Source organism: Lemur catta, chromosome 21 (genome assembly GCF_020740605.2).
Source record: "Lemur catta isolate mLemCat1 chromosome 21, mLemCat1.pri, whole genome shotgun sequence".
Taxonomy (NCBI): domain Eukaryota; kingdom Metazoa; phylum Chordata; class Mammalia; order Primates; family Lemuridae; genus Lemur; species Lemur catta.
The window spans coordinates 19845086-20109075 of NC_059148.1; the positions used below are offsets into that span (position 1 = coordinate 19845086).

At 43.5% G+C, this 263990-nt stretch overlaps 3 protein-coding genes and 1 long non-coding RNA gene across 4 annotated transcripts; 2 read left to right on the top strand and 2 right to left on the bottom strand.

Moving 5' to 3' along the window:
- The first annotated feature begins 30491 nt into the window (after positions 1 to 30491).
- On the top strand, positions 30492 to 189906 carry CIT (citron rho-interacting serine/threonine kinase). The gene is made up of 48 exons (XM_045534695.1): positions 30492 to 30509; positions 31564 to 31673; positions 36267 to 36408; positions 42747 to 42922; positions 48593 to 48694; positions 60319 to 60461; positions 61344 to 61437; positions 68189 to 68392; positions 70099 to 70252; positions 90806 to 90989; positions 107440 to 107545; positions 108465 to 108608; positions 109886 to 110005; positions 114839 to 115009; positions 115277 to 115327; positions 115857 to 115910; positions 118598 to 118738; positions 120581 to 120706; positions 124076 to 124171; positions 127859 to 127975; positions 128920 to 129029; positions 130174 to 130348; positions 133939 to 134136; positions 140914 to 140967; positions 147811 to 148008; positions 149110 to 149303; positions 151791 to 151926; positions 154095 to 154199; positions 159397 to 159537; positions 159962 to 160069; positions 162160 to 162322; positions 162602 to 162766; positions 165936 to 166073; positions 166632 to 166812; positions 167036 to 167127; positions 167625 to 167729; positions 167970 to 168139; positions 169396 to 169476; positions 169632 to 169767; positions 171672 to 171811; positions 175307 to 175399; positions 176968 to 177076; positions 177175 to 177303; positions 177964 to 178044; positions 179991 to 180069; positions 180184 to 180363; positions 186231 to 186534; positions 187460 to 189906. Exons 2-48 carry the CDS (start codon positions 31578 to 31580, stop codon positions 187481 to 187483), a joined length of 6210 nt encoding a protein of 2069 aa, XP_045390651.1. The 5' UTR covers positions 30492 to 30509; positions 31564 to 31577; the 3' UTR covers positions 187484 to 189906.
- A 791-nt stretch (positions 189907 to 190697) lies between these two features.
- On the top strand, positions 190698 to 194932 carry LOC123625947. Its single transcript, XR_006730691.1, has 3 exons — positions 190698 to 190861; positions 192260 to 192369; positions 194597 to 194932. It is a non-coding gene; the product is annotated as an uncharacterized LOC123625947 (long non-coding RNA).
- A 71-nt stretch (positions 194933 to 195003) lies between these two features.
- Positions 195004 to 211411, bottom strand: PRKAB1 (protein kinase AMP-activated non-catalytic subunit beta 1). The gene is made up of 7 exons (XM_045534693.1): positions 210938 to 211411; positions 203755 to 203918; positions 202422 to 202515; positions 202019 to 202133; positions 199830 to 199963; positions 196577 to 196645; positions 195004 to 196348 (listed from the first exon to the last, which is right to left on the bottom strand). The coding sequence occupies exons 1-7, from the start codon at positions 211094 to 211096 to the stop codon at positions 196271 to 196273; spliced, it is 813 nt and encodes a 270-aa protein (XP_045390649.1). The 5' UTR covers positions 211097 to 211411; the 3' UTR covers positions 195004 to 196270.
- Positions 211412 to 220555: 9144 nt separating this feature from the next.
- Positions 220556 to 248842, bottom strand: TMEM233 (transmembrane protein 233). Its single transcript, XM_045534696.1, has 3 exons — positions 248603 to 248842; positions 228323 to 228459; positions 220556 to 220650 (listed from the first exon to the last, which is right to left on the bottom strand). Exons 1-3 carry the CDS (start codon positions 248786 to 248788, stop codon positions 220644 to 220646), a joined length of 330 nt encoding a protein of 109 aa, XP_045390652.1. The 5' UTR covers positions 248789 to 248842; the 3' UTR covers positions 220556 to 220643.
- Between the last annotated feature and the right edge of the window lie 15148 nt (positions 248843 to 263990).

Here is a 263990-nt window from a genome sequence, read left to right on the forward strand (position 1 = left end):
GAATTTTCTCCCTGGAATTTGATCTTATATGTTGCTTTTTCATGTCGGGAGGGAGGATAACTTGTTCTTATTTTTACTGCTGTCAGTGGGAAACTGCATAGCAAGTCAAGTCACGCATTTCTCTTCTGTGTGAGGCACGATGATTATTAAGGTCTTGAGATTGCCTTGAGTGTGGGCGAAGCTGGAATCTGAGATTTAGCATTCAGTGGCTTCATGTTAATCTACGGGGCAGATGGCTCTGAGCCTTTCTGCAGGACCCAATGTCGATGGACTGCTTTGCATAGCCCCCTTGTGAGTTAATCTACCTCTTTTCCTCGCCAGTTCGTGAAAGAGAAATAACGCACAGAAATTTAAGGGAGCTGCTCAAGGCTGCATATCTTGCAAGTGTCACAGTGAAGGATAGAGTCTCTGAAGTCAGGTTATACAACATGAAGTGGTGCACTGATAATATTCTAGGCACCTGGGCATTTAGGATAAGTATTTTGAATGACATAGGCCCTTGCCTTCACCTGTTACCCTTTTTCCCTTTCAAAATTTTTATTGTACATGCTGAACTCATAGGCAAGTTCATTACTGAATTGCCTGTTGCCCACTTTGCTAACACAGACCCAATTGAATGGGAATAGGTTGAGCTCTCACTGTCAGAAGTAGAACCTGTATCCAAACTAAACAATTATTTCAACATTCGTATTAGGATGTGGTGGGGTGAAGCCAGACGTCACTTGCCAAGAAGAGCCAATTTTGGGGTGGGCAAGGTGGCTCACACCTATATTCCTAGCACTCTGGGAGGCCGAGGCAGGAGGATCACTTGAGGAGTTTGAGATCAGCCTGAGCAAGAGTGAGACCTCGTCTCTACTAAAAATAGAAAAAATTAGCCAGGCATGGTGGTGCGCACTTGTAGTCCCAGCTACTTGGTTGGTTGAGGCAGGAGGATCACTTGAGCCCAGGAGTTTGAGGTTGCTGTGAGCTAAGGTGACACCATGGCACTCTAACCCAGGCGACAGAGTAAGACTCTGTCTCAAAAAAAAAAAAAAAAAAAAGCCAATTGTGTATATCTCTTCTCACCTCCCTGTTCAGTGACATCCCACTGATAACTTGAAATCAGCCACAAGAGGTGTATTTACACCATGGAAATTGGCCAACACAATAAACAGGTTGTTGCTTTTGTTATTGTTGTTGGTTTTTAACCCCAGAGAGCCAGCTGCTAAACATTTACCAGCACACTACTGGTGCTAGGTCAGCACAGAAATTTATCCCACCCCTTCAGCCTTTCACAAGTGGTGGCATCAACCAGCTAACACAATGAAAAACATTGATCTGTCATCCTCAGTACATTCTACAGTAAGTTTTCTTTTTAACACAGCCTACAAAATATCAACTTTTAGATGTGCTGTCACTTCTCAACTATCAGATCGGTTTGAAAGGATGTGATGGTATTCAGAATCGGCAAAGGTGAGGGGTAGAGGAGATTCTCAAGCCCTGAGTAAATTGTACAACCCTTCTGAAGGACAATTGACAAAATGGTGTCAAAAGCCTTAAGACATGCACACCTTCTGAGTTTATCCAAGGAAAGAATTAGAGATGTGTGCAATGTCAAATGCATACAAATGTTCACTGCATCATTATTTGCACCAGTGGTTCTCAGCTCTGGTTGCATATTAGATTCTCCTAGAGGGGGTTTAAAAACAGCACACCAGTGGTTCTCAATGAGGGGGTGAAATGGGGGTTGGAGAGGTAAGGGAGCATTTGGCAATGTTTGGAGACATTTTTGTTTGTCACTGCTAGGGGAGGAAGGTGCTACTGGCATCTAGTGAGGAGAGGCCAGGGATGCAGCTAAATACCCAACAATGCTCGGGACACCCCCCTACAGCAAAGGTGTATCTGGTCCAAAATGTCAATAGTGCTGAGGCTGAGAAACCCTGTGGTACGCTGATGTCTGGACCCCACCTCAGGCCAATTACATCACGATCTCTTGGGAGAGAGCGTTGGTATTTAAATAGCAACAACCTTCTCAGATAATTCTATGGTGCACTCAGAGTTGAGAACCTCCAATTTTCATTTTCAGAAAATTGGAAATAACATATGTAATTAATAACAAGACACAGTTACATAAATTTGGCACTTTTGTAATAACGTATAATTTCTTAGTCTAACAAAGAGATTAGACATCAATAAGAAAAAGACAAACAATGGAAAAAGAAAATGGTATGTGTGTATATATATACACACACGCACATATATGTCCAAGCTCACTAACAATTAGGGAGATGTAAATTAAAAACAACCATGGAATATAACTTTTCACCTTTTAGATTAATGAATATTAAAAAAATTGATACTATCCAGTGTTGGCAAAAGTAAGTAGAGAAATAAGCACTTTCTTACTCTTGGTGAAAGTGGAAGTTGGCACGTACTACTGCAGGGCAATTTGGCAGCAGTGTCTAACAAAATCTTTTTTTTGAGACAGTCTCACTTTGTTGCCCAGGCTAGAGTGCCGTGGGGTCAGCCTGGCTCACAGCAACCTCGAACTCCTGGGCTCAAGAGATCCTCTTGCCTCAGCCTCCTGAGTAGCTGGGACTACAGGCAAACACCACCATACCTGGCTAATTTTTTCTATTTTTAGTAGAAATGGGGTCTCGCTCTTGCTCAGGCTGGTCTTGAACTCCTGAGCTCAAGTGAGCCTCCCACCTCGGCCTCCCAGAGTGCTAGGATTACAGGAGTTAGCCACCGCACCCAGCCTAAAATCTTTTTTTTTTTTTTTTTTTTTAAGATAGGGTCTTGCTCTGTTGCCCAGGCATGAGGGCAGTGGTGCCATCATAACTCACTGCAGCCTCAAACTCCTGGGCTCAAGTGATCCTCCTGTCTCAGCCTCCCAAATAGGTGCGACTACAGGCGTGTGCCACCACACCCAGCTAAATTTTCTATTTTTTGTACAGACAGAGTCTTGCTATGTTGCTCAGGCTGGTCTTGAACTCCTGACCTCAAGTGATCGTCCCACTTCAGCCTCCGAAAGTGCTGGGATTAGAGGCATGAGCCACTTCACCTGGCCCAGTATCTAACAAAATTTAAAAGACGTTATTAATTCTATATTTTGTTACCATTAATTCTGTACCTAAAAATTTATAGACTTGCAAAGCATACAGAATGAAGTCAAAGGAGATAGGCATTTTCAAGTGTGGTGGTTATTGCCAAACTTATTTCCATCTATTACATACAAATATATGGAGATATATACACACACACACACACACACAGTGTTACTATGTGTGGGCACTGTTCTAAGCATTTTACAAGTTTTATATATATGTTTAATATATGTGTACCTATATAAAGAGAGTGAGAGTGCAAACATTTCATCACTGTGTATAATATCGAGGAGTTTATAATTACAAAGTGTCCATCAAGTGGAGACTAGTTAAAAGATTTTTGCATACTTACATAACAGAACACCAGGCAGGCATAGAAAGATAGCTAAGATATATTGTTACATTAAATAATAAGTTGTTAGACAATAAGATAGTACGATTCCATTTGTGTATATGTAAGCCCAGAATATTCTGGAAAGATACATAAGAAACCTTTAGCAGTAAGGAGTGGCATGAAATTTTTTTTCTTTCCTATCCTTCTGTACTATTTGGTTTTTTTTTTAACCTTAGGTCTATATTTTTATATAATTTAAAATTATTTAACTAGATTATAATATGTAAACATTTTAATAGAATAATATTTCATCATAATATCCGTGATATACTAGTAAGTGAAAAAATTCTACTCCAAAACAGACATAGACCGGAAAGTGCTTTACTGTTTGGAAAATTGATGTTTTCTATGTGCTTTTTGTTATTTTCCAAATTTTCTGAAATGAGCATGTGGTTCTTCTGACATTAGGAATTCTGAAAGCCTACAATAAGTGTTATTTTTCTCCTGAAAGTACATCTAACCATAACTACTAGGACATTGTGCATCGTTCTAGTATAGTCATGTGCAAAAATAATCTGGGTGTTTGCACAATATTTTGCCAGGCATCTGTGGCGAGGCTGTAAAGTATATCAGCTGGAACGGTGACCCCATAAGCCCTTTGTTAAAAATGGCACTTCCTCGACACATGGCTCCCAGATGCACTTCATTTCGGAATCTATTTATTTATTGTGAAAAATGTTTCTGCTGCAGAAATTCATTGTTATCTTAAGTTATGGAGAAGGTATTTTCCTGCCAGGGAGCAGAGAGCCTGTATCTCAAAAGGGAAGCAGAGTCCTGAGTCCTTCGTTCAACATACATTTCTAGTGTGCGGATTTACACTCTGAGCATTGTTCTGGGGGCTTAGGTGCCAGTGGAACATATAAGGTCCCTGCTCTTAGGAAGCTGACATCCTAGAGGCAGTAGACAAGACTTCCGGGTTCATAAGACGGCTATCTTCTGACCATGTCCTCACATGGTTGAAGGGGCAAGGGAGTTCTCTGGGGTCTCTTTTTTAAGGGCACTAATCCTATTCGTGAGGGCTCTACTCTCATGACTAATCACTCCCCAGAGGCCCCACCTCCAAATACCATCACACTGGGGATTAGGTTTCAACATAAGGATTTGGGGATGGGGGGACACAAACATTCAGTCTATAGCACACAGATTGCTGGATCCTTCCTCCAGAGTTGCTGATTCAGTAGGTCTTGAGTGGAGCCCAATAAACTGCATTTCTAACAAGTTCTCAGGTGCTGCAGCTGCTGCTGGTGCAGGATCACACTTTGAGGATCACCACCTCGCCTATCCTTACCAATTCAGTATTATCCCAGGATATCAAACTTAGGCAAAGCTTATTCATTCATTCACGTGCTCAGGGAATAGTTATCAAAAACCCACTGTGTGCAAGGCACTATCCTAGGTGCTACATAATCAGTAAAAGCAGACATAAGTCGTGCCCACTAGTCTTATAGAGCAGTGATTTGCTCGAGGTTCCACAGCTGGTGGTAGAGCTCGCACATGAATCTCTTCCTTCTCACTCAAAATCCAGTGCTCATTCCGTTATGCAATAAGCAACATTAACAAGCACGTTGGTTATTGTTAATTATTCCCTTCAATCTCTACCTTCTAAGGAGGTGACCTCAGAGGTGACACTCAGACCTTTTCTTTGTAGATGGGTTTGCATTTGCAAGTTTGGAGAAAGAAGCTTCAGTGGGGGCGAGGAATGGGAGGGGCCCTTAGCATTGTGAAGAGGCGAGAGGAAAAGGGAGTCCTCCCTGCTGGAAGCTGTAGGAAGAGAGAAATGACTAAGAAGAGAAGAAATGACTAAGGAGGTGTGGTAGACACCATGATGTACTACCCAGATCCCCCTAAGGACGCGAGATTCACTCCCCCAGCTGCTGGGAGTATTGCGGGCTGGCACCCCTGGCTGGCAGCCCCCTATGGGGACCACATCTCCTAAAGAGAGCTGCTTCACCCAAGGTCACACCTCCTTCCTGGGATGCCCAAGTTCAATAATCAACAGAGAACTTAAAGGCTCTGAAGGGCCATCCCAGCTCCAGGACTCTTTGGAGGGTCAGTCGAGGCTTTCGATGTGGCTGCATCACTGCTCAACTTCTCCCAGTAAGTCTTACTTCCTTCCCCAGCCCTCCCAAGGACTAGGGTCCCGGAGCCCTCCCTAATAAACATCCTGCATGCTAATCTCCATCTCTGAGTTGGCTCCTCAGGAACACGACCTGCAATGGGGGTTTCAAGGTATCTATGGAGGGGTGAGTAATCTAAACCGTCTCCTCTTCCCTTTCAAAAACTTTGGTGAAATTGACATTGCTCGTTCATGCTTTCCTGAAACAGTATTTGTAGTGGGTTGAATCGTGTCCCCCTCCACCTAATTCATGTCCACCTGGAACCCCAGAATAGGACATTATTTGGAAATAGGGTCTTTGCAGATACAACTAGTTAAGCATCTCAAGACAAAATTATCCTGGATTTAGGGTGGGCTTAAATCCAGTATCTTATAAGAAGAGGAGATGCTCCCTGTTGGTCTAGTCATGGTTAGGATTTGGAGCTCTCGTAGAAGAAGAGAAATATACACGGAAGATGGCCACGTGAACACATAGGGAGTGCATGGGGTGATGCCACCACAAGTCTAGCACCAGCAGAAGCTGGAAGAGGCAAGGAAGGATCCTCCCCTAGAGACTTCAGAGGGGGCATGGCAATGCTGACACCTTGATGTGGGACTTCCAGCCTCCAGAACTGTGCAAGAATAAAATGCTATTGTTTAAGCCACCCAGTTGGTGGTACTTTGTTACAGCAGCCTTAGCAAATTTATAACAGTATATTTTGTTTGGAAGAACTTAAAGGGGAAAATGAGGTGACAGCCGACCATCACACCAATGGAAATGAAATGCCTGTAGCAGGCATTCCAAAAACGCTTGTTGAACTAAACTGAACTGAATGCTAATAAAGGGAAAAGCATAGTTTATTGAAAGTCATTTTAGCATAGCCACTTGATTTATTTCCTTTAGACCCTGGACATGTGGACCTCTTCTAATTTGCATACTTATGGTATTTCATTCTACACATGGAAGTATGGAAGAAGCAGTATTCACTTTTGGACAATTTTAGTACCTCTTTAAAAGTCACTAATGAGGTCCCTGCACTGTACCACTATGATGCATGTCCTGATCATTTAAACTAGATTTATAATTTTAAAATGCTCCTGGCTTTTTTTTTCTTTTTTCCTTTTTTGGGCTACTCCTTCAGGCTCTTCAGGAGCCCCCAAGTTCTATTTTTAGGTGTCTAGGTAGGTGGATAATATGTGGTTTACAAAGAGTATTTAAGACCTCAGCTTAGCATCAAATTTTTGAGTGTCCTTGCTAGTTCTTGTCTTGTCTCTCTGTAGCTGATAAATCACCACCACAGGCCTCTATTTGCCCTGTGCATAAGATGGAGCTCACATTGCCTTTTCATAAGTTGGTAAGAGAATAAAGTGAATTATTTGATCGGCTCTCACAAGCTCAAGGACTCCTCGGATCACGTTTGAAGGTCCAAAGTCATTTCTGAATGCGGCAGGTTAAGCCCTTGGGTCAACATTGTGCAGAGGAGAATGGTGTTTATCAATGATCAGAGACACAAGAAAATGAGTTTCTGAGCTTTATGTGGGTTTAAGAGCCCAGAATGAGCCCCAAGACACTTGCTCTGTTTGATTCTGCCTCCTTCTCCCAATTTAGAGATGCCAACCATGAAAATAATGTTCAATGACTAGCTAAATCAAAGGGAAAATTTCCAATCAGCAAATGTGGTCACTTGTGTAGGGCTCTCTGATAGGTTCTGCAGGAGAAGGCAGACAACATATGGTTTCTATAACTGAAGGGGCTTGAGGATGACCTGGGAATATCCCTCAAATTGCTAAGAGAAACTGCAGAGCCTGCTTATGAGTTGAGTCCTCTTCAGTGGCATGTGGCCTGAAGTTCCCCGATCTGGTATCCCCTAAAACAGGTTATGTTTACAAGAGATGGCTGCCAGCAAGGATGTTTTTGATTGCAGACTAACTCCAGATGGCTTTAACAATACAGAACAATTTTTAAATCTATTCTCTCACATAAATGAAAGGCTACAGGTAGGGCTCTCTTCAGGTATGGCTTGATCCAGTGGCTTGCAGAATGTCACCAAGCACCTGCTTTCTTCCAGCCTCTCCATTCCAACTCCCAGAGTGTTGGCATCATCTTCAGGGTCCACCCAGTCGTCTTATGGCTGCTTCAGATTTTGTTCTTTTTAGTATATCTCACACCCCCACATCATACCATCCAGGGCAAGAAAGAATATATCTTCTGATATCTCTTACATGAGTTCTGGGCTTCACTGTCTCTTGTTTGACCTGAATATAGACTTTTGCTGATTCCTGTACCAATTGCGGTGGCCAGGACATGAGAACCAGGAGTCAGGAAGCTCTCAGGAGTCAAACATCTCTCGGCCTCCCTTTTTCAGATGCCACATGGTCTCTCATCTCTCTCCTGTCAGCATCTTTGCTTCTTTCTTTCTGCACCTCAGCCTTCTCTCTTTTTCTCTGCGTGGGATGGAAAGTGTCCTTGAGTTCACAGGTCTCATTCGGGGGATAGTAGAGCCCAGTGGATTCTCTTGTCCTGATTTCAAGTCCTGGGAGAAGTAATCTGATTGGGCTTGGTAGGGTCCGTTTTGACCCCTTGGCCTGGGTATGGTTAAGGAGGTACAATCACATTGTCCAGACATGGCCAAAGGGGGCCACCATTGGATTTGGGAATGGGGACAAGACAGGTCTCAGGGACTTGGTGCCATCCCCTAATAACCAGTGAGGAAAAGTAAATGTATGCCCTCCTATGCCAAAATTGGGGGAAGGTCTTCTACTCAGTAGAACTGATACATGTATCAGTTAAGATTCTCTGGTTGCAAGTGACAGAAATCAACTCTGGCCAATCCAAGCCAAATATATACACATATATGTATCCATGTACACACTCACACATGCATATATCTGGAATCCTGAGAGAATGCCTAACTGGGGTGGCCTGGGTCACTGATATGGTAGATCAATATAATAATGGCTCTCAACGAATCACACTTACCTCTGCCTACCCGTCTTGTAGTGTGATGTGGCTGCCCCTCCCTTCACAAGGTGGACTCTATTTTTCCACCACCTTGAGCTGGAGTTGGCCTTGCTTGTCTTGACCAGTGGAACGTGGCAGACTGGATGGCGTGTGGGCCCCAGAGCCTAGGCTTGAAGAAACTTTGCAGCTTCTGCTCTTGCCCTCCTGGAGCGCTGAGACCACCACACTGTAGGGCTGGACACCTGGAGGATCAGAGAGGTCACAGGGAGGAAAACTGAGGCTGCTCTGATGATAGTCAACACCCAATGCCAGATTTTGAGGGAGACCGTGTTGGATCTTCTAGGCCAGCCAAGCTTCCAGTTGAACGCAGACATGTGGATGAGCCCAGGTGAGACTAGTGACCTACCCAAATGGCCAACCCACAGAATCATAAGAAATTATAAATTGCTATTGTTTAAAGCCTCTAAGTTTGAGGTTGTTTTTTGCACAGTAATAGCTGAAACCATACCACCCCCTGGGTCTGGACAGAAGGGATCCGGTAGGGAAAGCCTCCAGAATGTCTTCTGGCTTCCACATTATGGGGGCTGCATACTTAGATTTTTCTGCCCCATCAATTCCTCACAGTCAGGGAGAAGGAGTTCTTTCAAATGCAAGCAAGGTGCTGTTTGGAAGAGAAAAATATATATACCTGACAGTTTGAAAATAACAAATATACACTGTTGTGCTTTTTGTGCTTCTTGTAAACAGAGCTGTGTAAACAGTCTGAGTACCTATCACATGTTGTCTTAGACTCATCCTTTGCAAATAAATACCACCAGGACAGGCTGATCTGAATTAAATAGACAGAGACTACAGCCTGTGCCATCTGCAGTCCTCCATTTCTTCTCTTGGCCCAATTTGAGAACAAACACATACACACCGAACCACAAGAGAACTACTGATTTAGAACAAATTAAATAAAGCAACATGTAGGATGTCAAGGCTGAGCGCTCCAAGACGGGACCCAGCACACCTACTCTGAGTGTGGAAGACGGGACTAGCCATGTGCTCCACCACTGAATACCCTCAGGTCAGAAGCAGGATTGGCATGACTTCCATTTATCGAGTAAATTCTAACTCGGTGATTCTCATCCAGAGGTGATTTTGCACCCCTAGGAGACATTTGACAGTGTCTGGAGACATTTTTGGTTGTCACCAAGTAGGCAGAGAGGGTAGTGCTACCAGCATCTAGTGGGTTGAGGCCTGGGATCCTGCTTAACATCCTACAATGCCCAGGGCATCCCTCCCACAACAAAGAATTATCTGGCTGAAAATACCAAGAGTGCTGAAGTTGAGAAACCCTGATTTAATAGAAATAGAATTGCCAGATAGAACAGAAGTCATAATCACATCTCTGGGCCTTACAATAATTATAGATAAGAACAAAGCCTCATTATTCAACATGGTGTTGTGTATAACACTCTACCATGTTCTAAAACCTTGCTGCCCACCCGCCATCCAACTCCTAGGTGTTTACCCAAGAGAACTGAAAACATACCTCCATGCAGAGATTTGCACATGAATGTTCACACCAGCATTATTCATAATAGCCCAAATGTGGACACAACCCAAAATCTGTTTACTGGTGGATGGATAAACAAAATGTGGTCTATCTGTACTCCATAGCCATCAAAAGGCACAAAGTACCGATACGTGCTACAGCATGGGCGAACCTCAAAAACATGCTTAGTGAAAGAAGCCAGATGCAAAAGATGTATGTTGTATGATTGCATTTATATTCAATGCCCAGACAAAGCAAATTACAAAGACAGACAGGAGAGGAGTGGTTGCCCGGGACTGGGGGTGGGAATAGGGATTAACTGAAAACGGGCCCAGGAGATCTCACTGGGGTGGTGAGAATGTTCTAAAATTGGGTTATGGTGATGACTGCACAACTCAATAAACTTACTAAAAGGTAGGAAACTGTACACTTAGAATGGATCAATTCATCTCTTGATGCCTCAGTTGCATCACCTGTAAAATTGAGCTAATATATAGCACTGAGTCAAAGGACTGTTGTAAGAAGTAAATGAAAGGCTGTGTAAAGTTAGAATAGTGCTTGGTTTATTAGCAGTGTTCTATATGCAATAGTAGCTATTATTTTCCAAGTATAAACACAAATGACTGACCCTTCTTGAATCTAAGTTCAAGCGGCATCAGAGATGCTATCCTTCCACATATTGGTGGCATCACCAGCCAATAGTCCTTTTGGGTCCTACTATTATATGGATTAGAGACATTATTTGTCCAAAGTTATGCCTGGAATGGGTTTGCTTTTGTACATTTAAGCCAACCTATAATTGAAAGAAATAAGAAGTTTCTCATGGAGGGCAATTTGGAGCTTATGGTCTGTAACAAAATACTCTTCTAAATAGACCCAATGAGTTTGGGCGACATTCTGGAAATTCATTCCTTCCTTTAAGCCATAAAGTCTCTCTGCCATGTTCTATTGACTATGGTTTTTAAAAAAAAAATCTGTCTCAATTCTGTGTCCTTAGGTGTGGGTAACTTTAAAAATATATTTTTGCTGATTACTCAAACAGTGCATGCTCATTATTAAAGAAATAAAACATGACCGAATTATGGTTTTTTTTGTTTTTTTTTTTTTGAGACAGGGTCCCACTCTGTTTCCCAGGCTGGAATGCAGTGGCATGGTCATAGCTCATTGCAGCCTTGAACTCCTGGGCTCAAGCAATCCTCCTGCCTCAGCCTCCCAAGTAGCATGCCACCACACCCAGCTAATGTTTTAACATTTTTTTTTTTTTTTGTAGAGATGTATTCTTGCTGTGTTGCCCAGACTATAACCTAAATGTGGCGAGGCTCCCAGGGAAGCCCCAGCTCTCATCCATCTACTTTGAGCCTACATTCGGCACTTAATTACAATCCCAAGAAACCAGGTCCTAGTCTGCTAGACAATACTAAGAGATATAGCATTTGTGGAAGATTTTTAAGTAGGGAGGAAGGGTTACAGTGCATACCACAATGCAAAACTTTACAGTAATTCCCTTTAAGCATCTTTGTTCTGCTAAAATTTCCTCTCTGAATGTCAGCCTCCTCACCTCCCTCTCCTCCCTCCTTCTCTGTCTCTGTATTCATTCCCCTTCACAACCTAAATTCCCTTCAATTCCCTAGAACAACTCAGTTCGAGCTCTCAACTTTCCCATCCCACTCAAAAAGGTAAAAGCTCAGTAGAAGGCTGAGCTTACTCTGGCCCTTTGTTAAAAAGAAAGCAGCTCAAAATCTACCAGTTATTTGTTAAGAATAGCTTGAGGTGGGTGCTGGACTGCCTCTCTTGGGCTTGGAAGACCCAACTGTGTGCTCATCTTCCAGTTGTGCATTTAGTGAAATCATGCTGATAGCTTGAAATTGGCTGTGGTTGGAGTATTTACACCACAGAAATAGGAAACTACAAATTAGGTCTTTTTTTTAAAAAAAAAAAAAACAACCTAAGAGCTAGTTCTTAAACATTTACCAACATACAACTGACCCACCCTGCAAGATACATATCAAAGCTTTTACTAAGCAAAAGTAGGTCTTGATCTGCAGAAGGTGGTGCCAGGGGCTGGGTTGGGAGATAATTCTGATGCCAAGAAAATAAGATTTTCTCCATATTGTTATATATGTAATGCATATAGAGAGTGTAATACTCATTTCTTTCCCTTCCCACAGCATGCATTTTCCCCAGACAACCACTGTTAAGTTTTATATATATTTCCCTCATTTTTTTCCAATTATTTATTACCAGGTCTTTGTTATTTGTTTGAGATGATGCTGTACATTCTGTTTATATCTTACTCCTTAAAAAAGTCTAACAAGGTATCTTGGAAATTGTTCTCTGTACACATAGAGTCACTTTTTAAAAATGGATACATAGCATTCAGCTATGTGATTACACTACAGTTAGTTTGACCAAGTCCCTATCAGTGGACATTTGGCTTTTTCATTTATTGTTATTATTATGTTAGGTAAAGTTTTTTTCTGTAGGGGAAATACATAGAGGAAGAATTGCTGGGACAAAGAGAAAAACATTTGTCATCTTCATAGATATTGCAAAATTGCCCTTAAAAAGGCTTGTGCCGAATTAGGTTTCCACCGACCATACATGAAAAATTTTTTAAAACTGATTTTCCTGGTAAGATGAAATGCTCCAACTGTTGTTGGCAGCCATAGCTGGGACTTAGCATGATGACTTGAGTGATTTCCTCATGAGCCTTTTCTCTTTCCCTGGTTCCTTTATTCATGTCATTCCCCCTACTGGAAATGCCTTTCCCATGTAAATACATCCCACCAGATTTACTACAAATCCCTTCTCTAGTCCAGCGGCTTTCAACTGGGGACATGTGGCAATATTTTGGTTGTGAGAACCAGAGGTAGAGGCTGGCTGCTGGCATCTAGTGGGTAGAGGCCAGGGATGCTGCTAAATATCCCGTAATGTGCCGGACAACACCTCACAAACAAAGAAATATCCAGCCCCAAATGGCAAAAGTGCTGAGGGTGAGAAACCCTGCAATAGCCAAGTTGATTTCTCTGTTCTCTGCACACTTGATGCTAACTGTCCATTCTTCAGTTTTGGCACTTAATCAATTGGTTTATCTTATTACTCACTCTCAGTGTCAGTTGAGATTCTTTTATTGGAAGTGATAGAAATTTCAACTTGAGGCCGGGCGCCGGTGGCTCATGTCTGTAATTCTAGCACTCTGGGTGGATCACTTGAGGTCAGGAGTTCAAGACCAGCCTGAGCAAGAGGGAGACTCTGTCTCTACAAAAAATAGAAAAATGAGCTGGGCTTGGTGGCACATGCCTGTAGTCTCAGCTACTTGGGAGGCTGAGACAGGAGGATCACCTGAGCCCAGGAATTTGAGGTTGCAGTGAGCTATGATCCACAGCACAGAACTCCAGCCAGGGTGACAGAGTGAGATTCTATCTCAAAACAAACACACACACAAAAAAAAAAAAAAGAAAAGAAAAGAAATTTGAATTTGAATAAATTTAAATATTAAAGTGAACTTATTGGCTCACATAACTAAGAGCTTCTGAGGTCATGTTGATTTCAAGTAAAGCTTGATCTAGTGACTCCAATGATATCAGTAAAGACCCAGTTTATTTCTAGTTCTTTTTTCCCTCTTAGATGTTATTTTCATTCTGAATTCCCCCTCTCCCACATACTTGTGGTGTCAAAATGGGTATAGCAGATCTAGTTTCGTGTCCTCAGATTGCATTGTCCACAGCTACAGAGCAGACACTAGCCACATATGGTTTTGATAACTGTGGCTAGTCTGAATTCAGAAGTGCTATAGGGGTAAAATACCCATCTCAGATTTCAAAGACTCGGTATGAAAAAAAAGAATGTAAAATATCTATTAATAATTTTTATACTCATTACACATTATCACATTGAAGTGACAATATTTTGGCTATATTGGGCTAAATAAAATATATTATTGAAATTAATTTTACCTTTTTATTTTTGCTTTTTAAAATGTGACTACTAGAAAATTAAAGTTTGTATATGAGGCTCACATATTTCTAACGGACAGCACTGGTAGAAGAGAAGAGACTCTTCTGGAACCTTTCTTGAGAGAGGGGACTTTTCCTTCTCAGAAACCACAGTAAACATCTCTTTATCTCCCATTGGCTTTGGTTGGGTTGCTGCCTCAATCATGAACCAATCACTGTAGGGAAAAAGTATGGGATAAATTGATTGGCTGACGGTGGATACAGGCCCATGTCTGGAGAAGGGTTTGGATCAATCCTGCCCAAAGTTTATGGTTGAGAAGATGTGGGAGGGTGGTGGGTGGGTTCACAAAGGACATTTGGGATTCCATTTCAGAAGGTAGGTAGGATAAGGGATATCTACTCTCAAGTCCTAGCTTATGCTCCCAGTTGTAGGTAATTAAAAAGATTTTTTGTTGGTCACACAAACAATGCATACTGATTATTTAAAACTTCAAGCATGGTAGATAAGAGCTGTCCACTATGCCTTTGAGGTTTGTACTCCCTCACTCTCTCTTGGATAAGACTGTAGAGAAGTTTTCATCTGGATTGTAAATATCTTGAGTGCCATGCCTCATTTATTCTTTGTGTCACCACTCATGTCAGACAATGTGCTTTGACTCATGGAGGGACCTCCACATTTCCACGCTTATGTTCCCAGAGACAGGTATTAATATATCCACACTGGAGAGTATCCAAGCAGTGTTCCCGGTAGAGTAGCAGTGTGGATTCTTGGTTCACGTCCTTGTGTGAGCCCCTCTGCTTGCCTGATCAGGACTTGTGACTTGCTTTTAAGCAGAATATGGCAAAGGTGACAGGTTGTCACTTCTGTTACTGTGTTACATAAGATGATCGTGTCTGACTTGCCGAGAGATTCTCTCCCCTGCTGGCTTTGAGCAAGCAACCTGCCGTCGTATGAGCTGCTCTCTGGATGGGGCCACGTGGCAAGGAAATGAGGAAAGCCTCCCCTGATGGTCCGCAAGAAACCACAGCTATAGCAGCCACGTGGGCTCAAAAGCAGATCCTTCCCCAGTCGAACCTTGATATGAGACCACTACCCTGGCCAAGACTTTGCAGCTTTGCAGAGCACTCAGTGAAGCTGTGCCTGAACTCCAGTCCCACAGACACTGTGAGATAATAAACACAAGTTGTTTTATGCGGCTAAGTTGGTGGCAATGATGTTACACAGCAATAGATAACACAGACAGATCCAAGTGCTATGCTCCATTCAATTTGTAGCAGGCATTCGGCAGCAACTTACAGGGTTGCTCTCATTTTATTGACTTGCATCAGTGAACAGAGAGACGCTGTCGTAGCTCAGAAAACAGAAGACTGCCTCTGTAAGTTATCAGGGATAGGCCCCAAGTTCTGTCATTGATTGACTGTAATAATGATTTCCAGTAAATCTTAAATCGTGATGACTTCTTGTTCCTTGAAAAATCTTAGTCATACAGAGTGAAAAACTGAGTGGAGAATCTCAGATGTGTTACCTTTTTTTTTTTTTTAATTGCTAGAAATGGTTTTTACTTGGCAAAGGAAAGGAAGCTGGGAATTATGTTCTCGGAGGGACAAAACCTTTATTTTCAAAGGCTGCTCTCTAGACCCTGGTAATGGTCTAACAGAGAGAAAACTACCTTGGAAGAGCAATCATCTTTAAACCACACCACCCCTGAAGGAGAAATTTCAGTTCTAAAAATACGCCACCAAGCACACCAATTGAAAGAGAAATGCCTAATGCTTGTGGAAAATCTTTATGCCCAGAGAAATTGGTCACATTAAGGCGCCGTCTTGCTTTTATCCTCAGTGAACACAAAGTGTGTTGATGCATCGATCCATTGTTCTCTCTTTTCGAGAGTTTTATCTTAAATAAAAGTGAACCGTGGGAGTTCACAAAATCAACTCATTGCCATTCTCTTATTTCCTGTTTAGGATGTACTAGAATCTTCGACCTAATATTTGCATATTTCTTCTCTTAAATTTCTAGAATTTATTTTGGTTTATAGGTGGCCTGTGTTTTTATGCCACAAAATAATATATGCTTGGAGACCTTCATGATATAAGGAGCATTTTAAAGGAGTTTGAGTCTCTCGCTTGCCTTTTGTAACAGGACAGTTCCGGAGGAGGCAGCAGGACTCAAAGCTAAGAATAAAAAAAGCATCAGGGACTCCATGTTCCAAAGAGAGAAGAAAACAGTTGAGGTCCCCCTCTTTTATTAAGAAGGAACCAAACTACTTTGCTTTCCACAAACTCACGCTATCCCAACTGGTATCCCAGGCTGTATGTTGGGGGAGGAATGGGACAAGCAAAGGCTAGGACTGGTCCTCCTCCTCCCTGTGGGATACCTGTCTTAGAGATGGAGGGTGCCTGCCAGAAGGGACACCTAGAAGCATCTCATTCCCAGGGTGGTCAGGGTGCCCGCCTCCTTGGGCTACAGAATTGTCAATGGACTCTCTGGGTTTATGCTTTCTTTCTTAGCTGGTCTCATGCATTTATTCTTCCCAAAGAATTTTATTTTCAGTTCTTATGTCTCTGCTGCACCTGTCCCCCATCCCTAAAGTTGGGATTTTTTTTGAATACTATTTCAATTTGACTCGCATTTCATTTTTTTCCAACTTATTGAGGCATAATTTACATACAAGAAAACATATCATTTTAGGGATACAGTTAGATGAGTTTTGACAAATGTATACACTGTGTAATTGCCAGTGTAATTAAGGTAGAGAACATTCTCTTTAGCCCCCAAAAGGTCTTTCATGTCCTTTTGCAATCAATCCTCACGCTCATCTCCAACTCCAGCTGCTTTAACTTTTTTCCCCTTTCTAGAATTTTCTATAAATGGAATTGTATAGTATGCATTCTTTTGTATCTGGCTTCTTTCAGATACATTTGTATCAGCATAATGGTTTTGAGATTTATTTATGTAGTTGCTTGTATCAGTAGTGCATTCCTTCTTATTACTGAGTAGATTTCTACTGTATGGATGGACCACAATTTATTTATCTTGCTTTTCATTTTTGTGTTAATCTGGCAAGAAAAGGAATTCTTACAACAGTGATGCTTCTTATCTAGGAACAAGCCATACCTCTCCATTCTCTTACTCAAGTCTCATTTTTATGTCTGTAGTCAAGCTTTATAGATTTCTTTATGTGGCCCCCTGCTCTTGCTGCATTTATTTCTAGGAACTTGCTAGTTTATTGTTACTGGACAAGAATCATTTCTCCTTAACACTAGCTCAATGGCTGTTGCTGGTATAATGGAAAGCTATTGATTTTTTTTGTGTGTGTGTGTACATCGATCTTACATTGGGCTATCATTTGGAATGCTTGTTGGTTCTAATAATTTTTTAGTTCAACCGCTTGGGTTTTTTAGGTTTACAGCTCCCATTACTTGTAAAAAAATGATAACATAATCTCCTCTTCTAAGAGTGATACCTATTCTCTTTTCTTATAGTTGGGATCTCTGAGGAAAGGGAGAAAAATGGGAGAGAGATGGTTGGGGTGCAGGAGTGGAGAGGCAGAGGGAGGGGGCAAAATGAAGCAGCCTGAACTCCTTATGTTCTAGAATCTTCCTTCTAGAAGCAAAAGTCAATTAAGTGGACCCTTTGGAATTTAGCTGGGGGTATGAGCTGAGGGAAGGGCAGTTGGAAAAGTCCAACAAGAGTTCATTTTCTATGTCAGAAAATTGCACAGGATGTGTCCCTTTCCCCTAATTTCTTATCTCTGCCCCAAACATGAAAGGAGCTTTAAAGGGAGTGGGGAGGAGCAGCAGGAAAGAGCAGACCACTCCCCACAGACCACTCTCCTTCCGCACTCCAGAGCTCAACTTCCTGGCGGGACCTGGGGGAGATGATGCACAAGATGACACTACAAAGGACTTCAGGAAAACTGAAGACACCTGAGAACGAAGGGGTTTGCTAGGGATGTCTTTAAAGGGTGGAAAAGAAAGATTCAATAGGGAGTGATTGAAGGAAGAGACTGGCAGAAAATGAAATCGTTTCTTTTTTGGACAGAATATTCAACAAAACCAGTTGCATTTAAAATGTCAGCTGCACTTGTATTATTCCTATTTTGGGAAGTGTGCAATTAAGAGGAGCCTGGAGAATGCATTGCCATTTGGGGTGAAAGCCCATCCATATAATCTTTGCAGAAGCAGCCCTTTCTGAGTCAGCCTTGGATCTTGCCTTTCATGGCGCTACCAGTTGGGCGTCACCAGGTAAATAAAATATATCAAGGTCTCTGTTAGGATGGACACGAGTGAAAATGGGGGCTCCCCTGCAGTTATTCTCTTGCGCCACTAGATAGCGCTTCTGCTTCGATGAGGCAAAATGCTAAAGCAAGCGATGGTGGTTTAGAGATAACGAAACCACTAACGGAAGTAATTTTGAAGGCAGGACCCTAAATGCTATTGGAAAAGAAGTACAGGTGATCATTAGGCAGTGTGGAATAAGTGTGATCTGGAGACATGCTTGCATTTCATATGAAAAATTTCTACTGCTAAACAAGGAAATTACAAATAAATAGGCACAATGAGATGCCAATGCATACCCATTAGGATGTCTATTACATAGTTTTTTAAAAATGGAAAATAACAAGTCTTGGTTAGTAGGTGGAGAAATTGGAGCCCTGATTCACTGCTGGTGGGAATTTGAAATGGTGCAGCCACTTTGCAAAAACAGTTTGGTGGTTCTTCAAAAAGTGAAGCATAAAATTGCCATACGATCAGCAATTCTGCTCCTAGGCATATATACGCCCCAAAGAATTGAATGCAGGGACTCAAACAGATATTTGTACCCCGGGGTTCATTCAAAAGGTGGAAACAACCTAAGTGTCTATCAACAGATGAATGGATAAACAAAATGCAGTATATACATACAATGGAATATTATTCAGTCATAAAATGGAATGAAGTTCTGATACATGTTATAACATGGATGAATAATTTTTTTTTTATTTCAGCATATTATGGGGGTACAAAAGTTTAGGTTACATATATTGCCCTTGATCCTCCCTCCCCCTGAATCAGAGCTTCAAGCATGTCCATCCCTTAGACGGTGCGCATCAGACTCATTATGTATGTATACACCCACCCCCTTCCCCCCCCATCTGCCTGACACCCGATTAATGTTATTCCTAAATGTGCTTTTAGGTGATGATCAGTGAAACCAATTTGATGGTGAGTACATGTGGTGCTTATTTTTCCATTCTTGGGATACTTCACTTAGTAGAATGGGTTCCAGCTCTATCCAGGAAAATACAAGAGGTGCTATATCACCATTGTTTTTATGGCTGAGTAGGACTCCATGGTACACATATACCACATTTTATAAATCCACTCATGTATTGATGGGCACTTGGGTTGTTTCCACATCATTGCAACTGTAATTTGTGCTGCTATAAACATTAGAGTGCAGATGTCTTTTTTGTAGAATGTCTTTTGTTCTTTTGGGTAGATGGCCAATAATGGGATTGCTGGATCAAATGGTAGGTCTACTTGTATCTGTTTAAAGTATCTCCATATTGCTTTCCACAGAGGTTGCACTAGTTTGCAGTCCTACCAGCAGTGTATGAGTGTTCCTATCTCTTTGCAATGGATGAATCTTGAAAACATGCTAAGTGAAATAAGCCAGACACAAAAGAATACTGTATGATGTGATTCCACTTACATGAGTTACCTAAAACAGGCAAAGTTATAGAGACAGAAAGTATGATAGAGGTTAAGAAAGTAGAACAGAGGTTAGGAAAGTAGAGTAGAGGTTGCTGGGGACTGGGAAGAGGGGGAAGGTGGGGTACTACTGTTTAGTGGGTACAGAGTTTGTTTGGGACAATGAAAATATTCTGGAAATGGGTAGTGGTCATGATTGTACTACATTGTGAATGCATTTAATGCCACTGAATTGTATACACTTAAAAATAGTTAAAATGGAAAAAATTATGTTATGTATATTTTACCATGATAAAAATAAATAAATAAAGCTATGCCCTCTGGTATCCATTCTTGGCCAAGAAACCTGCCCCTTATATTTTATTAGCTAACTTAGAGTTGGAGTTAACAGCCTATGACCAGAAATACAAATGGCTTTTAAACATGTGAAAAGATACTCTACTAAAACTTTACTGACATAGCAATTTTTCATCTATCATATTAGCAAAGACAACACATTTTTTTCTTTTCTTTAACTGTTTATCTTTTTGTTATTGTTGTTTTGAGACAGAGTCTTGCTCTGTCACCTGAGCTAGAGTGCAGTGGCATCAGTCTAGCTCACAGCAACCTCAAACTCCTGGGCTCAAGTGATCCTGCTGCCTCAGCCTCCCAAGTAGCTGTGACTACAGGCACAAGCCACCATGCCTGGCTAATTTTTCTGTTTTTAGTAGAGATGGGGTCTCACTCTTGCTCAGGCTGGTCTTGAACTCCTGACCTCAAGCGATCCTCCTGCCACAGCCTCCCAGAGTGGTAGGGTTACAGGCATGAGCCACTGCGCCTGGCCGACAACACATTTTAATAACACACTGTGTTGGGGAAAGTGAATAAAAGGCATTCTCATACAACTCTAGTAGGACTGTAAAATAGTACAGCCACTCTGGGGGTCAATTTAATATCATCAAACTAAAACAGACACTAAACAGACACTTTGACCCAGCCAAATTTTTAAACACATGATTAAGGATTTTGAGATGGGGAGATTGCCCTGGAAATCGCTAAAAGCAATCACATATATTCTTTTAAGAGGGAGGCAGAGGGTGATTAGACAACATACAGAGAAGCAGGTGATGTGAAGACATAGCAGAGATTTGAAGATGCTAGCCTTGAAGATTGGAGTGATGCAGCCACAAGCCAAGGAATACTGGCAGCCACAATAGTAGGCACTCAAAAAATGTTTATCAGGCTGGACACGGTGGCTCATGCCTGTAATCCTAGCACTCTGGGAGGCCGAGGCAGGAGGACCACTTGAGGTCAAGAGTTCAAGACCAGCCTGAGCAAGAGCGAGACCCCGTCTCTACCAAAAATAGAAAAAAATAGCCAGGCATGGTGGTGCTCACCTGTAGTGCCAGCTACTCGAGAGGCTGAGGCAAGAAGATTGCTTGAGCCCAGGAGTTTAAGGTTGCAGTGAGCTAGGCTGATGCCACTGTCACATTAGCTCAGGTGACAGAGCAAGACTCTGTCTCCAAAAAAAAAAAAAAAAAGTTTGTTGAGTGAGTGAACGAATGAATGAATGGAGTCTGATGAGGTCTTCCTATTCCTTCCACTAAAGAAATAATCAAATTACTTTAATCCCTTTATTTTCTATTTGTCTCTTGAATGAGTTTTTAAATCCTTTTTCTTTTTTTAAATGTCAATAGATTCAGCAGGTACACTTGGAGTTTTGTTACAGGGATATATTGTATGATGGTAAAGTGTGGGGTTTTAGTACATCCTTGAATGACTTTTATTGGTATCTTTCAGTGTCCTCTCATTCTTCCCCCAGCATGGCTGCTTCTAGATCTTTATTCCAAGTCCTGATTTAAACCCATCATACAATTCCTACAAGTAAAACTTACAGCAGAGTGGCTTTTATACCTTTGGATTAGCATTTTACTGAACACATAGGTGCATTGATTCATTTATTCACACATTAATTCAGAGAACACGAATTTATTGAAGGCCTACTAAAGCCCAGGCACTGTGTAAGATACTGAGGATTGTTTCCCAGAGCAGGGTGGGCGTGAGTCTTGCTCTCGTGCAGCAAGAGTAGGTGGGCTTAGGAGAGAGACCTAAAAGTTTAATATTAGATTGACAAGAAGGGTAGAGAGTCAATTTCATAAAAAAGTTACTATTATGTATAGACCTAAGGTAAACCCAAATGAAATATATGGAGTATATTTAATCATATTCCCAGGACAAAGAATTTGTCTTCTTGGGGCTCAGCCAAGGTATGAGACACAGTTTATAATAATCAAACACTTTTCATCAATTTTGAGAGATTGACATTCATCTAGTCTCTTTCTAGCATAGTTTTCCAGTCCAACGTCAGTAATAATTATGTTAAGTATCCACAGAGAGGGCAACTGGACCACTATAGGGATTTGATGACTTTTGTTTTTGTAGTTGTCCTCAGAGAACAGTTGATGTGAGTCAGGTGCGTATTATAAATGGATTGGGGATTATAAAACACTCCTGAAGTCAGTGGGCTGAAGGATTAGAGGGATGTTTTTACAATTTGTAACATTTTCAAAGAAACACAATTAACGGACATGCCCCACTGTTGCAGAAAAATTGTCTGGAATCAAATGGCAGGGAGGCTAATTGCCATTTAATTGAGTTTTGTAAATTTCGCTTCCTGCTAAAAGCTTTGTCTAAGAAGGGAAAAAAAAAAAACAGCATAGAGAGGAAATCATTCATTCCTTCAAATTTGGAGAAAACATTCAGAAAGCAATGGGCTCAGAGTGAAAGTTCTAATAATCAATTACAATTGTGATAACATTTAAAATCCTGAAAATGTATTTTGGTTAGTTTGCGAGCTCTGCTGCTTTAAGTAAAGTATATTTCATGTGTTCATTGGGAATTTTCACATCATGTGGTTATAATAAGTGGTTCTCAATCTAGGGCAATTTCATCCCTGAGGAGGCATTTGGCATTATCTTGGAGACATCTTTGGTCGTCACAGCTGGGGTGTGTGTGCTCATGGGTAGAGGCCAGGGACACGGCAATGTACAGGACAGAGTCTCCACAACAAAGAATCATCCATCCCCAAATGTCAATAGTGCCAAGGACGAGAAACGCTGAGTTACAATGATGTTTTGCATTTATATACTGGCTTTAGAGTATTTCTTTTACTTTATTTTTCAGGAACAAACTCTCACTACGTTGCCCAGGTTGACCTTGAACTTCTGCACTGCCCCCACCTCTGCCTCTCAACTAGCCGGGACTACAGGTATGTTCCACTGTGCCTGGCAAATTTTCCTTTTACATTTAAAAAATTGAGATATAATTCACATACTGTAAAGATCACTCTCTAAAAGTGTACAATTCAGTGGTTTTTAAGCTATTTACAAAGTTGTCCAACCATCATCACTACCTCATTCCAGAGAATTACCATCACCCCCAAAAGAAACGCTGCATACACCTGTTAGAATGGACAAAATCCAGAACACGGACAGCACCAAGCGCTGGAAAGAATATGGAGTGACAGGAGCTCTCATTCATTTCTGGCAGGAATGCAAAATGGTACAGCCACTTTGGAAGACAGTTTGGTGGTTTCTTACAAAACTAAACATATTCTCACCATTTCATCCAGCAATCACGTTTCTTGGTATTTACCCAAAAGAGCTGAAAATTTATGTCCACACAAAAACCTGCAAATGTATGTCTATAACAGTTTTATTCACAATTGCTAAAACTTGAAACAATTAAGAAGTACTTCAGACCAGCCTGCTCCATATAGCAAGGTCCTATCTCTACCAAAAAAAGAAAAAAAAAATTAGCTGGGTGTGGTGGCACATGCCTGTAGTTCCAGCTGCTTGGGAGGCTGAGGCAGGAGGATTGCCTGAGCTCAGGAGTTGGAGGCTGCAGTGAGCTGTGATCGTGCCACTGTACTCCGGCCTGGATGAAAGAGTGAGAGACCCTGTCTCTAAAAAAACAAAACAAAACAAAAACAAAAACAAAAACAAAAAACGAGAAGTACTTCGGGCAAATGGATCAAGACACTCTGGTGCATCCAGACAATGAAATATTATTTAGTGCTAAAAAGAAATGAGCTATGAAGCCATGAAAGGACATGGAGGAAACTTACAATGCATATTACTAAGCTAAAGAAGCCAATCCGAAGGGATTATACACTGTACAATTCCAACCATATGCCATTCTGGAAAAGGCAAAACTATGGAGATGGTAAAAATATCAGTGGGTGGACGGGGCTGGGGGAAGGGAAGGATGACTAGGCAGAGCACAAAGGGTTTTTAGGGCAATGAAAATATTTTGTAGGATACTATAATGCTGAATACATGTCTTTATACACCCATCCAAAACTACAGAAAACCACAATACCAAGAGTGAGCCCTAATGTAAACTATGAATCTCGAGAGCTATTAACGTTTCAATTTGTCAATTGTATAGTAACAAATGTACCACTCTGGTGAGGGAAGTTGATAATGAGGGAGGCTGTGCACGTGTGGGGGCAGGGGGTAGAATGAATATCTCTGTATCTTCCTCTCAATTTTGCTGTGAACCTAAAAGTTCTCTTAAAAAAATAAGGTCTGAAAACAAAAACAAAAACCACAATGTGATATCACTACACACCTATTGAAATGTCTAAAATAAAAAATACTGACAATACAAAAGAAAAAAAGAAAGAAACTTTGTACCCTTCCGTAGTTACTTCTATTCCTTCCTCTCCCTAGCCCCTGGCAGCCAGTAATCCACTTTTTGTCTCTATGGATTTACGTATTCTAGATTTCATGTAAATGGAATCTTACAATATGTGCTTTTGCATCCGCATTCTTTCACTAAGCATAATGTTTTTGAGGTTCATTCACATCAAAGCATGTATTAGTGGCTCGTTCCTTTTTCTGGACAAATAATATTCCATTGCAAGGGTATACCACCTTTTGTTTATTCATTCATCTGTTGATGGACATTTAAGTAGTTTCCACTTTTTGGCTATTGGCAGTTACGCTGTCAGGAACATTTATGTACATGTTTTTGTGTAGATATATGTTTTCACTTCTTTGGGGCATATACCTAGGGGTGAAATTGTTGAGTCACATGGTTACTCTGTTTAATTTTTTGAGAAACTGCCAAACTGTTTTGCAAAGTGACTATATTATTTTTCATTCCCACCAGCCATTTAGGACAGATCAATTTTCTTACATCCTCACCAACACTTGCTACTGTCTGTCTGTTTGATTACAGATATCCTAGGGGATATGAAGTGTTCCTGTGGTTTTGATTTGCATTTTCCTGATGACTCATGTTGTTGAGCACCTTTTCATGTGCTTATTGACTATTTGCATATCTCCTTGGAGAAATGTCTATTCAAATCTTTTGCTTATTTTTAAATTGGATTATTTGCCTTTATATTGTCGAATTGTAAGAATTCTTTATACATTCTGGCTACTGGTCTCTTATCAGATGTGTGATTTAAAAATACTTTCTCCCATTCTGTGAGTTGCTGGCTTTGGATTTTGTAAAGAATCTCCACATCTCTTAGCTCTTCAATCTCAGTGTAGCTAGGTGCAAATTTAGGCTCAAAGAGGTTAAATGATGAGTGTAGAATCAGAAGTTAGTTCATTAGTGAATTCAATAAACTTTAATTGAGAGTCTACAAAGGTGATTGTTGGTAGGCTAGAAAGAAGTAAGAATAAATGTCTAGAATTTGATTTCCATTTGAGTTTAAAACCTCTGCTTAATAGAACGTCATTGGAGTGAGAGAAAGGGAGAGGAAAGAAGAGGAAAGGAGGGAAGAGGTGACAAAGCACCATGCTTGTGTGTAAAGCTTGGGAATCTCTTTCTTTTGTATATTTCTCTTTGCTTGAGGCTCCTAAGATGAAAACATGAAACATTTATCTTAAGATTCAGTCCTTATTTAAGCTGAGCATAACCCAGGCCTCCTTGTTTCTTTCTATTCAATTACTTGGCCATCACCCTCTTTGGTTTCATCGTGGGGATCACAGAACAAGACCTGGAAGGGCCATTCTGAGGTCTTTAGGTAACTTGGCCTCTCAGCCTGCATGAGAGTGGGTCCTCCCCACAGGGCAGACTGTTGTTAACATAACAAAGACTGATGATGAAGTCAGTTTGCCAGTTTAGCAAATTACAATGAAAAACACACTTGACATTTGGTTAGTGGTATATCTGCTCTCTCGTGGCAAGTGGTTCCTGATGTTGGCTGCCCATTGGGGTCACTTGGGGAGCTTGACCAACTCCTAGTGCCCAGGCTTGACCTGGGAACAATGAAATGAGCATCTCCAAGGGTGGGGCCCAGGCATTAGTATTTTTTAATGCTCCTCATGTGATCCCAATATGCATGCAAATTTGTGAACTACTGCTCCAGGAATGCCCATAGGAGAAACCAAATTGTAATCAAATGGGCATGGAGTTAGATTTCATCATTTAGTCCACAGACATTTATAAGCATCTATTGTGTGCCAGGTGCTGGGACAAACATAACTAGAAATTAGTACAGTTTAGTGGTTACCACAATGGGCCTTAGAATGAAAGAGCCACTTCAATTCTTGGTTCCACCACTTACTAGGGTGTGACTTAATTTCTCTAAGCTTAAATTTCTCTACTAGTAATAGCGCCTACCTGAGGGGCTTGCTTGAGAATTATGTAAGATGATGCAGTCTCCCAAATTTCAAGAATTTTTTTTTAGTTATACCCATGTACCACCTGTACTACAGCTTACTTAGCATTTTCTTTACTAGCTTTTTCTTCTTAAATATCTCCTTTAGTATCACCCCAAGTGATATTGTCTATGAAATACCTGGTTTGATGGACTAGCTCTACTTGCTTACACACAATAAAATATATAATTTAAAAAATAAATGACGTTGGCACACCACCTGAAAGTGTCTCTCACACCAGTGTTGGGTACACATCTTTGGGATACAGGGAATACTAGCGCTCGCACCTAGAAAGCACTCAGCTAATGGTAGTTATTCTCATTATATAGAAGTTTCTTATAGATAAAATGGCTTGAGGAACTCTTCCTTGCCAAGGGGACCAGAATAACTTTGTTTCTTTATATCTAGAATGGAGTTAGCATCTCGATTCTTAATGTTCTACTGACTCTAATTTGAGTCTTGCAGTCATTCCTCCTATCCTTTTCAGGTGCCTTGGAGTATCTGTTTCTGCCATATCCCAGTTGAATGCTCTAAGCCTGTGGTCCCCAACTACCAGGCTGTGGATGGGTAGTGGTCTGTGCCCAGTTAGGACCCAGGTGCACAGCAAGAGATGAGCAGCAGGTGAGCCAGTGAAGCTTCATTTGTATTTACAACTTCCCATTGCTGGCACCACTGCCTGAGCTCCGCCTCCTATCAGATTAGCAGCAGCATTAGATATAAGAGCTCGAACCCTACTGTAAACTGTGCATGCGTGGGTCTAGGGTGCGTGCTCCTTATGAGAATCTAATGCCTGATGCTCTGAGGTGGAGCCGAGGTGGTGGTGCTAGTGCTGGGGAGCAGCTGCAAATACAGATTACCATTGGCAGAGAGATTTGACTGCATAGAGACCATAATAAATCACTGTCTCCCATCACCCCCAGATGGGACCATCTAGTTGCAGGAAAACAAGCTCAGGGCTCCGACTGATTCTGCATGTCGGATTGTATAATTGTTGTATACATTCCCCATAGTGAGTTGTATAATTATTTTATTATACATTACAATAATGATAGAAATAAAGTGCACAATGAATGTAATGCACTTGAATTATCCTGAAACCATCCCTCTGCCTCCCTCCCAAGGAAAAATTGTCTTCCATGAAAATGGTCCCTGGTGCCAAAAAGGTTGGGGACTACTACTCTAAGGGCAATCACGTTTCCTTTATTTTCAAATTTCAGGCAGGGGAGTTGGCTGTCACATACCACTTGCCCTCCACTTGGTTGTCACAGCCCTCTGTACCCTCCACAGCCACAGGGACTTATTACAGTTTTCCACAATTGTTTTCCTACAGCTCCATTTGCCCAACTTGACTTTTCAGCAACTGACAAGGAGGGTGTCTTTTTCATTTTGGTATCCCCAGTGCTTGATACAATGAATGAGTGAATGCAAGAATGTTATACTGTCCTTTATCGGGACTCAGTTATGATGGAGCTCTTCCATAATTACCATCACAATGATCATCGTGAATTCATGTTTAGGCGTTTAGCAAATAACTGGTCATTGATTCACTTTGTGCAAGAACAAACATAAGGTCTCAGGTTTCTTGTCAGTTTAGTTTTTTTTTTAAGACAGAGTCTTGCTCTGTTGCCCTGGGCAGAGTGCAGTGGAGTCATCTTAGCTCACTGCAACCTCAAACTCTTGGGCTCAAGCGATCCTCCTGCCTCAGCCTCCTGAGTAGCTGGGACTATAGGCACACACCACAGTGCCTGGCTAATTTTTCTATTTTTAGCAGAGACAGGGTCTCACTCTTGCTCAGACTGGTCTCAGACTCGTGAGCTCAAGCGATCCTCCTGCCTTGGCCTCCCAGAGTGCTAGGATTACAGGTGTGAGTCAGTCTAGTTTTAATGACAGTTTATTCTGTTTGGCAGCATTTTAACACTTTAGTCTTGGCACAACCACTGTTGGTCCCTTATCCTCTTTCCCCAAAAACTTTCTGTGCAGTTACTACTCCTGAAAGAAAATTGTTAGAGTTAATGTGGCTTTTGCTTTGTGTTTCTTTATTTAATTTGTTGCTTATTCCTTGTCCTGTTTCACAAAGGTTTTACAGAGGCTGGTAATTGTTCTCATGGGAAATTATTAATAGTAGGCTATCTAGGCAGCACAAAACGGTGCTGCTAACATTGGATTCTAATTTAGGATGAACACGTTCCAAAGTTCTGGTAAAGACTTCTATTTGTGATACCTGGAAACTAACATATTTGGCTGGAAGAGAAAAATAAGCAGAAGTATTGACTAGATCAACAGTCACAGCTTTTCTGAGATTCTTTATATTAAATCAACAGCTGGCTTCAACATTCTACAATCTACGTCCCATCTCCCCTCACGTTGCTATCCCCAAACCTCTTCATGTCATTAGATGCACTTCTTATTCTTATACATTTTTTGGGCACTGGGTTAGTCCTTGCAACATGACAAAAGTAGAAGCTGGATAATATCTTATTCCTTTTAAGAAGCAGGTTTTGTGTCGAAGAAAGGATTTTGGAGTCAGTCCAGGATTTCCAAACCCAGCTCCACCACCTAAAGCTGCAAGACCCACGATGATTTTTCTTTTTTTGTTCACACCTCCTTACCTATAGAAGGACCCCACGATTACTCACTCTACTTCTCTCAGGTTCAGTTTTCCCACCTGTAAAATGTAAATTATAGTTCCTCTGTCCCAGGGCTGTGGGAAGGATTAAGTGAGAAAAGGTATTTGATAAATAGGGGGCTTGATAAATAGTAGTGATCATTAGTGTCTGGGAAAAAGAAGTAAGTTATGTTTGGGAACAAAGAAAGTGTATTAAGCAAGTTTGTAGCTTTGGTTTTGTGCTGATGTTTGTATACGTGTGTGTGATAACACATCTGTAGTTCTATCTAGTGTACGGTTTAGGAGCATATGGAAAGGACTGTCTCTTTCTTTTACAATTTTTTACATACATGAATAGAACACATAAACATACACATAATTTAATTATTATAAAGTAATATCCATATTATTGCCACCAAGGTTAAGAAATAGATCATAACAGCATCCTTACACCCTGAAAAACCTGCATCCTAACCCCAGGTAACTACAAAAGCCAGGAGACTTTTGCTTTCTTTATGGTTTTACCACTTGTATGTACATCACTCCCTAAACAACATTGCTTTGTTTTGCCTGCTTTTGAAATTTATATTAGTGGAATCATACTTTGTCTTGCTTCCTTCACTGGGCAGCGTTTTGAGACTCATTATGGTTAGCTGTAGTTTATTGCTTTCCATTGCTGTATGAAAACACTGCAATAGGAAATTTTATCCTTTCTACTGCTGATGGGCGTTTGGGTTGCTTCCAGCTTTTTGCCATTATGTTTTACAACACTATTTTGTATTGCGTATTCTTGTACATGTCTCCCGGTGTACTTAATTAAGAGTTTCTCTAAGGTAGAGAAACTCATTCCAGGAGTAGTCATAGAATGCACAAATCTTCAATGTTAGCAAATGGTGCCAAATCCTTTCTCAAAGAGACTGTACCAGTTTACACTGCCATCAGCTATGTACCGTATGCGTGTAGCGCCACATCTTCCCAAACACTGTCAAATCGTTTTTTTTCAGCCCCTAATCAAAACATTTGCTGCTTCAGCTGTGGCAGAGAACCAGTTGGTTTTCCAAAGTAACGAGTACTTCTACTTCAGTCACGTGAGAGGGACAAAAAGACCAGAAGGAGCGATGTGGCTGCCTTCCTCCTCGCAGGTGGCTGAGCGCAGGGGACAGCGCCCCGGCGACCTCCTCAGGGATCCTAGGCAAACAGACGCGTCCCCAAACACTGCATCCTGCGTAACCGCCAATTTCAAACTTCCAAGACCTGCCCTGCCGGGTTTGCCCTTCCCTTTTTCCTATTGGTCGCGAGTCAAAGGAAGAAACAATTTGATTGGCTCTGCCCTTCACTTCCTCCGTCTCTTTAAGAACTTGGGCGGGGCCTGGCTGAGACGCGCATGTCCATCATAGGAACGGGAACGCTGATTGGCCCAGACTCAGCTGAGACCCGCCCACGCCGCTTCCCGGGTTCAAATGCGGCGGCGGGAGGCGCCGGGCGCAGCAGAGAGCGGACTGGTCGCGTCGGCGGAGCGTGAGTCTGGAGCCCGCACCCCCGGTTCTCCTCTACCCCTCTCTGCGAGGCCGGGGAAGGGCCGCCTCCACCCACACCAATCCCGGCTGTCCCCTCCGCCGCGGGGTGGGCGGCAATTCCACCCGCTAGGGCGGCGGGGGGGCAGAGAGGGTCTCCCGGGCTGGCTGTGCGCGCGCCCACCCTGCACGGGGCCGTAGGGGCCGCAGGGGCCGGGCGGGAGGGCGAGTTCCTCCGCTAGGCTGGGTGGAGTCCTTTCGGCTGTGCCTCCTGTCAGCGCTTCCTGCCTTATTCTGTCTAGTGGAGTCCTGCAGCTACTTGCTTTTTTGTGAACTTATCAATTTGCTTAACCTCCTTGCTTCAGTGTCTGCATACTCTCGGCGCCCAGCTTCTCACCTCCTTCCACTCTCTCCCCTGTCACTCTGCACCAGCCCCTCTGGCCTCCCTGTTATGGTTGGAGAGGCCAGGTCCTGCCTCAGGACTACTGCCTTGGCTGGTCCCTCTGCCAGAGGTACCTTTCTTTTCCCAGATAGCAGCAAGGCCTGCTGGTCACTCCCTTCGGGTCTCGGTTCAGATGTTACCTTCTCGGTGAAGTCTACTTTGACCACACTATGAAACATTGCACCGGCCCACTCCAAATGCCCTTTCCTTGCTCCTTTTTTCCCCCCCACCCCAAAGCGCTTACCACCTTCCAACCTACTATGTAGTTTGCTTATTTCAGTCATTTAGTTAATAACTACTTGTTCGCACCTGCTATGTGCCAGGCTATGTGTGTCCATGGGGACAAAAATCCCTGCCCTGTGGAGCTTACATTTTACATTCTAAGGGGGGGCGAATAATAAACACATTTATAAGTAAGAGAGTTTGTTAGGTAAGTGTATCACCTGTTACAGTGTGTTAAATTTGAGTTTTTAATCTCCATGACCAGACTGAGCTGCTTAGGACTAGAGCGACAGCTGATTTTCATCCCCCTGTTATCTTGAGGGAGATGAGGATCTCCCAAGCCTTTCCTGCTCAGAATGTCAGTACACACTTGACTTTTCCGCTATCCCTTCAGCACGGGGGGGAGAGATGTTGAAGTTCAAGTATGGAGCAAGGAATCTACTGGATGCTGGTGCCGTGGAACCCATTGCCAGCCGGGCCTCCAGGCTGAATCTTTTCTTCCAGGTAACTGGCTGCACTGCAACTTTGCTCACCTGTGTTTGTTTTCTTGGAACCTCCTTGTTCACCTTTGCTTTGATAATATTTTAGTACCGAGGCTAATATTGTAGGAGAAATCCTATTTGGAGTTTTATGTGCAGATTGTATTGGAAAAAAGAGCCACTGTGCAGACAGAAGTAGCTAGCTGAACTTGAACTTGCCCACGAAGGGAAATCTCTTTATATTTCTCACACTTTACACTTCCATACTAAAGTTTGTCCCCTTATTAAAGAAAGAAAAACAAGCAAACAAAGGCACTTTTAAAACCACAATTTCCGTAGGTATAATGCTATTGTTTTTCATTGAGAGAATATTTACTTTTTAAATTAAAAAAAATAGTTTTGATAAATACCACACCTGTGTAATCCAGATTCCTTTCAAGATATATGATATTTCCATTGCCCCAGAAGTGTTAAAACTTAATGTCATGAGATTATTTTCAAATCAGTTTCTAATTCTTGTTTCTGATGTTTATGGTATACTTGTGAAATATAAATCACTGTTTTACTTATGATTCCCAAGTCAGAGGGACAATATAGATAGTGGTGAAAATTTAGATTTGAATCCTGGTCCTTGTTAGCTGTGTTACTTTGGTTGAGTCAGTTACCTTCTCTGAATCCATTTGGTACTCTGCTTTTTTGTTTGATACAGGGTCTTGCTCTGTTGCCTGGGGCTAGAGGATGGTGGTGGTCTCATAGCTCACAGCAATCTCAAACTCCTGGGCTCAAGCAATCCTCCTGCCTCAGCCTCCCAGAGTAGCTGGGACTATAGGTGTGCACCATCATACCCAGCAAATTTTTTCTATTATTTTGTAGAGATGGGGTCTCACATTGTTGCTCAGGCTGGTCTTGAACTTCTGCCCTCAAGCCATCCTCCTGCCTTGGGCTCCGAAAGTGTTGGGATTACAGGCATGAGCTGTTTGTGCCCGGCCTTTGCTATTCTTTACAATAGAGGCTGTAGTACCAATCTGCAGGGTTTTTGTGAGGATTAAATGGATATTCCATACAAAGCACTTAGCATCTTGCCTGGCTCTTGGTAAACCCTTTATAAATGGTAACTATTGTTAACACTAAGTGTAGAATAGTATTAGTTATAGTAATAATACATTTCTGTTTACTTAACAGTAATTATATTTAGGATGGTATTTATGTAGGATACCTGTAAGATGATGGATAGTGATGTGTTCTTGACAATACTTTTTTCAAAATTTTGGTAGTGTATGTTCAAACAGGTCAGAGTGGAAACAAACTGGAAGCTTAGGTTGTTCTATGGGACTGTCCTCATCACCATTTTAAGTCATGAGATATTTTTCATAAATGAGTAATCAATCTGTCTCTAACCTTAGAGGGCTGGAGTACTGCCACTTTCTATTCTCTTTATCATTTTACTTAAAAACATCTCCAACTTATTTATTAAGGGCTTGTAATGTGCTGATTATGTACTAGCTCGGGCTTCTAATGTGCTGGGCACAGAACCAGCATGTTCCTGATTACCTCACTTTGGCCTCATGGCAGAGGTAAGGACTATTCTTATTTACACTTTATTTTTTTGAGGCAGAGTCTCACTCTGTTGCCTAGGCTAGAGTGCCGTGGCATCATCTTAGCTCACAGCAACCTCAAAGTCCTGGACTCAAGCAATCCTTCTGCCTCAGCTTCCCGAGTCGCTGGGACTACAGGCATGTGCCACCATGCCCAGCTAATTTCTTCTATATACATTTTTAGCTGTCCATATAATTTCTTTCTATTTTTAGTAGAGACGGGGTCTCGCCCTTGCTCAGGCTGGTCTCAAACTCCTGAGCTCAAACAATCCGCCCGCCTCGGCCTTCCAGAGTGCTAGGATTACAGGCGTGAGCCACCTCACCCGGCCTTTTACACTTTAAATAGGCTGAGACAGATATAGACAGATATGGAGGTAGGGAAGGACTTGCCCAAGATCACGCAGGTTGTAAATGGCAGAGTCAGGCTGCATCTTCGGTCTGTCTGACTCCAAAGGCTGGCCACTTACCCACTTGGCCACCCTGCCAGCGCATGTCAGAGTTATTAAGTGTGTCTTATATTTAAATGTCATTCGAACACACAGGATTGTGGGTAAACCCCAGGTTCATCTCATTTTACTGAGGAGTACCTCCCTACCCCCAGTAAAGCTGTTATTGCAAGTATGGCATACACCTGACATTTGCCTTGATTGACCAGGGAAGGATACTGTCTGTTCTTTTCCCATACAAAAGTGCGGTTTTAATGAGGTTTAGATACAGTAGCAATTTTGTTTTCCATTCAGGTAAGTGCTTTAGATCTGGTGTCAGTTTGTCTTCTGTCCTTCTATTAATACTCAACAGTATTTCCTAACATGTTCTAGGTCAATGATTTTCAGACTTTCAGAGCCAGCAAAATTTCACAAATTACTGGGCAGACATAGGTTTGCCAACTTTTTATTTTGCCAACTAAGGATGTAAAAAGCAAGAAGGAAAACCTATTATTTTCTGGCCCTTTTATTTCATAAAGAGAGGGCATTTTAAGAAATACCAGGAGAGGAAGAACATCATCTCAGAATAAAGGACCATTTTTAAATTTGAATACATTTAACTTTATAAAAGAGATACCACGTAGTATTCATTTTTTCTCACTTCACTGCAGGCTGTTGAAAACTTTGTTAAGAATCAGTACTATATTTGGGAACCCCTGATACAGTTGGTCTAAACTCTTGAAGAACAGAAGGAACAGAATGACTTGTTTGTCTGAGTTAGTGGCAAATACTACTAAAGGGGCTTAGTAAAGATATGGTGACCTTGAGACCCAGTGCTTCCCAACCCTCACTGAGGTCTGACTCTCTTGGAGGACCAGTCAATAAAACAGATTCTAAGCTACAATCTGAGAAATTCTGATTCAGTAGGTTGAGGAACGTACCAGAGAGTCTGTTTTTTTTTTTTTCTTAGTTAAGTCCTCTAGTGATTTCAAATGTAGCCAGTCTGTTTCTCTTATCCAGTGCTGTGTAATAAACCACTCATGAAGTTTAAAGCAACAGTGGTTTATTTTTTCTTAGGATCCTGTGGGTTGGCTGGACTCAGCTAAGTGGTTCTTCTGCTCCACTCTGTGATGTCACCTGGAGTCACTCGGGGCTACATCCGGCTGCGATTATGTTTGGGCCTGGAACATCTGGGTGCTCACTGCTGGCTGGGGCACCTCAGTGTTCCTCACATGGCCTCTCTTCTCCATGAGGTCTTTTATCTCTCAGTAGTCTGGGCTCATAGTTTTTTTTCTGTAAATAATATTTTAGACTTTGTGGAACATATAGTTGCTGTTGCAACTACTCAGCTCTACCATTGTAGCACAAAAGCAGCCAAAGAGAATATGTAAAGGAATGGGTATGGCTGTGTTCCAATAAAACGTTATTTATAAAAACAGGCATTGGGCTGGATTTGGCCCATGGGCTGTAGATTGCTGACCCCTGGTCTAGCCTAAGCTGCTTTCCATGGTGACTGGCTTCCAAATAAGCAAAAGAAGAAGCTACCAGGCTTCTTAAGGGCTCTACTCTGAACTGGGACAGTGTCACTTGTCTCACACTTTGTTGATTGAAGTGAGTCTCAGAGACAGCACAAGATTCAAGGAGACGAGGAATAGACTCCAACTCTTGAAGGGAGGAGCAACATGAGCCTGCAGAGTTGAAGGAACTGTTGGTGGCCGTCTTTGTAGAGAGAAGGTCACACAATCCATGGCTTGGCCTATCTGAATCTAGACCAGGGGTTGCAAACTCATGTCTTTGGGGGCCAGGCAGTGAGTATAAATGAGTCAAGTGGGCCAGGTGGAACACTGGGAGTCAGGTCTTCAGTGAGGTTTGGGACACATTTGCTACCAAGAGGGGCAGCATTACTCAGCTACAGCTCAATGTCACCAGGCAGGAGTGTGGGGCAATGTTAGTAGATCCACAGTGTTTCAAGAGAAGCCAAATATTCCATTTTTATTTTTTTGCGAAATCTGATTTTTAAATATTGGCAGATAAATTCAAATTACTTTAAACACTACAGGCCAAACAAAAGATGTCTGTGGGCTAGATACAGTCTGCCAGTTTGTAACTGTTGCTCCAGATCATGAATAAATTCAGCTTCACGGTAGTCACTCCATTCACATTGCTCTAGATTATTCGAATGAATTAAAGAAACTGGGATTATATTAACAAACCTCTGGGCACGCATGAAAGAAGTGACAATCATTGTTCCCTATTGTAGAGACATGGAAACATGTCAGAAGCAGCAGGATCCAGAGGAAATGTTCTCGTGAGCTTCAGACCACTGGCAGCGAAAGACCTTTTCTTATTAACGGCATGCTTGTGGAGTTTTCCTTCCCAGGTGCTGGCGAAAGAAACCCACAGTAATGGAATTGTACAAGTGATAACTTAATGACTGTCAATTGATGCTGCTTTAAAGATTGAAGCCCCAGAATTGTGCTGTTAGCGTGTCGTGAGCAGTTAGTTGAGTTGGTGGCTTGTAATTTACTCTGTGTGGATGTTATTGATCAAAGCTTTTCATTATTGACAGTGTCTCCATCTGCTGTTTGCTGTTTTTAGGGGAAACCACCCTTTATGACTCAACAGCAGATGTCTCCTCTTTCCCGAGAAGGGATATTAGATGCCCTCTTTGTTCTCTTTGAAGAATGCAGTCAGCCTGCTCTGATGAAGATTAAGCACGTGAGCAACTTTGTGCGGAAGTGTAAGTTTGGGGAACTTTTTCTTGAAAACCGTCCTGATGGAGAAAACTGGAAGGATGCTGGAGGCAGAATGTGGTAGCGGCTGGTGGTAGTGGATAAGAACTCTAGTCTAAATAACACAGATTCAGGTTCAAGTTCAGGGTTGCACTTGTTGTAGTTGGGAGACCAGAGAAGTCAGGGTTCTTGGTTGCAAGTGACAGAAGCCCAATTCAGAGAGTCAGTTTATTGGCTCATGAAACTGAGAAATCCAGAATGAGTCAAGCTTTAGGCATGGGCGGTTCCAGAAACTATTAATAAAATAATGTCCTTTGGCCCCATCCTTACACTCAGCTGGGGCTGACTTTCCATACGTAGTAGGCACAGTGCGTAGGAACCATGATATTTAATTTTAATAAATTTAATTTGTTTGAATTAGCATAATTTAATTTTAGTTTTAAAATCATAAAAAATATAATGTATAATGATTCTGGATTATATTAATCTTTATGTCAATGGAGCCACAAAATATAATTTTTGATTTTTTTTTTTTTTTTTTTAATGGAGGAAGGGGCTGAGGAAGGCAGAATTACCTAGAGCCTAGAAAGTCACATACCGGCCCTGCCGTCACCCCGTTTGTGATGTGGCTTGACTTCCATGTGGTGGGGACGTTAGCTGCTGGTGCCCCAGTTTCATGTGCTTTTACCTTACATGAGTGTTTTTTAATGAGTGGTGATTTTGTCCCTCAGGGACACTTGGCAGTGTCTGGGGATATTTTTGATTGTCACAGCTAGGAGGGGAGGATGCTACTGGCATCTAATGGGTGAGGGCAGGACGCTGCTAAGCATCCTACAATGCACAGAACAGTCTCCCACCGCATAGAATTATCTAGCCTGAAATGTCAATAGTGCTGAATTTGAGAAACCCTGCCTTATACAATGGTGCTGTGTAACCGACCATCCTAAACTTTTAGTGGGTTAAAACAATAGTCATTATATTGCCGCTCACGATTCTGTGGGCTGATTGGATTCAGCTGGGGATTCCTCTGCTCCATGTGACATTGGCCACTGTTGCAGTCATCTGGGGCTCTCCTGGCCGGAATGTCTGAGATGGCTCGCTCAATGCCTGGTGCCCTGGCTGGAAGGCTGGGCTCAGCTGGGACTCTGGGATAACTTGGCCTCTCTCTGTCTCTCTCCGCAAAGTCTCAGGGCCTTTTGCCCTCCACGTGGCACCTCTATGTGGTCTCCACATCAGGAGTCAGGGCACTGCAGCGTGTGATACCTATTTTGTCAACCAAGTTTTATTGGAACACAGCCATGCCCCCTGTTAATGCAGTGCCTATGGCTGCTTTCCCACTGTAACAGCATTTGAGTAGTTGTGATGGAGATTATATGGCTTACAAAGCCAAAAATAGTTACTATCTGGTGCGTTCAGAAAAGGCTTGCTGACCTCTGATCTACACGGTCTCTCTACCAGGGTAGCCTACATGGCAGCTCAGGGTTTCTCAAAGCACAAAAGTAGAAGCTGCCAGGCTTTCTTAGGGCTCAGTCCTAAAAGGGACATAGGACCTCTTTGGCTGCAGTCTGTTGTTTGAGGCGAGTCATAAATTCTACATGTGAGGGAACTGCACAAGGGCGTGAATCCCAAGAGGCATGGTTCACTGGGCACCATTTTTGGAGACTGGCTACCACCCCCTGTCCAATGTTTGTCTTCCATTATCTAGATTAATACAATCCTATGGAAGGTTCTAATTGGCTCTGCTTTGGGTCATTTGCTCTGTAAAGTGTTATGATCGGCTTCATCTGAGTGCCCAAAGGGGTCAAGGCACAGTGATTACCAGGACCTCATGGAATGGGGGATGTGCGTTTACCCGAAGGAGCTGGGGATGCTGAGTGGGTGAAAATCTGCGTATGTACACTACAGTGACCTTCAGGATGTTACATATACCTTGTCTGTTCTCAGTTTCCTCATCTGCGAAATGGGGATAATGTATATCTAATAAGGCTGTGTAGGGATTGAATGAATTAATGCATACACCAGGCTTGTCATGTTGCCTGGCACACAGCAGACACTCAGTAAATGTTATCCCATAATGGTAACTGTAAACCTCCAAAACATTCAACATATTGTGTATCTTAAAAAATGGAGTATTTGTTTGAATAAACTCCCACCTTCTTTTCTTGACTATTTAAATTCTCAAGTAGGGAGTGAGAGGAAGGAAAGTACGTGACAAGGCTGGTGTACTGAGGCATCTACCGTCATCTTGAGACTGTTCTTTGCTTACTTAAAAGCAGCGAATTGTCTAGAATCATCCAGTAATCAGGGGGCTCAGTTTAGTGGAATGTAGATTTTTTTTTTTTTTTTTTTAATAAAAGCCTCTTCCAGGGAACTGCTTCATATTTTTGGAGAGGCTCCCTGGGGAGTCCTGTTAAGAGACCATGATTGAAAACGGATGATTACGTTAGTATTTTTTTTTTTTCCTTCCCCTTTTGAGTTTCTGTTTTGGAAGGTAAGCTTTGCTCTTCCATGTGGACGAGGGTCCATTAGCTGCTACTACCCAAGTTTCCGGAGTCTTCCCTTAGGGATGGAGAGATTTTCCTTGGGAACTGTTGGAGGAGATGAAACAGAGCGTGTAGCCCTGAAACGGTGTCTCCAGCAGAAATGTCCCCTAACCTTGGGCCAAGAAAGGGGAGGGAACAAGCATCTGCGAACTAGGAAAGGGATTTTTGTCTTTCGTAGTTGCTCTTCTATCCCCAGTGCCTAAAATGGTGTCTGGCGTATATTAGGAGCTCAATAAATACTTGTTGAATGAACATGTTGCTAAGTGAACAAAATAAGTGGCAAACATTAAGCACAGCATCCTAGGATTTGTGTGAAAAATAAGTAGCAAGTGTGATATTAAAACATGCACTGAAAAGTGTTGATAATTGTTGAAGTTGGGCTGTTCTTGGCAATTTGACAGTTGCTGAAATTCTACCCCTTTTCAGCTACATTGACTATAGGCAAAACCTCCTATATGTTTACAATTTTAGAACTAATGGGCAAATGATAACTTTTGAGAAGTTTTTTTTTCTCATTGTAAACATGATCCAAAGTTAAATGTCTTAGGCCATTTGGGCTGCTGTCACAAACTTTAGACCTGGCAATTTAGACATTTATTGCTTACAGTTCTGGAGGCTGGGAAGTCCAAGATCAAGGTGCCAGCAGATTGAGTCTCTGGTGAGGGCTCGCTCTCTGCTTCAAACATGACAGCTTCTTGCTGCGTCCTCGCATGGCAGAAGAGACAACCGTGATCCCATCAGGGCACTAATTTATAAGGGCAAAGTCCTCATGATTTAATCATTTTCCCAAAAGCCCTGTCTCTTAATACTATCACATTGGGGACTATGTTTCAACATATGAATTTTGAGGGAGGGACACAAATATTCAGATCATAGCACATCACATACCTAGTAGTGAAAGAAAATCCCTCAAAGACTTGCCTGAGATAATCACTGTCCATGGTTTTGTGCATAGTATTCCATTTTTTTTGTGACTTAAAAATATGGAAATTTTCAAACACACCCAAAGATAAAGAGAATAGTATAATGAACCCCTATGTACTATTTAACTAGCTCCTGCAATTGTTAATCCTTTTCCATGCATGTTCTAATACTATTCTTGTTTAATTTTGCACAAAATAGGTCATGTGAATATAATTTGTCACAAGCTTTGCTAACTTAGCAATATATTTACTAAATAAATATTTATTGAGCATTTACTATGTTCCATTTTGGGTGATCAAAACAGACAAAAATCCCTGCCTGTAAGGAATATACATTCTAATGGAGATTGAGCTACCTCATTCTTTCCAACAGGTGCCTAATATTCTTTTATATGGGTGGACTTGTAGGTTGTTTCCACCTTCTTGTTGATAGACCTTTAGGTTATTTCTGATTATTTTTCTGTTACAATAATTCTTATCATAAGCATGTTCATATGTATCTTTTTTGAGCACATGTGCAAGGGTTTCTGTGAAGGATGGGTTGATTCCTAGAAATTGAAAGATTGGATTACTGAGTTTCAAAAGAGGAAGCCATAGACTTAGCTGTGTTGGCTTTTGCCCCAGGTCCAAATGTTTATCCGACAAAGTCATTCTTTGACTGCGTTTTTATTATAGTTCCTTAGGTCTTTATTTCCACTTCCATAGTCAGTACCCACTAGGCCCTTATACTCTAACTAAAAATGCACAGAGATGACGGGTGTTGTGGTTTTGGGGTCACAGAAGCAGCCAGTATGGACAGAAGTTGTGATTTTTTTTTTTTTAATAGTCATAGGCTTGAGTTTAGTATCTCACCTGTTCACCCTAGTAATCCAAAAAGCCTTTGCATAAAGAAACGGAGATTTGACATAGTTTCTCAGAATTCTGAGAGAGTATCGTGGTGGTTTTGTCTGCAAAGCAATATGTCTCTTTTGGCGATTGAGATGCCTGGTGACCACCAGTGACAGACCCAAAGTTATTAAGTTGGACAACACTGTATGCAACTTTGTAAGCAACCCAAGGCTTATTAGAGAATTAAGAGAGATTGGCTTTGCGTGTGAGCAATAATTAAATCTGGTTTAACCCAGAAAGATGCAAGGCAGGGTATTTGGGGAATTATAATTCAAAACTCAAATACTTGACCTGAAAGAAACTTGGAAAGGGGCAGGGAAGGAAGATAGGGCTTGGCACAGCATTGTCAGGGCAAAAGGAAAAGACTGTGCAGTTTTCAATTTTGCTTCTGCGTGGTATTCTCTGTGTAGGTGCCCTAGATTTAGTTTTTACAGTGATATGATGAATTCATGTGGATCCACCCACCATTCTTGCCTGGTTCCCCAAGGGACCAAGGGAAGGTGTCCTCAGGATGACTAGTGGGAAGTGACAGGTGTGGTCTGAGGTTGGGAAGACTCTCAATGCAATGGAGCTCGTCACATGTGCCTTTGATCCAAGAGAATTCAACTCTACCCATGCAACAAAGAAAGAGGGTGGGAATAACAATTGAAATTGCATTGGCCAGCTCATCAAAATGCCACTCAAAGCCGGTGCAGTGGCTGTTGCCTGTCGTCCCAGCTACTTGGGAGGCTGAGGCAGGAGGATTGCCTGGGCCCACAAGTTCCAGACCAGCCTGGGTGATAACAAGACCCATCTCAAAATAAAAAAAAATGCTATTCAATGACTGTGGGTATGAAATGGCTTTTCACTTTTTTGGGCTCAGTCCCTCTCATTGTGTGAACAACTGCAGAGGTGAGTGTGACTCTAGAATGTAGCTCCTAACTTTATCTGTTACCCAGCCATTGAAATGGCCATCCCTTCCAGTGCCTGGAAGATTCCAGTCTCTGTGTGGGATTTCAAGACAGTCTTTTGGTCTTCAATGTGACACCTTTCTGCAGGATTCTCCAGGATAATTTTGATTATAGGTGTCACTTGCCTTCCTTTTGGGTATAACCCCTGTATATGATGCAGTTCCCCCATAACGTACAGGACTCAAGTTTTAGGTCAGCCACTGCTAACACCCTTCATTCTTGCAAGTGGGTGGTGTTGTTACGTGTCCATGGATGTCTCAGCTTAGTGTGTCTAGAGTGTTAATAAACATGGCAGATTCCAGATCCGCCATCCGTTTAGTCCATACTTTGTACATTGAGGATCTCTGAGAGATTAGACTTGGAAAAGGAGTAAGCCTGTATGTTAAAAAAAAAAAAAAAAAAAAAAGATAGTTGCAAACCCACGCAGATGTGTGGCTTGTCAACCCTGCTGAGCAAGTGTCAGGGCTTCATTTGGTTCTTTGGGCTCAGAGGCTGTCCGCCTCTTTAAAGCCCTGCCACATATTAAGGCAAGAAAATCATTATTATTACTGACACAATCCAAGGGAGATAAAACTTGGGCTGGTGGGGTAAAACTAGGCAGAACACATGTAGTGAGAATGGAATGATCTTGACACCAGCTCCAAAATTTATTAAAATGAGAATCATGTTGCTTATGTCCTGTTATAGAGCAGTCTTAATGCTAATAGGCATGTTTGACCAAACACTGCCCTGCAGCCTTCAGAGAGGAAGAAGAAAAGCATAGTTTGTGTCCTCCCTCCCTATTTTCTAAAGTCTATGGAATTCAAATTATAGCTACCATGGAAACTGCACTTTAGAATTTCTGGAGCCCTTAATTTTAACTTAACATAGAAAAACACTTTTGTGCTGATTTTATAATTATTCATGATGGATGTGAAAGTGACTAAATGTCTTTGACAGTGAGGGAAGACATAAGAACACTTTTTTCTCTCTTCTCTTTCATAAAGATGCATGTACTCAAGGCGCTTTATTTACCTGGGAGCGACTTGCCCATCTTTTGCAGATTCCGACACCATAGCCGAGTTGCAGGAGCTCCAGCCTTCCGCAAAGGACTTTGAAGTCAGAAGTCTCGTAGGTTGTGGTCACTTTGCTGATGTGCAGGTGGTGAGAGAGAAAGCAACTGGGGACATCTATGCCATGAAAGTCATGAAGAAGAGGGCCTTATTGGCCCAGGAGCAGGTAGGAGCATTTTACCTTCACCATTTTCCCCTTTCTGAACCGGAATGTTCATTGTAGGGACAGTCACCTGCAGCATGACCATCTGGGATCGAGCAAGTTTTCCTCTGACTCTATATTTAATTGCAGTTGCATGGGCAAAAAGGTCTCTCATGTTCTGAGCTCTTCTTCTTGTACTGATGCTAATTTTGAAGGCTCACAAATTCCCCTTGATTTCTGTATCATGCTTCTATAGTTGTATTTTATTTCAGAACTAAATTGGCCTTTTAACTAATGAATCTAAGATGATCTTTCATGCCCATCAGCTGGGGATTCAGGATATGCAGATGGTGGGGTGAATCAGATAGCATTTGCTTTTTGTACACGCTTCGGATAGTTGTGTTGTGAGCATGTGTATTTGATTTTAAAACAGGCCTTTGAAGAAATTAAGCAAAATTGTTATGTGGCTAGGGAGTTGAGAACAGGTAGGAAGTTATCTTTTTGGTTGTGGTGTTTTTCTTTCTTTTAAACAAGGCTGCTGTCTCTAGATGTATCGATTCATTTGCTGTGTCTCGGAGAGAGAGAGCCATCAGCCTTGCAGTGCAGAGAGTAATTTATTACTTACAGACATTCTAGTGCTCATCATGTGTTCGATAATATACTCAGCTCCATGGGAAGCCAGCAAAAGGAATTGAAGTTCCATGACTGTTATTTTCAGGGTTTAAAAGCAAGCCTTGGAAAGTGGAGGAAAAATGCAAATATATAAAGCAGGTGCTTACCAGCTAAAGTATCACAGAAGGGGGAGAACAATTAGCAAATTCATTGATGATGATGTGAGGGGGAGATGTTATGGGTGAGCCAGGGACAGGGAAAGTTATCACTGAGGATTGGGAAGGCAGGTTCTGGGGAGAGAAGTGATGAGAATGTGCTGAGTACAAGTGTGGCCTTGTGTGACATTCTGGAGGTTTGAGTGCTAGAATGCTACCCCGGAGTGTGTGTGTGTGTGTGTTTAGTGGTTTAGATGGGGAAGTGGGGAGAAATGAGGACATTTGAGTGGAGAGAGGGTAATTGGTGAAAATTCTCAAACTTTTTTATTGTAAAATATACATAACATAAAATGTATCATTTCAACCATTTTTAAGTGTACAATTCAGTGATATTATGGTATTAAGTGCATTCACAGTGTTGTACAGGCATGATCACTGTCCACTTCTAGAACTTTTTCATCATCCCAAACAGAAATTTTGTATGCATTACACAATAGCTTCCCATTCCCCCAACAACCGTTTTTTAAAATTGCAATTGACCTTGTGAGGTGGTTGGGGATGATTTAGGCTTTTGGAAGGAGGAGGTTGGGATCAGAGTCTGGTCCCTGCGGATTTCAATGACTTTGCGCCTCCGATCAGAGAAGCAGCGGAGGGCAGGAAGCGGCTTGTCAGAGTCTGAGAATGACGTGGCCTCTGTGTTTAGAAATAAAATGTGAACAACATAATAGAAAGGGAAAGTGACAAGTTGTGGCAAATAATTTGGAAGAGAGGAGTGGAAGATGCTTACTCAGCCTCCCAGCTCCTAAGTAAAAGCTACCGATCATCAGTTCACACTTACTGAGCATCTGCTGTATTTGGTGTGTTTCTGGGTCCTTGGGAGAAGGTATTAGATGAACCATCGACCTTGTAATGCTTAGGTTTTAGATGAGAAGTAGTGCATGTAAAAAGAAAATAATCCAACATCCCACCCTGCAGGCAAACAGTAGAGCCGTTAAAATTGGTGTGCCGCCCTCCAGGCAAATGACTTGAAAGGACTGTATATGAGGTGTGGGCTGGGGGTTTATAAAATCATACACATATAGGAGCTAATTAAAGCCACCCATCCATTCCTTAAGAGAGTGAATATAAAAGAAGGCTGGTGTGGTGGCTCATACCTGTAATCCTAGCACTTTACGAGGCTGAGGTGGGAGGATCACTTGAGGCCAGGAGTTTGAGACCAGCCTCGGCAACATAGCGAAATGCCATCTCTACAAAAAATACAAAAATTAGCCAGACACCGTAGTGTGCACTTGTGGTCCCAGCTACTCGGGAGCTGAGGTAGGTGTATTATTGCTTGAGCCCAGGAGTTTGAGGTTGCAGTGAGCTATGATGATGTCACTGCACTCTAGTGCAGGCAATAGAGTGAGACTCTGTCTCCAAAAAAAAAAAAAAAAAAAAGGTATTTTTTTATATACATAAAAAAGAAGAGTCCTTAACTGAGCCATGGTGAGGATCTGGAATTTAAGGGCATGAGAAGAAAGAAGCCAGCACAGGGAGAAAGTGAAGGGAAATGCCAGAGAGGAGGCAGGGAGAGGTAGCATCTTGCAGACAAGTCCTGTCACCTGGCAGAGGCCAGCACACCCACCCAGAGCTGTGTGACAACCGGAAGAGGTCCTTAGAGACTGCTTATTTCAATGGAAACTTCAGGGGTTAGACAGAGTCAGTGGTAAGCACATAAAGGTGTAGACTCTTCAGTTCAGCCAAGCTTCCTTGAACACCTTTTATGTGCCAGGAAAGAGAAGGATTAGCATGTTAGGTGCAGTGAATTACTGGGGTGTTTTCCCAAATGTGTTAGATTTATCACTGGGAATATTAAATCGGATGATTTTAGGTAGAACATGGCCAGACTATTTAAAACATTTAATAGTTTAATGTTAGCTAGCATATCAAAACCTGTGACTTCCACAGAGGTTCTTGTTAGAACTAAATAAAAGAAGGTATATTTAAAATTAAGTTTTTAGGCTGGATGCGGTGGCTCATGCCTGTAATCCTAGCACTCTGGGAGGCCGAGGCAGGTGGATCGTTTGAGCTCAGGAGTTCGAGACCAGCCTGAGCAAGAGCGAGGCCCCATCTCTACTAAAAAAATACAAAGAAATTATATGGACAACTAAAAATATATATAGAAAAAATTAGCCGGGCGTGGTGGTGCATGCCTGTAGTCCCAGCTACTCGGGAGGCTGAGGCAGGAGGATTGCTCGAGCCCAGGAGTTTGAGGTTGCTGTGAGCTAGGCTGATGCCACAGCACTCTAGCCTGGGCAACAGAGTGAGACTCTGTCTCAAAAAAAAAAAAAAAAAAAATTTTTTTTAAAAATTTTGAAACAACCACAAATTCATAGAAAAGTTGCAAGTACAGTGTATCAGTCAGTGTTCTTAAGAGAAATGGAACCAGTAGGGGAGATATACATATATACATACTTATATATCTCCTATATATATGTTGTCACATAAAACTATCACGTACAGTATAAACATTTTTTTCTGAATCATTTGAGAGATATATATACATGCACGCAACATACATTGAGTATATATAGAATAATATACACACAGAATATGTATACATAGATTATATATGCATACTGAATATATATACATAAAATATATATACACATAGACATATATATGCACACACATAGACTATATTTACATATATACATATATAATTTGTTTATTTCAAGCAGTTGATGTACATGATCGTAGGGGGCTGGAAAGTCTGGAATCTGTAGGGCAGGCTGGTAATTGTTAGACAGGAGCAAACAATGCAGTCTTGAGGCAGAATTTCTTCTTCCTTAGGGAAACTGCAGGCCTTAAGGTCTTAAGGCCTTTCAGCTGATGGGATGAGACCCACCCACGGTATCGAGGACAATCTTAAAGTCAACTGATCGTAGATGTTAACTGCATCTATCACAGCAAACCTAGATTAGTGTTTGATTGAATAACCGGTTACTGTGGCCTAGCCAAGGTGACATGTGAAATTAACTACCACAAAGTATGAGAACTTTTTTTCCTGAACCATTTGAAAATAAGTTGCCAACCTGATGCCTCATTACCTCTGAATATTTGAGTATGCATTTCCTACAACAAGGACATCCTCCTATGAACCACAATACACCCGCCAAAATCATAAAATTAGCAATGATATATTACCACTGTCGAATCCTTTGATCCTATTCAGGTTTCACCAGTTCTCTCAATAACGTATTTTAGAATAAAAGGATCTGGTTTTGGATCACACTTGGCATTTAGTTGTCCTGCCTTTTTAGTCTCCTTCAGTCTGGGTCAGTTCCTTAATTTTTCCTGGACTCCCATGACCTTGACAATACTTTTTTTGTTTTTTCCTACCTAGCATTCTCCAGGAGAATCTTGACAATTCTGATGATTATAGGCTGGTTATTTTTAAAAATTTAGATTTGCCTGATGTTGCTCATGTTTAGATTTGGGTTATGGATCTTTGGTAGGAATATCAGAGAAGATACTCTGTTCTCATTGCATCCCAACGGGTGACTCTCAGTTTCAGTTTGTCACACTCTTGATGATGTTCATTTTGATCACTTGATTCCGTTGGCGCATAAGTAATTTGTGGAGAGGTCCTTTCAAACGATGGAAATACCCTGTTCCTCATAAAACTTTCAATGTATTCATTTATTTATATCTATGTGGACTTGCATTTTCCTATTTCAGTCAGTGAGTTACAGTCTGTTTCTATCACAATATTCATACTCAAATTGTCCCCAAGCTGGCCAGTGAGCACCTCTTCAGGCTGGGTTTTGTGTCCTTTTGACATATCCCCATCTTTCTTTAAGTACTTTCTTGAGTTCTGGTACAAGGAGATGTTCAGGCTCTTCTGGTGCTTTTACTCTCTCTGCCCCAGCCCTGGCATCAGGCACGTCTCCAAGGAGCCCTATTCGTTTTAGTGGAAAATGGTACTTAGAGGCCAAGATCTGGGCACTGGGTATTCTCATTGTTACTAGGGTGTCACTGTTCCTAGACCCCTTCCTGTGGACAGCACTGAGGAATACATGTATGGGTGTATAGTATACTTACCTGCATGCATGTGTGCACACACACATATACACATGTTTATATCTATATTTATTTGAAACAATCACAAATGTATAGAAAAGTCAAAAACGTTTTCACTGCAGACAAGCATGAAGTATAAGGGCAGTCCTCTGTACTTCTGTTGAAAACCATGAGTTCACACTAATACCCCCAATTCCAATCCAGCTTCACAAGGTTCATTTTAGTGTTCACCCTTTCTGTGTTTGTAATGCTCTTCTCTGACATCATACCCTTAGTATTTTTACTTACTTTATACATCTGTATGCACCCAATCTACTGTGATCCCACATTGCCTTGGTGGGTCCAGATTTCATGTGCCAGGCCACCCCTACCCATGGATGTCTTCCTCACCCTGCCTGGACCCCTCACACCCCACACCGGGCAGCCCCCACACACGGTTGCTGCCCTCCTCACTCTGCCTGGGCCTGGCCCTGGCCCCTGTCCCGGGCCACCGCGTCTCTCTCTCCCAGTCACTGGCATGGCTACTCACCTTGCTCTGCCCCAGCTAATGGCTTTAGGACCAAATTGTTCAGGAAGGGAAGGTGAAGAGAAAGAGAAAGATATTTAGATTCAAAGAAAGCGAGTTTAATTTAGAGAAAGATGATGGGTAAATAATTGAGCAGGCAATATATGGAGCTGGCAATAATTGTGAGCAAAATAGGTGAATGATTGAGGTTTGTGGAATGCCAGGCTAAGAGATTGCTTTTTATTTTAAGCTAGAAACATCAGTTTAGGCTTAAAGACAGAGGAAAGGGCCTCCCCCTCCTACCCACCTTCCAACACTTGGTTCTTTCTAATTTTCTAAAGGGTTTCTTTTTTTTGCTAGGTTTCATTTTTTGAGGAAGAACGGAACATATTATCTCGAAGCACAAGCCCTTGGATCCCCCAATTACAGTATGCCTTTCAGGACAAAAATAACCTGTATCTGGTGAGTCTTTACATTCATCTGTCTGGAATTAGCCTGGCGCTCTGATGCTTAGATACCTGTCGTACAATTGAATGTGGTTCCTGCCTGTGAGGTCCATGACTCCTCATTCATTCAATTGCTTTCCTGACTCTCCGGTGTCTCCCTGTCCTCCTTGTTACAAAGATTAAGAGCCAACTCATTATTGTTGGGTATTGTAGCTACGGCTTAAAGGGCAATAATGAGAAGTCATTTACTGGGGAATAGGGAATAGTCTGTTATTACCTTTAATAGAATCTTGCTTTGAGTTTTAAAAATTAAGATAATGCATGGTTATTATAAGAAAATGCAAACACTCTAGACATGCATGAAAGTTTAATGGAAGTCCTCTCCCTTCGTTTCTAATCCCTCTCCCTAGGGAAACAAATATTAATGCTTATGCGTGCTCTTTCTGCCTTTAGCTATGCCCTAGGGGTGGGGTAGGGGGTGGAATTCTATATACTTATGTATATATTTAATAGTTTGTTTTACAAAATGGCTCTTCAGCTTACCTTTTGCCTTTTACCAATTTATTGCAGACATCCTTGCATGTCAGTATGTACAGGTCTACTTTATTCTTTTGAATGGTGGCATAGTTTTCCCTGATGTGTACAATAGCATAGCTCATAGAACACTAAAATTCATTTTGGGGCTTTGTTTAGATTCTTGGGGGATTAGATTCCTAAATTTAAAAAGTGTATCCTAGAAACAGTTTTTGTTTCTGATTCGGCCCTTAAAACAAAATTATCATGTTACCTTGAATGGAGATAAACTTTTACAGAAGCTTATGTAAGAGAAAAGGGTAAGAGAGATGAATTCCTATCTGTCTTGAACTTCCACCGGGTGTTTTTTGGGGACTTCACTGCTTTTATTTCTGACTTAGAATAAATGGTTTATTTGCCTTGGTTTCATAGTAGTTGAGAACCCAGTGCTTGTAGAGATGTTCCCTGGCCTCACCCAGCCTTCTGAGTGAATTCTCATATGAATATGTTGGGAGACTGGCCTTGAACTGGCCACATGGTCATTTAGAACCAATACCAAGCCTGTTGTATTTATGGCCTGAAACATCCTTTCCTTGAATATGGACTTAGAAGCATTCCTTTCTTGAGACTGGGGGCATGGAGCCCTCACCTTCACAGTTGACCTTGGTGTGTTGCTAGGGTTGCTGACATTCTAGGGCATTTGTTGTGTTTGCAACATGTGCCTTGTGCTGTCTGCATCTTGCAGAGCCTCTCACATTTCGATGTATTAACAGGCGTCTTCATTAGCCCTCAGAAAAGAAGTTCCCTTGAAAGAGCAGGGTTTTTCTTTGTTTTGTTTCATGTTTATTTGTTATTGTTGTTTTAGATATTTTAATTAGAGCTCTGCAAGAGGTTTAGAACATGAGCTTATGAAGATAAACTTCATTTTCAAGGCAACACAGAACACAGGTAGTCCTGTAGTTAGGAAGGGCTCTGATTTTTTGGCAAGAGTTGAGGGTGCACAGTTTTCTGGTCTGTTCACACTGCTCCATGAACTCATATTTCTCCTCCTCTGGGTCGGAGAGTTCACCTTCTTGATGTCTAGTTTCATGCGGCTTCTTTCTAAAAGTAAGCATTTGCCCGGTGTGGTGGCTCACACCTGTAATCCCAGCGCGAGGTAGGAGGATCACTTAAGGTCAGGAGTTAGAGACCAGTCTGAGAAACATATTAAGACCCCATCTCTACAAAAACTAAAAAAATTAGCTGGATGTGGTGGTGGTGCCTGTAGTCCCAGCTCCTTGGAATGCTGAGGCAGGAGGATCACTTGAGCCCAGGAGTTTGAGGTTGCAGTGAGCTATGATGGTGCCACTGTACTCTAGCCTGGGCAACAGAGTGACACCCTGTCTCAGAGAAAAAAAAAAGTAAGCATTGTTGTTTGAGGTGATACATACCTTAATTACCCTGACTTGATTATCATACATTGTATGCCCATATCAGAACATGCCCATAAATATATATAAGTATTATGTACCCCTTAATAATTAAAAAATTAAAAAAATTATATAGAAATTAAAAATAATCAACTTACCATAAAAAAAAAAACAAACGAGCAGACCTTGGTTGAATCTTGATTCAAACAAAATGTAAAATGACATTTTTAGACAGTGGGGGAATTTGAATATGCATTTGGAATTATATATTGTTTAATTTTTTAGCAATCTTACTGGCATTGTTGTCAGGTAAGATTATGTCGTTTGAGATGAATACTGAAATTTTTAGGGGTGAAAGCATGATATCTGGAATTTGCTTTAAAATGCTTTGACAGAAAAGGTTATAAATGGAATAAGTATGTAAAATAAATGGTTTTGGTTGATGATTGTTGGCTGGAAGGTAAATACACACAGGGTCCGTGAATCTATTTTTATGCATATTTGGAAATTTTCATAATAAAAAGTTAAGAATAAAGGAGAAAAAAGTAAGCATTGTTGAGGTGCTTTGGGATTTTCACACCATTAAGGTCCATTTTGGTGGAGGTGTTGACAAATTTTGAGTGTTCTGTGTAAAGGAACTGTTGAGGACTTAGTGGTCCAGTCCCACATGACAAGCCACTGCTCAGTAGCTTTAGGGAAACCACTGCTTGCCTCCCTGTGGGCAGTGAGGGTGATCAGAGGGCCCCCAGCAGTGGCACGGAGCTGCAGTTTTCTTATGTTGGCTGTAGTGCCTTTTTTTTTTTTTTTTTAATTTAAAAGACAAGGTCTCACTTTGTTGCCCAGGCTGGAGTGCAGTGGTGTGATCATAGCTCACTGTAACTTCCAACTCCTGGGCTGAAGCCATCCTCCCACCTCAGCCTCCTGAGTAGCTGGGACTACAGCCACATGTTACCATGCTAATCTTTTAATTTTTTTTGTACAGAGGGGGGTCTCACTATGTTGCCTAGGCTGCTCTTGAACTCCTGGCTTCAAGTGATGTTCCCACCTCGGCCTCCCAAAGTGCTGGGATTACAGATGTGAGCCACCACGCCCGGCCTGTGGTGCTTTATATCATGGCTCAAGAGTTTTCAAATCACATCTTCAGGAGGGTACTATCTGGGCATTTTGAGAATTTCCCACTCTGGTGTCACCATTCTTATTACTACCACTTAGGTTTGTCATGGAAGAAAGAAACTTCCCCCCTTTTTTTTTCTTCTTAATTGCTGATTTAGCTGCTGCACACATCTGCTTGGATGCCTTCCCAGAATACCTCTCGGACTGGGAGTATCTCCTGGTTGCTTTGCTAAGACAGGCTCCCAGCTGTAGGGGACTTTTTTTTTTTTTTTAAGCCTTTTGGCTGTGGGGCTTCCCTCTTGATCGTGTCCGTGGCATTGGCATCCTCAGCTTCTGCTTAGTTTTCCCACCTGCCATCTTGCAAGATGGGAAATTTCTAAAAACAGCTGTTTTTTGGCACTCTGGTTGCCTCAGGACATTGATAGTCGGGTTCAATGACATTTTCACAGCCTTCTGTAGTAGTTCGATTGAGTATTACTGATGGGAGCTTGTAATTATTTCCTTGTCTGGATTTTCTTCTCAGGTACTTTGATACTTTGCAGTAAAATGCTTGTTAAGGGTATAGTTTTCATAGAAAAACCCAAACTTAGCATACAAATTAAGATATGATGGTAGATCTACCATCCAATATCTGTAATTCTGAAATACCCAGAGCTCTGAATAAGTTCAAGTTCTTCTGTTACTTGTTTAGCAGCAACACCTGACTTGAACTCAGTTTTGGGCAAAACCTGACCCGAGCTTTCTTAAGGTTCTTGATGGTCTTTATTCATCCCCTCGAGTGTGACTATCCATACATTGTGCTGCAAAATTACGAGTGCATTTGCTTATGAGGTGACATCCTCGACCCTATTGAGGGTGTTACATAATATAAAGTGTATATACTGCGTTTTCTTTCTAACGTGAAACATTCTGAATCTGGAAACATGTTTTGTTGCAAGACAAGGGGATCTTAGGTCTGTATGGGCACTGTAAAGTGCTGGCATTCCATTGTACCTATTGGCCACTTCTAGATCACTAAACCTTTGAAGTTTGGGGAAACCTACATATCGTGCTCTCCTGGCAGCTGCGCATTAATTTGAAATGCTAATGTAGCTTAATGGAAGATACATTTTGAGTCCATGAATTAAAACTATACATCCTATAGTATATCTCTCCTGGCTGCCTCTTCTCTCCAGCCCTGCCTCCATCTTCTCTTGTCTGCATTACTGTGATAACCTCCTAAGTATTCTCCCTGCCATCTGTCTGTCCCTCCCGCCAGGTCTTCCACATACTGCAGCCAAGTCATCCTGCTGTCAAAACCCTTCAAGATTCCCTGCTGCCCTCTGAATGAAGTCCAGACCCCTCCACGTGGCTTACCAGGCTTTTTGTGCATATGCCTCCAGCCTCATCACTTACCGTTTCTCTCTTTCTACCTTACATTCGTCCTGAGCTTCCTTTGGTTCTTTGACCTTGCCTGTGACCTTTTTGCATGCTCTTCACTCTTTCCCTTGCTATCTCCTATTTACTTCTCTGGGCTTGGATCAGATGTCACTTCTTCCAGAAAGCCCTCCTGGATCCTCTGCTTCTGGGACTGTGCCTTTCTGTTGCATGCTCATAGCACCCTGTACTCCCCTTCATGAGTGGGTGTTGGTCTCATTCATGAAGCTGCTGCTTCTATGAAGAAAGCAATTATGTCCCCTTTGCGCCTAGTAGAGCTTTACCAAGAAAATGCTTAAGAAATATTTATTAATGAGTGTATGATCCATAGAAATTGGATTTACATACAAATTTACTTATTGTGCTATAGAAATTGTATTATGTTAACAGTGGGAGTTTGGTTCTCTAAAGTATGTAATTCAAGATAGATCCAGTAAGGTTTTCAGAATTTGGACTGCAGTGCAAGGAAATTGAACTTGAGCTCTTTTGAATTTTGATGGTTAAAATTTCCCATTTGCAGTGACATATTAGTGAATGTGGCTTACCGTTTTCTGGTACATAGAAAATTGTAGCAAATTCCATTGTAACGTCTGGTTCTATAAAACAAGGCTAGTCCTGTATTCTGGCAGGCGACCCATGGGAACAGTCCTTTGTTGATCTGGTTCACGAAGAAATCTGTTCAATTCTGCGTAACAGATGCCTTTGTCAGTGTCCTTCCATGAAGGAGCTGATCTTTACAAAGTACACATTGTTTTGCAACCCACTACTTGTAGTATAGTATTTAAATTCTTTGTGAGAGTCTCTGTATTGGTGTTTTTCATACTGTGGTTCTCTTCAGGCTGCCCTTGCCGTGAACCTGCAATTGATGCATGACGTGAACCTGCAATTGATGCATGAACTTCCTTTCCTTGCTGTGACCTTACAGTGACTTCCCTATGTCCATTCCAAATGTTCTTCCCCAGTCGCATGTAGAGATGTGTTAAGGTATAGGCAGAGCTGCTATAACAAATAGACCCCAACATACAGTCTAGGCTGGTGGAGCAGCTCTGTTGTATGTGATAAATCAGGGACCCAGGTTCCTTCCATCTTGTGGCTCTCTCATTCCTTAGGTTGTTGTCCTCTTTTACATGGCTGAAGTTGGGCCATTTCATGTCTTTGTTCCAGCTGACTGGTTAGGAAAAAAGAGCAGAAATTCAGGGTGAGCAAATTCCTTTTACACAGAATGACATAGACATTGGACGCATCATTTTCTCTCACATTTTTTTGGCCAGAACTTTGTCATATGAGTGCACATTAGCTGCTAGGGAGACTGAGAAATTACCATCTAGCTGCATGGCTTTATATCCAGCTAAAATTCTTGTTACCATGGAAGAAGGGAAGAATGGATTTGGGGGGGACAGTTAATAGTCTGCCACAGAGGTGAAAATAGCTACTTTTGTAGGTGATAAAAGGTAGAGCCTGGGGTTTGAGGCCAGGCCCTGTGGCTCCGCCTTTTGTATTCTTACTCATTACATTATACTGCTGCATCCGTACTGCTGCTAGTAGCACCTGGTTCTGATATCCTGCTTGGGATTAGTTCTTCATATTTGCTCTGTTGCTTTCAACCCACACCTGTGCAGTTTTGTGGGCAGTGTTTTCTTCCTACATAGAGACTTTGGAGGTGGGCCGTTTCTAGAAATTGACCCCAGGGCCTGTATGAATATCAGCCTATCCTGCCATTGGGAATGGAGAGAGTTAATGAATACAACTTCATTGTTTACTTCAGTGAAATGTGGCAGCTTATGATAGTTTTGACAACGAGACATGTGCTGTTTTCATCTCTCTGCTAAGATTATCTGATTTTTCAAGCATATCTCAAAACTCATCAGGCGTGTTCACGTGTTGCCGCTTCTGAAGCCAGGGTTTGGAAGCCAGCTGCCCACCGGAAAGAGGCTGTGACTTAGAATATCGCTTGTTTTATTACCATTCCTTGTTTGGTCTCTCCAGAGTCTTTGGCCTTTTCAGCTTCAATTTTCTCATTGATGAAAGGAGATATTAATATCTCTTATTGACCTCACTTCAATTGCTGGGTGTGTTATTGCCTTAGGGAGGTTCTTTGAGTTCTCTGTGCTTTTGAAATAGTTGTTTTTTTCCTGATGTTTTGAAGCATATTTCAAGTGAGTGCATTTAGAGTTGTATTGTTTTAGGGACCACAATTTAATTACGTTGTCCTGGTTGCTTGGCCCCATCCTCAGAGTTTCTGATTCAGTAGGTTTGGGGTGTGGTCCAAGAATTTTCATTTCTAACTAGTTCCCAGGTGATGCTGTTGCTGCTGCTGCTGCTGGTGGTGGTCTAGGGACCTCATTTCGAGAACCATTGTCCTGTAGCTGTAGCTATAGTTAGTTTCTGGTTGTGGCTTCTTCTTTTTGTCCCTTCAGTAATAGTGTACACATGTGAAATCCCTTCCTTGCTCCCAGGAATGGTTCCTGTTGCTGGCTCTGGGTGCTTCATCATCTCATGGTTATTTTCCTCAAGCTAAGCTGCATCTTTGTAAATAGCCCCTTCATTCATTAATGTCCTCAATCACCTGGTTTCAGTGTGCTGTTTCCAGCCAACAAACCCTCTGGGTGATTCAGTACTCAATAAAGATTTTTTGAATAGATAGATGAATCAGGCTGGGATTCATATTTTCTGAGATAAAGGACCTTCTCTCTTTTTCCCTTGGTCACCTTGCCCTTCAAGAAGAGTAACATAGATTCTCTACCAGGGGCAACTCTGTTTAGAGGATCCCTCCCCTCCTACCCCATTCCAAAGGTCCGGAACACTGGGCAGAACAGATAATGATGCCAGTGACATGATTACATATTCACGGCACTTTCAGTATTGCTGAATGTGCAAGCGTTTCAAAGAAGCATTTCTAAGAGGTGGCTAGCACACCATGCTTCTAATGACGCCCTATGTGAATTGGAATAGAGTACAAAAGCACTATTAAATATTTACATTCCCTCACATATGCATGCACATGCTTGCAAGCATGTAGGTGGGTGAATGTGCCTACGTGTGCATGCATGCTCACACACGTTTGTCCTTCGTTTCAAATGCGACACAACGGATGGAATTGCCATCCTAGTACTTGGAGTATATGGATGCAAACACCAGCAGAGAAGCAGCCGCTCCTTCCAAACTGAACACATGTAAGATTTGCCCTTTAATTAGCATGTGCAGCTGCTGCCATCAGAAGGGTCTGTCTCTGTTGGCCTGAAAGTCTTTGCTTTAAAAGAGCAAGTCCATTATAGCTCCAAGCCAGGCTCGTCTGTCAGCTGCTGTGCTTTCTCTGCCATCAGCAGGGTTGCCACATTGTTTCGGGCTGTTTCACTCTAGGACTCTTCCCTCCTCCTGCCTCCCCGGCCTTTGATTACTGTGCCTTGGTGATCACCATTTGGGTGACCTGCAGCTGTTCATTGTGTGCAGGAAACATTTCCAGTCCTCGTAGGGATGGAGGATTGTTGCTTTGGTGCTGATGGACCAGTTATTTTCCAGCTCTTTGTTGTCAGTGATCTTGTCTTGATATGCAGAAAGGCTTTAGGTAGTCACTGAAAAAATATAAGCAGCAGAGGTGATGGCTCTATTAAAGCCAAGTTTCATTCAAGGTTACCTCTGCTGTAGAGACTTTTAATTCAGTTGGAGTGGGGAGCCATATTGGTTCTACAACCTCATCAGCAGTGGGTCCCAGTGCTGTGCTGGGCTAGCTGCATCAGGATCACCCCAGTAGCCCCTTAAAACTACAGATTCCTGGGCCCTGCCCATGGAGCTTGATCCATGAAATCTGGAGTCAGTCCCTGGAATCCTTATTTTTAAAATATTCCCTAAGTGGTTGGGATGGGAAGGAGACATACTTTACCCTTCTATAGTACTATTTATTTATTTATTTATCTATCTATCTATGTGAGATGCAGTCTCGCTCTATTGCCTGGGCTAGAGTGCAGTGGTGTCGTCATAGTTCACTGCAACCTCAAACTCTCAAGCTCAAGCGATCCTCCTCCCTCAGCCTCCCAAGTAGCTAGGACTATAAGCATGCACCAGCACACCCAGCTAATTTTTCTGCTTTTTGTAGAGATGGTGTCTCACTATGTTGCTCAGGCTGGTCTCAAACTCCTGACTTCAAGTGATCCACCGCCCTTGGCCTCCCATAATGCTAGGATTACAGATGTGAGCCACCATACTCAGCCTTGGTAGCATTTTATTTGTAGATTTTTTAAAATTTTTATTATATTTATTTTTAGTACTATATTTTTAACCGTCCAAAAGTGTTTTCTGAAAGTACTCAAGTCCTGGGTCTTTATTGTATCTTTAAGCTCAACAGCATGATGATTGATGAAGCCTGGGTTGGCCACACATATGCTGTCTTCCCCATGGGCTCCATTTGTACCAAAATGAGCAACTATACCCTGGTAGCATAGTTTGGGGATAACATCTTGGGATAGCCAAATTTACTCAGTAAATGTCCAAACTAAGTTCTCCTGATGGTGCACAGTTGGAATTCTCAGTATGGTAATCTGGAATTGTGTTGGTGGGTCAAGTTTGATTAGTTTCTTTAATAAGGGCCCAGTCTATTTAAAGATTTGTCATTTAGTGTGTCTATTTTGGCCTCATGTTGTGGCACATGCTGCTTAGCAGCTGTTGTAATTTCTGTTGCTTGTTTTCTCAATCAACCCTGGTTTTGAAGAAATGGAAAGTTGTTAAACTCTTAGAAAAGACTGATCTAGTTTGGGAGGGAATTTTCAGTTCAAGAAATTGGATCTTCTGAATTGAAGCAAAGAATACATGTCTTTTTGCCTTTTTAAGAGATTGTTGTTATTTTCTAAACTATTTTACTGGTCATACAAAGAGAATCTTCAGGAGTAGCTGCTAAGTACTAAATAGTGTTTAGTTTGTGAATTCTTAAAAGTTGCCAGTGGCTGCTATATATTTGGCTTTCTCAGCCTTAAACTTACAAGCCACAGATTTTTTTCCACATACTTAATAGAGCCATAGGAAATTTATAACTGCGGTGTGTCATCATAAATATGCATTGTTCTTATTTTAAGACATTTCAGTACTAAAAGTATAAGTACTTCTGTTATTATCTGTGAATTTCTTTCCTTTTTCTTTTTTTTGGATATTTAAGGGCTTTTTAATGGCAATATATATTTAAAACAGACATACACATTAGCATTCACCCACATACCCAGGGCCTCTGGAGAACCAGGTTGGGATGAGTGGGTGAGCTACAGGCAACCAGGTGGCTCCTGTGGGCTCTTCGAGGACTGGGATGAGTAGCTAATGTCTGCTGTGAACTTGGGGAAATAAAGTATGCATGTTAGGTGCGGCCCTTCTAAGTGTTATTGCTCTTCTTGTTAGTTCACAGATCATTTTTTTTCCCCCCAGCAATTACTGTGCAAATGCAACCTTACTCTTTACATGCAATCATACAGTATCTGGTTAAGTGCTGTGTGCAAGAAGCCATGTGAATGGAGTAGACTCCCAGGTTTTAGGGGGCCCTTGGGGAGGACGTGCAAGTCACTGACTTCGCCAGGGGTCTTTGGTTTGGGCTTGCCTGGGTGCTGGCCAGACTTCCCGGAGTTTTTACTGGATCAGCCTGGGGCCTTTAGGGCTGTGTGCAGATGCTCCACTTCTGACTTGTCTAGAGCTTTCTTCTAATTCTGGACTCAAAGCAAACAGGAGTTTGGAGGATGATGGTGAGAATTCACATCCCAGAGTTGGCTTTTGGAATGCAGTAGTTTGTGAGATTTAGTGTTTTTTTTTTTTAAAGAAGTATATTCAGATCTTGCCTTTTTTTTCCAGAAAGCATATGAGACAACTTAAAAGACATTTATAGCATGGCTAATAAAATGGGAAATCAGAGCAAAGGACGGGAGGACTCAGTAAGGGTTAACATGCTTGCAGCAATGGTCAAAATGGGTTGTAGCTTCTCGCCAGCCAGAGCAGAAAGGATTGTACAGCAAAGGGGGGAGAAGGATGGGAATTCGGGGGTCACTGAGGACCTCATGTTGGTGCCGGGCACTGTGCCAGACCCTCTGAGGACCTTGCCTTACTTAATCCTCATACAATGCTGCAAGGAGATTAGTCTCATCCCTGTTTTAAAGAGGATGAAACTGAAAGGCAGGGAGTGAAGTCACCAGCTGCAGCCTGAAGCCACCCAGGCTACCTGGCCTCAAGGCCATGTGTGTTGACTCAGGCATATCACACCTGGTTATCATCCAAAGGAGGAAGCATTTCAGTTCTTTGGGGTTGAAAAATATATGTATATATATATATATTTTTTTGCTAATCAAACATTTTACTTGAGGCTTTATATTCTTCAAGATTTTTTCCCTATATATGTACTAATATATGTAATAATTTGTTTTTTTCTCTCAAAAAAGGGGTTGTACTTTATTCTGTACAGGATGTCACTTTATATTATCATGGACAGCTTTCCATGGCAGTATGAATAGATGGAATCTGTTTGCTTTTAGTATCTGCGTCATATCCCATTGTTTAGATACATCATGTTTTAGCTTGTCGCCTGTTGGTGGATATTTGGGTGATTTCCAGGTTTTTTTTTCCCCTGTTATAAACAGTGCTGCAGTGAATCTATTTATCTTCAAACTATTGTAAATACCTGTAAAGTAAATTGTTAGAAGTAGAATTACTAGGTCAAAGGGTATATATTTACATTTAAATTTTTAATAGAGGCTGTCAGTTGCCTTCTACACCAACTGTAAGAGGAAAAGATTGTATTACATTTCTCGCACACATCCTATATTCTGCTGGGTGCTGAGAGGAATGCAAAAAGGATATAAGACAGTTTATTGCCCTCTAGGAATATCCATCTACTCTGTGTACGTAATCCTAGGGAATGTCTGGGGTGTAGATTTGGGTAGGTGGGGGAGTGGGTGGATTTAATTCAACTTTTCAAGCTTGCCTTGCAAACACTGTGCATGGTATCTGGGACTAGTCTTTCATTATATTGATTCTCCTGGGTAATGGATGTAATTTCCTTAGGGCAGGGACCTCATCCTACGTGACTTACGGTATGTCTTACACATCTTCGTTGCTTTGTGGAGACGTTGTAATTATAACACGTCACGCAGTATTTGAGGATCTAATTGAGGCATTCTCTATTTTGGGGTGTGTGAAGAATTAATAACTTTGGCATTCCATACAGGTCATGGAATATCAGCCTGGAGGGGACTTGCTGTCACTATTGAACAGATATGAGGACCAATTAGATGAAAATATGATTCAGTTTTACCTAGCCGAACTGATTTTGGCTGTTCACAGTGTTCATCAGATGGGATATGTACATCGGTAAGTAAGACTTTCAGTAGCACACTGAGGATTTTTCTGTATTGAGTAAGAGTTCGTGCATGGAAATCAGTGGATGAATGATTTTGGGATCAAAATAACACTCCATCCATTTTTTAGCTAATCTTACGTGTAACTGGCTGAAAGTAAACTTTCCAAAATGGCAGGCATTTCATGTTGGTTGCCGCTTCAGCAGTGCAATAGATGTAGAATTGTAATGTTCTCAAGTTTGCTAGTAAGATCTGTTAACGTAGCTAATAAGACTGGGAACCCTTGGATGGGTTCTTTGGATTATATGATAGAAGAACTGAATTTGATTTGCAGAAGGAAATGGCATACCACATAGTAGTGGAAGACCACGGAGTTATATTGCTAATTATGCCTGTTAGTAATTTATGAAGATGTTCCACAAAATCCTCAGTCGATAAATGTTTCTTCATGTCCTCATTCATCTGATGTTTTATGTATATCTGAGAATATTGTGGGAACACAGTGATGGCTAGAGGAGGAATCACAAAATCTGAAAGAATCTTAGCTTTTCCATTGGCTAGCCACATCACCTTGGGCAAATTTCCTAGCTTCTTCTGGCTTTAGCTTTCGTAATGTAAAATGTGTGTTTCTAGGAGGAAGAATCCATGTAATAATATGTATTTTTTTCCTTTGCTTTCTCTTTCTCCCTCCTCCCCTTCTTCCTTCCTTGCTTCTTTTTAATTAAATTTGTTTTGCAAAATGTATGCTTATCATTTATATCCATCAATAGAGGAGGTCAGTATAGCAGAATACATAAACCACGATTCTTGGCTGAATTGAGATTCTAGGTTAGCAATTGCTTGCTAATTGGCGTGGAGAAGACAACACTAATTCGTGGCCCTGATTTTCTTACAGAGACATCAAGCCTGAGAACATTCTCATTGACCGAACGGGACACATCAAGCTGGTGGATTTTGGATCAGCTGCTAAAATGAATTCAAACAAGATGGTAACAAAATGCAATAGGATAGCTTAATCGAGGTTATAGTAAAAAACATTCTGTGGCCCTTACAAGTTTGGGAAATACTGGGATAAAATAGTAAGCAACATTTTGGAGCCCTCATCTGCCAGTGTGTGACGCCTAGAGAGATAGAGATGGGGACATGCAACTATTTCCCAGACCATAGCATCCTTTTATGTACAGTACCTGTTAATACCCTATAAAACATTTTTAGGAACATTCTTATATAGTTTGGTTAAAAAGAAAGGAAAATGCTTATTTTGTTTCTCCCTTCATTTTTCTTGCCTGTTAAAGACTGTCTTCTGTTATCTTTTTTACTTTAAAATATTTTGATGAAATGTAACCTCGTTTATCTCAAATCCTCTATTTCCAATGCAGCAAAATTGAAATTAATAACTAGAGCATTTGAACCAAATATCCTTAAGTGTTAAGAACCAAGTGCTCAAAATGTCATTTTTAAGTCTTGGATCTTTGGTAAAAATTAAACTGCATTCCACATGCTAATTAGCATGGCAAGAGGGTAGCTGTTGAGCTCAAGAATGAGATACTTGAGGAAAAAAGATGACGAAGTAAAAAAAGATTAGAGTTGGAAAATCTTCTAATAAAGTTGGTATGTACTAAAATGTGACTTTTGAAGTCAGCTATGCAAAAAAGGATAGGTCTAAGAGAAAATCGACTTAGGTTTTAAGACTGATTTCACAACTGAGCCACTTGGTGACCTAGACAAAATCCTTAGGGACTTGGCCTTTTATTGTTTAGAATTTAGTAATTCTCTAGAAATTACTGATTCTATTTAAAATGCACAAATTAAGAGGTTAGAGAAGCTGCTGTTCAAAATGCCCCCTAACTCTGAGAGTTAAGTCTTTTATATAAAGGGACAATATGTAAAACTGCCTTTTTAAAAAAATTCCTTGGAGAAAGGTGGATATTATTAGGTTGATGTTAGGAAAAGGCTTGGTGTTACATTATCTCTTTGCATTCCAGCATCTGACCTGCCTGTTCTACAGACCTGAGACCAACTCGACATAATTTACTTGGTGTTCAGGCCTTGAGAAAACAGTCTTGGCTGGGCACTATAGCTCATGCCTGTAATCCTAGCACTCTGGGAGGCCTAGGCGGGGGATCACTTGAGCTCAGGAATTCAAGACCACCCTAAGCAAGAGCAAGACCCCTGTCTCTACCAAAATTAGAAAAAATTAACCAGGCATGGTGGCACATATCTGTAGTCCCAGCTCCTTGGGAGGCTGAGGCAGGAGGATCACTTGAGCCCAGGAGTTTGAGGTTGCAGTGAGCTACCATCGTAGCTGCCACTGTATTCTAGCCAGGGCAACAGAGTGAGACTGTCTCAAAAAAAACCCTCAAACCACAAAACAAACAAACAATCCTCCTCCCTCCCTTAAAAGACAGTTTCCCTATGTTATCCAAAGTCAAAGTTTCTCATCTGTTATTTTTTAAAGTTATATTCTTTAATCTATTCATTTGACCATTACATTAAGAATTAGATTATAGAATCAAAGCATTTTATGTTTTAAAAATTATGTACGATTCAGAAACAGACATGGAAACTTAGGTATTAAATTTAGTGTAGTAAAGCACAGGAAAAAAGTTAAAAATGCAAAGTTTTACCACCTAGGATTCAAAAACTTACACGTTACATTAGTGACAGTAAAAAACTCATGCATTTAGAAATAAATTGAAGCATAGGTACATAGTGTCACAATATAACCTCAGCACTGTTTGACATTTTGGTCTGGATAATTCTTTGTGGTGGGGAGCTGTCTTGTGTGTTATAGGATGTTTAGCTGCATCCCTGGCCTCTACCTACTAGATAACCATTAGCACCCTCCCCTTCAGTTGTGACAACCAAAAATGTCTGCAGACGTTGCCACCTGTCCCCTGGGGGGCAGAATCATCCCTGGTTGAGAATGCCTGCAGTAGATTGAGAACCATCAGAAAGCTAATCAATTAGAGCCAGCAAATGGGTTTGCAGTAAGAAAACCTACTCAGAAAACTAGATTAAGATCCAAAGTCGATGCTTGGTAAATAAGTGGGCATTAAGAGTCAGGCCCTTTCTCTGCATCTGGGGTCACTCTCTTCAGAGCCCTTGGTTGGCAGAGAGACAGGGCTCCTATTCATTTCAGGTTTCTATTTTTCGGTGCTTCAAACTGCCCTTTTCAGTTCTAATTGTAGCAACCTTCACTCCAGGCGGGGAGCCTCCCGGAGGCACTCAGGTTTAATGGCAGCTCAAGGCTCAACCCCTGATTATTTTGGTCAAGGAAACATGGAGCTCAGCAGTGCACACTTGAGAATGTTGCACCTCCTTTCCCCTCGTGCTTTTAGGGCCAGAACGTGACAAGCAGATCAGAAGGAATTTTTAGCATTGTGTTAAGTGCAAAGACCTTTTTATTATAGAAGAGCAATAATCTGCAATCTAGATCAAGTTAAGTGTGGATATAGAACTATAAATAATTTTTTGGTATTTTTGATTAATGGTGTTGGGTTAAACATGTTTCCGTTAAATAGAATGTTCTATAGGCCTAAAAGAAATTAGGTTCTAAATGTTTTCTGCACTCACAATATGCTATATATAAAATATCCACATTACATGAAATTACTGTATGTTATTTACCCAAAATCAGCCAGTCCTTTTTCCTACCGCCTCCCAAGTATTATCTTTGTATTTTGGACATTTTTGAATCTTAGGATCTTTTCAGTTTTCCATTGTCCGTTCCTTATTGCAAGTTTCATATTCAGAATGTTGTTTTGGAGTATTTTCCATTAGTAAACACAGGGGCCTAGTGACCATAGGCTCTTCTGTGTGACTTAGGTCATCCATGTCACGTTATTAGAATCTCAAAGAATGGCAAATAGCTAACAGCTCCAACCTATCTCATTTGGCTCTCATGAAAACAGTTGTACAGAGATTGTAAAGTGCATAGCCCTATTTAGCACTTGGAACCCCGTAAGAGACCTTTTTAGATTTCTGTAGGAGTGATGTTGAAGTCAAAATAAAAATGTAGTGGTGGTGAAGCTCTAAATTTAATGTTTTATTTGGGAAGAAAGAATTGTAATTTGGGGCATACACACAGGCCAGGTGGTCTTCGGTATGTCTAAAGAACAAAGAGAAGGTTAGAGGTTTTATAAAAAGGGAGAAATGTCATATATTGCTTCTTGAGAAAGTTCATTGGCACCAGTAAGGGTTTGGGGGGCTGACAAGCTCTGATTGGTGGGTGTCAGTGGTGGGCAAAATTAGTCCTAGAATTGCAGCAAGTTATCTCAGAAGCTATGGCTAAAACCGGTTCCAGGTTACAAGAAGCAGTTTCAGCAGACAGGCTTGCAGAGAATTACATTCTCGGAGAATATTTTGTACCCTGAGTGCTTTTCCCCGGGCTTTTGACTCTGTTTTAGTTGGGCATGACAAGAATGACCCAGTTCCTACCATCAACTTTCACAGCAAAAAGATTTATTTTCCACAAGAGGAACAACATGGTGAGAATTCCTTTCCCCTCTGTTTCTGCCGGTGTATGTATATGCCCTGGGCAGCTAGATGGGGGAGGTTAGGTTTAAATAGTTTTATGTTCAAGCATTTTATGGAAAGGGCTTGGCAGGAGGAAGACACCGGTTCTCTTACTTTCCTCATCTGCTTTTTGTTTGTAAAAGGGTCTACTAAGTAATCCTTTTCTTTCTCTTTCCCTTTCTCCCTCCCTCTTTTTTCCTTTCTCTCTTTTCCCTCTGTCTCCCAACATATGGCAGTCCCTTCTGCCCCCTAGTCATTCTCTTACTGTCTCCTGCTGAACTGGTTTGTTTTCTTCCCTATCAATACAGTGAAAATTAACTAAAGTTTAGCAATGCCAGGGCTCTGGCAGATAGTATAGTGTCCTGCAGGCTGGCTGGGCTCCTGGCACAGGTTCACTTTTAATATCTCACCCAGATTAGCTGCCTGAATTGCCACCAGAGGAAAGTGAAAGCATTTGCAAAATCCTTATCAGGACTTGTGAGATTACATGTTGAATGAGTTTAATGTGCTTGGAGGCCAGTGACTAATGGAAACCTAGTAGTCATTAAGTGTCATTAAAAACCTTTGTTAATTACCATTAAGCACTATAGAACTTTGTGAATGAAAAAAGAGTAAAACCTTCGTTAATTGCTATCAAATACTTAAGAGGAAGCCAGTGGGTATTTCTCCTTTCATAGCTCTAGTACGAATTAATAATAAAATTTAGAAGATTAGATGTTGGACATGGTGGCTCACACTTGTAATCCCAGCACTTTGGGAGGCTGAGGCAGGAGGATCCCTTGAGGCCAGGAGTTTGAGACCAGCCTGGGCAATATAGGGAGACCCTGTCTCTACAACAAATTAAAAAATTAGCTGGGTGTGGTGGCACGTGCCTCTGTAGTCCTAGATACTAGGGAGGCTGAGGTGGGAGAATCACTTGAGTGCAGTAGTTCGAGGTTTCAGTGAACTGTGATCATGCCATTGCACTTGAGCTTGGGCAACAGAGCAAGACCCTGTCTCTAAAGAAGAAAAAAAAATTAGAGAATGATTGGACATAAATGTATATGGTAATCACATATCTGTTATGAGGCAAGAATAGTTGGGGAGTTATCTGACTCTCTTTGATAAGTCTAATCATTAGTTTGAAAATGAGGCATCGACAATCTATATTCTTAGGCTGGGTCACCCTGATAAACATGACCCAATCAAGTTTCTTTCAACTCTTTGGTTTTGAACAAGTGACTATGCCCTGTGAGCTGCAAACAAGGAGAATCGAATATTCCTGAACAGTCTTTGTGGCATTAAAATAAAATCCAACAAATGCAAATGGTGCATATTTGACAATTGTGTAGTTATGGTCATGCAAGGTAATTAGACATAAAGGGTAGGCATTTAATCAACGATACAGTAGCATTATCATTACCTAGTCAAACCAAGATGCTAGTTTTTCTTCTCTTGTTTTGTTGTTTAAAAAATATCTATTGCTCATTGTCAGTATTGTGGTTTTTACCAAAACCCTGTAGTTTAATCCTAAGCCTTTGTGAGCTCCTGAACCATTATATACATTTTAAAAGACTAAAGTCTTGGCTCAGATTTCCCAACATCAAAGCTTCTTTTTGACTTAAGCTATTTTCAGTTCCTCACACTTAAGTCACCTTGTGATTCTGTCTCAGACCAAATGTTTTCTCCTTTTCCCACACTTTTGTCCATCAACACAGGCCTGCCTGAGGCTTTCTTTGGTGGTGGGACCATCTAGCTTTCTCAAGGGAGTACTTGGAGTGGAAATCCTATTGCCCAAAGCAGTGGATGATCAGTGTCAGGAATGACAGTATCACACTGCTTTCTGGGTTTAGGGTTCAGAAAAACCTGCACCAGAGTGTGGGCTTGAGGGAAGCGGTGAGAAGAGATGGAATGGGAGAATGGGTCCATTTCCTATAACAAGAGGGTCTTGAGGCAGAGGAATGGACAAGAGTAAGGTTGCAGCCTGGAAGAGCTTCATCCACATTCATCACTGGGGACAGGAGATGGTGTAATGTCCTTGAGAAACATTCACTTTTCTCTCCAGGCCTAATTAAAGCAAAGCAAATTTACTTTCTTGCTATAAAGCCCAGCCTTAAAGGTATGTAGCCATGGCCACAAAATCTTTGCCTCTCCGGGGGACACTTAACTTCCTTTAATGGGGAGAAAGGTCTTCTGCTCCATATAACCGCTGACCTGAGAGAAGCCCATTTATGATGTAGTGTTATAGGACCACTGGTCAACATAGTATATGGCTGAAGTCGGGGCCTCTCTGTTTTGATGGGGAGCAAGGCAGAAGGGCAGTCCTTTCACTTCACATTTTATGGCCCAGCAAAACTTCAAAACAATTTTGAGGACCAAAGGGGCTTACTAGGTTTCCTAGTCAGGGGTGAGAGTGAGGGGCAGAAAACCTCCTTTCATCAGTATTATTTCAAGAAACAAAGGACTTTTAAACACTAAAACAGTCAGAAGGATAAATTCTCAGGAAAAAAAAACCAGTCCTTTAAATGGAATATAATTAGTTTTATAAAAAGACTTCCTATACCATCCTAATCTTTCTTTGCCAAGGTCAGGTGCTTGGTGGGTCCCATTGGATTGGACGGCCCTGGGTTTCTGCACAGTGGGGAGGGGATCACAGGAACAAGAGCTGGGGGTGAGGAAAACAAACTCATTAACATTTGGCCTGGGTGGAAGTTAATTATCATGTCTTGCCCTGAGGGTGGGCTGAAGTGGGAATGCTGATTCTAAAAGCAGTTTTCCAAATTTTTGAACTTGTGATATAACATCCGTTTGCATTCTGTATTGCCAGCTAGCTGCTGGTTGTTCAGTAATGGTTAGATTGATCTTACAGACTCTTCCTTAGGGTTTATTATCATTTTGCTGTTTCCATAAGTAAGAGAAGGTCTATCATATGGGTAACTTGTGTCAAGAAGGACGTCTTCCCTTCTAGGTATGTACCCAGCTCTTATTTGTGTAACCGGTGGGTGTTAGCATCAACAACTCTTGCCCTTTTGCCTTTGGATTGTGTTATGATGGGCTTTTTTTTTTTTTTTTTAATTAGTAAAGCATTTGCATTTCCTGACAGTGTGCCACTTGATGGAAGGTTTAAGTGTCTCAGAGAATAGTAATCAGTGGCAAATCAGCTTGTGTCTGAATGTGGCTGTTGGCAGTCTACTAGAGGCTAATTGAAAGTTTGTTGTGTTCATCTTATTTCTGGATTTCTAGGTGATTGCCAAACTCCCAATTGGGACCCCAGATTACATGGCTCCTGAAGTGCTGACTGTGATGAACGGGGACGGGAAGGGCACCTACAGCCTAGACTGTGACTGGTGGTCGGTGGGAGTGATCGCCTATGAGATGATTTATGGGCGATCTCCCTTCACGGAGGGAACTTCAGCCAGAACCTTCAGTAACATCATGAATTTCCAGGTAAGAGTCGGTAGTAGATTTTCAAGTAATGTTGAGAAATGTCATTTAAAAATTGTGTGAATGAATGTTTATAGGTAAACCAGCAGTACTGGAAAAATAATAACAGCAAATACTTATATAGCATTTACTTTGTGCAAAAAGCTGTTGTAAACACTTTATTCATTGTATTAATATTTCATTGAATCTCAGCTACCAGTAAGACTATGATGTTACTTTATGTACCACTTAGAAAGAAAACTTGGTGCCAATTAATCTATGATATTTTTATTGGTTATAAAATATATCTTGATTTCAATGCTGTTAAATGTGAATAAATGTGAGTCTTAGAATTGATGAAATATAGTTTATTAACTTAGCTAATCTTTAAAAACCCTGTGAAATAGGCATTATTATTATCATTTTCATTTATAGATGAAGAAACCAAAGCACAGAGAGGTTAAGTGACTTGCCCAAAGTAACACAGGCAGTCTGGTTCTGAAGTCTGTGGTCTTGATTTTATAGTATACGGCTTCTTAGTAGTATCGAATATGGTAGTAAAATTGAATGAGGATATGAATTAGAAATAAAGTTTTATATGTATGTAGACATGTCTATATATGTATGGCAAAATTTAAACTATTTACTAATAACTATATTTTTCACTATATTATGCCCATTTCTTTGTTTTTTTTGGGGGACAGAGTCACTCTGTTACCCTGGCTAGATAGAAGTGCAGTAGCATCATCGTAGCTCACTGCAATCTCAAGCTCCTAGGCTCAAGAGATCCTCCTGCCTCAGCTTCCTGAGTAGCTGGTGGATGCCTGGCTAATTTTTCTATTTTTTGTAAGAGATGGGTCTTGCTATGTTGCTCAGGCTGGTCTCCAACTCTTGGCCTCAAGAGATCCTCCTGCCTCAGTCTCCCAAAGTGCTGGGGTTACAGGCATGAGCCATTGCGCTTGGCCACGCCCCTTTCTTAAGGATTTGGTAAATATATATATTTTTTGGTTTCAACCAAAAGGAAAAAGAGAACTTATTTCCTAGGTCTTTGTATCTCAGCCAGTTTTCATCTTTCTGGAATGCTTAATACATATATTTTTTATGTACATATATTAATTGTTATTCTTGAGTCTCCTCTTGAGTTAGAGTTTCCCCTTAGATGACTCTCGGGGCTAATTTATTTCCTTCCTTTCATAATCAGTGTCTTATGCCAAGGACTGTTAGGTAGCAGGTTTACAGCGATGAGCAAGAAGGAGAAGGCCCTCTCTGCCTTTTCTCTTCATCATCGCACAGAACTCGCAGTACATTGTGTATGTGCAAAAGCAGAGTGCAGAGGGAGTGTGCAGGAGGGAGCGATGGGGAGAGAAGGTAGCCAGGGAAGGCAGAGAGAACAGCGTGATTTGTTCAGGGAGCTTTAAATAGCTCATCATTGTTGGGCAGCAAAGACAGAGATGGGGAACGTAGTGAGATGAGACAGAAGAGGGGAGCAGGGGTCAAGCCATGAAGGATACCGAACCCCTACAAAAGAACTGGGCCTATTGATGGGAACAGGCCACTTATTTTGGGAACATGCCTTTGGTCCAAAGGGAAGAGGGCATTAAACTTCCTTCTTTAAAAAAAAAAAACAAACAAAAAAAGAAACTTGCATATATGAGAAACACTTTTTTCACTTTGGGACATGAGAAACAGAATCACCGCTCAGGAAATAATTGTTTTATTTTTTGAAACAGCGGTTTTTGAAGTTTCCAGATGACCCCAAAGTTAGCAGCGAATTCCTTGATCTGATTCAAAGTTTGTTGTGCGGCCAGAAAGAGAGACTGAAGTTCGAAGGTCTTTGCTGCCATCCTTTCTTCTCTAAAATTGACTGGAATAACATCCGTAACTGTAAGTAGAGCCACGTTCCTTAAATTGGGGTGCTTGGATTACAGAACATTTGAGAGTGATATGAAAGGATTCTGGCCCAGAGAAGCTGCTATAAATTACATAAAGAAAGGCTTTAATTATCTACAAGAGTAGAAAAAGCTAATGATGTAATGGTCATTGAGTAATAATTCTGCTTTAAAATTGTTTGCGTAGATCTGGGTCATTTATCAAACTCCGTGTTTATGTGGCTTTTAGAATATTATCCGTTAGTAAATTAGAGGCACAAATTGATGGAGTTCAAAGTTGTTGCTTGGTTTGTCAGGGTTTCTTCCCAGAGCAGAAGTGGACCTAGACATTTCGTTTACAAATAAGGAAACAGAGTCAGAGGTTAGGCAGTGTGCCCAGGTTGCTCTGCTAATGGCTGAGCCTGCACTAAAACTGCAAACACCTCATTGTGTTCATTCGTTTCCCCTCTACAATATTTGTCTTTGCTTACAAGCACGTGAAATCTGTAATGTATACACACATTCATACATCCACTTTATAATCCATTAATGAACTGAATTAATTCATTAAAGACAAAGACCTAATTTATTATTAACAAAATCAAAATGCTTGATTTTTTTTTTTTTAACAAATTGGTGATTTCTTAAACCTTTTAAATTCTTGGATGTGTTGTTGATTAAATGTGATCTAATGACCTGACCCAATGATCAGCATGGATTAGAGCCAGCAGAAAAGAAAGCAGTTGGTCTGTTTGAGTTTGTGTTTTATTTTTGGTGATGGAGGGAGGTTGGGAAATGGAACCGATTTCTAGGTGTCAAAACCAGGTTTCTAATTGAAACCACTGGAGTTGTAATTATAACCTCTTATACCTTCCGCTGGGACTTGAGTGTGGTTAAGATCCAGTATCATCCAGTTGAAAGCCATTTTGATGGTTTCTCTAACCTCCTGCTGAAATATTTAAGTAGGCCTCATTTCCATAACTCTTTCTTGGCTAACATTTTTCTTCTGGTAGCCATATTGTTTTATTTTTCTAGTCTCTGAACATCACCTCCCAAATCTTCAAGGTTCAAACGTTTTAATCAGTAATATATTTTTAGGGGATTCTTCTTTTTATGCTTTTAGAAATTTGATAGAATTTTTTAAAGATGCTATTCAAATACTTAATCTTTCCTTGTCTTGCCTTTTTATCTCCAGAATCTACTGGAATAAGCAGTTAATTTTTTTTGTGCATGAACTTGATTATGCCTAAGAACATATCTCCACTTAAGTAAGTCAGTAAATGGTGGTTACACGCGTAACTTTACATTAGTTTCCCCTTTGGGGGATACTTTCCAAGACCCCAAAGTCTGTTTCTCTCAAAATATCTGTTGCACTGTACGGCTGGTAACTGAAACTGCAGGAAGCAAAACCTCAGATAATGGGGGACTATAGTAAGTCTTCACTTTAATGTAGTCGATAAGTTCTTGGAAACTGTGATTTTATGCAAAATGCTGTGTAACAAAACCAGTTTTCCTTTAGGCTAATTGATATAAACAAGAGTGAAGTTCCCATGGCATAGTTTTGGCCACAAAAGCATCACTAAACTTCTAAACAAACACTTCTAATATTAAACATTGAAGTAAATGTGAGCTACACATACATTTAAGATAGATTAATAAAAACAAGTAAGATAATCATTTACCCACTTATTCCAGTTCAGGGTTGCAAGTGGCTGGAGCGTATCCCCCCAGGAGCTCAGGGCACAAGGCGGGAGGGGAACCCACCCTGGAGAGGATGCCACCCCATCACAGGGTGTGCGTGCAAAACATGCACGCGAGCGCGTGTACACACACACACACACTCTGGAGCAATTTACATACGCCAACGAACCTCACATGTACTTCTTTGGGATGTGGGAGGAAAACAGAGCGCCTAGAGGAAACCCACGCAGACGTGGGGAGAGCGTGCAGACTCCACCCAGACAGGGGCCTCTGCTGGGAATTGACTTTTTTTTTTTCTCATCAGTGTTGCAAGGAAATGTCATTGAATAAAGCTACATGTTTTGGTCACCTTGATGTTGTTTTTGGTATTATGTCAGAATCCCCAGGTTTTGTTCTAGTCTTTTCCTTTCAGGATGTCTATAGGTTTTAGTCCTATTGGGTCTGCAAGTACAGCTATTTTTCTGTAAATGAGGTAGTGCCTGTGTAGAATGTGCTTCATGCTGACTGTTATAAGGGCCATCTTTTGAAAGGCCATGCTTGTCTTTGGGATAATATGGTGATGGGTTACTAGAGTCATATTCATGCATGTTGCCTTTATACAGTCGTCCCTCAGTATCCATGGGGGATTGGTTCCAGGACCCCACCCTTGCACCAGATACCAAAAATCCAAGGATGCTCAAGACTCTTATATAAAATGGTGTAGTATTTGCTCATAAAACCTGCACACATCCTCCTATATGCTTTAAATCATCTCTAGGCCAGGTATAGTGGCTCACACCTGTAATCCTAGTATTTGGGGAGGCTGAGGAGGGAGGATTGCTTGAGTCCAGGAGTGCGAGGCTGCAGTGAGCTATGATGACGCCACTGCACTCCAGCTTGGGCAACAGAGTGAGATCCTGTCTCTTAAAAACACAAAAAACATGAAACTCTAGATTATGTATAATACCTAATACAGTGTAAATGCAATGTAAATAGTTGTTAAACTGTGTTGGTTTTTTGTGTTTTTATTGTTGTATTGTTATTTTGTATGTCCAATCCATGGTTGGTTGAACTGTGGATATGGAACCCCCAGACATGGAGTACTGGCTGTATTGGATCCACCACCATACCTTCTGTGGCTATCTGCTTAATTTTTCCTCTTCCTAATAAATATCCACTTAGTAGCTCCTTCTGTTTCCCCCAAACCCCCATTTTATATCAGGGAGTTTTCCTCACCCGCCTGAATCCTAATTTTTAAAAACCTGATGTTTTTTATTTGACTTTCAACTCCCAGTATAGTGGCTCTGAAGACTCACAAAATGTATTTGCTTTTATTTTGGAATATCACTATTAGGTCATTAAATATGAAATGTCCGATTTTGAATCAAAAGTGTAGTTTATTATATCGCAAACAAACAGTACAGTTAATCAAAGTATGCGCCTAAACCATCAACACAATTTTGCCATCTTAACGGTAGCTTGTTTATGCCACCAGTGAAGAAGCCTGGAGAGTGAGTGGCTATAAAATTGCAAAAGGTGTTTTCCACAGCTTGTTGAGAATTGAATATTTTTCCTTGCAAAGAAGTAGTCCAAAGCCTGGAAGGAAGTGGTAGTCAGTTGGTGCAAGGTCTGGTGAATACAGTGGTTGACAGAGAGTTTCCAAGTCCAGCTTCTGTAGTTCAGGCAGCGTTGTTTGTGCGACATGTGGTCTTGCAGGAGGATTGGCCTGTCTCTTGACCAATCTCGGCTGCTTAATTGCAAGTATCCTCATCATTTTGTCCAGTTGGTTGCAGTAGACATCTGTTGTAATAGATTGACCAGATTTCATTTTCAAGATTAAAATCACCAGAATGGAACTTCTCAAATCATTGATGTACTGTGTGTGTTCATTAGCCACATCCTTCCCAGACATTTCATTGATCTTTTGAGCTGTCTGTGCTGCATTGGTTCCATGACAGAACTCATATTAAAAAATAACACGCATATTTGACTTATCCGTGGTTTCACAAAAATTGCTCTAAAAAAAATGTGAAAGATAATCACAAGCCAAACTGTGCATTTGAAAGAATGAGGATGTACCTCCACAATAAAAAAAACCAAGAAGTGTCAAAGTGAAATGTCAGAGATATGAACTGTCAAACTTAGTACTTAAGGAAATTGGACATTTCATACTTAATAACCTAATAGATTTGTAGAACAGTTGCAAAGGCAGTACAGAGAGTCCCTGCATACCCTTCATGTAGTTTCCCTAATGTTATCCTCTTACATAACTGTCAGATTTGTCAAAACTAAGATTAATATTGGTACATTACTGTTACTAAACTTCAGACTTTTCTCAAATTTTGCCAGTTTTCCCACTCATGTGTCTTTTCTGTTCCAGGAATCAATCCAGGGTACCATATTGAAATTAGGGTGTTTGAATTGATGGGACTAGTCCTAGCTTAAATACTTACTGTAGCTCCACCAGTGGGTAGGATCTTCATGCTCACCGAGGATGGTAGTGCCTTTTCCCGGTGGTTCTGTGGCTTTCCTGACTATGCAGAGAGGCATGATATTAATTTCAGTGTCTCCTAGCAGATTTTCCTGTTTTACACCAACCTCTGATCCCTGCATATTTGCAATCAACTCAGAGTTTTATGATTGAAAACATTGTTGGACTTCATGCCATTTGAGCTATTTTCTAACTAGGTAACTCTAACATAAATTATGCCTTTGTCCAGTCCTGTTTTTCATAAACACATTTTGAGTGACTTTCATCAACCAAAACACTTGAAGCCATTAAGTTTCCCAAGTTCATGGTTGCTGCTTAAATGCCTTGTGGTTTCCAGGCTGTTGAATATTTCCGCTTTCCACAACAAGAGATTGTCCCTTGATGAAATCAACATTAGCCTCTCTGCTGTTTCACCCCTAATTCTTCTTTTTCTTGTTGTAACCAATGAAAGGAAGTACTGCTTAACACAGCAGGTAATAATCTAAAACTCATTGTCTCAAGAGGTGGTCTTGGCAGGATACATAAATGCAATTTAAGAAGGGTCTGAGCAGATTTATGAATGACAGAACTGAGAGTTGCTACTGAGAGAAACTAGGACATGCCTTGGCTTTGACACTGAGGTCAGGTGGAGCTTCTGTTTCCTCCTGGGTCCTGCCCCTTGGGGCTGCCATGGGCAGCACCCCGTGAACCAGGCATCTGACCCAGCTCAGGGATACTTACCCTTCCAGCACGTCAAAAGCTCTGTGATGAGTTATTCCCATGTTCATGGGTCACCAGGCACCCATTATTCTGACGTTTCGTTCCCAGCCTCACACAAGGTTGGGTTTTCAACTGCTTATTTATTATTATTATGATTTCCAGGCTGCTTTCCAAGTTTCAGTAGGGGGGTTTCTTAACTGTACCAGCTGCTCCGGGCTGTGTAATTTTGGTGATGTTGCAGATGCCAGGCAGGATTCTGGTTGCATGCAGCCTGATTTTTCTGAACTTCTGGAAAGCTGAAGCCAATCAGATCCCTTCTTTCATGGCTTTGAGATTACGCCTACCTTGACTGGCCTCGTCGTGTACCTGCTCCCGTCAATGGGAAACTTGGGCTGTCTGGTGGTCTCTTCTATCATGTTTCCTAAAATACCTTCCCCCAAGACGTAATGATGTCAACAGAACCAGCACACCTGTACCTTCCATCCAGTACTGCCTTGTCTTAACAGTGAGAACCACATAATGCAAGAAGTGATTATGGATTATTTCCTAGAACATATATGGCTAATAGTGTCGATCATTTTTATTGTCTGTTACTTATGACACAGGCTATTGCTCTTGAGTGGTTCGAAAGATACAATTCTTGCAAAATTTTTCTAATTTTTCAAGTCCTCAGCATTTGTTAGCAGAGAGTACATTTCACTGTGATCTGGCGGTGTCTCGGTGCTGTGCCCATGCTGATGACGCAGTGAGATAGTCCCCTTTGAAATATTTGTCTTTTTTTTTTTTTTTGTGACTGATTGTTATTTGCTACCCAGCCCTGGATGGCTGTAGTGAAACCTCTGGTGTGTGATCTTGTGGTTGTTCAATAAACCTGAGTGATGACAGCCTTTGGTTTAAAGGAGAGGGATTCTATGCCTATCTAGCTTCAGATGAAATTCTTACATATTTTTGTACTTAGAAATAAGGACCATGTAACTCCCTGGGTTTTTTATTCTAGTTCTTTAGTATGCTAGGAAATATTGTTTAGGGAATACCTATTCTATGCCAGCTACTGGGTGTTCAAGTATGTCACCCTATATTACTTCAAAACTGTTCTGTCAAATGTAAGGATTATTATACCCATTTTACAGATGTGAGTACGGTGGTAACTTGTCCAAGGTCATAAGATAAGTGAGTGAGAGAGTCGGGGTTTGGGTTGAGGTCTGGGTGACACCAAAGCCCATACTTTCTACAATAACATGTGTACCTTAGCATAAGTAATTGTTATTAGTAATAATGTTTGTGATGATGGCAAATAATAAACCATGTCACACGAGAGAGTGGTTTAATTTCTGGGTCTAAGACTATTCAGAATTGCAGTAATGTTTGAAGTGACAAGATTCATTTTTATGTATGAGTGTTTACAATGTGCTAAGTGCTACTAGGTGCTGTGGCTCTGTTGATGGGCAAATTTGGATGTGGCCCTGGCTTCATGGAGCTTAGAGTCTAAGATCCTGACTGGTCTTTTACTTGAATAGAGCTGTGGTCCTGTTAAATTGCTGGACCTCACAGTGGTAGGAAGTTTAGTGCTTGCAGATCCACCCTTGGTTTACTGAACCACGTATGCTTGGTTTTAAACAAAACACAGACCATAGACTGGTACGTGGTGATTCCTTCCCCATGTACTGCGTCCTGGTAACCTGTTACTCTCCCTGAATCTCAGATCTAGCCTGGATTGATGGCCCACTTCTAAAATTGGGACTTTTGAGTCACAGGATGAGTTGAGAAGACTCAGGATGTGCTCTGTTTTCTGTTGATTTAGAACAAGGTTTCTCAACTTTGGCACTGTTGACATTTGGTGCCAGATAATTCTTGGTGGTGGGGGCTGTTGTGTGAATTGTAGGATGTTTACCAGCATTCCTGGCCTATAGCTATAGACAAAGTAGCACCCTTCACCCTTCAGTTACAACAACCAAAAATGTCTCCAGACATAGCCCAGTGTCCCTTGGGGTTCACAGTCAACCTCAGCTTAGAACCGTTGAGTTAGAAGCATTGGCCAGGTGGTTACCAGGAGAGAGAACATTACAGTGACCTGAATCCCTCAACACTCCATTGCCAAGAAACGGCAGAACTATTACCTGGGGACAGCAAGACCTTGCTACTCAGAGTGTGGTCCATGGACTGGCAGCTCACCATCACCCGGGAGCTTGTTAGAAATGCAGAGACTCGGGCCTGCTAAGTCAGAAGCTGCATTTTAATAAAATCCCGAGATGATTCCTGTGCACGTTAGAGTGTGCAAAGCCCTGCAAGAGGAGGAAATTAGATCTGTCAGCCTTAGAGTTTCTTGCTTATCTTTGTGGTCCTTCCTCGTTTTATCTTCTCAGTACAGGGTGAGGGGAGGCTGCTTTTTAGGCTCAGCACTCGCATAAGTGGATGGAACATCTTAGAATTGCTGGGTTTAAGGTCCTGCTTTGAGGAATTTAAAGCTTTTCTCTCAGATAAACTTTACATCCTTTATATCCTTCACTATGGCGGTTGACCTAATCTGTGCCTTCTGATGGCAAAAAGGAATTTTCTTGCCTTCCCCATCCCCCACTTCATTATTGTCTCATATTTACTTTTCTTTAAGGATGGATTAAGTGTTCTTAATTACCAATTTATTCATGTATTATATTACCATGCCATTTATTGAGCACCTACTATGTGCCAGGGGCTCTGCAAAGTACTTTATGCCTATTATTGCCCCCTTTATTCCTCCCCCACACCCCTGTGAGGCAGGTACTATAAATAGTCTCACAACACAGATGAGGATGCTGTAGCCTGAAGAGATGAGCCCCTTGGTGAAAGTCGTGGAGCCAGAAGTTGACAGTGGCAGGAATCAAACTAGGGTTTCCCTGACTCCAGGTTCTCTTTGCTTTTATTTATTTGAAATCGCAGGACAGTCCATGGTAAAAAAATTCATGTGATACAGAAGGTTACCCAGTAAAAAATATCTCCCTCCCACCCCATGCCCAATCTTTTTCCCTCAAGTGAGCCACTACTGTCGGTTTCTTGTATAACTTTCCAGAATATTCTGTGTTAATATAAACACTAGCACAGCCTTATCCTCTTAACATCTTTATGCTGCCTCCCAAGAATTTAGGAGTTTTTTTTGGCAGGTTATTTTCCTGCATTACTGAAATAAATAAAGAAGTCGTTAGAAGGCCCTGCCATGTTTAGCCTTTGAACTTGCCACCCTGCAGTTGGTTTCTGAAAGCAATGCTCTCTCTTCCTCCCAAATGAGAACATTTATGGTTTTAACATCAATTTGCCATTTGTTTACTTTAGTGTTCTGCCTTTCTTTATATTAACTGCTTGTGCATTTTGTGTATATGTGTGTGTTCATTTAGTTTGGGCCTTTTTAAGGTCTTGTTTTTGGGGATTCTATCACTTGAGACAGGGTGTCACTCTGTTGTCCTGGGTAAGAGTGCAGTGGCATCATCAGAGCTCATGTAACCTCAAACTTCTGAGCTCATGTGATCCTCCTGCCTCAGGCTCCTGAGTAGCTGGGACTACAGGTGCATGCCACCATGCCTGGCTAATTTTTTTCTACTTTTTGGTAAATATGGGGTCTTGCTCTTGCTCAGGTTGGTCTAGAACTCCTGAGCTCACTCAAGTGATCCTCCCACTTCGGCCTCCCAGAGTGCTAGGATTACAGGTATGAGCTACCACGTCCAGCCCATGTTTTGTTTTCTAAGGTATTTCTTGAGGAGGGTTGAACTGTTGGGTTGGTTGGCCTTTAAATGTATCTCCCTGTTGGACACCCAGTCACTTAGGGGCAGGGGGAAGTGAGGAAGAGGAGCTGGGCCTGTTTGGGGTACCAGTATGGTGGAGTAGAAGGGTGGGGGGGGATCCTATAGTAGTGATGGTAGAAATTCAAATCACTAGTCAAGGAGCACATGGGTGCCACCTGCTAAAACAAAAAAGGAACAATTTAGAGACGTAGTCAGTAGATCTTAGCATCTCTTATGGGATATGCAGGCGAATATTTACGTGTCTTTTGGGGGCTGTTCTGTTTTTAGAGGGTAAATTATTGATAAGAGAAAATAGGCTACAAAAGAGCTAAATGCTTCTGAATTAGGATTATAGAATTCTTCCCCTCTAGTCTGAATTTAGAAGCTACATCCAGAGAGGTAAAAAATATGGAACATTCCACTTTATTCCAAGATAAATTGAGGCAACTTATTCTAGAAATAATTGCAATATTAGAAAGATAAAAATTAAGAAATGTACAAATCTAGACGAAAGGAGTATCAGGGCAGGGAAATAAAGCCAGGGTTACAAGTAAAAACAAAGACGTTCCTTGTTAAGTTTCCAGAGGAAGAATGATTTGGGACTCTAGGTCACCCGGTGCCCAAAGCAAAAGGGAGAATGTGAACAGTTACAAGTTATAGTATGAACAGCCTCAGACCCATAAGAAAAAAGTCCAGAATGCTTTGCTCAGAAAAGTCCCCATTTTCCTGAATACTGAGCCCTGAGGAATTTAACTATTGGGTTTCCCATAAATGAGACCCCCTGTGACGTGTGGACCTCATCCCTTCTGTACACGCACTGGCGATTTCTATAGAACTGCTTCCTACTGTGCCTCTTAGAGCAAGCCAACAGGGCAATGCCAAATTCAGTTTTGGTAAATCAGCTCCAAATGAGATAAATTAATTCCTTTCTTGGGGGAAGATGGGAAACAGGGAGTAGGTTTGTTGGAGAGCCCATAAATTGGAGCCTTCAACCCTTAAATTCTCACTTGCAGGAAAACCTTTCACAACTAAGCAAACATGGGAATGATTTGGCCAAAGATTCAAAATGATATTAAACATCTGGGACTGCATTCAGCAGCCAACTTTCTAATCAATTCTATGAAGTGTGGTGATTGCGTTTATGCTCATTTTCTGAGGGTGAGGTTTGGAGAGAACTAAAGGCGGCGGTTGGCAGGAGTCAAAAGAGATGAAAGCCTAAGGACAAAGAGTAGGAGGCCCAGGTGGTTCATGACTGAGGGTTTGGAAATAATTTCCTGTGTCTCATTTCAGAGAAAATAAATGCCGTCAGCTCTGTTAATCCCCGATGATGGAACATTTAACCACAGCTTTGGCAGTTTGGGATCCAAGACCACCCTTCTTGTCCTTCAAAATTCTGACATATAAAGGACACACACAAAGAGCAGATAGCCAGAGAGGAAGCAAAATACCCACTTTATCCTTGGCAAGGCGAGTGCTCGATACCCTTTGATGCAGGGCTCTGGTCAGTTAGCCCATCCCACCAAACAGAGAGGATTGGTGGTCTTCCCTCATGGACAGGGGGGCCTTGCCACAGGGGTCTGATGGCAGTAAGGAGACCTAGGGCAGTCGGTTGGCTGAGCACCTGCTGAGTCTGGATGGAGACAGTGAAAGAGGAAGTGTTGGGCTTGGCTCTTACTTTCGAGGCACAGTAACCCGGCATTTTAGTAAAACATGGCCAGATGAATGTCCAGCTCTGATGAGTCAGACCGGCCCCTCCTTCCTTACGGAAAGAGTCAGTAAAGGGTGAGACTAGCTGCATTTATTCAGCACTTCTACGATGGGGTGCAAGAGCCTGAGCTCCTTAGACCAGAGAAGGATTGGGGATAAAATAGCTCCCTTCCCAGTAGCTGGAAGCAACTTGATTGAGGAATAATAAACATATAATAAGCCACATGTACAGTTTGATAAGCTTTGGCATGTGTATATCCCTGTGAAACCATTACTAGACTCAAGATAATGAACATATTCATCATCCCCAAAGGTTTCCTCTGTCCCTTCCACTGCTCCCCAACCCTTCCGTTGTCCTCAGGCAATGACTGATTTGCTTCTTGTCACTGTAGTTTAATTTTTTTTTTTGTTTGTTTTTTTGTTTCTTGAGACAGAGTGTCGCTCTGTTGCCCGGGCTAGAGTGCCACGGCGTCAGCCTAGCTCACAGCAACCTCAAACTCCTGGGCTCAAGCAATCCTTCTGCCTCAGCCTCCTGAGTAGCTGGGACTACAGGCATATGCCACCATGCCCGACTAATTTTTTTCTATATATATTTTTAGCTGTCCAGATAATTTCTTTCTATTTTTAGTAGCAACGGGGTCTCGCTCTTGCTCAGGCTGGTCTCAAACTCCTGACCTTGAGTGATCCTCCGACCTCGGCCTCCCAGAGTGCTAGGATTACAGGCATGAGCCATCACGCCCAGCCTTAATTTGTATTTTCTAAACTTTGTATCAGTTGAATCATATAATACGTACTGACTTTGTTTGTACTCTCAAAGAATTATTCTGAGATTCATCCATGCTGCATCTGTATAGTTCATTTCTTTTAATTGATGAGTAGTGTTCCATTGTATGGCTATGCTGTAATTTGTTTATCCAGTCACCTGCTGGTGAACATTTGAGTTGTTTACAATTTTTAGCTATTTGAAATAAAGTTGCTTTTATCATTTGTGTATGAGTCTATGGACCTATGCACTTATTTCTTATGGGTATCTAGAAGTGGAATGGCTAGATTGTACACCATGCGTATGTTAAACTTTTTAAGAAACTATCAGACTTTTCCAAAGTGGTTGTACCATTTTACATTTCCCACCCACAATGTAGACGAGATCTTCCTCCACATCCTTGACAACACTCCAACAGTTAGATTTCAAGTCACTCATATGTTAGAATATGGAGTCAGCTGTGGAGATAGGCTTAGATTTTTATAAATTAAAATTTTGGAACATTCATACATATATTCATGCCATTGACTTGATGAAGAAGCTAGGTCATTGTCCTTTAGAATATCTTTCACATTCTGGGTTTGTCTCTTTTCCTCCTAGTAGAGGGTGGTGATGATGGTGGTTTTGTACTTCTTGTTCTAGCCCCTGCAAACTGGTAGACAGCTCCAAAGGCTAAAATAGGTTCTGATTGGACTTTTTCTGGCAAGAATATCTAATAGAGGGGCTTCCACTGGCCTAAGATGGCACAATTTGAGCATCAAAAAGATTGCAGTGACTCAGAATACATCAGATACATAAAAATTCATGAGTTCATAACGATACTGAAAAAGAAACCTCATTGGTCACTCCTGGAGGTTGCCAGGGCCCCAACTCATCACTCTCAATGTTGCTAAAAATAGGGAAAGAACCAAGCATTTATCCCGCCTTCCTATTTGAATGGCATGCCAGGGTAACCAAATTGTTGATGTGCTAATAAATCTAAAAGGAATGATGAAATTAGAAAACCACCATTCTGCAGCCCTTAATGAAATGATGGCTCTAGGCAATGAATGATCGTCAGTGACAGCTAAAACCATTAGGTGGAAGATTGGAGGGAACTTCATGGTGGAGGGAATCAGGCTGATAACAGAGCCCGTGGATCATTCTTAGCATCACAAGAAAGGAGATCGGCAGATATTCTGTGCCCCAATGTCATGCAGTAGTAGGTAGACAGCACGTGCTGGGCAGTACTCTTGCCAGAAGAATGAATCTCTGGAAGGCCCTGGATTTAACTGTCAATTTATAGGAAACACAGGGGAAAAAGAAATGTGTTAAATGATGCCATAAGGATACAATCAACCAAGTCTAGAATGTGGGAAACTATAAGGATGCATGATCTAGCTTTTAAACCAATACTTAAAATTACAAAACAAAAAAAGAGGAACAATGTTATAGTTTAAAAGAGGCATATCAACCAAATCATTGTGTGGACCTGGATTGGATCCTGATTCAAAGAAACCAATGGTAGGCCAGGTGCGGTGGCTCACGCCTGTAATCCTAGCAATCTGGGAGGCTGAGGCGGGAGGATTGCTTGAGCTCAGGAGTTCCAACCAGCCTGAGCAAGAGCAAGACCCCGTCTCTACTAAAAATAGAAAGAAATTAGCCAAACAACTAAAAATAGAAAAAATTAGCTGGGCATGGTGGCGTATGCCGGTAGTCCCAGCTACCCGGGAGGCTGAGGCAGGAGGTTCGCTTGAGCCCAGGAATTTGAGGTTGCAGTGGGCTATGATGATGCCACTGTACTCTAGCCGGGGGGATAGGGTGAGATTCTATCTCAAAAAAAAAAAAAAAAATTTTTTTTTTTCAAACAGAGAAAAGGACACTAAAGAGATTGGGAGGGCAGCAAAGAATGAAACTAGCCTGGGTGTGGGTAATTCATGGGGAAGGTGCGAAAAGGGAAAGTTGCCCAGGCCTAGAACAAACAGGTCCTAGGAGTCCGTCCTGGGATACATTGTTTAAATACATCCCAGGAGAGATCCACCTAGGTGAAAAACTGCATATATCCAAACCCAACTTTGCAGAGAAATGCAGTCATGACTAGTCACAATTTGAAAAGTTCTGAGTATTTCCAGCCTATGTAGGTGTTTCACAGATTGTTGAGTACCTAGACTGAGAGAGAGGGAAAAAACAAAGTAAAGCTAAAATGTTAAGAAGTCTGGTTAAAGGGCAATCCTGAAATGAACGAATCTCTGAAAGTATAAATCTTTGGGAAAACATAAGTCGATCACCAAAAACTGGATATTAAGCCTCCTTATAGGAACATGGCTTTTGGGTACAGCAGGCATCAGACACAGCTTGCAACTCCATCGAGATCCATTGAGATCGGCCACTGGGGAGAATATCTGCTTAGATACACAGACTTTGGCAGCCATACTCTGGCATTGTTTAGATTGATTGATTGAAGCATACTTTAGTAACGTCAATTTCCTTAGTCATTTACTTTGAAGTCAGCACTGTAAAAATTGATCACCAGCCCAAATCAATGTTACCCTAAAGTCTTTTTATGACTCTTTGGGGAGACAAAGAGATGGGATAATTTTTATTTACTTAAGTCTGTTGCAAATTGGATCTGGTGTTTTTTTTTTTTTTTTTTTTTTTTTTGAACTTCTCATACAATGTGTTGTGTGGAGGAGTCATGCCTGGCCGCTTCCTCCTGGGAGGGGAGAAAGTAGGGGGCTTGTCTGAGGCTCTGGGCAATGTAGTCTGTTCTCTAGGGCTCAATTACTTATGTATACTTAGTTGCCAGCTCTATTTGCTGATCTCCTAACTTACTTGGTTTATTCCCATGAGACCTCCGATGTTGGATATCTTTCCATTTGCAACTTTTTCTCTCAGGGTTGTTCCCATAAGAGTTCCCATCAAAATCTCTGCTCTTGGATCAGTTATCAAGTTTTGCCACTTCTTTCTGTAGCCTGAATGGAGTAAAATTCAAACCGTTTTTCATCTACTCTCACATCACAACGTCACTACCACAGAACCCTTCTGTGACCACATGTGTAGGGGTTTCTCCCTACTATCAAAGCAAGCAATCAGTTTTGCAGCAGATACCCACTGGGCGCCCTCCAGTTCAATTCTGACACTGTCTATCTGGAGATAGCATCTAATCCCACAGGTTTAGGGCTCAGTCCCACAAGACTGTCTTCCCTCCCTTCAGGCACCAGCTGCAAGTTCAGGCCTCTGGAACTTCTGACTGACCAGCTTCAAGTTGGAGTTCCCATGACCTCCTCTTTGGATTTGATTAATTTGCTAGAGTGGCTCACAGAACTCAGGGAAACACTCAGGTTTACCAATTAATTATGAAGGATATTATGAAGGATACAGATGAAGAGATGCATAGGGCTTGAGGCATGGGGCAAGGGGCATGCCATCCTCCAGGAAACTTCACGTGTTCAGCTATCTGGAAGCTCCTTGAACCCTGTCCTCTTGGGCCTTTTACGGAGACCTCATTGGATAGGTGTGATTGACAACCATGTAGAAATGTGACTGCACAAAAAGAGTATGGCCTAATACTAGCAGACTGAGTGGGGAAACCCAGCCAGACCTGTCTGTCCAGATTCTTCTTGGCGTCTGTGTGCAGCATTCTTTCCTCCAGGGCATGGGCAAGAACCCCTTCTGAAATGGGGGTCTTATAAGCTACAATCAGGCAAGGTAGGTTAGAGAATTTCTTTATGGCCAGCTCCAAGAGAGAAAGGCAGGGAAGATTCCTGCCTTGGGGAGAGAAAGGATTAGGCAGGAGAATCAGATTCCATTGTCTGAGGTCTGTGGCCTAAAGCACCCCAACATTATAACAAAAGACTGTAATAAGGGCTATGTGAGTTATAAGCCAGGAATTGTGAACAAAAACCTATATATATGTGTGTGTATATATATGTGCATATATATATAAATAAAAATCTCATAATACTACAAGCCTGTCTTCTGTTAATCCATGTGCTGTTTCCGTTATGACTTAGTGTAGAATTTGTCATACTAGTTATTGTAGATGTGTCCTTTAGAGGTTTCTAGCACCGACCCCTTCTAGCCGTCACTATCGGAATGATTGTATCCGCCTCTCAGCACTGACACCAACCTGGCGCTCTAAAACTCTCTGGTTTTATGTCTGTCAATCCAATCCAGGGTCCCCCGCCTCAAGCTCCAGCCAAGACTTCACTTTCTCTTCCTCCTCAACCTCATTACCCACAGCTCACTTGGGCCACTGCTGCAGCTTCTGGGGCTTTGCTAAGGTAGCACTCTTCCCCACTCGAGCCCATGACGATACCTTTTAACCAGCTCTTGAGATTCAGTCCCCTCTGTGACACTTTCCTGCAGGAATGCACAAAAACTCTCTGCAACCCCACTGGCAAAACAGACCATCGCTCTGTTCATGTACTCTCTGCTCCTCCGCCTACATCCTGACCTCTAAACGACATAAATATCCTCCTCTTCACTTATTTCAGAGTTCTGCCTTCATACAGTGGTAGGTACGATCACATTAGTGCCTGGATTTTAAGCAACTGGAAGAGCTGATTTTTTAGGTAATCTTCCTTTAAATTTGAACATAGCATCTAATTAGCCAATTACGTTTTCTCAAAGGAGTGAGGGCCATCATGGTAGAGAGAACGAAGTTGCAAGTGTTTTTGATTTGATATTAGTGAATGCCCACTGTGTTCCAGGCACGGTCCTGATTCATTGTATCATCACACAATGTTTATTTATGTGCCTTCGTCCTTTATGCCACAGTGCTGGCTGTTATTCATCCCCCACTTCTGTAACCCATAGTGATGATTAAAAGTCTTAGGAGTTTTGCTGGGCTCTGGTTTTTAATATGCCAATTCTTCATGACTAAATGGGGTACTCAGAGGCATCAATACTTGGGTTTCCTAAGGTGGCATGTTGCAGAGATTAGCTCATTAGTTCTAAAAAAGATCATCCCATAGCTAAGGTTCTTGTTATTCATTTATTCCTTTAACAAAATAGATATCAAACATCGAATAAGGACAGCCAGGTACTGTTTTAGATATTAGTAAAAATCAAAGGTGGGCATGTGGTAGCTGGAGCCCCACAGAGCATGTTAGAAAGAAATGGGGCCAAGAGAACAAATCCATTTGGTTCTTCTTTCCTTGTTTTTTGTTTTTTGAGTATTTTTGAAGATGATAAATTTCTACCCCCCAAAAGCTTTTAATGAATGTTTTAGGATTGAAAGAGAGAGAATTTATAGAAGAGAAATTAATTCCAGCTCTTAAAATAGCTCTTTGTTTCCGAAAGCTTTGTTCTACCATCTATCTTATAACTGGGGGGTGGGGGGGAACCCTCATGAAATTACTTCTATAGCCTCTGCCACGACGGAGGCTGTGCTCCAGTATTACTTCAAACAGGCTGATTGATTTAAAAACTATATAGGGAAAGGTTTTTGCGTCTATTTTTCTTGGTGACTTTTACTAGTGAACAATAGATCTTGATGTATGATTTCGTATTTGTCATTAGTGAATGTGGTGGGGATGTGGAGATGGGGGAGCAGATGATTTCATAATACTGTATCAGAAAATATGAATATGGGCACTCATTAACATAATTTTCAGACAGAACAATCTCGACTTTCACAACCTCTTCATTTAATTCAAACATTAAGTGTCTTCTTTGTGGCCTGTATTGTGCTAGGTGCTGTCTTTGCAAGACTCATTTTCTAGACATTTAAGGATGTATTTGCTCAACAAATATTTACCGTGCAGCTACTATGTGCCTAGCACCACGCTGTGTGCTGGGGTGCCGTGTGTACATCCATCAACATAGACTCAAGACTGATATGATTTCAGTGATCTTTTTTAAGGCAAAAAATATTATATTTTATGAGGATGAAAAAAGAGACATTTTACATAAGGCATAAGAAATAGGAGAATAACCCCCCCTCCCAAGTTAGATAGTTTTTGGACTTGACCAGGTTTTACACAATCCTTTTAAAATGTGGCATCCAGGTTTTAAAGTAGTTTTCCACTCTTTCTTTCTGGTGCCTGTTTTAGATGTGTATTGGACCTTCTCATGCTGTCTTTGTGTCCCGACCTCTCATGTTTTCCATCTCTTTGTCAGTGTGTGTTTCATTCTATACAAACACTTGTTGGACTGTAGGTAGCGTACCCACGAATCTCTGAGGATCTTGTTATAATGTGGGTTCTGATTCAGCGGGTATGGGGCAAGGCCTGAGATTGTGCATTACTGGCCAGCTCCCGGGTGATGCTGATGCTGCCAGTGTGTAGACCACACTTTGAGTATCAAGGTTCTGTGTGATTTCCTCAGCTCTAACTGTTAGTTCACTAAGTTTCCCTTCAGCTCTATTGAATCTGCCATTTAACATATCCAGTAAGTTTTTAACTTTAAATTCAATAGCAATACTTTTTATTTCTAGAAGTTCTGTTTGATTGCTTTCAAATGTGGTTGGTTCTTCTTCAAAGTGTCTTGTTCTTTGATTAGACTATTTACTCATTTACCTTAATAAAAAATTAGAATTTATTTTATGGTACATTTTAGATTGCTCTTTTAGCTGCAGTTTTTGGAGGGCTAATGCTCCCATTTCTTGTGTCTGCTGATGCTCCTTTACGGTAGTTTGTATCCTTGGGTTGTGAAAATATCCCTGTAATTGTTCTCCACTGCTACCTGCCAGTGCTCTAAGGGCTCAGTGATCCTGGATCAGTATTCATGTTAATTTCTCGAATTGTAGCAGGATATTGTAAATACAGACACCTACCTGATGTTATGGTTTCTTACTAGACATCTTATTTCTTTCGTGCTAAAGGGCCCTGGACAAGGGTGAGCATCCTTGCTATTTTCTAGAGGGCAGAATATTTCCATTCATTTCTCCTACCTCTTTTTGGCTTGTGGCTGTCGCTTCCCCACCCTGCCGAAATGTGGCCCTAAGCAGCCATTCTTTTAGACTTTCCTGTGCTATTTAACTGACTGCCGGTTAGAGGTTTACATCCCTCACTTTTCTCTGTGCTGTGAATATCTCATCTGTAACCAGCTAGTGTATTTTACATTGACTTCTCCTTCCTTTTAACTCGAAGGTTGTCTGCCCGTCTTCCTAATCTTGACCACATTAAGCTAGCTTTGAGCATGATGGAGTTTCACAGACAAACCTTATTTTGTAGTACAGGATTTCAAAATCATAATTATTTCACTGAGGGTGGCTTTTCCTCCTCTATTAATCATATGTGTCACTCAGAAATGGAATTCTATTTTGGTCTCCTAAAGATAAATTAGTATGTAGTGGAAAGAGAATTAAAGTTCTGCTAGGAATTAAGTGATATGATATGATTAACATAAACATGCACCTGGACATGTCTGTGTCTTGCACAGGAAAGAAGGATATTCAATACAGATTCTGCTGTATCTCACCAGCGCTCAATAACTGCAAGATCTGTCATAAATATACACCTCATGTGAGCAATAACAATAAAAGCAGGTAATCTTTGTGGAGTGTTAACTGCATGCTAAGAACTGTGCTAAACTTTATATAGATGATTTAAATCTCCCAACAGCCCTTTGAGATAGTTATTCCTATACTGAAACTAAGGTTCAGAGAGGTTAAGTAACTTTTTCAGGGTCACAGAACTGGCACATGGTGGAGCTGGGATTTGAATTCAGTCAGATTCCAGAGCATGTGCCCTTAACCACTTTCCTCCATATTAATATCATCTGCAAATCTCTCTCCATAAATTTCCTGTCTTTATCTGAGTTTCCTTATTTTGGGATGGAAAATTTCTCTTTTTGATCCTTATAAAATGTAATTTTCATTAAATTTTTTTTTGCTATTAAAACAGATATTAGGTAATTGAAATCAGATTGGATTTGAGCCTGTGTTGATGGAAGTATGCATCAGTTGTGGGCTGAAGCGTTCAATCTAATTTTTCTTTCCATCAGCTAATTTTTAAAGTATTAAGCAAGTAGATTCTGACACGAACAGGGAAGATTTAAATTCTCCTGAGAGGCTGGAGGTGTTAATTTTCTGGTAGTGCACATTTTACATTTTCTATCTTCCTCACTCTCCTACCTCATCCCAATGCATCTGAAGCTCTGAGAATGTTCTTTTGCGCTTCCCGGGAGCAGCCAGACCTTTGGCTTCCTCTCTTTTTCCCTCCACATCCCTTCACCGCTCCCTTGTTATTTCCCAGCGCCGCTTTGGATGTTGTCCTCATTGGGGAACTTTGGAAACAGCCAGATTTTTTGGAGTCTCGCAGCAGAAAACAGACTGTATCTGTTCTGTCTCTGGCACACAGCTTTGTCCAGCAAACGAGGAGTTAAAAAAGAGGTCTGGGCTGTGAAGGGCTGTGACAACTGTCCTAGGGGGAGCTCTAGCGAGCCCTGGCGGGCAGTGACTCACGCTGCTCTGTCACTCCGATCGGCATTGGCGGCCAGGTGGGGTTACAGCCCGAGCACGCAGGAGCGGGGAGCAGCATGCAGCCTGCACTGCGGGGCATGTGATGCTCGCCTCGCGGGCTCGCCAGCTCGCCCCGGCCGCTGCCACGGACGCCTCAGCCCACAGCCATGGTAACGCTTCTGGCCCGCGACACTCCCAGGATCCTACCACGATGGGCAGCCTCCTGGTGACTGATGGACGGGTGTCCACCTCCCTGACCGAGAGAGCTTAGTAAGTCGGCAGGAAGTGAAGAGGATGTAATACACCCCTGGCCAGGAGTCATGCCGTAAGGAGGTAGGAACCCTGCCGCATGTGTCCAGCCGCGGGTTCCCACAGTAAATTATCAGGAGGAACTTTATTTGGCTGGTGCTTCATTATGCTGATTAAACTGCAGTGCATCCGGGGGGCATGATTGCGGTGGGAAGGATGGATAATGAACTAAAAAAAAAGTGGTTGATAAGATCTTGGAGTAGACTCGTCTGGATATGAATGAACTAGACTGCAGTGGCATCTTAACATGAGTTTGAGGACCTCACAAACCCCTCTTTCTTCCTCTCATTCCGGTTAATCCACAAAACGTAGAAGTTCCATCTTATCTCAGCGATGAGCGCTAAATATTAATAATTTAGACCTGTCTGGAATAGGGAATACATAGGCTTAGGTCATCTGGCATCCTGGCACTAAGCAGGCGGATGCTCTGTAGAAGCCTTCTGGAAATATCCGGCTCGAGCGGCTTGCCCAAATGAGTTCCCCAAGTGCTCTCGTTGGACCAAATGACCTGTTTGAGTTTATCCTTCAGTTTACCCCAGGTGGGAAGGCAGCCCGTCTGCGGGTTGGTGGCCATGTTGGCAGAGAAGGGGTTAATCTCTTGTTGCTGTAGGAGCCGAGGCTGAGGCTGGGGCTGCCTTCGCGAGCAGGCTGGATTGGAAGCAGGCGCTGCAGTGCCATCGCCGGCGCCGAAGGAGTAAGACGATCTGATCCTCTCTGCAACAGTGTTGAATCCCGGCTGAATTTTTTTTTCTCCCCCCCCCTTCTTGTTTTTCTTTAACCAGCTCCTCCCCCCTTCGTTCCCACCCTCAAGTCTGACGATGACACCTCCAATTTTGATGAACCAGAGAAGAATTCGTGGGTTTCATCCTCTTCGTGCCAGCTGAGCCCCTCGGGTTTCTCAGGCGAAGAACTGCCGTTTGTGGGGTTTTCGTACAGCAAGGCACTGGGGATTCTTGGTAGATCTGAGTAAGTGAAAATGTGACTTTCCGAGGGACCTGCATTGATGCAAGGCTTGCAGAGCCAAAGGTGTTGGTGGCGGTGGTGGTGGTGGTGGTGGAGGGGGTGGGGTGGGGGCAGTGCAGAGGAGGGAAGCTGCTATTCAGCCTGCATTTGAAAAGCAGTCTTCTACCTGTTTGGGCTTTCGGGGGCGGAGGGCAGACTGTTAATATTCTCATTTTGCAGTGTGTAGGGTACCTGTTCCTGTCGTGGCATCATAATGGGGTACTTTGGGTTAGTTTTTCAGTCTTTGGTCTTCTTTAGAGGAGAGGAGGTAGTGGGAGATTTTTAGCAGTGCAGATCCTTGGTCGAAGGAGAAATGTGCAGGAGTTAAGATGAGCTGTCCATCTCTCTCGATCCGTCAATGTATCTATCTCTCAAGTGGGTGGATGGGGGTTGCTATCTTGGCTGCGTTGAAAGAATCCTAAAAACCGTGTCTCGTAAGCTAAAGGTTTCCCGATGGGTTTAACTGAGCTGCAAGTGGCTGAACCAGAGCTCTAGCAGAGAGATGGTGCTCGGCTGCTCTCCAAGTATGCTGCAAGATCAGAGATCTGGCAGCCGAGCCTCTCTGAGCTGGTAGAGCGCTGGCGGCCAGAGAAAGCCCCGTTACTGTGAGCCACCAGGAGGGAGTATGATGTAGCCGAGTCATTGATTCACAGAAACTGGGCTTCACAGGGGGCCAAAAATAAATAAATAAATAAATAAATAAATAAATAAAAATACAACAAATGAAACCAGGAGACTAGAAAATGGAAATAGAAATATCATTGTAAACCTCTTGACCTGGTAGGTCTTTCTCCATTCTTACAAAAGCTATTGAAAAATGCATTAACATGGCACTTGGTATTAGAAGAGTCCTGGCTTCCAGGAGCCTCCTGAAATTTCTGCTAAATGCAGTGGTCTCTGTGGATGTGGGAGCTCAGTATCTTGCTTTATTCTCTCATGATACGATGACATTCTGTTTTCAGAGGAGAGAGTTCCCGGGAAGGTCTTGGACTGGCGGTGTTATTCCCCAGACGCCCCGGCTCCTGCACTTGGAGGCTCTTGGGGTAATTAGTTTCTGCCCACTTAGGAGACGAACAGAATTTGATTTTCTCTTTGGCAGTATTTATTCCCTATTTGTTGTGCTTGTAGCTTAGATATTGATTTGAAGGGGTGTTGTGTTGCTTCTTGGATGGTGTCTCTCCCCATGGGTGCTATTTTGACAGTAACGTTCCTGAAAAGGTATCAGACTGCTGTGGGCAATGGGGCATTTGATATGAAATAGTGTTGTGGGCTGTGATCGAATTTGAGAGAGGTTTTTATGTCGAAAGATGTTGAGGTGGGCTTTTTTATTCCCTCCCTGGGGACCCGGTTTAAAATTGGGATTGCATGTTAGTAGTGTTGGATGTGTGTGATAGTGTCTTTCCGGCTGGGTTGCTCCCCAGCCCTAAAGCAAAGCTGGATGGTGGTAGGAGGGCAGAAAGCTAACTAGCTGTTGAATGTGCCGTCAGATGGATTTGAAATGGCCCAGCGGGGCTGGAAGGTTTTGCATTGGCATCAAAGAGCAGGGCAGAAGTGGAGGCCCGGTGTTAAAAGATGCGTGGTTAGTGGGCAGCGTAACCTTGCCACACACAGCACACTGAAGGTCACAGATCGGACCAGAAGGAGAGGTGTGCAGAGTTCTAGTTCAGGTTAGTAGCTGGCCGGTTGGGTCAGAATGAAATCTTGCTTAGGGTGTTAATCAGTGATCTGAAAGACAAGGGAGGACTCCAGGGAGTTAGATTTCAGGAGAAAAGGCAGAATGATGGGGAAGATCTTAGGCATTACAATTCATCTGAAGCAGTGTGTGATTAATTGCTTATTTTACAGGAAGAGTCTAATTGCATCTCTCTGCTTCTCACAGAAAGCTCAGTTAAGGGAGCTCTCTGACAGGGCATCTCAGTATTAAGGCCCAGGCACACGATAAATATTTGTTGATTTAATTTACTCATGATCCTTTCCCCGGAATGTGTTTATATTGCTTACTGTATTTGAAGATTTGCTATTTCACCTTTGGTAGTTTAAGCTATATCTCTAGAGCATAAAATGAGCTTCTGTTCATTCCCCAACAGAATGTTTAATAAGATTCTCATAAAAAAAAGGTCGATGAAATAAAACCATATATTTCTTATCTGGAAGATGACATCAGAGTATTCCCATCTTTGGAAAACTTTAATGTCTTTTCCACGGCAATTTAGAGTTCTAATCAGAAAGATTTTCTTTCATCTCTCATCTTGTTATGTGATGTTGCCGTTGGACTTGGTTACTCTGCTGTGGGCTGCCCTGTGGGTGAAACCTACAGCGTCATTTTAGAAATTCATTCCACCTGTTGGATGTAGGTGACCCTGGATGTGTTGGATTATGATTAATTAGAAATCCAATAAAAGAGAAGCAAGGATGAAATTACTTAGCTCTTACAGTTGTACTGACATACAGTTATAAAATTCATTTGGAGGGGGGAGGCATTTTCTGGGGGGGGGGTACCACCTTTGCCACCAGTGACCCTGTGTTTCTTCCTGAGTTCCTTGTTCTCTCCTCCCTGTTTTTAGCATTCCAGGTTTTTATTTACGCACATTCATTACCTGTGCTGTTACTCATTCTTCACACCGCTGGGGAAATTGCAGATGCTGCTGTACTGTGCTAGGCAAATTGACCCTAGATTTGTTACCGTTGAATTGAATGAAATGTTCAGAAGTGGAGCTGAATGAATTAGGAATTTTCATGAAGACTTTGGCAGTGAGAATGATTTAAATTCTGGATCCTTATTTTGGGACCCCAGACTATTTTTAAGCCAGCCATTGAATGCATCATTGTTTTAGGTTTAGCAAGAATCTTGATCACAGCATTTCAATGGCTGAGGCGTAGTGGGAGTTTCTTGCAGTTTGAGTTGGTGGGAGCAGGAGAGATTCTAGAGAACTAGGTTCGGTTGTCTTTGGAGCTTGATGGTGAAGTTAGTTTTGGAGATTGAGTATCGTCTGGTGCCTCTTTTCCTTTTTAACCAATGATAATCCAAACCAAATTCCCAAGCTCTGAATGCCTCATGTTCATCTGAGCCTCTGTTTGCTTGTACTTTAGAATAGTAGGGTAGTAACAGAAATTAGTGTGTTAAAGGTTTAAAAATAAAACGGATCCCAGCTCTCTTCCCTCCCCTGTCAGCATGGGGTACATTTCTTTAGGTTCTTCCTCCTAGATTGAGGTACTGTCTCATTTAAGCTTTTGTTGAAACAGTACATTTCTGCAAACTGGCAGTATAAACTCTAGAAGGTAAAAACCAGTTGGTTTTGTGTTTTGTGTTAGTTTTGCACATGCTGGTTGTATGTTTTTGGAGAAGTTGGAAATCTTAGAGGGGTGGGCAGTGGGATCATGATGAGATTGGACTCTGTGGGATGATGGTGTCTCGGTAGGTGGTTTTTAGGGAGGGGGCTCTTTCTTCCTTTTGACTCAGGGCTTTTTCCTTTCCTTTTGGGTGGATCTGAAAATGCAGGAACAGAGCCAGCCAGTCAAACACTGTGCAGGATTGAAGAGTAGCTGCTGCCACTGCCTTCCCAGATTTTCTGAGAACCTGTTTTTGGTGCCACTTCCTTGCTCTGTTGGGGGATTCTTGCATGTTAGTTTCCCTCAACTGCAAAGTGGGGTAACAGCGATACCTTTCTCATAGGACAGTTGGGAGGCTTAAATGAAATGTGAAACACTTGGTCTAGTACTTGGTACATGGAAAAACCTCAATAAACATTCACTGTTGTTGTTTTTGTTATTACTAATACTCTAGTCTGTATATGTGCAGTGTCCTTCTGTACATGCCAGAAGCACACGGAAAGGACTTGGCAATAATTAGGTAGTCCAAAGTCATGCCGGACCTGAAACCCATCTTCCCCGGCCTTGGGAATTTTCTGCCAGAGATGCTTAAATGTCCTGACTGACCATGAAGGTTAATATGTGCTTGTCAAATACCTGTTGGTAAAATGTGGTGGTTGGGGGAGAAGTGGCTTGGGGACAGAATTAGAAGGTCCAATCTCAGGACGGGTACCTTCCCATTCTAAGTTGAGCAAGTCAAAGCAGGTATGTTGCAACAAGCAGAGAACACAAAGCAAACACCTTGGCTGCAGAATATCATGGTACAAATTGGACATCTCACTGCTTTAGGAGAGTCAGGAGAGTAGGGCAAAATCCAACAGGGGACACTTCGTGGGTAATGGACACGCGAAATTACATCAGTGATCTTCCTTGGAATGTCTACTCTTCCTCCCAAGTAGACAGTGATCTCAAGGGCATGGCCGGGTCTTATTTATCCTGGTTTTCCTGGAGCGTAGGACATGGTAGGCCCTCAGTAAATATGCATGTGGGACTGGGCCTATAAGCATACTAATGGAAAGTAAAATATTTGGGTCACCAGAGAGGAAGGTGGAGGGAATTTCAGGTGGGCAGAATGATAACAACAGCTCATCCTCACAGAGCACCAGCTCTGTACCCGGCTCTGTTCTAAGCACTGTACACAGATTAACTCATTTAAATTGCACAACAGCCCAAGAGGAAGGTACCGCCAACCATTCTCATTTTACATGTGAGGAAACTGAGGCACAGAGAAATTAAGCAACTTGCCTAAGGTCATGTAGCTCCCAGTTGTTCCAAGCCTGGTGCAGAGTTGGTGCCTTGTAAGGGTGAACTTATCACTCTGCCCACTTGAACCCAGGCAACGTGGCCCCAGGGTCTCTTAGCCATTGTGCTGTGCTGCTAAGTATAGATGCCGCAGGCAGGAGGAATTAGGAAATTTGTGTGGGGTGCGCAGGTTCACATTGCTTGTCAGAGGTGGAGGCCCACTGTGGGGAGTGACAAGCAGTGATGTTGGGGCAGGATAGGATGAGAGCTGACAAGTCTGAGTGCTGGGTTTTGTTTTCAGTCTCTGCGAGTTTATTGAGTAGGTAGATTGCATAGCTCTTGGATTTCTCTGATTTCTTCATTTCTCATCTGTTAACAGATATTCTTACATGGTGTGTTCGTGTGTGTGTGTGTGTGCGTGTGCCCACACACATACAGAAACCCACACGTGTATGTTCTCTCCCCAAGGGTTCTTACTTGCTAAAGTGTAAGCTCAGTGAGGACAGGAAGCTATGTTGACCTTGTTCTCCACCATATCATACAAGTTGCTCAGTAAGCATTTGGTGAATGGATCCAAATCATTTTTATGGCTGCAGCTCTGAATGTGTTGATGACTCTATGATGTGTATCTATCGAAATCTACGTTTGATACTTCCAGTTGCCTCCTGTCTGTCCTGAGATGGCTTGTTCTAGTGGAAGATGCCATGAACTCTCCAGTTAGTCTTATTTCCTTTTTACTGAAATACTTGGAGTTTGGAGGATCTTCCCTTAAAAATGGTTTTCCTTTCCATATCCGGCCAAAGGCTCTTTGTCACTGTGCTTGACACCCAGGTCCCTACTGGAAAGAGTCTCGTCTGTGATTTGAGTTTTTTAAATAGTCAGCAACAATAGCAGCATCTTCCCCGGAACATGAAGGCATGCATCTGTCGTACTTCCCAAATAAGTTCAAAAACCTAAATAAACTAGCTTCTGCCGGTGGTTACGGCCCTCGAGTGCCTTGTGGTGTTTCCGTTCCACCGTCATCTGGATCAGATGTTTAACATTTGCTTCTGTGTGTTGTGTTGGGTTTTTTCCTCTCCTCTTGCTCATTCAATTTCTTCTTTCTCTTAGTCAAGCACAGCTTGTTCTCCTTGCTTATTCTGTTCTCTATTTAGACTGTGCGTGCCTGCCTCGCAGCCCTGGCAGGGCCATTCTACCGCCTTCTCGTTCGTCTTAAAGATACCTTTAGGAAATGTAATCCAGACGATCCTAGCCCAATCCTGAAGATCAGGCTCCAGAAGATCTGTCAAGTGTGTTTTTAACTGGCCTACACATGCTAATTTGCATGGTTGCCTGGGATCCCTTAAGAAGACAGTCATTGACTAAATGGCGCTACATGTTCCCGAGCTCTGTGCCAGTTTGGCAACCCTTCCTTTGCCTAAGTGAATTTCTCTCAGTGGTGTCTGCTTTGTTTGCTGTCCATCTTTTGACCTCTCTCTGACAAACTTCCTGAAAGAGTAGCCTACACTCAGGTGCCTGCAACGCTACTGAAATGACTGTCTCAGAAGCCACTGATTACCCCCCCAACCACCAAATCTAGCGATTTCTACCTTGTGATACCATTAGTGATCACATTTTCTTCTGGAAAATGTTCTACTTTCTTCTCTTCTGCATTATGAACACTTGGTTTTTCTCCTGCCTCTCTGCCTGCCATTCTCACTCTTTTGTGGCCACCACGTTCTGTTTCAGGCCCTTGAAATGTACGCACCATCCTCTAAAGTTCCATCCTCGGTTCTCTTTCTAGTTGGTTCCTGGTGATCTCATTCAGCTCCTTGACCTTTTCTCTCACTTCCCCATGGCCTTCCTCCCATTGTGTACTGTGTTCATCATCACCAGGATGTTTTACCAGTTTCTCGCCATCCTGTCCTCTGTTCCCTCCCAACACAGACAGACCCACTCGCTCACTCAGTAAGCCACTAGGTGCTAGTTTTGGCTCCCTTTATGTAAGAAACTACCACCTTCCTTACCCTTGTAGGAAAGAGAACTGAGTCATCATAAACTCTTTTCTACCTCCCCCGCCATCCCATCAATTGCCAAGTCCTCCAAGTTGTGCCTCTAGGATGACACTGGCATCCATGCCCACCTTTCTCTTCTCACTGTCACCGTGCATGGACTCTCGCCTGGACAATTGCAGTAGCCTCCTCATTGATTCTTTGCCTCCATTGTTCCTGGCTGTTAGCCATTCTCCACACACGGTAGAATTCTTCCAAAGCATAGGTTGGATGATGTCATTTGCCTGCTTAGTCCTTCGGTAGCATCCTCGTGTGCGCAGAATTAATGGCCATCCCTGAACTTGATATTCAGGCCTGGTACGCCAAGACCCCAGCCTGCCTGTTCATTCATACCTCCTCCTTGTCTCCCAGTGATCCATCTCAGTAGCAATTGTTTGGCCAAGCTGCCCAAGGACATCATGTTTTCCTGCTTTTGTCTGAAACAGCGCTTTGCCCCTGACAGATCGTCACTGAACATTTATTGAATTGAGTTAGACTAAAGTGGCCGGGGTTTGTGGCAATTCCATCTGTATCGTTTATACAACCGCTAACGGAAGCGGTTGTCTGTTGAGCACTTCCCTTGTGCCCAGAACTTTGCTGAGTACTTTTCATGCAGTATCTCCTTAGGTCCTCACACGCTCACCATAACTCTATGAGGTAGCTGATGTTATCTCCTTTACAGATAAGGACTCCGAGGCTCAGCGTGGTTACATTGCTTTCCTGAGGTCCTGCAAGTGTAACAGATCCAAGACTTGCACCCATATCTGCTTGCCTCTGGACCACTGTACTACCTACCCTGCCTCTAACAGTCATGACTTTGCTAGATTATGTGGGGCCTATGGACTTGTCTAATAATATAGCTGGTTTAACTGAGAATCCACTTTGCACCAGGCACCCTATTCTAAGTGCCTGGCAAGTGTTCTCATTTAGTCCCAGCAACAACTCATTATTTTACAAGTAAGGAAAGTGATGATTGCAAAGCTTTGGTTACTTCTTAAGTTCACACAGCTCACATGTGGCAGAGGATGCCCAGCGTTTCCAGATTTTAACTTTAGAACTGATATAAGCATTCTTTATTTTTTAGGACAAACTGTAGCATACTCATTAAAAGTCTGGGCTTTGCAGGAATTCGAGGTTGCAGTGAGCTATGATGGTGCCACTGCACTCCAGCCTGGGCAACAGAGTGAGACCCTGTCTCTGGGGGGATAAAAAGTCTGGGCTTTGGAGTCAGATCTGGGCTCCACTCCTTGCTCGTATGAACAAGGCTTTTAACTTCTTTCAGCCTCAATTCCCTCATCTATAATGTGGAGGATACAATAGTGCCTGTCTGATGGGTTTGCTGTGAGGACATGCAGAGCACTTAGTGTTAGTGCCAGGAGCCCAGTGAGTGTTCATTTTATATTTGTTATTGTTATTTAGGTGAGGATGGGTGTGGGGTGTTTTCTCCCTGCTTTTCTCTCTTTTTTCTCCCTGCTTCCATTTTATAAAGATATCTTGCTGGTTTCTGCCCATTGAGAGACTCCAGCTCCCACGTGGGGTGCCTGACAGATGTCCTAATATCTCCATCCAATTTTTTACTCTGAATGGAGTCCATGATGTCAGTTAAACTTGCATTTTCCATAAAACACTCTCCAGGCTTCTGGTAGGATCCAATTCCCGTAGGAACTGTGCATGTGCCTAACCTAGATGTGACATGCTCCCACCCACCAAGTGTATGAGTGTCCCTTGCATGGGTGAGTAGTGTGTGTCGCCATGACCTTCCTGTCCTAGTACCAATGCTGGGCATCTCTGGTACAGGCACTGAAAAGCTTTTTTGTGCCAGCATCAGTGCAATGCACTTCTCATTTTGGATTCCCTTGTCCCACTGTGACCTTTAAACTTTGGCTGCGTGGGGCACGGAAGTGCTGGCATGCCATTCATTCATTCACTCATTCATTTATTCACTGAACAAATATATATTGTTCTAGGCCTTGTGATACAACTATGAGCAAGACATATAAGGTCCCTGCCCTCAAGAAGCTAGCATTTTGTGGGGAGAGACAGAAGATAACTACTGTGCACAAGTGAGATGATTTCTGATGGTGGTCAGGGCTCTGAAGAAATCAGAACCAGGATGGGGACTGACTGGGGGTGGCCAGTTTAGATTTAGTGTCCAGGAAAGGCCTCCCTGAGTTGAGCATGAGCATTTGTTCAAGAAGATTGAGTCACTTCCCAAGGTGACACAGCTTGTAAGTCCACTCTGAATCAAGAATCTGTATATATACAGACAGGAATCCCTGTTCTCATGGAGCTCACATTCTGGTGGGGTAGACATACATCCATTCATTGATTTCACTCATTCATTTATTCCTTCAACAGATATTTGAGAGCCTACTATGTGCCAAGCACTTTCTAGGCACTAGAGATGTACTACGAAGAGGCAAAAATCCCTGCCCGCATAGAGTGCGTTCCACCAGGATGATAATAAAGAGCCAGTTCGTTATCAAAGATAAGTGGGAAGAGTATTCCAGGCACAGGGGAAAAGGACAAAGGCCCTGAGGCCGGGATTGGCCTGTGGGTGCCCAGTGAAGGAGCACATCCGGCAGCCGAAGCTTCAGGGTACACAGAGGACGTGGTCTGAGTTGAGGTTGGCAGGGCCTTTGGGTTTGGATTTTGCTCTAGTGACACTGAGTAGGAAGCTTTTGGAGGATTTTGAGTAGGGACGTGGGATAGTTGGTTCTTGTTTTACAAAGGGTCCCTTTGGCCATCATGTAGAGGGTAGACAGTAGAGGGACAAGAGGGAATCCAGGGAGGTAAGTTAGGTTACTGTGGGCAAGAGACGAACATACGGCAGCAAAATTAACCTGCAAAGCTAGGTACCAGCTTAGCGGTGGGAACTGTGTTAAAAAGTCATGTGAGTAGCTATGCTCTTACTTATAGCATGAGTTTTGAGCAACATGTTAATCGCCACAAAGCAAACGCTCTAATTCACCTGGAGACCACTGCTGGTCGTGTGCATCAGTGTGTGTACGTGTGTGTGTGTGTGTGTGTGTGTGTGTGTGTGTACAGTGCCCCAAAGCTAGACAGACTCCGCCACTCTTTAGGGAACAGTGTTCTTGATATTAATATTTCCAAGTGCTCATGGTGGGCACCACTGTGTATTTTAAAATGGTTTTATAAAATTAGTTCACAAATTCTAGAATGCTCAATCTTAAAAGCCAATATATTTTTGGTAACAGAATGCTGATGAGTTTTTTATTTTTTGCACCATATTACATCCTGCAGTTGCATGTATTTTTAGTGCCGTTGGCCGCAATTAAGGTGGGGCCCTCAGCTGAGCTAATTTTGATTTCCCTCATTTTAGCTTCAAGTAGCCATTCTTGGTCATCCCGAGACTATCTGGGATTTGCGATCTGTGTGCTCTGTGGTTTGGTGGCATGTTTTGTAGACATAGGGTCCTCTTCCTAAGGGAGTAAATGGGTGGCTTGATGCGTAAGCATGATCTTAATCATTACGGTAGTAATTAGAGAGTACTCAACACGTATACTTGCTTGTAGGATGGAAATACGCACTGTATCCTCTTTTAATATGAAGTACTCTATATATAGCCCCATGAAGGGACTGGTTTTGAGTTATGTGATTTGTTTATAGGCACATCATTGGGAAAACTGCATTTTACCATTTTTACTTAAATTTTGAGGTTATGTGTAAGGCAATTTTTAGGTCCCATCTAATACATTTTAAGAAAACATGTCTTCCTGCCACAGTGGCAGTGACCAAGCCTGTCCTTCCTTCTGTGTCATACAGCATTACCTCTATTAATACTCTTTGGGTCTCTATAATTATAAAGCAGATGTGTATATCAAGAAGAGATGTTGATTTCTGAGTAAATTTTTTTCTAGAAAATAGAAGCTGGAAAAAAAAAAAAAAAGGAAAACCCAAACTTGGCTTCGAGCTTGCAGAGACAGCACTGGTGTGTGTGGGTGGGTGGCTGCGTGCACCCGCTGCTCAGAAGTGCCTTTTCTCTCCATGGGGATGACTGGCTGTGTATCCGAGCTGTGGCCAGGAGTAGGCAAGCAGCGTGTGGGCAGGCTGCATGTTCTTTTATTAGCATCCTCATTGCACTGCTTCTCCTCGAGCCCAGAGCATGAACTGGCCTAGGCCTCTAATATCTGCCGTGTTTCCCCTTTAATTGCCCTCCTGAGCTACCAAGCCAGGGACGGAGAGTTGGTCTTGTGTGTGGGTTGAGCTGTTTCTGGGGTGGCATGTGGGTGTTCTTGAGTACCCAGGGCTCTCCTGGGCTCAGGCTGGGAGCCGGCCTCTTAGCTCTGAAAGCAGCCAGTCATGGATGCCGGTCACCTTCCCTTGCACGATCCATTCTCTCTCTTCTCCATGACCTTGCGCCCGAGCTTCTGCAGCACTTTTCTTGAGTGGCTCCCAGGCTGTCCTGCCAAGAAGTAGCAGAGTCGGGATTTGAACCCATAACTCTGCTTTGAACTCTCAGCTCTACTTGCCCAGCACCCACCCCCAAATCATCATCATGTGGTAGGAGAACGTGGAGGGTATAGGGCAAGGTATGCCTTAGGGCCAGGGGCCACTAATACCTATCTTATAGGATTGTGGGGAGGAGTCAGGGAGGTAACCTGTGAAGCACTAAGCACAGTGCCTGGCACATAGTAAGTGCTCAAGAATTGGCACTCTTACTGATGACAAAGGTAGTGGCATTAATTCTCTCTCCTAGAGTGTTACTTCCTTGAGGACAGGAATTGGGGCTTCCTTTACTTTATAGTGTCCATGACAGGGTTTCTCAACTCAGCACTGTTGACATTTGGGGCTGGATGATTCTTGCTGTGGGGACTGTCCTGTGGATTGTAGGATGCTGAGCAGCATCCCTGGCCTCTACCCGCTAGATGTGAATGGCACCTTCATCCACAGTCATGAAGATCAAAATCAAAAGTCTCTAGACATTGCCAAAGGTCCCCAGTGTGGGGGATGCGGCAAAATTGCCCCCGATTGAGAACCACTGGTTTACAGGTACCTCTCATTGGAGATCACAGGGCTTTTATATTCTTCTTTTTATATTTCTCTCTCTCTCTCACACACACACAAACACTCACACATACTCTCACAATTGTAGAAGGTGGTCAGAAAATATGTGTTGCAGTTTGAGAATTTTGAGAACAAAGGAAAAATCTTGGAAGCCTCCGTAGTTAGCAGGAGGCCCATTCCAGGGTCGACAGTAGTTCATAATTAGATATTTCTTACTGTAATTCTGCACCCTGTTGCCCATATCTTTAGAGTTCCAACCAGTTAATAGGAGTTTTTGCAAACTTTCCTTAAAGCAATGATTGTGTCACCTCTTTAAATAATACCATGCTTGATGAAATGGTACTTTTTGGGGTGATTTTAGACTAGCAGGTTTGCTGCTTGAAGAGGAGAGGGCTTTATTTGTTAATAATCTGGTGGCTCTCAGGCCAGTCTTGGATCAAACCTCTCAAGCTATGATTTACATTATGGGCAATTGGAGAAAAATGCTAATAATTTGCTGTTGCTGTGTAAGTCAGAAGGATGGCTAATGAAAATCTTAGAAAAAGAAAATGTGATATTTCAGAATACCTGTTGCGGGGGTGGGGGGAATCTATGCACTCAAGAAGTACATACTCAGAGCTTACCGTTGGCGCTAGAGATTCAATTGTCCTGTGTCTCCATGAAAAATAAATAGAATATAAATATTTTAAGTTGAGCCATGTCTAGCTGTAGCATATTTCTTTTATAGCAATTCATGGAGGCTGGGTGCGGTGGCTCATGCCTGTAATCCTAGCACTCAGGCCGAGGCGGGAGGATTGCTTGAGGTCAAGAGTTCGAGACCGGCCTGAGCAAGAGCGAGACCCCCATCTCTACTAAAAAATAGAGAGGAATTAGCTGGACAACTAAAAATATATAGAAAAAATTAGCCGGGCATGGTGGCGCATGCCTGTAGTCCCAGCTACTGGGGAGGCTGAGGCAGGAGGATCACTTGAGCCCAGGAGTTTGAGGTTGCTGTGAGCCAAGCTGACGCCACGGCACTCTGTGTAGCCCGGGCAAGAGTGAGACTTTGTCTCAAAAAAAAAAAAAAAAAGAAAGAAATTCATGGAAATGGTATATTTTAATTGAAATATTTATTAAAATTGGGGGGAATAGGCTTCAATCATTATCTGATACCTGTACGTTGTCTTGAAATTCATAGCCCACCATGATTAACTTCAAAATTGGGTTCTCAAAGAGTTACCAAAAGGCACCAGTACCAAATGGCCTGGCCAAAATGCCTTGTGGCACTAAATGCCACAAGGGGGGATAGACATACTATGAGTTTCAAATGCCTAGACCCTAAGTCACAGGCACTTTCTTCTAATTAGCCACCATGGTTCTTGATCCTGTCTGTGTATCACAGTTACTCAGGAGCTTAATACAAATGGTTTGTCTCTGATTTAATTGGCCTGGGTAGACCCTGCACATTATTTTGTAAAAGCTCTCCAGGCGATTCTTTTATTTGTTTATTTTTTTGGAGACAGAGTCTTGCTCTATTGCCTGGGCTGGAGTGCAGTGGCATCATCATAGCTCACTGCAACCTCAAACTCCTGGGCTCAAGTGATCCTCCTGCCTCAGCCCCTCCCCACCCCCAGTAGCTGGGACTACAGGTGTGCACCACCATGCCTGGCTAATTTTTCTATTTTTAGTAGACACAGGGTCTTGCTTTTGCTCTGGCTGGTCTGAAACTCCTGAGCTCAAACGATCCTCCTGCCTCAGCCTCCCAGAGTGCCGGGATTACAGGCGTGAGCCACTGTGCCCTGCCCTCTAGGTGATTCCAATGTGCAACTGGGTTGAGAACCAGGGAATTTACAGGAAGCTGCAATGACTTTTCCCCTCTACCCTCCAGCGTCACCCTCTAATCCCATTATTGTTTATGGGATTGCTGCTGCAAGCCCAATTTAGTTACAGCATTCTTACCATAGCTTTTTTTAGATGTGATTTTTATTTATTCTAAAAAAAAACCCAAAAATGATTTCTTGAGCACCTTCGTTTTGAAGAGCTCTTAATTGCTGTACTTAGAACTTCTAAACAGTGAGCGTTTGTCAAGCATCAGAATAGCAGAATGAAGGAGTTGGACCTGGGGTGACTAAGAGTGCTGTCGCATCAGCTCCCGAGACTGCCGCCGGCGGGGGCTGCACATCTCCTCGATTCTGGGCCCCATTAATAACCTAGAAATGCCTTTTTGTGTGTGTGTGAATAAGCAGTGTGTTTTGTACCCACAGCAGTGCACTTGAAACATCAAGTCCTGCTGGAGTCTGCTTTCCTCGTGTCGTTATGTTTTCCGAGCCATGGCCCACCCACCCCACCATCACACACCCATGTAGTCGTTCTTTTAAAAGGGTGCCAAGTTTCGTGCTCAGGCACAAAGAGCTGTGGCCTGTGCGCTCATCCCTGACACATGTCATGCATGTGACTTCGTGACACGTGGGTGACTCTTGATTATTGAAAGATTGGGGACCATCCCTCCGTCCTTGGGTGATTTGGGTCTTGTTCTGTAACATACCTACCAAAGTGCAGTTAGGAATAAAGGAGATAGCAAAGGAAACTCAAGGCCATGGCAAGCAATCCGTTTCATCTCATACCAAAAAAAAAAAAAAAAAAAAGGAAAGAGAGAGAGCGTGTCTGTGTGTGTTGGCTAGAGTTAGGTAGAAAACAGGCTGGTAAGAGGTATAGAACTTGGTTAAAATTTCTAGCCAAAAATGAGATTTTTAACAAAGATTTATTTCTGGATTTGAATCCCTGTTGCCCATTTCTATGAATAATCAACATTTGTTTTAATGTGAATAATAGCACAGAGCAAATTCAGCCCTCTGAGTTTTACCAACTGTTTTAGGCTGGTGAGGCATGTGCTATTTACAAAGTTGCATGGGTAGTTATGATAAAAAGCAATACTGATAGTAATAACAGGTGACATTATTGAATGCTTACAATGTGTCAGGCACTGTGCTAATAAGGGCTTTATGTATATTATTTCATTTAATCCTCATAAGAACTCTTTGAAGTAGGTTGGGAATTATCCCCATTTTACAGATGGGGAAACTGAGGTTCAGAGAGGTCACACAGCTAGTGAGTGTCGGGGTCATATTTTGAACAGAGGAGCATGACTCTGGGTGTTGACTCAGCTGGCTGCCCTATAGTGTGAGTGTAGGGAGCTGTCACTGGGGTACAGCAAGGCAGTACTGTCATGCCAGCCCGTGTCTTTGGCCGAGAGCGGCAGGGAGAGAGGTGTTTTGCATTGCTGCGAGGAACTGACCTCTTTTAGGCAGAGAAGTAGTTTGAGGCAGCAGAAAGCAGAACTTTGACCTGCCGGTAAGACCTGAGAGCTCATTCACAAACAGCCCCTGCAGCCCTGTTACCAGGGCAACAGAGACGGGACTGTGGGGCAGTGGTGGGCCCTGCCATGCCCCTCTGTGTGTGAGAACCTTTGCTGGCTACCACTCCGGCCCCGCATAAATTTATTATCATACAGTCCCGGGGATCAGAAGTCTGAGATGAGTTTTACTGGGCTGAGATAAGTGCAGACAAGGCTGCACTCTCTCTAGAGGCTCTAGGGCAGAAGCCATTTCCTTGCCTTTTCCAGCTTCTAGAGGTGGCCTGCATTCCTTGGCTCGTGGCCCCTTCCTCTCTCTTCAAAGTCGTGGGTGTAGTATCTTCAGATCAATCTGACTGTGACCTCCCTGGCTTCCGCTGTCACATCCCCTCCCCTCCTCTGCTTCCATCTTATAAGGACCCTTGTGACGACATTGGGCCCACCCAGATAATGCAGGATAATCTCCCCACCCCCAAGATCCTTGACTTAATCACCACTGCAAAATCCCTTTTGCCACGTGTGGTGACATCATCCCAGCTTCCAGGGATTAGGACACGGGCATCTTTGGAAAGGAGGTGGAAGCGTTATTTTACCTATCATCATAAGCATTAGATGTTTTTATAAAATGAAAGGGAACCAAACTGCCTGGCTTGGGGACGGAATAGACAATACTTTGACCAGTAGAGTAACTGACAACATGGAGTCTTTGCATCTGCGGTCTCCTCTCCGTGGAGTTTGTTTCCTTCCAGAGCTTTGGATGGCCGGCACCTTCTTATCCTTCAGGTCTCAGGTCAAATGCCACCTCCTTCGAGAAACCCCCTCTGCTTACAGGGGGAAGGAAAACATTTCCTCCTGTCACCCTGTTTCCTTCTTTCACAGAAGTTATCATCAGCCGTAGCCTTTTGTTTGTGTGCCTGCCTGACGCATTCTGTCTGCCCCTGTAGAATGTGAGCTCCAGGAGGGCCGGCACCTGGTTCGTCTTGTTCACTGCTCTGTGCCGGTGCCTGGATCGGTTTCTAGAGCAGAGTGGGTACACAGTACAGATCATTCGAGTGAGTACACGAGGCCATGTCAGGCAGGCACCGTGCCATGCATTCAATGCTCACGCTTTCCTGTGTGGTAGGTACTTATCTTTTCATTCCTCTTTATAGATTTGCAAACTGAGGCTCAGAGAGGCAGAATCATTGCCTTAGGTTAGTGGCGACTGAATTTACCTCCAGGTCCACCTGCTCCCGGGAGTCCTCACTTCCTTCCACCTCCCTGCTTCATGGCCTGGGAGTCATTAGAAGCTGCCCAAGCCACCTTTGCTGGTGGCCACAGAACACTGGTGGGTCCGTGCCTCTGCTGCAGTTTCTAAATGCAGCTCCTCAGGCCCACCTGCTGGCCACCTTGACGTTGCTTTTCCTCTGTCTAGGTCTGTTGTTTCGGGTCTGGACTCCCCTGCCAAGACTAGCTCCATGGAAAAGAAACTTCTCATCAAAAGCAAAGAGCTACAAGACTCTCAGGACAAGTGTCACAAGGTATTTATCTCCGCAGCTGGCCTCCCTCCTTGCTCCAGGATCCTCCCGTCAATATATGCCAAGGGATCCGCGTGGGGCCGCTGTGGGCACTGAGCCACCAGATCCATAGAGAGCGAGGCACTCCCTCCCTCGCTGAAGTCGCGCCTCCAGCTGCTCAAAGGGAGATGAATTCGGGCCTTGCTGTTGCTGTAAACCCTTTAAGTCTAAACCAGAGGAGGCCCTGGATTTAAAACGGCCCGTTTCTCAGCATGACCCAGCCAGATGTCTGCTTCTTCCGGCAGGTGGCCTGGGTCCTCACCTGTGGCTGAGATGCATCCCATCTGCTTTGCGTGATGCGAAGTCTCTCTTCCTAGTCTTTTAAAACTCCTGCTTTTGTCACTGCGGCCACTGTATTGATTATGTGCAACGTCTCTTAACATTCACTGTTCCTGCCCAGAGGCAACTCTCTGGAAACTAATAAAAGTCACTGCTTGCCTGGGACTCCTAAGAGTGCAGACGAATAAATATCTCCTTGCCCTGTCCTGGATTTGTCCTCTAGATCTTTGCAAGGAGATGGGGGGGATCAAGATGGATTTGGGATAAAATTAAAAGTGACGTCTGCAAAAACAAAACAAAAACCAAAACCAAAAAGCAAACAGGTGAAAAATGATGATTGTGGCTTCCTTGCTAACTGGGTTAGAGAAGTGATCAAGTGTGAACCGGGACTTGAATGAGAGGAGTGACTTAGCGTTTGGTGACTGTCCTTGCGAAGAACTGTGCGCTCCTGGGCGAAGAAACAATGGTATTTCCCTCCCAACTTAACTTTTGGCGAATTAGCCACAGCCCAGACCACCAGGTGGTTTCGGAGGCTACTTGAGATTTGATTGCGCCTAACGAACCTCCGCGGGCCCTTTTTAACCTGTCGATGTGTTTATTTCAGATGGAGCAGGAAATGACCCGGTTACATCGGAGAGTGTCAGAGGTGGAGGCTGTGCTTAGTCAGAAGGAGGTGGAGCTGAAGGCCTCTGAGACTCAGAGATCCCTCCTGGAGCAGGACCTTGCTACCTACATCACAGAATGCAGTGTGAGCCTTCCCCCAAGTCCCCTTCCCTTGGAGGTGGCACTTCTTGTTGTATGTGTCTCATCCTGTTTCATGACGGCTTCATGAGGCACATCACAGCCAATGGCAGAGAGTAGAGAGGAGAGTTCAAAAGCAAGATCTGTGATTTGCAGAGTAGCATGAGCCAGGCATGAGGTCCCCAAGAAATGAGGCTGGACTCCTTTCCAGCAGAAAGTGCAGGTAGACTGCCGGTACCACGGAGCCTGGCGATGGGAGTAAGCCATCTTTGCAGCGAGTCGCAGAGGGTCCTGAGATCTCCCATCCCAACCTCTCTGGTCTACACTGTGTCTGAAATGATCAGCCTTTGGGAACCAAACTCCCAAATACGTACAAGAAAATGTATTTCAAATCTGCCCCAAATCAATTTTCCATTGGTTAGAAGCAGCGTAGCGACAAGAAAACAGCCTTTGAAACCTAGACCCTCTGTCATTATTTACCATGTGGCTTTTGTTTTTTCTTTCCTTCACAAGAGTAGCCTGTCTTCTTCTCCATTGTCTTGTTAAATTTTTCATTCAGGTGTTTTTTTAATGTGCTCAATTAAACAGTCTTGAGAAGTTGAATCACACATTTTTAAAGTTTTTTTCACAAGGGAGAGGAAATCTATAGAACGTGGCTGATTAAGAATAACTGCTATGTTTCCATTCCAGACTTGGCTGCCTTTCAGTGGTGGGTGAAGTTATTCAGCTCTGTATTTCAGATACATATTTCAGTGCCATTCAAGCATTGAGGGAACCTTGTGGATGAAAGGTGTCCAGGAAAAAATAAGCCAGGAGGTAGAAATAGACCACTTGGAGTCTGCATTGACACCTGGGCAGAGGATATGAAGTCATTGCTACTTTGAAAGAGGCAGAGATACTTGAGAGCCCTCAAATAACTGATATGACAGAAAAGGCTTTGTAGCCATCCAAATGGTGGTTGTCATGGCCGAAGGGTCTTAGTAGTTTTTAGTCCTGAACATGCAAGTAAGTATCTGCTAGAACAGGTAGATGGTGGCAGAAGACAGGTTGATGCAGTCTCAGGCTGGATCTCTAAGGTCACAAGGTTGAGATGATGTTTCTTGAACCCCAAGGGGCTTTACAGGATGAAAACCGGAACCGGCCACCGACTGGAGACTGTCAACTTGGGTCCGTCACCCGAAACCGTCCTGGTGTCTGCCGAGCAGCTTGCAGCTCTCTTAATGAGTCTTTTCAAACAGAGCAGGATCCACAGGGCATCCCTATTAAAATTTTTGCTTTCTGCAGAGCTTAAAGCGAAGTTTGGAGCAAGCCCGGATGGAGGTGTCCCAGGAGGATGACAAAGCACTGCAGCTTCTCCACGATATCAGAGAGCAGAGCCGGAAACTCCAAGAAATCAAAGAGCAGGTAGGACTGGTTGCCTGGGAGCAGAGCAGCACCTCGGACCTCTAATTTCAGGAGAGGCATGTTAGAGAGAGAAAGCGTGGGGCGGGGAGAGGAGGAGAGAGAAAGGTATATAGGTCATTTAGAAACTTTAAATTTCCCATGAGTTATATAAATCATAAAGTGCTTGTTCCAGCTCCTTTTGATGTCTGCAGCCCACAATGTCTGCTCTTTTTAATAAAGATGTAGGTTTAGAGCAAGAGTGGGCAAACCTCAGCCTATGGGGCAAATCTGGCCCACCACCTATTTCTATGGCCAGCAAGCTAATAATGGTTTCTTTTTTTTTTTTTTTTTAAAGAATGGGTTTTATGTTATTTAAAAAAAATTTTTAATACTATCCTTCAAAAATGAGGGTTTTGTGTTTTAAAACAGTTGAATAAAAAAGGAAAACAATATTTTGCAATATGTGAAAATTACATGAAATCGAAAATTTAATGTTCATAAATAAAGTTTTATTGGAACACAGCCATGCTTATTATTTACATATTGGCCATAGCTGCTTTCAAGCTACAAAAGCAGAGGTGTGCAGTTGTTACAGAGAACGTATGGCCCACAAAACTAACACTGCTTACCATCTGGCTTTTTACAGAAAAAGTTTGCCAACCCTTGCTTTAGATGGTTAAAAAAAAAATTAAATCTTTTTATAGCTTTTTAGATGCACTTTAAGTTTTTGAGAGAAGCCGAAACTTGTGTAAAGAAATATTCTATCAATGTCCAAGGACAGGGGAAAAAAAAAAAGAAATATTCTAGAAGAAAAGTTTGAGCTGTGCAGGCTGAGTCAGGATTAACACAGAAGATCTGGGTGCAGAAAGCTGTCCTCTGTGTGTTCAGAAAAGAGAATTGAGACCTTTAAAAATCCCACTCTTTTTTTTCCCCTTTCTAAAAGGGTTTTCTTTTTAGATGGTTCATTTTTATATTGGCTCATTGTTTCCTTTTTAGCATGGATTTTTCTGTCTTTTGAAGAAACTGTAAATAGAAACTTTAATGAAGAGATGGCAATGAGCAATTGGAGAACTGAATTATCAGCTGCCAGGCAACTCTCATTCACTTCAGAAAATCTAATGGAAACATTGATGGAAATGAACATTTTTATCTCTGGGTAGCACAAACTTAGCCATCTGGCTGGTGCTAACACAAGAAATTCCTGCAAATAACTCCATCTATTAATTACTCTTTAAAGAAAGAATTATTATCTTTGGGGTTTTGTTGGCCTAGTATATTTATCACCTTAATATTTTCAAATGATGGGTCAGTAGCCTCTTGTTTGATAAAAATGTTATAAATAAATGTGTGTAGGAAACTTTGCAAATAGATTATCAGGTTTCTGAACAGTACTGACCTTGGAGATTTTGAAGGCTGCGCATACACTTTGAGAAATCCGCTTTGACAGCTGACTCATTCCCCTTTTATCAACATAGTTTTTCATCCTAAAAGTTTCAAGAGGTAGGATTCTTTTTCTCCCATTAGTTCAATGTGTTTGGAAATTTACTTTTGGTGACATCCTGGGGAAATGAAAGCTGTGTTTGGCCACCAGAGGGAGCAGCTGGTGTCCATGAATTCAACAGAAACAGAATTGTCAGGACATTTTGAAAAGGTATATATGCTGGTGGTTGAGTTCAAAGAAATGCCTTTTATGATTCCTACCACAGTTGGCATGCATGTGGAGTTTTAGATTTAATGACTGCTAAAAGTTCCATCGGGGGGAAGAATACTTCTTGGTTTTGGATTTTATTTCTCATCGGAAGAAAGATTTATTAAAATGACTTTTGTTAAGTTTTGTGAGAGCAGGATGTTTGCAAACCAGAAAAAATTTTTTTTTTTTTTTTTTTTTTTTGAGACAGAGTCTCACTCTGTTGCCCGGGCTAGAATGAGTGCCATGGCGTCAGCCTAGCTCACAGCAACCTCAAACTCCTGGGCTCAAGCGATCCTACTGCCTCAGCCTCCCGAGTAGCTGGGACTACAGGCATGCGCCACCATCCCTGGCTAATTTTTTTTTTTTCTATATATATATTTTTAGTTGGCCAGATAATTTCTTTCTATTTTTTTTTTAGTAGAGACGGGGTCTCACTCTTGCTCAGGCTGGTCTCGAACTCCTGAGCTCAAGCGATCCGCCCGCCTCGGCCTCCCAGAGTACTAGGATTACAGGCGTGAGCCACCTCGCCCGGCCAGAAAAAAATCTTTTAATGCTTGCAGCAAACTTCCAGTATTTGGTTAGCAGCATATTGATTCCTCCCAGATTTGGGATTTAGTTCCTGTTCTTTCTCTCAAAAATCTAATTTTCTGTAAAGCTCTTAATTTTTAAAAAATCGTTTGCTCCCACTTAGCTATCCCCTATAGAGTATTTGGATTTGGCTGAAAAGGAAAAACACCTAAAAGTCTCATGTGAGAATTTGCTTCATTCACCATTACTGGTGATTGCTGGTTTCTTCCCCCTCCCCAACCCCTTCACGAAAGGAAACAAAAGTGTGGGTAACACAGAAGTCATTTGTGTTTCCGGGTTTCTGAGTGAACAGGACCATGCCTGATTCTTCCTCCCCCCAAAGTTCTGAAGCTCCATTCAGAAGACTTGCTTTAGGTGGGCCTTGAAATGAGTCCGTGGTTCCCTCTTGTGAACTCACACAGCCCATACCCGTCGGTGATTCCATCCTGAGATGCAACAGCTCTTTCAGTTGCCCTTGGAAACAGACCTGATGATCTCCTCTTCAGATTTTTCCCGAAGCAGGGATTTTATTAGCTGCTGGAGTTTTCAGCATAACAACAGGGGATCAACAAATGAGTTAGAATTCCTTTCGATGCTTGTAGCAGGCTGAGTACCCCAAGAGCTCAGAGAGCTGGCAGAGTTGTTGTCTGACTATTGTCTTCCTCCTTCTTGGGTGGTGACAGCTCAGGAGAAAGGGATTTTGGGGGGAAGGAACAGATACTTGTCCCTGCTCTTGACAAAACACAGAAATTATGTTCCCTTCTTGCTGATATAAATTCAAGAGAGACAAGGGAGCTTGAGGATAAAAGATGCCCAAGACTTTCTTCTACCCCTTTGTTTTCTGCCCAATTCGGTGTTTATGCCTGTGGGCAGGTCGGCTTTTCCATTAGGCAAAGCAGGCACGGTTTCTAGGGACCACTGTACTTTTAGGGTCCCATAAAATGTTTTAATTTTGTCATCAGAAGAAAAAGGTTAAGGTTTTGGGTCAAAGACACTGCTTTCATAGATATTATTAACATTTTTTGTATTTACATGAGCACAGTTGTAAAATGTGATTTTTAATTTTTTTTTAATGGAGGAAGGCTGAGTGCTCAGAGCCATGAAAGTCATAATGTAGCCCTGGCTTAGGGCTCTAGAAAAACCCCAGGTAAAGGATGTACCATTCACATATGGCTCATGTTCCACTCTGTGAGTTCAGATAATTGTGAGCAGATTGTAAAGCCCTTTGGTTATATAATCCAGCATCACCTGCTTGTTATGTACCACCCAGGAAACCTGGGTGCCCCAAGGACTGACCTTTAACAACAGTATGCTTTGGGGTAGGAAGGAGTGAAGTGAGACCCCTGCTCCACTTTGGGCTCATTTTTTGGCTTTCCCCTTTATAGATAACATAGGGAGAGGTATGCTTGGGTGTGGGGGGGGATCACCTGTTACAATGGGATAAAAGGTTTCCTTATACCCTGTTATTTAAAAATTGCAATTTATTTGTTAAAAGAAGATCCCGGCTCAATCAATTGTTTCTTAGGAGTAATACTTAAATATTACTCACCAATTATTTCTTGGGAGAATGTATCTTAGAGATGTTACTGTATATTGTAAATGTCAAAGACATTACGAGTTAGCTTCCTTGTTTTTTTCATTTTGTCCAAGGCACCTTGGATTAGATAAATATTCAAAATCCTTATACTTAGCCTTCATTTTGCTAACAAAGAATATTTTCATATTTTGTCTAAAAGTTCTCAAAACCAGTGCCCTTTTCTTCTGGTAAATCCAATTCTGAAAAAACTCGATTCAAATGTTCTGTTTTGATTTCAGAAAGGCATTTTGGAAAAGGTTGGGCTGTCTGGATCACTTTAAAGGGTTTAGCTCAAGGGAACAAGATCATTCTTCCCTTGGACATTTTCTCGCACATTATTTTGACCGGAGCCAGTGTTTTGTGACTCCTCCAACTTTCAGGGTGACTTGCATTGCAGGAGAGATGTTAAGTTGATCACTCAGTTTTGGGCCCAGAGAAATTAATGGTGAGAAACTGACATGATGAGTTTCACCTTCCAGGATTCTTTCCACTGAGCTTTTCAATTACCCTCTTGTGCAGTCTGAAAGGTTAATTTTAAAACGAGTACCATATCTAATTGTGTTAGGAGCACATGACTTCTAAAGGACAACACTGTATGAATGATTACCCTTGGAGGAACCCTACACGTAAGCAGTTTATCCTCCTTGTTTAAAGAGCATCCCTTTCAGCTGTCCTGTGTTACGCCCGAAGGGTCTGTGCTTATTGTGTGGTGGTGTTTGCGCAAAGGATCTTACTGGCACATGTGTTCCCAATTATTACATGTTCTGCATTAAAACCGTTTTTAGATTTAATATTCTTTTCTCCTTCCTCTTCCCCTGACACTCCTCCCCTTCGGCCACCCAGTGCCTCTTTCTGGGTTTGTCTCTCCTCTCACCTTCTCTCTGGGTCTGAAAGTCTTTTCTATGCCAATTTCCCTTCAGTTGCGTCTTCCCTTCCTGGTTGACATCCTTCCGTCTTCACCACCTGTCTTGTCTTTTGGGAGTTCTAAAGTCCCCCCCTTATTGCATTGCCTGCCGTTTAGGAGTACCAGGCTCAAGTGGAGGAAATGAGGCTGATGATGAACCAATTGGAAGAGGACCTTGTCTCTGCACGAAGACGGAGTGATCTCTACGAGTCTGAGCTGAGAGAGTCTCGGCTCGCCGCGGAGGAGTTCAAGCGGAAAGCGACAGAATGTCAGCATAAGCTGTTGAAGGTAGCCGGCCGCCCTCCAGGAGGGTGCAGTTTGGGTAAAATCATGGGTGATTGTCACAAGGAAAAAGGGAATCAAGCTTAATGAGCATAGGTTTGAGAAATAATAGGATATCTTGGAAAACTCCGGTCTTTATTTATAGATAATAACATTATTCTTATTTATGATTATTTTGGTCGCAGAGACCAAGAGGGTACAACAGGTAGTGTTGTCTACGAGACTTTTTAGGTTGTTGAGATTTCCAAATATGTTGTGTCTTTTTAATTACAGTCTAAGGATCAAGGGAAGCCTGAAGTAGGAGAATATTCCAAACTGGAGAAGGTATATTTTCCACAATCTGTTTTGCTATTTTGGGTGGATAATTTTTGTCATGTTATTACCAGTGGCCTGTCATTGATTAAGAATATTCTTGCAACGAATAGAGACCTCTCTTTGAGGCTTAGTTGTTGGTTCACCTCTGGATGACCAAGTTTTAGCTTTAGCTGTGGTTCCAAAAGAGATAAAAGATGCCTGATTTTTTATCGTGCCTGCTCACAGTAACCAATAAACCCAGACACTAGTAAAATATATATGGAAATTCTTACTGTCTTAAGGCACTGGGCAACATTACTTCTCTTTTTGCCATTTGTATGTTGCTGGTCCTAAAAAATAGTCAACGTGGGGGTTTGCACTGGGACATTTAAAGACTTCTCTGATAGGCCACTGTTCTTCCTTCCATTAGTAGGTTCTGGAAAACAAAACAAAACGAAAAGACCCCACAGAAACGTTGAGAAAATAGGACTGCAATAAACATAGCAAGACGTTAATGCTGATTTGCCTTTTGCTTTATTTCCCGGGATTTTAATTACAGATCAATGCTGAGCAGCAGCTCAAAATTCAGGAGCTCCAAGAGAAGCTGGAAAAGGTGAGCCCGAGGTGGTTTTTTGGGAACTTGCGCCCCATATGCAAATACCTTTCTTTGCCTTGTCCTGGGGCACCAAAGATGAAAGAGACAGAATTAGTCACCCTGCGCTGAGGAAAAGGAAGGGGGGCAGTGAGCTATTACCTGAAAATATCAGAGTTCTGAATATAGTTTTTTCTTTTGAGACATGTCAGCAGTGTTTATTTTTAAAAGCCAAGCTGTGTAAGACACTCAAGTAAAAGTTCTAATTATACTACGACAGAACCCAAGAGGCCAGCTTCTCTTGCCTCAGGGGGCCCAGCGCTGCATTTTGCTCATTTGTAAAAGCAGCAGTTCACAACCCAGACTGCTTGCAGTCGGAAACTCCAGGGAAACACACCTGCCTAGAGGAAGGTTTCAGGATCCGTGGGGTCATCATGTGCTTGCTGCTTTTACTTATTTTTTAAAATTTTCATTTATTTATTTCTCCACCCTTCCGGTATAGTTGACATAAATATTGCATATAATTACGGCATATAATGCAATGTATGTATACATTGTGAAATCAAATCAAGCCACTTAATGTATCCATCACCTTGCTTACTTACCATTTTCTTGTGGTGAGAGCATTTGAGATCGAATCTCTTAGCAAATTTTTTTTTTTTTTTTTAAATAGAGACAGAGTCTTGCTCTGTTACCTAGGCTGGAGTGCAGTGTCTTGACTATCGCTCACTGCAACCTTGAACTCCTGGGCTCAGGCGATCCTCCTGCCTCAGCCTCCCAAGTAGCTAGGACTACAGGGCACCATGCCCAGCTAATTAAAAAAAAATTTCTTTGTAGAGATGGGATCTTACTATGTTGCTCAGGCTGGTCTTGAACTCCTGGCCTCAAGCGATCCTCCCGCCTTGATCTCCCAAAGTGCTGGGATTGCAGGCATCAGCTACCATGCCCGGCCTCTCTTAGCAGTTTTCAAGCCCTTCCTTTAGTTGAATAGTGCAAATACTCAATGAAAGGGCCAGAATAAATGTGGTTGTGGGACATGCCTTTTACATCGAGAATGTTTGTGAATGTGTTTGCCAACTTGGTTTAATAAAGCTGCTTCTTTCTTTTCTTGTTTTTTTTTTTTTTAAATTGTGGTAAAACAACATAAGATTAAATTACCATCCTAACCATTTTTAAGTGTGCAGCTCAGTAGTGCCAAGTATTTTCGCACTGTTGGGCAATGGATCTCTGGAACTTTTTTGTCTTGTAACACTGAAACCCTATAACCCACAAACACTAATTCCACTTCTCCCCCTGGGCAACCACTTTTCTGCTTTCTGTTTCTACGATTTTGACTGCTTTATATACCACATATAAGTGGAATCGTGCAGTATTTGACTTTTTTGTGACTGGCCTGTTTCACCTAACATAATGTCCCCAAGTTTTATCCATGTTGTAGCATGTATCGGAATTTCCTTTTTAAGGCTGAATAATATTCCATTGTATGTATGCAGCACATTTTGTTTATCTGTTCCTATGTTCCCTTCTTACTCATTCTTGAGCTCTCTAATGAAAGCCTTCATGGCCTTCTTTCGGCTAGAAGCTTGTGAGAGGATGCGTGTTTTCATCTAGAACTGTGCTCTCCAACAGGAGTGTGACGTGAGCCACAAACATTAGCTACAAGGGTAATTTAAAATTTTCTAGTAGCTACATTAAAAAAAGCAAAAGGAGACAGGTGAAGTCATTTTAATGATACATTTTATTTAACCCAGTATATCCAAAATATTATCATTATGGTACATGTCAATATTATTATACTTATTATACTGCCTCAGTTTTTAAATTAACTAAAACTAAATAAAATGAAAAATTAAGTTCAAATAACTTAAACTAAATTTAACTTAAGTTAAAATAATTAACATTAACTCTAAAATTAAACAATTAATTTCTCAGCCGCATTTCGGGTGCACAGTGGCCACATGTGACTAGTGGCTTCCATATTGGACAATACAGGTCTCAAAGTTGGAGCTTTCTTGCAGTTTTCACATTTTAAAATTTTAATTTAAAGCAAATAAATGTGAGATGGTTGGCCTCATAAACACAGATCTTTACTATAGTGCCACAGAGCTGTCCTACAGCTAAGACCTAAGTAAAAGTTAACAAATACGAACTTCAAGAGGTTTAGCTGTTTTTTTAAAACGTGGATTTGTGAATTATCATGAACACTATGGCTGTCGTAACCTCTGAAAGGTATTTATTTAAAAAAAATTAAATCATAGCCTTTATCTTGTTTTCTTCTTGTAAAAGTTGTACAGATTCCCCATAGGAAAATTAACCAATCAGGTAGTTAAAATAAGGAAAAAAATTCATGCTCAGAGACATGAATACATTAATTCCTGGGTAGATCAATCCATCTAGACCTTTTTGTTTCCATTCACTATGTTGCATTGCATCAAAAATGCTAATTAATGATTGTCAGATATACTGTTATCTTACCCCCCCAGAAAGAAAAATGCATCAATTCTAATTGTAGGATGCATTCCATAATTTAAAAAAAAGTGCACGTTAGAATAGATGAAATACAGAATAAAATGAATGTTTATATGTTTGGACCAATGGAGATAACATATATACTCAGTGTAACCTGCCTTTTCTGTTTAGGATGTGGTCGCTGTCTTTTTACGTGAGTCAGTATGGCCACCCTTCTCCTGTTCCTTCTCTCCTCACAGGCTGTAAAAGCCAGCACAGAGGCCACCGAGCTGCTGCAGAACATCCGCCAGGCCAAGGAGCGCGCCGAGAGGGAGCTGGAGAAGCTGCAGAACCGCGAAGATTCTTCTGAAGGCATAAGAAAGAAGCTGGCGGAAGCCGAGGTGAGCAGGGAACTTACAGCCCTGGCCCCGGCGAGGCCGCACCAAGGGAAAAGAAACCGCAAAACCATCACTTGCTTGTTTGACCAAAACTGCTTTTCCTTTCCGAAGCTCCCTTTGAAACTTGAGCGGCTTGGAGACATTTTCCCCCAAGGGGAAAGAAGGATCTGTCACAGCAGCTTCAAGTGGAAAGATGTCTTGATAAAAGCTTATGCTGTCTGTTTGTTTTCCACTAGCCTGCTTGCTAATCCTGGAGAGTTTATATTTACACAGGTCAACCGTAACTCCATGTCTGAGGTTTTCTTTTTCTTCCCTGTTTTCCTTGCCTTTCGGACCCACGATATTAATACAATAACATGTTAATTTCCAAGGCTTCACCTGTTACCTGTGTGCCGATGACTCTCAGCTCTGTATTTTTGGGCCTCTTCTCTCCCTCAAATTCTTTGTTGTTGTTGTTGTTGAAATCATTTATATAATTACACTGGAAATACATGAGCGCCTTTTCATTGTAAAAAGCCTACACAGTACAGAAGAGTATAGAATAAAAAGTAACACTTCTCCTTTACTTCTTTCCGCCGCCTCCAGTCCCTTGGTGTTTGTGACACAGAAGGGATGTTCCATAGTCGATCTCGCCCTCCTCCTATTGCTGGGTCTTTTGCTTTGCCTTGTCACAGTCTTGGTGGGAACCTACTGGTACGTGCTCTTTGGGGCCCTCCTCCTCCACATTCCAGGCTCTGTTTCACCCTGTTCCCCTGAAATTCCAACAGGTGCATCAGATTTACAAGAACTCAGTCTCCCTGAAGCCGGTTTCCCTTCTCAGTTTTCTCATGCCGATCAGGGCCACCATCATTCACCTGGTCACCCCTGGCTTGAAACCTTAGCATCATCTGCTTTTCTTCGGACCCTGCTATTCAGTGAGTCCCTCAGTCCTATGAATGCAGCCATACTGTCTCTCCTGTTCATCTCCTGCTTGCCGCCTCTTAGGCCAGGCCCTCTTCCTCTTAGCTGAGCAAATCTAGTAATTTCTTGACCTTCTGCTTCTAGTCTTCCCTTCCTTTCAGCTAGCTCACGCAGGGTAAGATTCACAGACCCCAATTGCCAGGTTCCTCGGTACTCCCTGCCCCATCCCAGACCTTTCGGAGGTTTCATAATGCTTAGGTGCACCCCTGAGCCTGGGACATGAGACCCTCAGCCATTGGGCTTGCGAAGGCAACTGTTTCTTCCTTTCACCTGCTCTTCCCCCAACGTGTCCTGTGCTGTAGCCATTCTTAGGCTTTACCTGGGGCCCCAACTGGCTCTTGACCCTCTCCATGTTTCTGCTAATGCGCCTCCCTTTGTCTGAAACATCTTTCGTCTTCTTCTCCTGCCCTTCCCACTCCAAACCACCATATACTGTCCCTCTCCAGAGCTCGTACCTCTCCGATGCCTCTGCTCAGCTGTTCAGTTAAAGGTCCTCTTCCCTGGCTGCAGCCTCCCCACAGCACTTTGTATCTTTGTGGCTCTTCCTCCTCTTAACCTATATTGTGTTTATTTGCATTCTCCTTATCTTTTCCAAGGGCAGGAATTATGTCATCTCCCTCTCTGTATTTTCTGTGATGCCCAGTGTGGTACTTTGCAGATAGTAGGTGCTTGGTAAATATTTGAATGAATGAATGCACTCTTGTAACCTACACAACCGAGTACCTGAATTATAGAGCCTTATTTTCTCCGCTGTTGCTTCAGGTGCCTGAGACTTTTCTTCCCGACTCGAGTGTATGCTTCTCGAGGGCTCTTTCCCTCTGTGCAGGTTGTTACGCCCATAGCAGTTACTCCATTAAAACTCTCTGATTGATTCATGATCTACAGGAACGGCGCCATTCTCTGGAGAACAAGGTAAAGAGACTAGAGACCATGGAGCGTAGAGAAAACAGACTGAAGGATGACATCCAGACAAAATCCCAACAGATCCAGCAGATGGCTGATAAAATTCTGGTGAGCAGGAACGAAAGTCGAAAAGTTAAAAGCTAACAGGTTAGAGGTTGCAAAGGGAAGGGGGTAAGAAGAAGAATTAAACGCCATAACAGGGGCGGTATCACCAAGTAGGTGGATGAATCAAGAGAGGTGGTTTCAGTGTATGCCACACCATAGAATAGTCTGAATAACCAAATATTGGACGTTTCAGCACTGGTAACAGATCCATAAATATTTTTTTTTTTTGCTCTGTTTGCTACAACCTGACATTTTTTTAAGCAGGACGTGCATCTATCATTTTTGATACATTTTTATAGGTGCATTGACATACTTCTATCAGCAGAGCTTTGGATGGCCGTTAACTTTGCAATGCCAATTTAAAAAAAAAGCTGTAGGGGTTTAGACCTTTAAGATCAAAACCCAGATTCTTGCTTTTGGAGAAGAAAGAAATTAGTCATACAGAATTGTTTTTGTCAGAGTAGTATTTGTCATGGATCCGTGTTCACCCACTCACTTTCTCTGCTACAGTTGGTTATTATTATTTTTTTTTCAATTTCTTTAGATGTAGCAGGTCTTTTTTTTTTTTAGGTCTGTAATCATCCTGATTTTGTCTCAGGCTCTGATGACCAAATTAACCGAATCAAGGAAGGCTGGGGTGGTACTTGCAGACGTGTTGAAGTTTTGCCCCTACCAGGGTAGAAAGCAGCACCTTTGAAGGGCTCTCCTTGGATCTCAGTCCCAAAGTCAGAAATTTGATGTCACATTTGAGAGACTTACTGATGACCTGGAGTCCATTTCGTGTCCTGCCCCTGGGAGAGAGTCTCAAGTCGTTGGCCAATCCTCTGCACCATAAGGAGGTGAAGTGGTGAGCAGGCCACTTCATCTCTCTCTCTCTGCATCACTTCCAGGAAATGAGTCGCCAGCAACTATATGAACTCAACAAGGGCCAACTTATAGGCCTATACTTAATGCCAAACCAAACCCAAACAAATCCAAACCCTTCAAAACTTTATATTTCTGTTTTTGTGTATATTCATAAATATATGGATGTTCTTGAACAAATGGGCAAAAGAGGAATTGGTTAAATTGTTTTGCTTTGACCCTCAGTCTTCATATATATGTCTGCACACAAAGGCAAATGTGACTGTTAGTCTACCCTTTCTGTTCTCTTGTTTCGTCATCCAAGTTTCTCTTGGCTATTGTCAAGTGTGTGAATTTTATCGTGAATAAAATTAGATCCCACTGAGATCCTACCACTGCTGTCCCTCCCTTGCTTGGTACAAACAAAGTGGTTAACTCTCTTGTGGTTGCAAAATGTTTCTCTGTTTAATGGTGATGTGTTCATTCATTCATTCAACAAATATTTAATGAGCTTCTACTATGTGCCAGGCACTGTTCTAGGAGCTGGAAGTAATAGCAGTGAACAACAGTGTTTGCAAATCAGGACTGAAGAGTTGATCCAATACATACAGAAAAGATATGTTTAAAAAAATGACAACAACAACAAAAAATGCCAAACCACCAAGATGTCAGATTTTAGAATATCTGCTTTTCCAAAGGTTCACTTACAATTAAAATGGAGGAGTAGAGAGTTCTGCATTCTTGGATTATGTGTTGTAAATTCCCATTCATATATAGACCAGAAATTTGGTCTTAAAATTGTCAGTCTCAAGTATCTGAGTTTTTGACCTATTTTTAGATTCTGATTTCCATTCTTGTGCTTTCTTATGAGAACTGAAACTAAAAAAAAGATGATTATCAAGTGATTTCTAACACAAAGGAAAAAATAAGCGGATTTCTTTGTCCGAATGTAGCTTGCCACCTGCCTGAGTATTTTTGTGGTTGTGACTTCACTTATCAGAAGGTGCCTTTTGCTCAAGAACCCTGTGCTTACGCTGCAAAGCATCCAGGACATAGGCAAAGAGTGGTCCTTACTGCTATTATATGATGGTGATAGTTGGAAATAGACCCCCAAATGTCATTGGTTTTAAAATAGTTGCTATTCTGATAAGAACTTTCGAAACAGATAACGGGCTCTCATTACAGCAAAATCTTTTGCTTTAATAAGAGAAGTCATTTCAGGGGATGCTTTAGCTGAGTACACACAAAGCGCTTTAAAATGTGTTTTTATTAATTAAAATCCTGTTTACATTCAACTTTGCAAGATCACATCTGTTAGATTGCAGTAGATCTTGTGCACCTGGTCTTAACACTTTAATGGCCCCCAAAACAAAGCCACTGCTTGTAGACATTAGAATTTCAAAAGCTTCATCACTAACATTTTTTTGTGCGTGTGAATCTCAAAGTAATTTTTTCATCCTGTTTTATGGATATATCCTGTATAATTTCCTCATTCTTCAAAATTCTCATAATTACTTCCACTTCAAAGAAAAATTTCATAACAGTGTGAAGAGATGAAAACTTGGAGTAATGACTTTTGATATTAGTAATTAACAGATGGGTCCAGATTCATAAGAATTAATATAGATACAGCTATCTGTGCATTTAGAGAATATTTTGGTAAATTGAATGCTGCCTTTTGTAAGATCAGTTTTATAACACATTGGCAAATGAATTGCTATAATTTTCAAGTGAATTACAATTTTGTTTAAAAGCAGAAAACTTAGCAATAAAAGTACTAAAAGAACATTAACTTTGAGTTATTTATATCACTCCAGTTTTCTCTTCTGATCTTTAATATGTATGTATACATTTTTGCATCATCATTATCAGTGTATTTTATGTTTGGCTTTGTTCCCATTATCATTGTATTGTATAAAACATTACATAACATACATATCTCCAGAGATTCACATACTCCAATTACCAGTCAGTTAAAACAATCATTCAAAACCTAAAGTGCTTGAATTGTAACATTAGTTTTCCTATTTAGCTAGGGTTCTTGAGCAATAATTTTGTCAATGAGGAAAATACAAAATATTTTTTATCCTAATAATAAATTAAGATTACTTCTCTCATTTGAGGCTGTCATCACAGTGAAAATGGCCTGAGGCTTAAGACAGTGGTCAGGGATTTTGTGCTGTACTAAACTTGCGAATGTTGTCTTGTTACTCTTATTTCTCTATGCAAAGATGAAGAGCTGCCTTTGTTTGACCTGTCACGCTGACATGTTTCTGGTCCCAGGCCTCACAGCCCACCAGCTGTGTGTGTATATGTGTGTGAATACTTGGGCTTGGAAGATCCAGGGCCAAGGCACGGTGGTGGTTTTCTTCCCAAGAGCCTTAGGGCCATTACTAGCCCTAGTAATGGAAGACCAGATGCCTGTTACCTGTGGTGCCTGTACCAAAGTCATGTTTCCTGTGAATGTCTAGCATACATTGACTATGCCTTTCTCTTTGCAAACCTGACCATCTTTTCTTTTGTGTCCAGGAGCTGGAGGAGAAACACCGGGAGGCCCAAGTCTCAGCCCAACACCTGGAGGTTCACCTGAAACAGAAAGAGCAACACTACGAGGAAAAAATTAAAGTAAAGATGCTTTCTCATCTTCTCTAGATAGCTTCCCTCTCTTGCTGGGCACTTTTGGCTACTTCTTGCTAGACCAAAGGAGTAAATGCTGTCCTCTCTCCGCTGTGGAAGATTTTGGGATGTTATTTGTGTGTTGGAAATAGATTGGAAATCTGAAGTTAAAAAAAAAATTTTTTTTTAAGAATTGGTCATTTATCTCAATTCCATCTTTAAAATGTTTTTTAAAACTCATTGTCATTCATTCCACAGTCATTTAGATTTAGCCATACATTCATCACATTTTTTGCTTTTAATTTTCTTCCTGCATCTCAGACCTGGAATACTTTTCCTTTTGTTTAAAGTATAACTGTGAGAACTTTCTTTAGTCAAGAGTCACTTGTGACAAGCTCTCTTGTTATTTTGGTCTGGTAATGTCTTTATTTCACCCTCATCCTTGAAAGAGGTTTTGACTGGGGATATAATTCTAGGTTGGCAGTTAATTTCTTGTAACACTCTTTGAAGGTAGCATCCCATTGACTTTTGGCTTTTAGTGTCGCCATTGTGAAGTCAGCTGTCAGTATAACCATTGCTCGCTTTGAAAGTACAGGTGCTTGACTTACAATGGGGTTATGTCAAGATAAACACATTGTAAAGTTGAAAAATCATAAATCAAACCATTTTTAAGTCCAGATGCTCCTTGACTTGTGATGGGGTTATATCCTGATAAAACTATCGTAAAGTAAAAAAATTGTAAGTTGGGGGCCATATGTAATCTACCCATTTTCTTTGGCTTTTTCTTTAAAATTTTACTTTGTCTTTGATTTTTCTGAAGCTTAACTGTGATGTATCTACACATGGATTTCTTTTACTTTGTCCTGCTTGAGTGAGATTTATTGGGATTTTGAATAGATTGGTATCTTTTTATTAATTCCAGAAAATTAGTGGTCATTGTATCTTAAATATTGTCTCTTCCTTCTCTCTCTTTCTTTTCCTTTCAAGAATTTGATTGGACATGTGTTAGATCACCTCCAATTTATCCTTTTTTCATATTTTCCATTTTTTGTCTCTTTATGTTACGTTCTGGGTAAGTTTTTCTGACTTATTTTCCAATTTACTAATTTTTAGCTGTGTCTAATCTGCTGTTAAACTCATACATTGGGTTTTAAATTTCAGTTACTATATTTTTTCTTTCTGGACATTCTATTTGGTTCTTTCCCAAGTTTACTAGATTATTTAAGACAATGATTTTCTACTATCTACTTTTATTTTCAGGCCTTTTATTTCTTTAAATGTGTCAAATGTAGTTGTTTTATGATCTGTGTCTGATAATTCCAGTATGTGGAGTATTTGAAGGTTTATTTCTGCTCTCTTGTTTCTCTTGGTTCTTTGTCATGGTGCCTGTTTCCCTTTGTGGGCTTAATAAGCTGTTTATTTTCCTTGGAAAATTATCAATGGGAATTCTTTGAGGCATTGGATGAAAATGTGTATCTTCCTTGGGGGGACTCTGGGCTTTGATTTCGGTCTTTTCTTGATGTTTGAGGCTTTCTTTCTTTTCTTTTCTTGAGACAGAGTCTCACTCTGTTGCTCAGGCTAGAGTGCCGTGGCGTCAGCCTAGCTCACAGCAACTTCAGACTTCTGGGCTCAAGCGATCCTCCTGCCTCAGCCTCCTGAGTAGCTGGGACTACAGGCACAGGCCACCATGCCTGGCTAATTTTTTCTCTTTTTAGTCGTCCAGCTAATTTCTTTCTATTTTTAGTAGAGACGGGGTCTCGCTCTTCCTCAGGCTGGTCCACTGGCACTTTTGCATGATGAAAATAACTCTTTGTAAAATTCATTTTGTGATTTGGGTGATTATATTGACGATTCTGTCAAAAGCCATATTTTATCTTAAATTGATTTTGATGTCTTCGGTGGAATCCCTCATTTCAGGCAAACTCTTTGCTTCTCTCCCTCCCCCATACGTCTTCTTGTTCATTCTTCTGCCAGTTGAACCCCGTGAAATCCGAGAAATGCATATGTTCTTGATAGAGGCTTGTCTCTTCCAGCCCACACTTCCCTCTCACTGGTATCCGTCACTGCCAAGGTTGAGGTCTTATTTTGAGCAGAGTAATCCTGAAAATGGATTTCACTGCCTTAGCACCTCATTTAAAACAAACAAAAAAAAAAAAAACAGAAAAGAAAAAGCGTACCAGGTCTAGATTTTACACGGTCTCTGCCACCTTCCAGATGGAAAGAACTTTGTTTTAGAGACCCTCAAGGAGTATCTGGGAAAGATCTGTTTTCTTCTGTCTTCCTGACTACAATCTTCTTAAACCATTTCTTTTTAGCCTGTTCTGCTTTGTGTTCCCCGTTCCAGCCTCTCTCAGGCCATTTTGGTAATAGTTAATAATCATACCCTAGATTCTACCCTGTTCTCGCTCATAATTTTAGAATCACACTCAGACGTCCCAGAGAGTGGGCCACTTCTCATCTTATTGAGCTTTTTCCTTTCTCTTATGACCCTGTTCCCACCTTTTGGTCTTCTCCACCAACTCCCATTCTATTTTTCTCATCAGTTGGTTTTAGTTTAAAGCCCTGTTTGAAATCCGTTCTTTCCTCCCTTTGTCATGTGGACGCCGTCCCTGCTGACTGGCTCTTTTTTAGGGACGATGTCCCCATGAGCTATGAAGGTCCTTTCACAATAGACATTGTGGGAAAGGCAGATTTCAATCCCATCTGTGACCTCAATTCTTTCAGCTCTATCCCCAATATCCTGGTGTCCTTCTTGATGTGGCTGGTGTCATTCGGAAAAGCAGAATGGATTCTCTGTGATGAGAACCACAGGGCTGTGGTCAAAGGCTCGGCCAAGTTATGGTGTTGTCTTCTTTTTTCCTCCCATTCGAGTTTGTTGTTTTGGCAACTGCCAGGGCTGTGTGTGCCCCAGAGAACATTAGATCAAGCTGGTGGTTGGTGACACCATTACTGTTTTGTTTTATTCCTCTTGGGAACAGTAGGTGCTTACAGTGGTGTTCTCAGCACCGAGAACACACGATTTCTCTTCCCCTGGGAAAGGTTTCTCTTCCCAGTAACTTATTTTTTTTCCTGGCTGGATCACATGAAAGAACAGAGGAAAGAGGCATATTTTTCTTTTCTTTTATGTTGTCTTTTCAATCTATTGACTGTCTACCTCCGTCATTGGTGGGCAAAATCCTCTTGTCCCTGGTTGTCTCTGAGCATCAGCCTCAGTCACACAGACTTTGTCTGTCTCCAGCTTCTCTTTTTCTCTGCACCCAGCCCGGGAGTAGCTAGAATTAATTTTGTCCAACTTGGGAGCAAGGAATGTTCTGAAAACTACTGGTGCATTGGCTAAGAGAAAGGTGTCCCCAGGTAAAACCTGCAGATTATGAGAATTTTATTCCCCCTGTCATTCTGGGGTCTACCTCATTTTGGATATATCTCCCTGGTCTGTTTGGCTGCTGGTTTTAAAGTAAGTTCTTAGTTCAGGTCCATCCGTTTCTTGCCATTTGGTGGTAATACCTGTCTTCTTAATCTTATCCCAGTTGATAAAAAGACCCCTGATTTCTGCCTTCTCTTTGCCCCACAGTTTGGAGACCCTGGGCTTCTCCACTGCTTTCTTCCCTGTTTCCTGCATTTTCTCAGGTGCCCCTGCTCCGTCTTCCTGCTCAGCTTTGCTCCCGAGAATGTTCACTGCTTGCTTTGTTTCCGTAGGTGTTGGACAATCAGATAAAGAAAGACCTGGCCGATAAGGAGACCCTGGAGAATATGATGCAGAGGCACGAGGAGGAGGCCCACGAGAAAGGCAAAATTCTCAGTGAGCAGAAGGCGGTAGGTATAAGTTGTCACAAAGCCAGTTTGCAAAGGAGGGTTTTTTAAATATGCCAATAATCACATACCTGAGAAAAGCCTGTTTCTTTGGGTGAATTCTTCTTTCGGTTTAGTCCGATGGAGTTGGTTGATAATAGGAAGCTTTCTCTAGCAACTGCTTCCTCTCCCCTAAAGTATCGGAGGTGGCGGCTCAGGGTGGCCAGCTTTGTGCTCTTTTGTGCTCCTCTTCAAGAACGCCTGCTGATGTGCCATCTGCTAGAATGTTGTCCTTCCGAATGCCCCTGACACGATGCCCAGTGGCCCTCGGTCTGCTTGCATTTCTCTTCTTTTCACTTGCCTGTCTCTGTCTTTCCTAACCCATGTAGGCAGTTGTTTCAGAAACTTGCTGCTCACACAGTGCTTGTTAATATGCACCTCGCTGAAACTTTCCACATCAGAATCTCTAAGGGAGGGTCCTGGGAAGTTATATTTTTAACCATTCATATGATTCATTAAGTTGGGGAAACTTTGATGTAGAAAATCTAGAACAATGATGGCTGGGTGAGAAGGAATCACTCAGAAAATGACAACTCTACGGGTGATGATAAATGTGAACTTGTAAATTCAAGTGAGAGGCTCCTACAGGCTCAGGTCACATGCAGAGGACACGGGCATTTCAGGAGGCCTCTCACTGATGGGATTCTAGGTTCCAGACTAGGTCCTTCTTGTGTGTTTTTCATGCAAGCCGCTTAGCTCGTGTGGGAATGCTTAATCTCTGAAAAAATACCCGAGTACCATCCATTGGAGCGGTACCTTAGGGGGAAGACTGGTTGAGTCTCTTGTTGCCTCTGACCAGAATGCTGACATTTCAGTGGAGACTCTTGCCCTGGCCCCTGTGGCCCACATCACTCCTATACTGGTGTAACTGTCTATGCGAGAGGTTTCACAGGTGCCCTGTGTTTCAGATGATCAATGCTATGGATTCCAAGATCAGATCCCTGGAACAGAGGATTGTGGAACTGTCCGAAGCCAACAAACTTGCGGCAAACAGCAGCCTTTTTACCCAAAGGAACATGTAAGTATTCAAATTCTAAATGCCTACGTTATTATACTTTGGTATTCTCTCCTGGGGCACAAACTCCATTGCCTTCTGTCTGGTGGAGCTGGAGTGGATTGAATGACTTGTGTAGCTCGGCCTGGCCCTTGGAGACTTAACGTCATCTTGCCCTGTCTTAAGTGGTCCCACTCTGCCATGTCCTTTTCTTTCCAGTCAGGTTTCTTAAATGCCTCAAATTACCATCAGATTATAGAATGTTTTGCTCTTTCTAATAAGGCTATTTATAATTTGCTTTCGGAAAGCTGCAGTCCTTGTTCCCCAGACTTGCCTCCCGTGCCTAGTAAGAGGTGATCAGTGTGTGCCCATCTGGGCCATCTGTTTTGTTGTCATTAGCTTTGGCCCTGGGAAGGAAGTCTGGAGTTCAGCAAGGACTATCCGTGTTCCAGAAGCACTTTGATTTTCGTCTTAGAGAATTATAATCTCCAGGATTTTTTCCCCTTAGGTTTCTCCAGAGGTCTTCCAAAACATTCCTACCTTAATCGAAATCCACTTGGTAGAGGCTGCTTTTGGTCTTTGAGTGTTTCTTATTTTTGATTCTTCTAAGCAGTTTGGTGGAGAGGTGAGCAAGTTCTACAGAGAACTAGAAGGAATAGTGTTCTTTTTTTTTTTTTTTCCCTAGAGATGAGGTTTTTCTCTGTCCCCCAGGCTGGAGTGCAGTGGTACGATCATAGTTCACTGCAGCCTTGAACTCCTGGGCTCAAGTGATCCTCCTACTACCTTGGTCTCCCAGTTAGCTGGAACTACAGGCGTGCACCACTGCACCCAGCTCCAGAATAGCATTCTTTCTCCTTGTTGCTCCCTTTCTCTGGGGCCTGCCCTAGTGGGTTATTGGGGCCCCTTCTGCTCCCCTACACAGACGCTCAAAGGAAAATGAAAAGGTCCATCAGAGGAGTGAATCTTAGTATCTCTTGCATCCTCCTCGGGTTCCCCATGCCAGGATCACGCCTATGAGGCCAGGTGAGGCCAGAGCTAACCCGAGAAGGGCCATCGTCCACTTGATGAAGACCCACGTCTCACTCCATTTCTATCTGTCCTTCCTGGGGCACATGCTGAACTCTAATGAGACTCTTTTTTGTTTGGATCCTCCCACCACCCCCACCAGGAAGGCCCAAGAAGAGATGATTTCTGAACTCAGGCAACAGAAATTTTACCTGGAGACACAGGCCGGGAAATTGGAGGCCCAGAACCGAAAGCTGGAAGAACAGCTGGAGAAAATCAGCCACCAAGACCACAGTGACAAGAATCGGCTGCTGGAACTGGAGACGAGGTTGAGGGAGGTGAGAGCGAAGGGTGATCTCCTGGGAGGGTTTGTCGGGGGGATTCAGGCCCTGGACCAGCAGCTTTGAAACATAAGTCCATACCTGTGAGGCATTGTGCATGGCAGTTAGAGCTCAGATTGGCCACATGGATCTGGGTTAGAATTCCACCTCCTCTTACTAGTTTTGTGGCCTCTTACTAGTTTTGCAAGCTGCCTAGTCTCTCTGTGCTTGTTTCCTCATCTGTGTAATGTCAGTGATAACGCATCTCCCTCCCAGGGTCCTGCGGGGACTGTGTAAATTGGTGCACCTGTCAAATGGGAGCAGAGCGAGGCCACATTATCAGCATTTAGTGCAGGCAGCGTGACCTAGTCCATGCACAGAGTTTGGCCGCGGTGGGTACATAGCATGGCTCAGTGATGGTGACGGAGGTCTCTTAATGACAGTGGGAGACTAAAAGATGAAACCGAACTTAGGTTTGGTTGATAGAGAAGGTAGTTCTCTTCAGAGACGTAAAAAAAAGAAGTTGGGAAGAGCAACCAGGTTTTTGGGAAGGAAAATATAGCAGATTGGGTTGTAGACATGTTGAGGTTGATTGGTTTTCCTTTCATTGCACAGGGAGAATAATCCATAGTGTTTCATTTGTGTATCCACTGTATATTCATTAAATGCCTGCTGTGTGCCAGTTGGTAGCCTGGGTCTACAGTGGTGACAAGACAGACCCGTTTGTGACACGGGGGTGTTCAGCTTAGTGGGCAGGGTTAGCCGGCACCAACAGAATCACAACTGGCGTTCAGGGCCGTGGTCCTTGGGAGTTGGAAATGAGGATAGGAGTGAAGGCACAGTGTCTCGTGTAAGAGTAGGTGCTCATGTATTTGATGGGATTCTTTAGAGACCAGATGCTCTTTCTTAAGGAAAGGACAGTTAAGCAGACAGAGGTCTGAGGACTAACCTTTGGGGAATACTCATGTTGAGGCGTGTCTTCGTTTGTACTGGAATATTAAAATGAAGTCAGTTTTCCAAAGGACAGAAAGAATGTATTGTCTCACGTTTTTTAGGGGTTGTCAAGGTGTGGACCCCTCCATTAGGATCACCTGGAATGTCCGTTGAAATGCAGATTCCTTAGTGTCATGGGAATTGGGGAGGTAAGGAATTGGCATTTTGAACAAGCACCCAGGGTGATTCTTAGACTCCCTGAAGTTTGAGAGCCATTGTTCTAGGTTGTCTTGGTGGTTTAACTTTTATCATCCAGGCTATCTGTGTACTCTTCGGTAAGTTTAACAACAAGATCACAGTAGAGTCAGCCTTAAGGGTGTGAGTGTAAATAACCCAGATGGACTTCTTCAGCTTGGGAACCTTGGCTGGCGTTTGTCTTCCCTTTCCACAAATGTCCCCTGTTAAGAGCCTGTTGTGCAGCTCTAGCTCATCTGGGCAATTAAAATGTCTCTGGGAAGCTTGTTGCTTTTTTTTCTTGAATCAGTATATCTAGCCCCCCCCCACCCCAAGAATGGTGGGAGAAACTTAAGATGTTTCACAAGAGGTTCAGGCTCTATCTTCTTCCTGGGAGTTTTAGAGTTTGGCTCTAAATATAACAAGGTCAGTCCCTCTTCTCCTGGCCACATGCTGCTACTGAGATTGAGGGCAGAGGCCTCTGCCTGGAGTTTGATCCACCTTAAAGGGCTCTGGGCCTTCCCCCAACTGCACATGTGCAGCGGTAGCTCTTCTCTCACTGAGTGTGCGGTGTGGCAAAGGTGTGGGGCTCCTGGGTTCTCCTTTCATTACACAGCATCCAGCTCCCCCACCTCCCTTGACTTGCTGTCACCTGCCTCTCTTGATCTTACCAAGTGGCATTGGGAGACTTTTCGGGCTTGCTCGTAGAGGCCAGTCCTGCTCTGACTGCTGGCATTTTAATAAGACAGACAGTAAGGTGCAGTGTGTACGACACAGACCCTTGAGCCCGACTTCCTGGGTTGGAGTGCCAGCTCTGCCCCTGTTTTAGATGTGTGACATTCGCTCGGTTACCTAATCAGTCAGTGCCACAGTTTGCTTACCTGTAAAACAAAGGTAATAGCAGCACCTCCCTCACTGGGTGGTTATGAGGAGGAGATGAGTCGATACTGTGCCTGGCGCGTTGTGAGGACTGTCTGCTGCCATCACATCGGCATCGCCACAAGTGACAGATCACAGCTGTGGCTTCAGCTGTCACTGGTTTATTCAGGCCCTCCAGATCTCAGTTACCAACCCAGACCTTTCTCTTTCGTTTAAGCCATTGTCACAGCAGGCATTAGACATTTCCACTTGGATGTCTCCTGTGGGGCTCCAGTTCAGCATGTCAAGACTGAATTTCTTTCAGCTCAAACTGGCTCTTCCTCTCCTGCTCCCTGCCTAGCCAATGGTCTCCCTCTGTGTGTAATGCACCTGTCCGGAAACATGGGCGTCACCTTGACTCTTCTCTATCCTTTGTTCTCTGCCCCACCTCAAATTAATGACTAAATCCTATTGGTTCTCTAGGTTAAATCTTTTGCAAGTCCATCTCTTCACACCTATGGCCTTTGGGATTTAGGTGTCACCTTTTCTGGGGAGCCTTCTCTGACCCCCGAAGCTGGGCTGGGTGTCTCGTTTGTGTGTCCCCACGGCCTTCTGTGCTTTGCTCGTCACCGTGTGCTCTCTTGGCCGTCCCCTTAGACAGTGAGCTCTCTGAGGGCAGCAAGCATCTCTCACTTGCTTGGTGCTGGTCTCTGGGACAACATTGTCAGCATTTGTTAGGTCAGTGGATGTGTCGTCATCTCCCTCCCCTGCCTACCTTTGGATGTCTTGCTTTCCCTGCCTGGAATTTTCCTTCTTTCTCACCTGCTTGTTTGACTCCTGTAAATTCTTCGTTAGAATTTAAGAGACCCAGAGTTAGCTCCTCTACCCCTCCACTGTGTTCCCACAACATCCCTACATGTCCTGCCCATTGCACTTGACCACAATATATGGTAATGGCTGGTTTTCATTTTCCTCCCCAACTTGAAGGCAAAGACTTTCACCTTCATGTTCCCTGTTACGCAGAAACAGCTGAGTCAATTTTTCTTAAATGAATACGTGAAACGCTGAGTAGATAGATGGATGGATGAGCAGATGGAGGGAAGATGATTAGCTTATAAAGTGTGACATTAATTCAGATTACCTAATGAGAACAAATCAGAGCAGGAATATCTAAAATAAATAGAATTCAGTATGTGGTTTCATTTGCATTCAAATTGTAAAGGTGTCCCTGTTACTAATAGGATGTTATTTGTATCCATTTACCTTTGAATGTTTCTCTAATCCAAGTAATCGCCATGATTTTTATTTGTAGTTCTTGCTGTGTGGTTTTTCTCCTGAAGCCTTCCCGGGCATTTGAGTGTTTTAAAGTAAGGGATGGGTAGGAGATGGAGACTCTTACGTGTTCCCACTCTGTTGGTTTCTGAGATGCATGGAGTCAGACCCATTATATTGCATTTCCCCCTCCATGGATGGCTGATAATGTGGTTCCAAGACCAGGTTTCAGCTGCAGGTTGAGCAGCAGGTCGTGTCTTCACCTTCTTTTCTGTTCATACCAACCAGGGGTTTGTGTCTCTCCCTCTCAGGTCAGCCTGGAGCACGAGGAGCAGAAACTGGAGCTCAAGCGCCAGCTGACGGAGCTGCAGCTGTCCCTGCAGGAGCGTGAGTCGCAGCTGACGGCCCTGCAGGCCGCCCGGGCAGCGCTGGAGAGCCAGCTTCGCCAGGCCAAGACAGAGCTGGAGGAGACAACAGCGGAAGCTGAAGAGGAGATCCAGGCGCTCACGGTGGGTCTGGAGAGCAGCGCCTTCAGGTTGGGATGGGTGTGGTGCTGGGTCTATTTGCTCATTCTTAGGATTTCTGAGGGGCCTGGGTGTGGTGGCTCATGCCTGTAATCCCAGCACTTTGGGAGGCCGAGGAGGGAGGATCGCTTGAGGTCAGGAGTTCAGACCAGACTGAGCAACATAGCGAGACCCCATGTCTAGACATGAAAAAATTCCAGGAGGGGAAAAACAATCCACAGAGAGATCTAATGGGCAGAAAGTTGGCTTTCATAGGCTTCTTCTTCGTCGGAATTAGTACACTAGCTTGATTGGTAATGTCTTAGCTTTCCTTAGCATCTTGAAAAGTTCCTTGTTTACATGGCTTCCTTCTTTTTAACATAATCATCATCATATTTTAAATTACGGTTTCAGCCAAACAGTCTGTTTACCTGATTCTTCTGCTTGAGTTTATAATAATCATTAAAAAAAATAATCTTATATCTTCCATTAGTCTTTCTATCATATTTTTATTTTTGTTTTGGTTAACTTCTATATGCTACTTTTTTTTAAAGCTGTAGATTCTGCTTCCTGTCTTTCATATACATCTGCTATGATCTGGGTGGGAAAGAGTCTACTGAATGAAAGATTCTTTCTCTAAAAGGGACCTGGCTTCCCTTCTCTTAGCTTAAGAGTATTCTTAGGAGGTGGAATTTGATAGGGGTGCAGGGGTCACTGGATTTAGACCTTAGTTCTTTCTAGAAGTCTGAGAATGGGATTTTTGGGGGGCCATTTTCCCACAGTTGGTCATTCTCAAAGGGACTGACCCAGGTTAACAAAACTCACAAGAATCTTACATGTAAAATGCCAACTTGCCAACTCGTAGGGAGAAATGCCACTGCCAACTTGACTATGGTGCTCTGGAGGACCAGTCTTTGCATTTTTTTTCCCATTCAGGGAAGTGTGCTTACAAAACCCCATTATTCTTGGAAAGCTCCTTGGTGGACCTTGACTCTGAACATAGGAAGCTTGAATGAGTTTTAATGGCTAGTGTCAACCAAGCACATGCATTTCTCATGGTAACATACTGTCCTTGCCAGCAGACAGGCACACTCATGCCTTCTGGTCAGGGTGTCCTCTCCCGTGGGCCGGGCACAATACAGCTGATTTGGTTTAGTGTTTTTATAGGGTACCTAAATGTGTCCCTTATTCATTCTGATTCAACTTGGATGCTGTCCCCATCTCCATCAGCAAACATCTCTAAACCTCCCTTAGGGTGGAGTTACTTCTGTGGATGACTATGTGCATTCATTGCTTATGCTTTACCTTGTTTAAAAGTAATGTGTATTTTTTTTTAACCTTGTTTCATTCTTAGAAGTTATTGCCCGTTGTTAGGATTGAGTATCCCATTATCTGAGCCAAACTGGGAATGTGATCTGACAGTGCCAGGGTCCTTATGGGACCAGTGAGAGGCATAGTGGCCTCCACCATTCTGGGGGTACAGAGTAACTCCCGTATGGAAGGTGTTTGTGCATCCTAGATTTTCCAGGACTTACACCAAGTTCACATATCAATTACAACTTTAAGTTCCATCATCACTATGGCAACGCTCATTAAATGACCCAGTATTTGGTTTGGAAAAAAATAATCATGATATGTCTTTGTTTATACTCTGCCTTGTTTCATAATGGACTAAAAGCAGTTTGGAAAGCTATAAAACAATAAAACAGGACAAAACGAGAAAGACAAAGCAAACAGAAAATAAGTCTATAGAAGGCAAACATGGAGCTGGGAATGAAATTGATGTGTACAAGTTGATGCTTATGCATTTGCTGGGGTTGGGTGGGTAGAGAGAGAGAGAGACCGAGAGATAGCATTTCTAAAGCTCCTAAAGGGAGACACTTAAGTTTCAACCACTATTATATTTAATGCATTGTATGTTAATATTTCCCCCTGTATGAACACCTAAGCTCTGAGAGAAAGAGAGACATCAGTAATTTAATCCATATTTAATGAGCCTTTGCTGTGTGCCCAACGCTGTGTCTTCAGCCCTTTCTCCCCAGGGGATTGGGCTGTAATTCCCCAAATCCGTTTACTTCGGAGCAGCTGCTCTGCTGGAACTGGAAGGCAGTGGCGGCCGTGTATCTTATCCTGCCCCTGTTCGGAAGGAAGAAGGTATAAAACAGAGCATGTGTCACTGCTCTTATCTGTGGGGAAATTAGTCCTCTAAATCCTGTCTTGCTGCTGGTTGGAATGTGCCGTGTCTAATGGCTGCAGGAAGCCTAGCCCAGCAGCAAGTCACGACTTAATTTAGTTAGATGAGATCACCGCCTCAAAGCATCTTCTTAAAAAAAAAAATAAAGAAACAAACCTCCGTAGGTCTAGAAACTAGGGCTCTATCGCCGTTGCAGATGAAGATGCTGAGGAAAATAGGGCTTGTTCAAATGATGGCAGAAGTGCCTTTGGGCAAACAGCTGGCTATAAATCCGTCCTACGGAAATCCAAACCCCGTATCGATTTGCCCCAGTTTTGAGGCCGTGGGCTTTCTTTTTTCCCTCCTGTTTTCTTGATTGTGTCCCATAACTCTGGTTATGGATAGCACGTGGTGGTTTGAACCACCTGGTGGAATTTGTTCTGAAGAGTGTGTTTTCCAAGAAAAAGAGAAGGCGGTCACAAATGCAATACTTTCTCATTGTTCAAGGCCCAAGTTCAGACCCCACACAAGCGTCAGTCAAATTAAATCAGCTGGATTTAAAATAATCTCCTAGGAGATCTGTGAGCTTCACGGTAGGCTGTTTTATCAATAAAAGGGAATAGTCAAATAGGCCATTATTGCTTAATTCTAAGAGGCAGCCATCTGCTAGCCTGGGAAGGGAGCAGTTACCTTGTCTGGCCCCTGCCCCTGGGCAAATTAGATGGAGCACAGTTAAATTGAAGCTTTCCGTGGAAGGAGCTTGGCAGAGCAGCTGGGAGGCCATTGTTGCCCTTCCTACCTCTTTCTTTTTTCTCATTCTCACTTTATCCATCCTATCAATTAATTGCATTTGTATTAAAATCAACTGGCCATTAAAAGCTGAGAATGAATCAAGGCTGAGACCAACTTTAAACAGAAACATGCTTTTAAGATACTTCGGTACTTACTGGTAGAAAAGAGAATTTTCTGCCTGGACTTGGTGTTTAAGACTCCACGTAATCCCTTCGTTTGAGGAAGAGAGTTTAAGTCTGTACGCTTTGTAGCACACGCTGCAAGCACAACTGGACGGAATCACCTGGGAGAGGCATGGCATGTGCTCTGTGCACACCAGGAAGGCCACACGTTTTGTGTTCCTGTCCCTGTGTTCTTTTACTGATGGAGTCCAGTGACTTACGTTGAATAATGGAGAGTTGAAAGCTAGAGACACTAATGAAAGGAATCCTTCCTTTGTGGTGTGATTAGTGAGTGGATCCCAAAGTCATTCTCTCTGATTTGCTAAGATCATTAGTCAACGCACGCTCTTATTCTTGCACATAAGTATCAAAGCCCTGCATTGAATTGATTAGTAAGCCATCAGCATGATAGCAAGAGGTGAAATGGGAGCATGTAAGGTGACATCCTTGCTTGGTGCCTGCCTTCACCAGGAAAGGGGTAGCTGCACAGAAGCCTGAGCGTTCTAGAATCCTGACCATGGATCCCAGAAGGTGATCAGACATCTAAATACTGTTCCTTTCCTCAGTCCTGCGGGTATTTCCTCTCAGTCAAGACTGCATTGTAATTTACTTTCTTCCTCTTGTAACTTTCCTTAAAAGTTAACCAAGGCATAAATGCTCCCAAAAGAAAGGGTCTGTCTGGTCTTCACGCCAGGATGGCTGCAGTCTGCCCATTCTACCTTGTTGCCACCAACTTCTAGGTCAGTGGTTCTCAAAGTGGGTCTGTGGACCCCTTGGGGTTCCCAGGTCAGACTGTTTTCATAATACTATTAAGATGTCGTTTGTCATTTTTTCACTGTGTTAATATTTGCACTGATGGTGCAAAAGCAATGTTACTGTTATTTTAAGAGAAAATTAAAAAATTTGAATAATATCTCAGTTTTAATTTCTACTGTGGTAAATGGAGGTAGAAATAACTCACATAAACAAAGCTCTTTGGGGGGCAGAATAATTTTTAAGAGTATAAATATTTATTCCCTGTAGACCCAATACCTAATTAACACTCAGACATTTCACTGAGAGAATACAAACCTTGTCTTATGTGTTTTACTATGCTTATATATACTATTGTGTGACCTTTTGCCTTTTTGTGTATTTGGTTTGCAACTTATTTCAAAAAAACATAAATCATGTGACTCTTACCATTTTTTTACAGTTCAGTAGTTGTTAAGTACTTGTATTAATAGTATTTCTAGCAGCCACAACAGGGTCAGCTGTACATTTTGTGTTTCAATTTCACGATCAATAATACATCAAAAGCCATAATGACTATAGTTTATTATCCGTTCAGAGAAGATTGCCGTTTGATGTGTTGAAATGATCCAAACGCCCCATAATGGCTAATTTTAATGGAAATGAATCAGTATTAATGATTGAAATTTCAGACTCCAGTGGGACAGTTAGATGAGTTTTTAATGGTGTGCTGTTATTGGGAAACTTTGCTATTAATAAGAAAGTAGAACCCAATAAGAAAGTGAAATAGGGCTTCTGTCCCCGTATCTAGGCCAGCAACCTTTTTATAGTCACTGCTTATGCTTTGAAGGGGTTAACTCTACCCTCAGCTTCGTGTTTCTGTCTTTGAGAGATTTCACACCAAATAGTCATTTAGAGCAGGTATTGGCAAGCTACACAGCCTGCGGGCCAAATTTGGTCTTTTGTTTCCTATAAATAAAGTTTTATTGGAACACAGCCATACCCATTTGTTTACCTGTTGTCTGTGGCTACACTTCTGAACAGGACTGAATGGCCTGCAAACAAAATATTTACTATCTGACACTTTAAAGAAAAGATTTGCTGACCCCTGACCTAGAGTTGATTAACACAAGGGCTTTCTTCTGAATCCTTGCCTTTTGTCCTTGATGATCATGGAATGCAGTAGAGGGGCTTGGGTGGTCCTTGGGGCCAGGCTGCTGCTTGGTCATAGATGAGACTTCAACAGTAGTACAGATAGCCACATTCCTATTTTGGGTAAACAGTATTGTTAGCATATCACATTAATAAATCTCTCATTGTTGCTAGCAGATTTAGTTTTGGAAAAAAATAGGATCTATTAAATTAGTCCATAAAGGAAGTTGATTCTAAATATTAAGTTTTTATTTATGAATCTGGCTGTGAGTCTGTGCAACTGTCTGTTTTTGTTTTGTTTTTACCATTTTTCCAGTGCATTCTTTTGTGTTGATCCAAATTTTTGGTTGCCATTTTCCTTCTGCCTGAAAGACTTCCTTTAACATTTCTTATAGTACGGGTCTGTTGGTGACAAATTCCTTCGGCTTTTGTATGATTGAAAAAGTTTTTATTTTACCTTCACTTTTGAAAGATATTTTTGCTGGGTATAGAATTCTAGGTTGATAGGGTTTTTCCATATTCCCCCCCCCCCCACACCTTTTGGTACTTTAAAGGTGTTGTTCTACTGTCTTCTAGCTTCCCTTCTGCACTCCCCACACCCTTGGGGAGAAATATGCCATCTTTCTTATCTTTGTTTCTCTTAATGGGTCTTTTCCTCTGGCTTGTTTTAAGACTTGGCTTTATTGCTGGTTTTAAGCAGTTTGATTATGATGTGCTTTAGGTTAATTTTCTTCATGTTTCTTGTGCTTGCAGTTCATTGAACTTTTTGTATCTTTGGGTTTATGGCTTTCATCAACTTTAGAAAATATATGGCCATCATTTCTTTAAATATTTTTTCTGTCTCATCACTCCTTTGAGAACTCTAATTACATGTGTATTAGGCCATTTGAAGTTGGCTCACAGCTCATTGATGCTCTGTTCATTTTTTTAAGTCTTTTTTTTCCCTCTGTGTATTCATTTTGGATAGTTTCTACTGCTTTATCTTCAAGTTCACTAATCTTTTCTTCTAAGGTGTCTAATCTGTTACAAACATTAATTTATAAAGAAACATATTAGAGAAACCATCACAGCTCTAAAATTTTTGACTCAGTTGTCTTATAGACTTTCCTATGGAGACTAATTTGTTTCTTTATAAATTAATGGGCATGTAATATGCACTCAAAAAATCCTTTTCAGCTGAATGAATGCTGCTGTTTTAGGGCAGGTTTTCCTCAGAAGAAGCCCATATATTTACTTCAGGGTCAATGTAGGGTTTTCTGAATCTCTGCCGCTTTTGATAAAAAAACAACACAAACACATAGAAAGTTGCTACTTTGACCGTGTGTGTGTGTGTGTGTGTGTGTGTGTGTGTGTGTGTGTATTTCTCAGGAAGTAGGCTGAGGAGGAGTCAGCTGGAAGGAAGAGGGAAAGTTATATTTTCAGAATGGAGAATGAAGAAGAATAAAACCGTCATCCTTTATTTTTTTATTTTTTTCTCCCTTTTTCTCTCAATAGTCCCTAGGCATTAATATGAATGTTAAAAATATTTGTACAGGGTGTGCATGTGTGGCGTAAATAGGTAATTGTTTTCAACACACCGTTGTTTATTCCTGTAACTTACTTGTGATGTTGGGGATGACTTGATTAATTCGTTCTTTGAAAAACAGATGCTGGTGCTACCACCACAGTATTTGTGCCTTTCTGGGCAAATTGCTATTTTCTATATTTGACCCATAGCATGTTGAATTGTATTCTACCCTATGAGAAATTTATAATCAACTTCTTACCTTTTAGGCACATAGAGATGAAATCCAGCGCAAATTTGATGCCCTTCGTAACAGCTGTACTGTGAGTATTCATTAACCAAAATCGATGAGAATAACGTGAAACTGAAACAGAGAAGGGAAGGGGAATATCTTCATAATATTGATGACTGATGTTTGATACAAACTTGACAGCTTGAAGCAGATAATGAGACTAAACTTATTTGGAGTTTTTAAGTCCTAGATGGCCAGTTTTTGGGGTTTCTTCTGGTTTTAAAAAACTGAAACCATGCTTTGTATTCTGGAGAGGAGGATAGTTGGAATGGCCAAAATAATTCTCACTGTGGAACCACTAATAGGTTTCAGTAGCTACAGCAAAAATCTAAGGCAGCTCCCTGCTCCTGCCCCAGTGTGGAAGGTTCCGTGGCTAACTGGGGCCAGAGACCGTCCATATGCCAGGGGCAGTTGTATCTGCGAGACTTCTCCAGCCTGCTGCCTCTGCAGAGAGGAAAGACCAACTAGTTTTCTTCTCCTGGGGACCTAGAATTTTAACTTCCTAACAGGCAGAATCTGGCTTCCTAAGATGCAAGTTAAAAATTGCAGGACTCTTTGGGAGATGTTATTTATATTGAGGGAAGTAAATTCTATGAGCAGATAGGCATCATTCATAGGTTATATAATAGAGTAGTGTCAATGGGAACTCAAAGTCTATTTTTGATCAGAACGAAGGACTGAAAATAGGCCCCTTTCAGAAGATGGGGATGTTATCCTTATTCACGTTCCATCTCTTTTCTTTGGTCTTTGCTTTTTTTACTTTCTTAGTCCTCAGTGATCTTGTCCTTGCATCTGTGCATTTCAGAAATAACCCCCCAGCAAACACATGCATATTTTATTTTCTGAGCTCTTTATTTCCTCTTTAGCTGCTATAAATGAGACGTTGAGTCCTAACAGTATTTTTAAATCTTGATTTAGTTAAAAAACGCATGCAGTGAAGTGCATAAGGTATAGTAATCTTAAGTGTACAGGTCAGTGCAGTTTTTACATGTATAGATAACTGTGTAACCACAATATAGATCAAGACGCAGAATGTTTTCAGCCACCAGAAGGTCCCCTCTTATCCCTTTGTCAGCATCCTTTGCCCCATGGGTAACCACTATGCTGACCTTTGATATCGTAGATTAGTTTTGCCTGTTCTTGAACTTCATGTAAGTGGAATCGTAAAGGATGTGCTCTTTGGGGCTTAGATTTTCCTCCCACCCCTCCACTTAAATCGTCTGTGAGGTGCTCCATGCTGTTGCATCTGTCAGTAATTTGTTCTTTTCCATTACTGTGTGGTATCTCCAGTGTATGAGTAGAACTGTCATTTGTTTATCCGCTCTCCTTGCTGGTAGACGCTTGGATTGTTTCCATGATGAATAAAGCTGTTAGGAAACATTCCTGTGTAAGTCCTTTGGTGGCCATAAGCGCTTATTTCTGGTGAGCACATACCCAAGACTGGAATTGCTGGGTCATGAGATGTGTCTCTGTTTGGCTCCAGCAGGGACCTGGCAGACTGACTTTGGGTCTGTATTTCTGGATTTGATGTTTGGATCAGGATGGGCCTGCCTTAAAATGTCTGTTGATTTCTTCCCTTCCTTGAGGAGTTGGTGCATTATGTTCTGGTATGATTCTGCCCTAGATTTTTAGTTTCTTGTTGTCTTGGTTTCTTACTTTACACAAGAGTTATTTGCTTATATTACATACATGCTCGTGAATAATGGCTGAGTGAAGTATAGATCATTTTATGACTGTGATTTTTTATGTTACATTTTTTCCTTAAATAAATTCAGATATTTAAAAAATGTGTACATTAGTAATCCTGTTCCATTCATCTTGAGTTTTCTTTTCTCTGTTTTTAGTCTTTTGGCAAAAGAACTTTTTTTAAAAACATATTTTTTACAGCTTTATGGAGGTATAATTGGTGTATGATAACCTGGTGGGTTTTAAAATGTGTATACCTGTGAAAGCAGCAAAACAATCAAAATGATGAATTTTATTATTATTTTGGATAATAAAATTATCCAGATTTTATTTTTGAGGAATAAAAATAAAATTTTTATTTTATCCATCATGTCCAAAGTTTCCTTCTACTCCTTTCTATCCATCCTGCCCCACATTTTTAAAATTGGAAGTTTAGTTTTAATGGACTATGCCGATATGTAGAATGAATTTGGTTACTTTCTTATGTAACTTTTCTGTTCTTCAAATTTGCATTTTCTGGAACAGTGACTTCTAATTCTTGCTTCATTCACCTCTGGTGTTCTGTGGAGAAGCCTCTGGGGGTTCTTCCCAAATGTGTGTGTGTGAACCCCAGAAAGTGACTCCCACCCCCATTTCAGCCAGAACAGCTGGGTAGCCTAGTGATCTGAGTTGTGGGCTCTGGAGTCATGTAGACTGAGCTCAGATGATGAATTGGTCTCTTAGTAACCTATGTGATAATATCTTCCTGAACCTCTATTTCTTTGTCTCCAAAATGGAGATAACATTGTATACCCTCAGTTCCGATACACCATTGAGTATACGGTGCACAGTTGATTTAATAGCTGCTCTTTCAGGGCTGGGTGAGGGAAGAGATAGCTGCTTAGTTCCAATACACCGTACACTTTAAATTTCAGAGACAGTAAAACTCAGGAAACGGTGAGTCATAGACTTTGGTAATAATACCTCTCTCATAGAATTCCTGCAGGAATTAAAAGAGAAGATATATGCAAAAAATGCTTGCACAGGGCCAAGTCCATAGAAAGTACTAAACAACATTGGTTACTGTTATTATTTTAGTATATTGGCTTATAATATACTCTTTTGTTTGGAACATGGCTCTACTACTTTAAAAAGTTTGAAAAACACAGTTTTAGAACAGCATTTGGCCACAATAATCTCAATTATACTTTGAGTGACAAGTTCAAGGCCACTTTAAAGGCACTTCGGAAGAGTTTGGCACTTGCTGGCGCTGTCCAAGGTTGTGTCTGCTAGGGAATGTCATCTTCGTCACCTGTGGGAGCTCTTGCAGTAACTCAATTGATAGGAGCTCCCAGTTAGCAGCTTCCCAAAACCTCATGAACAGCAAGATTTTCAAGCTCAGACCATTTCTTTATTTTGAAGACGTTTAAAAAAAGGATTGGATTCAATCTGGCACCTAAAACCCTACCTAAGTCTGTTGCAGAGGGGAGTTGGTGGGCAAACATATGATACAGTTTTAATTATGAATCAATCTGTCAGCTATAAGATTAAAAATAAATAATATGCAAATAGCTGCCTTCAGAAAAGAAAAGAACTAGGCATTAAAATAGGACTCAGTCCTGTGTCTTTTTAGTCCGATGCTCACTATCTGACTGGTTTCTTAACCCCTAATATGTCATTGGCCATTAACCGGCTAACTTTCCTCTACCTGTCTCGCGGTTAGATATGAGAGGTTAACATGTACTTTCCGGAACCATGAGGTTTGCACGATACCCTTGAAGAGCAACAGATCACCCTAAACAGAGTTCTTTTTTTGACACCGAGAGCAGATCATTTTTTATATCCTGTTTTCTCTTAGAACTGCACCAGGACCTCTTATCTGCAAAAACAGCAGAAAAGAAAGCCCTGCTAGCCCTCGCATTATGGAGCTATCGCCCTCATCTTTTTTTAATACTAAGATGGAATCAGCCTTTCAGTTTATCTTTTTTACCCTCTCTCTTTGGGGTTGAAAGGTTAACAGGCTCACAGTAAACAGATTATTTGTCCTTGGTCTGGAGGGACTCTGTCCATTGCCAGCAAGTAGACCTTGCACGTTACCTGGTTCAAAATCAAAAAGGATTTTCCCGAATGGTCAATATATCTTATTCCATCATTTCAGCTTTCAACGATCTGAAAGAAAAATTGAATAAACACTTCTATCCCCATTTTAGGGGGCAGTGTAATACAGGAGGTGAGAGTGTAGATTCTGGAGTTTCAGTGCTGGGTTCAGATTCTGGCTTTCTCATTAATATTTTCTAGCAGTGACCTTGGGCAAGTTGCTCAGCATCTCTGTTGCCCCAATTTCCCCATCTATAAAATGGGAATAAAATAATGCCTACTTCAAAGAACAGCGTGGAGACTGCCAATTATTACACATTTTTATAAACCATTAAGTGTCTCAAGACCCTTAAGGTAATATCTGTAAACTCAACATGTGTGTGTGCTTGTGTGTACTTCTAATGCTTAATAGCATAACTCCAGCGACTCGAAACAGGGTCATAAACGAAACATGTTATGGCTTGGGCAGAAGGAATATATGTATAAAATGTCCAAATGAATTTCAGTGCTTTAAATCCCTGCATGAGTGCTTCACACGAACATGAAATCCTTCTCTTGTCAAGTGGGCAAAATAGAGATGAGGACCAAACACAGAGCCAGCAGTTACAAGCTGGAGATAGAAATCAGAGACATGAGGCCCCCTTGAAAACTGGCTGACAACAGGGAAATAGAAGGACCCTTCTTATTTCAGTGGGTCAAGTGAGGGTAATAACCTTGACACCTCATTGACTTTTTTAAAGTGTTTCATCTTTAGCACTTTATAATCTAATTTGGGGAGAAAGAACAGGTGGCAGAAATGGGCCAATAATAAATTGCGTTTCACCCCCATAAAGCAAAGAAAGCAGGTACCCATTCAAATATACCTTTGAATGGCAAGTAAATTATTTTGGCAATGTATACATATATATTCTCATGTGAATAGATTTTCTATAGTCTGTTCATTCCCCAAGAGGCTTTAAAAATGAAGCATCGTCATGGTTATTAATTTTTATTCCTCATATTTCACATGCTCTATTAAGGGCAAATAATATGTAAGAAAATTCAAAAAAATTAATAAAAATAAAAACAGATGAGGTATAGATAGTATTTACTTCTATGTCACACATGGAGAAACCAACCCGGCAGAGTTCAAGGTGGCTTATTTGGGGTTCCAGAATCCATTTTATGGTCTATGTTCCAGGCCAGTTTGCCTCAAACTTGCTTTTCTCTGGGAAAGATGTAGGAGGAAGCGCAGTAGTTAAATGGGGACATTTACATTCTGGGATGAAAAGTGTCTTAAGGGGGGATGGGTTTACTACCTGCAGGAAGGAGACCAGTTGAACTAGTGGGCATTGTTGATTTACTGTTTTTTGTCTTAGAAGATTTAAGCATATCATACAAAAGTTGATACAGGGACCCTGCAAGGCACAACTGCTAGCTAGAAATGAATGACAAATGTACAGTTTTTATCCCATTTTTCTCACCGTAAAGAAGATGTCTTAGCTAAGCACCTGACCAGGTAACTTTTATTCCCTGTCTTGTAGCTGACAGCAAACCTCAGACTAGTACATTAGGAATTATTGTGGTTTTGTTTTTTTTTTTTGAGACAGAGTCTCACTTTGTTGCCCGGGCTAGAGTGAGTGCTGTGGCATCAGCCTAGCTCACAGCAACCTCAGACTCCTGGGCTTAAGTGATCCTACTGCCTCAGCCTCCCGAGTAGCTGGGACTACAGGCATGAGCCACCATGCCTGGCTAATTTTTTTGTATATATATTTTTAGTTGGCCAGATAATTTCTTTCTATTTTTAGTAGAGACGGGGTCTCACTCTTGCTCAGGCTGGTCTCGAACTCCTGACCTCGAGCGATCCACCCGCCTCGGCCTCCCAGAGCTAGGATTACAGGCGTGAGCCACCCCGCCCAGCCTATTGTGGTTTTTGACATTAAAAAGCAAATTACTGGATGACCAGACCATTACATTAAAAGGTTATCAGCTCAGTTAACAAAATGAAAAGTTGTATTTCCTGAGCCACATTGGACAAATGTTCTCAATTGATGTTCTTTAATTCTGTGTGCCCGGGAAGATTTTTTAAATTGATAATCAAAGGGAATTAAAGTAGGGAATTAGTCATGGAAACAATGGGAACATTTCATAAACTAAGTCTACTCTAGGTTTGAAAATTGGAAACAATTAATAACCATGGGCTTAAAGGCATTTCCTTTTAATTTTCTTCTTTTTGTTACATAAAATTTAATTTACTCCCTCTGTGCCTCAGTCCAGCTATTATTAGAAAATTGCCCTTAAACTTCTAAAGTATTATATGTAAAAGCTCTCCGCCAACACTAACACAAAACCTCAACAAAGAGAATAGGAAAGCTAAATGCTCTGAGATGGAAGTCATTCTGCCATCGAGCAGGGAAATAATTTAGGAAAACCAGATTAAATCTCTCTCAATAAAATGGCAATTCATATGGTTTCCCATTTTCTGATAGCTAACTGTATAGTAAAGTCCATTAAAGCGATGCCATAGTACAATATTGTATTTGAAGGATTATTCTGAGCTTCCCTTTTTTTTCCTTTGTTGCATGAAATTAAATTTATTGCCTGAGATTTTATTAAAATAACTTTTAGTGTCCTTCCCTGTCGATCTTCCTTGAGAAGGACTTCATTTTGCTTCCTAAGACTATGGCCATCTGCAATTGTAATGTCTCATATAGATGGTGTCAAGGGCATTTTTAGCTTAATAGCTGATTGTGATACCAGACTATTATTCCTCTTTCTTTAATTTGCATTTTTCACCTTATATTACCGTCCATTAACTTGATCTCATTCAAAGTTGCCCCTTCCATACAGCAGTCACTTTTGATTAATTTTGCTTTTGCCATATTTTTTCCAAATGTATCCCGAGTAGAGCGAAACTGAGTCTTGTCTTTTCCTAGCACTGCGTGTGTGTGTGTTAGAGTTGAGCGAGTGAGCACGAGAGCTTGGATTTGGCTCTCAAGCTTGGACAGGCAAACCCATGAGCTGCATGTTGATCACCAGTGTCACGTAGGTTCAAAAATCAGTAGCTCTAGAAGCAACTTCTCATTTAAAATGTATTTTCTTGGTGTGTAACTAGCTTCCTTTCCTCTTTTAGGTAATCACAGACCTGGAGGAGCAGCTAAACCAGCTGACTGAGGACAACGCTGAACTCAACAACCAAAACTTCTACCTGTCCAAACAACTCGATGAGGCTTCCGGCGCCAACGATGAGATAGCGCAACTGCGAAGTGAAGTAGACCACCTCCGCCGTGAGATCACAGAGAGGGAGATGCAGCTCACCAGCCAGAAGCAAGTAAGGAGGGAAACAAAGTCCTGGAGTCCTGGGAGAACTTTGAGAAGGACTTGCGGAGGAGTGCCTGGTGCCTTCTCCCGAGGGTTCCAAGACCCAGCCTCATCCACTAAATGGGCCCTTTTTACAATCATGTCTTGTTTCCAAAGCTTTGGGGTTTCAAAAATGGCTTTTAAAAGTGTGTAGTTCTTATTAATTTTTTTTTTTTTCCTGAGACAGAGTCTCACTTTGTTACCCGGGCTAGAGTGAGTGCCGTGGCGTCAGCCTAGCTCACAGCAACCTCAAACTCCTGGGCTTAAGCGATCTCAGCCTCCTGAGTAGCTGGGACTACAGGCATGCGCCTCCATGCCCAGCTAATTTTTTCTATATATATTTTTAGTTGTCCAGATAATTTTTTTTATTTCTATTTTTAGTAGAGATGGGGTCTCGCTCAGGCTGGTCTCAAACTCCCAACCTTGAGTGATCCACCCGCCTCAGCCTCCCAGAGGGCTAGGATTACAGGCGTGAGCCACTGCGCCCGGCCTAGTTCTTATTAATTTTGATTTTTTTTTTTTTTTTGAGACACAGTCTTGCTCTGTTGCCCTGGCTAGAGTGTAGCTCACTGCAACCTCAAATTCCTGGGCTCAGGCGATCCTTCTGCCTCAGCCTCCTGAGTAGCTGGGACTACAGGTGTGCACCACCTTGCCCGGCTAATGTCTTCTATTTTTAGCAGAGACAGTGTCTCTCTTGCTCAGGCTGGTCTCAAACTCCTGACCTCAAGCACTCCTCTTGCTTTGGCCTCTCAGAGTGCTAGGATTGTAGTCATGAGCCACCGTGCCCATATTCATTTTGATTTTAAAAATTAAAAATAAAATCAAATGGTTTGGAAGGCCAGGGTGGGCTTGATTTTAACCTTTGTCACCTCCCCCCAGCCTTGCTCTGAGTTGTGGCAGAAATGACTCTCATCTATTCTTGCCTGGTCCTCTCAGTCTGTAGAAGAAAAAGATAAACCATATTTCAAACTGTAGATAGAAACTTGTGCTTTTCTGAGACTGACCTGACGAAAGTAACCTCTAGGAAATCCCCATTTAATACGAGGCACAACTCAGTGGTACTGATTTGCAGACGATGGAGGCTCTGAAGACCACCTGCACTATGCTGGAGGAACAGGTCATGGATTTGGAGGCCCTGAACGATGAGCTGCTGGAAAAAGAGCGGCAGTGGGAGGCCTGGAGGAGCGTCCTCGGTGACGAGAAGTCCCAGTTTGAGTGTCGGGTTCGAGAGTTACAGAGGATGCTGGACACTGAGAAGCAGAGCAGGTGGGCCTTTCTGTTTGTGCAAAGCCAATGACAAGTGCCTGCAGCAGGGTCTGCTTGAGTTGGGAACAGGGTGACCAAATGTTCCAGCTGAGACCGAGAAGCCTCCTGGGACACAAGCCTTTCAGTGCTAAAAGCAGGAGGCTCTTGGGCAAACCAGGATGGGATGGTCGCCCTGCTGTAAGTGTGGATGGTGTGAGTTGGATTCTGTGGCAGTGACTCGTGTCTGTTTACCTCGTGCCCCGGGAGGCAGGGCAAATATCTCGCTGCTTTCTTTGCTGAAACCCTCTTAGCAGGTTTCTTAGTGTGACTGTGTAGCAAGACCGTCACCATTTTAATCCTGTTCATGTGGCTCTCCTCTACGCCAGGGTTCCACAGCTGTGGCACTACTGATGTTTTGTGCCAGGCAGTTCTTTATTGTCGGGGGCTGTCCTCTGCTTTGTAGGATACTGAGCCGCATCCCCAGTCTCCGCACACTAGATTCCAGTAGCAACCCCCTCCCCAAGTTGTGACACCCCAAAACGCCTCTAGACATTGTCCCCAGTGTCCCCTGATAGGGGAGGAATTGCCCTCAGTTGACAACCACTGCTCTACAAGAGTAGTTGAGTGTTTTTTTTCTTTTTTTTCTTTCTTTCTTTCTTGGTAGGAAATGCTGGTAAGTTCAGGCAGTATCTTCCCTCTGCTTTGCCACTTTGGTTTCCACAGTTCCCCTAGCACAGAATTCCCTTCCTGCCCGGGCCACGATATTGCAGGTGGTGAACTGCATAGCTCTGGGGAGTGCTGTTCACGTTGATGACGTCATTGATTTGAAGAATTATTGTGACAGTTTTACAGCTCATGGCAGGAAAGTGTTTGGTTCTGACAAAATCGGTGTGTTAGGACAGTTTGCAGATGGAAAGAGATTGTGTTAAAGAGCGGGCATCTCTTTCCAGTTTGCACAGAGGCACCCTGTGGGCTAATGCTAGCCCCGTGGCTTCCTGTCTGCACAACGGAATTGTGTCCATCCTTCATGTCCTTGCTCATGTCACCTTCCTCTGAATCACAGCCTCCTGTGGTTCTCCGAACTCCTTAAGCAAGATAAACTAAACGTGATACACAAATATTCATCACTTAATTAGGCTGCATCACACTCATTTTGGTATCTCCCACATTTACTTGGCCAGGGTAGAGTCAACTAAATCTGTTGGGTGGGTTATCCATGCCGAGTTCAGTTGAGCTAGAAAAGATCGGAGGCAAAAGATGAGAACCCTTAAATTTCAGGAGAAATGGTAGAAACCATTCCTTTTTGGACATCCTCCCACTCCGGTGTCTGCTGATGTGAGGGGCTGATGTTTGAGGTCTCCTGCTGCTGCTTCTCTCCAAACCTCTGGGCTCCCCCCGTCCTCCCTGTAAGCTCTGGCTGTTGTCACACAGACCCCTCCCCTCCCACCTTCAAGTCCAGCTGCTGTCTTGGTTCTTTCTAGGTCTATCTTTCTTTTGAAAGATAATTTGGGGGGTAGGATCTGGTTCAGCATCAAGAAATCCACAACCAGACAAGGAAAGTGTAATTATGAACTGTACTTAGGAAGACCAACAGTTGACTTTTGTTTCCTGTCTACTTTCAGGGCAATTGCGAAAGATTTTGGCTTTCTTTTCTTTTCTTTTTTTTTTTCCCCTTGTTTTGTTATTATGTGAGATACTGAGATGAGGAAAATATAATCCTTAATCCTTATCCTCAAGAGGAGAGTCTACTGAAGGAGATAAACTGTGCATTCAAATATTTATCACCGAAAATACAGTGAGGTGTGCTAGGACAGTTATGCTTTGGATACAAAACAAGGAGAGGTTACTGCTTACAGGAGAAATTGGAAAGGTTTTATGGAGGACATAGCATCTGAGTTCATCCTTGAGGCCTGAGTAAGATTTGAGTTTGCAGAATAGAAAAGGAGAGTATTGCCAGTGGAAGTAGGAAAACATAATACTTAAATGCGGGAAGGGAAGTCATTTTTCCAGTTTGCTTCTGGCTTTTCTGTTCTTTAGTGTCATTTATGGGTACACTCATCAGATTGAAGTTTCACTTTCCTGCTGGGCACCCAAACACTTATCTCCTTGCATATGCTTGAAGGAGAGCAAATGTTTGCCTGAACGGGGTCCCCGTGGTCACCTGTATCCTGTGGTCCTTCAGTGGGGCCACGTTCCATTTCTGCTCCCATAGAGGGTGTGATAGTGTTGACACATCCTTATTCAGCCCAGTTGCATTAGGGAATGCCTTTTTCCTTTCAGCCTTTCTAAGTGGAGAACTTTATCTTTTAAAGGTTTTCCCTTAAGGGCCTGACGTGGGTCAAATTACGTCTTGGAAAGGGAGACATAATTTGGAAGTAAGAATCAAGGTTGGGCATCTATCCGACCTGTAACCGGTTTGGTTGCTTGTAGGATTAGAGACGGGCCAGCTTCCTTTCCCCGTTGGGTGATGGTGGGGCATCTCAAAGCAGGCCTATGTTTCTCTGGCAGGGCAAGAGCCGACCAGCGGATCACCGAGTCTCGCCAGGTGGTGGAACTGGCAGTGAAGGAGCACAAGGCCGAGATTCTCGCCCTGCAGCAGGCTCTCAAAGAGCAGAAGCTGAAAGCTGAGAGCCTCTCCGACAAGGTCAGCGCCCATCCCTTCTCCCTTTTAGGAAGACAGTTTTGTTTCCTTGTCTTAAAGGCCCGCTTAGTACAAATTCGAATGCAATCCTTGGCAATCACATTTCACAAGCATACGTTCACTGCTCTGCAAATGTCACATGGTTACGCTTCGCTGTGGGACGTCCTTGGTTGGCAGTAGCATGGGTGGGTGTGGTGGGTCCTGGGTTATCGTGGTTGGCCACTGACTGTTGAACATCTACCTGTTTGGGCCCTGAAGTCTGAATTTTGATCTGGGTGCACAACTGTCTTGTTTTCTGGCTTCTTATTTCTAGAAGGCTTTATGGATTTAATGTTGAGTATTCTTGGGTGGCAGTGATGAATGCTCATTCCATTGCTGCAAAAAGAGGGCAGCGCAGCTTTTCTAGATTGTAAGTTCAGGGACGAGATAAGGTCTGAGGACACATGCCAGTCCTCAGTATTTCACACCGGATATACGTGTGTTCTATCCAGGTACTGCTCCATATTACATTTATGAAGAGATGTACCAGTGTTTTAGAGATTTTATTTAAGTCTTGGAGGAGATGTATAACAGATGCTTCAATGTTATAGATCACAAAAGTGAAGATCGGAGAAATTTTATGTATGTACACACAGGCTCAGACACATTCTTTTTTGTACACACACACAAAGTAACCATCTGATTTTGTGTTTTTTATGACTTTGTTATTTCATGATTATCAAGTAATTATCTAGGGCATTGCAGAAAATTGAGAAACCAGCCAGGTGCAGTGGCGCACACCTGTAGTCCCAGCTTCTCAGGAGGCTCGCTTGAGCCCAGGGGTTCTGGGCTGTAGTGTGTTATGCTTATGGGGTATCTGCTCTAAGTTTGGCATCAATGTGGTGACCCCCCGGGAATAGGGGCCACCAGGGTGCCTGATGAGGGGTGAACTGGCCCAGGTTGGAAGCAGAGCAGGTCAGTACTCCCATGCTGGTCAGCAGTGGGATGGCACCCGTGAGTAGCCCCCGCACTCCAGCCTGGGCAACGTAGCGAGACCCCCGTCTTAGGAAAAAAAAAAAAAGAAAAGAAAAAGAAAATAGAGAAACCACAGAAAAATAAAGGAAAAAAATGACTAGTAACCCATTACCATAGTTATATTGGTGAATTTATTTGCAGTCTCTTTGCTTATGTTTATGCATACACACACACACATTTTTATAAATTTAGGTTCTTACTATGTATACAGCTTTACATCTTTTTTTAAGAACCTATAATGGGAGGCTTTTCCTGAGTTATTGAATATTTTTTGAGCATGTAATTCTAAAAAAAAACATTTGCATGGAAGTACCTAATTTAATCATTCTACTTGTATTGGAAAGTTGAGCTTCTTCCACTTTTTTAACATATAAATAACACTGGGATGAACATGAATCTTTATGGACATCCGTGATTATTTTCTTACCAGATATTTATAGAAACAGAATTATTGGATTCAAGGCTAGAGCTTTCCACTCAGGAACACTCCTGAGTTCCCTAAAATGGGTTACCATTTTTTTTTTTTTTTAAAGCATAAAAAAAGTAAATTTATGGTTTAGAGGTTAGTGAAACCTTTCATGTTTAACTTAAAGAATATTCAATAACAAAGTCCTTCCTATCCTTTAAAGCTCCAGACATTCCGATACCATCTTTTCTTGATCTTCTCTTAATCAGGATGAATTTCTCTTTTCCATATCGCTCGTTAAACTTATCATCTGACAGAGCAGTCGTTATTTGTGTACATGTCTAGTTATGGGCCTTTCTGACTTGGTGTAAGGTTCTTGAGAGGGCTTCGCCATCTTCTCATCCTGAAAGCTGTCATGCTGGGTAGGTAGCAAGCATTCAGCATATGATTATTTAATTAAATTCAGCCAAAGCATGTCAGATGAATAAATTCTTGAGCAGTCATCCTCTTAGAACTTGTCACAGCTATATTTATGACCCATCCCTTAGAAATAATTGCTATCCTCATGTAATAACCCATGGAAGACTTACCAATGACACGGACTTTTGTGTTTTTTTTTAAAAAACCTTTACGTTCTGACCTTTAGAACTTGATTATTCTTTGTAAGTGAAGATTTGTGGGCATTTATAAAAGTTGTTAGCATCCAACATTTCTGAATGTGGCATCCTGGCCAACTTTTCCAAACGTCTAGCTCAGTGACCTGGAGAAGAAGCATGCCATGCTAGAAATGAACGCCCGAAGCTTACAGCAGAAACTAGAGACCGAACGAGAGCTCAAACAAAGGCTTCTGGAAGAGGTGAGTGTGAAACACCTGGGACATAGGGCCAGCTGGAATTTTGCAAGTGAGATTTGTCATGTTCAGGCGGTCATACCCAAATTAGACATTCAAATTTTGAAATTGGAGTTTTCGTGGAAGAGTAGGGTGGTCACGGCCGGGCGCGGTGGCTCACGCCTGTAATCCTAGCCCTCTGGGAGGCCGAGGCGGGTGGATCGCTCAAGGTCAGGAGTTCAAGACCAGCCTGAGCGAGATCCCGTCTCTACTAAAAAGAGAAATAAATTATCTGGACAACTAAAAATATATACAGAAAATTAGCCAGGCATGGTGGCACATGCCTGTAGTCCCAGCTACTCGGGAGACTGAGGCAGTAGGATCGCTTCCGCCCAGGAATTTGAGGTTGCTGTGAGCTAGGCTGATGCCACAGCACTTATTCTAGCCTGGGCAACAAAGTGAGACTCTGTCTCAAAAAAAAAAAAAAGAGTAGGGTGGTCACATAATTCTTTCTTGAAGGTATTTTACATATTAAAAGATTATGTCATGAAGGCCATAGGGTCTTCCTTTCATTTGTATCCTATATGGTGCTTAATAGAGTGTCAGGCACATAGTAAGTATGTGCCAAATAGAGGTTTATTAAATTTGTGGATGAATGATAGTTGAGTTAAATTGTTCTTTAGTGTTAATATGCAAAGTATATTAAGTTTTGTGCTGACAGGACATCCATGCAAATTAGCTTCCTGCACAGGATGGAGATTTGATCAGATTATGCCGAGTACCAAATTTCATGAAGACTTTTGAACAGTTAATTCAATTAACAAAAATGTGGCCTGCTTTTGAGACATAAGATGACAAGCTCAGACTGATCTCTTAAACCCATCCCATATGTTACTGCTGGTCCCTTTTCGCAGATTCAGAAAATTGCTGTTTAAATTGATGACTGCTTTCACTCCCAGCCACAGCCCTGCGTGTTGAATCACTAATGATTCTGCTTTGTTCATTAGAATTGACCTACAAGGACAAAAGTACTTTGTAAAGATATTTAATGAAACTTGGACTCCAAAGAGTATTTTGTTTAACCCCTAGTGAGCCTGACATTTGAATTAACCAGAATTCCCTGTTCTGGTTAATTGAGGCTTTGTTATGTGACACCCATAGCTCCTGATGTGCTCTACTGATAGAAATGATGTTGCTATGCTATTAAGTTTGAAAAGTATAGTAAAATTTTTGCAGGTGAGTATGAAGTATTTTATATAATATTTTTAAAAATATGAGTGGGAATTTGAGAAAGTTCTGGAAATGGAGGGTGCTGATCGTTGCACAACAATATGAATGTACTTAATGCCACTGAACTATACACTTGGAAATGGTTAAAATGGGCCAGGTGGGTGCAGTGGCTCATGCCTGTAATCTTAGCACTTTGTGAGGCTGAGGTGGGAGGATCGCTTAAGGCCAGCAGTTGGAGACCAGCTTGAGCAACATAGCAAGACCTTGTCTCTAGAAAAAGTTTAAAAAAAATTCAGGTGGATGTTGTGGTACATGTCTGTTGGCCCAGTACCTGGAAGGCTGAGGCAGGGGGATTGCTTGAGCCCAGGAGTTTGAGGTTGCATTGAGCTATGATGATGCCACTGTACCCTAGCCTGGACAACAGAGCAAGATCCTATCTCAAAAAGAAAATAATTAAAATGATAAATTTTACGTTATTTGTATTTTGCCATAATAAAACATTTAAAAATTAATACTAAATATATTATACACACACACACACACACACACACACACACACACACAATTCACCCAATGGCCCTAAGAACACAATAATAGTTTAAATCTATCTGGTGATCAAATAGAAAATTATGGTCTTTTATCGGGGATGAATAGGCAGTGTTCTCACTTTAGGCACAAAGCGGAAGCGGAAAGAACAGAAATAATCAATGCTCTTGCCTGTCCTATTTTCCTTCTGAGAGGGTGAGTTGGCCCTGACAGCTCAATACTCTTGGTCCAAGGTTACGTGGTGAGTCAGTGACGCTAGGAATAGAATGCTGGGATCCTGATTCAGTCCCTTCATTCCCACTTCTAACCTACATGAGAATATTTCCAGTTTCCCGGAACGTACCTCACAGAGAGATTTTTGAGCACAGACATCTGGCTGGCACCAAGTGCGAGGCGGGTTTCACATACAGCTGAGACCATTCTGAAACAGAGTGAGCTTCACTGTGGCTGGGCTCCTCGGTTGTGGTGTGTGCTTCATAAGCACGTGCCCAAGGTCTCAACCTAGGTGTCCTCTTCATAGATGCAGAGACTTTTAAATGGAGCCAGAACCAGAGCCTCAGAATTAGGAGGGATTTTTATGTCATGCAGGTTCCTGGTGCTATTCCTTTTCTCCCCACCCTTGACAAACTTTACTAGTGGATCTTTCTTCCAAATCTTTCCTCTTGGGCCCAAAATGGCCTCGGAAGCTTTCTTGACATGGCACTTTGGAGCCACTATCGGTCCGCTGGAAATAACACCAGAGATGAAAGTTCATTTGCTAATTCTGGTCAAATTCATCTCCTATCCAAGACAGAGAATCCTTTCCCCAACGCATCTCACAGGTGGGGCCCGTGGAACCTCAGTCTAAATACTCAGAGTATGTAGACTTTGGACATCCCAACCCGTTTTTCAGCAACTCTCATTCTTAGAAAGTTCTTTCTCATTTTGAACTGAAACCTACAACTTCTACCCATTGGTTCTATTAACATTGAAATTAGAGAATAGTCTGGTATCTCCAACCAAAATTAGAGATTAATATTGATTGATAGTCAAATTACTCAATTAATAATTTAAAAAACTAATGTTTAATTAGCACTTACTATGTGCCAGCTGCCTTTCTGAGTACTTTGTGTGAATTAACTCTTACTGTCCTTGTAACCATCCTATGTGATAACTATTTCTTATCTCCATGACAGTTGATGAGATATCCAAGTAGCTCTCCCACTCCAAATTGCTTTCTCTTTCTTAAGTGAAACATTTCGAATCCCTCCACGCTTTGGATGTTTTTTTTCTGGGAGATTTATCTTTACAATGAGAGTTTCTAGAAGCCCGTGTGGTCTGAATGGCACTGAATACATTGGGATGTTTCTACTCCATACTGGCCTCTGTAACCCTTTGCCAGTTACCTGGGCTCTTTTGGTAGTTTTGTCACACCATTGACACACTTGACCTGTTAAATCACCACCTACCCTTCCACATCTTTATGTTCTATGTTTATTCAATTGAAGTTTAAAACAATACCATTCTATTGAACTTTTTCTTATTGGTTTCGATCCATTCTTCCAGCCCACTAGGGTTGTTTCAGGCTCCGGTTCTATCATCCAGCTCCTTCATTCTTCCTCCCAGTTTCCTGTCACCCTCATAAAATCGCTGGGTAGGACTAAGCACACAGCTAAGGCCCTGCCTTCAGTCTAACACTGACTTGTGGCTGTGCCTCCACTTGCTTCTCTCTGGGAAGCAGGTAAATGGTTTTGAAAAACATTTCCTAGAGCGCAAATGTCACTCCTACTTGTCTTTCACTGCAGTCTGTAACCAGCCTATTTCTTGGAAAGCTAATGGACAGTTGATGCATTTATTCTAGAAAAATATTTTGGGCCTGGCTCTCACCAAACAGATTCTTGTCCCCAGCACTTGTTTCTCTGGTTTCTGCCTAGTAATTAATGTTGTCCTAAAATAGTGGGAAGGAACTAAACAGGATAATTTGCAGAAGAAATCACTTGTGATGCGGGGGAGGGCATCTCAGCTGTTTTCTCTCTCTTTTTTTTTTCCTGTATTTTTGGGGGCTCCGTGGCTTGATTCAGAAATTCCAGGTTATGAACATGGGCCAAGTGACCTTTAGTGGCAGGCAGGACTGGTAGGGAAAGGCAGATGGGAGAGTGAGGGGTACACCTGCACTGGATGGCGGAAATAAAGAAGGACAAAGCCCGTTCAGTATGTCATCCAGCAAGACAAGGTATTATACTCATTGTCAGATGAAGAAAATGAGGCTTCAGGAGGCACCATGAGCTGCCTGTGGTCCCATCACTGATGAGTGCTAAAGTCGGGATTTAAACCAGGGTCTATAAGATCCCAACGTCCACATCCTTTTCTTCCACAACGCGATGCCTTGGGGAATCAGCCACCTCTTATGAGGAAGAGGAAGGGCAGCTGAGGAGTAGAAATGGAAAGAAAAACAGAAATGGAGAGAAGCAAAGTGAGACAGAGAGGGCTGGGGAATTCTGAGGTTATCAGTGGCTTTCAGCCTGCTGGGGTGGAGGCTTTGGGGCTGCCACCAACTGTTTGGAAACTCCTGTGGTGATGTTTATTACTCTTCTGTAGCTCTCTGTCCCTATGTCTGCAGAGGGTCCAGGCTAGCAGGGAGATGATTTGGGCCACAGAGAGTGTGGTTAGACTGTACCCTGGGGGTTGGATGAAATTAGCCAGCAACGCATCAGCAACGCATCAGGATGGCTGCTCTCTCCTGCTTTTTAGAAATGGACACATTTTACAAAAGACAGACAGAAAACCAGCATCTTTATAGCCTGTCATATTTTCTGGTTGGCGTCCATTGTAAGAATTGGAGAGCGATGTGCAGCACAAAACTGTTTCCAACATACTAAATTGAATTTCTTTTCTGGGTTTTACCAACACTGGTATCTGGGATCTTCTTCTCCCCCCCTCCCCCAACACTGTGGAAATCATCGCCTGTGATTGTGGCTATTCACGTACTTGTTGGAGTCCTTCACCTTGGTGGGGTGCTCACTAAGTTAGGGGTGAGATGATTTCTCTTTGTGTACGCCACTCTGCCTGCACAGAGTGATTTCTCGTAACAACTGTCGAGATCTTGAAAACAAAAAATGAGGACAAATTGGAACTTAGTTGTCATGGCTGAGTCAGACTGCCTTAGATGTCAACTCAAATGGCTCACGCGCTCAAGTACAGAAATATCCTCAATTGCAACTCTGATTGGGAGGCAGACCCTGCAGCCTGGGCTTCTATTATGGTGGGGGCCTGTGACTTGTTGGCCATCAGAGGTTTCAGTACTTGTGCCGTTTTGGAATAGATGACAGTGGATAATTCTGGATCAAGATGATTTCAAAAGCTGAATTTTTGGTGCCATGCCTGAAATTAGTGTAAGAATAGGAACAGCGGGGGATCGAATTGTATTGAGCACAGTATCAAGCCTTTCTCTGGCCCTTCTCTCCGCCAGCAAGCCAAATTACAGCAGCAGATGGACTTGCAGAAGAATCACATTTTCCGTCTGACACAAGGGCTGCAAGAAGCTCTAGATCGAGCCGATCTGCTGAAGACAGAGAGAAGTGATCTGGAGTATCAGCTAGAAAACATTCAGGTGAGGACTGGCAGAGGGAATCTGCCTAAAGATTGTCTGCAGAGGCAAAGCGTGATGGCAGCAAGCCATCTGGTGAAACGGTCAGTGTGTTTACGTTGTATGCTGCGTGTATTTTCCCCAATAGTTTATTATGAACATTTTTAAACATTCAGAGAAACTGAAAGGTTTCTATAGTGACCACCACCTGGATTCTGCAATTAACTATGTGCTATTTTTGACTTTTCACATATCTATCCACCTATGAATCCATCTTTTTTTTCCCCTTTGCAATAAATTGGGACTAAATAAATATCGAGTCAGGGCTGTGTGGGTTGAATTTTCATATACTAGCATCCTAACCTTACGTTTTATTTTCTCAAAGGACCAAATTTAAAAGTATACTTCTGCCTGGATCTGAGGTTATTTTTGTTTCCTTGAATTTCAGGTTCTGTATTCTCACGAAAAGGTGAAAATGGAAGGCACCATTTCTCAACAAACCAAACTCATTGATTTTCTACAAGCCAAAATGGACCAACCTGCTAAAAAGAAAAAGGTGAGTCAAAGTGTCTGAAAAGTGGGAGTTGTCAGTTTCGCTGTATCGTTCGCGGTTCAGCAGACACCACTGTGATATGTAATCATAGGAACATCGGAGAAAACAAAACACACCTTTTTTTTGGGTTTATTTGGGGTCGAAAAATAGGTTTTGAGATGATCAGAATAGCCCTTATTGGAGGATATTATTGACCAAGTCTAACAGACCAGTTGGTGTTTGTGGCCATTAAAACTGTAGTGTCTTTCTCTGTTAAAAAAATGATTTCCCCCCACATAGCAGCTGGGGTGGGTTTTGGGGGGCAGGTGGTGTGCAGAGAGAAAGGTTTATACATAAGTCATGTATATAGAACTACAAACGGGCTTGAAGATCATGTGTATGGGAGTCTACAGGGATTAGCAGGTCACACGCTGGGGACTCTAGAAGGATTAGCAAGTCACATACACAGGACCTTAGAGAGATTTAGCAGGTGACGTGCATGGGGTTTCAGAGGGATTAGCAGGTCGTGTGTATGAGACTCTAGAGGAGTTGACTGACATAAATTCACTCGTATTACACTCCAGAAAGGACTTCAGAAATGATCTGGTCTAGTCCTTTTTTTTTTTTTTTTTTTTTTTTTTTTTGAGACAGAGTCTCGCTTTGTTGCCCGGGCTAGAGTGAGTGCCGTGGCATCAGCCTAGCTCACAGGAACCTCAGACTCCTGGGCTTAAGCGATCCTTCTGCCTCAGCCTCCCGAGGAGCTGGGACTACAGGCATGCGCCACCATGCCTGGCTAATTTTTTCTATATATAGATTTTTAGCTGTCCAAATCATTTCTTTCTATTTTTGGTAGAGACGGGGTCTCACTCTTGCTCAGGCTGGTCTTGAACTCCTGACCTCGAGCGATCCACCCGCCTTGGCCTCCCAGAGTGCTAGGTGGTCTAGTCCTTTTGATTGGCTCATGAAGAGACTGGAGCCCGGGGAGCTGGTACGACCTGCCTGCGTGCCTGACTGCATGGCCCTCCCCTCCACCAAGCACTGCCCCATCCCTTTAAAAACTGTAACGGACGAATGACAAACCACGGGCAGGGTTATCTGTGGGTGCACAGGGAAAGCCTGCTTTTCATAAGCCTGATACGTGCTTTCCCAAACCATGGAAGCCCTCAGACTAGCTTGGGCCAAGTGTTCTCAGTTCCAGAAAGGTCTCTAAGGAGCTTGCAGTTTCCTTCCAAGGGCAGTCACACACCATAGTGGCAGTAGCAGTGATTTTATAAGACAGGCCTTGATGACTTAGAATACCTAGGAGAAAGGCGTGGAGGACTGGAGTTGACAGCTGGTCTCAGTATTCCCAGTGCCGTCTTCACTGTCAGGGGAGGCTCAGAGGCTGCCTCCCACCGAGCAGTGGCTGCACGGGAAGGATGTTCTTGTACACTCTGACTGTGTATGTTATGCTTATGATATTTAATCTTTTTTATTTTAGCAGTGGACTGTTATCTGGTTATGTCACTTGATGTAGTTAGGGTGTTTCCTTTTTTTTTTTTTTTAGAATTTTTTTTTTTCCATTGCATTATTCTGTGTTTTCCTTTGTTTCCCCTCCCATGTACAATACATGTTTCCATTTGCATTTTTTGTAGTAAGCCCCTTGTTTTGACATCATTTTAGCATTCATTTTAAAATTCTGCTTCCTTTTTAAAAACACTCATCTCTGTGTCTTGCAACTAAGCATCATGAGACAAATTCCAAGGCAAGAGTGACCTCTGAACCATCTCTCCTGACTCCATACTCCATACTCTCCTGATTCCATTTTTTGAGTGGGAAGGACTCTCAGGAAATGACTCTCCTGTCTTGGGAAATGCTAAAGGAAGAGGTGGTGGCAATTCGAGCATCTTTAATCCTCTTGGTGAAAACTTCCGCACCCCTATTTTTTTCAGCCGGCTGGAAGGGGCTGGGGCTCAGCCCACCCTGTGCCCCTTCACATGCCATTTTTACTAAATACACTTACAGTGAGTATGCTCCTGGCTTCCGTGCTTTGCTCCTCCCGAGTCAGATTTCCTTTAGCTAGTGTGAAGTGCCAGTTTCCAGGAGTTAGGAGATATCTCTGTTTCCATTGCTAGGGTTTATTTAGTCGACGGAAAGAGGACCCTGCTTTGCCCACACAGGTTCCTCTGCAATACAATGAGTTGAAGCTGGCCCTGGAGAAGGAGAAAGCTCGCTGCGCAGAGCTAGAGGAAGCCCTTCAGAAGACCCGCATCGAGCTCCGGTCCGCCCGGGAGGAAGGTAGGGGCTCTCTCTGCAAAGCGCTCGAGGCTCTGGAAAAGGCAGAGGACTGATCTCAGTGAGATCGGTCCAGCAGCTTTGTTGATGGCCCATCCTTACAATTTCATTCCGGACACCCCAAGTCTGAAGAATGTATGGCCTCCTTGGCATTGCCAAGTTGGCATGATACATGTCCCTTCGGGTCTCGGGTCCTTGAAAGGCAGCCCAGGGGCAGTGTGCTTGGTTTGGTCCTCTTGGTGACCCAGTTAACCAAAAGGCATCGTGCTGGTCTCCCTGCAGCTGCCCACCGAAAAGCCACGGACCACCCGCACCCGTCCACGCCAGCCACCGCGAGGCAGCAGATCGCCATGTCTGCCATCGTGCGGTCACCTGAGCACCAGCCTAGTGCCATGAGCCTGCTGGCCCCGCCGTCCAGCCGCAGAAAGGAATCTTCAACTCCAGAGGGTACGTTCTCAAGGGGCTGTTGGAGTTGCATGGGAATTTATTTTTTTAATTTTTAATTTCTTTTATTTGACTAAGAAATGCAGGTATATGGTAAAAATTACAAGTAATACTAGGGAATAAAGAGGCAGAGTAAGGCTTCCCCCTCCCTATCCCTAGATCCTTTACCCGGAGTCAATCATTTCTTTCAATCACTGTAGTCTTCAGTGGTAGTTCATGTACCTAACCACATCCTTATTATTCAAGTATCTTACATTATGCGATTATATTTAAAAGAATTTGAGAAAATAAGCACATTTTTCTCAGTCCCCTTTTTCTTTTATAAACATCATATAAACTACACTAAACACTGCAATACATCCTTTTGTTGAGGGGCTGTTTTAGAGGTTTCATATTAGTACATACGGATCTACCTTATTCTTTCAAAGGACTGCCTAGTATTTTCCACGGTGTGGGCATATGATTCACCTTTTAAACCAGACCCCTAGCAATGGGCGTTTAGGTTGTTTCCAATCCTCTGTTACCATAAATACCCTGCAAAGAACATCCTGTACATCTGTGGGTGTTGTGGCTGATTAAATTCTTGGAAATGAATCGTTGGGTTAAAGATCGTGTGTCAGTAATTTGTGTCAATTTATATTTCTACCAACAGTGTAAGGAGTTTTCTTTGTGGTCTCAAAAGTACTCTGTTCACCTAGAGATGAAAAGGACTTTAAAAAAAAAAAAAAACAAAAGCCAAGGAAGGTGGTTTGGAGAGTGTTTGGGAGAATAGAGCAGACCTGTGGTTTAGCATCATGGTAGCACAGTCACACCTGCTTCTGTTTTGTTGTTGCTGCTGTTTTTCTTTAACCATGATGTCATCTCCTTCCTACGTTTATGTAACACTTTTAATCAAAGTGTTACTCTGAAAGTCATCAAAATGGTGATGGCAGCATGGAGGAAAGAATTGTTTCTGGCTACAGTGTCCCTTGACAAGTTCCCTGAATGGTGTCAATACTTCTAGTACCTCCTCCTTGTATGTTGCACCCTAATAGTTTCAAAGTGCATTCCTGTAAGTTATTCCTCACATCCTTCTGAGAAAGGAAGGAGGGTGACATAAGGAGAACCTACCAGAGTGGGATTCAGAAACTTGGATCCTGAGCTTTATTTTCTTTCACCTCTTACCTGTGGTTTCAGTTACTCACGGTCATTCATGGTCCAAAAATATTAAGTGGAAAATTCCAGAAATAAATTCCAGTGATGAAATATCTCTCTGTCCTGCTGTGTCTTGCCTGGGACGTAAATCATGCCTTTGTCCAGCATCTTCACACCGTAGACATTACCTGTCTGTTAGACATTTCGCAGGCATCTCAGCTATCAGATGGACAAAGAACCCAGTGTATACAGGGTTTGGTGTTACCTGTGGTGCCAGGCAGCCACTGCAGGTCTTGGAACCCATCTCCAAGCGTAGGGGAGACGACTGTAAAATTGCCTCCAATTAGTTGGCTCACTATCAAGAGGGAGCCTATTAAATGGAAATATCAATCTTGTTAATTTTTTTATTTTATTTTTTGGAGACAAGGTCTCACTCTGTTGCCAGTGCTAGAATACAGTGGCATCACCATAGCTCACTGCAACCTCAGACTCCAGTCCTCAAGCGATCCTGCTGCCTCAGCCTCCCAAAGTGCTAGGATTATAGACGTGAGCCAGTGTGCCCAGTCAATCTTCTTAACTTTAACAAACTAGAATATAAACATAAGAGTCAGTTCTTTGAGACTAAAAAGTTGGGTTTTGAACAAAAGGAGTGTATTCATGAAAAAACTGGAAAAAAAAGGAGAATTCTTTGGTCAGTTCATATATTTAATAATTAGAAATTCTGTAATTGATAATAGTGATTTTTAAATTGGATTCTGAAAAGCTCTGAACATATGATTTCATCTGGAAAACAAAGCTTTCATGACTAAAAACACTGACAAACAATTGATTTAAAAGCTAGTGTTTCTTTATGCCCAGGAACATGTAGGCCATCATGTGGTCAATCTTAAACCTAATTCCTAATAACCAGATAGTGGAGATTTTAAGTTGGTTCATATAAATCTAGATGCATCTGTTCACGTTAAAATAGTTTCACAATCTGTAACTCACCTGCTCTAATGGTTTTTTTTAACAGCTTTATTGAGATAGAATTCACGTACCATAAAATTCACCCGTTGAAAATGTACAATTCAGTGTTTTTCAGTAAGTTGACAGGGTTGTGTGACCATCACCACATTCTAAGTTTGAACACTTTTGGCACCCCCACCAAAAAAAATACTCTGTACCTGTTATCAGTCATTTCCAATCCTCCCCCCACCCCCACTGATGTTCACCTTGGCAATCACTGAGCTGCTGTCTCTGTGAATTTCCTCTTCTGGACATTTCATATAAATCATTGCATATGTTGCCTCGTGTGTCTGGCTTTGATGGAGCATAGTGTCTCCCAGGTTCACCCGTGTTGTAGCATGTTTCAGTGCTTCATTTCTTTCTAGGGCTGAATAATGTTCCACTGGATGGAAAGCACATCTTGTTCATCCATTCATCCATTGATGGACATTTGGGTTGTTTCCACTTTTGGGCTGTCATAAATTATGCTGGTGTGAACATTTACGCACAGATTTTTGTGTGTGCATATGTTCTCACTCCTCTTGGGCATATACCTAGGGGTGGGATTGCTGGGTCATATGGGAATTCTGTTTGAGGAGCTGCCAGACTGGGTTTTGGAGTGGTGGCACCATTTTACATTCTCTCCAGCAATGCATGAGGGTTCTAATTTCTCCACTTCCTCACCAACCCTTATTTTCCATTTTTAAGATTGTAGACATCCCAGTGGGTGGGAAGTGGTATCTCATTGTGGTTTTGATTTGCATTTCCCTAATGACTAAGAATGTTGAGCATCTTTTCATGTGCTTGTTGGCCATTTATTTCTCCTCTTTGGGGATATGTCTATCTATTTAAATCCTTGGCCCATTTTTAAATTGGGTTTTTTAAAAAAAAATTATTGGGTTGTAAGAGTTCTTTAATATATTCTAGATACACATCCCCCATCAGACGTAAGATTTGCAAATATTTTTCCCCATCCTGTGGGTCATCTTTTCACTGTTTCGATGATACAGTTTGCAGCCCTCTAATGATTTTTTAAAACATTTTCCACCAGAATTTAGTCGGCGTCTGAAGGAGCGCATGCACCACAATATTCCTCACCGATTCAACGTAGGACTAAACATGCGAGCCACCAAGTGTGCTGTGTGTCTGGATACCGTGCACTTTGGACGGCAGGCGTCCAAATGCCTCGGTAAGAGCAGCGGGTTTGCATCTGCAGTGGGCACCTGGGTGTTTCCATCTAAAAAATAAATCCATCGGGTGCAGGTGATTTTTTTTTTTTTTTAAACTCTTGGTCATCTAGTGCATTCATTTTGAAGCTTTTTCTTTCAGGGGGAGGACATTATTTTTCCCCGGTTAAAGCATGAGTTTATGTATGTCTTCAGCTCATGACTCCAACCTGCTGCACAAAATGCCTTGGGCTTCGCTAATTTGCAGCCCCTTTGTGTCAGGCTGGTCTCTCCCTGGCTTTGTGCTGGCTCCAGCGGAAACGTGGAACCACGTGCTTTACGCACCTGTTTGTGGGCATTGGGTTGAAGCCAGGAAAACTAGGCTGGGAGTGCTTGGCTGTCTCCTTTCCTCTCTCTGTAGGGGCCTGGCATCTGGGAAAGCTTAGGGGTGACCTGTGTGCCAGGGCCACACTCACAGGACGTGGCCTGGGGTGGAGAAACCCTGGGGTTGGCTGGAGGGGGAGGGGAAGGGTCCAGGGTCAGCCGAGCGTGTCTTCAGGTTCCCCACTGCTCTCTCCTAGAATGTCAGGTGATGTGTCATCCCAAGTGCTCCACATGCTTGCCAGCCACCTGTGGCCTGCCTGCTGAATATGCCACACACTTCACCGAGGCCTTCTGCCGTGACAAAATGAACTCCCCAGGACTCCAGACCAAGGAGCCCAGCAGCAGCTTGCACCTGGAAGGGTGGATGAAGGTGCCCAGGTACTGTTGCTCAGCGGCTTGGGCTGGGACAGGTGCCGGCATGGAAGGCCCCGAGCCACTTCCACCCCTGATGCTTCCTAGGGAAAGTGTCTTTTTCAGGAACCACCCCCTCCCTGCCACCCCCTCACCCCTTCCTCCTCCTCCTCCTCCCCCCCTCACCCCTGTCTTCCTTCCTTATTCTTCTGCGTTTAAACATACTTCGTTTCCATTGTTCTTTTCCCAGGAATAACAAACGAGGACAGCAAGGCTGGGACCGGAAGTACATTGTCCTGGAGGGATCAAAAGTCCTCATTTATGACAACGAAGCCAGAGAAGGTAAATTAATAATTCAGGGGGAATGTCATTGCACGGGGTTACCCCAGGTCCCCAGTGTTGGCGTGAAGGCTTTGTTTTTGGATTGCCTTGCAAGCTTTCTACGCTTTTCCAGTTTTGAAAACTAAAAACCAAATGACTTCTCTAAAGGTTATTGGTGCGATACTCACATCTATAGGTCTCCCCCCTGAAGAACCCGCAGGGCGCTGCCCTGAAGATTCCACCTGCTAATACACCTTCAGAGAACTTCTGCCTCAGTCAACTAACCCATAAATCCGCATCGCCATCAGAAATTTCACTGTGCTACTCATCTGACACACTTTGTTTTTTTTTTATCTTCCCTCTCTGCCTTCTCTGCACACCTCCTTCCCTCCTTTGTTCTCGTGCGCCTCTCTTTACACGCGTACCCTGTCTCTCTGTCCCTCTCTCTGTCTCTCTTCTCCCCTTGTTCTTGTTCCTGTTCTTTGGTTTTTCTTTCTGCCCTTCCTCTTGGCACCAAGCTGGACAGAGGCCGGTGGAAGAATTTGAGCTGTGCCTTCCCGACGGGGACGTATCTATTCACGGTGCCGTTGGTGCTTCTGAACTCGCAAATACAGCCAAAGCAGGTGAGGAGCAGCCGGAGGGGCCCCACCCTGGAGGTGGGCTGGGCTTGGTGGTCCGGAAGGGGCAGGAGGGGGACGTGGAAGGTGGGCTCTGCAAAGGAGGCCCACCTTCCTCAGCTCCTCCGGCTTAGCGGCTCCTGGGACTCGCAGTCCGGTGGGATCTCTGAGACCTCAGGGCCGTCCCTCCCAGCGGGAACGGGGGAGGTCCACACCCAATCCCGTGCTCTCTGTGAAATCTCCTAGATGTCCCATACATACTGAAGATGGAATCTCACCCGCACACCACCTGCTGGCCCGGGAGAACCCTGTACTTGCTAGCTCCCAGCTTCCCCGACAAACAGCGCTGGGTCACCGCCTTAGAATCCGTTGTCGCAGGTGGGAGAGTTTCTAGGGAAAAAGCAGAAGCCGACGCTGTGAGTATGACGACAGGCACCGCAGCTTGTCTCTGTGGCGTGGGCTGACTTGGTGACTGGTCTTGACAGTGGGAGTCCTGTTGGCTGCCTCGGTGTCCCCTGGGCTCCGTCTCTGAGGGCTGCGGGCTCCAGACTGGGGCATGAGCAGGAGTCTGTGGCGACGAAAGTGCGGGCACCGAGGTAGCTTGGGTGGCACCGTGAGCCTTCTCCCTGCAGCCATTTAGAATGGGAGAATCGGCGTCAGTCGCCAACCCTTGGGGCGTCGTAGGGCTTGGTTGGGGCCACCCAGCTGCAGATGTCCTTAGAAGGAAGTGTCCCCTCTCCTGTGTTTATTCGGCCTGAAGGTTTGCATAAGAAGCACTTTGGCCATGAAGCGGCACGGCAGGCTGCCGACAGCCGCAGCTGCTTCAGGGAGGCTTTCACAGCAGTCTCAATTGCTTCTGCAGTATTTGCTCTTCCGTAGGCGGGTCTGAAATCCTACTTATCCTTAAGATGTTAGAAACGTAGGTGTGCCTTGATTGGCATCACCCCACCTAGAATGTTCCAGGATACAAACAGTGCTCATCGCTCATGGGTGTTTGCTCCACTGAAAACCAAATAGCTCTTTTCAGACACTTCGCTTCTAATAAACACTTCATGTGTTAGCAAGCGGAAGATTCTGAACCATGAGCCTCCTGAAAAGAGCTTTGCCTGCTGGGTAGGCCTGTTTTGATGACCTGTTTCATTGTCACATGCATAAAGCCTTTTACTGAAATCCTCGTTAATGTGTGTACAATAGGCCGGTGACTGTATTTCCTACGAGCTTCTGCCCGCGTGGGTTCAGGTAAAGAGATGCAGAGGCTTTTTGGCGCCGCTGACACTGTGTGTGCACTTTTGCTGCAGGCCAGGGAGGGAAGGAGCCTTTCGTGTGGCTTACTAACCCTTTGCAGGGGAAGTCTCTTTAGCTTCAGCACATTTCTCAGCACAGAATAGCTCTGTCTGTCTATTCCACGCATTTATTTCTGCATCCAAGCCAAGTTATAACTCAGATGCTAATTAACAACCGCCCTGGAGATACCAGTAACTCTCACGTCTTGCTGTTGCAAGCACAGATCAAAATATGGGGCAAGCTAAGAGCAGACTGTGTTTCTGAGCATGTATTTTCAGGTTTAACTTTGAAACTTCTCTCTGTCTCTCTGGCTGGTTTGCGCATGAACAATTCAACCTCACTACGTGTTGTTTTTTTTTCTTTTCTTTCACCTATTTCATTTCCAAAGAAATTACTTGGAAACTCCCTGCTGAAACTGGAAGGCGATGACCGTCTAGACATGAACTGCACACTGCCCTTCAGCGACCAGGTAATGTTCTCATGGGCATGGTCAGCGGTGTCTGGTGACAGCCACATGCTGTCAAGAAAGAAAGGGCTGCGGGGACTTTGTTGCTCTTCCTCTAAAGGATTGTTCTGGTGACACGGTTGTGCTTATGTTCTGCCTTTGGACTTCTGCCCTTGCAGGTGGTGTTGGTGGGCACCGAGGAAGGGCTGTATGCACTGAATGTCTTGAAAAACTCCCTAACCCACGTCCCAGGAATCGGAGCCGTCTTCCAAATTTATATTATCAAGGACCTGGAGAAGCTACTCATGATAGCAGGTGTGAACCCAAGGACATGGCATTTTTTCTTGACTTTTTAAGGGAAGTGATTTGTTAAGCCACATTTCATGCTTATGAAACACAAAGGCAGGCCCTCCAGGTGGCAGGTGGGAACAGCAGTAGCTTTTGCCTCTCTGTCCCCAGAAGGGATCCTCAGCTGATGGACCCTCTCTGTCCAGATTTGGTTCCCTTTTGGTGTCAAGTTCAGCACAGTCTGACACCCCCAAAGAATATCCCACTATGATGCCAGGTGAACAGTGCCAAGCCTCAAAGACTCATTAAATTCGAAACCTTTGTCCTGATTGTGTCAGAACCACTGCCTTCTGAGAGCTGGCCCTATCTCTCTCTCTCTCTCTCTCTCTCTCTCTCTCTCTCTCTCTCTCTCTCTCTCTCTCACACACACACACACACACACACACACACACACACTCTTTTCTGAACCATTTGAGAGTTAGTTGCAGGTATGGTGCCAGATGCTTCAGCATATCCACCAAAGGACAAGGGCGGCATTCTGTCACATAACCGTGGCACATTTTTTTTCCTCTCTCTTGGTTGGTGATCCTATTTTTTTAAAGGGAAAAACAGTATTTTATTGATTCAGTGTTCAAAACATCCACAGTTAGTGCTCGTTTCAGGCACGGCTGCATCCAGATGCCAAAATAATGTGATCAGGAACCGGGCTTTCTTGATCGCTCAGCTCTTTTCCCTCCCTCCCTTTCTGCTTTATTCTTTAAAGCAGTTTTAGGTTCACAGCCCAATTTGAGAGAAAGGTACAGGGAGTTCCCACATCCCCACTGTCCCCACTCACGCACAGCCTCCCGTGCCATCCGAGAGTGGTGCATTCTCACAACTGATGAACCTGCACAGACACATCGTGCCACCCAGAGTCTACGGTCTCCATTAGGGTTCGCTCTTGGTGTTGTGTCTGCTATGGGGGTTGACAAATGTGTGATGATACATGTTCACTGTTACAGTATCAGATAGAATAGTTTCACATGGTACAATTTTTGCATTCAGGAAATTTAACCTTCGCTGTAGTACAATTATCTGATATATTGCCCCACAGTCAGATTTTACCTGCGGCTCCTATAATGTCCTTTTTTTTTTTTTTTTTTTTTTTTGAGACAGAGTCTCACTTTGTTGCCCGGGCTAGAGTGAGTGCCGTGGCGTCAGCCTAGCTCACAGCAACCTCAAACTCCTGGGCTCAAGCGATCCTACTGCCTCAGCCTCCCGAGTAGCTGGGACTACAGGCATGTGCCACCAAGCCCGGCTAATTTTTTTTCTATATATATTTTTAGTTGTCCAGATAATTTCTTTCTATTTTTAGTAGAGACGGGGTCTCACTCTTGCTCAGGCTGGTCTTGAACTCCTGACCTTGAGCGATCCACCCGCCTCGGCCTCCCAGAGTGCTAGGATTACAGGCGTGAGCCACCGCGCCCGGCCTATAATGTCCTTTATGGTGTTTTTTTTTTTTCCCTGATTCACATTCCAACCCAGGATCATGCGTTGCATTTAATCATGTCCCTTTGTCTCCTTTAATCTGCAACAGTTCTTCAGCCTTTCTTTTGTCTCTCATGACACCCACAGATTTGAACAGCCCAAGCCTGTTGTCCTATAGATGTCCCTTCACTGCTCCTAACACATTCTTCCTCTACTTTGCTGGGAGCATGTTTGACAGTGGAGTCCGGTTCCCTGCCCCCTGCTCCCCAAATCTTGACTAAAAGGCCGAATGTTTTCACCCTAGATCTAAAACGTGGACCTAGAGTGTGTTTACAGGGATTTGTGGGGAACTCGGTCCATTCGTGTGGCCTTTCATGGCTTTTATTTGTGACTAGAACGAGCACAGCAGTTGTCTTTACTCAATGGTGTCACACTGACAAGAGGTCGTTCCCTTTCCCCTGCAGGAGAAGAGCGGGCGCTGTGTCTCGTGGACATAAAGAAAGTGAAGCAGTCCCTCGCACAGTCTCACCTTCCTGCCCAGCCAGACATCTCGCCCAACATCTTCGAAGCCGTCAAGGGCTGTCACTTGTTTGCTGCCGGCAAGGTTAGTGCTGCTCAGAGCCCTACCTGGGGGGATGTTCTCAAAATTGGCCCTTCCCCTCTTTTCGCAGAACTCATCGATTTGACCTTGCAAATTGTGTCAACCTAAATGACAAACAGAGTCTCTCTAAAAGAAAGAGCCTTGCAATGGGAATACGCACGCTGTCATAAACTGTGTGCACATTCAGGGAAGTAAAGGAAGACAAAGGATTTTAAAGGAAAAAAACGAGGAGGATTGCATCATTGTTTTGAAATGATTATCCTTGGCTACAAGGCTAGACAGGCAGTTGCTGGGCACAAGTCCTTGCAGAAGTATTTTTTTGTGTAGGGTTGCAGTGGCCTTTGTTGCAAGGCTGTGGTTTTTGTAGTCTTTTTTGTTATCAGGCGTATACGTGTGAGAACCTTCTCTTCGTGGCCTTCCCTGGCTCTGTTTGTCAGGGTTTTCTTAACATTACCGACTCCATTTTGGTTCTGACAACTTTCACAATTGGATGTCCTCAAACTGGCTTAAATTTCTGTTGCTTCCTTTAGGGTCGTGAAATAATCTGTGTAGCCATGAAATCTGTATAGGCTTTGAATCTGAAGGAAATGTTGGAGAGAAAAATGAGGCTAAAACTAACAAAACTAAAAGGACGACCCATAGTTTGAAAATAAGAGTGTGTGTGTGTGTGTGTGTGTGTGTGAGAGATGTGCCTTATTTTTTTAAATCTGACATGGATTTCCATGTCTGAACTGGATGAAGGGATGTTTGATTACTAGAAATTTACAAATTCTAATTTATGACATTTACAGAACGTAAAGTCAGTTCATGAGAACTCAAGTGAATTCTTTTGTAGTTTCTGGTGTGTTGAATTTTGGTGCATAAATACATTCTCTTATTTGCTTCTTTAAAAAAAAGTTTGTTTTTCATTTGAAAAATTGCGTATTTATGGTTGTATATGCATGTACATATGTAATTTTAATGAAATCCAAATCCAGCATCCGTAGGCCCCACTCAGCCAGCATTTACTGAGCACCTGCTGTGTACTGCACTGAGCCTTCAGAGGGGTCTGTTACGGGGGATGCGGGACTAGTTGGGGGGCTGTGCAGCCAGCCCCGGGGGCCTCTGTATAGGGGACTCGGCCTTCCCCGTGGTTCCTTGAGGGGTTATGGTTTCTGGGGGCTCTCTGACAGTGAGGGTTTGATTTGTTCCTAGTCGCATATCTGAGTGTTGAGATTATTGAACTATGGCAAATAATAAAAAAGGTATAAATGACAGAGAATAAGGTAAGGAGAGGCTGGCCTAGGAAGGTGTTCATTTGAAAAGGCTTCTTGGGAAAGGTGAATCTTAAAGGGGCTGGTAGGCAGACCTTGCCAGAGGAAACTGGGAATTTCAGACTGGAGACCAAGTAAGGTAAAAGCTCTGTACTCATCAATTTAAACAATTTTTTTTCTTTTTAAAGAGAACATGTTTTGCTTTTTTTGTTATGTTCTTTGTTATATTCTTTTATGGTAGTTATGTTACCTTTTTCATCCCTAATGTTACTTGTATCATATCTTTTGTTTGCCTTAATTTCACCTGAGGCATTCCAATTTTATTAATGTTTATAAAGGAGTAGCTTTGAGCTTTAGTGATTATCTCTAGTGTAGCATTATTTTATGTCATTAATTTTTGCAATTATCTTTGTTTTCCTTCCTTCAGTTTTCTCACTTTCCTCGATTCTTTTTCTAACTTCATATTTATCTCATTAATTTTTATGGTATTTTTCTAATTATAAGGATTTTAAAACTGCCTTGTCTTCTAACTATCATTCTAGTTGCACCCTGTACATTTTTTTTTTTTTTTTTGAGACAGAGTCTTGCTTTGTTGCCCGGGCTAGAGTTGCCCGGGCTTGAGTGCCGTGGCGTCAGCCTAGCTCACAGCAACCTCAAAGTCCTGGGCGGAAGCGATCCTACTGCCTCAGCCTCCCGGGTAGCTGGGACTACAGGCGTGTGCCACCATGCCCGGCTAATTTTTGCTATATATATTTTAGTTGGCCAGATAATTTCTTTCTATTTTTTTAGTAGAGACGGGGTCTCTCTCTTGTTCAGGCTGGTCTCGAACTCCTGACCTTGAGCGATCCTCCCGCCTTGGCCTCCCAGAGTGCTAGGATTACAGGCGTGAGCCACTGCGCCCGGCCCACCCTGTACATTTTGATAATGGAAATGTATTATCATCATTCCACTCATTTTAAAATTTCTCTTATAATGTCTGTGAATATTGAGTTACTTAGAAATCTGTATTTTTCATTTTAAAAATTAGTTTTTTTGAATTAGAAATTAGTTTTATAATATTTGAAATATTAAAAAAAATATGGAACATATATGTGAATACGAAAGCCTAGTAATGTTTCAAACACCCATGAACCCACCACCTACATCAAGAAGGAGAACATCGCTAGCAATTTCCATTTTCTCTCTCTTTTTTTTCTTTTTCTCTCTTTCTTTTTTTTGAGATAGGCTATTGCTTTGTTGCCTGGGCTGGAGTGCAGTGGCATGATCATAGCTTACTGCATCCTCAAACTCCTGGGTTCAAGTGACCCTCTTGCCTTAGCCTCTTGAGTAGCTGGGCTTGCACCACCATGCCCAGCTAAGTTTTTAAAAAAATTTTTTGTAGAGGTCTTGCTGTATTGCCCAGGCTAGTCTCAAATTCGTAGCCTCAGGCAATCCTCCTGCTTTGGTCTCCCAAAGTGCTGGGATTAGAGGCATGAGCCACTGTACTCGGGCGCAATTTCCATTTTCTTATGTGTCTGCCATACCTGTCCTAACATCTGCTACCTTCATGTCAGGACTACTGGAGCAATAGCCTATCTTCACCCTTGGTAAATGACAAAGATCTGAGTGTAGGAGGTGAAGTAAGAGGGTTTCCACTGTTGTGGAAAAAGAGAGTTTTTGGCCAGTGGTAGTGGCTGTTTCTGGCCTTAGATGGCTGGAGTGGCCTCCATTAAAAAAAAAAAAAAAAAAAGGAAAAAGAGAGTTTTGATGTAGAACTCTGTATATACAGGTCTGAGCTGCGAACTTTTCCCTTTGGACCAAAATTCTCTCCAAATTCTTATAGCAATTTCTACGACCTTTTCTCTCCCCTCCATGATTCCACCCTACCCTACTCCCCACAAGGTAAGTTTGTCAAAAGAATGTGTCTTCGGCAGAAGGACACACATGTGAAGTGTGTGTGGTGTCAGGTGACTCCCCGGGGGCTTCTCTGGATCCCAGTTAAAGTGGTGCTTCTCCAGCAGGGGGGATTCTGGACTCCCAGGGGACATTTGGTTATGGCTGGAGACAGTTTTGATTGTCAGAGCTGGGGGTGCTACAGGTATCTGGTGAGCATCCTACTGCTCACAGGACAGGCCCCCCAACCATGCAGAAGCGTCTGGCCCTAATTGAGAACCCCTCTTCTAAACTGATATTCCTCTCCTAGTTTTGCCCCAGAGCCAATATTCACACCGGTGACAGTGTTTTTCTGTCTTCGATTGCTTTTCAGATTGAGAACGGGCTCTGCATCTGTGCAGCCATGCCCAGCAAAGTCGTTATTCTCCGCTACAACGAAAACCTCAGCAAATACTGCATCCGGAAGGTAAGTCCTGGGCTTTGCCTCCGCTGAGCGTGGTCTAGCCTGACCTGCTGTCTCTGCGCGCTGGCCTGGGAAGGTGCTGTCTCGGGAAGCAGCGTGTGTCTGGTCCCTTCCACCTGCTGGCCTTCAGCCTGGGGTGACCTCCGTAGAGGGTGAGACCCTTCTTTTCTGGAGGAAGCTCAGAGCTGCTGAGAGCTGCAGTTTTCCGTCTCGATTATCTTCTGTTTGCGAACTACTTCTCCGTCCAGCCCAGTGAGTTCAGAATTTTGTTAGAGCAGAAAGTTGGCTGATGGAGGAGACGCTTCTTTGGAACCAGTGGAAAAAAGGAAGAAGCTCTCTCTAAGAAGCTAGCAGTCCCAGGTAGAAGTTATCAGAATCGTTCTCAGATTCTAGAGGTTTCCATCAATATACCCAATGCTAGCTCTATTTTGATATGTAGTTAGGGAGCTGGTTCTCAGAGGAGGAACAGAGGGAGTTGAGACGAAAACTTCAGTATGGACAAGGTGCGTGTTAGGTCATTAAATTCGCCTTGCTGCCAGAGACGGCTGTCTGATGTCCCTAGACTAAGAACGTTCCAATCATCATAAGCCTAATTTATTTCAGGTGCTTTCGTGATGAGTCTCAAAAGTGAAATGAAGAGTGAATAATAAATAAGAATCATTACCTGTTAGAGAAACTGTTCCATTCCGGGCAGGATGTTGTTTAGTCTGTGTGTTTATCGAACACCCACAGTTACCAGGGACTGAGCTAGCTATTTTACAAACACTTTTCACCACAGTTCTGAAAAAAGCAGGATGGTTCTCCTCAATTTTCAGGTAAGAAAATTGAAGCTGGCAGAGATCCTGAGTTACAAAGTTGAGACCAAAACTGAAGTTTGATTTTTCCCCACTGTTTCCCAGCTGTATCCTGCTGCCTAAAAGTTTTCTCATGCTTAGTGGATGGCCAGTAAATATTCAGTGATGATGGTTATGCTGACCAGTTTGAACTGTTAGCCTCAGGAAAATTCTCAGAAATCATTGCGTTTTTATGATGCCTGGTGACCATTTTGAATAAACACGCCTGATTTTTCTTTTGACGACATTAGGATTGGCCTAAAAACAACTAAAAATAATCAGGAAGCAGATAATTAAGATAGAATGACAATGATGATGATAATTATATAGGTAGTGTGGGTTCAAATTAGAAAGTTAGATGGTAGCAAAAAGAAGGAAACCAAAACCATTCCTTCTACTCATCGCTGTTAATAGTTGGTGTATTTTTCCAGTCTTTTTTTTTTTTTCTCTGATAAGAATGTTGTGCTGTTAAAGTTCTATCTTTTCATTGAAATGGTGTTTTCTGACCATTTTTTGTGGCTGTAATTTGACCGTATTTTCTTCGTCTGGGGTTGCATAGAACAATAGAAAGAGGTGGCAGATGGATCACTGGTCACCCCGAGAGGCATGAAAGGCTTTCTGCAAACAAGTCTGGTGGCAGTCGCCTGCAAGGTGTGGCTAGAGGCTTCAGGCAGAAACAGAACAGCAGTGGCCGCATGGCTGTCCGGTGTCACCTCTCATATTCTTCTCTTGTCTCAGGAGATAGAGACCTCAGAGCCCTGCAGCTGTATCCACTTCACCAATTACAGTATCCTCATTGGAACCAATAAATTCTACGAAATCGACATGAAGCAGTACACACTTGAGGGTAGGGCCCGGGTCCCCTTCCCCGCCCCGCGCACGGCCCAGACCTTGCCGAGCATCGGGCGTCATTGCTGAGGCCCCGCTTCTCGCCTGCCTTTACAGAGTTCCTGGATAAGAACGACCACTCCTTGGCGCCTGCCGTGTTTGCCTCCTCTTCCAACAGCTTCCCCGTCTCGATCGTGCAGGTGAACGGCGCGGGGCAGCGGGAGGAGTACCTGCTGTGCTTCCACGGTGAGTCGCGCCTGCCGCCCTGCTCTGTTGGGCGTGTGTGCGCGCCGGGAGCCCAGATCAGCGCCGGGACGGGTGGGGGGATGGTCAGTGGGGCTCTGGGCCGGGGTGGGTCCTGCTGGACGTGCAAAGAATGTTCTCCCAGGACCTCCAGGGACCCCGGGGCGTTCTCCTCCCCTCCACTGGATGCTAGTGCAGTCTGACTTGATCACATTCTCTCCAAAGAGCAGGCAGTTTTTTCCCTTCTGTCTCTCTCTTCCTCACTTCCTTTCTCTGGCCTTATTTCCTTGTTTTGCTCTTTCCTTTTTTTTTAACCTCTGGATCTTTCCATCTCTCCCTCCCTGTAGGTCGGTCTCTGCGCCTCTCCCCGTCTCTGTCTTTTCCTGCTTCCCTCTCCCCCTTGTTCCTTATTCCCTTTCTCCCTCTTCCTCCCTTTCACTCGAGTCCCTCTTTCTTTAAGAAAATATAATAAAAGATTTTCTCAGTTAAAAAATTTTCCACTTTTAACATCACTGAGAGGTGGTCAGCAGAGATCCTGCATTTCTGACCACCCAGTTCAACCTGCCAGTCGTCCCCTGGGCTCTGTCCCTCCCTCCTCCATCTGTCACCAGCACACCCTGCCCGTGGCTGTGCTAATGCCCATGTGCTCTTGACACCTTGTAGAATTTGGAGTGTTCGTGGATTCCTATGGAAGACGAAGCCGCACGGACGATCTCAAGTGGAGTCGCTTACCTCTGGCCTTTGGTATGTGAGGCGTAGGGTGGGGGCTGCTGGTATCCTGGGAAGGAATTGCAAGTAGAATTTTTTTTTTTTTTTTTGGCTTAAACACCGTGTTCATGAGTTCCATTAGACACCAAGTACTATGTGTAACAGTCACTCGAATAAATGCTCACGATAAAGATTGTGAGGCTTGATGAAGAACTGGCTAAGCCCCATCCACCAGGCCATAGTCCCAGCCTTGTGAAATATTTGCTAGGTCTCATGATGGGAAGGAGACCGTCCCCTGCGGATTTATTTCAGCCATTTGCAGAGGTGCCTAGTATCCCATGGCATAGCTGATCATCTGTGAATTTAACCAGTTCTAACTAGGCAGAGCTGTAAGGTCATGCCCATTTTTTTTGTAAGTGTAAACAAAGCTGTAGTGAACATCCTTCCTTGTATTAATCTTTGTACATGTGTCAAATAATATCATAAATTCCTAAAAGCAGAGCTGCTGGTCAAAGAGTAAACACATCCATACGTAGATATGTACACAGATATCTACGTGAATGTTCTGAAATGCCATCACGGCTGAAATACCCTTCAAGGCTTTATTGCTGTGTAAAAACCCATTCCGAAACTTAATGACTCGAAACAACAGCTTATCTTTGCCCCTGATTCTGTGGCTTGACTGGACAGTTTGCTTCATGTGTCAGCAGGGGCCATGGGGCAACTAGAAAGTCCTCACAAACATGGCAGGCAATGGGTGCTGGCCATCAGCTAGGCACTCCGCTGGGGCTAGTGGCTGGAGACCTTGATTGCTCTCCACGTGGGCTTCTTCCAAGAATCTGGAAGTGGAAGCTGGCAGGCCTGGGCACTTCTACCACATTCCACTGCTTAGAGCAGGCCACGGGGTCAGCCCAGGTTCAAGGCAAGGAGAGTGCATGAGGGCTTGAGTACCCGGAAGCACGGCTAATAGTCTAATACCAAAGTAGGCCAGGTACGGTGGCTCACACCTGTGATCCCAGCACTTTGGGAGGCTGAAGTGAGAAGATTGCTTGAGGCCAGGAGTTTAAGACCAGCCTGGGCAACATAACAAGACCCCATGTCTATAAACAAATTAAAAAGTTAGCCAGGTGTGGTGGTGTGCACCTGTAGTCCCAGCTACTTGGGAGGCTGAGGCAGGAGGATCGCTTGAGCTCAGGAGTTTGAGGCTGCGGTGAGCTACGATGATGCCACTGCATTCCAGCTTGGGCGACAGAGAGAGAGAGACTCTGTCTCTGAAATAATAATACCACCACAAATAATAATAGTGATAATCACCTTTTCCCTTTTAGGCAGAAAACATTTCCAGTTGTACCCTTTCTAGTTTCAGTGACGCTATGATACAGAGATAGAGTATTAAGAGACCAGAAATATCTAATTACCTATGAATGCAGTCTTTTTTTCTTTTAATTTTTTGAAGATGTTTACAATCAAACAGTTTAAAAAGGTGTATAATGATGTTCCCCATCTCCCAAATTCTCCATCCTGTTCCTCCAAAGGAAAAAGCTTTTATGAGTTTCTTATCCTTCTAGTGCTTTATGCAAATGCAAGCACATAAAAATATATATTTTCCCACCTTTTTTTTTTTAATTAGTAAGGTAGCACACTTTACATGTTATTCTGAATCTTGCTTTAGGCACTGAGCAGGGTACCTTGGGTATTTTTTTTTTTTTTATATCTTTGGCCTCTTTGTGCATTTTTACAGCTGTGTAGAGTTCCATAGATGTTTATTTAACTGATCCCCTGTAATGTACACTCGAGCTGTTTCCCACCTGCTGCTATAACAACATGGCAGTGAATAGACTCAGACATGCGTGATGATGCATGGGTATGGATTTGCAGGATAAAGTCCTTTGCTGGGTCAAAGCATGCATTGCAGCCAGATTTTGATTTTCCCTCTTTTAACCCTCTGTCTCCCATGCTCTTCCTCTATGGTGGCCCCACAGCCTACAGAGAACCCTATCTGTTTGTGACCCACTTCAACTCACTGGAAGTAATTGAGATCCAGGCCCGCTCGGCACTGGGGTAAGCACTGCCCTCCCTGCCGTGAAACCTCAGCTGCTGAGGCAGGGTGTTGGGGCGGGTGCGGGTTTCCTCCTAACCCGCACTAATTGGAAACTCGCATCTGGGTCTCTGCAGGACCCCTGCCCGAGCGTACTTGGAAATCCCGAATCCACGCTACCTGGGCCCTGCGATTTCCTCGGGAGCAATTTACCTGGCGTCCTCGTACCAGGATAAATTAAGGGTCATCTGCTGCAAAGGAAACCTCGTGAAGGAGTCCGGCACCGACCACCACCGGGTCCCTTCCACCTCCCGCAGGTAACCAACCTCTCCTCTTCCTCATCGCTGGAGGCGGTGTGCTCTTCTGCAAGGCAGAAGGAAATCTGGCTAAACTGGTTGAAGTTTTCCTGTCTTCACTTTGTCCTCAAGCTCCAACTACCTGTTTCTTCCGAGACCTGCAGCACTGAAATGGCACAGTCTTTTATGAGCATCAGGAGAATCATAAAATATCCCCTTAGACAGGTCAGAAGGGAGCGTCCTGATCTTTCTCTCGTGGCTATTTTCAGTGGCTCTGTGAGGGATGGAGCACAAAGTTTGCATTCACTGCTTCGGCAGATACTGTGCCGTGTTCGTTGTTGGGCTTGCGAGGGGAGAGATGATAGTGAATGAACCAGACACAGCCCCTCTCTGATCATGCTCAAAGCCCCGAGGGAGAGACAGCAGTGGATTACGGCACAGAAGGGCCAGGCTGTGATGGGGTGGCGTGAAGCACCCTGGGAGCTCAGAGGAGGGCCCCCAGCCTGGCCGTGGGGGCCAGGAAGGATTTCCCCTCAGAAATGAGGCTGGGGGGAGTGCTCAGGCAGGAGGGAAAGGCAAGCTATGCCTGGAGGTCCAGAGGTGTGATGCCATGAGAGCGGGCCTGGGATTTCCAGCCTGCCTGGTGGCTTCGGTGGAATTGGAAACCTCCTGAACATGACTGCACTAATATTCTTTTTAAATTTTATTTTTAATATTTTACTTATTTTCAAATCAGTAATCTAATCATAGGGCACACAATTCAAAGGACACAAGAAGGTGCCCAGTAGAAACTCTGTCTTCCAGCTCTCTCATGCTTCCCAAATCTCTTCATCCTCTGGCTACCCAGGTCCCCACGGGAAGAAACTAATTTTTAAAGTTTTTGTGTTTGGATTTAGCGATCCTTTACGGATATACAGTCAGCCCTCAGTATCCGTGGGTTCTGCACCGTAAATTCAACAGACCACAGATTGAAAATATTTGAAAAAGAAAATTGTTCTGCACATGTACAGATTTTTTAAATTGTCAACTATTTATAGAGCATTTGAATTGTATCAGGTATTATAAATAATCTAGAGATGATTTAAAGTGTAAGGGAGGATGTATGTGGGTTAAATGCAAACACTGCGCCATTTCATGTCAGGCACTTGAACTTCCACATATTCTGGTATCGCAGGAGGTCCTGGAACCAGTCCCCCACGGACACCAAGGGACGACTGTAGATGTGTGTGCACACGTGTGTGTGTGTGTGTGTGTGTGTGTGTGTGTGTCTCCATGCACTCTTCCCCCCTTTCCTAAAACACTTCTTTGAGATAATTCATATACCATAAAATTCACCCTTTAAAATGTATAATTAGGGGTTTGCTCTATATCCACAGATTTGTGCAACCATCACCACAATCTAATTCTAGAACATTTCTATCACCCCCCCCCCCAAAAAAAAACTCTGATTTTCCCCGACTGGTATCACTGCTTCAAGCACTTGCTGTGTTGGATTGCCACTGATTGTGCTGCCTGGGCATCGGACTTTTCTTACTGAGCAAGTCTTGTGTCAGGTCAAGTAAAGACAAGCCCTGAAAAAATGGGTCTTTTCCAGGGAGTAGCCAGGCGGGTCAGATAGCGACAATTTTCTGGGAAACTTCAGTCCTGATCTCCGCTCTCCAGTGGCCGTGAGATCGCTGGTGGTCACGAGGCTGCTGACTGCGACTCTGCCACGGACCTGGGAGAGGGCTGTCGGGAGAGGAGGGGTTAATATTTCACAAACTTGCTGTTCTTACTGAGTTTCCACTGGTTTTTTTTTTTTGGCACAAACACTCTTCGAATTGTTGCAGGCCTTTTTTGCAACATGCTTGGTCAGTGTGGCTTTTGAGCCCAGGAGCTTGCTGGAAAGCCAGAGGGGCCGGGTAACCAGGTCCTCCTAATGCTTTGGGTTTGACCCTGACTCAGGAGCGACTACTCAGAGGGCTAGGGTTAATTTCCAAAGTTCTGAAAAGTTGATTTTGACAATTTTTGCCAGTGTTGTTTTTGCTTTTATGGAAGAACAGGTTTTTGGAGGTCCTTACTCCAACATTCCAGAAGAGTTCTTCTCCTTTTTAATCCAGGTGACAACAGGCTGGCCATCCTCTTCTGTTCCCTAGTGTATCTTGGCGACTGCTCCATGTTAGTGTAAGAAGTGTTTCTTCATTCATTTGTATTCAAATGCCTGCATAGCGTTCCTGCCCATGGCTGTGCCTTAATTTACTTAACTGCTCCTTTACCAATGGATGTCTGGGTTGTTTCCAGTCTGTTGCTTTAGTAAATGACTTTGTATGTGTGTCATTTTTGCATGCCGAGGAATCTGTCTGTAGGATACATTCCTAGAAAAGGAATCGATTGGCGACAGCAGACGTGCATTTGTAATCTTGATAGATGTTGCTGAGTTTTCCTCCTTGGAGGCCGCTTCCATTTGTAAACCTGGCCCCGTCTTGTCACGGAGGGCTGGGAGCCAGATCCGGCTCCGTGTGTAGGAAGTTTGAAACCTTCATCTGCAAAGAAAGTCTGAGATTATTTAACCTGGGGCAATAATTCACCGACCCTAGGATTTTAATTTTTGGGATGGGATTACCAGCCATACCTGTCTATCCTGTAAATTGTTAAGTACCCCCTGCCACGTGCCAGACGCGAGCTCTGGGGTTGGGGATATAGAGATGAAGAAAACTCTGTTTGCTTATTTTCAAGGGGCTTCACAGTTTGGCGGAGGAACCACATTTAATATCACAAAATACTTACATCTTGGAAAAGACAGTCATCAGTTTGATATTCTGGCACTGTGTCCTAATGAATAGTCTTTCTTTCATTGATGTATAGGAGTTAATTCATCTGAAATGTTTGGTTAGTATGGTTTTAATCCCAGGAATTTGCTAAAAAACCAGAAGTGCCAATAATTAAGCGCTCCAGACTTTTTTGGTTTGACCCTGTCTCCAGAGTGATTGCTCAGTGGGCCACAGGCCTCCCCCGGAAAGAGCTGACCTTCTTTAAGTAATTTCCAAGTCGTGCCAGAAACAAACTGAAGTAATTAGATTGTTTTTCTCCTCCCCATTGCCTAGTTAGATGGCCAGGCACTCTGCTTTTAGACTGTGTGATCTCTCGGTAAGGACTGGCTATCGTGTGGTCAAAAATGATTCTGATGCCCGTGAACAAGGGGCAGAAATAATGCGTTAGCTTTCCTGCTGTTGCCAAGCACGCCTGGAAGGTCAGCAGTTAGTGTTTAGTTATCTCTGGACTTCTAGAACTGTCTTCTTGTTGCTGGCTGCTTTGGGCAGGTCACATGCAGAAGGCGGCTTGGCTGTGCACTGCAGGCCTCGTTGCCTGGTCTGTTTAGCAGAGCAGGAAATGGAACCCTTTGCACAAAACATGAAACTGATGTGGTATTAATAGATCATTGGTCATTAATGGATAAGGAGGTGGAAGACGGCCCGCTTGACTTAGGGTGATGGCTGTGTCCTTTCCTGCCATTAATCTGACGTCCTGAGTGGCCTTCCCTGAGCCATCCCTCTTGCCTGGTGCAGCGAGCACCCTCTCATTTGCTTTATCATGGGCCCCTGTGGACACATTTTATCATTTCTCGTCCACTACAAATAGGCTTAATGTAGTTTTCTACTTGGAATTTATTTTTTTATTTGTCTTCCGTATCTCAAAGCCATTTGGCTAGAGAGGAATATAAACCTTGATTTCAAGGTGTTCTTTCAAGTGTGAGTTATCTCAGATGTTGCTGCTACACAGACAACACACAGGGCTCCTGGCCTTTGGAGCATTTGCTGCCTGAATGTCCGCAGGTAGCACCGCACGGGGAAGCAAGTGAATGACATCAAACCATTCCCCGTGCACTGACCACTGATAAAATTACCTCCGCTCACCAGCATCTCTGTTCTGCTGCAGAGCAGGAATTGGCAAACTTTTTCTGTAAAGGTCTGGAGGGTAAATACTTTTGGCTTTGCAGGCTGTATGGTCTCTGTCTCGTCTACTCAACCTTGTTGTAGGGTGGAAGCAGCCAGAGACAGTGCCTAACCAGATGGGCATGGCTGTGTTCCAATAAAACTTTATTTACAAAAACAGGCATCTTCTGGATTTGGCCCTCAAGCCTGTTCTAGAGTCTCTCCTTGCTCAGTGGGTTTCTGTCTTTGCTGCTGTCTCATCTCAATTATGAACATTGACAGGGGAAGTTCTGGTAAGAGTTAGACCAGTAATTGAAGGAACAAAACCTAATAAGTTGATGAAACAATAATCTCTTCCAAAGAGAAGGATTTAAATATCAAGGATTAAGATAGGACTTTGGGAAAACCACTGCTGCTCTCAATTTTTTATTTTTTATTTTAATTTTTTAGAGGCAGGGTCTTGCTATGTTGTCCCGGCTGTCTTGAACTCCTTGTCTCAAGTGATCCTCTAGTCTCAACTTCCCAAGTAGCTGGGACTACAGGCGTGCACTACCATGCCCGACTCCCTCAAATATTTTTGAAGAACCTTCTTTAGGATCTTACTGCAAAAGTCCAACATTGATTCAAAGGATATGATAGCATGTCAGCTACAATTTTATTGAGAAAATTAGAGCAAAATAAATCATGATGTGATTCATACTTAGATCATTCTAAGAATCAGCATGCAATTGCATTATAATTTAGATTTTAAAAATATCTAGGACAAAATAAATTATTTTCCTGATTTCAAGTTTTATTTTCCAAGATAAAGCCCCAATCAATCAAAATACGTCTTCAATGAGCATTCACTATAAAATCTCATCCCCATTTTAAGTAGGTTGCCTTTTCCCAGCACCAATTACGCTGAGATATCAAGGACCCCAGTACTTTTTGCACTGACCGGGGGTGAGAAGGCATTGACTGAGGAGGCCGCATTTCAGTTCTGTTTCTGGATCGTGTGTCCTCACAGAGGTGGTCAGGGCCGCGGGTTTGCTGCTGTCTTCATCTGAAATATCCAGGCCAGGGCTGGGTGGAGGGTTGGGTTGGTCATGCAGAGAGGCCCCGTGTTTTCAAGTGTCTGGTTATTAACCATCAACTTTTGGGGCCTGGGACGTTTTTCGAGCCGGCTACCCTGCTTTTGTGTGCCCTGCTCGGTTAACTAATGGCCTGATCCTCGCACCTCTCCGTCATCTTATTGCCACGACTGTGAACTGTCAACTTTATGAGCAGCTGTATCTGCATCAGGTGCCCCAAGGACTCTTAGAAAGCCACCTGGAGGGAGAAGTGACCAAACACCAGGCTCAGGAGGGCGACAGACAAGGCAGCTGACAGTGACCCACATAGGACTCCTCAAAACCGCTCCCTTGCGCCGAGGGCCATCGTGGGTCCCTGCCTTCTGGGTCTCAGCAGGCTTAACTCCCAGGTGAAGACATCCCTCTTGGCTCTGGAAGATACTAGGTCCGTAGGATGTAGCACAGGGATCATGACATCTGACTGATCTCTTTTGGAATCCCAGGTCTACCGCTCACTGGCTCCGGCGAGTCACCCGACTTCTTTCTCTCTCCGTTTTCTTGCCTGCACAGTGAGCGTCATGCTTCGTAGCTCAGAGAGCTGTTGTGACGATTTAACAAGGCAATGTGACAATGCAGGCAAAGAGCTTATTAGCACAGGGCCCCGCACACACTAGGTGCTCCGTGTGTCAAAGCTGCACTGAGACCAGGAAGCTTGGTTTTCTTTCGTTGTCATCTTTGCTCTCTTCCTTGTCCTCACTACCAAAATCAAACAGACAGAAAGTCTGAGGGGCTCCAGGTCTAGTCTTTTTCTAATCATCAGTGGTGAGCTGGGGCATGGGGGTTGTTCAGAGAAGACGGAGAATGCTCCCGCCAGCCCCCCAGGGTGGTGGCTCTGCAGCTCCTGACCTCCCTCTCTTGTCACCAGCAGCCCCAACAAGCGAGGCCCGCCCACGTACAACGAGCACATCACCAAGCGCGTGGCCTCCAGCCCGGCGCCACCCGAAGGCCCCAGCCACCCCCGAGAGCCAAGCACACCCCACCGCTACCGCGAGGGGCGGACGGAGCTGCGCAGGGACAAGTCTCCCGGCCGCCCCCTGGAGCGGGAGAAGTCCCCGGGCCGCATGCTCAGCACGCGGAGGGAGCGGTCCCCCGGGAGGCTGTTTGAAGACAGCAGCAGGGGCCGGCTGCCTGCGGGAGCCGTGAGGACCCCGCTGTCCCAGGTTAACAAGGTGAGGCAACATTCTGAGGCCCGCACGTATGTCACAGAGGCCAGGAATGGCTCGGGGGGCTGAGGCTTCTCGGGGAACCCCACTCCTGTCATTCAGGCCTCCTGAGACTTGCAGGTTTAGGAAGAAAATGAACTTGAAGAAGACGCTTCCTAAGCAAATGGATAACCTGTGTGTGATTAAAAAGGAGAATGTGTGTGTTTGTATCTCAAAATGTAACAGCTACCGAAGAGTATTGTGTTGTTTTAAACACAAACAATAGCACACTATACAGAATGTTCTGTGCTTTACTTTTTTTAAACACACACACACATAAGTTTCTTTCTGGAAGGCTACACAGAAACTGGTGACAACACTTGCCTTCCAGAAGAACGTTGAACTTTTTCAAATTTTTAAATCGTGTGTGTGTGTTATCTGTATGATATGGTATTTTGAGGTTGGTGACGGAGGGGACGCACGGGCCCGCTGCAGACCCGGGGCTTCCGTGAGCAGGGCGGGGCCCAGGGCCGTCCCAGCGGGCTCGCCGTTTCCCGGAGCCCACTCTGCACAGAGCCACCGTTCTGTCACTGGGAGCTGGTTTTCTGGACGGCTTTCTCCTTCTCACGCCACCTGCAGTTCACTGTCAGCACCTTTGCTAGTAAAGCAAGGAGGAAAAGCCATCCCAATGTTTTTTCTTACCCCTTTTGATTTACCAGTAAAACCATATGTGCATGTGCGCATGTACACACATGGCTTTGGGGATTTTCAGTGACTTTCCCTCCCCGGCTGACCCCAGCTCTGCGAGTTGGTGCTGCCCTGCAGAGCATCTCTGTTAGCGCCTGCACGGCCAGACCAGGTGCTGCAAATTCCTGTTTGCATTGTGCAAAGTGAGCGCAGCAATTTCTGGGCTCTGATGGGTAAAACCTTCCTCTCCTTATTTTGTTCCTAGGTCTGGGACCAGTCTTCAGTATAAAAGTCAGCCAGGAAAACCGACCCTTCCTCTGAATCTGCAGGAAAACACCAAACACACTATGGAACTGCGCCCATCTGCTCAGCCACCCTCTGGCACAGCTGGGCCCCGACGCACCTCGGCATGGGCACCCCTGTCTCCAGGAGGTGCAGGTGGCTGAGGCTCCTGGGAGCCGTCAGCGCTCGGTGCCTCCCGCGGGCACCTTCCTGCCGTCATCTCTTCGCACTTTGTTACTCTTTCAAAGCATTCACGAACTTTTGTACCTAGCTCGAGCCTGTACCAGTTCATCCAAGGAAACCAACCGGGACGCTGACTACAACGTGGTTAGGATCCTAATTAGCCACTTCAAGATCCTAGGATTGGTTGGTTTTTCTTTCTTTTCTTTTCTTTTTTTTTTTTTTTAAAGACCACAGAATTCTTAATAGATTTGAATAGCAATGTATTTCCTGTTGTAGTCATTTTTAGCTAGGTCACACCATCAGGTCTTTGCTACTGAAACGTAGTGTAGAAGCGTCCCCACCAGTTGGCGAACGTCCCCCGCGCTTACGTAGGTTCACTCTTGTCCCTGTCCATTGCCCATAGGTGGCCCTGGTCTACCCAGGGCGATGTCGTAGCCTAATGTTTACCGTTCTCATTGCCTTTTCTGGCCTTGACGCCTTCCCCTCCCACCAGCTGAGAATGTACGGAGGTCGTCGGGCCTCAGCTCGGAGGCAGTGACTTGGGGCCAAGGGACCTCGCGAAGCTTCCCTCCCCGCCCCTCAGCGTCATCCCCAGCCTGCTGTACCCGCCTTCCATGTCGCTTTGGCCGGGAAAGCATGCAATAGACTCGCTCTGAGCCCAGCATTAATGGGTCTCGGGGCCAGGGAGGGGACTGGGGGCGCCCACCTCCTCGTCTGTGACGGCACGGTGTCCCCACTCTGGGGCCGGGAGGAGGCCCGTCCAGGAGTTCTGCATGGCGGTTCACTGCATGTGCTCCCCACCTGGCTGACCCCCCGGGTTCCTCTGCCGACGTACCGATCCCATCCCATCCATCCCACCGAATCGAGACCCCCTGACGACTTGCCAACTCACTGGCCACCACAAGCTGCAGTCTGTAGCACTGAACAAACAAAAAACACAACGCGCAAGCCTTACGACCAGAGAAGGATTTCAGCAAACCACCACCTCCCACTCAGTATCTCCGCCGGCCTTCACGCTTCCCTGCTGACTCCCTGGTGGACGACTCTGTATTCACACAAAATCCAGCACGGTTCTACCCCACAAAACTGTGACTTCCCAAAGGAGCCTTTCCCTAGGGCCAGACCTAAGACCAGGAAGTTTGAGAAAGAAGCCGCAGCTCAACTTTTCCAACTCTGCCCAGGTAGGGGCGTCCTCCTTAGGTGCAGTGCGGCTCCCACTGTCTCTCTCCCCTTTATTAGAGTACGAAATTCCTGGCAACTGGTATAGAACCAACCTAGAGGCTTTGCAGTTGGCAAGCTAACTAGCGGCCTTATTTCTGCCTTTAATCTCCCACGAGGCATCTCTTGCTTTGGATTCTCCACGACCCTCAGGCAAGCGTCAGTAGCCAAGGCTCATCCCAGGTAGGCTGCACGGTAGACCCGTTTCCACCGCAGCAGGTGAACGTGACCGTGTTTTCTTCAACCACGTGTCCACAGTTCCGATCCCTTCCCCGACTGCAACCCGGCCCAAATCCCGGCTCCTTCCTGCTCGTCTCTTAACCTAAGTGCTTTCTTGTCGGAAACGCCTACAAACCTCCATGTTGTCCCACCTTGGCTAATGTCCTGCTGTCATGTTCTATGTGTTGCTTGGAGTCTTTGGGGTTATACTCCCTCTCCTCCCACGCCCAGGGCAGATCTGACTGAATGTTTGCTGAAGATTTTGTCTCTTGGTCCACAAGTATTTGAAAAGGTCACTGGAAACTGGTCTTTCAGTCTTGGCATTTCATTTAGGATCTCCATGAGAAATGGGCCTCTCGAGCCCCGAAAGTATATATTGTGTGTCTCATTTGTGAAATGCTTCCTGCTATATAGAACTAGCTCAAAAGACTGTACATATTTACAAGAAACTTTATATTCGTAAAAAAAAAAAAAGGAAATTGAATTGGTTTCTACTTTTTTATTGTAAAAGGTGCATTTTTCAACACTTACTTTTGGTTTCAATGGTGGTAGTTGTGGACAGCCATCTTCCCTGGAGGGTGGGGAGCTCCGTCTGGCCACCAAGATGCCAGCAGGAAACACCGTAACACGAAATTGCAGTCAAAAGCTTATTAGCATAAATAAAGATTCTAGGTCTCCAAAAGTACAGGCTTTTTCTTCATTACCTTTTTTTATTCAGAATGAGGAAGAGAAATACACCACGTCAAGATCCACCTTGAGAGGAATGAACTTTGTTGTTGAACAAATAGTGAAATAAAGCAATGATCTAAAACACGTTTGCTTTAGTGCAATGACCTATTCTTTTCTGGAGAGACCATAAAAAACCTTAATGCCAGTGTGGTGTCAGTGTGGGCTTCTTGTCATGGATGGGACCTTCTTTACATGTTGGGGAGGCTTTTTCTCTGTGGTGGGGTGCGGGGAGCCACATGGTGGTAAGAACGTGCTATCCTGGAATCAAGAGATGGGTGACATTCTCTGCCAAAAGTGTGACATTGTAGAAGTTTGGTCAGTACTTCCAATGAACCGTGAATGGGCTATTAAGGTCATTTTATAGGACTGCAGAGTGGGATAGCTTCTTAAGCAGTCAAATAGGCCATTTTGTAAAGGATTACTAAAGGATGGATCACCCAGTTCTATAAAGCAGCTAACCAGGAAAACAGGTCAACTTAAGATTTCTTTCATCTATATTAAGGCCACTCAGAATTGAATAATGTAGATTTCTTTGGAGAGAAGAATTCAGATCAAGGTAATTAAAAATGTAAACACTTCTATTTTTAACAAGATGATTTTTCTTAGTCTGCACGGTAAGTTTTCTCCATCAAGTTTCAGTTCATCGGTATAAGCTTGTTTGATCCAGACAGATGTTGCTTTTGGCAAATGGTTGATTCTTTTTCGTGGTTCCTACTGCTTTGAGTCTCGAATTTTGATTTTCTAATGAAGTCATCTGACCGTGGTCAAAATTTGTCTTGCAGGGTTGTATCTGACATTGCTTGTGATGGGAACCAGAGACGCAATTCTGTTCCTCTTTTCTGTTTCACTGTTGGGCGTAAAACTCTGCCCCAAGGTCATCATTGTAAGAATGAAAAGAATTCAGAAGATGAGGAATTGAAATGTTGGAACCTCTATTTCCTCATAGCGGTAGAAAAATCTCCGTTAAATACCAACCAACTGTCCCATCTCAGTTTGTCATCCTGAGGGTTCTGGGCAGCCACAGAGTACTTTAAAAGTTAAGTAAACATAGTTTGATCCCAAAAGGAATGCTCTGAGAAATGGTCTTTGGACCCTAAGGAACAACCTCTGGGAAACAACAAATCACTAAACCACACCATAAAATGAGGCCCAACCCTCTGTGCTGCCACTCCTGTGTCTTAAGCACAAAGTTAGACATACAACTGAATTTTCACTAAGATGTTGACTGCGTAGCGTATTTCATAACTGTTAAACTTGAGGATTTGGAGGGTTAGGTCAAAAAGATGATTTGCTTGGTAGTAGCACTGTCTTCAGAATTGGCCCTCCTGAATGTTACCTGCTTTAGAAAACATTCCTGCAGATGTGAGTGTAAAGCATAGACTTAACGAAGCGTAGGCCTGCGGGAGTGAGGCCAGCTAAGCTTCCACTCTCATCCCCGGTTAGACTGGCTTGTTCCAGTGGTTCTAAGCCGTGGGGAGATTGTACTTCCTTCCTCCCAGAGGGCATTTGGTGATGTCTGGAGACATTTCTGGGTGTCACAGCTTGGGGGTATCCAATGGGTAGAGGGCAGGGATGCTGCTAACCATGCCACAGTGCACAGGACGGTCCCCACTCACCACAGAGAATTATCCAAAGTGCCAACAGTGTCGAGGTGGACAAAGCTTGGTCTCCTTGGTCTGTTGTAGTTCCAGTCAGATTTCTTTCCTGGCAGTTTCAATACTGCTAATGATGTCTGAAGCACGGGGATTGTGGCTCCAGGCATACAGTGTTTACATGAGAAAAATGTTTTATCATTTGCCTCATCAGGTGTTGAAGCTGTATTTTCCTGAAGTGGGGAAAGATGGAGGTGGTGGAAATCAGTCCAGTGTTGACCATGGTGTTTCCCCTTGAGTCTATCAATGATTAATGAAATCCATTTGCCCTGCAGGGGTTGTTAGACGTAGATGATAGAACTTTGAAAATGACTTTACTACTGTATGTAACTCTGGTGGTGGTTCAGAGAGCCACAAAAAGGGAAAAATAAAATTGAGCCAGGGTGTACACATGTGGAGCTGTCTCCTGTGTTCTGGAGGGTCATTGACTTTTCCAGAAGGGATGGGTGAATTCAATTTAGGGGGAGGAAGAAAGTAGCAGGAGGGGCTGGCATCCTCATCTGGGCAAAGGCCCTGAAGTTGTATAAAAGACAAAAAAAGACAGCATAGTTTTGGGGGCCAACCCTGTGGGCAGAGCCTTGTGGTTCATCCTAGAGATAGTGGCTGGGCCCAGAAATTGGGCCCCGGCTGCTGTTCCAGCTTTTAGGATCCTCCCCGAAAGTCTGACACCAGGGATGCTGACTCTCAGGAAGACCCTGTGGATGTCTACAATTGGTTGGGATGACTTGGGTTTTGGAAGAAACGTGCACGTTTCCATAACTTCCTTGTTTTCTCCTATATAGAAGACAACCACAGTTGGCATTCCAGGGCAAAAGGCTCTAGATTCTGTTTCTCCACTGATTGGCTGGTCAAGAGAGGTGCTGGGGGATCCCTCAGAAGCTGGATGGATTGGGTGAGTGGTCTGTAGACTTGAGTCTTCATCAATTCATTAAAAACTTTTGTAAACATAGGTGGACGTCTTAGTCCATTTAGTGCTGCTACAACAAAATACCTGAGACTGGGTAATTTATGAAGAACAGAAATTAATTTTCTACCAGTTCTAGGGGGTAGGAAGTCCAAGATCAAGGTATGGGCAGGTTCGGTTGTCTGGTGAGGACTGCTCTCTGCTTCCCCTGTGGTGCCTCTGTCCTCGTGTGGGAAAGTGCCAGGGTGAGCTAGCTGAATGCTACCTGAGGCCACTTTTGTAAGGACCTTGATTTTATTCATGAGGGGAGGAGGCTTCATGACCCAATCACCCCTTAAAGGCCTTACCTCTTAATACTATCACATTGGCAACACATGAATTTTGAAGTGGACACGTTCAAACAATAGCAGAGGAGAATCAGACACGGGGAGAAGTTAGTAGGCACTCAGAGGTGAAACTGTGCTCACGGAGAAGGAATTGAATTAAACAAAATGAAATTGTGTTCTTTCCTAAAATGGTTTGGTCTCTGGCCTCAGCCATGGATGGCATCACTTTGACATTCCAGGTTTTCGATCTTGGCCTTTGTGGAGTCCTGGAGGTTTCCTAATAGCTGGTTGAGGGGCAAGCACTTCCTCCTTGTCTGGCCCCTTGACTTCCTGTGTTTGTGGCCCTGTCCCAGTCATGTTGTCAAGGCCTTGCGGATCCCAAGGTGAAATGAAAGGATCACTGAGTGCTAGTCCGACGCCTCTAGAAATCAGGCTAAGAGAGGCCGTGTGACTTGCTCGAGGTCACACAGCTAGTCAGCAGCTGAACTGGATCGACCTCCCTGACTCTGCCCAGTGTCCACTCTCTAAGGAGGGGACAGCGGGGGAATGGCCACTCAGGTGGCCACATCAGGCTTGTGACCTGTCCGGGGGGAGCTATCGACTCCCCTCAGATTTGCAGCATGAGAAGTGGAGCCCCAGGAAGGGAATAGCCTTGCCTTGGGTCCTTTCATCTTTGGTTCCAATATTTTGATTATGGTTCTATTTACCCTTTACTATGTTTTACATTTTAATTCTCAGGCCTTAATTTGGCTCTATAAATTCATCTGCACATCAATTTCCAGAGGAAGAAATGTATCTTCATTCAAAAGCAACTGAAGTTAAGCTTTAACTAACCGTGTAAGTCCTCACCCACAAAGGGACCGCTAATGGAGAAGGCATTGCCCAAGTCACAAGACACCCCAATGTGACACGTGGCTTTGCCCCTGTGATTTGGGCAAAGCAGGGTCTCCTTTTCCACCTCCATAAATTCATCTCTGTAACCTTTAGCTTCTTGGATATGAAGCCTTTCACTTGGGTCTGTGGGCAGGTTCTGGACCATAATGGACTTTGTGTTGCTTTTTAAAGAAAATGCAATCTTTTAAGTATGTGCACACACATAGGAGAATGCTGTCTCTGACACCTGTGTTCTGTTTTGTGGCTGTGCCTACTCTCCTTCGCCCCAGCGGTGACCTCACCTGGGCGTTCCCTGTGGTCCCGGGGCTTGGACTCTTGCAAGGTCATAGGTTCCTGTAAAATAGTTTCCACATTGCATTTTCAGCTCCGGTTTCCTGCACTTGTGGGTAGATCTCATTTGCACGCTGGATTTTCCAACTTCTTGCTCTTTGGACCTGCAGCCTGGGGCTCGTGCTCCCCCCAGGCCTGACTTGGAGGTGCTAATCCCTGTTGCGGGAAGGGCAGTGCTGTCCGGGCTTCCTCACGCAGGGAGCCTCCTGCTCAGGTGTCAGACGCTGTTCCTGGAGCCCAGAGCTGGGTCCTGGCCCCACCCGCGCCCTCCCACAGCCCCGGGTGGAGGGCTGAGTTCCAGCTCACCGACAGGGCAAGGGTGTTTCTGTTTTTGGTGTCTGAATGTACCTCTTAACTTCTCAGCTTGGCTATGTATTTTCAAACATTTTATCCAATTTTGGAAAGAGGATTGTTGTGTCTGTTTCTTAGTCTATTTTAATAATCCCCATAGTCCCAAAAACCTAGGGTTCCTGTATCCTTCAAGGTTTCCAAGGTAAGGCGACATTATCCACCTAGGAATGCCTTCCAGGCTACCTTCCATCTCAAGGGGACCAGGTGACACCCTGAGCTTCCCTTTTGTGTTAGATTTATTTAAATATTTCCTGATGCCTATGAAGAAAAGGCTTTTTAAAGGGACACCTGTAGTCTTCTCTTCTATCTTTTAGGAAGGACACACCGAGCTCCTTTCAGTTGACGAGAACAGCTCTGACTCCAGAAACGTCCTGGTATCTCGCAAGGCAGTGGCACGAGATCCCAGGCTCCCCTGCGCGGCGTCTTTATGAACAAAAGGACGCAATACCTGTGGCCTGGGGACACCACCAACCTGCCCAAGTCAGGAACCTTCGCTGTTACCTCCCTCGTGACTGAGCAGGTGGGAGGGGCCCCTCACCAGCCCTCCAAACTAGGCAGTGAATGGGTGGGTCACAGGAACGACCCTCAGCCCTCTGGGTGCGTGAGGTAACCCTGTCCACTGACGCAAGTGGCACAAGGATGCTACTGAACAAGCCCCTGGAAGAGTTCCAGTCTCTTCTTCAAAGGACTGAATGAAATCAAAGCTTCCTCTAAGTGCATGTCCAATTATTTTTACAAAGCTTTATTGAAACTTGTATGTCAAGGTGACAGTAATTCAGTGTTTTGAAAACAGTAACCAAAAAAAGGGTACCCCAAACTCAGGTTTACCAAATAAATACTGGAAACCAGGGAGCTCGTTCCTCCCTCTCTCAGCAGGAACAAAGAGTGTAATGATAGCTTCTGCTGACTGGGTGACAGGAACCTGTGCTGACGGGCACATTTGTGGCATCTCCCTGGAAACGGAGTCCAGTGTAAGGAGGTCCCCTTTGATCCAAAGGACGAGGCCACTGTTGAGCTCTAAATTCCTTCCAGAAGAAGCAGTAGCAACGACTGCAGCCTTCTTTGCCAGCTAACGAGGGGCAGTGGTCCCGAACCAGGCGGCACAGGCCGTAATGGAAAGGAGGGTGGGGAGCTTCTCCAAAGATCTCATGGCAACAGGCACCTCATCAGGCCGGGAATAAAAAGCCGACATCTTCCAGCCGACAGTGGTCAGTCCTCAGGATCATCCAGCTTAATGGAGAAATCCGGCAGCGGGTTTAAAAGTCTGTTCTGGGAACAGATTATTGCTGAGCACAGTTCACATGATCTATATTCTAGTCGTGTGACTTACAAGTGCCTTAAGGCTGTATAGCCGGCCACCTCGAGTTAAAAAAAAAGTACATAGTGCACATAAGTGTAAAACAACTGTAGAACTTCATCTGGAAATCAGAGAGCTTTTAATTTCTACAGAAATTACACCTCCCTGGAGCAGAGAATGGGAGCTAATTTATTGCTTTGATTTTGAAGGACAGGCAAGAGCAATACTGTACTGAGTTTCCCAGCCAGGCCTCAACGGGAACAAGATGCTGGCCTTGCAGATGCACAGACGATTGGAAATGGTATGTGGCCTCGGTCCCTGCGTCCCAGGTTTTTACTAGCAAAGTGGCTGCATCTTTTCTGGCTTAAGAAGAATCTCCACGGCCAGGGGAGAGGCTGTAGGGCTAGAGTCACACTGGCCTCATGCACTTTGGTGCGGGGACTACAGGTCCTCCGGAGCCCCCCACCTCCTCTCTGGGCCTCGCAGAGCCCCCTGCGGCTCACAGCCACGGGTGCCAGGAGGCCTGTTACAGCCCCAGGCTCTTCAGGAGCTGTCATGCCTGGACAAAGCTTCATGTAGGGCAGGTATGAAATGTCGTATAGAGAGTGTGAAACGAGAGGTTATAGTCCCTTCCCTCGAGGGGACAGCATGCACGCGTGGAGCCGGCCGTGCAGCCTGTTGCCCCCGGCTCTCATATGGGCTTGTATAACAAGGTGGTGACGTACTTCTTCTTGTACCGGTGGGTTGCGCTGAGCACCATCACTCCGTCCTAAGGAAGAGGGCGGAAATTATCAAAGGCAGGACTGAGCCGGGGGCTCAGACTTTAAAGCACGTGAGAATCATTACGGGGCTTAGTAAAAACACACATTCCCGGGCCCAGCTTCACAACCTGAGGCCTGGACACTGCCCTTCAAGTCAGTGCCCGCAGGTAACTCTGCTGCTGGGAGTCCTGTGAGCACACATTGACAGACAGCTCTGACGACAGACGTGTCATTACCTTGATGGAAAGTGCGTAGAGGTGGTTCAGCATGACGTGGTTGGGCTCAGGGAGCAACGCTGGATCACACTGTGAGGGAACAAAGGCAGATTTAGGATTTGGAAGCCAAAATTCTCCTCTTTATTTCACAGCGCTGGGTATCGAAGGAGAGGAGGTGGGCTGTCATGCCGACCTCTCTTCCTAAGTCAGGCAAGGCCAGGACTTGTCTCAGGGGACAGGCGGGGCGAGAGGGTTGTGCCCGCCAACCTGAAGGCAGCGCCCCGCGTGCCTGCTGGAGGCATTGGTCTGGGTCTCCATCAGGCTTTCACCCTCGCCTCCGAAGTGTCGGCCCTGGTTGTGTTCTCCGGCAGAGGGATGGGCAGGAAGGGGGTTGGCTGTTGAAGGCACTTTCAGAGAACGCAGGAAGATACAAGCTATACCAAATGCTCCTGAGCAGTGATTCCAAACTTACGTCTGTAAGAACCAGACAGTGAACTTGAAGAATGAAATGGACAGCTGGGGGGGGGGGGGGGCGGCGGCACTATTACTCTGTAAAAGCTCATACAGGGCTGGTGCTTAGAGCCACACCTTCCTATGTTTTAAGAGAAGCCAGAAGTTGGGAATTTTTTTCACTGTATACTCCCAACTTTTATAAAAGCTAATTCAAATGAAAAAAAGCGTAGGGCAACCACTCTGTGGTGGTGTTTTGCTAGTGGGCCTCTGGTCGTGATCCCTGCTTCAAGGGAAAGGGTGCACTCAGACATTCCACACTGGTAGGAAGCTCTGCAGTCCTGGCCCTGAAGCGCCTCAAGATCTCCCAGCCACCCAAGGCCTCTCACGGCCCAAACAGATGGTGTAAAACTATGGCTCTACCACCTGCACAGGGCTGCTGAGGGGGCATGACCAGATCTTTCTAAATGAAGCGGCTAGAGCTGTCCTTGACACAACCATGCATGGCCATCTAGGAGGTCTGGGAAGAGCTCCTTGAGGACAGAACAGCCTGGAATCCCCCGGGAATTGTGCATGCCAGTTTTCTCAGAAAGCCAGACCCTCCCTCCCTCCAGCTCTGCCACCACCGGCTGGGACATTTCCAGCTTAGCACTTGCCCTCTAGGCTTAGCATCCCAGAGGCTGGGCTGATCATTCTGTCAACAAACACCCAGTGAGCCCTGCTGGGGCGGCCGTGCAGGGTGGCGGGTAAGAGCACCAGCTACCCAAGGATCTGACACCAGCCTGCCCTATCTGCATGCTGGCTCAGCCTCTTACTGTGTGACTCTGGGAGTTTTTTCAATTAACTAACAGCTAAAAATTGTATATGTTTACCATGTACATGTTTTAAAATATGTAAACACTGTGCAATGGCTACACTGAGCTCCCTAACATAAGCAATACCTCACTGCTTTTCATGGTGAGAACACTTAAAATCCACCACTCTAGTGTACTGTCGACAGGTACGTACATTAGTCCAGCCACTATGAAAACAAAACCAGAACTATCACGTGTTCCAGCAACCCCATTACTGGGAATCAAATCAGTATGCCGAAACAATCCCTGCACCCCACATTCACACAGCAATATTCGTAACAGCCAAGACACGGAATCCACCCAGGCGTCCATCACTGGACAGCCGGATAAAGAAAACGTGGTGGTATATACACGACGGGACGCTGTGGATGAACCCGGAGGACATTATGCTAAATGAAATAAGCCAGGCACAGAAAGAGAAATACCACATGATCTCACTTACATGTAGAAACTAAAAAAGTCAAACTCATAGAAATAAAGAGTAGAATGTTGGTTATCAGAGGCTGGGGAGATGTTGGTCAAAGAATATGAAATTTCAGTTAGGCTGGAAAGACTAAGTTCAAGAGATCAGTGGTACAACATGGAAACTACTGTTAATTACCATAAATATACTGTATTCCTGAAAATCTCTAAGAGTACGTTTTAAGTGTTCTCCCTGGGATGTTTTACCTTCTGTGTCTCAGCTTCCTCCGCTGTAAAATGGGGATAATAATAGTACCTACCTTCACAGGTTTGTTCTGAGGCTAAAATAAAAATACATGAAAAGCACTTAGATAAGTGTTAGCCATTTAGTATTACAGCTAGAGCCAAAGTTTGTGTTAGAGCTCAGTGCTGTCTTGGACAGAGGGTTCCTGACCCACTCTCACCTGGTCTATCTCCAGAAGCAGTTTCCATCAGAGAAACCAGCTAGTGATGCCTCTACTTTCCAGGAAAAAAACCAAACCTTTCTAGCTTCGCAGGGCACTGAAAGTCATCTAGCTGACAAACCTTTGTAAAATCAGAGTTAGGAGAAACAGCTTGACCCAGGTACTTTGAAGATAGAAGGTAAATGCCTCTGCAGTTTTTCACCTGTTACAGCTGAGATGTTGCCAACACCAGGATGGCCAATCCAGGTGTCAGGCACATGCTTGGGGGACTCTTGGCACAGGAGGGAACCTGGTGATTGAAGAAAGGCGAGTCCCATCGGGATGGGGTAACAAATACTTGGACTCTGCCCTGGCAATCTGGCAGTGACCACTGCTGGGGACATAAACACACACACACTTCCAGCTCCTCATCTCAGCACGTGTGTCCTCTACCTCAGGGTGGAGTTCTACACAGCAACACGGTCACTTCAGCAACTTACAAATGTGTGCCTCTTAGGAGGTGGCCTGGACCATGCTGAAGAGCATCAGTTTCCTAGAATTACGACCATGCCCTGCACTCAAGAGCCAGGGAATCCAGGTCACACACAATGGAAAATCAGGCACAAAGGAACAACTGGCTGTTTTTTGGGATCCAGGAGAACACACACTTCCTTTTTACATGTAGTATCCATTTCCCAGAGGAAATGCATGTCGCCCAGATACCCCAAATTTTGATCCAGAAGCACTGATGTTTCTAAAAGCAATTCAGTGATTAAAACTAGATTCTAAAATTTGGGGCCAGAGGTGGAGCTCCAATACATAGCTTACTAAGAAGGGGTGGTTATATATCTTGCTGTGAAATTTAAATGGAATGGAGCTTAGGCGGAGGCAGGAGTGAAAGGCAAGAAAGAAAAGTGCAGAAAGGCTCTGTGCACAGGGAGGCAGCAGCACCGCACCCTGGAACCTCCTGCTAGCAGCCTGTCCCCACAGGGAGGTAGACTGTGGCAGTTCACACTGCTAGGCAACACTGAGCTTGTTCCCCAGCTGCTTTTAAGAGGTGGACAGGAAGGAGAGCAGCTGAACATGACCACAGAGGACAGTCTGGGCAGACGCCCATGTACTCACAGAAATGCCCGTGTCCTTGTTCAGGATGACCTGGAGCAGGTGCGGAGGGAGAATGGGCGGCGCTTTAAACCGCTCTTCTGGTTTGCAGACATAGGGCTCCTGATGGTAGGGGCCTGGCGGGGAACTGGACAGCTCTGTTGGGAGATGGTGACAGCACATTGACTTTGATAATTAGGAGCAGTCTTATTTAATCTATGGCGTTGTCATCTAGTTTTCCTAGTCTTTTGTTCCCTCAATGCAGATTTATATCCTATATACAGGCTCCGAGGGTGCAGAGTGGAGGAAAGGAGAAACCCTTCTGCAGTCTGAGGACCGGCGTCACACTGACGCCCTGTGGGGACAGAGCAGCTGTGGCACAGCAGCAAGTCCGGGTCAGACAACACAGAGGCTGTCCTCAGTAAGCTAACCCTCCCCGCCACACAGAATAACGCTTCCTCTCACTTCAGGCGGGGCTGGAGGAGTCCACAAAGAAGCTCAAGGCTTCAAGTGAGGACGAAGTGGCGAAGCCCCAGTTAGGAGCACCACCGGCCAGAATAAAGCGGAAGGCGAGGCAGTCTGTTTACACAGAGGCAGTGGGAAAAACAGATTATATGAGGCACTGGCACATTTCGAAATGGGGGGAGGGGAGGAAGAAAATGGAAAGCCTGATTTCTAAAGGCTCTTTGACTCCATTATACTCAGGTTCCTTCCAAACTCTTGAGTATCTCTGATTACAGATAAAGAAGCTTCTAGAAGAGCAGTGCTTCATAATGTTAGAAGCAGCTCATTTAGTGACGTCTGGCCAGCTGGAAGGTACCAAGGCATTATCCAAAGAACACGTGGGATGGGTTCTGGTCACCAGACCCCCGGGCAGATCCAGAATAAACCTGACACGCCCTCCTCCGCCACTTCCCCCAGTGTCGTTTTCTAGGGGACAGGCCTCCTTCACGTGACCCAACCGTATCATAGCAGGAAACGGAGAAAAGCATTAAGTGCAGAAAACTGAACCATGAGGAATAAATATGATATTTTAGGAAAGTGAGTGTCTAGATATAAAAAGTCTACAGAGAGCTTGAAGTTGGCTTAGCAGCAGCAAGGGGTAAGTTCTCTCTCCCTGGGTGATCTATACTGGAAACTTGACTAAAAGCTTTGGTGTGTGGCCTAAAATCACATTTATCGGCAACCCCTGATTCCCAATTACCTGAATAAGAAATGAATGGTATCTCTAAAAGATTTGTTAACTATCCAGATAAAAGCACACTAATTTTGGATTTCCAAGTCCTGCTCAACGACCTGACCCGTCAGCCACAGCGAGCCCCCTGTGGTCCTTTTACCACTGTCATTTCTGAACACTAACAATAAGAGATCCCGCTGGTGGAAGCTCCAGGCCCTGCCAGGTGACGAAGAAGAATCATCCTGTAAATTGCCCGGGCTCCTGGGGAATCTTGTCACTGCCTCCCACAGGGGCCAGGAATTGTTAAACCTCTGCTCACAGGAAGGCGCAGCGCGGCTGGCAGTGATACTTCAGATTACAAGCCGTCTTTTCCCCTGAATTGTACATAACATGTTCTAGGTAGTTTCTCCCTGTGGGATTTGGATGGAAGGCAATTTATTGAAACCTGATGATTGAAACAACTCTTAGAAGATGGGAGAGTCTTACCAGGACTCCACGGAGCAGGTTCCCCCAGAGAGCTGGGCCGTGGGGACCGTTTCCCGGGGTCAGCCTCCTCCTCCCCTGAAGGGATTCTGACAAGGCGCCAATGCACCACACAAGTGATGCCCAAGGTCACTGAGGTGTCCATTTATCACCCGTCAGGCTGAAATTCTCCAGGCACCATGAGCGGGAAGTGAGCTGGCAGGCGTCCCCAGTGTTGGCTTGTCACTGACTAACCCTCCAAGGCCTCTTCAGCCCTGCCCCTGGCAAGAGATCAAGCTCTGGTTCTGTCTCCACTGTCTACTTTCTGTGGGCAAGCAGACCTACTGAATACTTGAGATGACCAGGAAATGACTTAGAGCTCCCATGGGGCTAAATTTAAACAACGTGACCTGACAGAGTTAGGAATTAAGTTTTGTGGCTCTTAAGGGAGCCATAAATGTCCACCTGACTGGGTAGATTTAGCTTAAGAGGAAGAGGCAAGAGAAATGAGAGGATTTCGAGACTGCACAGCCCCCACCTGCAGACACGTGGTATAAAATAACTGTGTTCATACCAGACACATCGGAGCACTTTTGGGAATCCACCATTAAAGCATCAAATACTTCAAAGTCAGTTTTCTTCACTTGAATGATGTTGTTAACTGTGCCAAGCTGGCTGGTTACTATTGGCTGGGAAGAGACAGACAGGGAGAAATCACAACGTGGAAGGTCTGCGGGGGGATTCTTTAGAGGACTTGGAATTCCTTGATGGAAGGCCTCATCTCCTGCCTAGCCACCCTGCTCGTCTCGGTCACCTTCACCAACTGTCTGGCAGTTAGTGCTGCTACCTAGCTCAGCCACACACAGGGACTTTTACCAGCAGGGCAAAGGGACCTGGACACGATGTGTAAGGGAAGGTGATTTGTTTGGACCGTACAGGCCACAGAGTGAGAGGACCAAGGGCGGGAGGAAGAGTACCTCGGAAGGGTCGTGTGTCCACTGACCATCCACAAAGAACTTGTACTGATGCTCTCCTTCGGGCAGATCCAGGATGGCTACGAAGTTATTGTGGCTGCAAGGAAAGAGGAAGCAGAGGATTTCAGCTGGGTGGGCTGCCCTCCTAGCTTACTTGCCAAACCAGCTGGGGGGCGGGGGGACAAAAAAAAAAACCATTCCCATGTAGAACCAAGAGTTCAGCTGCAGGAGAACAAACATTTTTAACCCATTTAGATAATTCAGTCTAATGAGCTCAATCTAAAAAGGCTACAAGGAAGCAACAGTGTAAAAGGTTTTCCTGAAAAGTCAACTTTGCTCAAATACCAGGAACCCACATCCCTAACATTAAAAGGTCAACAAACAGGCCTTTGTCCTTCTCAAGCTATGTGTAAAATGCCACCCCACAGCTCCTGGTGCCAAGGAGGATGACAACACAAGATAAGCGGCAAGCAGCCTAGTGTTACCCTCTGTTAGTTTGCCTTGGGCAGGGGAGGGGATCAATTTAATAGGAGCCACAAATGTTCTCTAAAGAAACTTATGTAACTACTAGAAAAGGATTCTGGGAAAGCTCTTTCATCTGGCTGTTTTACTCCCCCGACTTGAAATGGCTGTGACTACTATGCCGAGTGCCTTCCTCCTCCTCCAACTCCTCCTCCAACGTGCCCGCTGTGAAGCAGGCAGCCCCTGACAAAAACGAGGCCGGGCCCAGCAGGGCAGGATTTCTCCCTTCATTTCCTTAAGAGCACTCCCCAGCGAAGACGTTTTCTCACTGACAAATGGAGAGGGAAGCCCATGCTAGGGTTCCTGGTGAAGTGTCTTACTATGTCCTCGCTAATGACGCCTACAAAGCATGTACCTTTCAAACAAAAGTAATACAGAGAGCAAAGAAACCTCAGAGACCCTGCGGTCCAACATTACTTTTTTACAGAAAGGAACGCTGAGGCTCCAGGTGCTAAGTGACTGTTAGCACAGCCAATGTGGGCTCAAAGCCGGGTCTCTAAGATTCCCAGCCCAGTGATCTCTCACTGCACGAGGGATAGATCTCTGTGTTTCTGAGAAGTCCCGACTGGACGAATATATAGCTGAGTATGTGAAGTGAAAGATGCCCGTAACGCAGAAACACTCTCCACTGAGAGATGCTGCTTTCTTCTAAGATGTGCTCTAAATCTAGGGACTGCTTGGGTTTGGGATTTAAAGCCTATAAAATGGATGCTGAGTGGGAAAATCATCTTTTTCTATTCACCTGCAGGGATCTTTCAAAAACAAGAGCATCCATTGGTGAAGACAAGTACGTGAACACTCCCCAGGCAGTTACCTTCTTGTGAGGGGCAGTTTACTCCAGTTGTTGAAGGACCCAGATAAGTAAACTTCCTTGCCGCCACCTGTCCACCGAAATACAGTCGGCCGAGCCTGCGCGGGAGCTTTGTCATTCACTTCCAGGTCGTGCTGCCAGGCCAGGAATTCCTCCTTCTCCGGAGCCTGGAAGGAGAGTAGTTTACCAGTGACAGGAAACCATTAGTGAGCTCTTTACAATAGACAGTTACTCTAATATCGACAATTCATTCTAAAGAGGCAGCCATTACCACGTAGGTTTGTATTCAGGCTTGGTAACTTACTAGTGGTGCCTCAGTTTCCCCACTGGCAAAACAGAGATAATACAAATAATTATTTCTTAAGGCTGTGGTGAAGACTGAGTGGGATAGTCTACATAAAATGCTCTGCATAGTGTCTGACACATGGTGAATACTTAATAATTAACAGCTATTGTCATTAAAGAAGCCTACATCAAAAATCTAGGGGAAACTATAAAACCTCTTGGAAGAGGCTGAAACACACCCAAGACTAGCTTAATAAATGTCATTTTCCTCTTAATTAAGCAAAATTTGAAGTACAGCCATGCACTGCATAATGACATCTTGGTCAGTGACGGACTGCATATATGATAGTAGTCCCATAAGACTACAATATCATATTTTTGCTGTATCTTTTCTGTGTTTAGATACACAAATCCTTATGATGTGCAGGTCTGTAGCCTAGGAGCAACAGGCTATCGCATCTAGGTTCTGTAAGTACACTCCGTGATGTTCTCACAAAAACGCAATCACCTAACGACTCATTTCTCAGAACATATCCCTATCATTAAGCAACGTATGACTACAAATGAAAATTAGGAATAATTCTAGAGCTGTCATCTTGAAAACTGGCAAATCCAGATTCTGAGGAAGGGAAAAATTACTAAGTGCTGTCCAGGCACTGGAGAAAAAGACAAGTAAGACAAAGGCTGACCACTCAGTAACTTCCAGTGTGGTTAGCACCTTGTAACTGAGGCATTCCAGAATAAGAGAGAAACTCATTCGACTCTACATGAAATATATGTGGTTATGGGCCTTTTACATTTTTTCCTAGCCAGAAGCCAAAGACTTTAAAAGAGCAGGAGTTTCAGACTGGGGGAGACTCTTTAACAGAGTTAAACAGGGCTTCTAGCACCTTCATTTCAAATACTGAACTGAGCTTATCTAAAAGATGCCTACATTCTTTGAATTCCAGCAGAATCTATAGATTAAAGAGTAACAGACTGGAATCACTTTACTCTGAGGATGTGATAACTAACTGTATTCAAAACAGTGCACTAGTGTAGTCAAAAGAATCCACAACTTCTCTTGATATCTGGGGCATTCAATCATGTATCAGGCTATATTATTTCAACAACTTCTGATGAAATGAGAGTGGACACTACTTAAAATAATTCTCCACATATTATGTGTACACTAAACACTTCTTATAGAAGTTTTGGAACAGCAACAGAACAACAAATACTCCTTCAAGAAAGTAGTTTGATTCTCATGGTGTAGGGGATAGATAAACATAATGGAATCAGGAAGACTCCTGAATGGATGGTTGGCCCAAACTTGTGAACTACTTTCTCTCAACCAAGCCTTAAAATTCTTAACAAAGAAGGGGCCATCTATATAGACTCTAAATATGCCTTTGGAGTAGAGTAGTTCATACCTTTGGAAAATTCTGGATGGAATGAGGGCTAATTAATAGTAAAGGGAAAAACGTAATACATAAAGAGTAAATAACCCAAATTTTAGAAAGTCTAATGTTACCAGAAGAAATAGCTGTAGTTCATGTTCCAGGACATCAAAAAGGGTGCTCCTTTGAACACTGTGGGAAGTAACTTAACAGATGAAGTAGCTGAACAGGATACTCTCTCCTTAGAAATGCCAATATTCCATTGAACACCACATCTCCCCGCCCCTGTTGCAATCCCGATTTTTGCCCCAGCAGAAAAAGAACTAAGGAAAGTAGGGGCAGAAGAAGATTCAGAGGGCAGATGGCTATTGCTGGATGGAAGGGAAATGTTTATCCAAACCGATAAAGAGGGAAATTTTAACCCAGCTCCACCAGAGTAGCCATTGGAGTCCCCAAGCAATGTGCGATGTGATTCTCCGCATTTATAGTTGCATAGGTATCTACATGTTAGCCAAACAAACCTCTGTGGGATGTATAACATGCCAGAAAACTAATAAGCAAGCTCCAAGACAGGTGCCCTCTGGAGGAAGGAATCCTGGGTTATGGCCATTCTAAAGCATTTAAATTGACTACACAGAAATGCCCAAAATAGGCTGTCTCAAATACCTTCTTGTAATTGTAGACCATCTCACTCATTGGGTAGAAGCGATTCCACTGCCTGGGGCAACTGCTAATAATGCAGTCAAAGTCCAGATTGAACACACTGTGCCCCGATTTGGTCTGATCAAAAATATTGATTCAGATAACGGGAGTCACTTTACTGTTAATATCATTGAAGGACTCATACAGGTTTTAGGAATTAAATGGAAGTATCACATCCCCTGGCACCCTCCTTCCTCAGGAAGGGTAGAAAGAATGAACCTGACTTTGAAAAATCGACTTACAATTTTAAATTAATCCTGGAAACCAGGTTACCTTGGACTAAATGTTTGCCTATAGCCCTTTTAAGGATCTGAACAGCCTCTCGAAAAGACATAGGCTAATCCCCGTATGAAATGCTTTACGGATTACCCTATCTCAATTCAATTACTGACATTCCCACCTTTGAAACCAAAGACCTATTTCTTAAGAACTATATACTTGGTTTGTCTTCCACTCTGCTTTCTCTCAGGGAGAGGGGGCTCCTGGCACAAACACCACCTCTTGAGTTTCTGCTGCATCTACATCGACCAGGAGACTACGTGCTGGTCAAAGACGGGACGGAAGAGAAGCTCGAACCAGCCTGGGAAGGACCCTTCTTAATGCTTCTGACTACAGAGACAGCAGCCTGCACAGCCGAGAAGGGTGGGACATACCATACACGGGTGAAAAAGGCCATCTTCCCCACGGAGGGAAGATGGGAGGCCATACCTGCATCCAATCCCACCAAAGTAACCTTCCGAAAGGTTTAGTTAGCATTTATCTTCATTTCCCTTTTCCAGCTATCAGCAGGCTTTTTTACAATCAATGTTGCCAGTTCCACAGCACCGCAAACCATAACCTTCGATGCCTGTCAGGTTACACCACACAGAAGCCTGGAAAACCAAAGACAGCTTTCTGGAGCTGACAAATACCTCTGCCCTCATCCTCCTCCACCTAATAACCCAACCCAAGATGTTACCACTGGCCCATGCACCAGACGGCCCGACCTTTGTAGCCCATGCTACCACTGGGTAGATGTTTGGTGGACAACCCCAATATCAAGGTTGGACATTACCAGGAGGCTCTCTTGGATCAACCTTAAAACCTAAAATCCACTTTTCAAAAGGGATTCCCCCACCAAATTGCAAACTACATCAGTGCAACCCTGTAACTATTTCCATAAATGTCCCCACTTCTGAAGACACAACCTTAAATAGAGCCTTTGGAATGGGAGCAGATATATCAGGTACAGACCCAATTGGACAATTCTCTTTAAAAATAATGCCTCCTGCCTCAACCGTCACATCTCCCACTCCTTCTAGAAAACCTGACAACAACCCATCTGAGGTAACCATTATAGAGGTCAAGGATTTAAGGCAAACAGTTGCAAGAGAAACTGGGTATAAAGATAAAAACATCTGGTTAGAATAGATCCAATATTCTGTCCACACCCTTAATAAAAGCGATTGTTACGCCTGTGTGACAGTAGGCGTGCACTGTACAATAGCTCTCTTCCAGGAGACCACAGCATGGGGAAATAAATCATGCAAAACCCTACCGTTGCTCTTCCCTGACATTAGAGGTCTTGCGGGTCAGCCCCGAAGGACCGTGAGGCCACCAGCCTCTGAGGTCAACTTCACCTCGTGTCTCTCTAGACAGGAGGAGAGGGCGGCGTCTCTTGGAAACACGACAGGGTGCAATGAAAGCTTGGCCTTCAAGAAGCTACAGGATCAGTCTGCCCTCTCCATACCCCGAGGAGACGTCTGGTGGTACTGCAAAGACAGACTGTTTGAGGTCCTACTGGAAAGCTGGAGCGGCACCTGCGCTTTGGTGCAACTGGCCGTCCCTTTTACCCTGGCGTTCCATCAGCTCCCAGTTAAGGAAAGGGGACATGGGAAAAAAAGAGAAATAGATGCTCCCAGAGGATCTTTTGATCCCCATATTTTTATTGATGCTATTGGAGGCCCCGAGGGGTACCAAATGAATTCAAAGCTAGAAATCAAACAGCTGCTGGGTTTGAATCTATATTCTTCTGGTGATCCACTATAAAAAAAATATAGACTAGATCAACTACATATAATCAACAAAAATGTGTAAATTATACCAGAAATGCCATCAAAGATATAGCTGAACAACTAGGACCTACCAGTAAAATGACTTGGGAAAATAAAATGGCTTTAGGTATGATATTAGCAGAAAAAAGTGGAGTGTGCGTCATGATTGGAGGCCATTGCTGCACTTACATTCCCAACAACACAGCTCCGGATGGCACAGTCACCAAAGCTCTGCAAGGACTTATTAGCTTGGGTAATGAGCTAGCTGAAAACTCAGGGGTAGATGACCCTTTCACTAGCCTCATGGAGCAGTGGTTTGGAAAATGGAAAGGGTTAATGACATCAGTACTAACGTCCTTACTTATTGTATTTGGTGTCCTAACATTAATGGGATGTTGCATTATCCCTTGTGCTAGAGGACTAATCCAAAGATTAATAGAAACAGCCCTAATTAAACAACCTCTTCCACTCCCATATGAAAACAGGTTATTACTATTAGAAGACTAAGAACACCAAAGTCACCTCCTGACTGAATTTGAAGAGTGAAAAAGTCTAACATAAAAGAGGGGGAGATAACCTTGGCTTGAACCTTTCTGCCAAAGTATCAGGAAGTAACACACTTCTGCGTACCTTACTGTGCCTGACTAGCCCGCCAACTGTAAACTTTTACTACACCAAGAGCTCCCTACCCCGTCTTCCTTCGTGTCTTGGCAGCACACCTTAGCCAACTGGGTAAGAACAAGACTGTGCAGTTGAAATCCCGGTCAATGAGATGAGACACAGCCATAGGTCTGCGTTAGGGATAAAAAGGTGAGGAACCCCCCTCAGTGCACGCTGGCTGGTTGCTCTTGCTGCCACTAGGTGCCCTTCTGATCAGAAGTAAAGATTCTGCCTTGCTGAGACAATCTGCAGTGTCTATTTTCTTAACAGCACCATGGGTCACCGCTAACAACGGTGTCCTTAAATAGCCTTCTTGGGACCAAAATTACCTCTGGGGGGAGGGATGTCACGTCATTGGAGAAACATGATTTTGAAGTTCACTTTGCACACAGCTTTTCAAGAATGCAACAAATCCAGAAAGCAAGTTCAAATCACAGCACGTAGGGACACATAAGAGCAGGCTCTTAAAACTAAGACTCGAGTGAGGATGTAAGACAGTACCATGATCAATCGCCCAAGTCTAACATGAGGAAAGGTGGAATGAGTTGCCAGGCAATTAGCCTAAGAGACAACGATGATTAACATGAAACTGGATACTAATAGAACACACTGCACAGCGCACCTTCGTCATTCCTAAATCTACTTTGTTCCTTTAAGGAATAAGCTCTTTTTGGATATACCACACAGATATCAGCTGCCAGCGCCCTAAGTGTCCTTAGACTGGGCCCGGCAGCTGGAAACACCAACCTCATCAAGGTGGTTAACAGGAACGCTGCTGAAGCGGAAGTCAAGCATTACCTGAGCTTTCAATGAATTGTGAACTAAAATAAAATCTTAAGACTCCCCCCACCCCCCAACTATATGGACCCCTCTTGGCCAAGAGGATACCCTAAAACTGAGTTGCATGCCAAGAAAGGAAGGTCAGACATGCCTCATCATGCCCCCCACTTCTTGTAGGTATCCTTTGTAACTCACTGACAGGCCTAAGCCTGTGCAAGGCAAACCTGCAGGTCCTCAATTTACACAACAAATATATGGCTGGCAGCTTGTCTCTGATTAACAGACTTCCTTATCTTAAAACATTCCAAGCCTTTAGACAAAGCTTCATTTCTTTTTAACCAATTGCAAGTCAAAGAATCTTTAAACCCACCTATAACTTGTAAGCCCCCGCTTTGAGATGGCCACCTTTTCGGGCCAAACCAATGTATGCCTTCCAGGTATTGAGCTACCTGTAGTCCCTGTCTCCCTGAAATGTGTAAAACCCAACTGCAACCCAAACCGCAGGAAGTCTCCTTGCTCAGGGCTTCCTGGGTGTGGCTCCGGGTCACGGTCCTCAAATTTGGCTCAGAATAAATCTCTTTTTATTGTATTACAGAGTTTGGCTTCTTTTCTGTTGACAGAATTCAAACAGATTGCAGAAGGAATTCCACATTTGGCCTGCAAAAATGTTTGCGTTGGTCTGCTTAAGATATTAAGTCATATTTAAACAACACAGTTCAAAAGTGGAGTAGCTGCTGGCTGCCTCCTTCAGACTGACACTTCAGTCACCCACTGAACTCCAGAGTCCAACAACTTTTCTAGGCTTGCTTTAAATAAGCAGGGTGAACCGAAAGTGTCAGGCAGACCCTAAGCACCTCTGGCAATTACAGGCAGCTGTTCCACTCTTTCAGTTTACACGTGTGCTCTAGTTTATTTTCAAAATGGACAATAAACTCCAAAACCAACTTTTGCAAAAGTGCCAGTCTGCCTAAAGATGAGGGAAGATGTCTCAAAGCGTAAAATTAATTACACCTAAGAGAAAAGCAGAGACCTGGGCTCAATTACTGCTAGCTCGACTCAATTAATTAAGAATTTGAAACTCTTGTCCCAGAGCTTTCTCCTTAACGATGTTAAACGAAGGGAGTTCCTCCTCCCTCAGGGTGACTTTCTCATATCGGTAATTAGACACAGGTTCCTGGACTAAGAGGGCTCTCACAAGGGCCACCTGGCTTTCAGTGCACCGGGTGAAGTGCCACCTCCCGCCCGGTTCTGAGGGTTTTCGGGTGGGGGGTGTGTGGCGGGAATACAGTAGAGGGCTCCTCCCGTCCACACAAGTCAAGGGAAAACGATTTCCCCCAATCCCCGCACCTTCATTTCCTCCGAGTGGAAGAGGTCGGCGTCCTCGGGGCTGTCCATCAGGATCTTGGGCCTGTCCCCGTCCTTGGCGCCCCCCGAGCTGTCCCTCCGGGGCGTCTTATGGCCACCGTGCCGCTCCAGCGCGGCGCGCTCGCTGCTCGTGTTGCCCATGACGGCGGTCTGCGGGGACTCGGGAAGCCGGACGGAGCCTCACTCCGGGACACGGCCCCGGGCTAGGGGAGGCCGCAAGGAGCACCGGGGTACCACGCCCGAGAGCCGGCTCCAGCCGAGTCAGCAGGGCTGCGAGGTCTCGCAATCCCGCTTTACCTGCCGAGGCGACCGCGGCGCGAACCCAAGGAGCTTAAAAACAACCCGACACTTTCCCAACAACTTTCCCCCACCCCTTGGCAACTTCGGCTTCCTGCGACTGCGCGAGTTGGCCCGGCCCAGGGTGTGGGGATGGCGGCGGCCCTCCCAGAGCGCGAGGCTACCTCGACCTCACTTCCGCTTCCGGTCTTGGACTCCGCGCCTACGCAGGCCTCGGAGCGCGCAGTCGCAGTAGGCCGCCCAGAGCCCGGCCCAGGACGAGGCCACCGGGGGCCGGCAGGGGGAGCTCCAACGCGCCGGCTGTCCCGGCGGCTCTCCCGCGCAGGGCGGAGTGATGCCGTTGGAGAAGGTGTCTTTGCCCACTACACTTTATAGCCAAAGGGATCTTTCTAAAGTGCAAATCTAATTAAGAGACTCCTCTTCTTAAAGCCCTCCAATGCACTAGCTGTCATACTTTAAAAGGCATTAGAATCACCTGGAGTGCTTGTTTAAAATGCAGCCCCCACTGGAGATCCGCTGAATCATAATTTCTGGAGATTAGGGTCTGGCGAATCCAGGTGGTCTTGCAGGTGTTTGAGGAAATGGCGGACCATAAGGTCTCAGGAAATAATCTTACGTCTGGTAGGTTAGGAGTTGTAAAACGCAGGAGTCATTAGTGTATTTTTATTAAATTGAGTGCACAGCCTTTTAATAGGTAATTCTGCAAGATATCTTGTAATCACTTTGGATACATTGTTCTGCATAAAATTCATCAGCGCTTGTCATTTACTGTGGCCAGTGCTTCAGCAAGAAGTGCATACACTTGTGGTAGTAAAATATCCTAATCTCACTGTCAGTCATTTTCATGTTTTTGTTTTGCTTTTCCGTGTGAATATCTCAAGACACTTGGCATTTGCTAGGCCTGGTCATGCATTATACCCGCTGAACATTTATTTGGTACGTTTACAGTACCAGACGTTGTGTTAAGGAAACGAGGAACACAGATGACTAAGATAAGGTCTCCTGGAGGGAATTTAGCTGTATCTATCAAAATAAAAAATGTACCCTCATTTGATACGCAAGTTTACTTCCAGGAAACATCTACTGAAATATACACATGAAAATTATTTACAAGCATTTGCAGTATCATCTCTAATACAGTAATATATTAATTCTAAAATGGGCCTTTTTTTTTCACATTTTAACCTCTCTGAAATTGGGTGCTTCTTACAATCAGTGGAATCTTAAGATTTGATGATATAAGGCAATGAAAAACTGCAAAATTCTAAAAGTTGGTCAGTAGGAGAATGGCTAAATGAGTTGAATACGTTCATTTTATAGAATACCGAGCAACTTTTAAAAAGGAAGAAGTAGAATTTTGTGGGTCACTATGGGGCAGTGTCTATGACGTTGCAAGTTCAAAAACAAGAAGGAGAACAACAGAAGCCAAGAGCATGAGCTTTGAAGTCAGCCTGCCTGGGCTCAAATTCTGGCTTCACCATTTATTAATAGTAATTGTCATCTTGGTTTCTTCTTTTCTGAAATGCGAATAAAAACAACACCTACTTTGTAGGTTTGTTTATGCATAAAAAGTGCTTAGCACAGCACCTGACTCTTCGTAAACCCTCAATAACTGTTAGCACTTTTATTAGCATCATTATGCACGCAAATGGAAAGTTCTGGAAGGATATTTCTGGAAGGATACACATTGTTAATAGTGGTCCCCTTTGGGGACAGGAGTGGGATTGGAAACAGAAGCAAATAGAAAGGGGACTTTCACTTTTTAGTTTATATACTTCTGTATTGTTTGAGAAATATTCTATGAGGATGTACTACTTTTTAATTTAAAAACAATTTTAAAAGACAAAAATAAATCAGATATCATTCCAGCCCCAGAGGAATCCATAGAGCAGAGATGGGAACAGATCTACAGAAAGGCAATAATATAGGTAGGCAAGGGATGCTACAGGAGCCCAGAAGGGGCTTAAGTCTGGCCAGGGAAGAGGGCAGGAGCCAGGAAAGGCCTCTGGGGCTGATGACTGAGAGTCTGAATTTACTCAACATAATCAGAAATGCTGAATGTACTTGCTGAATTAAATAAGCCAAGATACTGTGGATGGCCCAGAATACGTTCTTTTGAGTTGTTTTTCTAACAGTGGCCCTGACTTCCTCGTCATAGTCAGGGAGGAAGCCATGAACATGAAAACGTTGGAATTCTCTCGCAAAGACTGGAGAGAGAAGGATGACCTGTGGACCCCTTATCTGAGCTATGCAGACGCTCTGATGCATGAAGAAAGTTTCAGGACATCTGCTCTGGCTTGGATAAGATAACTGAAAGCATGGGCCCTTGATGCCAAATACCACGAATGACACCCCAGGGATGCTGTCAACTGCTGATGGGAGGAGAGTCTCGCTACGATGGTATTAAGATTTCATGACAGAGAAACTAACATTGGTATCTATTAGCTATTGGCCCCATATTGAAAATCACAGGAAGGGTAGACACTCCGTGCCTCAGTTTCCTGTGTTATCAAAAGTTGATAATGAATAGTGTCTTCCTCAATTGGTTCTTGTGAAGGTTCAATGCATCACAGCACAAAGTGCTTAGAGCAGTGCCTGGCATCATGGGAGATTCTAAAAAACATGAGCTCAGTTTGTTTTACTGAAAGGTCGTTACTCTGGAACCTGTGGCTTCTTTTCTTTACCACAGTTGTGCGATTTCCCTCCGGGTTGTTTCTGGATCCCATTATGTAAGGCAAAAGAAACGGGCTAATCATCGATCACCGTGACGTGCCTTTCTCCACTGCTCCCACTAGGGGGCGGCCCAGCCTCAAAGAAGGCTGGGGTTCATTTGGTTCTACATCCTCTTGAAGTTACTTCTCCGTCTGGGTGGATTTTCGTCTCTTCCATTTTTTAAATCGTCATGATAAGTGAAAAAGGAATAAGTGAGAATGTTTTGAGACAGGATTGTCAGCTAATATCTCGGTTAGCTTCATCTTGCTTTAAAATTCAGGTTTAAATCTGTCAGATAACAATGTAAACATAAAGCCCATGATGATAGAGGAAAATTTGGTTCAGTTCTTCCATTTCTCCCTGCCTTTTCCACCTTCATTCATTCATTCATTCATTCATTCATATATTCAACAAATAATTATTGAAAACCTGTGTCACCAGGTACCAAGCCAGGCACCAGGAATACAGCAGTGAGCAAGATGAACATGACCCTCATGGGGGCGCATCGTCTACTGAGAATGACAGATATTAAATGATAACGGCACAAACTGAATCTAAGTACCATTGTAATAAGATCGGAAGTAAAACTACAGGGTTGTGTAAGTATTCAAAAGGGACACCCTCGTGTTCTTGAAGAGTTCGCATGTCCCCTGAAGAAGAGGCTCTTAATATGAGACGAAAGGAGGCACTTTGCAAGTTCTCACGTATAAGTGGAGCTACGCCACAGCTACACGAAGGCACACAGAGTGCTACAGGGGACACTGGAGACTCCCGGGGGGAGGGAGGCAGGGGGTGGGGCATGAAAAATGACCTGTTGGGTACAATGTACACTGCTTGGGTGATGGGTACACCAAAAGCCCACACTCCACCACTATACAATATATACATGTAATGGAATTCAACTTGTACTCCCTACACCTATTAAAATAAAATTAAAAAATCAAAAAAGGAGACATTTAATCTGAGACAAAGGAGTTGACATTAGCTAGGGGCACGTGGGAAGAAGAACCCTTCACTCATTCGACAAATATCTATAGAGTATCTGCCATGGGCTAAGCCCTGTTCTAGGGGCTGGGGATACATTACTGAACAGAAATGACAAGGTCTCTGGCCTCAGGTTGCCGACATCCTAGGGGGAGAAGATAGAGGATAAACAAGTAAGCAATAAAGAATATAATGAATAAGTAAGTGGTTCAATAAACAAGAAAATGATAGGTAGTGGTAAACCTTGTGGAAGAAATAACACAGGGCGATGTGATAGCAAGTGGCTAGGGGTGGCGTGGCTGCTGTAGAGAGCGGGGTTGGGTTGGTCCCCTCTGAGAAGCTGAGCCCCAGGGCCTGAGGAAGAACCAGCTGTGTGAACATCTGGAAAATGGTATTATGGATGGAGGACACAGCACGGACAAAGGCCTTGAGGTAGGAATGATCTTGCTGTGTTTGGGGAACAGAGAGGTGTCCAGGGTGTGGCCGGAGCAGAGTTGGGTGGGGGTGAGAGTGGGGTGGGAGATGAGATCTGAGAGGTCTCCAAGGGTCTGATTATGTAGAACTTTGTGGGGCACGGCTAAAAGTTTGGGTTTTAACTCCATGAGAGGCCATTGGGTGGCTGGGCTGGGTTTCAGCAGAGTGACGTGGTTCCATGTCGGTTTTGAGACCCTGCTGGCTGCTGTGTGTGTTGCAGGGAGATGGAAGTGAAAGTAGGGTGTGGTAGACAGAATCGTGGTCCCCCAGAGAGGTCCCCATACCAATTCCTGGAACTTGTGAATGTGTTGGGTTACATGGCAAGGGTGCAATTAAGGGAGCAGATGGAATTAAGGCTGCTCATGAGCTGACTTTAAAATAGGGAGAATGTTCTGGATTTTCCAGGTAGACCAAAGTAACGACAAGAGCCCTTAAATAGGGAAGAGGGAGGCAATGGAGTCAGAACAAGAGAGACATGGTGTGAGAACGAGTCCAGTGGCCTTTGCTGACTTTGAAGATGGAAGGGGGACCATGAGCCAAGGGACGTGGCAGCCACTAGAAGGTGGAAAAGGCAAGAAAGGAATCTAAACTTGCCACCATCTTGCTTTTGGTCCAGTGAGACCCATTTCAGACTTCTGATCTCCAGAACTATAAGATAATAAATCTGTTTTTTTTTAAGCCACTAGGTTTGTAATATTTGTTACACCATCAATAGGAAATGAAGACACAGGGAGCTCTCTAAGAAAGGCTACTGTAATTGTTTAGATGAGCTTTGGTAATGGCTTAAGAAATATTGATTTCACTTCCCTCCTAAGTGTGGGGATTTGTGTTAGGTCCTCTTTCATGTTAGTCATCGGGCCATTTGTCACCTCCGTATAGGCAGCATTTGGCCTTTTATGACTTTTTCTCCATACTTACACTCACTCCAAAGCACAACCAGTCCTGACACACAGGACTCCATGTCACCTGGGGGAATAAACGCTTGGTGGCAGTGCCAGGAGCAGACAGCCTGGGAAAACCAAATGGCAGGGCCGCCAGTGAACCAGAGTGAGAGTGTGAACTGGGAAAGTCTACACTGGGACAGGAAGAGAGATGAACATCGTGACCGGACCGCTGCAGATTTGACTGGGTGCTCATTGCAGGTTTGGAACGGGTACAAACAACGGAAAACAGATGCCTCACGCAAACAGTGCGCGAAGGCAACTTCATACTTCCCTCTCCTGCTCCCCGATAAATACATTTATGTTGGAATAAATGAATGCACGAATGCATGAATGAATGGATTACATACATAAATAAATAGATCTCCATTGGAAAGGGAATTCCTTCTTTCTGGGGCTTCTCCAGCAATAATTGGAGATGCTTGAGTCATCTGTATGCCTCTTTTTGAGTTTGTCAAAACCAGAATTCAAAGCATCTTAGTTCAGAGACCTGTTCTTTTAAAGAGTAAATGCCCAGGCTCAAATATTCAACATTCATGAGTATTTTTTAAGGATTAGTGGTAACTCATACATGTGAATGCTATCTTAGAAGAAAAATTTTTTTTTTTTTCTGGAATCAGTGGCCCAAAACTGTGTCTTATATTTAGAAGCCCGGATCTAGGGTTACGTATCAAGATACACGCACGGTACTGTTTTGCTGAATGCAGCTGTCCCGCTGCGGGCCAAAGATAATTTGCTGATCCAGGAGCTGAGGCCAGCGATTTTATGTCTGCATCTGCTTCTGCCCATAACTTGTGGGCAAAGCGAGGCAGCTTCAAGAGCTGTCGCCCTACCAGCCTCAACAATGCAAACAGTGGTAGGACCAGGGGCATTTGCTCCCTGGGCTGTCCCTCCCTTGAAGACAGCCAGTGCTCCCTCCTGCAAAGCGGCTGCACAATACTTTGTTCATCCCTCTGCGTCTGTACTCGCACGTTTCCTCCTGATGGTTTATGTGTGTATCTGCTCCCCCCACCAGACTGTGGGGAGAGCCTTCTCGGGGGAGTCTCTCTTATTCATATTGGAATTTCCAAAGCCTGGCCCAGTTTCTGTGATAGAACAGGGGCTCTATAAATATGGGTCAGAGGAGGAAGTGGATGAGAGCGACAACACCATGGGGAAACTGTTTGAAAAGCTACTAGATGACTTTTGTCCTGCGTGTGGAAGGCATAGTAAGAGGCATGCTTACTGTGGACGGTGCTTGTTTTTTGTTTTTTTTTTTCTGCCCAGCATTTGTCTCTCCTTCTTCTGGTAAAAGCACTTTGGTTTTCCTTTGGGGAACCACCCTTCCTGCACCCTCAATCCATACAGTTTGGGTGGAGCTGACCTTATACTCAGCTCCAGTGATTGAATCTCGACTTCAAGTGTGGCCAAAGAGGGTGCCACACGCCCTTTGGCCAATTTGTGTTGAGACAGTGGCCACACCTGTTTGTTAATGGCCGGTATCCATTCTGATGGGTCGGTTCCTGTTTCAAATCAATTGTGCATTATTTTAAAATGAACCTTTTTTTTTTTTCCTAGAGCTATTAAGGAAGAAACACTTTATTTCCTCAGGCATTGTTAAGTTTGTAGGAAGAAGTCCAAAGCTGTTGGCAGCCATCTTTCCATAGTTTCACGATGAAACTGACGTGAACTCAGCAAGCTGGGGCTGAGAAGTGGAGGGGGACAAGTTCCTCATAACCCCGAGCACCAAGACTCACCCACACCTGAAGCTATCCCTGAAATTTTCAGTTATACGAGCAGTAAACTCTACTTTTTGCTCTAGCCAGCTTTTATCACTGGCTGATGAAAGAGTCCCTAGGTTGATACACCAGGTTAATCCTTTTCCAAACTGTGCTTTTGGGGCAATTTCAGTTTTGCAGGATGCACTTGGCAAGGTGACCATCCTACTTGGTTGATCTTAGAGCTTAGGGCCTGGGGGCCTAATATGAACCAAAGCCCCCTTGACAGCGGTCTCATTTACTGAGAGAATTCTTCTTGTTTTGACTTTAGTGGGACATGTTTCATGCCTCATAGAAGGGCGTCTCAGGCCATAAGTTACTTCAGAGTGATGCCTCCCCAGCCCCACCCCTGGCCTCCCTATGGTCTTTCCTGGGGGCTAAAGCTGGGGCAAATGACCACATTTTGGTTATGGAAGTCTCTGGAAGGTTGGGAACCACCCCCTCCCCAAACACAATCCTCACACCATAGCAAACAGGTTTACTTAAAACCATTTTTATTCTGCCTCTCAGCAACACTTTTCATTTGATTTGGATAAAAGATCAGGGACCCAAACACGCACAAACAAAAAACAAGATGTCAGAAACAGAAATCAGGATCCAATCTACTGGAATGACGCTAGAATCTCTGTGTGCTGAGATTTCATGTCCCTGATTTAATGTCCTCCTGGGACAAGTGCTGGCTCATGACGGACATTGGGGAAGATGACAGATGGAATCTGGTGTCAATCAACTTCTACGTTTTGCTGGGGTCCAGTATTTGAGCAAATGCCTGAGATTCGCAATAATGCAAGAAGAACGCTTTGTATTTGTATAGCACTTAGAGTTTCCCTTCAGGGTTGTTCACATCTATTATGGCAATTAATTGTCATAACAACACTGTGAGGTAAGTAGGCAGGTGCTCTTAACTCCATTTTCCAGATGAAGAAATTCGAGGCACAGAGAGGTTACGAAACTTGCCTAAAATCAGCTTGCATAGCTAATTAGTGGCAAAAAAGAAAAAGGCAGTGGAATTCAGGTATTTTGACTCAGCCTTGTGTTCATTCAATTAGAATAAGCTGCCTTTTTTTTTTTTTGCTTATGCAAGTTCATTATCACTGGGTTTCTAATATTAGTTCTTGAAGTGACTTTTGCCATATATACATGTCATCTGTTGTGTTAATCACTTGATATTTTTCTTTGAGTCCTCCTACTTTTCTTAAGTTAATTTACTTGAACAGAAAATACATATCACATCCATCTGTGGGAAGCCATAAATGGAAGGTAATAAATAAAATAAATACCATAAGAACAAAACAATATCATTAACTTCTATCCAGACAGAAGACTCTGAACCCGAGGCCTGCTCTTTCTTTGTTAAAAAGGAAAAAGAGCTGTAGTGTTATTAATAAAGGTGTTAAAGACCCCCTAGCACTCAACAGAGAGTTTCTCCTTGCTGTAATCAGGATGAAAAAAGAATACAAAAGGAGAAAGTTTCTTTATGATTCAATATTACCTAATGTTGTGTCTGTAAACTACTTAAAAATTATCTTGGGTACCACCAGTGGTACCCGTCTTACACTCTGTGAAACTAGAGACAGGCAGAATAATGGTGTCATTAAACCAGTACATTCGCACCTAAAGGGTTTACATTTGACAGAAAAGATGGGTGGCATTTCCAGGTGGCATCCAGGAAGATCAAGGGTCTTGCCTGAGACTTGCTAGAGAGAGAGAGAGAGAGATTGAAAAAAAGCATATTCCATAAACACAGCCAGTGTATTCCCAAAAGTGGGGTGGAGAAAGTGCTCGTGTGTCTAGAATTGACACCAAGTACCTTCTCAGAGTCTTTTTGAGGGAAGAGTGAGGCTGTGGTCGCGTTGACCGGTGGGGATGCACGCAAGAGAGGGGGCCTCTCAGGAAAAGCACGGATCAAGACAAAAGTCCAGAAAGCCCCTTCTTGTTGATGACCCCATGGGTGAGCTCTGGGAATGACGGTGCTGACGGAGGAGAGGTTACCAAAGTGAAGCTACAATATGTAAGAATAAAAGAAAAGCAAATTGACAAATTCAACTCCACGAGACAATTTTAAACATGCTGCCAATGTTCGTGCTTGACATTGTAAATACTAGCTTCCACTGCTCTTCCTAGAAACTTCCCTCTCCCCTCAATCCATACATACCCCCCTCCCCACCAATTAGAAGTAAATGACATTACTTGAGGCTCATCTCTGGAGAGGAGGAATGGACACAAATGGGCTTCGCTAAACTCAAACAGTGAGACTTCATGTTTTTTTTCTTTCTCTTTTTGTTTTTACAAATCAATGACTTTGCTGGATCTGGCTGTGTTGCTTGGATTTCCTAAAATTTTGGACTTTTTTTGTTGTTGTTGTTGTTGTTGTTGTTCATTTGCCAGGGACCTGCCTCTGGAGAGTCCCGGAGGAAAAGATCTCACAGTCTGAAGTCAAGGATCCTTTCCTTGGAAACTCATTTGGGGTGTGTGCAGATGAGGTCCATCCTCCACGCTCTCAGCACACCTCCCGATGGCTCCTCAGGCACTGTTGATGCAGAGAGAGGGAAAGACAGAAAGACAGGGGGCTTAGCTTCCGTGGTTGGCTTTCTTAGCTCAGTGGCTTCCTTATCTAATGGAGATTACTCTGGTTCAACAAATGCTGAAATGGACAAACAGACCTGTACGCTTTACACTGTAAATACTGGGTTCCTTTTGAGAAATATATTCTATTTGAAAAACATTTTATTTTACATGTGGCATGTGAAAAAAAAAAACTCGAAGGATACAGATGGAGCAAAATGCCTCTTGAACATTTTTCAATCTCAGTCTCCTCCCCAAGGGGCTGGAAAATCCAACTGTAGAGGATTCCAGGCCTGAAAATGAATTTTCTGAGTTTCATTCAAAAATAGTATCTGAAGTAAACTACTGCCTTTTCAAAATTGTAAAGTACTTGCCTTTAAAAAAATTATTCTTTATCCTTATCGAGAAAGCTGGAACCAATCAGCGAGAGAACAGATTGAAATCTCAAATGGTTGAAATCCCAGGTAGTTTACTTTCTTGAAATGGTATCAGATCATTGGTAGTCTTTAACGAAACTCATAAAAAAAAAAAAACGGTCTCATTCATCCTAATTTTACAGGATGTCTATAATATGTAAGCCACATGGTGGCTGGGGCAAAGAAAGGCAGGGTTTCATGACATCAAATTCCTAAGAGCTGGGAATTATTGAACTGAAATATTCAACAGCTTTGTCTACAATACTACATTGACAGCAGACAAGTGTTCTGGTCCAAACAGAATCAGAAACATGCAGTCTCTCAAAGTAAGAAAATTCTCTGCCCTCAAGTTGCTAGGCAAAGTAGGGAAATAAATCACACAGCTAAAACATTTAAATATAGTAGCCATTGTTTATCAATCCTGATAATTTATATCCCTAGCCTAAATCAACATGTCTACAGGCTTTTCCTTTTTCCTGGTGACTTTGGGACTCAAGGTTGGGTTATTCTAGTCATGTTTCTCAAAGCACAGGTCTCAGAGCCACCGATGACAGGTTCAGCTGGGATGCTTGTACAAATGCAGATTCCTGGGCCCCAGTCAAGACCCTGAGTAGCCTTGAAGTATGCATTATCACAATCACCCTTGCAAGAAAAAAAATAATTCTAAGTATTCTGAAGTTGCAGAACCACTGTCCTAAGGTTTTGTATTTAACAGAGAATATTCCTACCTGTATGGACATATGCCACTAAAGAAGACTTTTTTTTTTTTATATCCCTAACATAAAAGATAAAGTTTTTCTTCTCTTACATGGTCAACACAACACACTTCTGTGAGCAGATATGCCTGGTTTCCCTACACACCAATCAATTCTCCAGCGAATACGAACTGGGTATGCTATAATTTAGCTCAATGATGACACCATCAGGCCAGGCGCAGTGGCTCACGCCTGTAATCCTAGCACTCTGGGAGGCCGAGGCGGGCGGATCATTTGAGCTCAGGAGTTTGAGAACAGCCTGAGCAAGAGCGAGACCCTGTCTCTACTAAAAATAGAAAGAAATTATATGGACAGCTAAAAATATATATCAAAAAATTAGCTGGGCATTGTGGCTCATGCCTGTAGTCCCAGCTACTCGGGAGGCTGAGGCAGAAGGATTGCTTGAGCCCAGGAGTCTGAGGTTGCTGTGAGCTAGGCTGACACCACAGCACTCTAGCCCGGGGAACAGAGTGACACACTGTCTCAAAAAAAAAAAAAAAAATGATGACACCATCTAGTGGGAGTTAGAGTCAGATCTCACAGGTTAATGGTTCAGTCCCCCAAGACTGCCCCCCACCTTCAGATGCCAATTGCAGGTCGTGACCTGTTGTGACCTGTGCTTCTGACCAACCCGCTATAAATGGAGATCCTACAACCCCCACCTTGGGTTCTATTAATTTGCTAGGGTGGCTCACAGAACTCATGGCAACACTTACCCATTTAGTACAAAGAATATTACAAAGTATGCAGATGAACAGCCAGATGGCAGAGATACGTAAGGCAAGGTGTTTAGGAAGGGGTGTGGAGCTTCCATGCCCTTTCCTGGCCCTCCACTCTCCAGGTACCCCAAGGGTTCAGCAATCCAGACGCTCTCCAAACCCTGTCCTTTTAGGTCTTTATGGGAGCTTCGTTTTGTAGGCCGGATTGATTATATCATTGGCCGTTAGTGATCAGCTTAACCTCAGCCCCTTTTCTCCTCGCTGGAGGTCGGGGGATTGGACTGAAAGTTTTCAACCTTCTAATCACATGGTTGCACCCCCTAGCAACTCACCCTCATCCTGAAGCTGTCCAGCAACCAGCAAGAGTCACCTCATCAGAACAAAAGATGCCCTTACCGTGCAGGAAATTCCGAGGGATTTAGAAGCTCTGTGTCAGGAACTGGGGTCAAAGATCAAATATCAGAACAAAAGATTCTCCTAGCACTTCTGTCTATAAGGGTGTTAGGAGCTCTGTGTCAGGACCCAGAGGCAGAGACCAAATATTTATTTCTTCTTATATCACCATATCACACCTAAGATACCTGGTAGAAGCTTCAGTTATTGCTGCTTCCCAGAAAATTTACACACCTCCCAAGTTTCCTCTTCCTCCCTCCCTGTGGTCAGGTTCACGGTCACTTATCTGATGTTCTGTGGGATTTGGTGGAACTTCCTTAGCAGCAAAACTAGTAGACCATGACCAAGCTTGGATATGAAGGAGACAAATATGACATTCTCAGACAACCCTTGTAATATGATAGAACTTCATGTTGCTTGGGGGTAAGGTTCTCATGTCAGGGCATAAGGTGAGCTTTGAAAATAATTAAACTTAATCTTGAAGCTCCATAGGAGGATACCCTCTTGGAGACACACACAGCACCCTGATCAGCCCAACACAACCAGTGAACATTTCAGTGGTGGAAGAGGTGACCATTCCTGGAATTGAGCACTAGCTTGAGTAATTGGATGGGTTTTGGGCTCATGACATCTGTTTAAACACTGGAACCATGCTCTGAGCTCACATAGAAGGAATAGAAGTGACATTCCCACCCATGCTTATGACCATTGAGCAGAATGACAACCAGAATCTCCAGCTCCATTGAAACAGTTGCTTTTGTCTTTTTCAGAAACACACAAAGTTGATTTGCCGTAAGTGAAATGTACATGCAGTACAACTCCACTGAATGCACGTCTGAGTGGTCTTGTAGATATCTAGGTAGTCAGGTACACACCCCACTGTGTATTAAAAATACTTGTTTGTCATTCTCAGCAGTAAGAGTCTTTGTGTTTCACAGTTTTAGTTACGAAAGAACTTGACCTCTAAATGGGGGTAAGGGTCAACACAACTGTGTCCCACTAACTGCCAAAGAGTTAGAAGATGTAAACTCATTCTGTACTGGTAAAATTTCTCTTATAAGCAAATTGAAATAAATCCTTCCCTGGCCTCAAAATAGCCTTCAATTACATTAGTGTTGGAAGGAAGTGTATCTATCATGGTGGGCATGAAACAAGAACTTGACTTTTTGCGAAAACATAAAAGCAAATCCATCTTCTTTCCTGTATTTCTGGCTGGGGCAAAGCTTCCTGGGAATTGTTTTGCATAAACGTGTCTTCAGAGAATTTTTGTAATTCCATCCATCATGAAAAATAAGGAACATTTACCTATTTCCAGAAGGCTTTTCCTTGTTGGCTCAGATAAGTTGAGGTAGAAACAAGGCAGACCTAAATTGCCAGCAACAATGGAAAGATTTTTGCTTTGGAAAGGATAAAAGCTAGTGGGACATTGATGAAGAAATCAGAATAAACATAAAACAAGATGTTCAACCAGGGAGGCACAAATTGAAGCAATAGTAAAATACTACATATTTTTTTGTCCGCCAGATTGAAACAATTAAAATGATGGATAATATTAAGGTTGCCCACAGTGTGAAAAATTGGATGCTAAACTGTTGGTGGAAGAGGAAATCAGTACAGGCCTTGCTGCCTTTTTGGTTGTCACAGAAGAGCCTCCCTGCGGGTACATCACCTGGGCGGTAACTTTATTCTCCCCCTTGGCATTGAACTCGACATAACAAATTAGGATGATGCGTTTGCTGATGTAAATGAAAACTGACCAGTCCATTAACGGCCACTGTGTGTGCTTTTCCGTTTGGACTCTGGAAGGAAGAAGTTTGCCAGGGTTGGGCAAAGGGTGTTCTGCTGACCACCTGCATCTGAATCCTTGGGGACACGAAGGGGGAGCTGCAAAATGCAGATTCCTGGGCCTCGCTTCTGCTTTAGCAAGTTGGAATCTTTTGAGGTGGGGCTCAGACGCCAACTTCTTTGAAATCTCTCCAGGTAACTCTTATGTAGCCCAAAGCTTGGGAACCTCTGCCTTATAAGTTCCACGTTGCCATTCATTTCTTAATGGAAGACAGAATTGATTTCATTTCTGAAGGGCTAATTCCTTTATCACGTTCTCCCTCTGTCTCTGTCTCTGTCTCTCTGTCTCTCTCTTGCCCATGCAAATACACGACAAAGCCTTTAAATCTGAGTTTGTCCATTGGATTCTAACTCTGAAAAACTTTTGTGTTTTCTTTAATAATGTGGAAGGAAAGGAATAGAAAAGGAATCTGACTTTAAAAATGGGGAAATAATTCTATTCGCATTTTACAGATACGGAAATTGAGGCACAGAGGGTTTAATAGCTTGGCCAGATGGCCTGTGTGTGGAACTAGGATTTGAATCCTGTTGAGGCCGATGCTACAGCCCAGGCTCTACCCACTGTGAAACGCTGCCTCTTAGGAAGGAGGGATGGAGAGGTGACTCCCTCTGATACATTTTATTCCTACTAACAAAGCTTCAGTCACAAGCAGACGTACATCCACACTTCACCTCCACATAGAAACATGATACTACGAAGGGAGAAAGTCCATATATGAAGACTTCTACGTCCCTCGTAACTTCTTGGATGGTGTATCAGGGGCAAACTGATCTTTGAAAGCCAAATTGTCCACCAGAGACTGCAAGGTAGAGAGTGTCTAGGCGGCAACTGTTATTTTTGGCCCTCACCATGTGTTTTAATAATGTGCATTGGTTGTTGACATCTAAAAATCAGGACATTTTACATAAAAACCCAGATTTGCAACACCACCTTTTGAAAAGTGGGCTGCAGGGGGCCTGCATGGTAAGTGGTAACAATTGGAGCAGAGCGGTGGCTGCACCCGTTAAACTGTGCTCTCCAATTGGCCGTGGTCCCCACCGCTCCCTGTTGTCCTGTAACCAGGCTGCTTCACTCATGTCTGTTCTCTGCCTGACCCCTGCACTCCTTTGACTTTGTGACCCTCTGTGATTCATCACGTTTCTGTAGGTTGAAACCTCAACACATTATCCTCACAGACAAAGCAAGCACCATTTGCTGGCCTTTGTTACTGGGTGCCCTAGAAGGGACACATTGACTTAGAGGTAATATGGAGTTTGTTTAAGAAAACAGCTGGAAAAGCCGGACTATCTTGGGTTTAAACCCTACCACTACCACTAACTAACTGTCTAACTAACAAGTCACTTCACCTCTCTGAGCCTCAGTTTTCTCATCTGCAAAATGGGAGTAATAATACCTACTTCTCTGGGTTGCTGTGAGGATTCCATGAGGATTAATTCATGTAAGAGCTCAGAACAGGGCCTGGCACACAGCGAGGTCCATGTCAGTGTCAGTTGCTATTATTATAACCCACTTAGCTCAAACACTAATCTGGGCAGTATGTATTTTCACAAGTTCCCAGGAGTTAAGCCAAGACTTGGCATCTTTCCCTTGGAACATTGTCCTTTGAGTTTGGCTCATGAGTACAAAGCCTTGAGCTCTACTTAATGGCATCTTAAATTCTGAGGTCCTTTCCCAGTAATGTTGACAACAATAGTAATAACAGAATTAATAAACGGTTTGTATCATTTCGTGCACCAACTAAGGAACAGAGACACTAAGCTATACACATTGTGTGGGTCATCTATCCTTTACAATAGCCTATGAAATGGATACTACTATAATCCCCATTTCACAGCTGAGCAATCTGAGGTTTGAGGAGGTTGAATAATTGGCTGAAGATCTCACAGTGAGTAAGTGATGGGGTGGGGGTGGGGGTGGACCTGGGCCCAAGCAGTCCAATGCCAGACCTGCACCATTAACCCCATGCTCTATGGCCCACTGTGCACACGGACACAAGCACATTAGGCCTTCTCTTAAGAATAAGAGAACTGTATTCACGTCTATTCTCCAACCATTTTCCTCATTATAGGCCAACATCATCAAATTTGCTATCTAGCAAGCAAGAAACCTTGAGTTTCCTTTCATGTTTTAGTGTCCTTTTCTCCTTTCTTTGGGCAAAGCCATCTATTTTTGTGTGTGTGACCCTTCTTGTTTTGACATATCCCCCTCCATCCAACAGCCACCGATTGCTCCTGGGGCTGGCTTGTCCCATAGGAAGTTGATCTATCGGGACATCTGCTACTGTCTTGGTTGCCGAGGTTGGGTTGGCTGATCTGGCAGGTCAAAGGATGTCCCCTTTCTCTTTCATCCACTTGGGTGAGTCTCTTTGGTCAACTAAGACACAGAGGTTGACCTTCTCAGCTTGAGGGGCACAGGACTCTGGTCAATGGTATTTAGGAGTGGTTGCGCTGCTCTGGCAGAAAAGCTAAAGGATTTCTCAGCATTCTTATCTGTCCAGCCAGGAGTTACACATAAGACAGAGATGGATCTGGGCTTGTCATTTCCCAGTTTGGATAGTTCATCACATCACCTTGTCCTGTGTCATTTCCATCTGCTGGAAAGCATCGCTGACTCTAGTGGATGGAGCCCATCTCAGCTGGTTTGAGAAATCAGAATAAATTTGTCCAAATCCAGAGGGACACAGCAACAGCATCCATCGTTTTAGGAGGTGAGAGCTCATTGGCAATACCAGAAATATGTAGTGACCCTTCTGCCCTTAAACTAAGAATGATGATGCTAGTTTAATGCCAAATCGTGTAGGAGATCATTTAGCAGATGCCATGGTAAGGCAGAGCAAGGAACACTCCTGAATATCCCATTTACTCCCCCACATTTCCCACCCTGTTACAGCTAGGTGGGACTATGTCACTGATTTCAGCCAATGACTGTGAGCCTAAGTGACATTCGTCACTCCTGGGCTGAGGCAATAAAAGGCCCATGTGGGATTCTCCGATCTTCCTCTCCCCCCAGCTTCACCTGGGGGCATCTTGTGCTCTAGATCTGAGGTTGGCAAACTACAGCCCACAGATGTGGTGCCTGCTTTTGTAAATAAAGTTTTATTAGAACATGGCCATGCCTGTTCATTCACATGTTGACTATGGCTGCTTTTGTGCTAAAATGGCAGAGCTAAGTAGTTGTGACAGAGACCATGACAGAGACCATGTGGCCTGCAAGGCCTAAAATATTTACTATGTGGCCCTTTAAAGAAACAGTTGTTGACCTCCATTCTAGATAGAGCAGCTACAAGATGGTGGAGGTTTGGATTGCCTGGGGACCTGAATGACTGTGTGGAGGAGAGAACTTCCACTGACCTTTGTGGTCCATGGAACACCAGTGAGGACCACATGAAAACCCTTTTGTTTGGGGTTGTTTGTTACTGGAGTATAATCTAATCTATCCTGACAGATTCCAGTGGGCATTCAAGAAAAGGCATCTTACATCACAAGGGATTCGAAAAGCCTATACTTACTTCCTTGCGAAGTGAACTGCACAAGAAATGCCGATGATGAGAAGGCCAATGATGATGGAGGCGATGGCCACCCACTTGGCATTCCGCCCAAGCCGCCTGGATCCTTCGTAGTCACCATCGTTGTAGCTGTTCAGAGACTGGGGGACACAAGGGAAGAGCTGGTGATGATAGACAAGCCACCAGGAAGGGCGTGGGGATTCTCAGGTTGTCCTGACAAAAATGCTGGAAGAACCCTCCGGTGACTCTGCTCATCTCAGTGTCAGGCTGCTGAGCGAGCGGCATGGCTGTCCCCTCCTCTGGGAATCCTTCCCTGAACTCCAAGGCTGAGCTAGCTGCCCCCTCTGTATTTCCTGGTCACTTTCATCTTAGCATTTACCATAACACATTAAAATGATTGATCTTGTCTCTTGCACCAGAATGCAAGTGCTATATAGGCAGGGGCCGCCGTTGTCTGTCTTGTTCGAGACAGCAGGTCAGTGCCCAGTGCAATGCTTGTCATGTAGAAGACGCTGGATAAATATTTGTAGCATAAAAGGATAAATGACTATGTCTGTCCTGTCTGCTAGAACAGGGATTTGCCAACTATGGCCCATGGGCCAAGTCCATCCTGCCACCTGTTTTTGTAAATCGAGTTTGTTTGGAACATAGCCATGGTCATTTGTCTACTATTATCTGCGGCTGCTTTTGTGCTAGAATGCCAGAATTGAGTAGCTGGGACAGAGACTGTAGGGTCCTCAAGGCCAAAAATATTTAGTATTTAGTCATTTGCAGAAAAAGTTCTCCCACTTCTTCCCTAGAAGATCAATGAGTGAGGTCAGGGACCTTGGCTGAATTGTTCATCTCTATACCCGAGACAAGGCCGCCATTTTCCCAGCTGTTAAAATGCTCAAATACTTCTGTGCGCATTGACAAACAGCAGCTACCCTGAGGCTTGTACCCCTTCCCCAGTGTCCCAGCCACCCTGCTTCCTCTCCTGAATTCCCCCAGGCTTCCCCAAATCCAGTACCTTAAGGGTTATTTCTGGGCTGAGGAGAGAATCTTGTCTGATTCTGTGCCCATGCTAAATGCGTTAAATATTTAAGTATTGTCCTCATTGCTAGTACTTTGAGTGGTGTCTGGCACATTGTAGGAGCTCAAGAAATACGTATTGACGGAGTGAGTGAATGAGTATGTCTGTTTCCCTACAGAACCTCAGTTCTTTGAGGGAATCTTGGAGTTCTCTAGGACTTAGCCTGGTGCCAGGCAAAAGAAGGGTGCTCAGAGAATGCTTGCTACGGAGCTGATGGCCAGATGCTGTTTTTCTCCCTTATCACGAGCCTCCTTCATCATCCCACTGCTAAGAATCACCCTAAAGTCGTGCTACAGCTATGTACCAAGGGACTCTATCAGTGCCGTGAATTACACATGTCACTGGGAACCTCTGTTCTTCATTCTGAAATCACAGCACTTCAGTAATAATTGCTCATCTTCCTGGTCTATTAAGGGGGATTAGGCATGTGCAGACAATTACAAGCTTGAGAAATACCCAGTATACCACAGAGCTTTCTGCTTCCGGAACCTTCCATTAATTCTTGGATCTGGGCCACCTTAGTCAGCAACAGGCTGGGGGATTCAGCAAAGAAAAGAATTTTTTTTAGGCTTCTTGTGTGAATGAGAGAGTGAAAACCTGCAACAATGTCAGGGACTTCCAGAGAGTGAGTTCCAAAATTCCAAGTCCTGAATTCTGGAGTTTTCAACCCGGGGTGCCCATTAGAACCACCTGGGCAGTTTTAAAGAAACAAAGATATCCGGGCCCTATCCTGGGGAGATTTGGACTTAACTGATGTAGGGACCAGGTACCATATGCTTTATGTATATGTATGTGTATGTATATATATATATATATATACACATATATTTTAGACAGGGTCTCACTCTGTCACTCTATCCAGTGGTATCATCAGAGCTCACTGCAATCTCAAACTCCTGGGCTCATATGATCCTCCTTCTTCAGCCTCCTGAGTAGCTGAGACTATAGGCACAAACTACCACACCTGGCTAATTTTTCTATATTTTGTAGAGACAGGGTCTTGCTCTTGCTCCGGCTGGTCTTGAACTCCTGGCCTCAAGCAATCCTCCTGCCTCTGCCTCCCAAAGTGCTAAGATTACAGGTGTGAACCACTATGGCCCGCCTTACATGTATTTTTTTTATTGTATGCATAAAATTTACCATTTTAACTACTTTTAAGTGATAGTTCAGTGGCGTTAAGCACATTCACATGGTCGTGCAACCATAACCAACCATCTTCCAGAGCTTTTTTCTCTTCCCCAACTGAAACTCCATTCCTTTTAAACACTTACGCTCTATTCTACCCTCCTCCAAGCCCCTGGCAGACACCATTCTCTTTTCTGATTCTATATACTTGACTATTCTGGATACCTCATATAAGTGAAATCATATGGTATTTGTCCATTTTCAACTGGCTTCTTTTACTTAGTGTAATGTCTTCAAGGTTCATCCATGTTGTAGCTTGTGTCAGAATTTCCTTCCCTTTTTGAGGCTGAACAATATTCCATTGTATGGCTATACTACATTTTGTTTATCCATTTATCTGTCAATGGACACGTGGGTTGCTTCCACGTTATTATTATTTTTTTTATTTTTTTGAGACAGAGTCTTGCTCTGTTGCCTGAGCTAGAGTGCCGTGGCGTCAGCCTAGCTCACAGCAACCTCAAAACTCCTGGGCTCAAGCAATTCTCCTGCCTCAGCCTCCCAAGTAGCTGGGACTACAGGCACATGCCACCATGCCCAGCTAATTTTTTCTATATATATTTTTAGTTGTCCAGATAATTTCTTTCTATTTTTAGTAGAGACGGGGTCTCGCTTTTGCTCAGGCTGGTCTCAAACGCCTGACCTTGAGCGATCCTCCCACCTTGGCCTCCCAGAGTGCTAGGATTACAGGCGTGAGCCACTGTGCCCAGCCTAGTATTATTATTTTTAATCTTGACAGAATTGAAAACCTCTGGTCTAGGGGGCTATCCTTAATGTCCTTCAAGGTCAAGTTGCTCACCACCTTTAAATTTATTCCAAGGGAGTGTGTGAGAGAGCATGGGCTCTAAACTCAGAGAGACCTGAATTCAAATTCTAGCCAGGGCAAGTTATCAAACTTTCTAAGACTCAGTGTCCTCATCTGTAAATTGGGGGCAATAGTATTTAATAATAAGCACCTACTTTGCATGGGAGGATCCAATGAGTTAATGCATATAAAGTGATTAGCATTGGCTCAGCACACAGTATACACTCAATAAATGTTAGCTTTTACTGTCAATTGCCACCTCCTGTCTTGCTCCTTAGTCTAAAGCTGTGACTCATGCAGTGCAACAGAATCATCTCTACCCCTTGCTGGATCAGAATTTTTGGGGACCCAAGTTTGAGAAGCTGTTTTAAAGGCTTCACAATCAAAGTCTCTGCATGGAATATTAGGATCCCAAATTCTGAGCTCATAACCTAGTTTAGAATGATGTACATTCAGACCCCCCCAAACTGATCATTATTCTCTTGTGCTACCTTGGAAAACTCAGTTCTGAGATGAATCATGGCGATGCATTTATGTTGCTGTAACCAGAGGAAAAACAACAAGACCTTCCCCTCTCTTCCCAAACCATGTCAACTCTTGGCCGTTGGGATGAAAACAAAAACAAAAACAAAAACCATTTTCATGGTCTCAGCAGCAGTGACCAAAAACGTGGGAAAAACCTGCAGTCTGTGCCACAATGATGAATAGGACATCTACCATCTGTGCATTGCCCACGCACCCAGGTGACATGGGGGTCCCTGGGCCATTGGAGTTTTCTGGCACAGGTGAGAGGAGCCACGTGGATGACCTGGCTGAGGGGATTTGGGTGCAAGCCATGGGGAAATCCTGCCACACCATCATCCCCTGCTGCCCGTCTGGCATCTCCTATGTGACCTTCCTCTCTGCAAACCACCAACTTTCCGGCACTCACAAGGCAGACCTCGAGTGAGTCCAGGAATGGGGCTGGTGTTAGCTTGAAAAAACAAGTGAAAAGCATCTTTTGGTACAAGTGTGGACTCTTTTCTCCTTATGAGTCCTCTTCTGAATCCATTTTCTCCTTTGGTATTTGGAAAAGGGGTTGCCCAGTGGGAAATCTGCCGGGTGAATGCAAGGAGATGGGGGTAGGGATGAGGGTAGGAGACTTTCAGACTCTCAGATTTCATCCTGGAGGACTTCAGTGGCTGGGGGTCTTGGGCTTAAGGGTAGAGATCTAACAAGTAGAGGAAGGAATTCTTTCCCTCCTCCCCCACGTGTCAGCTATAATTCCTTGCCTCTTCCAATTGCAATTTTATACTAAGGTTCTCCTGGCAGATGAGACAGACTAAAGTGGTGGAAATGGATTTTAGAGAAAATGCATGGTTTATAAATCTTTTTCTGACGAGCTTAGAATGCAGACTAGTCCATCTGGTGTGGAAGAGCTAGAAAGAAACAGGGAGGCTTTAGCTATTCCAAATTTCTATGATCTTATTTGTTCTTTTTAAAAATTACTAATGCAATCTGGGACCATGCAAAGCGTTCAAACACTACAGAAAGTACATACAAACACTACAGTAAATAGAAAAGCTCTTCCCCTAATCTCATTTTCCAGAGATAACCCTTGTTAGCAGTTTGGTGCATTTGCTTCTAGATTTTTTTCCCCCACAAATAATATGAAAAGAAAACTGACACTTTCTCCTTCTTCCACTATGACTAAGCGCATCACTTTTCACAGCCAGGAGAAAGAAACAACAATTTTCACCCTGAGATAGACGAAGAATAACAGAGCCAGTCTGTCTAGTCCTGCTCCCTCAAATATTAAAACCTTGAGTATTTCTCATAAATCTTGGCAAAGACAACTCCATCCCTGCCTTTTGCAACGCTCACGTCTAAACACAGGTTACCTCCTTTGTGGATATTGTCATATCTTGAGAAAGGCACTGTTTTTTCTTTTTCCATGAACACACTAATATAAAGCTTGGTAACCTTGGCAACTTTGCATTTCCCTCTTTTAAATACGTGTGTTGTACCTCTTATTTGGCTAGGTGGTCCCTTTGATGTTGGACTTCTTGCATTTCTTTTTAAGTAAAACCTTTTCTTTTCTAAAGGTTTTGGCCTCTGAATCTTTCTTGGACAAAATAATAATGATCACATTTATTGAGCATTTATTATGTGCCAGGCACTATGTTAAAACACTTTTCAAGGATTATGAGTCCTCACAATAATTCTATGAGATAGGTGTTCTATGGTTTCCATTTTACTGATGGGAAAACTGAGGCACAAAGAAGTTAAAACAATTTGCCCACGGTCACACAGCTAGTTAGACAAAGTGATTACACACACACACACACACACACACACACACACACAGTTTTTGTTAATATTCTCTTTGTTCTAAAAATATGAACAGTATCATACTATACTTGTTCTGCAACTTGCTTTTTTCCCCACTAAATATAGGGTGGGCAATTTTCTAAGCTAGTGCTTCCAGGTCTGTCTCATTCCTGTTTTCTTTCTCCATTCATGATTTAAAATAATGAGTTATATTGATAGATTTCCTAATGCTGCATCATTCTTGTATTTTGGGGAAAATCTTAATTTGTTATGGCATAATCTTTTCTTTGTAAGTTGTCCTTCTTCCCTCCCTCCCTTCCTTCCTCTTTCTCTTTTTTTACCTTCTTTTTTTTTTGACAGGGTCCCACTCTGTCGCCCAGGCTTGAGTGCAGTGGCATAGTTACAGCTCACTGCAGCCTCAAACTCCAGAGCTCAAGTGATTCTCCTGGCTAATTTTTAAATATTTTTGTAGAGACAGGGTCTCCCTATATTGCCCAGGCTGGTTTTGAACTCCTGGGCTCAAGCGATCCTCCTACCTCAGCCTCCCAAAGTGCTGGGATTACAGGAATGAGCCAATGTGCCCAGCTGTAACTTTTTGTTTTCAAGTAGCTTCAGTCTTACAGAAATGTTGCCAGTATAGTTGTCTCCTTCTTTTTCATGGTTCCATAATAGTCCATTTAAATGGTTACACCTCACCTATAGACAATTTAATTATTTAAAATTTGTTGTGACTACATATTATCCTTATTCATGTGTTTTTGCATATATTTGAGCCTTCCCTTAGGGTGCATTCCTATCAATGGGGTTGCTGATTCGAAGGGAATATAAGTTTACATTTGGAGAGATAGAGTCAAATTGCCCTGCAAAAAGTTTACACAAATCTACACTCCCACTGATGGTTTTTCAATACCCTTTCCTCCACATCCTCTCCAATACTGTATATAATCAATTTATTTTTCCCATTCTGATGGGTAAAAAATAATCCCAAAATAATATTACTTTAATTAATCGTGAGGTTAAGCCATCTTTTTGTCCTTCAGATCCTGGCCCAAAGTCATCTCCTCACAGAAGGCTTTTCAGACCATCTTATCTAAAACTGGCCACCTCTCCCTGGTGACTAACACAGTGCCTGGAATGTAGAAGATCAATAAATATTTGTTGAATGAATAAATGCTTATTAATCACATATATTTTTTCTTGATGAATTATATACCAACATCCTTTGTCTAGCTTCCTACTGGTTTATCTTTTCTTATTGATTTGTGGGAACTTTTTATATATTATAGATCAGTCCTGTGCAATAGAAATATAATGGGAGCCATATAGGTTATTTTAAGTTTTCTAGTAGCCACATGAAAAAAGCAAAAATAAGTAGGTAAAATTAATTTTAATAACATGTATTTTATTTAATCCAACACGTCCAAAAATAATATCATGAAAACCTGTGGTGCTAGCCATTTTTCAAGTGCTCAATAATTGCATGTGGCTGGTGGAAACTATACTGAATACTATAGTAGATAATATTCCTTGATTTGTTACATTTTTTGCAAAGTTTTCTCCCGGTCCATTGTCTTTTAAATAATATAACTTTTATTTTTGTATAGTTTAAGGTTCACAAGTAATTGCAAAAATAGTATCCAGAGTGCCTGTTTACCCTTCACCCAGTGATCCCTCATGATATTTTACGCGACCACAGTACTCTGCCAAACTCAGGAAACTGACACTGATGCACAACTGTTCATTCAGGTACAGATCTTATTCAGATTTCATCAGTTTTTACAAGTATTATTTTAGTTTTGTATGTGTACAGTTCTATGAGATTTTGTCCCATGTAGATTTCAGTAACCAGGATCTAGAACTGCTCCATCATCACAAAGAAATTCCCTCTGTTACTCCTTATAAGTCACACTCTTCCCCCAAACCCTGTCTTTTCACTAATATTTGTGACACTTGGACAGTGCCTGGAGCTCCTTTCTAAGCTATAGATCTCATAATTTCATAAACCAACCAAATTTATTTTAAGGCGCTCAGCAGCGAGTGGCTGTCTCTGTTCACCCTGCAAAGTATAATACGTTAAAAGGAAGGCCCGTTAGTTTCTTTCCAGGTTTTATTTTCCTCTGTGATGCAAATGAACATTTACGAGAATACAGAACAAATGGGCTCTGGTCACACATTTTATAAGCCACTCAAGATTCTTCTGCGGTGCCTTTTCTCTTTTCTCTGGGCACGGGCTCATGTTGGCAAAATGTGACAGTCATTGCAAAACCTAACAAGACCTGCCAGGTCTTGGTGAGGTGCCCTGAGCTGGTGAAGGTCACACTTTGACAGAGAAGTGGGCGAGTTCCTGTCTCCTGTAGTAAATACTAATGATATCATGGTCACTGCATCTGGTCATTTCAGACTTATTTATACACCCCTTCCCTGGATGGATACGTGATACCCGAGGACCCACAGAAGGAAAGCTGGTCCGGGGCCAGAAGCGAGGGTGACTGTTTCTATCTATGCTAAACCTCAGGAAGGCTGCAGCAGGGAGTTGCAAGACAGCTGCGAGGCGGTGGAGACTCCTGGCTACCTGCCAGAAGGTACCGGCAACTCCCGGCATCCACACCTCAAAGAAGAAGAGACCAGAATAACTCCATAAACCTTGATAACTGGCTTTGGATACTGGTGGGTCTAACGTCATAGGAGTTCATGCCACTTCACACCAAATGGTGAAGCCAGGAAAATACGGAAAGGACTTCATCCTTTCCCTCTGGTCTTTGGAGCAGGATTCTTGCTACAGCCCACATGACACCCCAGCTGAGACAACATCACCTATGGGGCTGCTGCTAGTGTAGACGGGAGATGAAACTCTATTGGTGGTTCCCAACCCTGGTGCAAATTAGTCCCCAAACACAAAATAATAGCAATGGGAAGACATTGTCAGTTATTTTTTACTTTAGCCTCCTGGTCATCCTGGATTAAACGAATTAACGTGTGTAAAATGCTTTGAACAGTGCCTGGGAAATAGCATCAATCAGCATTAGCTGTTATTGATATTATTATTATGTCATAGGCTGATTGGTGACAATGACAACAAATGAGCTATTAAATATAATTTTGTACGTTCCATATTCCCTATGGCCAATTATGTCTTTTATGATGGTGCCTAGTGTTACGAAAAAAAGACCTCAGTTTCTGCCATTATATCCCCTTCTTCCTTGGGATGGCACAGAAGGTGTATTGCTGTTACCTGGGACAGGTGACAGAGTGAAGCCTGAGCAGCCAGTGACATCTCAGTGTGAAGCAGCCTTTCTGAAAAGTTCCTGATATCTGATAAAGCCCTGTGAGAACACAGCACAGATCACGAGTGTGGCTGGAGGGGACAGCAACTCTGTGTGGCCGTGGCTATAAACCCTCCTTTGCTCCCTATTGCCCTTGGAGAGACTCACATTCTTCATTCTGCCCTTCCCGACTCTGCAGGGCTGGCCCCTGCCTGCCTCCTTGCTCACCACCTCCCCCTTCCTGTCCCCTCTCCTTGCCCAGGTCATTTCCTCTGCTCCCTGTCTGTCTCGCGTGGCCAGTGCCTGCCCAGTCTCCCGGTCTGGGCTTATTATACATGTCACCTTCCTCAGGGCAGCCTTCTCAGGTCCCCCCATTTTAAGTGGGTCCCCTGACCATAGTCACTAAGTTCTGACTCAGCCCCCCTTTTGTTTCCTTCATGGCTCTGGATGAGTCATAGTTATTTTACTCAGTTGCCCGTTGACTTTTGAGTGAGTGTCTCTGTCACCCGACTGTGAGTTCCATGAAGGCATAGACCATGTCTCAGTTTACTCACTACTCTATTTCAGGTGTCTATGGAGGGTCTGACATTTAGCACTCCCTTAATATACATTTCCAATAAAAAGGAATAAAATTCATGTAGCCCCAGGTTTTCTTTTCCAATGCTTTGTTTGGAAACAGCCTTCTTACAAGTTTGCCCAAATATCCAAATATCTAGCCATTTGGACAGTTGATGGTGGCTTGTGTGCTCTATTCTATTTCTGTGATCCTGAAGCAATTAATTCTGTTAGCTATCTGAACTTTTTTTTTTTTCTTTCAAAACAGGGTCTTGCTCTGCTGCCCAGGCTGGAGTGCAGTGGCATGATCACAGCTCACTGCAACCTCAACCTCCTGGGCTCAAGTGATCCTCTCACTTCAACCTCCTGAGTAACTGGGACTACGAGTGTACACCATCATGCCTGGCTAATTTAAAAAAAATTTTTTTGTAGAGACAGGGTCTCACTATGTTGGCCAGCCTGGTCTTGAACTTCTGGCCTCAAGCAATCCTCCTGCCTCGGTCTCCCAAAGTGCTGGGATTACAGGCATGAGCCACCATGCCTGGCCTGATTTTTTTTGTCCTCCATACTACTAAAAATCATTCTATCTACAGATCTGGAAGATTAGATTAATCTTGTAGCTTTCACTTGATTTTGTGTGAGTCCTACAGACAGGACTTCATTTGGGTCTTAGGTTTCTCAAAGGCAAGTGCTATGGTTGCATCCTCCAATTGTTTTATAAAGTGGGGTACCATTGGCCTTGGAGATTGAGATTTTTTCCCCTAATACTGAAAGGTACAGTGCCATGGTGGTTGAGTGTGGGGGCTCTGAGCCCATCTGCCTGGATTCCATGCCAGTTCTGCTCTCTACTTGTCGTATCTTGAGCAAGTTACCTAACTTCTCTGTGCCATAGTCTCCGCTTCTGCAAATGGGGGTGATGATAAAAGAAGTACCTACTTCCTGGAATTGCCAGGCAAATTGAATGAATGAGCACACTGAAAAATGTTAGCATAGTGCTTGGCACATCACTAACATGTATTAAATGGAAACTGTTGTCTATTTTCAGCTATAAGAAGGGAGATAGTAGATCTAATGTGATATTTCCCAAATAACTAAAACATGGTAAGTCATTTTCCCTATGTATTTATTCACTCATTAAGAACTCCTAAGACACTACTCCATACTGGCTTTGCGGTAAGTGCTGGGTCTACCAGCCAGGTATGAATCAAAGTCCTTGCCCTCAAAGAGTTGAAAGAGCCATACAGTTAGCACTCAAACACATCATTAAAAATTGAAATTTCAAGCAGGGAAAAGCGCTAGGAAGGAAATAAGACAGAACCCTGTGGTGGGGAGGAATTGATAGGCTGTTGAGCCTTTATTCCATAAGCCAGAGTTACTGATAATTTTCTTTTAAATGGAAGCTCCTCCCCACAGCTGCCAATATTTTACACAGATGTAAATGCATGTGAATTACAGTTTGCCCCATTGTATTAGACAATGTCATAAGATAGATATATGGATCTTTAATAGGGTAGCAGCCAAACCCGAGGGAAAATAAGGCCTCACAGTGAAGGCTCTGGAACTCAGTTTTCCTCATGTGTAAAATGAGGATAATACTATCTACAGCACAGGCTGGTTGTGAGGCTTAAATGAGATAATGAGTGTAAAGGGGTCTGGTATTATCTCATTTAATTTTGAAAATAATGCAAAGAGATTGTTGTTAATATTTTCCACAGTAGGAGTGCGGAAATCTAGGCTCAGCGAAGTTAGGGTAAGGGAGGGAGCTGGGATTCAAACTCAGGAGTTGAGTTCAGAGCCTGAACCAACACGGTGTCTGCCTTTGAATCTGTCCCCTGCCCAGTGTTCATGGCAGGGGCCAAAGGAGAGAGTGACCACAAGCAGATACGGAAGGCAGTTTCACTAAAAACTCTGCAAGACTTAATCATACCTCTCCAGCAAGGGGCTTGTTGACACTCTGCCCTGAAATTGAACAGACCTGCCCATCTCTCCACGGGCAGCACAGGACAACTACAGCCTACAATGACCCCCTGTATGTCCAACGAGACAGTCACGGTACCAGCTCTCCAGGAACTTACATCCAAGCGTGGGGAAGACAGGCCACACACAAGTCTAATCTGGTGTCACGCCGGCATGGCTTGGCTACTGCTTCCATTGGGCATGGGGGTCACTGTCAGGCACCCCCAAAGCTGATGTAGACATTTTGGAATACTTCATGCAAGTGCATGTATATGAGTATGTGGATACTTTTAAAGAACGTGGGATCACACTGTACACACAATTTTGTATTTTATACTATTTTTCTGTCTGATCTTTTACCCTAAGCAAGCATTTCCCTGCATCATAAAAATTCTTTAAAAGCACGATTCTAACAGTTATGCAATAGTCGATGTTATAAGCAGATGTATAATTTACTTAGTCTATCTCCTATGTTAGAATCAACATTTATGTTCAATTTCTGTATAACAGCAACATCAAATATTTATTAGGCAGTTACTCTGTGCTAGGCACCATGCTTCATATTTATTATAATAACTCATTTTATAATTTACTTTGTAACTAATGCTGGAATGAACATCTAATATGCAATATTATGCCTCTCCGTTTAGTTAATGTTTTTACATTTTAATCTCTTGGTGAAGGTCTCTTCGTATGGGTCTTGCATGGCTCCTAAGTTTGTTTCTGGTATTTTTAATTTTATTTGCTATTGTGAATATGCCAATATTCTGATCGGTAGAGCTGTCAGTACTGAAATCCTAATTTTGAAATATGCTCCCTTTTCTTCAAACCAATTTTTTTCTCTTTCAAAGCCATCCTCATCTTCTTCACTGCTTTATCTCTAGTATATATTTGGCCAGAGAGGAGAAAGTGAGGTTTTCTTTTTGTCTCATTCATTGTCCCTGTCTCTTTCTGTCTCTGTCTCTTCCTCTCCCCCTCCACCTCATCCACCCTCCTGCCACCTGTAGACTTACATCCATGCCTGAACATAGTCTAGTCTGAGATATTTTTGTACAGGTATAATAACATAAAAGATCAATATTGCTTTAGATCCCAAACTCCTAGATGGCAGGCTTTTATCAAAATGCTTGATGTATGTGGGCACTTAGTAAGTATTTTTAGTGATAACACCTGAATTTTCAGATGACTTTGGGGTTTCTTATTTAGATTTTGCTTGCTCGTAAGTTTCTATGCCTAAAGGTAGTGCTGGGACTTCTAAGACTGGGCTTGCAGATGACAGGATGCATTTCTTCTTCATTACCATTCATTCATTCATGCTCATCTGTCTGCATCTTGGGCTTTTGGACTTTTTCTCCCCATAATTATCTTCAAGGACGAGTGAGAACTGTCCTTTTGGCTGTCTGTCATTACAGTCAAAAGCTAGGGAGGAAATATGCCAGGCTTGACTGAGAGTCTCATAAGATGCTTCTTATATTGATGGGGTAAGTCCGTTGAAAGAGAAAGCTTTCAGGACTTCAAAGCTCTATTCCTTTGTTAATATCAAAGGGCAAGGCATAGCCATCTGATTATAAAAGCTTCAATAGACTAGACTGTAAACTCCATGGGGGCAAGGACTGTCACATTTGATTTTGTCAGAAAGTCTCGGTTTTCTCATGGATATATAAGGACAGCTTTCTTATGTACCTTGCTGGGATTCTGCAAGGAACAAGTGAAAGTGTCAATATGAAAATGCTTTGAAAAGTAAACACACATGTATGAATGTTATAACAGCAGCAGCAACAATAATAGCAATATCACCCTGCTATAAAAATTACCAGCAGCAAAGAACAAATAAAATTACCAGAAGAGGGAGTTAAATATAGAAGGTCTCCCTCAGTTTGAGGAATAAGAGATATGATATAAAGGGTAAAGGGAATGGAGAGACAAGTTTCTGAATTTCACCTGTGGGAAAAAAGAGAATGAGGGAGGAAGAAAATCAGCAAAAGTTTGGCCAGGGAGATTCATTAATTTTTAAAAATTAAAACAAATTGTTAGAGACGGGGGTCTCCCTATGTTGCTCAGGGTGGATTTGAACTCCTGGGCTCAAGGGATCCTCCCACCTCAGACTCCCAAATTGCTGGGATTACAGGCACAAGCCACCAAGCCAGGCTCATCAGAAACACCTGTGTTGGAAGATAGGGGAAGAGGCTGGTTTTAGGGCTGGAGCACTTTGCAACACCGCCATACCAACAATGGCTCTACTTATTAAAGTGACAACCAAGGTACCATTAAGAACAGTACTTCCCAAAATGTGTTCTATGGCGTTTAGCCCTATGATCCGAGGATGCTGGGAAACATGCCTGGTAAATGCCCCATACTAGACTGTTCCATCAAAAGCCATAGGCACAGTGGTTTGCCGAAGGCTCCAAGAAACTCCAAAGGAAAAGAGACAATTTACTTTTGCTTAACTTAGCACTTGACTGCTCAATTTCATCCATCCTCACCCATGCACCTGTTTTGGTAAAATTTGTTAACATCAGGCAGAACCAGGCATCTGAGAAGCACAGTTTGGAAATCCTAGCTTAATTCCTGAACTTGCAGAACTGGAGTTTTTTGGGTAGGTTCAGGCTCAGATTTCGGATGAGGGGCTTTGAACTGAAGAGCGTCATGTCCTGAACTAGCAAGCTGGGCACAGAGACCAATTTTTAAATGTGGATCCACTGGTCTGCAGGGTAAGGATATCAGTGAGTTCTTCGTTAGCCAGGAAACTTGCCCTTGGGAACCAAGCCTTGGCCAGCCTCTCAGTGACCCCTAGCATTTGCCTGGGTCTCCCGGATATTTTCCAAAAAAGTTTTGGCAGAAATGCTAAACACAGCTGGGGAAGGGAAGAGAATCCTCAGAGACAAAGGTAGGAGCAGACAGAGGCCTACGTAGCCATTTACTCATGCATTCATTCATTTACCCATCAAATGTTTGCTACATGTTGTGTGCCTGACATTGTGCTAGGTGCCAGGGCTAACAGTGCAACCTCAAGGGGTTCACATACACAGGTCAATGCAGGGAAGTAAAGGTGATCTGAGAGGATGTCTGTTCAGAGTATGGTGGGGTACAACCTTGGGTGAGAGAGAGAGAGGAGGTAATCAAGAAAGGCTTCATGGAGGTGGTGATTTTTTTTCCCCTAGCTAAGCCTTGAGAAAAGAGTGGAATCTGCATTTTAAGATCCCTGGGTGATGAAAGTTTGAGAAGCACCGTTCTAGGATGTGAGTCCCACCTGGCCTTCCCTTGAGGATTATTTGGAGGCATTCTCTGAAGTCAACATCAATATTTGTACCTTATAAATCAGAAATAGTTTGCTAATTAATTAATGATAAACTCCATGCCTCAACTATGACCTCTTTGGCCAACTCATTTAATAGCTGCTGCCTTGTTATCTTACCTGCCATTCATTTGGGCAGTATTTAATGACTTTGGAAAGGATGTTCTTTCTTTCGTCCTTCCTTCCTTCCTTCCTTCCTTCCTCTCCCTCCCTCCCTTCCTTCCTTCTCTTTTTATAAAAAGCTGTTTATTATGAAGAATTTTAAATGTATGCAAAAATTAACAGGATAATAAAATAACTCCCCATGGTCCCATAACCCAGTTCCAACAACTATCCATTAATGGCAAATCTTGTTTATTTCTGTCCCCATACTATGTGATGACAAATCCAGCCATTATAGCATTTCATCTATAACAGCCTTTAAAATTTAGATGGCTTTAAAATGTATTTTCTTCAGTAGGAACACACAGATTAACAACTTGAAATAGATGGAGTCTGTATCTCCAAACATCTAGGCCTGAAAGGACTCTCACAGCAGCTTAGATTCTAGATTTTCAAATACCAAATGTCAGTGGCCACCCTCTCCCACATAGCTGTGAAACTCATGAAAGTAGCTGACAAGACAGGGCCGCTTGGGCGACATGCAGATCTGCAAAATCTCTGGGTATCCTGAACACAGCCTTCAAAAGATGACACACTTCAGAGAAGGTCTTTATCGTCTGGAACTATCCGAGTGCTCTTCAGAGCTTCAAGCACAGAAATTCATAAGAAATAAGTCACAGGAGTCTATAATATTAATATCCTATTTCTCAGGTGACAATCTCGTGGAAAGAGCCAGAGAACATTGAGAGAAATCACATGGAGGGATCCGATGAATAGCAGTCAGCATTCAGAGCTCCAACCCAGAGGGCAGCGTCAAGCCCTCTGGGGCAGCTGTCTGGACCAAGACCTGTTATTTCTAAGTTCACCAAAAAACAAACCAAAACCAAGCCAAACCAAATCTCCCAAACCCCCAAAACAACAACAAAAACACAAAAACCAACTTCCCTCTGAACCTAATTGAAGTCCACTTGCAACTGCTGGTGGAGCCTGGATCAGATGGAAAGAACACTTAGTTTGGCTTCTCTTTCATCCTTTGAGTATTTACTTTCTTTTTGACAACTGACCTTGTCTTCCAGAGCAGGTGTGTTCAGGCTTGGGGCAGGGCTGTGGCTTACTGTGCCAAGCCCATGACCAGGTAATGGCTTGTGACAAAAGCTTTGGACTAACTGTCCCTTATCACTGTAGCTTCTGTGGGTTTGTGAGACTGGCTGTCTTGATATTTACCCTCAGGCTGCAGCAAATATTTATTCCAGTGACATGTCATTGTTTTTATTCTTATCAAATTTGCTGATCTCAATACAAACATAGAACTGCTTTTGCAAAAAGTAACGGCCTATATCCCTAGAATGTACACATCTTAATCCCACCATCAGCATCATCATTATCATTATCAAGACTTACTGAGTTCTAGCTGTGTTCTAGGAAGTGAGGTGAAAACTTTTAACTTTTAACATTTAATCTCCACAATTGTACTTGCGTAAATCCTATCACAACTGCCATTTTGCAGGGCGGAAAAACCAAGCTTCAGAAAGACTGAGACACTTGCATGAAATCACAACCATGGCAACTAAAAAAAAAGACAAAGAATTGAACCTCAATAGTTCTGTAGGTGGGAGGGAAAAGTTCTGATGACAGCTTATAAGCCATCCAATCAAAAGTCATTGGCTATTTTGCCTCTATGATTAGAGTAACCAATTAGCTTGGTCGTGCAAATGATTGCATCATGATGTCATCAAGAATTGAGGCTTGGCACCGGCTCACCTTCAGTCTCCTGAGTCAGGTAGCAAATTCCAGCTACATGACCAGTAGATGGTGAACTAATCCTGAATTTGCTAACACTCCTGCAACCTGCCTGGAACTCCACTTCTTCCAGATCCAGGAGGGCAGAGATCTCTCTAACCTTAGTTACCGCTCGATAAGGGAATGCCTGGAACAGATCCTGGCACATAATAGGTGCCCAACAAATGTTTATTGAATGAACAAACATTTTTTCTTCAGGATCGAAGGCCATATTAGGAAATCATGGAGTTCCTTTCAGATAGAATAAACGGAGATAGCTGGGGATGGGTGGGAACATAATGAACGACGCCTGAAAACCAACCTGGGCTCCACTTACCAAGCTGTGTGCCCTGGCGCAGGGCCGTGTCTGCAGGGAGGAAACGTGCCACATTCAAACTCACACGAAGGTGCAGTATGGGCTAGCATAGCCCAGCCTGGGGGGAGATTCTTGACATACGTGTGTGTCCCCCAAACTGAGTACAGGTTAAGTGCACTTTCAACAAATAGACTTTCAACAGATAAAGGAACAAACACTTCTGTGTCCCTGCCACTGACAATGCCTGACCCTCCGATATTTTGGTACAACAAGACATGTTAGTCTGTGCCGCCTCATTACCCCAGGACTCCCCTGGGTCCACATGGGCTGGTGGAGAGAACACGGATGCCCACAGCATGAAGAACACTCTTATCAAATGTGTATTTTTCAAACCAGTTTTGTTCTTCATCTACCCCAATTTTTGGAATTTTATCGAAGGCTTCTCAGACTTGGTTTAACAAACAAAGGTATTGTTTTGAGATTACTGGCTCTTTTTACTGTTTTAAGAACTAATTATTTTGAGCCTGTCTTCCACATCTCCATGTTAACATCAATTTGTGCTATCTTACAGTGCTTCTTAATTGGGGTGCTATTGGTATTGGGGTTGTGTCCATTTGTCATTGGGGGACAGTCCCTAGTACAGCAGGGCATGAGTACCTTGGCTCTTCCAAAGCCAGCAGCACCCCAAATCATGGAGACCACAACAGATGCCCCCTCTCCCCCACATTTCCAAATGCCTCCATGGGGAATGGCCCAATCCCCAGTGGAGACTCCCAGCCACACTGTTGCTGGGTCTGAACTTACTATAAATTACAGATAAATGAGATTTGAAAATAGTCAGGACTGAACATCACAAAACACCCTAAAGAAAGCATCAAACTGACAGAATTGGTCGGCCACCTTTCTTCTTCATACCCTTCCTTCCTCTTCCTCTTTGTCCTTTGGACTTCAGAGTCCTTGTGACAAAACTTACCAAGTCCAGATCCGCACTCTATCAGTGGGAAAACACTTCCAGCACCTTAGGGAGAGTGCAATAGGGAGGGTGCAGGAGGCGCCTTTTAGCATTTGGGTTTTGCTTGTTTGGTGTTCTGTTTGTTTTCATGTGTAAGACATGAGGTCTCCAGGCTCCAAATCTATACATCTGGCTGGCAATTATTGCACGTACCTAGCATAGTGCTAGGAGCTTGATATGCTTTGTTTTGTTTCATCCTTATGACACTTTCACTCAACTTAAAACAGCTTTCACAGTCCCATTTTATAGATAAAGAAACCAAGGCTTTAAAGGAGTATAAAACTTGCCCATAGTCAACTTGCTGTCTCCAGTGTCTGTTCTTGCTGTAAAGCTATTGAAAAAGGTCTTGGGGGAGGGAATGGGGATGTGGGGATTAGAAAAAGAGGTTTCTATTCAAAGCATGTACAAACCTCATCCCCCAGGGCACAACAAGTGGCATCATTAGTATCTGACCTGTCACCAGCAGCTGGGATGTTAGTTCATCTCAGACCAATGAGGGAAAGAGCCTTTGCAGGCCGTTTTGGGAGTGGCGCTGGGAAAGGGGTGACTTGGCTGCTTGGCTAATAAACCGGGCTAGAATGTGGGCACCCGTGCCAGAGTCTGCTGCTGCCTGGAGAATTTGGCTGCAGCCTCATTTCCAGCCTCTCTGCAAAATGCCTCAAGACCGGATATCTGGGGAGAGGAAGGAAGGGAGGAAATTGGCTAGTTGGTTTTAAGGAACTGGATACGATGGCTTCCAGGGCTTCGGTATGAGAAAAAGCAGCAGGATTAAAGCAGACATAATGATTCAGTGACATCATTCATTCATGCATGCATTCGTTTCATAATATTTAAGCATCTACCACATGCCAGATTCCACTCCAGGTGAAGACAGTAACAAACAAAACCAACAAATATCCTTGCCCTCATAGAGCTTAGACTCTAATGAGACAGTAAACACATGTAAAATAAAATATCACATGGAGAAGTTCTTTGGGCAAAAGGCAGCAAGGAAGGGGGACTAGAAACGACATTTGAGTCCAGATCTTATAATAGTACCATGCTGGACACTGTTCTAAGTGCTTTACGATTATGATGTCATTAATGCGCACACCAACTCCAAGAAATATGGCTGTGATTATTCCCATTTTACAAAGGGACTGAGCTTCAGAGATGCAGGGACTTCCGAGATCATACAGCCAGAAAGCGGTGGACCTGGGATTTGAACCCAGACAGTGTAAACGGCTCACCTGAAAGTCGGTGCAGACCCAGCCTACAAACCGGGTTTGGGAAGGGGCATATTGCGGGTGCACATGGAGTATGCGGGAACCCTCGAAGCGAATATGGTGCCACGGACAAGTGTGGGGGACTTGATGGCGGGAGGAGGGGCGGCTTGCTATTCACCGAACTGAATCAGGACTCTCTGTGGCCAGAGTTAGTTCCCTTGTCCAGCGGAGGCGAGGTGGGCGGGTGGGGGAGGGAGCGCAACTGCAAGGGTTGTCCCGGGACAGAGCCGGTCCGAGGCTCACCCCGCCGCCACCCCCGGGCCAGCTGCTCCAGTCAATAAGGCCCGGACCTAGCGGGCGCTTGTCGCCCTCCCGGTGGGGATCGCGGGAGGGTTCCTAGGAGGGTTGCAGAGGGCCGCGGAGCTGAGCTCCGGAAGGGCAGACTAGAGGCACCGGCGGCCCCTCCTCTAGGGCGCGCGGCTCGGGGGACGGGGCGCAGAGGGCGCGCAGAGCGGCACCGAGCGTGGAGTCCCCGGTGCATTCCCGGGAGCACCCCGGGTGCAGGACACAGCGGTGGAGGGGCGCCTGGGAACCCTCTGGGACGCCGAGAGAGGCGGGGATAGGGCCAGTGCGCAGCAAATGGGGGAGGAACTACGAAGGAAAGGCACAAGGACTTTGCTGGGGAGAGGGGCGCAGCGGCGCCCAAGAAAAGCCTGGAAAGGTAGCGGGTGCGAGTCAGCCCCGGGCGCGCTGGAAAGGGGGTGCCGGAGAGAGGCACAGAAAGGCCGTTGGGCGTAGGAAGGAGCGAGAAGGACCTGCTGCTCGGAGAGAGCGTGCCGTGCCAAAGCTCGGGACCTGGGGGTCAGGGAGGGGGCGTTGGGAATCGCCTGGGGACCCTCGAAGAGCGGCCGAGGCGGTGCCCCCGGCGCAGCAAAGAGAGAAAGGAGCCTATGCTGAGACACAGTCCCGGCCGCTGCGGAGCTGGAGCACCGTCGCAGCAGTTTTGGGGACATAGAGCCCGCGCACTCAGAGAATGGGCTAGGGCGGCGCGCATTGGGGGTCTCGAAAAGCGGGTCGAGGAGACCCGGGCTGGTGCCTAGGAATGTCAGAGGAGGAAGAGGGAAGCAGGAAAGTCGACGGAAGAACTTCCCCGGGGTGGAGAGCGCGCGCACCGTGGGCGCTGGAAAGGAGCAGAAAGCTAGCGTGGGGGGGAGGTTTGGTCAGGGCTCTGAGCACCAACAAGGAGGTGCTGATGGTTGCGGGGAGACCCCCAGAGCCTGAGGCAGATGAGGAGGGGGTGCGGAGGGCAGAGAGCTCCTAGCGCGCGGGGCGGTGAGGAAGGGGGCCGCAGAGTCGCACTGGGTTCCCGGGAGGGGCGCAAAACCGCCCGGGTCTCTCCTCCCGGGCGGCCTCCGGCCCTAATCCACTCACCATGATGGAGAAGACCAAAGCCACGATGTTGATGGGGTACGCAGGGCAAAAGCACGAGACGATGGCGAGCCACAGGTAGTTCTTGGGCATGGGCACGTCCTCCTCGGTCTTGTCATCTTCAGTGTTGGCCTCGGGACTGCTGTCCAAAGCCCTCTTGAAGTCGGAGCCGGGGGCGTACTGAGACATGGGCGAGACCCGGGCGCAGGGAGGGCGGAGGAGCGCACGGCCGGCGCGGTCTCGGGCTCTGGCCGCCGGCTCCGGCAAGGCTCTGAAAAGCCAGCGGCGCGGGGCTCCAGGGAGACGTGACCTCACCCCTGCAGCGCCCGCCCAGGCTCAGGGACCCGGGCCAAGAGCCTCCCAGCAAGGAGACAGGGAGGGAGGGCGGTGGGGGCAGGACAGAGGGAGCCAGGCAGCCTGAGAAGCGGGAAAGGCGGACGAAGACACCCCACTCCCTGGTGGACACACCCAGAGACTCACACCGGGAGGTCTGGAATAAGAGGAGGCTCAGGGCAGCGAAGGCCCTTCGAGTTCCACCTGGCCAGCCTGTGGGCTGAAGATGACCAGCTCGTGTTTTAAAGCCACTTAATCTGAATGCATTTAGATGGGACAGAGCCCCATCCGATGCAGTTGGCAACAGACTGACTGCTGCCTCTCGAATGCCACACTTTACCTTAATTGTCTGGCTCCGGAGCTTTTCATTGGCTTTCCCTGGCTCAGCCCCTTCTACTCAGACCTTGAATGAGAAGCCCCAGCAATCACTCCTCCCCCACAGGTGGGCGGGGACCAGGTGCTCAGCTTTGGCCTCAACACTCCCCACGAGCTCCACTCCACGGGGCTCGGGACACTGCAGCGGGCGCCGCCCTGTCCAGGTGCTGTCCATTCTGTCCCCCGAGTGAACTCCCGGGGAGTTCGTCTCCTCTCCACTTTCCCACCTGCAGGACACCTGGAGAGAAATGCCAGTAGATCTGGCAGGTGTAGACAATCCAGATGGATAACTGGGATGGGGAGAAGAGTGAGGATCCACTTTGGGAACTGAGTCAACGGCAGCAATTGCATCCGTGTCTAAGCCATTCAGGGCAGGCAGTATGGACCAGAACGGAGGCTCCAAACCCAGTCAGAGCTGGGAAATCATCACCTCTGACTTGAGTGACTTCCAGAAAGCCCTTTCACCTTGCTGAGTCACAATTTCTTCATCTGGAAAAGAGGACTAATAATAGGGCCTGTCTCATAAGGGCGCTGTGAGGACTGTATGAGATTGCACATTAAGCCAGGTGAATGTACGTGCTCAATAAATGTTAGCTATTATTAGGATGCTATTTCCCCCTATATTCTGAACTATAGTAAATTATACAGTATCTTAAACCTGATATCCGTTGTTTCAAATATTCTACCCAAAATCCAGATGTTCTGAGCTGTCAGGACCACAAAGAAATGAAAACAGTTTTATCATGCGCAGTCTCAAAAACAGTTGCTCACATCATCGTACTCGAAAGTATTAATCATCTGCTGGGCTTTCTCAGAACATGAACTGAGTGTCTGGGATGCCCTCACTTATCTCATGGGGCCATACTTATTTTGTTATCCGCCTTCCTCATTGGATTGCAAAGCCCTGGAGAGAGGGGACTATCTTGCTCATCTTCGTGTCAGTACCTGGCACAGTGCCCAATACAAGGTTTGTGCTTAGTATAGCTTGCTGGGTGAGCACACAAAGATGAAATAGTATCTTCTCCACCATGCCCTCTCCCCCGTTTTGGTTGATTAATCAGGTGGGAATAACCCAAAGATGAGATTCATCTACTGAATTCTCAACCAAGTCTTTGCATTGACTTTTCCTTCTGCCTGGAATGCTGTTCTCCAAGACTGTTACATGGCTCTTCCTTCTCATTCCTCAGTCATCAGCTCAAGTCACTTCCTCAAAGGGAGGTCTTCTTTCTGGATTTATCTAGCATAGGTCCCCATAATTATCCTGTATTTACCAGCTTGGATTTTTTTTTTTTTTTTTGTGGCATGTGTGTCACAATTGCAATTTATTTGTGTACTTGTTCATTGTCTGTTTTTTTTTTTCTCTAGACTGTAAGCTGTCTAACCCATTCAAGAGCTATATTTCCAGCACATAATAGGAATGCAAGAAATATTTCATGAACGAATGGACTGGAATTACCTGGGAGTACTGAAAAATTGATTTCCAGATCTTGACCAAGACCTACTTGAATTAGAATTTCCCAAGGTGGCATCCCGGAAATCTGTAGTTTTTAATCCTGAGAAATCTGTATTTTTAGAACATTCCCTGGTGATTCTGCTGCAATTAGACAGTTTCTCAAATACTAATATTGTCTCTAGTTCTTAGGACTCAGTCCTGGGTCTTTTGTTTGGAGATGCCCTCAGGCGTCTCAAACTCAAGCTGTCAAAGGGGAACTCACTGTCTCCCCCAAGAAACTACTTCTCAAGGCTTGGTCCTTGGCCAATGAGCAGGCTCATTTCTCCAATCTCCTCTTCTGCCAACCCTCCCCTTTCTTACTGCTCTTCAGTTATGTAGGCTTTTTCCCCCCTTTCTCAAACACACCTAACCTTTCCCCATCCCAAGACTCTGTACCTGCTGTTTCTTCCACCTAGAAAGCTTCACCCCTACTTGTTCTCTCTTTTTCATCTGTCAGGACCCACCCACCTCACATAACCTCCTGTGAGAGGCCTTCCCTCACCATCATATCTAAAGTGGACTCTACCCTTTTATTCTCTATCCATTGCTCTGTTTATTTCCTATGTCGCAGTTATCACAGTAAGCAACTGCCTTGTTTATTTTTTTTGTTTACTTACTTACTTCCTGTCCTTACCACTAGAAAAAAAGGTTCACAAGGGCAGAGATTTTTTTTTTTTTTTTTTCCTGTTTGAGTCACTGCAGTATCGCCTGTACCCAGAACAGTGCCTGGCCCTTAGTAGGTGCTCAATAGATAATTCATGGAATGAATACATTGTGCATTTAGTCATCCAAGTTAGGATCTTGGGGGCGTCATTCTCCTCTTTCCTTCAGCCTCTGTGTGAACTATTCATCAAACCCTATTGGTTCCATCTCAGATGTGACTCTTCATCCCACCTACTTTTTCCCAGCCCCGTGGCCAGTGTTCTGATTCTGGCTCTCATCAACAATGAAAAGTTCCAGTGGGTGCTCTCAGAGCCGTGTTGGTTATCTGAGGCTGGTTAATTTAGTTGATGTGACTAAACCCAAGGTTCGGGCCCCAAATGAAGTTTTGTTTTTCAAGGTCATGAACTGTGCTGTCCACTCTAACCCACTAGTGTCATCCAGGGAAATCCAAAACAAGGGATTGTTGACTCAGCATAGACTATTTCCTCTGCCAGGAAAACAACTGTTCAACACTAGTCCAACACTCCTGAATCGCCAAACATTTACTAAATACTAATGTTGCACTCGAAGCATTCTCTACATGTATCATCTCATTTAATTCCTGCAGTAACTTTTGTGAGGTAGATGGTGAGGTTTTCTTTTTACAAATGAGGAGACCTAGGATCAGATAGGCAAAGGGACTTACGTAAGGTCTTATAGCTAAGTGGAGGTGCCAGGATTTGATCTAGGTCTAAGATGCTTGTTCAGCTAACAGGTCCAGGCCAGAAAGTTAGATGGACATTTCTGAAGTTTGTGGGAGTTATTATGTTCTGTTCGGGGAAGATGGATTAATAGCTTGTTGACTGGTCTGAAATGTAGCAGTGAAATTGCAATCACTTGAAACATTTAAAATGAAATAGAAAAGAAAGTGCCCACACCAGAAAGTGTAATGTATATGGCACTGATTCTTGAGGGATGCATTAGACCACTCAGTAGTAGTTTCCAGCTCTGATTTCCTGAGCTTCACTAATTTTCTCTTGAGAGGTCAGTTTATTGCTCTTGGATGAACCCTACTGGCTGATTGCTTAATAGTGTGGCACTACCTTCCCTCTGTAAGATGAGAGAGAGGAGAGAGCAACTTCCTAATAGCTGGCCTAGAGGAGGGGAAAGGCTTACTTACTGTAGCTTTCTGGATTCCAATGTAGCAACTTGCCTTTTTGATCTTTAAAAAAAAGTTTTACTTCTAAATGTAAAAGTAATAGATATTCATTCTAGAAAAATGAGAAAATGAAGAAAAGCATCAACAAGAAATGGTATCACCCAATGGTAACTGCCTCAAACACAAGGAACTATTTCTTTCTAGTTTTCTTTCTACATGTATATATTTTCCTTCACTAAAATGAGATTACGTACAGTTTTGTTTCCTCTCTTTCTCGCTCAGTGTTATATGATGATTCGCATTCTTTGCAGATATTTCCATAGTCTGCATAATTTCCCATTAAGTGGATTATTATTTATGTCACTATGCCCTGATCGCTAGAAATTAAGCTTAGTTTTTAGTGGGTTTCTTTTATTATTATAAAAATTGCTGTGATGAACATCTTTTGTGCCTGAATGTCTGCATTTATGATCATGTCTTTGACTCTTGATCTTACAGGGTAGATGTCAGTCTTTGAAAGCACAGAGAAAGCTCAGATTGGCTTCTTGAGAAGTTGTATAATAAGATATGTACAAAAGGTAAAATTAAAATTTAGGTGAAGGAAACAACCACAGATCCAATGAACTATAGAGATGAGATGCTTCACACGAGATGGATTCAAACGACAACTTCCCAATGCCCAGTGGATCCCTAAATCTGTAATATGTAGTGGAGCGAGGTTGAATCTATAAACATGTGCTGGAAATCTATGCTTTTCAATCTTAGCTATGTTTAGGATTCCAAAATAAAAGGAGAGAGAGAAAGAGAGAGAGGGAGAGAAAAAGAGGGAGAGAGAGAGACTGCTGATCTGTGAGAATGCAAGAGAGTCCATATCTTTAGGAAACGGTAAGAGGTCGAATGCATTTGCTGCCAAATTTTGCATTAGTCTCCAGCGCCAGGCTTTAGTAGTCATAAAGTAACTGTGGTCTCAGGGGTTTGCTACAACAGAACAGTATCTTTTTGGCTAATATTATTAGAAGACCATTTACCTTTCCAGTTTCTAAAAAGTCTGGTCCTCTCACAAGGTAAAACAAATAAACACACAAACAAAAACAACAACAACAAAAAAACAAGAATGGGGAGAGGAAGTATTGGGGGAAACAGGTTCTGTATTAATTTTTTAAACCATGACTTTTAATGAAGCAACTTCAGGACAGAAGAACATAAAACTCAAACAGGCTTAGAATGTAATTCTTTCCCCATTTGCCCTTCATAAGAAAGTGTCCATCTTGTCACTCTTCTTGCTGACTGAATGATGTCAAATGCTGGGTCTTGGGCCATCTCTATAGCTCATGAATGAACCACTCATAGTAATTAGCAACTATAACCGTGGTGGTGGGAATAAGAAAAAACTACCCGTACCCCAATATACCTCAGCCTTGACCTTTCTCATGCTCTCTTGTAGTCCTTGCCTCCAGCTACACTTTTCTTACGGTTGAGATAAAAGTATATGCACAATTTTGTATCTTGATTTTTTTTAAAAACTAATGCTCTATATGAAACCCTTCCTACATGGCAACTCTCTGCTCAATCATTTTTGGTGACTTTAAAATTTTTATGATAATTGCACGATTTTCCTCTTTTTGGATAATTTTGGGGATCTGTCATCTTTTGTGTTAAAAATAAGGAAGCAGAGAATTTTACGGAGGCACATAAGACCTCTTTCCTTTCTTCCTTCCCTCCCCACTCTGCCCAGGAAAGTACCTTGGCCCCACTGGATGAAATGGAGACATTCAAAGCATGTATTCTATTGCTAACTCTGCTGGGAGGATGGGGGAGAAGTCTCATGAAGTAGAATTATCTCCAAAGAATCTGGACTCCAAACCACTTAGGGCTTGAAAGGCTGAAAGTTGAATAGGGAATTGCAATCAGAGTAATTCTCTCACTGGGGGAGATGGATGAGAAGGTTTGGTCTGGAAAGGGGGTTATTAGGAAGACTGAGATGGAGTAGTGAGGATTGCACTGAAGCATGCCCTGGAGAGCAAGAGCTCAGTTCCTGGATCTGGAGCATATCATTTGGTGCACCTAAGTTAGGGAGGATGGATACTCTGGATTTTTGCCAACCTGTATCATACTCTGTTAGTTAAGCCTTATTATTCATTTAAAAATAGTTATTGGGCCACCCTGTGTCAGACAGTATTTTGGGTGCCGGAGATATAGTAGCAATCGAAAGAGCCATGATTCCTATGCTTATGGACAAAACAAATAAAATACTTATAATTTGTGATGAACGAAAGAAAATAGGATAATGTGATAGTGATTTGGGAGAGTAGAGGATGGGGTGGTCAGGAAGGAAAGTTAGATGTATTCATCTAACCCCAGGCTGTGCACTAAATTAAAAATTTTAGGTAGTATAAATTTTAATTTTTTTACAGTTCCTTTTTGTTTTCTGATAGCTCCTTTTTAGTAGAGCCTATAATTAACGATAATTATTGTTTTAAAATAAATATCTTCTTGCATCTCTCTGAAGATACTAAGTATAATTTTTGTTTCTTTTATACTTTCTCTTTTTTGATTGAAGTTCAGTTGCACTATTTGTTCATCTTAGTTCACAAACATCTGAGGATCTTGGGTAGTCCATTCATATTCATAATGGAATTCATTGATTAATTCTAGCAGCTATTGTGGATACTAGTATTTCCAGTAGGACTTCTCCCTTGCATGGGAAGCCATTATCTTGTATAACACTCTCAGTCATTGAATTAGTTATCTATTGCTGCATAACAAATTATCCCGGTACTTAGCAGCTTAAAACAACAAATAGGTGTTATCTCACAAGTATGTGTTATCTCATAGTTTCTGTGAGTCAGGAATTTGGGTACAGCTGAGGTAGATCTCTCTTACTCAGGCTCTCTCTCAAGACTGGGGCTATAGTCATTTTAAGGCTCGACTGGAAGGATGGGTATGTGGGGGGAGATTCACTTGCAAGCTTACTCACAGAGCTGTGGCTTGGCCTCATGTCCTTGCTGACTGTTGGCTGGAGACTTTAGTGTCCTGCCATGTGGGCCTCTCTATAAAGGTACACAAAACATGGCAGCTCGTTTTTATAGAACAAGAGCAGAGAGAGAGAGATTGAGAAAGAGAGAGAGAGGGAGAGAGAAAAAGGGAGAATCTTTTTGCCACTTAATCTTAGAAGAGACATCCCATCATTATTGCTGTATTCTATTGGCTACAAGCAAATCACTAGGTTCAGCACACACTCAAAGGGAAGGGTCTATACAAAGGTATGAATGCCTGAAGGTAGGGATCTTTGGGGGTCCAGAGGATGCCTACCACAACACTCTATGTGCTGATACTAACTCTCAGTGAGAAACCGGGACTTAGCAAGGTTAAGTCACTTGCCCAACATCCAACAGCCAATGAGTGTTGGAGTTGAGTCTGGGACCCAAATGGATCTATTTCCAAAGCTTGCCCACTCAATCCCTATACCGTGATCATCCAAATTGTAGATGCCTCCCACTGGTGGAATGTAAGACCATTGAAGGTGGCTCAGAAAGGCTCAAGTTGGTGCTAATATGTCTTTAACCCATTAACCCTCATTAATCTCCCATTTGATCAAGAGAGGGCTGACCTCACACTCAAAGTCCTGGGAAGTCAATGGTATTATATTTAGCTAGAATTTAATAACATTGATTTCATTTCATTGTGTTTACTTCTAGTTCTGGCAAGTAGGAGTGGCTTTAAACTAATGCTAGTGACCTAAGATTTCCTTTTAAAATACATTCAAAAATATAAAATATGTTAATGAAAGTAAAATCTCAAATAGCAAAGATGGCACTCAGATATGGCAAACACAAGGAAGGTGATCTATGGATGCTCAAGTTTGGGAAATACTGTCTAGATTATAATGCATCTATCCTGAAAAGAACCTTATAGATAGTAATTCCATTCTTTTGGCTCAATGTTATTTTCCCCCTTCACTTTATAGATGTTTAAAATGAAATCCAGAGAGGGTAAGTAACTTCCCAAAGGGTACACAGCCTCCAGGATCACAGTTCAAGTTCCACGTCTCTCACGCCAATGTTTACTTCTGTTTTTTTTTTTCTTTCTTTTGCCTCTATTATTTATCAGGTTGAAAGAATTTTCCTTTTACTTTTCCTTCTCCCACCCCATTATTTTCAATTCACTTTCATCTAAATCAAGGTTTCTCAACCTCAGGTCTGTTGGCATTTTGGGCAGGAGAATTCTTTGTTGTTGCTGTTTTTGTTGTCCAGTACCTTGTAGGATATTGATCAGCATCTCTGGCCTCTGCATGCCAGTAGCACGCCCGTCTCCAGCTGCGAAAACCACCTGTGTCTCTAGACTCACCAAATGTCCCCTGGAGGGCAAAATCACAAGCTTTCAGGTGCTGCTGGTCTATGAACCACACTTTGAACGACACTGCTCTAAACCACACAGCCTAATGAGGTAACCATTTCCCCCCATTTTTGGAGACTGTGTATATCACAGTTGTAATGCAAACTAACACTCCAGTGCAGTAAGTATGTGCTGGGAACTAAATTCGGTCTTCTTTGTGGAAGATGGGGCCTCTAGCATTAAACATTCAGAAGCAAATTGTTCCCGAGGGCTAGGGACCACGCATAATATAGTTTTACTTCCTACACTTGGCAAATTAGAAACCAGCTGGATAAATTAAAAGGAATTGCTTATCAAAGACAATCATGTTATTACTTTTGTTGTTTTGAAAAAAAAATTAAGGAGCCTCACCTACGTATCCAGCAAGGGCAGTTTGAGAAAAGTTTGAAGAATGAGTGCACTTGAAGTAACTCCTAAATGTCTTGTGGCCATCCCACCCAGAGGCTGGGATGAGCTCACTCTTGCTCGGCAGCAGAATTAACCATTTTTAATTGCTTAAGAGAGCTTTCTGTGAGAGCCGCGCATTAGCCGGGGTTTGGAGGCAGTTCCGTGTATAAGCAGGAAGGGTTGTAATGCCATCCTAAATGTCTTCAATTATACATGAAGGAGTGGGCTTTCTATCACAATCTAGCAAGAAAGCTCTTCTTGGGCTCCTGGGGAATTTTCCTGCATTAAGAATTAAAACTTTCCTGCCTCTTTTTGGCCAATGAAGGTTCAACATGCTCTTGCTAAAGGGACGGATCTCTCTGCTGTTCTTTTGAGTGAGATTGAAGGTGGGGTTTTCAAAGCCGGAGCCCCAGAGCCCATATTTCTCTTTCTATCCCCATCAACTGCCTCCTCCCCCATCCTCCTTTCCACGTCTCTCTTCTTTCTGTCCCTTTGATGTCTTCTGCAAAGTGGATATAATGAGGAACCACACGTGCTTGTCTTCCGTTCTGTGATTTGCACTCTGGGGCCTCTGTTTGTTTTCCTTACAAAAACCAAAACAAAGTTGCAGGAAATGCGATGTGAAATAGTTTGTAGTTGTAAGAATTTTCAACCATATGGTATTGGATGAGTTTCATTTCATCAGGCAGCCAAAGTTTGGGAAGAGCAGGGTTCGGGCAACAGAGAAAGAAATTCCCCACTATCAGGACTGAAATTGGGTGTGATGGAGCCCTGGCCTTTGAAAGTTTCTCGGCAGAGCCTGCATGTGCTTGAGAGGTCAGGCTGGATGAGCCGGTCCTTTTCCTGGCTGTTGACCCAAATCACCTGGGGGACATTTCCAAAAGAGGCAGGTGTATTTTTAGCCTTGGGTTCTAATCCTGGCATCTCTGTTTATTAAAATCCTCCTTTGAGACTCTGATGGAGCCAACCTGGGTCTGGTCCCAAATGGCTTTTGGGAACAGTAAGTTGGCAGAGCTGTAAGGTACCTTAGAAGGGTCTGAGGACTCCCTGAGAGCCTCCATGATTGTGGGAACTGATTTAGGTCAAAGCATGTGGGGGTAATGGCAGCCCATATAGTGCACCCAAAAATGGCAGGGCACACGCCCAGGTGAATCAAATCTCTGTTCTCTTGCTTCTTGCTTGGGTGACCTTGGACAAGTCACCTAATCTCCGAGAGCCTCAGTTTTCTTGCCTATAAAATGGAGACAACAGTGCCAACTCTAATGGGTTTGTTGTGGTGATTAAAGGAGATAATGCATGTGACATGCTTATCAGAGTGCCTGGCACCTGAGTCGTGCTCAGGAAGTGTTAGGTATTGGGGGCTTGAAAAGGACAAAGTTGCTTTTATCAAGAGGACTTGAGGTGGCATGAGATAAGCTAAAACCACCAGGATGTTTCAAGTTAGAGGATGGAAACTTGAGTAGTTGTGATCAAAATCTAAACTCATGAAAAAAATAATGGAGAAGGCATTACTTGTTTATAAGAGTGAATGTCCTTTCCTGGTTGGGCACAGTGGCTCGTGCCTGTAATCCCAGAACATTGGGAGGCCAAGGCAGGAGGATCACTTGAGGCCAGGAGTTTGAGATCAGTCTGGGCAATGGAGTGAGACCCCATGCCTACAAAAATAATAATAATAATAAAATAGTCAGTGAGCTAATCAGTGAGCTATGATCACACCACTACATTCCAGCCTGGGTGACAGAATGAGACCTTGTCTCACAAAAAAAAAAAAAAAAAAATTGTTCTTTCCTACTGGGAACCACACTGGTCTTTTTTTTCTGTTCCTCTAAATACTCTTGTTCCCACCTCAGGACCTTTGCATGTGCTATTTCCTCCCTCTGATCTTCACATGGTTGGATCCTTCTTGACATTCAGGTCTCAGGTCACATGTTGCTTTCTCGGATAAGACTCCTCTCAGCACAAGAGCTAATGTAGCCCCTGAGTCACTAACTGTCACATCACCTCCCCCACCTCCTGCTGTATACACTTAACACTACTTGCAATAATTTTTTAATCATTATCGTCATCATCACTATTGTTACTTACTTAGCATCTGTCTCCCTCACTAATATGTAAGCTTCATGAAAGCAGAAACCATCTCAGGAATTAGAACATTGCCTGGTATGTAGTAAATGCTCACTAAACGGTGATCAAATGAACGAATGAAGGAAGGAATGAATAAAGTGACATATGGATGTCAAAGCCATAATTTTTTACTAAGAAACCAGGGTGATTAAAGACAAGTAATCTCAGGACTTGAAGGAGCCGCTGAGAAGATTAACTTCAAAGCAGTCATTTTTACAGCTGATGACATCTTTAGAGATTTGGGCCAGGTTTCGCATTCTGGTATCCGGAGTTTTTACTGCCATTTCCTCAGATGCCAACATTTGGGCAAGGATACATATGAAGACAAGAAAACTACATATTTGAAATCAGGACTCTGGCTGTAAAGGTTGTACTGATCTGGAAAATGGAGAATAAACGGCCATAGGTCTTAGACCAGACAAACTGTCTTCCTGCTACATATCCTGACAGTAAAAGGCTTCCTTAGGGCGGTGGTTGTCTGTGCTTAAATGCTTTCTTTTACCTTTGGGGATCAGTAAGGGTTACTTCCAAAAGGTGATTGAGTTTGACTCAGGGAGCCCCCTGGGCATTTGGAGAATTGGGTTCATTGTTTAGTGCTAGAAAACCAAAGAGGTGAGAGCAGAAGCAATAACAAGTGGATTGTATTAGCACTTAGCATGGCTCCCTGGTGTCACCCAGGGAATAGCCATTGGGAAGATCACGTGCAGACAGGGAGAAGACGGCCACCTACCAGCCAAAGAGAGAGGCTGCAGAAGAAACCAGCCCTGCCGACACCTTGATTTTGGACTTTTACTCTCCAGTACCGGGAGAGAGTGTATTTCTGATGTCACTAAGTCAGTTGTGCAAATTGCTCCAAAGGAGAAGCTACAGGGATGGAGTGGAGGGCTTGACTGAGTCCTGGAGGAAGAGCTTATCTTAAAGAAAGACATGGTAGCTCACCCCCTTGTATCCTTCTGGAATGGAGAGCTTTCCATGCTTCTGGGGAGGTGACTTTTCCTTGCCCAGTTTTCAGAGGCTCACGGGTCCTTTCTCAGCACACAGCAGCCTTCGGGACTGGGGCTTGCCAAACATCCTCAGAGGTCCCCAAAGAGCTTTTACTCTGGTAGACGGTTTTCCATCAATAAACAGGGAAGTGTTTCCTGCCCAGACGTCTGTTAAAATTTGTCTCTCCCCCAAGAGTGAGTCACTTAGCCAAGTATTGCCACCTGGTTTTCTGTGGTCCCTTTTGCCAATTTGTGACCAGAAGTTGGATGGTCCTTGGAAGCGAGGGCACATGGTGGTAAATGGGTTCACAAGAGGTGGCAGTTGGCTGCTATGTTTGGGTGCGTTTTCTGTAACTCCCTCTAAGAAAATTTTTTTAAAACTAAAGTGGCAAGATTGGACTCAGTGATCCCTGCTTGCTTGCTATTTGGTGAGTTTGAGAGGAGGTACCTAGGGCAGCTGTTTCAACACTTTCTTTCAAGAGACAGACACAGTGGATGATGTTTACCACGGTAACACCACCCACAGGTATGCTCAATTTTTGGAAAATTGACTGCAATGCCTCTCCTTTCTTTCCTACTCAAGAAAACTCACTGGCAAACCAAACTATACATGTAATATTATTATAGCAAAGCACACTTAGCATAGCACCTGACACTTAGCAAGTGCTCAAAACCATATGCTATTTTTAATTATTATTATGTATATTTTATACTTAACTTTCAACCAGGGGTTATCAAACCACACCTCGTGGTCCAAATCTGGCCTGACACTTGTTTTTGTATGCCCTGTGAACTAAGAATGGTGTTTGCTTTTGCTTTTTTGTTTGTTTATTTTTTTTGAGACAGGGTCTAACTCTGTCACCCAGGCTAGAGTGCAATGGTGCAATCATAGCTCGTTGCAGCCTTGAACTCCTGGGCTCAAGCGATCCTCCTGTCTCAGCCTCCTGAGTAGCTAGGACTACAGGTGTGTGTCACCATGCCTGGTGAATTAAAAAAAATTTTTTTTAGAGTTGGGGTCTTGCTATGCTGCCCAGCCTGGTCTCAAACTCCTGGCCTCAAGTGATCCTCCTGCCTTGGCCTCCCAAAACGCTGGGATTATAGGCATGAGACACTGCACCCAGCAGTTTGCATTTTTAGTAGTTGAAAAGAGAATAATATTCTCCGACATGTGAAAATTGTATTAATTCGAATTTCAGTATCCATAAATAAAGCTTTATTGGAATACAGCAAAGCCCATTTGTTTATGCATTGACTGTGACCGCCCTCACACTACAATGGCACAGTTGAGTGGTTGCAACAGAAACCATATGACCCACAAAGCCTCAAATATTTATTATTTGGCCCTTTACAGAAAAACTTAGCCAACACTTTCATTAGACTGTCCCATCTCTTGGAACCCACAAGTACACACTTGTTGAATGTTTTACCTGTAAGGTTCGAGATCACGTCCATCTTGCTCACTGTTATCCATGTAGTTCTGAATACAGAATTGATCTTAGTGAGTTCCATTGAGTTCATTGTAACCCAGACATCCTGGGATTTTCCAGCGTCCGTGGGTCATTTTCCATTAGCGATTGTGTCATAATTACTCTGTTCTGAGTCGCCCCAGTGGAACTGCAGTCTTGTGCCAGGATGCTCTCCCCAGACACTTCTGGGGGTCCCTTAGGAATGCTTCCGTGTTCCTCACATCTGTTCTAGAACATTCCTTTGGGCTTCTGCTCCTAAGTTCTCTGCTGGATATCTCTCATTGCCTTAGCCCCACGCCTTTTCCTGGATGCCCGGAGGTGAGAAGAGGAAAATACATCCTAGAAAGGAAAACCCGGACCCTGAATCTTGGGCTTCACATATCCCAGAGCTCATACGTTGCGCTCACGGGCACCTCAACAGGTGAACCTTTCTCTCCTGCCACTGCGTTGTGGAGTCAGCCTGTTCTCCACATTGGTGGTGTCTTTGACCGTCTGTCCCCCAGTTGGGGTTGAAGCTCCCAAATCCCACTTTGTTCCAGAGAGAGAAGGAGAATTCTTTCCTCCCCATCACGCAGAAGTTATTCTTTAGAGAGATGCACTTCTGCCCTCAATAAAGACCTTTTCAGAAGAGGACTTTGCTTCCTTTTTGCTTAATTCAAAGGCCTCCAAGAGTGTTCTCCCAAAACAAAATGGAAGTTTTCCCTTCTCTTCCTTTCAAACCCACTATGATAAACTCACTTTGAGCAGTAGCTGAAAAAAAAAAAAATGCTGGTGGCTTTAAAATACAGGTTTAGGTTTATCCCCTAATTTGAGCCTACAAGGTGGTACAAAATATCAGGGTCCAGTTTCACAGCACGAATGAATGATTGAATGTACCCTCTCTCTACACATACATATACGTATATGGTAAAATATAATAATTTGTATAATTTTATATAGCATATATAGGGTATAAATATATGTACTTTTCTCTATATAGTACATCAACTAGTAAAATATATTTACTATGTATACTACATTATGTACTAAATTACTCTAAATATTAAATTATCTAAAAACATTGGCACCTTGTTGTTAGTGGCCTATGTCTGTTATTTGCTTTATAGGGATTCAGACCCAGGGATGATTAGTCTCTGGTTCAGAAATGCTGGACCTCAGAGTCAGGTCCCGATGCCCCAAATTGTAAGATGGATCTCTGAGTGGGCTGCACTCCCACTTTTCCATGCCCACAGCCTGCTATGGCCCCCCCCCAACATTGGCCAGCTCTGGTGTTTAAAGATGACCTCTGTGGTCCCCAGGATTGGGGGAAGGGAGGTGAGGAGTGAGGATAGGACAAGCGTGGGCATTGATGGATGACCTCCTCTTCCTGGGAAAGTCTCCCAAATGTGTGTCCTACCGGTGGCAGGTTATTCTGGGATCCTCGGTCTATGGGCATGTGATGGTGTTAATAACATCATCCTGTGCTGAGTGGGCACTGGTGGAGGAAGAGGATACCCAGGAAGCTGGAGGAAGGCAAGAGAGGCATTGGGTGAGTTCACAGGCTGAGAAAAACACTTCGCTGTTGGGCTGGTGGTGGCTGGTGTTAGCCTCTGGCAACAGCCATGATCAAAGAGCCAGGAGCACTGGTGGAGGTGGCGGTGGTGAGACTAACGCCTCTTTATGTCTCTCTTCTGTGCTATTTCTTATGATGAAAGTCACAAATTCACGTACACATTTAAAAATATAGGTAAGAGGAAAAAAGTTGGATGGCATCAAACGAGAGATTTCATCAAAAAATATCTACGGCGCTTCACCCATGGCTAGGGTCTAGGTTTGGGGGGTAGAGGGAGAACAAAACAGGCAGACTCCCTCCTTCCTGGAATTTGTGAATAGATGAACAAATGAATAAGATATTTTCAGAGAGTGATAAAGGCGATGAAGAAAAAGAAAGAGTGTATACCAGGACCTTGGTGGGAGGTCAGTTTGGCCAGAGATGATCATTACTCACATTTTCACGTGTGGTTTTCAAGGTCTTTTTTGTCCCCCTCAGTATCTG

Excerpts from the sequence above, each read along its gene's own strand:
- CIT (XM_045534695.1), top strand. The coding sequence starts at position 31,578 with ATGTTGAAGTTCAAGTATGGAGCAAGGAATCTACTGGATGCTGGTGCC. Across the intron at positions 115,010-115,276 it reads GTCAGCATAAGCTGTTGAAG|TCTAAGGATCAAGGGAAGCC; the intron begins GTAGCCGGCCGC and ends TTTTAATTACAG. Across the intron at positions 127,976-128,919 it reads TTCTCAGTGAGCAGAAGGCG|ATGATCAATGCTATGGATTC; the intron begins GTAGGTATAAGT and ends CCTGTGTTTCAG.
- PRKAB1 (XM_045534693.1), bottom strand. The coding sequence starts at position 211,096 with ATGGGCAACACGAGCAGCGAGCGCGCCGCGCTGGAGCGGCACGGTGGC. Across the intron at positions 199,964-202,018 it reads AAAGTGCTCCGATGTGTCTG|AGCTGTCCAGTTCCCCGCCA; the intron begins GTATGAACACAG and ends ATCTCCCAACAG. Across the intron at positions 196,646-199,829 it reads ACAAGGACACGGGCATTTCT|TGTGATCCAGCGTTGCTCCC; the intron begins GTGAGTACATGG and ends GTTCCCTCACAG.
- TMEM233 (XM_045534696.1), bottom strand. The coding sequence starts at position 248,788 with ATGTCTCAGTACGCCCCCGGCTCCGACTTCAAGAGGGCTTTGGACAGC. Across the intron at positions 228,460-248,602 it reads CTTTGGTCTTCTCCATCATG|TCTCTGAACAGCTACAACGA; the intron begins GTGAGTGGATTA and ends TGTGTCCCCCAG.